General features: G+C 39.4%; 3 protein-coding genes, 1 long non-coding RNA gene and 4 other non-coding genes across 19 annotated transcripts; 3 read left to right on the top strand and 5 right to left on the bottom strand.

Moving 5' to 3' along the window:
• Positions 1–76,266: 76,266 nt before the first annotated feature.
• On the top strand, positions 76,267–77,347 carry CRH (corticotropin releasing hormone). The gene has a single exon (XM_072604719.1). It carries the CDS (start codon positions 76,278–76,280, stop codon positions 76,875–76,877), a length of 600 nt encoding a protein of 199 aa, XP_072460820.1. The 5' UTR covers positions 76,267–76,277; the 3' UTR covers positions 76,878–77,347.
• A 1,024-nt stretch (positions 77,348–78,371) lies between these two features.
• Positions 78,372–161,440, bottom strand: TRIM55 (tripartite motif containing 55). 6 transcript variants are annotated; one of them, XM_072604717.1, is made up of 11 exons: positions 161,357–161,440; positions 151,820–151,957; positions 151,225–151,356; positions 150,194–150,366; positions 141,549–141,714; positions 135,341–135,436; positions 116,511–116,744; positions 116,109–116,131; positions 115,882–116,006; positions 111,874–112,067; positions 100,130–109,190 (listed from the first exon to the last, which is right to left on the bottom strand). In XM_072604717.1, the coding sequence occupies exons 3-11, from the start codon at positions 151,342–151,344 to the stop codon at positions 108,759–108,761; spliced, it is 1,563 nt and encodes a 520-aa protein (XP_072460818.1). In that variant the 5' UTR covers positions 151,345–151,356; positions 151,820–151,957; positions 161,357–161,440; the 3' UTR covers positions 100,130–108,758. The 6 variants fall into 6 exon arrangements, with proteins under 6 accessions (XP_072460816.1, XP_072460814.1, XP_072460817.1 ...); XM_072604715.1 differs by lacking the exons at positions 151,820–151,957; positions 161,357–161,440 and adding an exon at positions 78,372–79,418 and having other exon boundaries at positions 108,891–109,190; positions 151,225–151,565; XM_072604713.1 differs by lacking the exons at positions 151,820–151,957; positions 161,357–161,440 and adding an exon at positions 78,372–79,424 and having other exon boundaries at positions 108,897–109,190; positions 151,225–151,565.
• On the bottom strand, positions 160,029–160,101 carry TRNAA-AGC (transfer RNA alanine (anticodon AGC)). Its single transcript has one exon. It is a non-coding gene; the product is annotated as a tRNA-Ala (tRNA).
• TRNAY-GUA (transfer RNA tyrosine (anticodon GUA)) lies at positions 160,258–160,349 on the bottom strand. Its single transcript is given in 2 exon segments — positions 160,258–160,293; positions 160,313–160,349. It is a non-coding gene; the product is annotated as a tRNA-Tyr (tRNA).
• On the bottom strand, positions 161,143–161,236 carry TRNAY-GUA (transfer RNA tyrosine (anticodon GUA)). Its single transcript has 2 exons — positions 161,200–161,236; positions 161,143–161,178 (listed from the first exon to the last, which is right to left on the bottom strand). It is a non-coding gene; the product is annotated as a tRNA-Tyr (tRNA).
• Positions 161,441–161,593: 153 nt separating the features above from the next.
• On the top strand, positions 161,594–161,666 carry TRNAR-ACG (transfer RNA arginine (anticodon ACG)). The gene has a single exon. It is a non-coding gene; the product is annotated as a tRNA-Arg (tRNA).
• A 14,396-nt stretch (positions 161,667–176,062) lies between these two features.
• On the bottom strand, positions 176,063–273,543 carry DNAJC5B (DnaJ heat shock protein family (Hsp40) member C5 beta). 6 transcript variants are annotated; one of them, XM_072604711.1, is made up of 8 exons: positions 273,454–273,539; positions 219,618–219,746; positions 214,259–214,348; positions 211,057–211,184; positions 197,915–198,120; positions 195,280–195,493; positions 189,186–189,360; positions 176,063–176,243 (listed from the first exon to the last, which is right to left on the bottom strand). In XM_072604711.1, exons 5-8 carry the CDS (start codon positions 197,947–197,949, stop codon positions 176,152–176,154), a joined length of 516 nt encoding a protein of 171 aa, XP_072460812.1. In that variant the 5' UTR covers positions 197,950–198,120; positions 211,057–211,184; positions 214,259–214,348; positions 219,618–219,746; positions 273,454–273,539; the 3' UTR covers positions 176,063–176,151. The 6 variants fall into 6 exon arrangements, with proteins under 6 accessions (XP_072460812.1, XP_072460810.1, XP_072460808.1 ...); XM_072604709.1 differs by lacking the exon at positions 197,915–198,120 and having other exon boundaries at positions 214,254–214,348; XM_072604707.1 differs by lacking the exon at positions 197,915–198,120.
• Positions 273,544–273,674: 131 nt separating this feature from the next.
• On the top strand, positions 273,675–281,941 carry LOC140501295 (uncharacterized). Of its 2 annotated transcripts, none has more exons than XR_011966127.1 (3): positions 273,675–274,036; positions 280,910–280,954; positions 281,610–281,941. It is a non-coding gene; the product is annotated as an uncharacterized lncRNA (long non-coding RNA). The 2 variants fall into 2 exon arrangements; XR_011966126.1 differs by having other exon boundaries at positions 273,951–274,036; positions 281,607–281,690.
• Positions 281,942–288,358: the final 6,417 nt, after the last annotated feature.

Genomic DNA, 288,358 nt, shown 5'->3' with positions numbered 1-288,358 from the left:
AGAATGCTATGAAGCCTCCTTCTCCCTTTCCCCTGCTAATACAGACCATTTATTTCTCCAGCTCATTTTACAGATAAGGAAACTGAGGCAAATAGTTGACTTACCCAGGGTCACACACCTGGTGAATGTCTGAGACTGGAATTGAACTCCCACAGATGAGTCTTCCTGACTCTGGGTCCCGTGTTCTATCCACTGCAACACCTAGCTTGGGGATGTCCACCCCAAGCACATGAAAATTCCCCCTGAGATGAGAACAATTTGTTCCAACAGCCATGAAGGCAGCTGAAGCAGGCTCCATGCAGGGTGCAGCGCTTGGTCAGACATCAAAGACATCAAGGTCCTCCACTACATCCTAGGCCACCAGTCATCTTGACTTTTGTCCTGCCACTGGATTTCAGTGACTCAGGAAGAGTAAGGCTGATGACTGCACAGCTCTGCCTCACTTAAATCCAGTTCACAAGCAAGTCAAAACTTCACCCATGATATAACTGGTCCTGTTCAGAAATGAAGGACCAACCATAACAACAGATCCAAACCTTGCTAGTTTGTCAAGCAACTTCCAAAGTTGTGATGACTGGAAAAAGTGTATCAACCTACAGTCAGTCTCATTATGAGCTGCCTCAGTCCATTACTGAATCTGCTTTCCAGCTTGATGTGATGAATCAGTCTGTGCTCCTTTGGGGTAATCTTTGAGAATCAAGTTTCACCTCCATAGTCAGTCACTCTCCAAGCATTTATTAGAGATTTACTATGCGCTAAGCACTGGGAAAATAAACACAAGCAGAAAGAAAGACAATCCCTGTTCTCAAAGAGCTTACATTCTGATGAGGAAGGTCAACACATAAAAGGAAACCGAGAAGGCATAGGGAGAACGAAAGTGGGGAGTTACAAAGAGAGTAAGGGGGAGAGACATGATAGAGACAGTCTAGAGGGGAATGAGTCATCCTCTTTAAATGGAGGTTTGGGGAGGGGCATCCAGTCAGAGGGAGAGAGGTTACTGGGATAGAGGGTACTTCACATGTGTAACATTCAGGGTAGAAATGAGCTTCCAGGTTAAAGAAGTTTCTGGGGGTGTAGTAGAGGAAGTCCAGAGTGCAACCTGTTGAGGAAAGCTCCATAGTACAAATGATGCATCCCAGGAAGACTGCTAAAACTGTTCTGTACCTTTAAAAAGCACTCAACAGCAGACCCTTTAAAAAACTGTTCTCCCAGTCCTCTTACATTGGAAGAGACTGCTCCTCTTCATGCATGACCTCATTGGGCCTTCTGGATAGTCAGTGGCCTTCAGTGTACTTAATTAGGTCTACCCTGGAGAGCTAAGTGATAGTTCCCTGGAATGATTTTCTTTTGATACATACAATCCATGGTGAATTGAGACACTCTCAGGGTTAGTTTCACTGAGCAACCACAGTGGAAAAAAAAGATTCCTTCGCATCTGACCACATTTCATCTGCCTTGCAGCTCAATCCAGCTCTCTTGGAAAACCCACTGTAATTAAGTTGTAAAGAAAAATGAGTTTAAAAATAGAAAAAAATGTATTATTAGAAAAATAAATCCTAACATGCCAGGAAGGCAGGTGTCTGTTCTCTCCTTGATTCCTGAAAGAACATTTGAAATTAATGGGGACAAGTTTCAAGTCCGGGAGAAGAAAAAGTCCAGGTAGAACTGCTTGTTTTAAACTTGTTAGGCCTTTATTGAGAAAACCAAACAACAGAAAAATACGTAGATGAATGAATAATTAAATAAGCAAATGAAGGAAGGAATACTAAAAAAAATAAAATTAGGCAGAGGAATGGGGACATATCTGTATCCACTGGGTGACCTGCTAGTCAGAGAACCTGAGCCTGCATCCTGGCCCTATATGACGTTGCCAAGTCCCTTAACCTCCTTGGGCCTCAGATCTTTCATATGAACACTGTTAGGGGCTGGGCTAGCTAATCTCTAAGGTCCCTTTCAGTTCTGGCTGTGATCCTAAGACCCCCCCCAGGAAGGCAGGAAGTTCTTGGTGTAGAAAAGAATAAAAGTGCAATAAAAATTAGATTTTATATGGATTTAGCTAGGATGGTTTTTCTTTTTTTTTTTTTAAGACTTCAAATGTTTATTGAAAAATTTAAATTTGTAAAAACAGATTTAGAGCCATTTGTAGATTTCAAAGTAAGGTGTTATGTTACTACCCTAAAAGATGTCAATAGGCCATACTATCAGTCTATTAACTAATAGTGGGAATTTGTTCTACCATTACAGATTGCAACCTGTGTAGAATGCACTGGATAAATCTAAGAGAGTTGTCTCAGGCTCAGAGAGGTTAACAGACTGAATTGTGGGTTACTAGAATGGTTTTTCAAGTGGTGTCCTAGGAAATCAATCCATGGAGAACACATCATGGTGAGAGATGCAAGGAAGTTGATGTTTGCTTTCAGCTTCATTTGCAGAGGGGGATGGTAGTGTGGCAAGAACAGGATGATCAGAGAAGACTTGGGTTCAAATCCTGCCTCTTGACATTTACCAGTTGAGGGACCATGGCCAAGTCACAGAACCTCTCTAACCTCATTTTCCTCATCTGTGAACTAATGCTAGAGTAGGTGGAGAGCTAGCTTTGGGATTAAGAAAACCTGAATTCAAGTTCTGTTTTTAACATATACTGACTCTGTGACTGTGGGCTTAAGACACTTCATTTCTTCGGGCCCTAGGCACTGAGAATATAAATTTAAGAGCACGGTACTGATTTGCTTTGGTGGAGGGATTTCCTCACCAGGACTTCCCTATACCATATCTGGTCCCAAATCCCTTATCTAGTCCAAAAATTAAAATAGAGATACTAGTATCCCAAGTATTTATTTAGGATATTCCTTAAAGGAGAAAAGAAATGAGATAATCCATGTAAAACATTGAAAAATTCAAGGTGTTATATAGATGGCAGCTAGTATCATTTGGAGCTCTGCCCTACCCTTCCCTTCCTTCCTACCTTCCTCCTATTTTCCCTCATTTTAGTTTTAGCTTCTTGAGTAGAGGTGCCCCATATATTTCTACTCAGTACTTGCCTTCCAGATGGGTGACCAGAAAATAGATAGAGAGTTGTATGCGTCCACAAGAGTAATTGACTCACCCAGTCGCACCCACAGGATGTATCATAGGCAGGAGGTGAACCTGTGCCTTCCTGACTGTATACCTGTGTGGTAGGAGCTTGGCCAGGCGCCTAGGGCTGTCAATGGCTATTCTGAACTGCCCTCCTAGCCCTGATGCCTTTAGCTCAGCCCCGCCTGGTACTTTTACAATCCTGGGAGCTTGAACTAAATATAATAATAATAACATTATAAATTACATTATATTATGATAAATAAAAGGATTTGACCAGGGTCAGGGGAAGGTTGTCAAAAGTCTTTGCCTGAAGTCTAAATGACTATAACTTTCTTCCATGAGTTCCTGATGTGTTGGCTGCAGAAGGGGATAATATCCTTTCTATTTTTGGATTGGGTGCTTTTTCAGTTGTTTTTCAGTTGTGTCCAGCTCTTTGTGACCTCTTGGGGGTTTTCTTAGCAAAGATACTGGAGTGGTTTGTCATTTCCTTCTCCAGCTCATTTTAGAGATGTGGAAATTGAGGCAAATGGGTCACACAGGGTCACACAGCTAGTAATGTATCTAAGACCAGATTTGAAATTGAGAAGATAGATCTTCCTGACTCTAGGCCTAGAACTCTATCCACTGTTCCACCTAGCTGTTTTTAATGCTTAATTATTAAAGTAGTTTTTAGTTGGATTTTTTTTTTTTTGGTTTATGAGTGCTTATTGCACTAAAAAAAATCCAAAACCTTGAACCTTCTGAACTAAGCCAAATTTAGACTTAGACCATAATTTGAAATTTAATTTGTATATGTATTTGTGTGCATATGTATATGTGTGAATATATACATGAATATGTGATGCAGTAAACACAACCAGCTAGTAGACACCTGTTTTTGGCATCAGGGATGTTTAGAAGCTTTTCTCTAGCATGACCTACTATAACTTTGTAAGTAATTTCTAAAGCTCCACAGAAATGGGCAAGAACTCTGCCCATGAAAGCACTGACTTTGAGCCTAAGGTACTAAACATTTTTTTCTCATCCAGTTCACTTCTGAGCATAGTCTCAACAAGGGTACTATAATGACCTGAAATCATGCCTTTTATGTGAACATCTGCAATAATTGCAAAGCAACTAACACCTCTAAGGAAGCCTAAAGAAGCAAATTAAACTTGATCTAGCTTTCTCATAAGACTCTTAGTAAACACTGAGTATTTTAAGTGGTTTTGTAAGTCTGGGAGTTAGTCCAGGGTGGGGAACCTATGACCTCGAGGTCACATGTGGCCTCCAAGTCCTCAAGTGCAGCCCTGGGACTGAAATCAAACTTCACAGAACAAATCCCCTTAATAAAAGGATTTGTTCTGTAGAACTTGGAGTCATTCAAAAGACTGCACCGAAGGACCTAGAAAGCTCCATGTGGCTCCGAGGTCGCAGGTTCCCCACCCGTAGTAGCCTAACATCCTTTGTGGAATCCTACTTTGCCTGTTGGCCAGTCAGGAAACTTCTGTCTGAAAAAACTCTGAGACATCAGGGATAAATATCTGAAAATGAAGCTAGAAACAAAAGGGAAAGAAAGAACCTGGAAGTTCCCACAGCATCACTTTGTATGTCAGAGACTTGAGTCCGGAAAGACCAGTGAGTGCATGTGGTAGGGAGGTGTATTTCACCCTCTGAACAGATGTGAAAAGTCCCTGAGTTCTTTCTTTGGCACAGAAGCTTAGCCTGGAGCTACTCAACCCCATTTCTGCTACTCAGTTGATAATCTTGTATCCCATTAGACAGTGATGGAAAGACTGAACCATACAGGCAGAACCTTTGTCATCCCTGAGCTAAAGAGCCTCATTTATAGCTATTAATATTGAAAGGGGTATAATATATCATTATGTGCTTCATCAGTTTTTTTTCTCTCTTCCTGGTGAAATCTGGGTGAAGAACCCCATGGAGAGTTCAAGATAGTGAGAAAGGGTAGGAGGGACATTGGCCAGATAACACTGCATAATTCTGAGTGGGAAGGGAAGGAGACGCTTTAAATAGGTTCCTATACTTGGAAGCCATATGGCAGGCTGGACTCTGGTCTCCAGAGTGTTTATTAGTTCCTCACTGCTTTTATAAGAGTACTAATTTAGTATAGTGTGACATCACCCTAGAGAGCTAAGATGGTTTTGGACCACCTGTCAAAAGTGAAGGAAATAAAAAATGGCACCATTTGATGGGCTGTTTCATTCCACACCATTCATCTTCAACTCTCCAAAAGAGTAAGATAAAAATGGGGATTGTATTTGTACTGTCCTCCTATCAACTCCTAAGTTAAACCATCTTTAACAATAATATGTACAATAATAATGTCCAGTTTTCTTGACTGTAAAATGGGTATAATAATAGCACCTGTCTCTTAGGGGTGTTGTAAGGATCAAATGAGTAATATTTGTAAAGGGCTTAGTGCAATATCTAGCCTAGAGTAGATGCTACACAGATGCTAGCTGTTGTTACTGTTGTTTTAATTTAATGAAGTATCATGTAGTAGAAAGAGGACTGGATTATGACTCCGGGTATCTGGGTTTGAATCTTGACTTTACCACTTAGTGTGACCCAGGTCATGTTTCTTTTATATCTCTCTGGGTCTCAGTTTCCTCATTTTTAAAGTGGGTGTGTTGATTAAGTGATCTCTAAGTTCATGAAAGAACCTTTAGATCATAGTCCAGAATTCTTAAACTTTTTTTTTACATCATGGCACCATGGTGAAACCAATGGACCCCTCTCAAAATAAGATTTGTTGCCTCTACATTCCTAATAGAAGGAAATGCTTAGTTTGAGTTTGAAGTTAGTTAAAATATAGATTTCATTTTTTCCTCATTCCAGTTTGTAGACCCTCTGAAATCTAGTCATGGGCGCTAAGGTAAGAACCCCTGATCTAGCCCATTTTCAAGAAGCTCCATTCACTTTGTTTGGCCTCTAAGATAAAAAAATAAATTGCATGACGTTTAAAGCCCAGGAGAGTCTGGCTCTGACCTATCTTTCTAGCCTGACTTCCCATTCATGCATGCCAAAGTCCAGCCCAACTCTCTATCTGCTGTCCCTTCTAACATTCCATTTTCATCTTGTGCATTTGTACAGTCTGTCCTTCAAGCCTGAAGTTGGCTTCCTTCTCCCTGCTGCCTGCAAGACTCCCTAACCTTCTTCAACAAAGTTCAGTTCAAATGACTCCTATTACACAGAACCTTTCCTGATTCTCCCAGTTGGTAGTGTCCCTTTCTGCTACCGAAATCACTTGGTATTTACTTGTACATAATTAAACTACTTAGATATATACAGGTTGTTTGCGCTAATCGAATATAAGCTCCTTGAGAGCAGGAGCTGTTTGGTTTACTTTTATATCTTGAGTGCCTAGCACTGTACTTGACACATTTTTGTTGTGAAGTCATTTTCAGTCATGTTCAGCTCTTCATGATCCCTTTTGGGATTTTCTTGGCAAAGATACTGGAGTGGTTTGTCATTTCCTTCTCCAACTCTGCAAAAATGCAGATGAGGAAACTGAGGCAAATGGAGTTAAGTGATTTGTCCAGGGTCACCCAACCAGTAAGTCTCTGATACCAGATTTGAACTCGTGAAGATGTGTTCCTGACTGGAGGTCTGGCCTCCTGTCTTATTTGACACATAGTAAGTACCTAATAAATGTTTACAGATTGATTCATTTCTCATTCTGACTTGAAACTGGCTAATGTAACTCTCATTCAGAATGTACCTTCAGAGGGTAAGAAAAGGGTGAAGAGGATGGGGCTGATTCTTTGCCTTTGGGGGAATACAATTACCATACAAAAAGGGAACCCCCCCCCCCATGAATTTCAGCCTTTGACTACAAAAATAAAATAATATATTACAGTTAGTTGACTTGTAGTTACTAGACTAGTCAGTGATTAATATGATCCTGAGATGATGCTTTGTTTCCTCCCCCCCCTCCCTTTTTTAAAGTTACTTCATGAGAGGTAGTGTTGCATAATGGCTAGGTAGCCATCAGGAAGACCTGAGTTTATTTTTTCAGTTGTTGGACCCTGGGCAAGCAGATTAACCTCTCATTGCCCCTAGTTGACTCCCTAAAACTAGAAATTGTTAAATAGTTGATAATCTACATCAGTAGAAGGAGTTTTCTTTAGTGGGAGTTCAGTACACCAATGAAATCACTAGTATAGATCCAAAAGAAGTACATAAAAGAAAAATAAAATGCTATTCTGGGTCTGAGGAAGGAAAAATAATTTCTGACTAGTGGGATACAGGAAACTTCATGGCACAGAGAGTCATGGATATAGAGTAGAAATAAGCCTCAGAATCTTACTAGTCCAATATCCTCATTTTACAGTTGAGGAAACTGAGGCCCAGGGAAGTTAACTACCTAGTCTAACATCACACAGGTAGTAAGTGTCAGAGTGGAATTTTAATCCATAACCTATAACTCCAGAGCCAGAAGAATGACCCTGGAGGTGGTTGAGTTCTGTTTTGAAATATGGATGAGAGCTCAACAGGTAAGTATTAGGGTGGGAGGAGAGTGCATTCTAGGTGTATTGCATTCGTCCAGGCAGAAAATCATGAGTATATGTAATAAGGTAGTAACAATGAGAATGGGAAGGAAGAAGGATAATTTGGAGAAGTTAAATGAAGGAGGTGCTAGAGAAAGGCATCAAAGATGTCTCCTGGTGTTCAGCTTGGTTGTTGGGTAAAATACTGGCATCCCTGGTAGGAACAGGAAAGTCAGGAGGAGGAACAGGATTGGGGAAAAGATAAAACTTGGTTCTCTTGAATAATCTTTCCTGCCCTCTGCAGAACCCTAGAAGTGGTGTCCTCCTCACCCCTACAGAGATGCCAGGGGTTTGGAATAGAGACTATGTATATCCACTGTATCCCAAGCCATTGCCAGTCATCCTGACCTTTGTCCTGCCACCAGACTGATGGCTCTGGAAGTGAGAGTGAGTGAGGCTGATGACTGTGCAACTCTTGCTCGCTGAAATCCACTTCATGCGAAAATCAAGACATACCCTTGTGATATCATTGTTCCTCTTTGAAAACAAAGGACAAATAACAATATTAATGTAATATGGGAAAGTGCTTTGAGTTTTTGAAAGGAAAAATGTTTCATTGGGAACTAGTTTTACATATAGGTGGAAAAGCCAGTTATTTCTGTTTTAGAATGTAAGAGATTTGGGGAAAGGCTTTCTTAACCCCAATTACTCTCTGAATAATACTGTCAAGAGCTTTAAAATTTCTTCCATTAAAACTGGTCTCTTGGGACTGTTAGAATGTAATTGTTATTTAGCAGGTGTAACACATCAAACTATTTTGTCATTTGCACTTTAACTGCTTTAGTTTGTCAGTTGTTTCCTGGAACCCAGATGGACATCAAAGCAATGTGATACGGAATTCACAGAATTAATGTTTTGATGCTATATTTGGGGCAGAGGTGGTGGTATGGAGTTGGAAATGTTGATATTTGAGCAACCTAGTTTGGGTCCTGCACTGGGGAGCACCTGGAGGACAACATGAAGGCTTTAGGCATTGAGAGTCTCCGAAGAAGGATTTACTGAAAAGAGAAAAACACAGAAACAGAAACAGAGGGGCACCAAAGACAAATAAGATTTACTGGTGCTGCATAAATCTTACAGGGTAATAGAATGCTAGGTTGCAAAACTTCAACCGCTATATAAATGCAAGTGGTTATTATTAATGTTAGAACTGGAAAGATCACAGGACCACACTGTGAATGGAGAGCTGGGGGAAACACTCCATAAGCAATGCAGTTCAACCCCCTCCTTTTAGAGATGGTGAAAATGAGACCCAGGGCCTCAGCTCCAAAAGGAAGGAGCTTATAGAAGAGGAACCTAAGCTCTAGAGGGACCCAAATTCACACCTCTAATAAGTGGCAGACTTGGGGTTTGAATCTGGGGCCTTTGCTTTCATGTCTCATATAGATAGATAGATAGATAGATAGATAGATAGATAGATAGATAGATAGATATAGATAGATATATATCTATACAAATAGAATGAACACACACATACATGCTTATACATGTTTATGTACATATATGTTAAACATGTGTTTATAGTAACCTATGTGTACGTGTTCTGTACACATATGTATACAATATAGAGATGTCTTATATGTCATACATTTATGACATCTCCATATAAGCAGATAGGTGGTACAGGGGGTAAAACCCTGGACTTTGAGTCAGGAAGACCTCACTTCAAATCTGACCTCAGATACTTCCTAGCTGGGTAACTCTAGGCAAGTGACTTGACCTCAATTTACCTCAATTTCCTCATCTGTAAAATGGGAATAATTATAGCACTTACTTCACAGGATCATTGTGAGGATAAAATGAGATGACGCTTGTAAAGCATTTTGCAAATCTTAAAATGCTATGTAAAGGTTAGGCATTATTATCAGAATTATGTATGGATTCATGTATGTATAAAGAAAGAATATAAAAGAGTGACAGTTCGTAGCTTGTTTGTAGGACTTGACACGATTCACAAGCCTCAATAACAGAACTCTTTGTCTGATGTCATTTAATCCATCTCTGAAAAGGGAACACTACCCGTTTTATTCACACTTTGCTGAGAGCAAGACTATGGATCCAAACAGCGTGATTAATGGACATAAAATTATTCTGAAGAGCTCCCGAACATTTAATTATCATGAATAATTTAATATACTTCAAATGAAATTTTCATAAACTCTCCATATATAAGAACGAACTCCAAAGTGTGAAATGATTATTTTTGTTCCCATGTACAGATTAGCTGTCTGGGTACCATTTAAACAGAATCATTCAATAAGCATCATTTTAAGGGGCATCCACAGAAGCACAGAAAGTTAGGGACCTTCAAGATCATCAAGTCAAACACTTTCAGCTTACAGATGGAGAAAGACGAAAGGCCCAGAAAGGCTCCCGGATTGATCCAATGTTACACAAGCAGTAAATGGCAAAGCTAGGACTGAAACCCATGTCCTTTTCCTATTACATCATCCCTCTTCATCTTTGTCAGTCATGTTAAGTCTACGGAGGGAGACTATCTCACTGCAAACTTATTCATTGGGGGAGAGGGGAAAGGGAAAAGGAATTCAGATGGAGGAGAGAAAGAAAATGCTTTCAGATAGTTGGGGTTTGGGAAAGGATTAGTCTAATTTTAGACTTTTCTATAGGCTGACCCACTAACTTTCTTTTAAGTGAGGATCCTCTTTGACCATAGAATTCTCTTTTATTAAAAAAAATTAATGTCTTATTTCTTTACTTGACCTTCATTTTCCAATTTACCTCCTTCCTCCTTCTTCCTGAGGGCTATCCCTTATGATAAAAAATTTTAAACAGAAAATCAAGTTCAGCAGCACTAATCAACACTCGGACCAACCTATGTTCCCATAGTCTCTCACTTCCTCAAAGAACCAAGGGTGGGGAGAAGAGTGTCTTCTCATTGTTCTTTGTTTGGGACTAAGCTATACATATGTTTTGTTTATTTTTTAATTCTGAATTTCACAAATATATCAAAAATACAATATTATCTCATTCTAGCCTCATAACAGTCCTGAGAGGTATAACCCTTTATTTCTCTTCTACTTTGTTTATGAAAATTTTCAAAGTATCTTGCCAATATTAAAGTGCTTTGTAAATTATTGTTATTTATGTATGTACTTATAATTTACATTATAATGTAACATATTTATTATGTTATAATTATTAATGTTGCATTATTGTTACATAGTATATATAATAGGATTATATGAAGCCATGAGTAGATTATATGTAATGTAATTATAAAATATATATCTAGCTTTTTTAAAGGACATCATATATTCCACATGCTACTTTCCAAGTTGAACTGCTTCTCTATTTGTCATCAGTCCTCTAGAATCCTGATAGTGGTCATATTTTTTTCAAGACTCTCTGTTTCTGTAGTCTGAGGTCAGACAGCAGGGTTTAATGAAAAGAACATTTAACCAGGGGGTTGGGGTTTAGAGTTCTAGTCTGAGCCCTGCTGTAAGCTAGTTCTGTGAAGTCATTTCACCTCTGTGGTTCACAATTTCCTCCTTAAAATTAGTAAGTGTGGGAAAGTTAAATAGATGATCTCCAAGGCTCTTCCTAATTCTGAAACCCTATGATTCCAAGTCCTTGTTTCTAGGACCAAGTAACAAGAATGGATGGGTGCTGCTAGGTGGAAGCATAGTGCGTACAACCCTGGGCCTGGAGATCTGAGTTCAAATGTGAGACACTTAGAAACTGTGTATCCCTAGGCAAGTCACTTAACCTGTTTGCCTCAGTTTCTTTATCTGTCAAATTAATAGAATAATAGCATCTACCTCAGAGGATTATTGTGAGGATCAAATGAGATAAAAACTGTAAAGTGTTTAGTACTGTATCTGGCACATAGCAAAAGCTATATAAATGTTAGCTATTACGAAGATTATGGTATTTCTCCTTCGGAACTAGCTATGAGGCATATTTCAAAGATATTTGACTTCACCCCAATATTTAAAGGATCTTTGATATCAGTTGAGTGGTGACTCCATTTCCCAATGTAGGCTGCCATTTTCTATGCTGTAATAGACAATTTCATGAGTTATTATTGCTGTTTATCAAAATAAATAAATAGATAGACAGACGAGTGAATAAATGAATGAATGAATAGAAAACCAGCTAGCTAGCTACACAAGTAAATCAATTACCTGATAGCCAACCTTCTGGTGATGAGGCTTTCCAACTGTAGCCGGATTGAATGGTAGACAAGCAGTCTCTGACGAGGCCCATGCTCATGAGGGCACTCAGGTAGAAATTTTGTTTCTGGGTCTATGCTTAACATTGTGGTTGGTTTTTTATTACCCCAAGTGCTGTATCCTTTTTAAAAATCTTCATACTTATAGTTCCTTCTGGAATTCTCTGTCTTTCCCTTCACACCTACCCAAATCTTACTCATCACATAAGACAGTCCTACCTGTTCCATAAAACATTTCCTATACAGTGTACAGTGGTCATTTTCCCCTATGAAGTCTTGTAATGTCACTGGCTCTACCTACTTCTTATCTGGCACAGATCCTGTATTGCCTTATATAATCAGATTATTTCATGTGTGTTTATATTGTCTCTCTGTTACGCTGGGAAAGTTATTCACCTTTCTATGCCTCAGCAAACTCCCTAGGGCTTAGAAAGTCATAGATTGATTATGCTCTGTGGTGGTGGAGGTCATTCCCGCATTGAGAATTCCCAATGCTGACAAAATCATCGACCCTTGGTGTATTTGTACATGTCTTGTTTCTTTAATGAGATTGTAGTTATTTGTGAGCAGAATATATATTGTGCTTCCCTACAGGATATATTTTATATTCCCCACAATGTCTCACATAGACCTTAGCAAAGAGGAATTCGAGTTGAATTAAATTGAAATAATTATCTCAGACCCAAACCCAACCAGCATATATGAAGGAAGGTCTTGGCTCTTGCCACAAATCTAATTCTATTATATTAAACTAAGTGATTGGTAGCTAAGTGGTTATGTGGCTGTTTATTTGTGCAAAATGGTAGACCCATATCATTGCCTATCCAGTCTCCTAAAAATGGATGTTTACTTGCTATACGATCAGTTGGCTCAAGTGATTAATATTGATTATGAAGGTAATCAAAATGATTGGAAAAGCTATTTTGTCATCTAGATTGGGTGGCTAAGTTTAGGTCAGAGTCATTAGCTGGCTCAGTTTGATGATATGTCTTTAAATGGGCTAGAGATTAATTTGCTTAGTTTAAGAAGCCCCAAATTTTAATTTATTTCAGAGCTGTCTGACATCCTCATTAGAATTCTAGTTATATCTAGCACCCTGAAGAGGAGATCACAAGATAGACCCATTATAGTCAAGAGGTCTACACAAATAATTATGAATTTAATAGGCAATAGAACTTAGAATGCGAAAACTTAATGGAATTTTATCTTTTAAAAGGCCAAGACTAAAAATGAGAAAGAACATCATTTAGATACACGGCAATAGGTTTGTCCTCTTCTTTGTCCTTTGTCCTCCATTGGTCCCAAAGAGAGATAGGGGCTGATGATGAGCTTGAGAAAAAAGGCTCAGTAGCAAAAAGTACCTCTAAGTTCTGAAGTATCTTTCACTGTGTGAGGACTCTCATGGAGATTTCCTAATGCAAATATTTGTCATTTCAATACTGGATTTGAATTTAAGGCCAATGGAAGAGTCTAATCACTGGATGGATGGAGGTTTCTTTAATAGTAACCAACAGAACCCAGATACCTTTAAATCAGACATATGTCACTAGGGTTTGACTCAAGCAGAGGAGTTATCCTAGAAGATCAACCACCACTCCATCAATCCAAGACAAAGCCCAGTCTAAGAGCCTGGCTTTTGGAATCATGATGTGGGAATCAAAGGGCCATCATACATATTGAAAGTATATCGTCTTAGGAGTTGACCATTGATTATTTCCAAATTCTTTCTATTCAGCATTTTCTCTATTAGCAGAACTGAAAGTTTTCACTTTTTCAAGAACTATTTAAGTGGAGTAAGGAGAAAGTCTTTATGTTCTTACATGAGAGTTAGTGCAATATACACTACGTCCACAATGCCAAAGGGTAATAATCTCGCTAGATCTACACTGATCAGACCACACCTGGACTTCTGAGCATGTTATCTTAGGAAGGACATTGAGAAAGTGGAGCACATTCAGAGGAACACACACAAAAAAAAGGATTTTAAGAGAACTGAGATCTGCTCAGGCAAGTAGGGGTGTGGGGCCTAGGCAAGATTTAGTGAAGAAGAACAACTTACTGTAATATTTCATGGACAGTCATGTAGAAAAAGGACTCTACTTGTTCTAGTTAGCCCCAGAGGGTAAAACAAGGAGCAAATAGGTGGAAGTTATGGAGTTGAAATTCTGTTTAAAATGAGATTGAGGGTGGGGGTAGATGAGGAAGTAGAGCCAAGATGGCAGAGTAAAGGTAGGAATTCACCTGACTTCTTCCAAATTCCCCTTTAAACAAAAGAAAAATAACACCTCAAAACAAACTCTGGGGTGTCAGAACCAACAAAAGGAGAGGGTAAAACAATTTTCCAGCCTAAGACAACTTAGAAGGTTGGCAAGAAAGTTCTGTCTTACTGGGTAAGAGTAGAGCGCAGTTCAACAACAGTGTAGGCCATGCCTGGCAATCCAGCAGTAGGCCTTGGGGATGACTGAATTGACAGCATGGGCTTCCAGAGCTCTCCATCCATAAAAGGTAAGGGGTTTGAACAACTGGTTAAAAGGTGATTATAAGGCTTCCTTTGCTGGCCCTGTTGCATTGCCCATACATGCTTCAGGTTTCAGTTTCAAGGTAAGGAGGAAGACTAACAGGAGCAAGGACCATGGTCACAGTTCCAGGGTAGAAAAGAATGCTTGTGGTTGATCACAGACAAGCCTGTTGCTCCCAGGCCAGGAAAACAATGATCATATGGTCTGATCTCTTTAGATCATACCATCTTGGAAGAACTGAGACTTGCAAACCCCCAGAGATAGCTCTGAACACAGTAGCCCAAAAAACCTGAAGCTTGGAACAATATCCCTTCCACCCTGGAAGCAGAGTCAAACTTTAATATAAAGTTAAAAGTCTAGAACTAGGCTAGAAAACAAAGCAAACAACAAAAACAAAAGAGAATCTGACCATAGAAAGTTACTATGGTAATAGGGAAAATTAAAACACAAAGTTAAAAGAAGATAACCAAATCAAAGCAGCTACATGCAAAGCCTCAAAGAAAAATGTGAATAGTTCTCAAGACCTGGAAGAACTCAAAAAGGATTTTAAAATCAAATAAGAGAAGTAGAGCAAAAATTTAAAAATAAATGAAAAAGATATAAGAAAATCATGAAAAAGGAATCAACAGTTTGGTAAAAGAGACACACTAAAATACTGAAGAAAATAACTTTTAAAAACAGAATAGGCCAAATGGCAAAAGAGGCATAAAAATTCACTGAACAGAATAACTCCTTAAAAAAAAAAGTAGAACTGGCCAAAAGGTACAAAAGCTCACAGAAGAAAATAATTCCTTAAAAATTAGAATTGAGCAAGTGGAAGCTAATGACTTTATGAGACAGCAAGAAACAATAAAACAAAATCAAAAGAATGAAAAAAAGGGAAGAAAATGTGAAATATTTCATTGGAAAACAAGAAGCCTGGAAAATAGAAACAACTTAAGAAGTATTGGACTACCTGAAGCCATGATAAAACCAAAAGAAGGTGGACATCATCTTTCAAGAAAGTATCAAGGAAAACAGCCTTAATATCCTAGAGTCAGAGGATAAAATAGACATTGAAAGAATCCATTGATAACATTCTGAAAGAGATCCCCAAATAAAAACTCTATTCCTATTCTCTACTCTAGAGAAATTCCAGAGCAACTAGATCAAGGAGAAAATATTGCAAGCATCCAGAAAGAAATAATTCAAATATTGTGGAACCACAGTCAGGATAACACAAGATTTAGCAGCTTTTTTGGAAGACTTGGAATATGATATTTCAGAGGGCAAAGGAGCTAGGATTACAACCAAGAATCACTTACCCAGAAAAACTGAGTAAAATGCTTCAGAGGATTAAAAATATATATTTAATGAAATTAAGCTGAATAGAAATTTTGAATTTCAAATACGAGACTCAAGAGAAGCATAAAAAGGTAAACATGAAAGAAATCATAAGAGACTTGATGTGGTTAAATTGTTTACATTCATATATTGGAAGATGACACTTGTAACTCATAAGAACTTTATCATTATTAGGGCAGTTAGAAGGAGTACATGTAGGCAAAGGTTATGGGTGTGAGTTTACTATAATGGTACGATATTCAAAAAAATAAAACTAAAGGGAAAGAAAGATGCACTAGGAGAAGGAGGAAGGGAGAGGTAGAATAGGGTAAATTATCTCACATAAAAGCAGAATGAAAAAGTTTTACAGTGGGGAGGGGGGAGATGGAGGAATGGTGGACAATACTTGAATGTTATTCTCATCTGAATTGACTCAAAGAAGAAATAAGATCCATACTCAGTAGGATATAGAAATATATCTTACACTACAGGTAAGTAGAAAGAGAGGGGGATAAGAAAAGGGGGGCTGATAGAAGAGAGGGTAGATTGGGGAAAGCAGTGGTCAGAAGCAAAACACTTTTGAGGTGGGACAGAGTAGAGAGAATGGAGGGGTATAGAGGGGAAAAGCAAGATAGAAAGAAATACGCAATAATCATAACTGTGAAAGTGAATGGGAAGAACTCACCCATAAAATGGAAGCAGATAGCAGAATGGATTAAAAAACAGAATCTTATAATAGGTTTTACAAGAAACACACTTGAAGCAGAGAGACACAAGCAAAGTAAAACTGAGGGGTTAGAACAGAATCTATTGTGCTTCAGCTGAAATAAATAAAAAGCAAAGGTAGCAATCATGATCTCAGACAAAGCAAAAGCATTTAAAAATAGATCTAATAAAAGGAGATAAGCAGGGAAACTACATTTTATTAAAAAGTACAATAGACAAAAGAAGTAATAATGCACCAACTGGTATAGCATCCAAATCCTTAAAGGAAAAGCTAAATGAGTTACAGGAGGAAATAGAGAGTAAAACTATACTAGTGGAGGATCCCAACTTTCTCTTCTCAGAACTAAATTAGTCTAACCAAGAAATAAACAAGAAAGGAGTTAATGAGATGAATAGAATTTTAGAAAAGTTAGATATGATAGCCCTCTAGAGAAAACTGATAGATGGATAGAAAACTGATAGAAAACTGGGCATCCCCAGTTTTCTATAAAGGAATATACCTTTTTCTCAGCAGTGCGTGGTATCTTTACAAAAACTGACCATATAAAAACCTTACAACTAAATGCAGAAAAGCAAAAATATTAAATGCATCATTTTCAGATCATAATACAGTAAAATTTACATTTCAATAAAGGACTATGGGAACATAGATTAAAATTAATTGGAAACTAAATAACCTAATCCTAAAGAATTAATGGGTTAAAAACAAATCATAGAAACAATCAATAATTTCATGAAAGAGAATGACAATAATGAGACAACATAACAAAATTTATGAAATGCAGCCAAAACAGTATTGAGAGGAAAATTTATATCTCTAAATGCTTACATCAGTAAAATAGAGACAGATTAGATCAATAAATGAGACATACAACTAAAACTTGAAAAAAAAATTTTAAACCCCTGTTAAACAACAAATTCAAAATCCTGAAAATCAAAGGAGAAATTAATAAAATTGAAAGTAAGAAAATCATTAAATTGGTAAATAAAACTAGGATCTGGTTTTATGAGAGAAAAAAACAATAACATAGATAAATCATTTGTTAATTTGATTTGATTTTTTAAAAAGAAGAAAATCATAGTACCAGTATCAGAATGAAAAGAGTAAATTCACTTCCAATGAAGATAAAAATTAAAGCAATTATTTAGGAACTATTTTGTCCAATTATATGCCAATTAATCTAATAATCTAAATGAAATAGATGAATATTTACAAAAACACAAATTGCCCAAATTAACAGAAGAGGAAATAGAATACTTAAATAACCCTGTTTTAGAAGAAAGAAATCAAATAAGCTATCAATGAACTCCCTAAGAAAAAAATCTCCAGCATCACATGGATTCATAAGGAAATTCTACCAAACACTTAAAGAACAATTAATTCCAATATTACATAAACTATTTGGGAAAATGGGCAAAGGAATCTTACAAACTTATTTTCATGACACAAATATGGTGCTGATACCTAAAATCAGGAAGAGGAAAAACAGAGAAAGAAAACTATAGGCTAATTTCACTAATGAATATTGATGTAAAAAATTTTAAATAAAATACTAACAAGGAGATTATAGCAATATATCACAAAGGTCATACACTGTGACCAGGTGGGATTTATACCAGGAATGTAGGGCTGGCTCAAGGAAAACTATCAGTGTAGTTGAGCATATCAATAATTAAAAACAATAAAAATCATATGATTATCTCAGTAGATGTAGAAAAAGCTTTTGATAAAAGTACAACACTCATTCCTATTAAAAATACTAGAAAGCATAGTAATACATGGAGCTTTCCTTAAAATGATTAATATCTATCTAAACCATCAGCAGGCATTATCCGTAATAGGGATAAACTAAAAACCCTCCCAGCAAGATCAAGGGTAAAGTAAAGTAAAGTACCTATTATCACCACAATTATTCAATATTGTACTAGAAATGCTAACCATATCAATAAAAGGAGAAAAAACTGGAGGAATTAGAATAGACAATAAGGAAACAAAATTATAATTCTTTGAAGATGATATCATAACATACTAGGAGAATCCTAGACAATCAGCTAAAAAAACTAGTTGAAATAATTAACTTTAGCAAAATGCTATTGACATAAAATAAACCCACATAAAACATCAGTATTTCTAAATATTACCTACAAAGTCCAGCAACAAGAACTAGGAAGAGAAATTCTATTTAAAACAACTATAGACAATATAAAATACTTGGGAATCTATTTGCCAAGACAAACCCAGGAACTATATGAAGACAATTACAAAATACTTTGCACACTAATAAAGTCTCATGTAAACAACTGGAAAAATATTAATTGCATATGGGTAAGCCAAGTTAATATAATCAAAATGACAATTCTAACTTTATTTATTTAGTGCCATCTCAAACAACCAAAAAATTATTTGATAGTACTAGAAAAAAATAATAAAATTCATTTGGAAAAACAAAACAGCAATAATCAATATCAAGGGAATCTATGAAAAAATGTGAAGAAAGGTGGCTTAACCATACAAGATGTCAAGCTATTTTAAATCATAGTAATCATCAAGACAGTTTGGTATTGACTAAGAAATAGGCTGGTGGATCAATGGAATAGATTAGGTACACAATACACAGTAGCAAATGACCCTAGTCATCTAGTGTTTGATAAATGCAAAGATTCAAGCTTTGGGGACAAGAACTCAATATTTGACAAAATTTTCTGGAAAAATTGGAAAACAGTTTGGTACAAATGAGGTATAGACCAACATTCACACTATAAGCCATGGTAAGTCAAAATGCGTACATGATTTAGACATAAAAGGTGATACCATAAGCAAATTACCAGAGGACAGAATAGTTTACCTCTCAGATCTATGGATAAGGGAAGAATTTACAAATTAAACAGAGATAGAGCATTATGGGATGTAAAATGGATCATTTTGATTACATTAAATTAAAAAGGTTTTTCAAAGACAATACCAACTCAGCCAGGATTAGAAGGAAAACAGAAAACTAAAAAAAAATATATCATTTCTCTCAGAAAGGTGTGATCTCTCAAACATATAGAGAACTAAGACAAATTTATCAGAGTAAAAGGCATTCCCCAACTGATAAATAGTCAAAGGATATGAAAAGACAATTTTCAAAGGAAGAAATCAAAGCTATCTATAATCAAGTGAAAAAATGCTCTAAATCATTACTGATTGGAGAAATGCAAATTAAAACAACTCTGAGGCACCACCCCATACCTATCAGAATGGCTAATATGACAGAAAGGGATAATGACAAATATGGGAAGGGATGTGGGAAAATTGGGACACTAATGTAGTGTTGGAGCTGTGAACTGATCCAACTTTTCTACAAAACAACTCGAAAGTATGCCCAAAGGGCTATAAAACTGTGTATACCTTTTGACCCTTTGACTCAGACCCCAACTAGGTCTGTATCACAAAGAGATTTTTTTTTTTAAATAAAAGGAAAAGGATCTATATGTATAAAAATATTTATAGCAGCTCTTTTTGTGGTGGCAAACAATTGGAAATTGAGGCCATGCCCATTAATTGAAGAATGGCTAAATAAGTTGTGCCATACAATTTTGGTGGAATATTATTGTGCTGTAAGAAATGACAAGCAGGATGCTTCAGAAAAACCTGGAAAAATTTACATGAACTGTTGCAAAGTGAAATGAGTAGAACCAGGACATTGTACACAGTAACAGCAATACTGTACGATGATCAATTATAGATGAATTAGATATTCTCAGCAATAAATGATCTAAGACAATTCCAAAGAACTCATGATAAAAAATGTGATGGAGTTTGAATGTAGATCAAAGTACACTTTTTTCCAATTTTCTTTTTCTTTGTCTTTCTCTCTATTTTCTTCCACAACAAGGCTAACATGGAAATGTGTTTTTCATAATTTCACATATATAGCACATATCAAATTGTTTGCCTTCTCAACAAGAGGTGTGTGTTCGTCCTTTGTTGTTGAAGAAGATCATGCCATCAGAGAAATAATGACATGACTTGCACTCACCAGCCTCACTTCATCCTCTAGTGCCAGTGACCAGATATTCATCAGGATGACTGGAGATGACCCAGGATGAGGCAACTGGGGTTAAGTGACTTGCCCAAGGTGACACAGCTAGTGAGTATCAAGTGTCTGGGGTAAGATTTGAACTCAGGTCCTCCTGACTCCTGCACTGGTGCTCTATCCACTATACTACCTAGCTGCCCCCAATGAGGGGTAGGGAAAGGAAGGAGAGTATTTGGAACTGAAAATTTTTAAAAGAATTTTTACATGTAAATGGAAAAAAAATTAGAAAAAATAAAATTCAAGTTGTCCCAAAGTGGAATGGATTGTGTTGGGGGAAATGGAATCTCTCATTTATATGTCAGTGAACAAGCAAATAAGCCTTCAAGGAAAACTGGATGACTTTTTATCAGGAATGTTTTAGAGAGGATTTCTACTCTGGTATAGGATAGCCAAGATGACCTCGGTTCCTTCCAGCTCTGAGCTTCTAGGTATCAGTGATGGATACCTAATAGGTGTATAAATAGGCAAATAACAGAAGATTGTTGATACACTCAGATGGTGAGTCTAAGGGCTCACTGGTTTAAGATTTTCCCCTTTCTTTTGGAGACTGCAAGTTGAATGAATGAATGAATGAATGAATGAATGAATGAATGAATGAATGAATGAACAAAGTTAAATGCGTACTCTGTGCCAGTCGTAAATGCTAAAGGCTAGAAATACAAAAACAAAAGTTAGTCCTTGACCTCAAGCTTTTAACTGGGGGAGAAGTGGCAGCCTACAAAGGGTGAAGTCACAAGGGCTAGTGAATGGAGGTGGAGAGCTACTGAAGGACAAGCCCTTTCCAGAAGCAATGAAGGTATTAACTTGATCATTATGCTCAGGCCAAAAGGTAGAAAGCAGGTGGAGGCAATAGTGGCACTCTGTGTGGCTTGGCAGAAACATGGTGTGATTGGGTTGTTGGGACCAGTTAAATATAGCGAACTTTAATCAATCCATACTACCCTAAGGTAGGACATGGAGAGTCTGTAGAGAGGATACAAGTGCCAAGTTAAGAGGGTAGTACACCTCAGAATGACAAGGAGATGGCATGGTGTGATAGCTGCAGCTGGCTAGACAAAGTGTTGTGATTTATGTATTTGCATCTAGATTGTGTTTTACAAGAAATACATCTAGAGGGTAGTGCCATCTCCTAAGAAGATGGAGATGGAAAGATACATTAGATCTGGAGTCAACAGACTTGGATTCTAGCTCTCTTTCTATCTTGGTCAAGTCACTTCAGTGTTCTGTTCCTCCTCTATAAAATAACTCTTGGCAAGTCACTTAATCTCTGTTTGCATCAGTTACCACTGTGCCACCTAACTGCTATCCATTTTTGTTCCTTGGTAATAGTGACATGGATGAATAGAGTTTTAAAACCAGTTATCTCAATAGCCTAGGTAAAAGGTGATGAGGGTTTGAATGAGGTGGGAGATTGTGAGAGCAGAAAGAAAGGGACGGATAGGAGAGATACTGTGGAGACAGAAACAAGACTTGAAAACTCATAGAATCATCAAGCGAAAGAACTATGGAGTCTGAATGTAGATCAAAGTATACTCTTTTCACTTCTTTGTTGTTTTTTGTTTTTTTCATGGGTTTTCCCTTTTGTTCTGTTTCTTTTTCCACAACATGACTAATACGGAAATACGGTTAACACAATTGCACATGTATAGCCTATATCAGGTTGCTTGCCGTCTTGGGAAGGGAGGGAGGAAAATTTGGAACTCAAAATCTTATAAAAAATGAATATTGAAAACTATCTTTACATGTAATTGGAAAACATAAAATACTATTTTTTAAAAAGCCCCCCTCCGAAAAAAAGAAAACTCATAGGATATAAAGGGTAAGGGAAAAGGAAGAGCAAAGGTAGGCTCCAAGGTTGTGAACCTAGGTGCCTGAACTCACTCTCATTTCTAATATACTTATTATAAGCGAAACAGAGGCCCCTGGGTAATGAAACACATCTTTCCTTTATAGTCCAGTTACATTTCCTATAAAGTATCCTGCCATGCACTAAGCATGCTACAGAATTAATAACAATAGTTCACATTTATGTCACATTTTAAGATTTACAAATAACTTTCCTCATTTGTAAAATGGGTTATAATAAGAAATATTAAAGTCAAAACATAAAAGTCAAAATTGAAAAAGTACATGAGTTATCTAGAATAAAAAATTGATCAGAAAAAACAGAGCTCAGAAATGAGCATCACTGGTCTCCCAGAAAGAAAAAACAAAATGAAAAGACAAAAGATGGAGAATATGACAGTAACTGGTATGCTAAACCTGACTTTGACCACTAATAAGAGATTAGTTGCTAAAGTAGAACTGATGAAACATATTGGGCAAATGATTATTCCATCACAGAACTAAGGAGAAAAGAGAAAATTTGGAATACTAACTTCATGGAGTGTAAGAGAGGGCCAACCACAGAAGCATAGAAAGATTTCATTGCAATAGGGAGGATCCAACTGACCTTAAATAACACGAATTCAGAGTAAACACAGGTGACAACGTATCATGACTTTTTCCAATGATATTCAGTAGCCTGCGAGTAAAAATGGAGAAGTCAGATGATGTAGGTGACCCAGGGCTGGCGTTTGGAGAGACATGAGTAGGACAAAAGGACAAGGGATCAAGGAGAGAACAGTGTGTTCCAGAAGCAAGAAGAGTGAGAAAAGTGACAGCATCAATGACAGACTGAGAGAAAAGAGGGCAGATAGATGATGATGAATCTTCCTGGCGTTCCGAGTTGGGGGACATGAAAAAAGGAACAGCCAATTTCCTGAAGGTGTCCAGGAAAGGGACTAAAAAAAGTGGAATATATATGTATGTATATATATATATATATATACATGCATACAGACATAGACATATACACATACATGTATGTATGTATGTATATGTGTGTATATATTTATGTATATGGACATGAATGTGTGTACATATATGATATGTGTATATCTATAGGCATTTAAGGATTACATGTTGGCTAAAAATAGTCTGGCTAACGTGAAGTTGTAATAGTTCCAAATTCTTAATATAAGATTGGAAATTTGGTAGGCAGAGGAAATGTCAAGTGTGAATGCTAAAATATCACAGCAAATTAATTATAAATAAAAATTAAACTTAATTATTTGCTGCTTAATGTTAGGGAAAGAAATGATAAACTATCATGGAGGAGTGACTGCAAAGACCAAATCACCCCGTAAGCTTTGATGACTACATATTACACATTTAGCAAAAGTCCTCATTTACCAAATTTCCTAAACTGAAATCTTGGAAGGTAGATCAGTCTATGACAACCTCACATGATCTCTATGATTATCCCTAGACATTATTGGAAATTCAAATGATCAATGATCATAAAATATTTTACACCTAATTAATTTCATTAGGATATTAGAAATGGGAATGAGTTCAAATCAAATGAGATGATCTATGTGAAGCATTTTGTATACCTTAAAATACTGTAATAAATGCTACTATTTATATATAATTCCATAATCTTATGGTTATTATTAATCCTGCTTCACTTCTTGACTTCCCTGATGGTACCCATCCCTCAGGCACAAAACTCAGAGTCATCTTTGACAGTTCTCTTTCCTCCTGTCATTTCCCAACTACCCCAATCATTATGTCCACTCTAGCCCTTCTCCTTGAGGTGGCCCCTCCTGAATCTGTCCCCTCCTTTTCATTCTCACTGCCACTCCCCCAGTGGAAATCCTGTCTAGTTTCTAGGGGGCTGCATTGAGCTCTGGGCCTGGAATAAGGAAGACCTGAGTCCAAATGTGTCCTCACTTACTTATTGTGTGATTCTGAACAAGTTACTTCACCTCCATCTGCCTCAGTTTCTTCAGCTGTAAAATGGGATAATAATAGCACTTACCTCATAGGGTTATGAAATAATATTTGTAAAAACACTTAGCACAGTGCCTGGCATATAGTAGGCACTATATAAATGTTTATTCTCCTCCTTTCCCCTTTCCTTCTCATTAACTGTCATCTACATTATAGCCAAAGCCTTCTAAGAGGTTCCCCATCTCTAGCGTCTCCATCCCTTACAATCTTGCAAAGGGAAGAGACATCTAGTCCGATGTGACATGTTTAAATTTTCAGATTGCATGTCCATGAATTAAGAGAAAAAGGGATATGCAGAGAGAAAAAGAAAGACAATGAGTAGTAGAAAGATTGAAATAAAGACATAGGGAAAGTGATTTAATTGGTAGAATTCAGGTAGCAGAATATCAAGGCTAATAGCTTCCAAAAAATGCTATCTTCTAAACAGCCCAAGGCCAAACCTATTACATCTTTTAGAATAAATAATTTGGACCTGATCTCACAATCCCAACAAGCATTCAGTTGGAGGTATGATAAATACTTAAGAAATTCACATCAATAGCTACATTTATATCTATATCTAATCTTCTATAGAGGAATACTATATACTATATATTTGCAAGAGCAAACATCCCCCCCAACACCTGAGAGGGTATAATCCCCCCCCCCCAAAAACTACCGCAGTTTCTGAGGAGGGGAAGTTCACAGCTTAATTCAGTTCCAGTACAGGGTAATCCCACCAACCTGGGAATCCTGGCTATAAGATCACCATGACTTGAACTCTCAGGTCCAAGGACTTCACCACCTGTGGACCTAAAATTGAAAAGGATAGATGAAATAAGATCAAAATCCCAAGCCCATTTCTTGATGCCACAGAGCCTAAGGGGAAAGACACAATGGTCCTTTCTCCCACCTTCTCAGTATATGATGCCCATACTGTGGGGTGAAAAAGACCTTTACCCCTGCATACCACCAGAAAGAGAGAGTGACTAATTTCAACATCACATTTAAATATCTCATCAGAAGATCTTTTGATTTTATTAGTACAGTTTGTTCACTTTTGAGTTACTGGGACTCCTGAGAATCATAGAACTGGAAAGGATCTTAGAGATTCATTAGTCCAACTCCCTTCATTTTACAGATGAAGAAACAGGTGAGTAACTTGCCTAAGATTATACAGCTGGTTAGCAACAGAGCCAGAACTAGATTTCAAGTCTAATTCCTAGTAGAGAGTTCTTTCCCATTATTCTAAGGATCTTTTCACACTAGTAATCTGGATAGGGATTAAACTGAATAACCTCTGAGAACCCATAGGTTAGAACTAGGACCAATGGGCAGAGATTTTAGGGAAGGAGCTTTAGAGTCAGCATAAGGAACATTTCCTAATAATTAGCATTGTCCCAAATTAAAAAAAGGATTCATTTGGGAGGGTATTGAGTTCCTCTCCAGCCAGAGACTGGCTGATCACTTGTTGAAGATATTGTAGACAGGATTTATGATTTAGCTAGGAGAAGGACTATGAAGTCTTTCCAACTTTCCTCCTCTCAAGTCTATTATTTGCTGAAGACATGAATAACTTGACTGCTCAGACAGGTACCAGAACCCTCTTTAGTTTCAAAAGCCATTTCCCAGAAGGAAGTCTGTGGGGAAAGAAATAAAGTAAGGCAAATCACTATCTGCTCCTTCCCTCGTCTCCTACAGAAGTCTAGAGTTTATTCCATTTCTAGTTCATGTTGGGGATAGGTTCATAGATCCCTGTTAGATTTTAGGACAATTGCTCTAATCTGGAAATGTTTTGAAGGGATTGATGATGATAAAGATGAAGAAAATTTGGATCTCAAAAAAAATTTTTAAGCGAATATAAAAAATTGTTTTTTACATGTAATGAGAAAAAAATAAAATACTACTTATTTTAAAAATAGAAAAAAAGTCTCAAAAAAAGATCTCATTTATACTGTTTAACAATTTATAAACTCATTCCTCCCAATTGTCCTGAGAGACAGCTAATGTAAACATTATTATTCTTTGTTTTTGTGTGTGATTTCATTGGCCTAAGGAAGTCCCAATGAGCAAAGTCTCTTCACCAATACAAAGCAGTCACTTCTCCACTACTTTTAGTCATAGCTGCCTACATCATACAGACTGGTGACTTGCCTAAGGTCATACACCTAAACATTTCAGAGGTAGGTCTTGAATTCAAGTCTTCCTCTTTCCATTAATTTTTATGTTCATTTTGAACCAAACAGAATGGGCATTTGCATATACATAACAGAAGAGAGAGCCTTGCAGGTCTTTATTATGTACTATTTGCTTGTCTTAGGATTCAAGGGCCAGTTTTGTATTCACTACTCCTGTAGTATCAAAGTCACATAATGACTTAGAAATCCACAAATTAATATTGTTTATATTGTATTCTATTTTTATTTACTTTGTTAAACATTTCCTAATTATATTTTAATTCATTTGGGGCCCATCCCCTGCACTACTCCACATTGTCTTTCCACATTCCTTTTTCAGATGAAAAAACTGAGGTTCCTGCAGAGTAACTACTGCTTGGTCCTTGGTCACACAACTAGTAAGTGGCATTTCTGCCTAGAATCCAGGTTCCTTGATTTCCAATTTGTTCTTTCCATCATACCACATCCTGATCAATCAGTTACTGCTTCCTTGCTCTTTTGATTGAATACAGGCTCTTGGGGGGAATGGGACACCTCCTTTTCTGATTTTGGGGAATTGCCCCAGTTCAATCTCCCCCTCCCAACTTGGAAAGTCCCAAATCTTTCCTCCAATTAAAAATTAGATTATCTAATCTTGTAGCCTGGTTTATATCCTGCTAATTATTTTCTTTTAATGCATAAGAATCTGTCTCCCCCTGTATTTGGGGTCCAGAGTGTGATGAGTAAAATGAAAATGAGTCAAACTGAGGTATGTTTTCTCCAAGCAAGATAACAGTTTATCAACAGTGACATTTATAACTGTTAATAAAGTGGATCATGAAGGGGGAAGAACCCTCTTTAATGAGATGCAGGAAAGGAAGAGCTCTGAGTGGTTGGGGAATATCACAATTGGCTATAACTTAAGAAAGGTGGGCTGGCCTTCAGGTGGGGATAATCATGCCCCTCTGACAATTAAGGAATGTTAATTGCCTTATGGGCCGCAACTATCTCTACTAACCTTGACTAGAAAATAAGAATCACCCCAGTCAGGATCACCTTGTTAGTCATCCGCTTGGGGGAGCCCAAACCACCCCTAATTTCACAAGGAGAGACAAGGGCAGAGGAACTGTTTTTTGGGGAGGGGCTCAGCCTAAGCTGGTTTTTGTTTACAGACAAGAAAACTCCCAGATGAAAGCGAATGGTAATTTCAAACCTGCCTTTAAGCCAGTACAGACTGGGAGAGACTGTATTTGAGTTTAACTGAAAAATGGGGCTTGACAAAATGGGTACGGAGTAGATTACAGAGTAGAATCAATTATTAGATGATACAGCATAACTCTAATTTCCTCAAGTGCCCAGCTGAGGGGCATGGTCCCGATTTATTATGCAATTGGCATGTATTACTTAAGAAAGCGATATACTTAGAACTCAAACCTTTATTTCCTCAATTCAGACTTCACTAATCACAAACAGCTGTCTGATGGTAGTTCAGAGAGAAGAATAGAAGTCTCTTTCTTTTGGGAGTCACTTGCTACAACAAATAACATTAAAGGCAAACGGAAAGGGCTGTCAGTTTCACTTTCCAGGATGAGTTAAACTGCTACTAAACTTTTCGTATTTGTTTACAAGACCTTGATAGCATGCTTAGTTATGCATAGATCCAAGTGCCATGTGCTAAGTGCTAGTCCTCTCTCTGCTCTAGGATTTTCAGGAAAACCTTAGTGCCTACCAAGGCAGTTTAAGCCCTTGCCAAATACTCAAAGTCTTCCATAGCAGGACTTCTTAAATTCTTTCCATTCTCAACCCCTTTACATGCTTTAGCAGTGTTTTTTGGCGTTGTGGGGTGTGATGGCCAGTGCAGTACAAAGTGCACATGCTTTGTGTTCAGAAACAAGACTGTATTGAAGTTTCAAGGTACAACACAGGTGAGCGCTTGCAGAAACACCTTGGATCCCTTATGTGTTTGGTTTTTAATTAATTTTGGGTTACTCAACTTTCAGAAACCTTTTATTGTTGCCAAATTTTTCGTGACTTCATATGGGATGACCATCCACAGTTCAAGAAGTACTATTCTACAGTCTGGTACCATCCTACCTTTCCAACTTTATCTCAAATGACTTCACTCCATCTGTGTTACACTCTATCCATAAAGAAATATTCTTTGCTTCTTTCCTACCTTTCCTCTTCATGTCCCTTGTATTTTCCCATCCTGATGCCTTTTTTCATGGGTGCTTTATATGACTACAATTTCTTCCTTCACCATCTTTGTCTGTTATATTCTTACCCGTTCTTTACAACCCAGCTCAACTGCTACTTCTTGCATGGAGCCTTACCATGGAAGATTATTAATAACAATCCTATTAGTAAGAACTTTCTCCCTCAAAACTCACTTAGCACTTTGTCAAGAATACCTGCCCTATTATATTGTATATTGTGGCTGTTTGTGTTTATATCATTCTCTCCTACTAGATCATGAGCTCCATAAGGTTGAGGATCCTACCTTTGCAAGCTTTATATCACTCCTAGGGCCTAGCAGAGTGCTCTGTATGTGGTGGGCTTAATAAAAATCTTTGAGTGAATATTATTGTTGTTATTATATCAGAACAATGATTGAAAATTTAAAATATAGCCTAAAGGGTTTACCAGGGCTTACAAGGGAAAGTGGTCTATGAGTTTCAATAACAGACAGTTATATACAATGCTCTAAATTCAGGGCTTTATATATGTAGGCATTTAACAAATTTAATAAATGAAGTAATTAATCATTCTCTTTGAAAATATATGAATTTTATCCAAAAGATCACAACTATTTTATTACAAATTGTTAGAAAAATTTTAATAGCTCACTTATAAGTGTTTATTATTACTCACTTCATTTACTTGTGTATATCAAGCTTGACCAAATCAAATGAAGGGAAAGGTTTGACTACATGATAACAAACATTCCTTCATTTGACTGAATCTTTCAGTTTTCATTTTTCAGTTAATTGGTCACCAGTCATTTATTAAGTGCTTTCTATGTGTCGGGGCTGTGCTAAGCACTGAGTATGCAAAGAAAATTGAGACCATGATCCCTGCCTTCAAGCTCACATTCTAGTGGAGGAAACAACATGCAAATAAATGTACACTAAGAGAGAGATAGATGGATAGATAGATAGATAGATAGATAGATAGATAGATAGGTAGGTAGGTAGATAGATAGATAGATAGATAGATAGATAGATAGATAGATAGATAGATAGATAGATAGACAGGTAGATAGATAGATAGATAGATAGATAGATAGATAGATAGATAGATAGGTAGATAGGTAGATGGACAGATAGATAGGTAGGTAGGTAGGTAGATAGATGGATGGATAGATAGATAGATAGATAGATAGATAGATAGATAGATAGATAGATAGATGGATGGATAGACAGGTAGATAGATAGATAGATAGATAGATAGATAGATAGATAGATACATAGATAGATAGATAGATAGATAGATAGATAGATAGATAGATAGATAGATAGATAGATAGGTAGATAGGTAGATGGACAGATAGATAGGTAGGTAGGTAGGTAGATAGATGGATGGATAGATAGATAGACAGATGGATAGATGGATAGATAGGTAGGTAGGTAGGTAGATAGATAAATAGATAGATAGATAGATAGATAGATAGATAGATAGATAGATAGATAGGTAGGTAGATAGATAGGTGGGTGGATGGATAATATAGAGATAGTGTAAATGTAAGGTATTCTAAGAGGGAAAGCACTAGCAGGAAGTACATAAGGCTTTTTGCAGAAGTTGGGATTTAAACTGAGCCTCAAAGGAATCCAGAAGACAGAGTTAAAAAGGGAGAGCATTCCAGGCATAGGGGACAGCAAGTGAAAAAAGCAAGGAATTCAGAAGAAGAAATCAAAGCTATGTATAGTCACATGAAAAAATGCTGTAAATTATTATTGATTAGAGAAATGCAAATTCAAATGTACCACCTCACATCTATAAGATTGGCTAACATACCAGAAAAGGAAAATTACAAATGAAGGAGGGGATGTGGAAAAATAGAGACTCCAATGAATTGTTGGTGGAGTTGTGAACTAGCCCAACCATTCTGGAGAACAATTTGCAACAAGTCCCAAAGGGTTGTAAAACCTTTAACCCAGCAATATCAACATATCCCAAAGAGATAAAAAAAAATGTGACAAAGATCTATATGTACAAAAATATTTATAGCTGCTCTTTTTTGTGTATTGGCGAGGAATTTGAAATTGAAGGGATAGTCACCAATTAGGGAATGCTTGTGGCATTTTACTGTGATTGAATATTATTGTGCTATAAGAAATAAGGAGGGTAGTTTCAGGAAAAAAAAAAAAAACATGGTAAGACCAAAATGAACTGATGCAAAGTGAAGTAAGAAGAATCAGGAGATCATGGTACATAGTAACAGCGATGTTGTAATGATGATCAACTGTGAAAGACTTGTCTTCTTTGATCGCTACAGTGATAGAAGACAATTCCAAAGGATTCATGAAGAAAGAAATGTTAGCTGCCTCCCGAGAAAGAACCAATGAACTCTGAGTACAAATTGAAGTACAATTTTCTTACTTTTTTTGTAATATTATTAATATGGAAATATGTTTTGCATGATTAAACATGTATAATTGATATAATTTTGTTTTCCTTCTCAGTGGGTGAGAGAAGGATAAAAGGGAAGGAGAGAATTTGGAATTCAATTTAAAATGAAAAGAATATTAAAAAATACATAAATAAAATATTTTTTTTTTACAAAGAAAAGGCAAGGAATCAGGAGATACATAAAATCTGCAAGAAACAGTAAGAATGCCAGTATTTGCAGGATTGTAGAGTCTGTTGAAGGTAGTAAAGTATAATAAACATTTCTCTTTTTTCTATATGCTTATACTTTATTTTAAAACAAGAGTACATTTAGAGCCACCCAAAATGGATGTCTTAATTAGCTTTTCCACACCCTGAATTTACAAAGGAAACCATTTTTACCATGAAAGGGACTATTTGAATTGATTCACATTAATAGATATCCTAATTAAATAAAAAAATACATGCAAATCAACCAATCTAGTTCAGGACTAACTGATGGGGGGAAAGGACTGGATCACATCAGTTTCTGATGTGAGAATCTTGATGAAGAATTAAGGAACTTGGAAAACCTAAATGGTTTAGAAAACATCCTTGTACATCAAGTGATATACACTGTGATGTATAGTGATATAGAAGTGATACAAAGAAGCAGCCTCTTCTAGTAACATGGTTCAGATATCATTGACAAAGTAATCAAAAAATTAATATTTTTAATTGGAGGAAGAACTAAAAAAAGAAACTTTCCCTCTACTCCCGATTTAAGGCAGGCTCTAAACAGGCAATAAAAAAATAAAATAGAAAAATCTGGCAGGTGTGGGGAATAGGTGGAGATGAAGGCATGAGGAGATGGTAGAGTGCATAATACAAATATTCATGGATTTTCAGTTACTAATAATTGGAGAAGAAGCACCATCAGCTTAGCAGCTCCTTACAGACAAATCAAAGAACTACTCTATTTTTAGAGAGGAAAGGACAACTAACAGAGTTCCATCTATGTCAACAAGGCACTAACGGTAACTCGCTGGTGGACAATAGAATGAATCCAAGTCAGTATGGATATTCATCAAATATGACACCAATGTGGTCTCAGTAAAATTCACATCTAAAGCTTAACTATCAAAAATCCAAGAAATCCTTCTTTTAAAAAACCATTTCAAGATGCTGCTAAAAAATTTGCTGTGGTATTTATAAGATTCATTCTGAGTCAATTCAATAAGCATTTCTTAAGAGCTTACTGTCTACTATATGTAAAGCACTGAATGCAAAGACAAAAGCAATACAGAACCCTGCCCACAAGTACCAAATATAACATGTTCATAGATAGGTGAAGAAATAATCTCAGTAGGAACAGAGTACTAACAATTTGGGGGCAAGGGGGAATCAAGAAAGTCTTTGGGAAAGAAGGAATGGAGGGAGGAAGGAAGAGAGAGAAGAAGGAAGGGAGGGAGGGATATACATTCTAGGCACAAAGGCATGGATATCAGAAAGGGCATGTTTAATTCAAGAAAGGGCTTGTGGGCTAGTTTGCTGGACACAAAGTAGGTGGGGCAATATTAAATAAGTTTAGAAAAGTAGTTAGGAGTCAGACTATGGAAGACAAAGAGTACCAGGCTGAGAAGCTCATCTTAGAAGAAAAGGGACCACAGATGAGTTTGCAGAAGGGGTGTGACATATGAGTCTGATGTTTTACTAGTTTGACAGCTACTTGAGAGGTTGAATAAGAGATGGGGGACTCTGGAAATAATGAGACCAATTTGGAAGTTATTGCAACAATCCAGATGAGAGATGAGGGACTGAAGCAAAGGTGAGTGGAGCTGAATGCAAGAATGGTGGGTAGAATCGCTAAAACTAGGCAACTAGATACAAGGGAGTAAAAGAGAAAGAAAAATGAAGAATGGCACCTAGGCTATAAATCTGGGTGATCTCCTCTGAGGAAGATTAACATTTGGAGTGGGTTGGGGTTTTTTTGGTGGGGAGAATAGTTCATTTCAGGTATGTTGTGCTTGAAATTCAAGTAGAGATTTCCTATTTATCATGTCTATAGCTTGATTTTACATATTTACTTGTCTCCTCCGTTAGATTTCAAGCTCAAGAGCAGGAATTTTCCCCTCTTTTTGTATCCCCAGCACTTACCATAGTGCCTAGCACATAGTAGGTACTTAATAAATGCTTATCAACTGAAAATCAGCTAGCTGATCATACATTGGAGTGTAGGAGTAAGGTAAAGACTGCAAATATAGATCTGGGAATTATGTCATAATAAGCATTTCTTAAATGCATACTATGTGGCTGGCCTCTGTGCACTGCAGATACGAAGACAAAAATAAAATAGCTCCTCCCCTCAAGGAACTTACTTTCTACTAATAATGTCTGTTGTGCCCCAAATACTATATTTTATGCTATGGAATGCTATGAAAGTATATAAAAGAGAAGACCCTTTATAACTTGGAGTCTAATTTTGACATTCAAAACATCTATTCATGACACACTTGATAATGGTTGCAAAACATACTGACAAAGAAGAACATATAACAAATGCAACACCAGAGTATTAATGGAACACATAGTAAAGGAATGAGTGTGGGTGATATAATCTGGGCAGGCTTCCTGGCATAGTCAAATATAGATCCAGATTTTGAAAACAGTGATGTACATGAATTAGCAACAGTTGGGAAGATATTCCAGGAAGCTAAGACTGAAAGATGGGAATTGTCAGGGCAGAAATGTATATGGAAGGGGTAAGGAATGAGGCAGCAGGTAGATTAGCTTGGCTCAAACAGAGGGGCTGTGGTCCTCACTAAAACCTCCTTCTAGGACTGAGATTGTTTTCTTTGATCATTTGCTATAATAATAATAGCTCATATTTTTATAACACCTTAAGCTTTGTAAAGTGTTTTACTCACAGCATTCCTGAGAGTTAGATAATGTAGGTGTTACTGCTCTATTTTGCAGATGAGGAAATAGATGCTTAGAAAATCAAATGACTTTGTCCACCCTCAGGCAGCTAATGAGTATCAGAGTCAGGGAATAAACTCAGGTCTCCTGACTACAGGTACTGTGCCCAGAAGAATTGGGACTCTGGAGTGAAGAGGCAAAGAAAAAACATGTATTTACAGACAAAGTTAAAAGTTCAAGAAAAAAACATACACAACAAAGCAAGCTTCCTCTCATACCCTCCTTTCCCTAAGATGGCTGGCTGTTCAGTTTCCCATCCCCTAACAGGAATGAAACAACCAGGACTGGGATCAGAAAATACCCTCAGAAAACAAGTAAGTTCCCATCTCTAGTATCATAGCTGTAGGCAAGGAAGGGAATGACGAAGGATTTTAGCAGACTGATATTTTTAGAAGTTCTCTGGTGACAGGTCAGAATTTTGAGAATTGGAAAGTGATAAAAATAATCCTGTTATTCCACAAAGGGGGCACTAAATATATCAGGCCAATTCTGAACACTCACTTTGACTGTGGAGAAAATATTAAAAACTTGATGGGGGGAGGGAGGAAGTGTTATGAGATGATAGGTTTTAGATGTTGTCCCAGAACAGTTTTATGAAGCAATTACCTGGGGGTTCCTGTAGACCTCAGAGACATGAGAATCAAAGAGATATTAGTGATGGATCTAAGCCCCAGTTTTCTGGCATTTCTTGGTACTGGGAGATATGAAATGAATAAATGTGCTGCTTAGAAATTGGAGTGTTACCTTTTTCTATGAGAGATCCCAGGACAAAGAAACCAGTTTCCTTTCTTCTCTTTCTTACCCCTCAAATTTGCCCTATTAGGGGTGAGGAAGGTAATTCTTCCCAATCCAAGATCTCATTCTTCTTTTGCTTTTACTAAGTCTGGTTCTGTGGCCCTCTACTTAAAACTATCATCTCCACCTGTTGCTCATTGTCACTGTAATTATGTATGAGGACAGCTTTGGGTCTCCAGAATTTCTGATGTTAGGAATAGCCTTCTGTGTATCTGAGGCATTTGTTTCCTTAAATATGCGGTCATCTGACTTTCTAATTGTTTAGGATTAGTCATAACTTAAGTAGGACAGAGGCAATGTTATAAATAGTTTACTGCATAGCCATTCAAGAAATTTAGGCTGTTTATATATCATATCCTGATTTTCCTCATTAAAAAGAAGAAAGCCTGAATATTTATTTATTCATACAATCATCCCTTTCTTCTCTGGTATGTCCCATTTGGGAGATAAACTGCTAATATGAAAATCTTCTCCTTTAACCCCTCAAGGAACTACGATTTCTTAAGTGTGGGTATTCTTTCCATGTAGATGATAACCTCTCAACACCTTGATAGAGGCTTCTTCTTAATTTGCTGTGGCCAAAAACACTTTATTGCCTGTGGAATGGTACTCTGATGATGACCTCTGACCTTAGGGAAGTTCATCCTCAGAAACCATGTGTGAGCCATCCCTATCCCTGTACTGTTAATGTATTTTTGCTTAATTTGAAGATCTTTCCCACCCATTAATAGGTCCATGTGACCTGCTTAAATCACATAGAAGCCTAAGTCACATGTGGTGGAAGGAGAATGCTGAACAGGTGGAACAGGAAGGGTGGAGCAGAGCTGGGAGGAAGTTGATGAGAACAGTTAGATCAGAGGGAGAGAGAGGAAGCAAGCAGGCAGACAGCTAGGGTTGTGTTGTGTTTGCTTGTGGGGGCTGAGGGGTGGGGAAGACTTGGGAATGGCATTGTCCCCTGCAGTGATAATGTGTACTGACTTCTTGGTTACTGTGATGGATTTGGCTTTCTGGTTTTGGGAATTGGCTTTCTGGTGTTTGAATGAATGTTTTTCTTCTGCCTTCTATATGGAGCATCTGTTATATTTTGCAATTCAGAACTACACTGGCATATTCGTAGTTGCCTTTGGTGCTGTTAATATTGCCTTGGTAATACAAGCCCATACACAAAGCCTTTAGAAAGAGCACTAGACAAGTTGTAAGAAGACCTGGATTTAAATCCTCATTCTTCTACAACCTGTCATCTAGGTCAAGTCACATAACTTCTAGATTTTAGTTCCTTCATGTCTAAAATGAAGGAGTTGAGGTAAATTATTCCAAAGATCTCTTTGTCCTCCAAATTTACAATCTTAAGATCCTTTCTAGTCTAGTTAACTTAAATTATATGCAAATGTTGCCATGGGAAAAATACTATGGAAAACCTCAAAGTAATCTGAATTATTGTGGTGGTCAGGTTAATGGTGGAATAATAGAACCATAGAATCTCAGAATTGGAAAGGACTTTAATGGCCATCTATTATAGTCAATTAACACCTAAACAACCTAAACAAAAGTTCCCTCTACAACCAGTCAATCAACAAACATTAATTCAATGCCCCCTGTGTGTCAAACATTGTTCTAAGTGCTGAGAAGACAAAGGCAAAAGTGAAATAGTCCTTATCCTCAGGAACTATACATTCTAATGAAGGGAAGGGAGACAATGCACATATATAAGTAAATATAACATATCTATAAACTTAATACATGGTAGTTAAGGAAGGAGGGCACTAACATCTGAGGGGATCAGGAAAAGTCTCATGTAGAAAGGCAACACTTGACCTAAGTCAGTTATCCCAAGACATGAGGATAAGAGTTCATACCAAGCCTGGAGGGCACAGACATAGGAGATGGAAAACTCTACGTGAAGACCAGCAAGCTGGAGGGAAGTATGCCTAAGGAGACTGGACAGGTAGGAAGGAGTCAGGTTATAGCTCCTTCCCAAATGCCTAACAGAAGAATTACATTTGACCCTTGAGGAAATAGACCACTGGAATTTAATGAGTATGAGGGTGAAATGATCACAATTCTGCTTTAGGAAAACCTCTTTGGTGGCTACGTGGAGGATTAGAGGCTTGAGGAAATAAGATCAAATAGGAATAATGCAATAGCGCAGGCAAGAGATAAGGAGGGCCTATACTAGGGTAGCGATTATATGACTGGAGAGAAGGAGTAGAGATGCTCTGAAGATAGAACCAAGATTTTAGCAAGTGATTGGCTACATAGGGTAAGTGAGAGTGAGATGAGAATGACATCAAGGTTGAGGATTTAGGTAACTGAAAGGGTGGTGGTATCCTCTATAACACAAGGGAAGTTTGGGCAAAGAGTGGGTTTCAAAGGAAAGAGAATGAATTCTGTTTTAAACAAGTTGATTTTGAGATACTTATAGTAGATTCAATTTAAAATGTTCCATTGGCAATTGGTAAAGCAGAACTGGAGCTTAAGAGAAAGGCTAAGGCTAGATACATAAATCTGGGAGTCAGGTGCATATATATATATATATATATATGTATATATATATATATATATATATACACACACACATATATATACATATATATGTATGTATGTATGTATGTATAATAACTGAACCTATGATAGCTGATAAGGTCTCCAAATGAGAACATGTAGAGAGAAAGGGGCTGAGACTGCAGGAAAGAGTAGTGAATTATTCAATCTCTGTAGGTCCAATGTGTTGGTATGGAGTATTTGACTAAAGCAAGTACTTAGAGCTTACACAAGCATCAAAGACAACAAAGTCATCCACTGCATCCCAGGCCATCACCAATCACCCTACCTTTTGTCTTACCACTAGACTTCAGTGATTCAGGAAGAGAGAATGAGTCTGATGACTTTGCACAACTTTGCCTCACTTAATTCCAATTCACATGCAAGTCAAGACGTCACCTGCCTTTGGTTCCTCTTCAAAAACAAAGGATAAACAAAAACAGGTTCAATGGATTATGGTTTGGCTTCCAGTTGATTTCAAATGCTTTTCCCTCTGAGGAAAGTCCAGATCACAGCAGGGCATGATGAGTATGGGTAATTGCAGAGATCCTTGGGGAAAAAGTGGGATTTACTGGAGAGGAATGAAGAATCATTTTTTTATTATACAGTGAGTCCTTTAGAGTGAGATGGCACAGCATATTGGAAAGAATATTGCTCTAGAGTTCCTTCGGTGGTCACCAAGAATTGGAAATTGAGGGAATGCCCATCAGGTGGGGAATGGGTCAACAAATTGTGGTATGTGAATGTAACTAAATACCATTGTTCCAAAATGATGAGCAGGTGAATTTCAGAAAAAACTGAAAAGACTTGAATGAATTGATGCTGAGTGAAGGGAGCAGAACCAGGAGAACATTGTACAGGGTAATAGCAACATTGTGCTAGACTTAGCTCTTCTGAGCAATGCCAGGATTTAAGACAATTCCAAAAAATTCAGGATGGAAAACGCTATCCACATCCAGAGAAAGAACTATGGAATCTGAATGAAGATTGAAGCATAGTATTTGCTCTTTTTTTTGTTTGTTCTTCTTTCTCATGGGAAGGGGAAGCAGAATATTGCTCTAGGATGAGGACGGCTGGGTTAAAATCCTTCTTCTGGTGTTTACGCTTTGAGTCCTTGAACAAGTCATTGAAGCTCTTTGGGCTACAATTTCATCATCTGTGAAATAAGGAGTTTGGAGTTGAAGACCTTTCAGGTTCCTTATAATCCTGTGCTATTATCATTCTTTAATGGGGTGAAATAAAGGCTAATGATGTATCCAAAATACATATTATTAGCTAGCTACTTGCATCTGAACTGAAGACACTTTTATCCAAATCTGTAGAGACCCAGATACACAGTGTATTCTGATATTCCCAGGGGAGAAACTGACTGTGGGCAAAAAAGCCAAAGACATATTTGAGGATAACCTGGAGTTGGAGAGAGTTGTGTCAGAGACCAACCAGAAGGCTATTGCAATAGTCCAGGCATGAAGTGATGAGGGCCTACCCCATTGTGACAGCAATATTAAAGGAGACATGGTCATATATGAGAGATATTATGAAGGTAAAGTCAACAGGTCCTGGCAACAGATTAGATGAGGGGAGGGGAAGGTGTAAGAAAGAGTGAGGGGATGAGGAAGATACCTAGAGTATAAGTCTGAGTGATTAGGAGGTTAGTACTCTTAACAATAGGGAAGTTAGGAAGAGGAGAGAGTTTGGGAGGAAGTTGTTTTGCACATGTTGAGTTTAAAATGTCTACAGGAATCCAGTTTGAGATGTATTATAGGCAGTTGGAGATAAGAGAATGGAGGTCTTCAGCCAGTGTGGCATCCTAGCTAGGATGCTTATTCTGAACTTTTCCATCATGAGTTGGGCCATTTGCCAAAAAGCCTTCCACTTTCATTGACCAGAGAGGCAAAGAGGAACCCCAGGAGTCAAAAACACTACAGTGAAAAGGGAGAGCCAGTCCAGAGTGTGTGTGTTCATCCTCCATTGCCAAAGAAGACCATGCTATCAGAGAAATGATGACATGACTTGCACTTGACTTTGTTTTGAGTGAAGGTCACCAGCCTCACTTCTCTTCCAGAGCCACCTGAATCCAATGACCAGATATTCATCAGGATGACTGGAGATGACCCAGGATGAGGCAATTGGGGTTAAGTGACTTGCCCAAGGTCACACAGCATGTGCCAAGTATCTGAGGTGAGATTTGAACTCAGGTCCTCCTGACTCCTGCACTACTGCTCTTTCCACTGCACCACCTAGTAGTCATCTGAAATACATGAACCAGAAATTCAGTCTCTTGATGAAATTGACTTAGAGATCCTCTACTGTGCTCTTTTGAGATGGAGATCTACTTCCCTTATTTAGTCCCTTTGTCTACTGGTTTCCCAGCAAAGAGTGGAATAAAAAAGAAACTTGTGGCTCAGAGCATGTTGCTGAGGAAGAAAGTCACACCTCCAAGAAGGGAAGAGTGAATGAGTTATTCCCTAGAGGAAACTAAGGGATAATTGACAGCTCAGCCTAATCTATTCACTAGTACCACTTGGTAGGTCACAATAGCATGGATTATAACTATTTCCACATTGTCTCTGGCCTTTGATGCTCTCTATCCCATAACCTAGCACTGTGAAATATCTACATAACCCTGATTCTGCCAACTTGTGGTACTTTCCTCCATATGTATCCTTATTGTAACTTATTGTAACTATTGGTAAAGACTGATTGCTTGGTGCTCTTGGCATATGGTTAGATTGTTTGTGTCCTTTCTCAGACAGGACCAAAATGACATCACCATGCTAGAGTCAAGTTTCACTGTGTCTGCCTGGGGCTGTATAATAGTAATTATGAGAGTTAAAGATCTTCCCCCACAAGGTAAATTTGATTAGGGGAGATTTGTTTTGTAGGAAAGCCCACATCTTTTGATAATTTCTAATGTGGCACTGGTTCTCAAGGGTTGTGATGCCCTCTGACTCTGAAAAGTGTATAAATACTCAAAGGTGAGGTTATACTTGGGGGCTTAATTTTGGAAGAAGGTTTGTGTGCCAGATGAGACTCTAGGAAGCCACTAAGGAGCTCCCCAGCTTTGAAAACCTAGATGTTGGTGCTTCTCTCTCTGGTAACTATGTATAAATGGTCAGACAGTATGATCTGTCTGTTGATCTGTGAGGTATGTATTGCTTATAGTCAGACAACTGGAACCCCTGTCTGTTGGTCCTTATTTCTCTGTTTGTATTTTCTCTAAAGTTCAGGGTATCGACTTTTCCCCCTGAACTAAATGAATGATATATATGCTTGATTAAAGTAGATTATTGACCTTTCAACAGTTGCTTTCCTTTCAGAAAAGTAGATCTAAGAACCTGTACAACAGGCCCTCCTGTGTATGTTGGGGTCCCTGCTGTTACAAACTGATCAGACCAATATGAGCTCGGAATGCTCTACCACAGGTTGGGCACAAATAGTCTATGTGAACATTTGGAATGGATATTCTAAACTTGCACATCCTGTCTTTCCTTTGAACTGTTTCAATTCTGCTTTACTCAAAGAGCATAGTGCCTTCTCTGATGTGGGCATGCCATGCTGAGTGGTCCTGTGCCAGTGTTTCCCATGTCACACAATCAATTCCAAAGTTCTTAAGAGAAACTTTGTATCCCTTGTATGTGTCCTTGTATCACTTCTCCTGACTACCACACGAGCACTTGCCTTGAGTGAGTTCTCCATAAAGCAGTCTTTTTGGCAAGTGTACATTTTGTATTAAACAACATGGCCAGCCCAATCAGAATGCAACCCATCTGCATTCTCTGAAGCAGAGTTTGAACGCTTGGCAGTTTAGTTCAAGTAAGGGCCTCAGTGTTGGGTATCTTATCCTGCCAAGTGATCTTGAGAATCTTCCTAAGACAATTCACTTGAAGTGATTCAGTTTCCTGGCATGCTGCTGATAGACTGTCCAAGTTTCACAGGCATACAACGGTGAAGTCAGCACAACAACTCTGTTCACAACAAACCTTCAGTCTGGTAGTCATTCTAATATCTCTTCTCTCCCACACTTTCCTTCAGAGCCTCCCAAACACTGAGCTAGCTCTGGCAATGCGTGTGTCAACCTCATTATCAAGGTGTACATCCCTGGAAAGTACTCTACCAAGGTAAGTGAACTTATCCACAGCATTCAGAACTTACGGGCTGGTGAGGTACAGAATTGGTGAAAGATGGAGAGGAAAAGATACTGGTCTTCTAGCTTCCAGTTTTGAGAGGAAGACAGAATTTCAGACTCTCTTCATGTCTCTGAAGAGAGAGGAAGACTCGAAAGAAGTGGACATGTAGAAGAGGTAGCACTTTACTTAAATTAGCTTCTTTATAGAGCCTTTCTCCCTTCAGAGACCTGAAGAGAATCTGGAACTTCTTGTCTTCTTTCTCTCAGAGCTGAAAGCCTGATGACTAGGATCTTTCTTCTCTCCAACCCTCATCAACTCTGCCCCTCAATGAGGGCATGGAGTATCAAGCAGGGAGTCTTCACCAATAATACGAGTCCCACACAAATGGGCTTTGAGGCTTCAGTTATATTGCATTTGTATATACTTTTTGTGTATACTTAAATGTGTATATGCTATCTTCCCCTATAGACCTGCAAGGTAGAACCTGCTTTATTTTTGCCTTTGCAGCTCCAGTGCTTAGTACCTGGCACACAGTCAGGGGCTTAATAAGTACTGATTGATATGGTCCTTATAATGAATCAGATTCAATCAGCAAGTATTTATTGAGTACTTACTAGATGCCCAGTTTTATACCAGGGGCCCACAGGATGCAAAAAGGGTTGTCAGGCATGGTTGTTCCTGTTTTGAAATATCTTATTTGAAAATACAAAGGAGGATACAAAATTGACTGATCCAAAATTGACTACAGTAGTTGTAAAGGGATTTACAAAGCTGGTAGGAGTTGAATTTTCTATTGTTCAGTGCATTTGAATCAAAATTCAGTAACTGGAATGGCTGAACATACAGTACAATAGTCATACTTAAAGATGTAACTATAGAAACCTAGATCTGGGTAATTTACTCCAATATCTTTATTTTACATATTTAGAAATGGAGGTACTGAGATTAAAATGAGACAAATGATATTAAGCACTGTATTAGGAGGATGTAAGGTACTGTACTGTGTTGGGGATAAGATATTAAAAAGGAAATGGTTTCTCCCTTCATCCAGTGAGGTTCGGACAGAACAGGAAAGAGGGCAAGAGAAAGCAGCTAGAGGACTGACCAGAGTCAGCCTTGGTGGTGTTTCATATGAGAAGGCGTTGGAAGCCATGAGAGTATTGGGAGATATAGGGAAGGTGGCATAAGAAGAGGAGCAAAGAGGTCAATGAGTACCAGAAAGATCCCATATATGCCAAAATATTTATAGCAGCAATTTTTTGTGGCAGCAAAAAACTGGAAACAAGATATGGTACTTAAATGTTTTGGAAATATTACTGAACTGATGCAAAGTGAAGTAAGCAGAACCAAGAAAATGATCAACAGTAACTACAGCAATGTAAATGGAAAAAACAATAACCACAAAACCATTGAAACTGAATGCTATGAAATTATAATGACCAAACTTGACCCCAAAGAAGAGATATAAGAAAGTATCTCCTTCTTTGGAGATGTTCTTTGGAAGGTAGAACACTTCATACAATGTTGAGGTTTTTTTTTTGATATGTTGGTTAGTTTTGTTGAACTTTCCCCCATCTCTTCTTTATTCTTTTATATAATGGATGGTTCACTGGGAGGAGAAGGAGAGAAATAAGAGGGAGGGATTTGTTGGGAAATATTGGTGATAAATAAAAATAAGACATCAATTAAAATTGGTATTTTTTTGAAAAGAAAGGAGAACATACTGAAAAGAGAATGAAAGTCAGTTTCACAATTTTGGCTAGGGCTGGCCCATGTCAAAAATTCTCCAACTCCAACTAACTAGAGCCATTTGCATGCATGTTTGTGATTTTCTCACTGCCCTTCTGAATACCTAGGGTATCTATACCTGTAATAACCAGAAATATATTCACCCTTGCAAGAAACTCAGCAGCAATTAAAAGAAAACAAAGCAAACTCATAATAGGAGGGATGTGGTCTTACTCATGTAAATATGAATGATTCATCTCCCCAGGATCCCAAATGGTAATCTTTGAAAAAGACTTGCTAATGCATGAGTAGTATCCCAAATGGGACATTCTGAGAAGTTCTGTGCTATTAAGGGCTACCTGTGAAGTATAATCCTCAGCACTGAACATGAAGGGAATTCAGAGTGACTCTCGCTGTATGTCAGGGCTTGATTGGATAGGACCTGAGGAATGAGGAAATGTCAATCCTGTGTAACTGCTGCCAGGGTTCCTAGGGAGATGTATGCCATCATTCTCAGCACCCTTTGAACAATGAATTTTAAACACTCTTGTGGAACTTTGAGTGTTTTTTTAACTATTTTTCCCCACTCAAGCCCAGTGAAAATACTCCAAAGTCTCAAGAAATATAGTTGTCTGACTGGTTAACAAAGGCTCATTCACTATCAAGAGAGAGGACATGACTCTCGCCTAAGTAGAATTCCCATTTGCAGGACCAATATTCTCTTCCCTGACTGAAGTCAGAACCAGTTTCCTTCTATTCTGGGCCAAGCCTAACTCACTCAAGGCTTGGGATTAAAATGCAATGAGATAGTTGTGGATCATAAAAAAGTTAACAAAGAGAAATTTACTCAACCAAAGCAAGGATCAATAAGGATACACCATTGATTCAGGTAGCATTCAGCTTCTCCTTGCTTCTGCATCTGCATTTGCCTCAGCAAAGTATTCAGTAAGAGTGGCATCTATCTGTGTGTCTGCAGTTGTTTGTATCCTTCCCTCTGTTCTAGGCTAGTAACCAAGCCACATTACTCAGGCTCTCTTCCTCCCCTTTTCATTTTCCTCTTTCATTTTTTCTTGATATTTAGAACTGCCAGGACATAACTTCACATCAAGGAAGATCATAGGGATACTAAGAGAGTATTCATTTATAATCTAATACTGTCCTCCTTGCTAGAATGTGTTTATGGCTGTAGCTTTAGGATTATTGGCTTTTAAAAAACTGCAGATATTGTCAATTTATTTGAAGTCATATTTGATAATTTCTCATAGCAATGGGAAATTCAGTTAAGTCTGCAGAGCCCCAAGTTCTCACAGGCTGGGCTTTTAATACCTCAATCAGTCAAGAAACTAATGTCCTAGACAAATCAAACCCCAAAGAGGACTTCTTTGTCTTTTTTATTTGTTTTTTTCTCTAGTTTATTTTGCATTTAAAAATTTTTATTTTTAATTTATGGAATAAAACAAGCATTTTCATAACATAGTACAATTTTTTTTTAAAAAAAGATGATTGTACATGGAACTGCAAATATGCTATGCATAACTTGGTATTCTTTTAAAATACGTAACAAAATTATGAAGTGAACTTTTTTTCTTCTCTCCTCACCCCACCCTCACCCTAGAGATAGCTGCCATTAGACACAAATAGGTACATATATGTAAAATTATTCTATATACTATTCTATATAAATTATTCTATATATACTTCTATTTATCAGTTCTTTCTCTGGACAGAAATACCATCTTTCTTCATATATCCTTTAGAGTTAACTTGGGTGTTTATAATAGTAAAAATAGCTTATTTGCTCAAAGTCTTTCTTAAAACAATATTGCTGTTTCTGTATATAACGTTCTCTTGGTTCTGCTCATTTCAGTCTTAATCATTTCATGTAAGTCTTTTCATGTTTTTTTTAAATAATCAAGCTCATTATTTCTCATAGCACAGTAGTATTCCATGACAATCATATACCACAACTTGTTCAGCCATTCCCCAACTAATGGGCATTTCCTCTGTAATTTCCAGTTCTTTGCCACCACAAAGGAGCTGCTATAAACATTTTAGAACATATAGGCTCTTTTCCTTTTTCTCTAATTATCTTTGGAAATAGACCAAGTAGTAATATTGCTGGGTCAAAGAGTATAGGTAGTTTAATAACTCTTTGGGCATAATGCCAGATTGCTTTCCAAAATGGTTTGATCAGTTCACAATTCCACCAACAATGAATTACTGCCCATAAATTGTTTTGATTTCTTCATCAGAAAACTACCTGGTTATATCCCTTGACCATTTATCAATTGGAAAATGATAGGTTTGACAAAATTCTTTATATATTTTAGAAATAAGACCTTTATCTGATAAATTGTCTATTAAAATTTCCTCCCAATTTTTGACTTTCCTTCTGATCTTGGCTACATTTGTTTTATTTATACAAAACCTTTTTAACTTAATGTAACCACAATTATCCATTTTACACCTAAATTTGCTCTCCATCTCGTGTTTATTCATAATTTGTTTACCTATCCATAAGTCTAAGTAATATGTTCTGTGTTCTAATTTTCTTGTAAAAGCTTTCTTTGTATATAGGTCATGTATCTATTTTGACCTTATCTGGGTAAATGGTGTAAGATATTGGTCTATGCCCATTTTCTGCCACATTGCTTTATAGTTCTCTCAACAATTTATACCAAATAATAAATTCTTATCCCCAAATCTTGTCTTTACGCTTGTTAAATGCAAGGTTATTATGTTTATTTGCTGCTGTAAATTGTATGTCTACTCTACATTGATCTATTTTTTCTTTCTATTTCTTAACCAGTACCAGAAGGTTTTGATAATTACTGCCTTATAATATAGTTTAAAATCTGGCACTGCTAAACCTCCTTCCTTTACATTATTTTTCATTATTATCTTTGATGTTCTTGACTTTTTGTTTTTTCAAATGAATTTGGTTATTATTTTTGCTAATTTAGTAAAATTGGAAAAATCCCAATGACTCAATTAAAAAGTTAGTTGAAACAATAATTTTAGCAAAGTAGAAGGGCATAAAGTAAATCCACATATATCATCAGCATTTCTTTATGTCACTAACAACACTACAAGAAGAGATAGTAAAAAATACCACATTTAAAATAATTCTAGACAGTACCTGGAAGTAAACCTGCTAAAACAAAACCAGGAACTATAAAAAAACAAAATTATGAAAAAAACTTTGTATACAAATAAAAACAGATTTAAATAATTAAATTAAATAATTGAAGAAATATTAATTGTTCATGGGCAGGCACAACCAATATAATAAAAATGAAAGTTTTACCCAAACTAATTTATGTATTCAATGCCATCCCATTTAAATTAACAATTTTTTTTACGAAATTAGAAAAAAAAATAACAATTTTTTTAAAAAGAGAAACCAGCCCAGCCTAGATAAAATGAATGATGCTCCCATCATGCCTTCCTTTAGTTCTTTCCCAAGCATCCTCTTTGGAGACAGAGCTATCATCCTAGTGGAGGTAAAAGGTTGCCCAATGAAGACCATGAATTCACATCTTTCATAGACGAACCAAGCAGAGTCAAATCAAACATAAGGTTTAGGGCTTACGGAGCTTCACAAGGGAGGAACCTTAGAAGGTGGGAAATGGGAGCCTAGAACAATTCTCCAAAGACCTTTCAGAGAAGTCAGACAAGAGTCAGAACAGATCAACCCATGCCTTCCTTTTCAGTTCTCCTAAGATAATTAATAGTTTGTGGGTTAGGAATCCAGAACATATTTTCCCTACCTTCACTCCCTATCCTACTGAAAGATTCAGCCCTAGGCAAGATAATTTTTCCATACTTTATCCTTACCAATATCAAATTTCCAAAAAAAAAAAAGTGACTCCAATAGCCTCAGACTCAGCTTTTTTAAAAAATCCAATCAACATAGAATCCTAAGAGAGTTCAGCTGAGGTCTTACCCTCTCTGAAAACAGTGGTCAGGAAGTAACAGTTGTAGTGTCTGTGGGGTTTTATCCCAAGGACTAAGAAGGCTGAAGCTTGGCCAGACCTCAGACATAGGCTTTCTTTGGGTGTTACTGAGATGAAGTCCCAGGAAGTGAGCAAGGAAGGAGAATTTAGCAGAATCTATAATGAGAAGGTGACACCAAGGGAAAAACCCCACCTTTTTGGAGTCAGAGAATCCTAGATTTAGAGGTGAAAGGAACCTTAGAGACCATCTGGTCCAATCTCTCCCCCCCACCCCCCTTTTTATAGTGAGGGAGCTCAGACCTAGAGAGTGTAAGCAATTTGCCTAAAACCAAAAGGATAGTAAGCAGAGGAGACTAGATGTGAACCCTGATCCCCTGATCCCAAACCCAGTACTCTTTCTACAATAACACCCTCTCATTATAGATTCTAGGTTTTGCTTCCTTGCTTTTAATTCTAGCATTCACATTTTCAATTCCAGGTTTTCATTTTACTGGCCAGGTGACTTTGGGTAGGTCATTTCCCTTTTCTGGGCATCAATTTATAGAAATTAACTGAAATAAAGGATCTCTGAGGTCTCCTGTTAACTCTAAATCTTATGATATTTAAATAGGGAAGAGACTTGAAAAATAACCATATGATTTATCTGGAATGTGCCAGGTTGCAAGAGCTAGTGGTTATTGCATTATCAGTGTTTAAGGATTTAAAGGAGGTATTAAGAAAATGATAGCTTAGGGTCTGACATTGAGTGGACTGATATTAAGAACTCTTCCTCTGTCCACACCAGGCTTTTCTTTTTCTATCTTAACCAGGTACCAGAGACAGAACCATAGCCTTTGAGAGTTGGAAGACACCTTAGAGTTGGATTATTTACTCATCTTATACATGAGAAAGCAGAACCCATGAGACAGGTTGATTTTTGCCTAAGGTTAAGACAACTAGTTTATTAGTAGTGGGACTCAGCCAGATCTGCACAGACAGCTCCCTAAGGTATATCTATGGTCCAGACCTCTCTTAGGAGTTCCAGACCTGCATCTCCAACTGCCCACAAAGGATGTATACTTGAATACATCGCACTGACCCTTCAAACCCAGCTTATCTCAAACCAAAGTTATCTTCCCAATTAAACCTGCTCCCCATTCTGATTTCACTCTTCTTCCTGTGAAACGAACATTTAACAAGATCCCCAGGAAGGTATTTTTTGACTCTTTTCCTTTTCCTGTCACGTCAACCAAAAAAATGAACAAACATGTATGAAGTTGCTACAGTGTTGTCCCAGACATGGTGCTGGGAGCTTGGTGTACACAGTTTTTATATTCTAGTGATGACAAAATATATTTTCAGATACGTAAATGTAGGATAGAGACTATACTTGTCATTTCACTGGGCTAGGGAATTCTCTACTGAAGAACCCTGTACCAGTGCAGCTCTGAAATTTATGATCTTCGAGAATTGCCTAGGATATAGAGAGGTTAAGTTGATTGGTTTCAGGTCATACACCTGATATGGATACAAAGGTACCCTAAGGATTAATATTAAGGATTACTTTTTCAGTACCTTGTGAGGCCCATCCTGAGCTTGAAGGCATCCTAAAGTCTCTCCCCCTTATCTTGGACCACACAATTTCTTGTCTTCCCTCATCCTGGGTCATAAAATTTCCTGTGTCTCCCCTATCTTGTGTCATTCATCTTCCTCATCTTGTCCCTAAATCTCCAACCCCTATTGGAAACCCTAAAAATTACATCATCATCCTACAGGCTGTATAGCTTTCTGTCTATATAATTCTGGGCCTTTTTCTATATCACTGCCTTTGTTTAGCTCCTTGCTAAATCTCAGGCCCACTGTTTTTGTGTCAATAAAGCTCCAAATGGCTACAAAGAAGGTCTAAGTGAATTCTTTCACATCTGAATCACCTCTAACAATTCTAAACCTCATCACAGCCAGTGTCAAAAGGAGGAATTGAGCCCAAGACTTCATGTCTCCTAGGTCAACCCTCTCTATTCATTATGCCAAACTCCTTCTCACATATGTGGTCCCTCTGTCCACATGCGGAGTCATACCTTCACATGTGGGTGGTCTGTCCAAAGGAATATAACTTTTGGTTGCTTGTACTTTGTAAGATATCTCGGAATCTGGGGCTAGAATTTTTTAAAAATATCCTATGTATTTATTTCATCATTTTTTTTAAAAAAAAACTTACACAATTCTTTATCTTGTGTAGTTTTCATTTATGATTTCTTGAAATATAGCTCTGAAAAAACAGGCTTTAAAAAGCTCATTGTTATTCAAATGGAGTTATTTGACTAAGCCTTTAAACCCAAATCATTTCATTGAATGGCTAATAATAGTCACCCAGCCCAAGTCTCTGTTGCTCATTGTTTAGATTTTGATGGCTTAGATTGGGTGTAAATTATTTTCTTTTCCAGCCAGAACCTCTGAGGGTCTTCCTCTCCTGGCTTGATACTTTTGTGATGGTAAATGAGGCCATTTTTGGTCTCAGTTCTTACCCAACCTTTAATCACTGAATGGACATTGCTTCATACAAACTGAGACCTGGGAAAGACTTGACTTTAAAAGGCTAAGGTCACCTACTGCATCCTGGGCCATCAGCAGTCATCTTGACTTATGTCTTGCCACTGGACTCTGAGACTCTGGAGGAGAGAAGGAGACTGATAACTTTGCATAGCCCTGCCTCACTTAAATTCAGTTTACTCAAAAATCAAGATATCACCCTTGTGATGTGATTGGTCCTCTTAGAGAAAGGATCAACTACAACAACAAATGAGTGTCCAAGGTCAGATTTGGACTCAGGTCTTCCTGACTCCAGGCCCTGCACTCTATCACTGTACTACCTAACAGACTAAGAAAAGTTCAAAGGTCAGAGAGGACCAGAAAGGCTTCCTACAGAATGTGGCATTTGCACTGATTCCAAGCCAGGAATATCATGAGATGGAAGAGAGGAGAGAGCACATTTTGGGTGTAAGAGACAGTCAGTGTAAAGATACAGAGATGGACTGTTCATTACTGTTTCAAATAAATATTATGGTTAAATATCATTAGAAAGCCTCAGGGTAGTGAAATGTAATAGTCCTAAAGAGAGCAAAAATCAGTCAGATTATGATTTTTTCAGATAGAGAATCTACTTGGGGCATGTGTTCGTCCTTCATTGCCGAAGAAGACCATGCCATCAGAGAAATGCTGACATGACTTGCAGTTGACTTTGCTTTGAGTGAGGGAGGGCTGTGCAAGGTAACCAGCCTCACTTCTTGTCCTGAGTCATCTGAATCCAGTAACCAGACATTCATCAGGATGACTGGAGATGACCTAGGATGCACTGGGAGACCTTGAGCCCTTTATACCAAGGTCTTTGCAGGAACTCCCTTAGGGTGAGGTAATACCCATTTATTGAATAGGACTGCTTAAGCAGTAGCCAGGGCATGGCCCCTTTAATGAAGCCAAGAAAAAGAAAGATATCAGGCTGGGAGGGAGACAGCAACAGTTACTATTGATAATGACTGTAAAGGTAAGAAGGTCCAGAAGAGCAGGGTCCCATTTGCATCTCACCTTCAGAGTGCAGTAGGTTTAAGATTTTGGGAAAGAAGGAAAGGTAAGGAAAGGCAAGGAAGGGAAAAGAAGGGAAAGGAAGGGAAGGGAAAGGAAGGGAAAAGGAGAAGGAAGGGAAGGGAAGGGAAGGGAAGGGAAGGGAAGGGAAGGGAAGGGAAGGGAAGGGAAGGGAAGGGAAGGGAAGGGAAGGGAAGGAAAAGAAAAAAGGAAACTGACCAGTAAAACCCAAGTCAACTGGGCATCTTGGGAAAGAAGGCAAGGCAAGGTAAGGCAAGGCAAGGCAGGGCAGGGCAGGGCAGGGCAGGGCAGAACAGGGCAGGGCAGGGCAGGGCAAGGAAAGGAAAGGAAGGGAAGCGAAGGGAAGGAAAAAGGAAAAAGGAAACTGGCCAATAAAAACCCAAGTCAACTGGGCATCTTTTGGCCATACAAATTTACCTTCCTTTGGAGAGGAGAAGGAAGAGGATGAGAAGGCAGACAGGAGAGGAGGAGCAGAATTACTCAGCTATCTGGGTCCCCATTCAGTCAGCTGTGTGTATTCACAGGATTGTGTTTGTCCTTTGTTGCCAAAGAAGACCATGCCATCAGAGAAATGATGACATGACTTGCACTTCACTTTGTGTTAAGTGAGGGAGGGCTGTGCAGGTCACCAGCCTCACTTTTCCTCCAGAGCCATCTGAATCCGGTGACCAGATATTCATCAGGATGACTGGAGATGACCCAGGATGCTCTGGGAGACCTTGGGTCCTTTAGGTCAAGGTCTTTGCAAGTACTCACTTAGGGTAAGGTAACTCCCTCATAACTTGGGGTATGAGATATAGAGAAATTACAGAAAATATTCTTAATTATCAGTGAGCTTCTAAGACAAGAATTCAGATCTCTGTGAGTGTCCAGAGCTTTTTTTGGGGGGGGGGAGGGGGCAGTTGTATGTGTCTTTCTTTCATTACTAAACTGTAAGTTTCTTAAGAGTTGAAGTTATATCATTATTCATCTGTTAGTTTCTAGTCCATGTCTAATAGATGACAAATGTTTGTAGAACTGAGTCAGATTTGTTGACTTGACATTTCAAGAAAGAAAGACTAATGGTATGTAATTACTTTGATTCATTTTTGTTGCTATGGTTTAATACTAAATTGTTCCCTTATTGGTCCTCTTAATTATTTTAATTGTTCACTAAATTGTTTTATGTCTTTTCTTCTTTTCTTCCATGATATTATAAAGCCCTATGAGTACCAGGACCATGACTGGTACTTCTGTAAGATTAGATTTATAGCCAGAAGGGAACTAGAGGTCATATAGTCCAACTCCTTTTACTTTACAAATGAGGAAAGTGAAGGCCAGGTATTTGGCAGTTTCAGAAAGAAGTTCCATGATTCCAGGTCTAGCACTCTGAGCCAGACCATGCTGCCTCCCTCACCTAGAAATGGAGGTGTTCAATAGCTACTTGATTAACTTATCCTTGTATCATTCTCTATATTATATGCCCAATGAATACAGTGCTAAGGGAGGAAAATATTACTTCTTGCTGAGATCATAAATTTATACCCTATGGGATCTTATAAAGCATCTAACCCAATGCCCTTATTTTATAGATAAGGAAACTGAAGACCCAGAAAAGTTAAGTGATTTCTCTATGTGTCAATATTGTCAGTCTTCTGTGGTAAGGTCCAAGCCTAGAAGGCAGCAAACACATGATTAAATGACTTTCTATTGTTCCTGTCACATCATCATATATGAAGATGGAGCTTAATAGATACTTTTAGAATGACTATCCTACTAAGTATTGCTTTCTGTAGGAGTTGAAAGAGAACTCAGTTGTTGTGTAACTTAAGAAATACCTAAAAAAGAATTCCCCCTACAAATATAAATGACAGATGTTCATTTAGCCTTTGATCAAAGCCACTGCTGAAGGGGAACACTACTGATGTGGTAGTCTGTTCCACTTTTGGACAGATCTGGGTATTAGGAAGAAATGTCTTTACATTGTGCCTAAATTTTCCTCTCTTCATCATCCCCCTATCTCCTAGGGCTGCTCTCTATTTCTTTGCTTCTCCCAGGGTATCTTTCACTTCCACTATACCCTACTATACATGGATATGTAATGGAGTAAGACCATGCTGTGGATGTGATGATTCTCAGGGTCACGCACCCAGAAGACATTCATAGGTTCTGGTGCCAGCAGAACGTTAGAACAAGAGGGCAGATAGAATAAACCTAATCCTGCTCTTACAAGACACAGACCTTCAAATAATTGCCTAATGATGGCTAAAGGTTAGAGATATTTTGCTAAAGAAGAGAACTAGTTACTCCCTCTTTAGTTCCCACACCCAGATGAGCAGTCAGGTTCCCTTTTCAGTCATGGCTCAGTTACCACCATTGGCTTTACTTCACAAGGGAAAGTATTTCTTCAAACCTTTTGTGGGAATGAAAGGAAAGTTGTAGCTGCTTCTGAGGGGCTGTAAGAGAAAGCTTCCCATTTCCCAGCCTCTTTTGCCCAATACTGATGACTTATTTTCCTTTGTCTCAGGGAATCCATGATGACACAGATTCAAATGGCTTATTCCTTTCCTTGCTTTTGAAGAGCTACAGTAACATTAATCAATACAATTGATTAATTTGATTAATACAATTTGAAATCTGAACAATCAATAGTCACATAAAAATGCTCTAAATCACTATTGATTAGACAAATGCAAAATAAAACAACCCTGAGGAACTCATACCTATCAGATTGGCTAATTATGATGGATAAGGAAAATGACAAATGCTGGGAGAAAGGTGGAAAAGTAGGAACACCAATGCACTGTTGGAGGAGTTGTGAACTGATCTAACTATTCTGGAGAACAATTTAGAATAATTACCCAAGGGGTATAAAACTATGCCTACCTTTTGCCCTGGCAATACCACCATTGGGTCTATACCCCAAAGAGATTTTTTTTTAAGAGGAAAAGGATCTACTTGTACAAAAGTATTTATAGCAGCTCTTTTTGTGGTGGCAAAGAATTAGACATTGAGGGCATGCCTATCAATTGGGGAATGGTTGAACAAGTTGTGGTGTATGATTGGGATGGAGTATTATTGTGTTATAAGAAATGATGAGTAGGGTAGTTTCAGAAAAACCTAGAAAGTATTATATAAACTGATGCAAAGTGAAGTGAGACAAACCAAGAGAACACTGTACACAGTAACAGTAATATTGTAACAATGAACAGCTGTGAAAGACTTAGCTATTCTGATCAAGACAGTGATCCAAGACAATTCTAAAAGACCCAAGGTGCAAAATGTTATCCACCTCCAGGAGAAAGTTGATGAACTCTAAGTGCAGTTTGAAGCACATTTTTTTCATTTTCTTCATTTTTCTTGGTGTGTGTGTGTGTTTTGCAACACAGCTAACATGGAAATACATTTTTTATAACTTCACATGTATGATCAATATATTGCTTGCCTTCTAAAGGGAAGAGGGAGGGAGGTGGAAGGGAGAGAATCTGGAACTCATAATCTTTAAAAATGAATGTTAGAACTTTTAAAAATACAACTGGGATATATTTAATGAAATAAAGAAAATTTTTTAAAAATAAAATAAAATCTCTTTGGCTTGTTTTGTGCTGATAATTTAGATTCTCCTTTCTTCTTGAGGTCTATCAACTAAAAGTACCTCTTCACTGCCCTTGACCAAATGAAATTAATACAGGCTAATAATTTCTTAAGTTAACTGGAAGTCTTATTTTAACACTGACCTTTAGGAACTAGGTGAATATCAATGTAAAATGTCAACTTTTAAATAACAGACAGAAGTCTTGGAATGGACACACACTCTACTCTTAGAGAAGAAGGGAACAGGGTAGATAAAAAGGAGCTTCACTTTTGGTAGTCCCTGGCAAATAAAGACAACTATACTCTGTTTTGTGGTGTCTCCAGATGACAACTCACCTCTGATCATAGCAGAGGCAGTAGCAACAGCCATCAGTTCCAAGAGCTTCTGCTATCTCTCATTTGTTATGACAGCATCTCACTCCAGCATCTCCTCAGCATCACTCTTCAAAGCACTTGTTTCAGGGCTGGGAAATTTCCCTTTTTTTAATTGTAGGAAGTGTTATCTGCAGATCACAGTATGCAATGAAGATTAACCTTTTGAGGATCAAGGAGAGAGATGCTATGGGAATTTCCATCCTGGTTAGCAGGCATTTATCTAAAGCATATTATCTCCTTGGCACTTGAAAGATGCAAACTGCTAGGTCTTCTGTTCTCCAAGCTAGCTGTCTCCAGTTCTTTCAGTCAATTCTCATGTCATGAATCTGCTCTTGTATGACCTGATCTTGCTTACAAGTAGCCCAACCAATCAACATCAAAGGGAAATAAAACGGAAAGACAAGCTCTCTGCCATCAAATTAACGAGCCCTTGTCTCATATTGACAGAAAAAAAGTTCTGCAAAAAAAAAAAATCACATAATTTTTTTCTGCCTTCATTAAGTGGATTTGTTCTTTACTTCATTATGCTCTGAACTAAGAAGTCACTTTTTAGCTTCTTCCCATTGCAGGCAAATCATTTTACCTTTCAGCAGAAGGACCTATGGTTCTGTTTGGGCAATATTAATTTAGAAACAAGTGTGAAGCATAAACGTTCACACACATATCAGCTATCATACTGAGAGAAGCTAGGCAACAGTTTTCAAGACCTTAAGATGCTTTAGATCACTGGAAAGGTCATACACAAGAGGGAAAAATTCAGGGAAGCATCAAGTGAAGTTAGGTTTTGGCTAGAGTCACATTGCTCCAAGGAATAACAGTGGGGTATTGATGAGACTGAGTTTTCTTACTTGATCCAGCAGGGTGAAATAAGTAAAAATTGGCTCAAAACACCCCTCCCCCAAACCAGCGTAGTTCACAAATAAAATTTAACCAAAGGGTAAACTGAGGCAATTATCCAAGCAAGATGACAATTATTAGCAGGGGCATGCCACCTGTCAATAAATGGCTCAGTGGATTGCCTCCATTTGTGCCAAAAACCCTGAGCAAAAAGACAGTTCCAGTTTTATAAGTTTTAGAGAGTAACAAACAAAGATGACATCATGGGATTAGGGGCAATATGATTGGTTACAAAGTGGGGGCACAGGGACCAATATGATTGGTTGGAAGTTTGGTAACAGGGGCTAGCAGCGGTCCCTCTTTTTGTCTCATGAGACTAAGAAATGCTCATTATTAGAACCCAGGTGCAAGGTCATAAGTTAACAGACCAGCCCTTTTTGGATAGCAAGCCAGACATCCTTGAAAGATGGCTTAGTGGTGTAAAGATACTAGACCCAAATTCCTTATATGTATCCCCCAGTTCAGCTAAATCCCTTGAGGCAAAAATAGATCAGTGATTAGCAAGAGAGCTGGATGTCTAAACTTAACCCATTACAGACCAGCTGAATTCAGAAGCAAGTTCAAAGACAAAGAGCCATGACTTAAGCAGTTAATAGGATAAAAACAAGGATCGATAAGAAAGTGATACAGGATCAATCATATTCTCAACAGGACAAGGACATTTCAGTAGGTTTTACTGGAGTGAGAAGTATAGTAAATAGAAACCTGGCTTTGGTGCCAGGAAGACAGTGGGTCAAGTCCCAAGCCTGTATGTATGTATCCCAAGATACATATTAACTTTGTGACTTTGGCCACTTAAGCTCTCAGGGCACTAGGCAATTCTTGAAGACTATTAGTTGCAGAAAAAGTGATCACCTGCATTGGTAGAAGGAATTTCCTCATCTAGTAGTTTCTACAGCTATTGTTACTGTTTGTCCTTTGTCCAGGTGGAGGACAATGACATCAGGAAGGTGATGCCATGACTTGCAAGTGAACTGTATTTAAGTGAGGGACAGCTGTGCAAAATCACCAGCCTCACTTTCTCCTCCAGAGTCCAGGAGCAAGATATAGATCAGGATGACTGGCGATGGCACCCAGTTCTTATAGTGTCTAATCCAAACCCTATGCTGCATTCACAGCAACTGAGTGTAGCAAATAGAGTGCTAGACTCAGAGTCAGAAAAACCTGGGTTCAAACCCTGCTTTTAATATTTATCAGTTCTACAACTATGGAAAAGTCACTCTGAGTTTTGTGTGATTCTGTAAGAGAACTAAGCTACAGAAAGGTTGCTATCTGCACTAGTGGAAGGAGTTTCCATGACATGAGCTTCAAGGTTGCACCAACCAAATTTAACCAAGATGAGTCACACATTCTTGGAAGGTTCAGAAGGAGTATAAATACTATGAAATTTCAGGTAATAACCCTTTATTTGTATTTATTTAATGGGTTATGTTTTGCAAATGGTTTATGCACATTTCATCTGATCCTCACAATAAGTATCAGGCAGGTGTTTAGTCATCTTTCAGTCATGTCTGACACTTTGTGATGCCTTTGGGAGGTTTTCTTGGCAAAGATACTAAAGTGGTTTGCCAATTCCTTCTCCAGATCATTGTGTGTGTGTGTTCGTCCTTTGTGGCCAAAGAGGACCATGCCATCAGAGAAATAATGATGTGACATGCACTTGACTTTGTTTTGAGTGAGGGAGGGCTGTGCAGGTCACCAGCCTCATTTCTTCTCCAGAGCCATCTGAATCCGGTGACCAGATATTCATCAGGATGATTGGAGATGACCCAGGATGAGGCAATTGGGGTTAAGTGACTTGCCCAAGGTCACACAGCTAGTGAGAGTCAAGTGTCTGACATAAGATTTGAACGCAGGTCCTCCTGACTCCTGCACTGGTACTCTACCCACTGAACCACCTAGCTACCTCTCTAGATCATTGTACAGATGAAGACACTGAGACAAACAGGGTTAAATGACTTGCCTAGGGTCATACAGTGAGGAAGTTTCTAAGGCTGGATTTGAACTCAAGTCTTCCTGACTCGAGGCACTCTATCCACTGTGCCACCTAGCTCCCCATCAGGTAGGTAGTAGCTCTATTATTATCATCCCCATTTTACAGATAAAGAAATTGAGGCTTGTGGAGGTTAAATTTTCTAGGGATATATGGTTGTTAAGTGGTAAGAGTCAGAACTTAGACTCAGGTCTTCTGTCTCCTGTTCCTACGTTCTTTCTCCTAAGTCATGTTGCCGCTCTAAAGATACTGTTGTTAGGACTAGTGGAAGAGACTCCTTAGTAACAAGACCCAGGAGGAGAAAATGCGAATGGTGTGACATTTTAGTGCTGTGGAAAATAGTATTAGATTAGCCCAGGAGAAAAGTGAGCCTCATCTGGTAACCTGAGGGGTCCTTTTCAAAGGTGAGAGGGAGAAGCAGTGATGCTAAAAATCTTGAAACCTTGCCCAGTGATTTGATATCACAGGAACTTTTCCAGACTTCTTTGGAGAGGCAGTTTGGCACAGAGGGAGGAAACCGACATCAGGAAAGATCTAGGTTCGAATCTCATCTCTGATGCTTATTCATTGTGTAACCTTGTATGTCACTTAACTTCTCTTAGCCTCAGTTTGCTTATCTAAAAAATGGGGATAATGATATATATTTGACTTCAGAGGGTTGCTATGAGGATGATATTGGATAATGTATGTAAGGTACTTTGCAAACCTTAAAGCACTATATACCTGCCCATTTTTATTTGTAGGAATCATCTAACCCCATCTCATGGGAATACAAGAATGAGTAGGCATTTTGCACTGCAGCAAAAGCCAAAACTCAAATTATTGGGTGCTGAGCACACATGAGGGTTCTTACTTTCAAAGACTGGCCAGGGCCTATCCCAAACCTGCACTGAGAGTGGGGATCTAGCCTTGGATAGTGTCTATGACCCTTCTGTAGCCTGAAATCTCAGAAAACCTAGCCCAGGTCTGGCCTGGCCCTAAGTGCTTCATGAACCAGGTTGGTTGCAATTTCTCTCTTTTCTTTTTCCTTCCCCCTTACCTCAAGAAAGCTCAGAATGTTTTCGAAGAGGTGTGGGAGGATTCATCTTTGTCCTCTACAGTTGCTTCAGTGGAACAGATCCAGAGACCTGGGTTCAAGGGAAAAAGGAGGTCTCTTCTAGAGTATTACAGATGAATCCATTTTAGAAAATAGATAGAAAGACATTCCAAATAACTAAGGGTCTAGGGGAACTGGCATCTGAGAAAGTATTAAAAGCATTCAGTAAATATATGTATGAGTTTTCTAAATTAAGACCAATGGGGAGACATAACTGTTGGCAAGCCTCTGAAAGGTATAAACAACAAGAAGGGAAAAATTGTAAGAGAGGAATGGGAAGAAAGCTCCAAAAGCAGAGTTATAGAGGAAAATTAAATAGGAGCGAGACCTCTCAGTCTGCAAATCAGCTGCCTTCGGAATAATAAGGATAACTCACCCTCTACAATACTTTGAGGTTGGTGAGATGCTGGCCTCATAGCAGGCTATGAGGCAGGTAGAGTAAGCATCATGAACCATATTTTACAGATGAGGATATGGAGGATCAGGGATGTTCACTGACTTGCCCAAAGTCACACAACGAGAAAATACTAGACTGGGGTCAAACCCAGTTTTTCTGATTCACTCCAAAATCTATTTTCTTCTTTTTTCCTTCCTTTCTTCCTTCCTTTCTTTTTTCTTTCATCCTGTCTTTTTTCTTTTTCTTCCTTTCTTTCACTGTCTCTGTCTCTGTCTCACACACACACACACACACACACGCACAGTACTGTTAGAAGCCTCTTTAACTGAGACATCCCCATTCACGAGCTTAGAGTTAGGAGACCTAAATTCAATTCTTGTCTCAGTCACGTTAATTATATGACCACTAACTGGCCTCCAAGCATCAGTTTCCTTAGCTGTAAAATGGGAATTATGTACTATCTACCAGTAAATCACCATATAAACCTAAGCTATTGTTTTGTACAGTCGGAGTTACCAACATGGGTTAAGAAAAACATCAAATGAGCAAGAATTGTTGTTTTCCTCCTGTTTTAGCATTCATGACAAATGAGTGTTTATCCCTCCCTTGATTTTGTTGCATAAAGACAAAGAAAGCTTTTAAGTTTATCCAGCAGCAGCAAAGGGGTAAAAGAGAACTGAGGCATAGCTGAGATCTTTCCAAATGCCATATTTTCTTGAGTTGTTACACCATGCCTAATATGGAAACCTCAGCATTTCATAGAGTTTGGCTGGATAACATAGCGCAACGCTAAAAAATATTAGACGTTGTTTATTAACCTTTCTGTTGCTGTTTCCTGAGCAGGGACACCATTTAGTAGTCTAATAAATAAGTATTGAAAACAGAAGAGTCAGCATAGTCAGGAATCTACCAATTTTCAGATTGCCTATAGACCTGTATTTACTGGGCAGATAGACTTCAACAATAGAAAGTAATTCCTAAGTAAAAATGGACCTATCTTGGAAGTGCTCCTGACAAGGAGAACAATTCATACCATAACAACACTGGAAACACAAACACCTGTGAAAGACTTAAGAACTCAGATCAATGCTATGACCTTTCAGAAGACAGATGATGAAGCATGCCATCTCCTGACAGGTGGTAGACTCAAGATGCAGAATCAGAAATACATTTACACATGGCCAAGGTGGGGATTTGCTTTGCTTGACAATGCATATTTAATACCAGGGTTTTGTTTTTTATTGTTTTCTTTTTCAATGTAGGGTGAACAGAGGTAGGGAGAGAAAATAAATGCTTGTTAATTGAAAAAAGAAATTTAAAAAGAAATAAATGTTCAAGTAGAAGGGTTAATGGTTTTCTCCAATGTCAATGAGAAGACCAGCTTATGGTCAACATTTATTTTTCTCTCCATCCAGCTACGTGGGGGAAGGTGGGCTAATAAGTTCTTGACTCTTATCACGAGTCTGCCTTAAATGATCTAAACCAGGGGTGGGGAAACTGCAGATTCCCCAAACCATCTGAGTGAAAATCTTTCAGTGATACAATGAGAATAAATCATGCTCTCCAAGATTATTTTGCAAGGAAGCTAAAGTCAGATATGTCATTTCTATCCCCCAAGGGTAGAAGCAACCAGTATATTTGTCAGGTAATAGAATTCAGGTCCTCTAGTCACATCCGGAGTAACCATTATTACTATTACTCTTATAGCAAGGAATAGATTTTCAATACATGCAAAACTTACCAGCCGTTAGGAATTAAATCACAAAAAAACAATTTGGCCAATAAGCCTGAGCTCAAATTTACATCTATATTTATCTTTGTATGAATAGAAGGTCACATTTCTCTGCTGTTTGAGATAGTTAAACCAGTCTGAACAATGCTGCTGAGATCACAGACTGAAATACAGAAGAGGGAGAATAGTCTTTTGTGAGTTCTATTATAGCAAATCAGAAAGACATCCTTTCTTCCCACCTTGAGATTTCACATAATAAACCCTGCCAAGGCTCATCTAACTTCAGAGAACATTTTGGAATATTTTACACAGACCACCTCACATATACAATCCATCTCAATTCAATAAATATTTATCAAGTTCCTTCTGTATCCAAGGCCCTGAGCTAGGTCCTGGGAGCACAGGAAGAAAAATGCAACAGTCATGAATCTCAAAGAGTTTACGTTGTGGGGGCAGAAAGTGGGAAAGAAATGCACATAACTCCAATCCACCAACCAATGGTGGTGCTCTACAGGGATGGGGGACCTGCTGTCTTGAGGCCACTTGTGGTAGGTCCTTGGGTACATCCTTTTGACTGACTCCAAATTTTACAGAACAAATCCTTTTATTAAGGGGATTTGTCTGTGAAGTTTGGATTCAGTAAAAGGGCCACACTAAAGGCCCTAGAGGGTCACATGTGGCCTTGAGGCCACAGTTTCCCCACCCCTGATACACTGAAAGAGACATTTTGCCTACATCCAGTGGGAGATAAAGAATGGTAAACCCTAAAGGAGCTTCAAATCTAGTAGATGAGACACCATGGATTCATGGTATTTACGGAATACACCATGAAACCAGAAGAATTCATAAGAAGAAGAAAAATAAATTTTAAAAAATTCATAAGAACTGGGTTCTAGTCATAACTCAACCACTAAGTATGGGAGCTTAAGTCACTTCCCCTTCTTTGGCCTTCAGTTTGGTCAGCTGTTAAATGAGATTAAATGATTAGATTAAATGATATGGATCAGTGATCCTAGATAATCTCAAAGATCCCTTTCAGATTTAATGACCTGTGGATCTTTGCAATAGTACACCCTAAATCCCTGATCTCTAGAAGTTGAAAGTATTAACTGTGATTTTTTTTCTCCCCAGAAGCAGCAGAAAATTGCATTGCCACACTAACCAGAGACCTAGAAAAGGTACAGCAAGGCCAGGCTCCTTGTGAAATGTCTCCAGACATAAGAAATGACCATGAATACAAATGACTGCCCAGGATGCTCAGCTGGTGGATTCTTTTGTTATTGCCAATAATTGTAAGATTACTAATTCCAACAGAATTGCCATTCAGGACTGTGAAAGCTTACATACATCCTCCTATTGCTCCCCCATTCATTATCCGGAGCCCAGAATAGAAAATGCAATGCCTTATGAGTTAAAGGTCAGCTGTATCCATTCAGCAAGATTTATCAAAGAAGCAGACAAACCCCCTTCTAATGCCCTGAGTCATTTGCCCCAAGCCAGTAGCCTATTTCCTGGAAGAGAGTGGCTACAAAGTCCATGTTATTCCCTGGTGGGGGAAGGAGTCACAAACAATATCACAGAATTGCATAATCTCAGGTGAGAATTCAGTTCAATTCAACTAACAATTAATTGCCTACTCTGCAAAGCGTTGTGCTTGGAAATTGAGTTCCCCCTAGCCTAGAAACCCAAATCTTCTCTAGGATCAAATATAAGCCCTTCTGTTTTACATTTAAATCTCTTCTCAGCCTGGCCTCTTCCAAGCTTTCCAGTCTTCTTACACATTATTTCCTTATGCACAGTTTATGACCTAGTCACATTGACCCACTAGCTGTTCCTTACACATTACACTGCCTCTCCTGTCTCCATGTTTTTGAATGCGCTGCACTCCATGCCTGGAATGAGCTCGCTCCTCACATTAGTCTCTTGGAATCACTTATTTTCTTCAAGACTCAACTCAAATGCAACCTTCTTCATGAAGTTTCTCCTGATACTCCTCTCCACCCCACCAGCCCCAACCATCATGCCTCCCCAAACCACCTGGGATTCATTTGTGTACATATTCTATATATATTTATGAGGGCAGCTGGAGAGGATACACTGCCAGGCCTGGAATGGGAAAGATTCCTAAATTCAAATCTAGTCTCAGACTCTTACTAGCTGTGTAACCCTGCACAAGTTACTTAATCCTATTTGCCTCAGTTTCCTCATGTGTAAAATGAGCTGGAAAAGGAAATGGCAAGCCTCTCCGCTATTTTTGCACCCTCAAAAAAAATCCAGATGGTGTCACAAAGAGACGGACATGACTGAACAACAACATATATGTTCATATATGTACACATTAGAATGTAGTCCCCTTCTTGAGGATAGAGGCTCTTATTTTTGTATCCCCCTGTCACTTAGCACAGTACTTGGCACACAGTAGGCACAAATGGTTGTTGATTGATTGATAAAAGTGAAATAGTTCTTTCCCTCAAGGAGCTAACACTTTATTGTGTGGGGTAGAGTGTGGGGTAGAAAGAGGAAGAAATATTATATACCCAGAGAAGTATAATACAAGGTAGGGAGTGATTAAATCAGAGGTGGGGAATCTGCAGCCTTCAGGTCACATGCAGCCTTCTAGGTCCTTAAGTGCAATCTAATGGATTCAGTCAAAAGGCTGCACTTAAGGACCTAGAAGACCACATGCGGCCTTAAAGCCACAGGTTCCCTACCCCTGGATTAGGCTGAAAGAATAGATCCAGTTGAAGTTTGTATTTCATTTGAAAAGTCACCAAATACTAACAGCTGGGGGAATCTGGGGAGCCTTCTTTGTAGAGGATACTGTTTCATCACTGAGCTTTGAAGGAAGATAAGGATTCTAATAAGTCTGAGTTGAAGACAGGAGGGATGGAGTGTTTGCTCAAGAAGCTAGAGATAGCATACAAAGTTCAACCAACTGGAATTTTGTCCTTTTTAGCTGGAATGTAGGGAGCACAAAGGGGAGTAACGTGAAATAAACCTGAGGAAGATGAGGTAGGAGCTGGGTACTTAAGGACTTTAAATACCAGGCTGATGAGTTTGAAATGTCTCTCATATGGGCAAAAGAGCAAAATGATCTTGAGCAGGGCTGTCACATGACTGGTCAGACTTAGTAAGCAAAATGGTTGTTGGTTGACTAAAATGAAACAATTTTTGCTGTCTGAGAGCTTATATTTAGTGGGCTGGTAGGGGATGATTTGGAGGAAGGAGACATAATATATCCAGATAAGTATAATAAACAATAGGGAGTGATATCATAGTTACCTTAGGAAGATTCTCTTGGCAGTTGTGTGGATGACGAATTAGGCAAGGAAAATATTTCAGTGCAATCAATTTTCTTAGAGGGAGGCAACTTATGGAATAATTTTTCATTAATGGAAAATTTACCATGGAAATAATACTTGTTTATACTGCATGTCCTGTGCTATAAACATGTTTTATTATAAACAACTTATTGATATGCACTGGTTTGGAATTACTACCATATCCTCCCAAGTCTTTTATTACAGTTGGAGTAAAGTCAGCCTTTTATAAGCAAAATTATCTGTGTAACTATTGAACTCGAGGGTGGAAAGCTTCTACCTGCAAAATTGTTGTTACTTATTTTTATATAAGTATATACATATATGTATATATATATATATATATATATATAGAGAGAGAGAGAGAGAGAGAGAGAGAGAGAGAGAGAGAGAGAGAGAGAGAGAGAGAGAGAGAGAGAGAGGATTGGATCCTCAGTAGCATCTGATTCTCCTAAAGGAATTGGAATCAGAGTGGAAACTTTTGAGAAAATAACAAGATCAGATAATCCTGATAATCAGATAATAGCCTCATGGGACTCTTTGCTTCTTTCTCTGTTTTCCTCTATCCTGACAGCACTTTTAAGGCTCCTTATATGGGGGCCATGCAGATTTGTGTCTGCTAGACTATCGGCTGTCCACCTGGAGATGGTCATACAACAAGAATACCAACCTGTCCCCCACTCTCCTCGTCCCCTGGACACTGCTTCAGCCTCATTTTAATCGTCTCCCCCCCCCCCCGCCCCCCACTCGGACAGGAACAGCTCTACACTCCCTCCCAGCAGGAAGTAGCTCCAGAAGAAGAGACCTTGGTCCTTCTCCCCAAAACATTTGGGTAGATATTTCTTGAGGTGGGAAATGATGAGGCAGATGGAGCAAACAGGAAGCAGGCTGTGAGATATGAAATAAGGGGCAGGATGTGACCAATCAGAAAGCGTTCAAGAAGACTGTGCACTGAAGCCCCCCTTCCCCTTTGCATTTTCACAAAGCACCTCCCAACTACCTGACATTCCAGAACAGCTCTTCGTCTCCTCTTTCCTGTTCCTCTTGCTTATCTGTATTCATTTTCAAAGAACCTCTGCATTACCAGACAGTCCAGAACTGTGCTTTTCTCCCTCTTGCCCTTCTCCTGCTCCTCTGTCCCTGTGCCTTCAGACTGCATATAGAGCAGACCCCTAACCAGGCTAAGTGTTCTGACTCTCCTGGGGAGCAGCGCCTCTCATAAGGCACAGAACCTGCTGGGCATATCACCCCAATAAATGCCTTTATTCACTTGGAGATGATCTGAGTCAATCCTTTCAGGACAGACACTGTGACAGACATCAAACTTATCTCTCACGGACTTGGAGAGAAAGTCTCTCTACCGCATGCTATTTGGTCATCCAACCTCAGTGTGACTTGCTAGGGAGGAAAGAGAGGGAGAGCACTACCACCAGAGACAGCCTATAATAATTAAGGAAGATTTTCTTTTAATCTTTTTAAAACTCTGAATTTAACAAAACCAAAAAAAGCATTTCCATATACATTGTAGAATAGGAAAAGATTGTACATGAACATGGACAAGCTCTGCTACACAGAGCTTGCTTTTTTTTCTTTTTAAGTATATAATAAATTCAACATTGAACTTTCAAAGCTGCCCTATTTGTCTCTGACTCCTGGAAGGTTTTGGGTGGAGGAAAGGAGGGGGCACTAGGCCTGAAGTCAGGAATAAATAAGGTCAATGTGGACTCATATCCTTGCTAGCTGTGTGAGGTTAGGCAAGTCACTTCACCTATGTTTGACTCAGTTTCTTTATCTGCAAAATGGGGATAACAATAGAAAGATTATTGTGATGATCAAATGAGATAATTGTAAAACATTTAGCACAGTGCCTGACATACAGTACTATATAAATGTTAGCTATTATTATTTTGAGTGTTACTTGCATAATATGAATCTAAAAATCTACTTCTATGTAACTTCCAGCCATGGCACTTACTTCTGACTTCTAGGGACAAGCACAACAAGCCTAGTTGTTTTTTATATGACAGCCCTTAAAATATTTGAAAACAACTACTATGTCTCCTCCGTGTCTTGTTTTCTCCAGGATTATCTTCTTTCACTCTTTTTTTCTGAAGTGTAGAGAAACCTGGATCCCAAGCCCAGGTCTGTTATTTACCAGTAGGGTGAACTTAGGCAAGTCACTTAATCAATCTAAGCCCCAGCAGCTAACTTTCTAAAATGATCTTTTAAGTCTCTATTTCCTCATCTATAAAATGGGGATGATACTTGAAGTACTTGTCTCTCAAGACTGAATAAAAGCACTTTGTAAATTCTAATGCACTGTATAAATGTGTGTGGTTATTATTATTTAAACAAATAAACATTTATCAGGTACCTACCATGTACTAGGCAGCTAGTAGCTCAGAGGATGCAGCAGTGGGTCTGGAGTTAGGAAGAACTGGGCTCAGATACTTCTTAGTTGTGTGACCCCAGGTAAGTCACCTAACCCTATTTGCCTTAGTTTCCTCATTTGTAAAATGAGCTGGAGGAGGAAATGGCAAACAGCTCCAGTATCTCTGCTAAGAAAACCCAAAATGGGGTCACGAACAATCAGACCTGACTGAACAACAACAAAACTACATAGAATACGCTGTGCTAGTTGCTGCAGATGCAAAGACAAAACAAAAAATCATCACTATCCTCTGGGAGCATACACTGTATCAGGGAAGGGGACATGTACCATTACACTCAATATAGATACAAGATAATTGGGATCAAGGAACTCTATAACCCAAGGGGGCGATGTCGGGAAAGATTTCATTTAATAGAGGACAAGAGCTAAGTTCTGAAGAAACCAAGAGATTCTAAGACATAGGGATGAAGAGAGAGTGGATCTTGGGCATGGGTTACTCCACCCCAAGGCATGGAGATGGGGAATTTTGTGTAACACATAAGAAGCAGGAAGAAAACCTATGCTTTCTCTTCTAAAGGCTGAACTCTCCATGGCCCTTGTATGGCATAGTCTTAATTCAAATTTTCCATTCAACTAACATTTATTTGGTGTTTACTACATCCAAGTCTCTTCCCTTCACTGTTCAAATGACACTTATAAAAAGAAAGGTCTCCACGAGTACAGTATTCAATATTACTATCAATAGCTATTTAGCTTAGAGTAACCCAGGGTCTATATATTTCCTTAATGGAATATGACCTGCTAGCTGTTTCCCATACCTAACATTCCATCTGTCACCTGTGTACCTGGGGTCCCCCATGTGTAGAATGCACTCCATCCTCACCTTGGCGTCTCTGGCTTCCTTTGAGACAGAGATCAGGTACAACCTTCTACATGAAACCGTTTCTGTATCTTCTGGATGTTGACATTTTCTCTTTGGAAACAACCTCGTATTATGATTGTTGTTATTCGGTTGTGTTTGACTCTTTGTGACAACATTTGGGGTTTTCTTGGCAAAGATACTGGAATGGTTTGCTATTTCCTTCTCCACCTCATTTGATAGATGAGGAAACTGATGCAAGCAGGGTTAAGTGACTTGCCCAGGGTCACACAGCTAGTAAGTGCCAGATTTGAACTCACAGAGGTAAGTCTTCCTGACTCCAGGTCTGGCACCACCTAGCTGATGGGTACATAATAGTTGCTTAATAAATATTTGTTGAATTGAATTGAAACCCACTGGAGACCCCAAGCCCCTGTTTCCCTGCCTTGTGTCGCTACCATTGCCACAAAGCATGGAGGGGTTGATTCCATAGTGCCTCTCCAAGTGCAGCCATCATAGTAGGATAGAGTATAGTTACAGACTTATGGTGAGTATGTGTGTATCATTGGCCTTTTCTTAGAGTTTCATACAGGATTTCAGAAATAGGAGAAAGGAGTCAGAAGGCTTTTCTCTTCTCTTCCTTTCTCCCCCTCTCCAGTCATTCTTATTCTTCCCCTCTCTCAAAGGGGGAACACAGCAGAAGAAACAAAACAGAAGGCATTCTGCAGCATTTTTCACCTACTCAAAAGTGGTGGGATGGAATTAAATTTAGCCCAGCAAAGAAGAATTCAAAGGACATCCCCTCCCCTTTCCAACCCATCCCATGTTCTAGTTGTATATTTTACCATTCAGACTAGAGTCTCCCAGAGGCAGGGTCTTTGTTTCTTATGGGAAATGCTAGTTATTTGGGGAGATGTATAAATATCATATTATAGTAATGGCTACCATGCTTCTAATTAAAGTAACAAATAACTGCCGGGGGTTTTTCCTGAGTCTGGGGATATTTGGCCTGAGTTTTACTTGTTCCCCAACACTTGATTATATGATGCTGTGTTTCATTTGGAATTCACAGATCTGTTTGCCTTCAGATTTTCCCAAATATTCCCTCTTCCTCTTCCTGAAACTTTAGTCCAGGAATATTTCCTCCGGCCTTTCTTTTTTTTAAACCACATAGCTCATTATAGGCAGGCACCCTGGAGAGCCTGTTCTGATTTTCAGGAGAAGCTAAAGCTTATTCTATTAACATTCTGGACTCTAGTTATTCTCTTGTAAAACAAGGATGTCTTCTTTCTCTCACAGAGATAGTGAGCAGTGAGCAGTTCAGATGATACAAACTGCTGTATAAATAGGAAGTAACATGTTTGGGGTGGATGAGATCATAAACTAAATAAAAGGTCCCAAATCACGGAAAAGAGAAATCTCCAGATGTGCTCATCCCACACCCAGGAAAATCTGGACCTTCAGAAAATTCTTTCCAATGAAAAATGCTGTGTTCTTCTGGTCCTTTTGTGTCACTGAATCTTAGCCCATAAAAGTGATGGAAGAGATATTTAAGGAGATAGGAGTTTTCAATGGAATTATAATTGAGAAGTTGCGTGGTGCAGTAAGGGGTGAGCCAGTCTGAGTCAGGATGACCTGATTAGGGTCCCACCTTGAACCATACTGGCTGTCTTTAGGGAAGTTCCTTAAACCTGTGAGTGCCTACCAACAAATCTCTGAAACTAGAAGTTGCAGATCTATTTTCATAGAAGGAAGGAAGCAAGCATTTATTAAGGATGCATCACATACCAGGCAATAAGTGCTTTACAAATATCTCATTTGTTTCTCATAACAACCCCTCAAGGTGGGTTGTTATTATCCCCATTTTACAGTTGAGGAAACTGAGGCAAGGGTTGTAAACTTGCCTAGGGTCACACAGCTAGTGTCTGAGGCCAGATTTGAACTCAGGTATTGACTTCAGAACCAGCACAATTTCCATTGTGCCTAGCTTCCTTTAAAATAAAAGGAGTATCTTTAGCAGGCTATCCCTACACCAGTGAAATCACATGTCTGGACTGGACCAAAAAATAACAAGGGGCCTTTTTACATCTATTTAAGGTTTACAAAGCACATCCAATATCTTATTTGATCCTCACAACAACCTTGTGAAAGTAGATACTGTAAGTGTTATTCCTTTTTTACAATCAATTAAGCATTTATTAAACACTTTCTGTGGTTCAGATACTGTACTCTAATAAAAATGTAAAAGTGGAATAGATCCTTTCCTCAAGTAGCTTATATCTGGGAGGGGAAATATAGAGATCTGTAAGTATATAGAAAAATGAAAAAAAAAGTAAATAAAAGGGAACAGGGAAGGGGGAATGAGGAAACTGAGGCTCTGAGGGATTGTCATTTGTTTAGGGTCGTACAGGGAATGAGTGTCAGAGATGAGACTTGAGGTAGAGTCTCTTTTTGTTTCAGGTCCCATTGTCCATTATATTATGTTGTCTTGTTAATATAAATCTGGGTATACTTGCAATAACTGAAAAAGACTGAGGTTTATCATTAATTGGGCAGCTAGGTGGCACAATGGATAGAGTGCCAGGCCTACAGTCAGGAAGACTCATCCACCTGACTTCAAATCTGGCCTCAGAAACTAGCTATGTGACCCTAGACAAGTCACTTAACCCTGCTTGCCTCAGTTTCTTCATCTGTCAAATGGAGAAGGAAATAGCAAACTCCTCCAGTATCTTTGCCAAGAAAACCCCAAATATTATAATGAAGGGAAATATTATAATATGGGACTGAAAAACAAAATATCATTAATAAATTTATCATTGTAATTATCACTTCTGAGAGAAATGATTCAAGTCAGATATGCCTATTTTTTAATTATAGTATCCCTAATGAATTGGCATGAATATCTGTCTCTTTTTAGAACCTTTCAATCAAGCATCTGATAAAGGTATAAGGTAGTTACCATCAGATATGAATTACAGATGCCCAAAAGATCAGTGTAGAAGTCTAGGTTTTTCTCTTCTAAGAGAGACAATTTGAAGCTCACTTGGAAGCGTGGAGAGAGTCCCTTGTTTCATGTATCTGATGAATTCTCATAGCCTGCATGTAGTACCTTCAAATTGCCTTTCATTAAAGTCTGCAAGTAATGGTATTTAAAAGGAAGTATATCCATGATCTAAGGTTGAAGTAAACTGCATAAGTTTCTGTCACTTAGAAACTAAGTGACTTTAAGTAAGTCATTTAGAGTCTTTGAACCTCTGTTTCCTAATCTGTAAAATGGAGATGATAATACTTGCGCTAACTGCTTATTTAGCTTTGGTTTGAGGAGCAAATGAAATAATGACTAAAGAATGGTGGTGATCACTAGTCATAATATTAGTAATCAATCAGGCTGATTTAATTTCTTCCTCCCTATGCCACTATAGAAGAGAGAAGGGAGAGTGGTTTAGAAAATGCTATGGCTAACTAATTTAAAGAACTCGTTTGTGAAAGTATACCATATAAACAGAAACAAATGAAAAAGTCTTTGAAAATATAAAGAAATTAGAATAATAAAAAAGGATCACATAAGATTGTAAGATTGAGAGCTGATCAGGACCTTAGATATCAGATGGATTCTGCCTATCATTTATTAATTCCAATATTTCTTACTTAGTTTGATTATTCTGATATTTTGGTATATTTTCTGCTTTGTTCTAAATAATATAAAAGTGAATCAACGCTGAAAAAAAATTAAGTTAATTATTGTGATTATGTCCATGTCTGGGTTGTGCTGCTGAGTTCTAAAAGCATTTAAATTGCTTCTCTGGTGGCTATTTTTGGGAGTCATTTTCCTGTTTTTCTGGTCATTTCTGTCTTTGAAGGACTTGATTGACTTGAGTGTTTATTTAATTGCACATTCCAAGACCTCTACATTTATGCCATTTCTCTAATTGTATGTATATATGTACATGTGTATACTAGTAGTTTGAAGACTTCTCTCACCTTCCTCATCACAGGATCTCTTTATCAAGATGAGCCAACATTGGCAATGTGTCTGGATTTGATGGCACACTTAAAATAAATCTGAAGACAATGATGAGATTCAATGGAGTGTAAGTTCCTTGAAGACAGGGACTGTCTCACTTTTGCATTTGTATTCCCAGGATCTGCCTTAGTGCCAAGCATTAAGTCTGATGAACTGATTGGTTCAGCTAAAATTCTGGTAGATGTCTGTTTCTATTGATTCCCAGTCGAATCAGGAGCTAGATGTGACAGCATTCACAGAGAATATTGAGCCTTCCAAGACCTTCTCACAGTTAAAGAAGGATTTCTGTGGAGTGGATATGGGTTGTGAGATCAGAAATTCAACTTTCTGCATTTTGTTGCTCATGGAGACAGGGCCTTTACCTGTATGGTAGCTCACTGCTCTGCAAAGACCCAACAGGCTTTAGGGTCAAAAAGGACTGTATCTTGCCCTCCCTTCCCTATCCACTTTCTCCATCTTCATCCTCTAGCAAGTAAAAAGCTGCTCTTGCTGGTGTCTTCTTCAAACTCTTCTCTGAGAACCAAGGGACAAGAGAATTATTCAGCCCTAGAGGAAACATACCCAGCTTGCAAAGAAAGCCTGTTCAGGACTGACAAAGGAAAGGAAACTGAGATGAAAGATTGAGGAAATGTCTGTGTATGTAGGGCAGCTCTCCATAGCTAGGCTCACTCTCTAGGGTTTGGTTTGGTTTGGTTTTTGTTTCTCTACTCCTCCTTCCCACCCCCATCTATCCAAAAGGGAATGGAAGAATATATGCCTATGCAGAAACTATATATACTCCTATCTTTCATTGCAATCCAAAAGCTGCTAGAGCCTTCTCCTTAAGAGGTTCTTAGCTAAGCCTTACTTATGTTCTTGATCTTGCCTCTTCACTTTTTCTGTGTCCACTCAATCTCTGTTTTGAATTGACTTTTGAGTCCACTTTTTACCCTTAAATTGGACACCAGACTGAGAGTTGCCAGTGGGTTTAGGAAAAAATTAGACTCAGAGTACTGGGATGAAAGCTGCTAAGAGGCAGATTTCTCTTCTATGTACGGAACAATTTCCCTAAGAATCAAGACTTTCCCAAAGTGGAATGGGTTGTCTGGTTAGGTAATGATTTCCTTTTCACCGCAAGTGTTCAAGCAAAGACTGCATGACCACTTGTCAGTGATATTATAAGGGATTCTTGACTAGGTATGGGTTGGACTAGATGGCTTCCAACTTTGAGATTCTGTGATTCTATGATGGAAACAAGCTGGCATGCTCTTCAATGTAAACAACAATAAAATCTTCTACTACTATTAAAAATAAAAACACACACTGAAAAAGAGTCCACATGATGGAGTCCAAAATCTTTCCTACTAATATGGGAAATACTTCAGAATTTTCCCTTTGTGTAACACTCTCCCATTATGATCTATTAACAATTCAGGTCTTTCCTATTCTACACAATCCTCTCAACTTACTCTTCTAAGTGAAACCAGCTTCCAAATGGGGACACCAACTGCAGGCCAACTTCTCAAGAAAACAAGGGCCATCTTTCTTTTCCTTCCCTGCCCCTTCTCTTTTTCTCCTCTCGCCTTCCTTCTTTCTGTAGCCCAAGGCTCAAATCTCATTTGCATAACACTCTTCTGATTACTCTTCAGGGCCTCTCACTAAAGAGAAACCAAAACCATATGTCTTTTCTCTTGAACAGGGAAGCCAGAAAACAAGTCTCTCTCTTCTTCTGAACTCTCACCAACTCACACAGGTATAGCGTATTGAATAATCATTATCAATGATTGCCTTATGACTCAGGCAAATGAGCTTGGAGTCTCAGGTTTTCCTTCATTTCTTCCTTCTCTCCTTCCTTTTCTTCCTCCGTCCTTTTTCCCTTCTCCCTTCCCCCTTCCTTCCTTTCTCCCTTTCCTGACTCTGTGACTTTTTCATCAGCTGTCCCTCATGCCTGGATTGGGCTCCCTCCTCACTTCTTCCTCCTGGCTTCTTTCAAGACTCAGATCAAATCCCAGCTTCTGCAAGAGGCCTTTCCTGTAATACACCTTCTCTCCATAGCTCGTGCCTTCCTTCTGAGACAACTTTCTCTGTATGTATTTGCACTGAATATATTTTATGCCCTTTTTTTGCATGTTGTCTCTCCCATTAAAATATGAGCTCTTTGAAGGCATGGTCTAAGTTTTTGGTGTATTTGTATCTCCAGTGCTTAGCATGGTGCCTGTCATATAGTAACTTAAATGCTTGTTGACATCCTTCCCATTCCTCCTTCTCCATTATCTGTCTCTTCTCTCTCCTTCCCTCCTTCTTTTTCTCTCTCTCTGAAAATTACAGCTTGAATTTACAAAATATGGGGGATAAATTGAACATAAAATGTTTGTCATTTCAACTGGGAAGAAAGATGCAGAGAGAAAACAGAAATGGAGATGGTAGAAATCTTGGATAAATATCTTCAGGAATTATCTATAAACTGAATTGACTCAGATATCATAGTCTGGAATAATAGGTTTAACATCTATTAATATGCTTAAAGGTAACTTCTGTGGTTGCATTTTTTAATGAGATTAAATCAGCAGGTTGAGTAATAATCTCTAACACCCACAAATATGATAGTATGAATTTAATTCAAAATTAATCATAACTTCACAAACATATTTTTTCTTTGATAATGTGGAGGCACATGATCTTATTTCATCAGACACTTATAGTGCAACTAATAATAGGAGTCCTAATGAAAAACTACCTTCCTCTAATATATTTTTCTTTTGGGAATTTTAAGTTTACCATCCTTTGGGGACTGATGAGAAGTGGGCTATTGTCCCTGTGTTTAAGACCATAACTGATTATATAGGAAGTGACTTACTGTTTACAAAGACAGCTTCATATCTTGTCTTTAATCTTACTAAGGGATAGGATGGATTGGGAGTTGATAGTGATATGGGTATGTTTGTCCATCTGTTTGGCATATATATATAACTGAAAATGACTAAACAACTCTCTTTCTCCAGATATATATATACACACACACACATATACACACAAACACACTCAGTAGAAAGATAGATATCTATATCTATATATAAACATATATTTTATGTTAGTCCCTATCTAACTGAATAATATCAAGGAATCTAGTAATGAATGAATGTTACAAATTCAGGTCTAGAGGAACAGTGGGATTCCAAGAGAAATGACAGCTCTTGCTATGTACCAGGTTATCTGTCCAGTGATAGCTCATTCACTATGTGCTTACCTCTGGGCATTTTTTCAACAATTTTGACTTGTCTCCCAGGTTATGGTTGGAGTCTTGGCTTGAGAACATAATATTTTTCAACTACCTATCAAGAATGTCAGAAGCAGGTGCTAGATATTCCAGCAAATTTATCTTCCTACTATTCTCTTTAGGCTGGGAAAAGATGGAAAGTTTTTAAATTAGCAAAGGAATACTTTCAGATGCTGAGAAGGGAAGGAAGTAAAGCCTGCTCAGTCGTAGCTTGACTACTGACCTCCCTCAATCCTTTCTTGTCCCCCAACACTCCAAATGCTCTCCTACCCCCAGTTTAGCCATTCATAGTAAGAGGTCAGTACCTTTTCACACTTGGGAAATCTCATTCAAGTTTTTTTGTCAATGGGCAAGTCATGAGCAGCTCTTCCAATTTAGGGATGGTTGACGTCACCAAGGAGGCGATAAATATCTGTTGATATAATTGGATGTGAGATTCTGTATTGTGATAGCAAAACTTTGCCCATTGCTGTTCGGAAGGACCCTATGATTTATTCAGGAGCAGATCGAGCACGCAATCTAGCTGTCAAGAAAGCGTCAGCTTATTAGGCAAGTACTGCGTGATTCCATAAGAGGGTCTAAGCTATAAAAATCCCGCAACGAAGCTCTGATTAGAAGAAAATCTGATCCCAAGTTCGGGGAAGAGACGACTCAGACACACAGAAGGAGCACCTGAAAAGCTTCAGTCTCCTCCCTCTCGGAGCTGAAAGGCATCCGCTACCCCGCTCATTTGCAGGAGCGACTCTGAAGGTAGGGAGAAACCCGATACACGGTTTCAGACTCACTGAAAACTTTCCCCCTGCTTTAGGTGTGTCGGAGTGCTCGGTGAGCCTTACTTTGACCGAAATGTGTCTTTGTGTGTGCTTGTGTGTATGCAGGTTATGTCTCTAGGTATATCTATGTATTTCTGATAGTGTCTGCTTTCTGACAAAGAGTACCACCGCTAAAACAACAACCCATAAACCAAACGGGTGCTTTTCATCACCAGAATGTCCCAAATGCTTTTCACTCACTTTTTTAAGAAAAGGAGCCCCTGGTGGAGGGCGGGAGGATGGGGCAGTAACCAAGTTGGAAAGAAGGAAAAGTGAGAGCAGTTTTAGCAAAAAGTTTCCTCCTGAAAAAGCAGAGCACGTAGCGTTTCTTTGGTCGCGCTCAGACCAGCAGTTGCACTCTGAGGATACAGTCTTGAGGGTTATATACAGTGGGCAAAACACTCTGGGGTCGCACCTCCGGGCATCTGACAGAGAAAAGAAATCAGCGGGCTTGAAGTTCGCTACAGTCCAGGTGCCTTTGGTTGCTATCAAAGCTTCAGTACCGAGGACAGCGCCCACATCAAGGCAAGATATGCCCATCCCCATCTTCTGTCTAAGGCTGTTGCAGGAATCAGATGTGTTGCATTGCGCAGCGTTGAGTTGTGGTGTGTTATGTTATATTGTATAAATGTGTAGAAAAGTCATGGAGATGGAATTTCTTCTCCCAGCTCAGTTAAACTTCATAGTTTGTCTTTTTCTTTTATTTCCTTCTCTTCTTTTTCCCCCTCGCTCTCCTCTCTCCTTTCCCTTTTTTCGTTCCTCTCTTCCTTCCTATCCCTTATCCTTTGTGTTGTAGATCAGCGCCCCGACCATGAAGCTCCAGCTTCTTGTGTCTACCGGGATCCTGCTGGTTACGCTCTTGCCCTGCCAAGAATGCAGAGCTCTCATCAGCAAGGGTTCCGCGTCGCCCATGGGGTCCGCAGCTCAGCCCCTGGACTTCTTCCAACCTCCTCCGCCGCCGCCGAATCAGCAACAGCCCCTGCCTCTGCTGCTCCGCATGGGAGAAGAATATTTCCTGCGCCTGGGCAACCTCAACAAGAGTCCCGCTGCTTCCTTCTCCTCCCTGTCCTCGCCCTCCTCCTCCTCCTCCCCTGGCGGCAACCCTGGTAGCCACTTCTCCCCTGAGGTCTCCGTCTCCAACTTTTTCCGAGGAGCCGTCCAGCGGCTCCAGCACCTGCAACTCCCTCAGCGTTCCCTGGACAGCCAGGCAGGTCTAGATGAGGGAGGAGCTGATGGTACCTACAGCGAGCAGCGGGAGGCGATGGAGAGAGAGAAACGGTCCGAGGAACCTCCCATCTCCCTGGATCTCACTTTCCACCTCCTCCGAGAAGTCTTAGAAATGGCCCGTGCCGAACAGTTAGCTCAACAAGCTCACAGCAACAGGAAATTGATGGAGATTATTGGAAAGTGAGACATCCCGTTTTGCCAAAGAGATTTTGCATTTAGCACAAAAAGAAAAAAAAATACAGTATTCTGTACCATAGTGCTGCTCTGATATCATTTGTTTATTTTTATATAGCTTGACACATAGAGGATGTACACTGAGAGAGCCTATATCCCTTAATTAGCATGCACACAGTGTATTTAAGTGCAGTAACAAGAAAATTGTCACTTGTAATTTTATTTTCCAACTCTAAGTTATTCTAGTGGTGTGGTTAGCATAGGTGTAGACCTTTGAAGAAACTTGTTGAAGGAGCGGAGGAAAGTCACCTACTTAAGCTTGTGTTCTAAAGTCAAGGAGAAAGCTTTTCTCCCTGGACTCAGGGTGGTTGGGTGGGGAAACCATGTAAGTTCTTCTGAATCAATTTTTTTCTTGTAAACATTGTCATAATAAAACATCTTTCCAGCCCTGTGTAAAAGAATGTTGAATATTTATATTTTTAATAAAAGCTGCAAAGGTCATGATGGGTTCATCTATATTTTCTCTTGTACTTTTACACATGAAGAAAAGAGTTTCTCTCTTCCCTCCCCACCCTATTCTATTTATTACAAAGAAAACAGAGAAAAAAATGTTCCTGAGTTTCCATTTCTACACAAAATACAAATGCTAGGAGGGGCTTAATACAGCTTCTCCAATAATGCAGAAGCCATTGGCTAGCTGTGTGACCTTAGGATAAGTGTAGGATCCTCGATTTTCTTAGATTTGAAGGTGCTTTCCAACTCTGACAGACCATGGTTCTATGAAATGCAGCTGAGATGAAGAACTGATTCATGATGACAATGCTTTTAAAACCTACCACCTATTATATTTAAGATAGTTGTGTGTGGGGGTGAGAGAGAAAAAGGAGAGTGTGTGGGGGGAGTGAGATGAAGAGAGAGGGAAATAAAAAGATGTACATCTCCAAGAATCACTGTAAAATAACACAGTTTAATTTAGGAAAACAAAAAAGTGTATTCATCTCTGCATCCTCAAGATTTCTTAGCCTAAAGTGATCTCTTTTTCTAGCGTTAACTAAAACCATACCTATTCCTAGTACTAGAAAACTGGCAACATGTTGCCATTGAAAGTATTAAAGAAAGTAATATGTAAGTTGGCACTTGTCAGAATTATTTCTGGATGAAATAATTTATGTAATAACTTTAGCATCTCTACAAATATCCTCCTTTCTCACAAATACCCCAGTCTAATCATCCTAGTTCACAGGAATATAAACTACTTCTTTTCACCCTTAAAATGAAATACTTCCAAAGAATTCAGTTTCACAATTAATTCATCTGCCTAGGTACATTTCATAACTGAATTACAGTAACAATAATAATACAAAGATTGACTTGTTAATGGTTCAAAGCTAATTTTTGTTTATATGAAGAAGCATCTTCTCCTTTTCCTTGTAAATACATTTGCTTAATGACTTCATAAAACAAATTGAGAGGATACAGCACTGAATAAATCATTAAAAGACTATAAGTTTAAAAAATTCACATTTATTTAATAGTTCATACATAGTAGAATTACAGCTCCAAAGGAGTCATTATAGTGTGTCAAGCAAAATGTGACTTGAAAAGTATGTTTAAATCCATGCAGCGTTTATGCAATATACTACCTTGACTCCTAAGTAGTTATGTAAGAAAAGTAGAGAGTTTTTTCTGAAAGGCCTCCTTTACCTAAGGAATAGATAATCTGAATACCTAAATCTGAGACTGGAATAATGCTGAAAGAGGTATACTAGCACCTGATATATAGCTCAACCCTATAGTCTTTTGAGCTAAAAAAATGTCCCTAATTCAATGGACATTCTGCAAGTATAAGGAAGCAGAAGTATCTAGGGCTAAAAAAGAAGGCGCTTTTTGATGAAGCATTTTATAGGTTTGGCCAATAATGTTTACCTCTTGGAAATAATTTGCTAAATCAATCCCTTGTAAATTTAAACACAATATACATGTTCATTGACCAATGACATGAGAAAGGAAAAGGTATATATACCACCAATTATGATCATAACAAAACAATAGGTTTTGCTTTTTTCAGCAATTTCCCACTAAGGGTTTTTGTTACACACACACACCCACACCCACACACCCACACCCACACACACACACACACACACACACACACACACACACACACACACACACACACACCTTTATAAAGTGTCCCTATACAGCATTATAAGAAGATCATCTCATTTTTCTCCTTGTTGTGGGAGCAAGTTCCCCAAAGTACTCTTCCTCCCTCTAAGTGTTAGGTAACTAATATGGAATCAAAGCTTTTTGCAGAAAACTCATTCAGAGGTCCCATTCATTCACTACTTCATATTCATTTCATCTAGGTCACCTGCTGCCTCTGTTTGTGCCTTAGCCAAGCAGACAGAGGTAGCAGCTGGAATGAACATCATTCACTCAAGGAGTTTAACCAGGAAAAAGAGAAGACATGGCGGGCTGGCTCATTCTCAGTTCCATCACTGCTCCCTGAAGCACCTTCCACTTGTACCTGGGGAGTAGAGGAGTCAGTCTTGATCTGTAAAAGAAGAAAATCTGTATCAAAAGAAGAAAGAGAGACAGGGCCTATTCAAGTTGGTCTAGTCTTGTTTGTTTAAACAAAGAAGATTATTTAGAGTAAGGGAAAAGGATGGAATCAATAAATAATGTAGAATGTGATAATAATGATGATGACAATAATTGTTATTAAAAGAACAAAAAGCTATGAGATCCTTAGAAAACAGGCCCAACTGTTTGTAAGCCAAAAAGGGCCAGCAGAAACATGCACCAATTACTGCAAGCAATGATGGGAATATCTTGAGCCTTATGAAAGAAGCCCTAAGTGCTTTGTTCTCTTGTTTGTATGTTTGCTTTTCTGTTTTACAGAAGAGTCCATTTTATAGGTCTTACTGATCACATTGGGTTCTTACAGATCACAGTGAAATCAGTAGGAGTTCAAACTGAGAAAAGATAACAGAATTAAGCAGCCTTAGCAAAGATGACCACTCAAAATTTCCAATATCTCTCAGGTGGTTCCATACCATTCCCCATGGTGTTAAAAGCAAGATGTTTCCACTAGGGACTAGAATGTCTTTGGTATCAGTTCTTTCAAAACCCAGGGTTTGCATGAATTTTCCTTCTTCCTTGCCCTCAAACAATAAAACTCATTGCAATGGAGGAACAGAAGAGTTCAATATAATTTAAAGATAACCTGACATTCACAGGGTTTTATTTTCATGAACATTCATGATCAATTAAACCTAATTTCTTAGTAATCCAGTATAGTCAAACTTGATGTTTTCTAGGGAATTATTTTTTTTTTTTACTGAAATTATAAAAAAGGAGTTTTGCTGTTTTTTATAGGATGTTTTAAAAATATCATTGAATATTATGGGAGGCTTTTATAAGAAACTTTCACTATATTATAATTGGTGATCTTCCTAAATTCAAAGGTATATTAATGAGCACAATTCTTCCAATGGGAATCAGAAAAAAAGGGAGTGAGGAAAAACAGTATTTTTAAATATTGTACTCTAGATTGTTGAAAACTGTCCTACTAGTTCAGAATGACACTGTCACCAAACAATGAGGAAAATAAATATATGCATTCAACGACTGCAAAGCCCAGCCAGGAAATTTGCAACACTCACACATGCAAAATTTCTCGTTGTCTTAAAATGAGCTGGAACGAGACAGGAGAACTTGGCATGCTCTTCATTAGAGTTTTGGATGGTGCCCAGAGAAAGTTCCACATGTTCAAGGATTTAATAAGAGGCTTCCTAATAATAAAGCTGCTCCTTGATCATAAGTAAGGAAGGCCCCGGACCTCTTTCAGGCCCTACTAGTCAGCATAACACAGGGGAGCATTGGGCTTAAAAAGCAAGTTACAAAGTTATTGTGGACATTCTTTATACATTTGCGTGCCGGAATCTACTTCTCAGAACCCATTGTTCAATTAATCTTCTGTTTCTGACAGGGCCATGAATTCAGTGCCTGGTTATAAAGTACAAACCACTTCTTTCCCCTCAACCTTTTTAGCATATAAGATCATACACAAGATTCAAGTTGTAAAAGACCAATCTCCCTCTTCTGACAAATGAAGAAACGGAGGACCAGGGAAGTTAAGCAATACGTTCAAGGTCACACGGTAAACAGTAGGACTGAAATTCAGTGCTGTTTCTAAACAATCTGTAACTTTAAAGTAATATATCTATATGTGTGTATGTACATACATATATACACATATGTACATACACATGTGAATATGTATGTATATACATATGCCTTAGGGTAGCTAGGTAGTACAATGGATAGAGAGCCAGGACTGAAGTCAAGAAGACTCATTTTCCTGAGTTCAAATCTGACCTCAAAACATTTACTAGCCATGTGACCCTGATAAAGTCACTTAGCCCTGTTTGCCTCAGTTTCCTCACCTGTAAAATAAGCTGGAGAAGGAAATGGCAAACCACTGTGGTATCTTTCCCAAGAAAACCTCAAATGGAGTCACAGAGAGTTGATGACTCTCTGCAAAATGACTAAACAAAAAACAAAATACATACACACGTGTATGTATGTTTATATGTAAGTGTCTTCCCCAGAACATCCGAAGAGTGCTCGACAGCTTGTAAGTCTATATATATGTATATATATATATATATACACACATATATACATGTGTATATAAAATATATTCCATGTATACATATGCATCTAGACATAATCATGTATAGATGTACATATGTGCACATATATACATATAGATATGTGTGTGAAAGGTAACAGGATATAGAGGAAAGATAATTCATCTCCAAGTCCATAAGATTTAGGCTGAAGTTCCACCTATGACTCCAATGGGCTGTGTGACTCTCAGTAATTTATTTAACCTCTCAGTGCTCCAGGTCAGTGGTATCAAACTCATCTATCTGCAGAAAGGTCCTTGTAAGCCACATATTCACTTAATTTCAAAATGTAATGTTATCTATGTTTTATTGTATTTTTATTTATTTTGTTAAATATTTCCCAAATATAGGGATGGGGATGTGAGTGCTTGACTCCTCTTCTCTAGGCAATTCTCTAAGACTATAAATTGCAGGAAAGATGTCAACTTACATCAGGTTGATACACCCAATAGCAATGAAATCACAGGACTAGTCCCTATTCCTAAAGTACTAAGAATAAGCGAGGTGATAAAGTGGATAGCATGCTGGACGTGGACTACAGAAGTCCTAAGTTCAAATTCTGTCTCAGATAGTTAAATGGGTGGTCCTGGGAAAGTCACTAAACTCTTTTAACCTCAATTTCCTCATCTGTAAAATGGATTTAATAAAAGCACCTATCTCACTGGGCTATTGTGATATAACACCTATAAAGTACTGAAGTACTGTATAAATGCTAGCTATTACATGTGTTATCTACAATTATTATTATAACCTCATGTAACTTCTCCAATCCAGTCTAACATCTTTGCCAAAACCGCCAAGCTGTCAATCTTCTTATTTGCTGTTGTTTGGCTGTGTCTGCTTTTCATGACCCCATTTGGGATTTTCTTGGAGCAGTCTGCCATTTTCTTTTCTAGACCATTTTACAGGTTGAAGAACCTGTGGCAATCAGGATTCAGTGACTTGCCCAGGCTCACACAGCTAGTAAGTATCTGAGTCCAGATTTGAACTCAAGAAGATGAGTCTTCCTAACTCCAGGCCTGGTGCTCTGTCCACTGTGGTACCTTAAGCTTACAGGCAGGAACAAACGATCTGAGTAAATTATTGAAGTGCAATAGTAATTCAACTAGTCTTTTCTGAACGTATACTGAATTCTGTCTACCATTGTGACAATGTCAAATTTGTGGCCTTTTTTCCTTATAGGAAGCTCCTGACTAGAAAGAATTTCCATGCAAGTTGTTCTGGAAAAACCTATGTGAGACTATTGGGGGAAAGAACCTCTTGGAGAACCTAAGATGGAAAAATCTTGGGGGTGGGAGGAGAGGAATTTATTGCTCTTCAACTGCTGTGACTTCCCTCTGAACCAGGACATGTTTGAGGTGAGAAGAACACCCAATGTGCACTCAGGAGACCTTGCATCTACTCTCTGTTCTGACCCTAACTGTGTGACCCTAGATCTGTTACTTTCCTTCTCTGAGGCTCAATTTCCCCATCTGCTGCAAAATAAGAATAATGATATTTGATCACCTTTCAAGAATTTTTGTGCAGAAAGCACTGTTAAAAAAATTATTTCTGTACTAGATGCCAAAAACCTCCTTAAATTTTACCATTTTTATGTCCTTAGCCCTTAATTGTTGGCTCTAAAATGTTCATATTTATAATTTCACGCATCTAAATTTCTTTATAATTATTTTTATTTACTTCTTTCAGTAACCTAGGAAGAGAGAAATGTTGTGAAATCTATCCCATGGAGAAGTAAGTTGAAGTACATGATAGAGCTACAGTGAAAGAGCTGGAAATTTGCTCTGAGTCCACAAGGCTATCTCAGAGCCTCCTGGACCCTTATTCAGGAGCAAAAGTATGAATGTTGGCTCCACAAACCTCCCCCTCCCCTTTAGTACTTTTAAATTGCAAAATAAACAGATGCTTCGGATTCCCTTTTCACCATTCAGGGCTCAGCTGGGTGTTATTTCTGCTCAAGCACGCTTTATTGCAAGAAATCAACTTAAGAAAATACTATTTGTTTTACGTATCTTTCACAGAAAGGACTCTATAGCTCAGGGATTCAATCCCCTCAGCCTATTCCCATTATAATTTGTCCAATTGTACTGTTTCTCAAGGTCTTTTCCAAGATGCTAGAGAGTACTGATTTATGGAGGGTCATAAAATATTACTTCTTTCCTTTTTACAATGCAAATCAAGTCAGACACAAGAGCCTTTGTGAAACCTCACCAAAAGTTATTCTACCTTTGTTTTCTTTTTTAAAATTTAATTCAGTGTTTATGGTGCATCTCTCACATACCAAGAAATGCCTTTTCCCCCCTGTCCTTGTTGTTGGCTATTTGCAAAATGCTTTTGGATTTTCCTAATCCTGTTAAGTTGAGGAGCTGAGCCTGTTGCAAACTCCAGGAAGATGAATATGGAGCGCTGATTATTATATATGCTACTGAGGGTGCCTATTGTTGTACAGTTTTTTTCTGGGAACCAAGGAAAAAGTGAACAGTGGGTATCAGATATTGGTTATTTCTGAATTTTATACTTTGGTGTAAGTTGGGGTTGGGGAGCAGTGGAAGGGAAGGAGGAGGGCTGAGAGAAAGAGAGAAAGGATGAAAGAAAAGGAGGAAAGGAAGAAGAGGTAAAAGGAAAGAGGAAACTGGTGGAAGGAAAGGAGGAAGGAGGATGGAAGGCAAAGGGAAGAGGGTTGTAAAGCCCTCCTCAGTAAAGATTCTATATAACAGGTAGCAACAGTAACCATATAATTCTATGATGTATCACCATTAAGCCTTAAGTAAATTGATAAATGTGATCTATTTTGATACAGTACCAGACAGTGAAGAGAGAGGGAATGTATTCTCTTTGTCCATGTGATTTTCTCAAGGTCCAAAGCATACCAACAGAGAAATAGGTCATTTATCTTTTCTTCCACATAACCACGTGTCGCATACCATTTAGAAACCGACATTACCTTACAAGGAGTGTGTTTAGGACGCTTAGGTGCACCACACAGCTCTCTTGTTTGTCTTGTAACAACATAAGTTTGAACGCAGCATTCAGTCACTCATTATAATGTCAAATGCCACTTTCAAGTGCTTCAACCAATCAACAAGCATTTATTAAATACCTACTATGTGCCAGGTATTATGCGAGGTGTCATGGATGCAAATGTAAAAATGAGACAGTCTCTGCCATCAATAAGCAACTCTTTTTCCTTTTCAGGTATTAATTATCCATGCCGCTTTTCAACCCCGTTTCACTTCTCTTTTCCCCACTACCTTGCACTCCCTCCTGTCTCTGCTGTTCTCTGGAAGTTTCCTTCTTCATAGAGGTAATTTGTATATTGCAAATGAACCTTGCTATTTCAGTAAAATACATATAATATTACATGGACTTAATTGAGATTGGTTATAAGGAGGAAGATAATGGGAAAAGTGACGAATGAAAGTTTTTTATTCCCTGAAAGCTAGTGCAGCAAGTCTGGTACATTCATCACCCTGTACCGGGTTCTTGAGTAGCCCCCATGTTTTTATATTACTGGACACAAATATTGTCAAACTTTCTTCAGACTGTTGCCCATGACTTGAGACCTGATGGTGATTTTACTCTCTATGAATTCATTGGCTCTTTAAAAACTAAACTGAAAATAAAAACTTGACCTGAGAATCAGATACTCATTTTCAATCTCAGAACTTAAATCCAAAGGTTTCTTCTGGGAATATATCGAACCCCATTTCTGGAAATAAGGTACAAGCTTTGGGAAAGAGGCAAAACTCAAATGTCATAAATGAGTGTGATAGTAGTGGGCCCAACGTGTGTAGATAAGCCCACATATTGCAAGGACTGTTGGGCATGGCTGGGAGAGAAGCAGAAGAGACATCTCTAGCTTCTTCTCCCCATACCCTTCTCCAAGGGAGACTTTCATTCTTGCTAGGAGGGGAAACAGGAAATTGAGGTCAGAATTCACTCTCTGCTGTCCTCAGAGAAGGGGGGTAACTGGGCTAGAAGTATAATTTATATGTTCCCCTAAATATTATTTACCTAAGGGATATAATTGGGTTCCATCTAACTTTTGAACTACCTGCAATTCCCGGAGGGAAGGGGGACTCCAAGCTTTATGTCAAGGTTTGACCTCTTTCCCACCTAATACCAGTTCCATAAAGAACACACATAGCAAATAGCAAAGAAAGCCATTTATCCAAATCACAGAAAAACAGAAATCAGAGAAGGTATACATAGGAGAATATGTACAGAGTGAAGAAGCTCTTCCATTGGTAGTGAGCCAACTCAGTTCAATCAAGAAAGTGTCCAAGATCTCACCCAAAGGAAAACTTCCCAAAGTCTCTAGAGTAACAAATTAGATAGGGACATGATGGATACTGCCAGCTCCTCTCATGTCTTCCCAGAGTCTTTTTCTTCAGCATCCTGAAGTGGAGTTGGCCTCTTCCATTTTCTCTCTTGAAGTCAGAAGTAAGGAGCATCCAAAACTACTCCACACTTTAACAAGACTCGAAACTTAATGAGTCCCCCAAAATGATGGTCTCTGAAGAGTCCTGAAGGAGGAGGGGAGAGCTTGGGGAGGTACTCAAAGGGAACTCTCACTTGGAGAGTCCCAAAAGGGGACTGGCTGAGAAGTGGAGCTCTAGCCTCTTGCCAACTCTGCCCCGTCCTCACATCCTCATATAGGGCAGGACCTTCATTTTCACCAATAAGGAGACTGTCCCATACCAATGGTCTTTGGGACGGGGGTCATATGTATGTGGATCAAAAGAGGATCTAGGAAAGCAGCAGTGGTTTAAGAAAAAAAAGTGATCAACAGTAAATCCTACTCAGCTTTTAGGACCCAGCTCCAATACTATTCTTTCCATGAAGCTTTTCCTAATCCTTCAATCAGAAATGATCTTTCCTTCCTGGGAATTCTCCAAATACTTACTTTCCTCTTTCCTCAGTTCTTACCATGATTTAGTTTCTTGATAGTTATTTGTGTTCTCTTATTACCTCCTTTGGGCTGCTAGATGGGGAAGTGGATAGAGTTCCAGCCTTGGAGTCAGGAAGGCTCATCTTCCTGAGTTCAAATCTGGCCTCTGACATTTGCTAGCTGTGTGACCCTGGGCAAGTCACTTAACTCTGTTTGTCTCAGTTTCCTCATCTGTAAAATGAGCTGGAGAAGCAAATGGCAAAACATTCCAGTGTCTTTGCTAAGAAAACTTCAAATGGGGTCCCATACATGTATGCAACAACTTGCATCCTTTACTAAATTATAACTGTAATCCTCTTGGTGGCAGGAACATGCCTTATTTTTCTGTGGATCTTCTCTAGTGCCTAGCACAGCACTTGACCCACAGTGGAGAAATAAGCTTGCTGTTTTGGGTCTTGCCCAGTCCTTTGTAACAACCTCCTTGATGGTCTTCCAGGATCCAAGCCGTTTCCTCTCTAATCCATCCTTTACACCGCTGCCCACATAATCAATGCACACTATTCTGATTTTGTTACTGTAGTTAACACTCTGCAGTGGCTCCCCACTACTTCCCAAACAATGGATAAAACCTCTCTACACTTGCCTTTGTACTGTTTCTTAGTATTCCTTTTCACATACTCTACATTCCACTTAAACTGGTTTATTCACCTACCTCCATTTTCATCTTAAACTCTCTTATTTTCCTGCTTGTGTTTACATCATCCCCACAACTATTCTCTTCTTAATGAAATTCCTTCCTCCCAGGCATCTAGGAGGCATAGTGGATAGAGTGTGGCACCTGGAGTCAGGAACACCTGAGTTGAAATCAGGCCTCAGACACTTATTACCTGCGTGATTCTCGGCAAATTGCCTCAATTTCCTCAACTGTAAAATTGGGATAGTAACAACACCTTCCTTACAGGGCTGTTGTAAGGATCAAAATGAGAAAATTTTTGTAAGGAACAAAAGCACTTAGTACAGTGCTTGGCACATAGCTGATACCATAGAAACCCTTATTCCCTTCCTTAAAGACCTAGCTTATTCCCTACCCCTTACCACCAACTAGTAATGTTTTCTTCCTCCTCAGATTTCCTATGGAATTTTATTTAAATCTCCCATTTTTGATTCTTACAATTTGCCATGTATTATAAAATGCCCTTAATTGGATCATAAGCTCCTTGAGGGTAGGTACCGTGTCCTGTTCCCTCTCTGTTATCTATACTCAGCACACAGCACAGTATCTTGCCTATAACAAATTATTGATATATGACTTCATTATGGAGTACAGAAAAATGGCAGAGCAGGTTGCCTTCAATTGTCCAGAAGCTTTCAAGGAAAAGTTTTCTCAGTTCAATATCACAAGAACTGCCCACATTGAGAAGATATTTTCCTCTTTTGACAGGGAGAACCCTAGAAAAGGATTTTGCCTTCAAACATATTTTCCTCTCAAAAATGTAAACTAGGATGGAAATTATACCCAAGGAGATAACAGTGTTTTAGATTTTTAGTATCTTTTTGGGGGAGGAAGGAATGAAGGTTTCTTTAATCCTTCATTGTAGCACTAGCGCTGCCTATTTTCCTTATAAGGCAGTCAGCCCTAAATGATTCACTGAATACACAGGACTGAATGTGTTAGTCAAGCCACATTCCTGAAGACAGGGAAGGCTAATATCTTCAATTTCCAGGGCTGCCACTCTGGGCCACTTTTCATATATATTTGTTGTTGTTTAGTCATTCTTCTGTCATGCCCACCTCTGTGACTCCATTTGGGTTTTTCTTGGCAAAGATACTGGCATGGTTTGCCATTTCCTTCCCCAGCTCATTTTATAAATAAGGAAAGTGAGGCAAATAAGGTTATGCGACTTGCCCAGGATCACAGAGCTGGTAAGTTTCCGTGGCCAGATTTGAAGTCAGTCTTCCTAATTAGGCCTAGCACTCTATCCATTGTGCCACCTAGCTTCTATTATTTCACATGATGATCTATTAAATACTTGAAGGCATCCACAGTATCGTTTCCTTCCTGAGTCATCTTTCCTCCAGGTTAAGCATCCCAAGCTCCTTCAACTGACCCTCATAAAACTGCCTCAAGGCCCTTTATCATCCTGGTACTGATACCTGACACTCTGGTACCCTTCAGAGGAGGGTACTCCTCTGAACATTCTCCAGCTTATCAATGTTCTTCCTAAAATGTGTTTTCTGACACTGAACACAATACTTTAGATGTAGGCTAGTTAGAGCAAGGATAATTTATATAAAGTGCTTCCTAAACCTTAAAGCACAATCAATCCATTAAATAATAATAAGCATTAATAATAATCTATTAAATAATAATTAGCTGTTGTTACTGCCATTTAGTTGGACCAGAAAGACCAACCCTCCATTAACACCCTTCAATGACTCTTCATCATGGTATGGAGATGGCTCCAGGATGTCAAAGAGTAGGTTGGCAGAAGAAAGATGTGCTGAAAGAGACTATTAAACTGGAAAGGTTCCATGTCCAGGCCTAGTGTCATTTGAGGACCTGCTTTGCTAAGGCTAGAGGTTCATCATGCAATGACCCAGGGATGAACTTTTAAGCTACAGTCATTCAGGAAGCATCCTATTAAGGCTATGGCAGAATATACCCACACTGTTAAAATCATGGATCCTTGAAGTAAGACAGACTGGCATTCAATAGGAAGGCATCATATTAAATGGACATCAACATGTAAAAATAGAATTAGAAATAATAGTGAATTTGAAGCCAGAAGTCCTCTGTTCAAATTCCTGTTCTGTTACTTACTACTTACATGACCTTAGGCAAGTCGATTAATCTCTTTGGGATTCAGTTTCTCATCTCTGTGGTGAAAGGGTTAGACAAGATGATGTCTAAAGCCCCTCCCGAATCTAAATCTATAATCCTATGAATTAGTGGTGGTTTATTAAAAAAAAAAAGGGGGGGGGGAAAGCCAACCTAAGATTAAGTAATATATTGAAGCATTAGCCCCTTGGAAAGACAACAGCTTGACCCACTTGTGATTATGAAATCCTGGTATGGCAATGGTCAAATCACACTTGAGATTCATTTCCAGTATCTGACTTTTGCATTTTTTTTTATCAACTAAAATATTCCTAATATTTTCCTAAAATATCCTCAAGTCAATTAAAATATTCCTATCACAGAAGATTGTGCTAGAGAATGATGATTCATTTTCCAATGAATACTGGTTAGTTGTTTGGTGGTCCCATAGAGGACATGAATAAATTCCCTTTATTTTACCTATAATTTCTCTTTATCTTACTGAGTAAAGCTCGGAGGGAGCTTAACTGACCTGATGGCTCAATTAGCATCAACACTGACATTCTGTCTCTAAGATAAGCCTGAAAATGAGCCATGCTGTACTCATACAAAGACTGCAAGAAGTCGGGTTAGATTTGTGCTGACATTGTACCTGAAATTCTGCCATTAATCACCTCTTTAGATTAAGGTTACAGACAGCATAGGATAGTGTATAGAAAACTGATGTTGAAGTCAGAAAAACCTAGGTTGAAATCCCTTCTCTGACCCTTAATAGCTATGTGACCCTGAGTAAGGATCACCCTTCCCTGATATCATGGTCCTCTTTGAGAATGAAAGACAAACAACATTAATGAGAGAAAATCTCCTCACCCAGGAATTCCCTTTACCAATGAAATCCCAGGCTTTAGGCCTTAAATAAAGGCACTAAAGGCCTCTAATAAAATACAACTATATCATCTGGGAGGATTGGTATATTAAGCTATTATTTTCCAAGTTTTCCAAAATATTCCATCTGTACAGATGATTCACAGATGCGGAACCCAATCCCTACATGTTTGAATAGCTGATACTGATGGGTTGCTTTGGCCAAGAAACATTATTCTCCCATTGGCCTAGTTTGCTCAATGAACTCCACTGTTACCTCCAGGATCAAATACAAACTCTGCTTGACATTCAAAGCCCTTCACAACCTAGCTTCCCCCTACTTTTGCTTTCTCATTATATTTTTCTCTCAGTTAATATGCTCTTCGATCCTACCAGACTGGCTTTCTTGCTGTTGCACAGACATGACAATCCATCTCCCCATGTTGGTACCACTGAACAGGGTATCTCCCATGTCCAGAATGTACTCTTCCAACTCTTAGAATTTCTCATTCCCCTCAAGTCCTCTCCTACATGAGGTCTTTCCCAATTCCTCCTTTTTCCTAGTACCTCTAATTCAAAATTAACCCCACATTTATTTTATTATTGTTGTTAATAATAATAGCTAGCATCTATATATCACTTTGTTGCTGTTGAGTCATTTTTCAGTCATGTCCGGCTCTTTTTTGTGACCCCATTTGGGGTTTTCTTGGCAAAGACACTGAAATGATTTTCCATTTCCTCCTCTGGCTCATTTTACATAGGAGGAAACTGAGGCAAACAGGGCTATGTCACACTTCTGCTCAGTAAGTTTCTGTGGCTCCCTATTTTCTCTGCGATCCAATAAAGACTACTTGCTTTAGAAGCCTCCAACACTTGGCACTAGACCACACTTGATGTTACTCCCCTTTAAGTATTGTATGGTCCAGCCAAACTGGCCTACTTGTTGTCCCTCACATGACAGTCTATCTACCTCCTGTTCCAATGCCTTTGCACAGGTCCATGCCACTCCTCCATCCCCGCCCATCCTTCTCCCCACCCAGAACACCCACACCTGGAGTACAGTCTCTCCTCCTCTCTGCTTCTTAGAATCCCTAACCTTCTTCATTACAAGCATCGCCTCCTAAACTAAACCTCTCCTGATCCCTCCAGTTATTGGTAGCAACCTACTGCTGAATGGCCTTCAATCAACCAAGCAACAATTACTGAGTGCATAGTACTCAGCAGGTGCTACGTTAGGTATTAGAGGTACAAAAACAAAAGCAGTTCCTGCTTCCAAAGAAATTACAATCTTTCCAGGGGAGATAACATGCACATATCAAGGTGTATATGAGATACATGCTAAGCAGGTACAAGGTGATTTTAAGGAGAAGGTATTGGCAGCTGGGGGCATTAGGAAGATCTTCCTGTAGCAGGAGGTGCTTAAACTGAACCTCAAAGGAAACTAGGGATTCTGACAGAAAGAGGAAACAAAGAATTGCCTTCCATGCTCGAAGGGCAGCCAGTGCAGACACATGGAATGCCATCTAAAAAGAACAGCGTGAAGGCAGGTGAGGCTGGACCACCGGGAGTGAGAATGACAGCAATGCAGCAAGGATGAAAAATAGGATTCAGCCTGGGTTGATGAGCTTTAAATGCCAAAAGAGAGATGTTATCATTTGCTTGATCTTATAGGTACTAGGTCATCAACCACTAACAGAAGAGTGACATGGTCAGATTTGCGTCTGAGGGGAGCCAGTTTGTTATCTCTCCAAGGACAGATTATAGAGAGAAGAGGCATGAGGCAGGGGTACCAGCTAGGAGCCTACTGCAATAATCTAGGCCACGGGTGGGGAACCTGTGACCTCAAGGCCACATATGACCCCCTAGGTCCTCAAGTACGGACTTTCGAATTTAAACTTCACAGAGCAAATCTCCTTAATAAAAAAAGATATGTTCTGTAAAACTTGGACTCAGTCAAAAGGCCAAATCCAATGAACCAGAGGATCACATGTGACCTTAAAGCCCCAGGTTCCCCACCCCTGATCTAAACTATGGGTGATGAAAGCCTGAACTATGCACAGTAGCAGATGTGGAAGTTGAGGGAAAGGGACTGAGATGTTATAAAGGTAGAAATAACAAGATTTGTCTCATATTTCCTCTCTATTTTTATCTATATTAAAATATTAAGTAATAAATATAACAATGAGTAATACAAATAATATATTTACTATTTGCCAGGTGCTATGCTAAGCGCTTTACAATTATTATCTCACTCAATCCTCACAACCCTGGGAGGTAGGTACTATTACTATCCCTGTTTTATACTTGAGAAAACCGAGGCAAACAGAGGTGAAGTGACTTTTCCAGGGTCACACACAGGTAGTAAGAGTGTGAAGCCAGATCTGTACTCAGGCTTTCCTGAAGCCAGGCTGGCACTGCTGCACCTAGCTGCCGTGTGTGTGTGTGTGTATGTGTACATGTCATTTCCTTGGCTAGAATTCGAGTTTCTGGAGAGCAGTGACTGGTCAGCTTTGTTTTTGTGCCCAGCACCTCGTCCTCAGTGACTGGCAATCTTTCAATCAATCAATCAATCAATCAGCCAACCAGCAAATATTCATTAAGCAACTTTTATGTGCCAATCATTTCCATAGGTACGAGAGTACAAAAATTAGAAAAATGAAGCAATCTCTGCTTACAGGGATAAGGTACATATAAAAATAAAAGACTGAATAAGCATAAAATTAATAAACATTTATGTATTTATGGTAGGAGTTATTACAAAGTAGTTGGGAGGGAGGGTACTAATATTTGGGGGGAATCAGAAAAGCCTTCATGCAGAAGATAGTACATGAAGAGGGAAAGGAAGAATTAATTGCATTCCAGGCATGGGGAACAACCAGTTCAAAGACACAGAAATGGGAGGTGGTCTCTTGTGTGACAAAGAGAGACTTGAGGCAGTCAGACTGATTAGGAAACTGCTGTAGTCATCTATACAAAAGGTGATGAAAACCTGAACTAAGGTGATATGATGGGAATTTTAAAAGAATTTCCTTTTATTCAGTTTTATTATGTTATTCCTTCATTTTGGCTTACTGAAGCCTGTTTCCTGTTAATACTAACATTTGGCCTCATCTGATCAAAACCTGACTCAAGGACTGATAATATTAAGTGAAGACTTTTTTACCTTCCTCAGACTGTTGCTGGTGTTTGCCTTTCGTTCTCAAAGAGGACCATGACATCAGAGAGGTGATGCCATGAGATGCAAGTGAATTGATTTAAGTGAGGAAGGACTATGCAAAGTCACTAGCCTCACTTAGTCTCTGGAGCCATTCCTCGGATAAGAAGGCAAAGGAGAGTTTTGAGCTTCCCAAGGTGATTTAGCTCACTATTTGTGAAAAGGTTCTCTTGGCTCCAAGACTTCTGGTTACCTTTGTGGCATGTAAATCTCTTCTCAATCTGTCTATTGTGAACACTCTAAGTATAGTATAATCTGTAACCTGGCTTAATTTACCTAGAGAGTATGTTTAACTAGATCTGTTTCCTTAGGGAATACATGAAATCATGATTCTGTTTAACTTTATTCAATTTTGGTTGAAGGAAGCCTGAGATAATCAAGCTGTTTGACTAGGCCTATGTGACCTATATGGCCTATAGTTATATGTTAAAAAATATTTCACTGTTTCTTGGATATAATTTCTTCTGTGACTTATCAGAAATTTCAATTTCTGTTGAGGATTATTTTTCTACCTCCTGAACTTGTGCTTGAGAATAATAAAACCTAGGCTTTTACCTCTGGAATTTCTGTATTGTGATAGATTTATTCAGCAGCAGTAACCTATCATACAAGCTCAAAGAGGAGATATTTCTCCCAAAACAGTGATTACTGTGTCAGAAACATATAGTAGGAACTTAAATATGTTTGTTTGACTGATCCGATTGCTATGACTTGTAAAACTGGCACTCTTTTCCAGACAGTATTTGGGAATTCAGGGTGGATGATGAGTCTATGTAACTCAGCTAAATAAAACATTTTCCTCATGGATAATGAAACTGGGGGACAGCTAAGGGGCACAGTGGACAGAGCAGTGGGCTTGGAAACAGGAAGACTCATCTTCATGAGTTCAAATATGACTTTAGACTTACCAGCTGTGTGACCTTGAAAAAGTCAGTTAATCCTGTTTGCCTCAGTTCCTCACCTATAAAATGAGTTGGAAAAGGAAATGGCAAGAAAACCTCAAATGGGGTCACAAGGATTCAGATATGACTGAAATGAATGAACAACAGTGAAACCTGGTTGGGCTGAAATGGATAAATCCACTGTTAGTGACAGTATTGCCCACTGTCTTTTTAAGCTGAATCTTGGAAATGGAAGTTTTCATAATCAGCATAAACCTTGGAGATGACTTAGTTTATCCTCCTTACTTTACAAATAAAGAAACTGAGGCCTAGAGTGATAAAATCACTCATGGAAAACTAAGCAAAATTAGTGGCATGGTAGAGCCAAGCCCAGGACCCAGACCTCCTGAGACTCCTTCTTTTGTATTACACTATCACACATAAAAACAAATGCTGAAAACAGGTGCAAATAGGAATGCTTTGGACATTTTTAGAGTCCTTGTAAGAAAGACAGAAAGACTGGTCAGCAGCCTGGTCCCCTACTTAACATTCTTGAGCACTGGATCACGAATTCCAGACCAGAGAGAAAAATGCAACCGGAGAGCACAGTGGGTAACTCAGTGAATGAGAGGCAGCCTGTGACTCATCTCCAAGTGGAGGAGCTGGGCCCTGGCAAGAGTACCAGAGAGTTCTGATGGCCATGTTTGTTATCCAGGAACCAGCTCTGGCATGATGGCTGAGTAACTGAAGTATGTTAGGAATGGGACATCCAACTGTGAAAATGTTAGGTCCTGTGAATGGAGAAAAACAAATCAACACAGCCATTTACCTAACAAGCCCCAGAAGGGAAATGGTTTACTGATAAGCCAATTATATGAAGAGGATACTATTTCTTGTAAAATCATTAAATGTCCAGGAAGGAAGTGACCTTGCATGTCATCAGGGCCTCTGTTAATTAATTTTGTTGCACTATCTTTTTCCTCAACCCCTATCCTCATGTTCTTCCTTCCTTTCTTTCTTTTTCTTTCTTTCTTTCTTTCTTTCTTTCTTTCCTTCTTTCTTTCTTTCTCCCTCTCTCTTCCTTCCTTCCTTCCTTCTTCCTTCCTTCCTTCCTTCCTTCCTTCCTTCCTTCCTTCCTTCCTTCCCTTTCTTTCTTCCTTCCTTTCTTTCTTTCCTTCTTTCTCTCTCTCGTTCTCTCTTTCTTTCATTTTCTTCTTTCCTTTCCTTTCCTTCCTTCCTTCTTTTCTTTCTCTCTTCCTTCCTTCCTTCCCTCCTTTCTTTCTGTCTTTCTTATTCTTTGTTACAAAGGATGGCCCTCTGTCTAGGGAAAGAAGAAGGATGTATCTGGAAAAAGTAAAGAAAAAGAAAGGAAATCTTTCTTTTTAATGTAAAGAAGTTATAAAATCTAATCCTTTCTTTTTTTCAGATAAGAATATGAGGCCCATAAATGGGAAGCAACTTCCCCAAAGTCACACAGCTAGGAAATAACAGCCTGGACTTGAAGTCAAGTTTTCCGACACCAAATCTAGGGCTTGAGGTTGCAGCGAGTAGTGGATAGAGCTCTGAATTGAAATTTTAAAAAAGCTGGGGTTCAAATCCCTCTTTGTCACTTACCAGCTGTGTTACCCTGGCCATGCAGCTCTATGCCACATGTAGATGAGGAAAGTAAAGCCCAGAGAGATGAACTGATTTCCTAAATGTTATTTGCGGTGTCATCACCAATAGCAGGATCTAGATTTCAGTTCAGGTGTGATATCCCCAAATCTAATTCTCTCTCTCTCTCTCTCTCTCTCTCTCTCTCTCTCTCTCTCTCTCTCTCCCTCTCTCTCTCTCTCTCTCCCTCTCTCTCTCTCGTTTTGTTTTTTTTTTTTGCCAAATGTGTCAGGTTTACTGCCTGGTATATCCCAAACCAAATTAAAATGTAATTGGGGAATGCCTAACAAAAATAAATAAATAATACAAGGCAACATAGATAATGTTAATTTGTGGTTTTTCTAAGTCAATGTGTGGCCCTCAGGTATTCCTTTCTATTTGAGTTTGACACTACTGCTCTCCCACCATTGCTTTCAGTAATGATAAGGCTTGAGTAGGCGATATCAGGAAAGCATTTTGCACTACTTCTCCCAAATGGTATATAATGGCCACCCCTTTGAGATGAAGTCATCAGAGCTGGTATTAGTAAGCATGGGGGCCAGTGGAAATGGGTGGATGGAGATTCAACACTGTTTTGCCCTGGGGGGATAAAATGTGGTCATTGCCCATGGTATGCCCCTTTATATATGATCCCCCCAAAAGCTCTACTTTTGTTGTTGTTTGTTTAGTCATATCTAACTCTTCACGACCCCTTTTGGGGTTTTCTTGGTAAAAATACTGGAGTGCTTTGCCATTCTCTTCTCCATCTCATTTTACAGATGAGAAACTGAGGCAAATAGGATTAAGTGACTTGGCCAGGGTCACACAGCTAATAAGGCCAGAATTAAACTCATAAAAATTAAGTGTTCTGGACTCCAGGCTAAGCACTCTACCCACTGCCCCACTAACCAATTTTTCTACTAGAATGGTAGTCATCCTATGGAACATGCGTGAGTATAGGCTAGAAGTCTAAATCCTAATGGTAGGCCTGGGCATAGACCTATCCCTTGCCCAGATTTGTGACTGACCCCCACTATTCTAAACAATAATGTGTGACCATTATGAATTTGAAGAGAAAATATAAACTATAATTCTGGGAAACCAAGGCAACCCCTTCCCTTTAAGATGGAAGCACCAAAGCAAGAAATGATATTCCTCCTCCTCCCCAAAAGTAGACAGAGAACACAAAAGAAAAATGTCAAAAGGGAAGACAAGCAAAAAGTCCTCAGTCTCAGAAGCAGAATCATATATAGGCCAATCCATCACAGGCAGACAAATTCCTACAGTGCGACAGTCCACAGATTGCTCGAGGCTGAGATATGATGTTTCAAGGCTTCTAAGATTGGACCAGGTGTTTAGATCAACTGGATTCTTGGAGGCATTAGGATTTTACTACAATCCAATCACGACAGGTGAAGTCAGTGCATACATTCCCCCCCTTTTTTTAGACTCCATCTTAGTTATTTTTAAGCTGTATGAACACAACACATAATACTATGTGCTTTACAAATATATCATCAGGCCTTTACAAATATCCCTGGTAGGTAGATGCTATTATTATGATTCCCATTTTACAGCTAAGGAAACTGAGGCAGACAGAAATTCACTGATTTTCCCTGAGTCACACAGCTAGTAAGTACCTGAGGCAAGATTTGAACTCAGGTCCTCCTGACTCCACGCTCAGCTCTCTATCTACTGAGCCACTTTGCTGCCTCAACCAAATAACTCCTCAATTACCGGAATTCATGAAATCCAACAGTAATGTCTGTGGCATGCCTACCTCTAATAAATCACACAGGTTAAAAGCAGACTAATAAAAAATTTGGAAATGTGGGAAGCAAGAATAACATTAGTTATTTAATTTCAATACTGCAAATATCTCTGTTTTATGGTTCTGGTATGGGAGATATAATTTGTCAGGGGAAATTAATTCAGAACTGTATGACATTCCTATAGGACTAAATCATTTCCTCCCTCCTTAAGTGGCTATCTACACTTTCCTTTCCTATTATTACAGTATTTATTTAGGCTCCTGGCTGACCTTGTGACCCACAGTCTCCTGTGACACTTATCATTGGTTTTTTTGGCTTCCTAGTGAAACTCAAGAATCAACATCTATTAGAATATGACTTCCCCAGAGGGAGAAAGCAGCAAAAGCCATGGAGCCTTAAGATACAATGAATCGCATTAGCTGTGGTGACCTCATTACTTTTTCCCATTTAGAGTTAACCTGGTCTTGCACATTGTTTGGGAAAACTGTGAGGTAAAATACAAAGATTCTTGCCTTTTTCCACCCTTACCAGTCGCTACTTCCTGTTCTGTTAAATATGAAACAGAGAACGTGGCAAGCCAGTCGAGCACTCATCTGCTGTCCCTCTATTTTTGTCATAATAGAATTCCACCACAGTCCCATCTCCCAGCAAAAAGGAGGCAATGATTTGTAAGCTTGGTAGACTTAATTTGTGAAACACAATGTGCCCTCTCTCTCTCTCTCTCTCTCTCTCTCTCTCTCTCTACCTCCATCCCTCCCTCTCTCTCTCTGGTCGAGATTTATGTTTGAAAATAATTTGACATCCTGAATCCCTCAATTAAATTGAGAGAACACAGTTTAATTCTCATTCATTTCTATTTGTTTTGGAAAATTAAATGTAGTGTTTCAAAGAACATAGGAAGCATTCATACTCATGGGAAATCATGCACAACAAATAATGCCACTCTCTTTGTTCCCTTTCTTATTTTTTTTTAAGCTCCATAATAACTTCTGAAATTAAACTGGCTCAGGAAAACTGAGTGGCCACATCTCCAGCTTTTGACATCTCTCACCTCCAGGTCTCTAGTGGCACCTGGAGTTTGTGTTTGATCATGAAACAGGGAAGGATGTTTCAGTCCCAAAACCTATTTGCATGAAAATGGTTTTAGTCTCTACATGTAACACCTGGGGGAAAGATCATTTGACTGCCTTCTATGACGGGTTGAAGTTCTTTTGGACTGCTCTGTTTATCAGCTCTATAAATGAAAAACAGTCCTTTGACAAAGATTAAATGAGTAGGGGAATGAAGGCAAGTAGTAAGGGAGATTTCATAAGATCTTACTTAAGGTCAAAAACTTATCTGTTATGAATGAGGAAAGAAGCCTAGTTCCAAAAGCCTGGTTCCTATTAGGGCTTTGATATCTTTTTATTTTTATCTGATAAAGTCCTCCTTTTAAAGTCATCCATTCTATATCTTTCATGTATTTTAACTGATAGCTTTTGTTTTTATATCACTTTTGTCTCTGAATAATCCTTCCGTGTTCCCCTACTAAATAAGTCAACTCTTAAAAGAAAGAATAAAAAAGTAAAAGGGAAAGAAGCAATTCAGCAAAACTAAGCAACACACAAACCAAATCTGACAGCATCTATAGTGCCCTACATGCCAAGGAAGGGAGGGCAGTGTAATTCTCATTTCTTCTCCATGACCAAGCTTCATCATTATAATTATATAGTATTCAAGTGGGATTTTTTGTTCTTTCCATTTCCATTGTTATAGTTACTATGTATATTTTTTTCCTGGTTCTGCTGACTTCACTGTATCAATTCATACGAGACTTCTGATGCTTTTCTGAAAGCACCCATTTTTTTAACACCAATATTCTCCTCAATGACGCTCTCCAAGAATTTCTATTAGTTCTCAAAGGAATCCAAATGGCAAGTGACCTAAAGAATAATGGAAAGACACATAGTAGATATAAGCATGCTGCAGCATATTAACAAGGATGACTTGCAAACAAAAAGTGGTGTAAAGACAGGATCAAGGATACATTCTACTGGAAAAAGAGGTGAATTGGTCATATGGAGGAAGAAAGGGATAACAGAAGCACAGTCAGTCAGAATCATACTGGAATCCATGAAATATTTAAAGCCCTAGAAACCTAAAGGGAGGGCTCAGGTATGTTGGATCAATCCTCTTTAGAGATTTATGGAAAGACATGAACAAGAATTACAAAGGTTTGAGAGGGCACAGATAGGTTGAGAGCTCCATTGGTGGGGGATGGGTGTGGGAAATGCCCACATAGATAAAGTCATAGATCCACTAAAATATCTATGTGCAAAATTATTTTTTTAACTATACATGACCTGTTAATCCATTAGAAACTCACCAAGCAAAATTTGACAGAACAGAAGTTGGCCAATTTAGGTGATATATATATATATATATATATATATATATATATATATATATATATATATATATATATATGTACACACATATATACACATATATATATACCAAAGATGGTATATGGAATCACTTTCTTAGGCATATAGATTGTTAATGCCTACCATTCTTGGTTTTCCAGCAACTTTGAGTCAACAGTCAGTACATATTTCCTTCCCACTTGGAAGCAATGAACCTAAATTGCAAACCTTTGGGTTCACACAAATGTTCTATCTGTGGCAAATGTCCTGTAGATAACTGGTACCTAGTTGAACCTAAGATAGGAAAGTTGCTTGCTCTGCCTCACATCCTTGTCTGTGATATGAAGTGAAGGAAGCTACTGGTCTCTTCAACAGACTGGGCTAACAGAAACTTGTTCAGATTAAGATCTTGTCCAAACAGGGCATAAGATCAGTTCAATAAAAACTAGGTACAAAATGGAGATGAATCAAGGTACAAGGATAAGAAAAATCAAACTGATAGAAACTCGTGGAGATATCCATTCACAAAACAACTGAACTACGTCAAACCCCCAAACCAGGGATCCCAAATAGTTTTAGATCTGACAGGGAACTATATGGGCAAACTTGTCCAATTTCCTGATGAGATCTGCAGAATTTAACTGACTTGTCGAAGGCCATATAACTAGTAAATAGTAAAGCTGGGATTTAAATTCAGATTGTCTTAAATCCAAAACCAGCGATCTCTTACTGTATCATGGGATCAGCTGACGTGGAAAACCTCTTCAGTCAATTTCTGGACCACAGGATTCCCTTTGACCTACAACCATGTCTAGTTAAGGGACACAGAGGTGACACAGACAGAAGGTATAATCAACATGACCCTTAGATTCCTCTCCATTGTTGTTTCAGCTTCAGGGAGTCTTGGGAGCTAAGGGAAGTAGAAACATGAAGGTTTCCTGCATGGTCTTTAGAACATTTCACATAAACTCATTGTGTTCCTTCCTTCCTATGAGCTAATATGGATATAAAGAGAAAAACAAAATAAGTCTGCCTTCAAGATATTTACATTTACAGAAATCAGCGTATCTTTCCCTATACCAAGTAGTCAATCAATGGGGACCCCTACATTAGTGGAGTGACAGTGGCCTCCATGTGATTTCTGACACATGATGCCATGCTATTCTCTTCACTCCATGCCATTGTACTGGTTATCTCTCATTCCTGGATAGCTCTTTCTCCTCACCTCCACCTCTTGGCTTCCTTCAAAACTCAACCCATCTCCCACCTTCTATAGAAGACCTTACCTGGCCCTTCCAAGATTCTCCCTTTCCTCTGAAATTATCTTCCATTTATACTGTGTATATCCTATGTGTGTAATTTTTAAAACATTGCATCCTCCATTACAATGTGAGCTCCTTGAGTGCAGGAACCATATTTTTGCCTTTTTTGAGGTCTCTATCATTTAGCCCAGTGCCTGGCATATAATAAGTGCTTCATAATGCCCACTGAACTGATTGAGACAGCCTCATGGGAATTCTTCCAACACTACAACTATACAAATGGCAGACACATAGAGAAAACAAGAGATGGGCACTAATCTTCCATTAAGTCACCAATGAAAAGTGAAAAGTCACTATACTCATCAATGAATTGAATAAATATTCAATAGTTATTGATTGAATTGCTTACTACAATAAAAGTTAATTTTGTAACTGGTGATGAGGACACTCTAATAAAAAATATCTTTAATGGAATTCAGGTTAAGGCCATTATGGAGATTGTAACTGAGCTAAGGTGGGAGGATTTTATTTTTTTCCAAATTGGCCTTCTATCAGCCTAAAATAGGACCCTTGTCTAAATATGTATGTGGAGGATAACTGTGATGTTAGATGCTTTGTAAATATCAAGACTAGACAAATGTCTATGAAGCAGTTAGGAAATGCTTAGAAAACAGACCTCTAGTTAAGAGACTTAAGATGAGAAACACACTTGAAGATGACAAAATGTCTTCTTTGTTCCACAGAGAAAGTGTCATTAGCACCTTTAACCAAGTTAAAGTCTTAGTACCTTTAAACAAGATCTAATCCATAAATCTTCCAAAATAAAATAAAACCAGACAAAAATCAGACATTATTTTTTTTTGTCTCTACAAATGTTGCCCATCTATTACTGTAGGTATAATTTGGATACAATTCTATTTTTAACCACTTTTAGCTTAAATATGTGATACACAATACAAACACAGAATTCCTAAAACTAAGAGTTCCTATAATATTGAGGGATTTCTGTTCTTGTTTCTGCAGAATCCAGTTTCCAGTGAAATATGTTAACTTGGTCACTCGATGCTTTGCTGATGATGATCAAGCTGTCAACTGATAGAAACGGTTGGGACCAGAGCTTTCAGTGGGTCCAGCTATCTTTCCAAAAATAATCTTTAAATGGCACATCTTCACTTCTTGGTGATAGCTGCACTGGGAAGAAACCATCTCTACCTTGAAGCCCTGGGGATTTGGCCAGAACAGCTGCTGGATTAACCCTGCAGCTGCCATGAATGGGAAGGAATCTCTGTGGAAACATTTGCTGTGCTTCCATAAGAGCTCAGCTGCCATTCTACTGTGTGACCTTTGAAAAGTCACCTTACCTCCTAGAGCTGAAGTTCTCTTATCTGTAAAATAATAAGGGGGCTAAATCCACCAAGTTCCTTTCAGCTCTAAAATTCTATGATCTAATACAACCCCTTCATTTTTCAGATGAGGAAAATGAAACCCAGGGAGGGCTAGGTTATCTTCCCAAAGTCATTTGACAAGTTAATGGCAGAAGAAGGACTAGAGGCCAATGTTCTTGATCTCATGCTTGCTACACTCCCTTAGAGCTCAAGAAGTCAATGATCCACTGATCCATTATGAGGATCCATTAAGCAGGGCTAAGATCTCCAATGTCAATAAGCATTTTCAAGGGAGCAGAAGGCCACTGCTGCTTCTTTCCATCTCTGGAAAAGTGTAAAATCCTCTAAAGATCACATTGAAAAGCCCAAATAGTCTCTAGGCATCACACATTGTTCATTGGCTTCTCCAGGAGTTCAAGAAGCAAAAAGAGAAAACAGAGTAATTTGAAGTTTAGACACAAGTGAAAGGACCATAAAAAGTTAGTTGGTAGTAGTTTTAAAATTGGATAAAATGGCGGTGGAAAATTATAGGGCTGCCCTCTAAGAAACCTAGACCTCTCAGGGGAATTCAATAAACTAGAGGCATGGGGATAGGGTTAATGACTGAACCTGTGATTGCTCTGGTATTAGGGAGCTCCCAATGAGGAATTCCCTCTATCAGTACAACTCAGCACCTGCTCTGCAAAAATAGTCTTAGACAGTTGCCTGGAGGACTGAGGGATTAAGTGATTTGCCCAGCGTCATAGAGTCAGTTTGAAAATGTAGCCTCAAAGACTTCGCTTTTTAAGGGCAGCAAATGTGAGTCTTTCACGCATGGTCTTGGTTGAGTTTCTTTTGTCTGTTTTAGCAAGGGTCCTTTGACATCTCCTCCCTTCCTCCTACTCCCAACTCTAACATGCTTTTAACTCCACCACTTTTATGTCTGTTCTAGGAAAGGATGTAACATTTCAGGTTTGTTTGTTTTTTAAATCAATAAGTACATAAAATTGATCAAATGTTATTTCCACCCAAATCTCTTTCAACTGGCAGAGCAAACAATTGATATTACCTAGGTGAGTGGAAATTTCAAGGTCAACTCTCTAAGGGTTCATGTGTTAAATACTCCCTTATCAAAGATGGAAGTCAAGTAACAGACCCTTTGCCCTCCTTCCACATTGTCGTAGGGGACAGGAGGGAGGGGTAGGGTATATACCACCCAGCTATGAACCTGTATGGGTGGACCTATCATGCAAATTCATAGAATCACAACCTGTTCAAATTGGAAGGAAGCTTGGAGACCATCTAGTCCAGGGTTGAGGAGTCTCAAGGTGACATGTGGTCCTCTAAGTCCTCAGGTGCAGCCCTTTGATTGAATCCAAACTTCACAGAACAGATTTTTTTTATTAATTTATTTTATTAAGACTAGATTCTAATCTATACCTTTCATTTTAAATGTGAGTAAATTGAGATCAGGCAGTTTCAGAAACTCAAAGGAACAAATTTCAGAATATGTATGGAAGACAAGTGGTCAATAATTGTTCATTCCAATATGCCCTGAGTTTTAAAAGATAACTGAATTCAAACTTTCCTGTGAGATAGTTCTTTTCTGGAAGAGAGGAAGCTAAATATTAATGTGCCTTTGGTAAAATACAAGCACATTTCACTTACAGTAGAGAAGCCAGGGGTTTGGTTTAGTTTTTTTTTCCTCATCAGTTGTGAACTCACTAGACTCAAATCAATCTTTTTATCTGGTTTTCTACACAAAGGAATCAGAGAGGCAGGTGATTTTTGTAGCTCTTATACAGAGACAGCATTTGAAAGGCCAGCATTTGGATGTAGGAAAACCATGATGGGATTTCATCAAGTAAATGAATATGAGGAAATAACTGAGGGGGGAAAGTTCTGATTTTCTGAGAGGCTGGCAGATAAGGGACTTCAGTTGAAATGAGTCACTGAATAACTTTGCAGCAGATGCTGAGGCTCTTAGCTAAGGGAGAGATATCACTCAGTTGCACGAGAGGACACAAACAAGGAAGATAAGGCAAAAGAAATCTGACATATTAGAACACGTTAGGAAATATGCTAACTGGACAAAGAGAAGGAGAAGAGTGAAGAGGCAAAGAAGGAGAAGCAGGCAGGTCCACTAAAGAAATAAATGCAAATTTTGTCTTTAATTCTCAAGTTCAATTCCATTCAAATTTTGTCTCTAATTCTTAAGTTCAATTTAATTCAACATATATGGAATTAGGGGGTCACCTTCCAGGCTTCAAATTAAGGGAATAGTCTAGTGTTGAATTCTGAGGTACCTAGGAGCTTATCAGGTCCTGGCCAGAAATAAATATAGAGGTTTCAGGATCTGATGCATCAGATGGAGTGATAACTCCCATTGAATCTGAGATGCCTCAACCATCAAGCTAGCTGACAGATGGTCAATACTCTAAAAACTGATGCCTGCCTGAATTTTCCGTACTGGTTGAGTAACTGCTTAACACTGATTTATTTTGGTTTCATGGATCTGGGGCAGTGAAAAATTGTTCCTAATCACTTTATCATTAGCACTTATGCTTTTTCTACCCCCCCCCCCCAGCTGTCCATACTCCTTCCCCAAAAAAGCTCTTTCCTGAATGTGAACATTACTAGGTTTTCAGCTATAATGAACACGCATTTTCCCGTCTTCTCTCTCCTTCAGTTCTCCAACCCGACTCCAGTGAACAAACATATGAATTTTAGCATATATAAAATGGGACAAATGGATGGGCAGCCACAAAGCTTGACATTCCCTCTGCAGCCTCAGACACATTTGGCAAAGGTGATGGTGGTGCCAACTCCTTTGACACTCAGAACACAGGCTGAACTCTTAGTCAATCATTCAGATCCATAAGTAGGCTGTGTTGTAATAGTAATAATTCTGTATTAATCCTTTCTTCCTCCTTATTAGCCCCCACTAAGCTCACAGTCAATGTAGGTTCCCATTCTCTTCTTTTTCATGAATGGTTAGAAAAGGAGGCAGCAAGGTAGTACAAAAGAGCACAAGACTTGAAATCAGGAAGACCTGAATTCAAATCTGGCTTCAGGTATTTACTAGTTGTGTAACTCTGGGTAAGTCACTTAACCTATGTCTGCCTCTTCTGTAAAATGAGTGAAAAATAGCACCTACTTCCTAGAGTTGTGGTGAAGATCAAATGAGAATATTTGTAAAGCACTTTGTAAACCTTAAAGTGCTACATGAATACTAGTTATAATTATCATTAAGAAGAGATAGCAAACAAGTCACTACATCCCAGATCTGAAGAACTGCTAAGAAGGAGAGTCAAGAAGATTAAGGACAACATGGACCACTTCATTTCCTCTCTAGGAGGAAAGGGAGACGCCATCTCCCCCATCCCACCATCCCTCACAGTTTGATGGATCCAAGAGTGAAAGGTAGCTGACAGGCAGCCACTGCCATTGGAAGGCAGACAACTGAAAACTAATGAGATGAAAGAAATTGAATTGTGTGATGGGGAACTTCCAGATCAGCTAAATGTCAACCAAAGGAAAAGTCAATGAACCAGAAATAGCTGGAGTTGCATGTTGCCAGTGACCCTGAAGCCCTTTGGAGACACAGGTCTATGGAGCTAAGAAGCAGGCTTGGTAGGTCAGTTACTTATAAGGCTGTCAGGCTTAGATTTTTAAAACATTATTTATTATTATGATAACAATCATCTTAAAGAGCTGTTAAAAAAGAAAGATACCAGTACCAAAACAAACCTTCATAACTGAATTCTTTTAAAGGCTTAGTTATCAAAGCTAGAAAATAATTTTCCAAACAGTATTTAAGAGCCATTTCTGATTCCTTGGTTTTCCTCCTAGTTTCCTTTGGCTGGTAAATAGTCACTAATTCAACAACCCATCTCCTTTTGTTTTCTTTTTTGATCCTTTGTCCATAATCATGAGTGTTGAGGTACTTCTCCAGAGGTAGGCTTTCTGTTGCCAACTGGCCCAGATACATCCAGGTGATATGTGGATGGGAGGTAGGCTCCTCTTCTCAAATACAAATTTATGGTATCACTGTTGTGCAGAGCCTTCTCAGGGCAATGGTGGGATAGGGGAGATAAACCCTTCAAATTTAATCAAGGAAAATCTATACTGTAATTAGGAAAAATCCATCATCATTACAAAAGCTGATCCTTGAGGGCAGGGAGTACTCTGTCACACCTCATGAACCTACTCTACGTAGAGCCAGGCTTCCTAAAGGCATCATTTGGTTAGGCTAACTCATACTGGATCGCTGAATAATTACCCATCGAGTCACTGTTCTGAGTCAGATCTCCCCCTTTCCCAGACAGAAAAGAGGTTTCCACCATGCAAGATTAGATAATGGGGTACTTTTCCTTCGAGAAGAGGATGGAGGAGCTTGAGCAACAGCGAGATTTAGGCAGCAAATATGATCTGACAGCATGATTCTCTTAAGACAATTCAGATTCCAGGCATGGGGTGAAACACACCTATGAGTATCCAGAAGGGGAACATTATGGATGGAAATACTAATAATGTTAGTCAATGATAAATAAAATATGTCCTACCCATCAAGGTAAAAATCAAGTATGAATCTGACTCCAGATGCAGTGAAGTATGATAACAAAAGCCAAAAGTGATAGGCAGAATGCTAACTCCTGTGAGGAAATAAGAAGAATGCTTCACTGTTAGGCTCAGAAATAACTTCAGTTTTCAACATTGTCTGGAGTGAGAATTTTTAACCTTTTTAGTACCATGGCCCCCTTTGGGGGTCTGGTGAAGCCTAGGGATCCCTTCTCAGAACAACGTTTTTATAAATAAAATAAATTACGTGAGATTACAAAGGAAATGAATGACATTGAAATATAATTTTTAAAATATTTTTACAAAAAAATATGTTAAGCAAGTTCACAGACCCAAGGTTAAGAACACCTAGTCTAGAAATTGTGCTTTCATTTTTATTTAGAACCAACTTTTTGCCTTTAATTAATAAGGATTTATTAACTACTTTGCCTTCAATATTGTGAATTCCTCTGTTTCCTTCAGAAAATGGCTCCTTCTTTCCCAACTTTCTTTTACTTTTTATCACTCTTTGAATTTACCAAAATGAGCAAGAGCTTGCTCTCATGTTTTATGTACAACCACCATGGGAATTTTTCGAAACCAAAAAAAACCAAACCCCCAAACCAAAAAAGACACATAGCAAACATGGACTAATTATTTTTCTCTTAAAATTATTTTGACTTTTTGACTTTTAATATAGCAGTTTATATTTTACATTTTCCAACAGTCATTCTCCTCTTAAAACTCTTAGTAGCTTACCTCACCCAGCCTGGAATATGCCTCAAAGACTACAGTTAAAGCAATTCTCGACATTTGGAAGTGATTTCATCTGTTTTTCATGGCCCAGAAGCATGGGCTGAAATACCATTTCTTTGTCAAACCTTTCCTTTATCCATGCAACACCCAAATTCACACACCAGTGCAAGAATGCCTATGAGTGTCAAATCTCCATCAGCATTCTTACCACAGAAGAAGATGTGTAGGTATCTTCTATGAAACACCATACCCATGCAAACATCTACCCCATGACGGGCTTCAAACACTCATTATACAAAAATGAAATTTTCAGATATAATGGTTTGGGACCATGGAGTATCTCTTTGAGAAACTGGGGTAGAGTATATACTGGAACCTCATTTTCAGCTCCTACCAGGAATCTATGGCCAGGAAAGCACAGGTATAATTAAGTTGAAGCTATCTTTGTCTAGGATAGCTGAAACACTACCAAAAGTCATGAATCAGAAGAGTTATTTCCAGTGCAGAATTAAATTCCAATTAATCATGCTTTCTTGGGCCTTGCTATGAAAGAACAAAAGCCAGTGGTTAAGCTTAAAAAGCTCTGGGAAGACACGGCAAAGGCCATGCAAGGACAAGTGGCCATTCCACATGGGCAACTTGGAAAACCAACCAATCACTAGGGACAAGGCAGCTCTTCACTGCAGACCTAATGGGCGGTCAGTGAGTTTGATTCTTCAGACATTCCCCCTGGGAAGCCAGGTGTAAGGTGGCCAGGTCAGAATGAAAAATACTTTCAAAATGAAACTTTGCAATGAACTTTATTTGTTGTTGCTCCATTTTGGAAGCCTTTGGCTTGTCCTATCATATTCTGCTGGGAGCTGGAGTAATGGATGCATAAAAGCACTCGGACACAATGAAGATGGACACTGACCTGAGAAGTAGCTTCAGTGGTACTAGCTTCCTTACCACTCAGTACTTTCCTCTCATTGGGTGCTGTGGTGGTTTCTGCCTCTTCTGCCTTCTGCCCAGTGGCATCCATAGAAACCGAAGGCCCTACTTGACCCGAACCTTCACTCATTTGGGTGGAAGTTGGGTTGGTGCCTTGACGTTTGGGGGCCTTATACCAACTAGGATAAAACAAGGGATCCAGGGTTTCCGATGCTGTTGACGGTACTTGAGTTTCAGACTGTGGAGTCTGCTGAGCACCACTTGGCACCACCTCCCCCTTAATTGGGACAAAGTGAAAGTAAAAAAAAAAAAAGCAGTGGGCTTTAATTATCCTTCTGTTTCTAGCCAGCAGCTTCCCTTTGTGTGCTGATTTGATAAGTTTTTTTCAGATCTTTCTTATTCATGCCCTTTTCCCCAAAAGAGTCACCCAGAAAACCTCTAAGAATTCTTGCCTATACCCACATGCCTTGGAGTCTGAACTTTCAATTATTCCAGGGCTAATTAACTAAATCCTTCATTTCTCCTCTTTTCTTTTGCCACCTGTCTATGTTTTTATTCAATTGCGTGTGAACAAAATCTACTGGATGGCAGGAAAGAGCAAGAAAAAGACATGAAACCTAGAACCAGTGGTGCTCCTTGTTTCATTTGGTGAAAATGAATGAATGAGTTGAGAAAAAAACATTTATTAAACTTGTGCTTTGTGCCAAGAACAGTGAGAGAAGGTTAAAGCTGTCAGCTAAAATGAGTTTGTTTTTGTTTTTGCATTTTCCATGGATTCCAAAAATGTTTGCAATCTTCCCCATCCAAAACTGATAACTGATTGTATGAATAAAAAGAAGAAATCCCATTCCAATAGCCACACTGTTAGAGCTACGGGGTCTGTCTCCTCCTCTTGGGGAGGGGGGAAAAGAACAACATGCAAAGGGGACATGGCTCAAGCTTAGCCCAGTCTAGGTGGTATGTGTGGGGCAGGGTGCTTTTTTCCATCTGGGAATGAAGTCCTGGGCATGTGCCAATGCCTGGGTGACACCTGCTGACCTAAGGAAGCCATAATAGGAGAGACCCACTGCCACCACATGCACTTTAACTGGGGACTTAGTTCTCCCCTGGCTTTGCTGTCTCAGACAAAGATGACCAAGTTATCTTGTATATACACAGTTGATTGCATATCGTCTCCTCCATTAGATTGAGTTCCTTGAGGGCAAGGGCTGTTTTTGTATTTCTGGCTGTTAGCCCAATGCCTGGTACATAATAAACACAATAAATGCTGACTGACTTGCCTTGAGCTTCTAGAAAGCTTGATATCACTGCAAACAGCTTTGGGTAGCCTAGAAGGAGTATGAGAAAAATTGTCTCTTCCATTGGAAACCTCATCACTTCTGGGCAGAACAATGAAAGGTACCTACTCATATTAATTGTAATCAAGTATACATTAATGTGTAAAATTTTTGCTATGACTTTCAAAACAAAACACTGCTTCTATTTGTAGGTCTTCATTTATCTCCCAGCCTTGTAAACCCTTCATCAATTGCCTAACCTTGTCTCCCTTCCTATGATTTTTTTTGTATTCTCAAAAAATGATAAAAAGTTCAGATTTGTTCTAACTCAAGGAAGGAGTGTGTTCATAACACGAAGACTCTGCATCTATGTCTGAAATGCTTTCTTCCTTAGAGCTATAAGTAATTTTTAAAATGATGCCTTGCTTAAACTTCCAAAGTACTCTTAGGCTCATTTCTTTTTTGTTTTGTTTCATTTTTTAAGACTGAGTCTCTCTATATCAACTAGATTAGTGAGCAGCAGCCACTGAGGCTCAACCCCACTACTGATCATTCCAGGAGTTTTGACCTGCTCTCCTTTTCTGACCCAACCTGGGTCAATCCTCCTGAGGCAGCCTGGTGGTCCCCACTCCTAGGGGCTTATCATATTGGACTTAGTGCCGATATCTGACCAACTTTAATCCTACTGCTTCTCAAACAATCCACCAGCCTCAGATTCTTTCTGAAGCAAAAATTACAGGTGTATGCCAACATGCCTGGGTGAGATAATTTTTTAACAACTCTATTTCCATGCTCCTTTGGTAACTTTGGTTGACATAAATAATTTCAGTCATCTACGATAGGCAGGCAGAGGGTCCAAAGGAGCCTCCTCCATTGATGTTTGTACAATGTCCATCCATTTAACAGGTGGGGATCTCATTTACTGAAAGCATCATGAAATCAGTAGGCACACAGTACTGGGAACATACTAAGAGTGAAATCTAGACAATGACATCCCAGAAACACATAGAAGATAATCAATCAATCGGCCACAGCAGCGGCCTGCTCCTCCTAAGAAAATACTTAAACAATCCAGCTGACAAGATAAACAGGTACAGAGGAAACCAGGTTTCATTTGTTGCACGATTGTAAAAGGACAAGAGGTCGGATTATATTTCAGGGTCAGTCAAAGAGAAATGAACTAGCATGGCCTATATGGCTTCTGTTTTGCTGGTTGCATTAAAAACTGGAGTTCTCAAATAATAATAATTCTCTTAGTTCATGTCTTGCCTATAAAGTGAATTTCGATATTTTCACTAATGAACATAATACGGACATGAACCTCCTGGTACCAGTTTTCAGCGATTCTTACATTTTCAAGTGCTTGCCAATTACAGAGTAGAGGCAAAATGATTGCTGACTCAGAAGATGCGCTAAGTGGATTTGAGGAAATTCCTTGCGGAAATACTGAGCTTATAGAGAGGAAGAAATTCTGGTAATCAAATGACAACCAAAATTCCTTTATGATTCACCCTGAGAGCTTCCTTCTCTGATGATATACGCATCCTGAAATCTTTTCTTCTATAGACTGTGTAGGAATGTCTGACACATTTAGCTTTAAGTCAGAATAAATTACTCAGACTGCTCAGTAACCATCCATCCTTATCTGCCCCAGGGGTGAGGAGAGCCCTGGGATAAGCTTACCTGAGTTACAAGATCCCCACTGGCTGCTGGTGGGGTAGGTGGGAGTTCTATAGATGCAACAGGAAGTGCCTCAGGTAAAGACTGGTGCTCTGCGTCTGGTGGAGAGAGCTGCGATACCATCTCAGGAATTTCTTCTTCCCCTGATGACTCTGTACAGACATCTTCCAATGCTATTTCCTCCTCTTCCTCCTCCTCTGATATATAAAGAATGCTACTTTTTAATAATTGAAAGTGTCACCTTCACGAAAATAACTACCGGAGAAGCTACAGGCAAAACAGGTGGTATAGTGGGCAGTCAGAATGGCATTAGACTGAAGAGTGTCTCAGACACTGACTGACTGTGTGGCCCTGGGCAAGTCAATCAACCTTCTCTGAGCTTCAGTTTCTCCATCTATAAAATGGGGATGTTAACAGCTTCTACCTCACGGGGCTCTTGTGAGGATCAAATGAGGTAACACATACAAAGTGCTTTGCAAACCTTAAATCGCTATGGAAATGCCGGCTATTATTTGTACGGTTTTTATTTTATTGTTATTTCTGTAGTAAATATGCAAAACAAATGAGCAGTGGGACCCATCCAATCCAAGTGCCAAGAAAAATTAGATTCAGGAATTTTAAAACAATGGAGTTTATTTGTTTTTTATTATTATTAAACTATTATTATATTTATTATATATATTACATATATTATTATATTTATTATTAAACTATTATTATTACTTATTATTAAACTAATAATAATAACTTCGGCTGGGTTTACAAACAGCAAGCTTTAAATATTTAGTTTATAGGCTAAAGATTGTACAGGTAGAAGAAACCTCATAGTCATCTTATCTAAACCTCCCAATAGGTGGGATAGTGGACAGACTACAAGGCTTGGAATCAGGAAAAGCTGAGTTCCAATTCTGCCTCAGATACTAGCTATATGACTAGGAAAGTCACTTAACCTTTCTTTGTCTCAGCTTCCCCATGTGTATAATACTCCCAATAAAATACTTACATAATACTCCCAAAGTTGTTGTGAGAATGAAATAGATAACGCATGCAGAGTGTTCTGTAAACTTTGTTTAAAGCACTGTGTTAACGTTAGCTATTCCTGATGAGGAAACTGAAGGGGCCCAGGAAAGTTACGTGTTTTGCCCAGGGTCACACAGGCAAGTGTGGAATTGAAACCCAGGTCCTGTGACTTCAGATCCAGCCCTCATTTCCAATGTGCAATGCTGCCCTTCTCATTGGTTTTTCTATCCTATTAAAATATGTTCTTCTAAACTTTCTCTTATCAACTCCAAGAGCTAACTAAAAGTTAACTTGTTTTCAAAGACAGTTTTATAATTTGATAAGTTTTTTAATATAACTTGATTGCTTTTTAAGGCTCTAATTCAAGGTTTTGTTCTTTTTCTCTCTCTGTATTTGAGCAGGTCCAATCTGTCAATGTTCACATGTATTTGTGTAGGTATAAAGCACCCTGCAGCTGCCAACTTCCTCTCTGACTCACCTTTCTAATCCTCTCAGTAAAGAATATAATGGTATCTAAGCAGGAAAATATGCCAGGGGAGCGACTGTTTAAATGAATTCTTTCATAAAGTAAGAATATTTTTGTAACATGGATAATTGCCCCTTACTTTATCTGTATTCAAATTTTTATCACTGAGCTAAATTGGAATAAATCCAACCTGAAAATGCCTGAGTAGTCTAGCTACTTATCCCAATGAGTAGGTAAGCCTCAAGACTACCTTCCCTTTCAAGTTTCCCTTCTGCCTACAGAACTTGAGGAGATAGCCCGGTGTGGGTCCAGATCAACACCTGACCCCAGTGTTCCATGCTCTCTCTTCATGGGGACTCTATAAGATTCAAACATTTGTCACACAGACTATTGAGGGAATGTCCATGTCTTTTCAACTTATACCCAAGAAAAGTCTAGAACAAACTTATTTTTATAGAATAAATGGACTGCTTTGTCATTATTCAGTTGTGTTTGAGTCTCCATGACCTCATTTGGGGTTTTCTTGGCAGATACTGGAATGATTTGTCATTTCCTTCTCCAGTTCACTTGAAAAAACTGAGGCCAATGGGGTTAAGTGACTTGCCCAAGGTCACACAGCTAACAAATGTCTGAGGTTGGATGTGAACTCAGGTCTTTCTAACTAAAAGCCTGCACTCTATCCCCTGCACCACCTAGCTGCCCTGCAAAGAGATTGTACACACTTATAAAAATATACCAGGCCACCTCTGACTTCAAGACAGTATAACAAACCAATTAAGTACAGTACAACAGACCAGGTAGGTGGCATGTTAGTATATACAGAGCCATCCTTAGAGTCAGAAAAGCCTGGGTTTAAGCCCCTCTTCTGACATTCACTGGTTTAGACTTTCAGTGCCCCTAGGTCCCTCTCTAAAGTAAAGCAGATGCTTTATCTGCACTGATAAAGGGAGTTTTCTTATTTGGGAGTTCTGTACACAAATAAAATTGCAGGCCTAGTCCAAACCACATTACTGAAAAGAGTGCATACGAGACAAATTCTCCTAGCCACAAAGTAAAGGCCGGGGTGCTAGAACCAGCTCAATGACTTGGGAAAGCCAATTGTTAAATGTTCTGTGTACTTATACCTTGGCAATCAGTAAATACTACAAATCAGGGCTTGATTTATTATCTTCTTGATTTTCTAGACTTAAGAAAATGATGGAGAAAAAGTTAATAATGCAGATTTAACTTAAAATTGTGTCATATATTTTCAAAAAGCTGGCTGTTGAACATTTATCAGCACACCTCTGAGTAGAAAGACATCTCCTTCTACCTCCCTCTGACATTTTCTAAGGCTGGTGAACTCAGGTATTCTCACTATGCTCAGATCAGTTATGGTAGCTAGAGAAATTCCTGTCTACACTCTACTCTTGGTCCTATAACTTTGATTCTGTGTGGGCAGGGAAGACATAACCACTCAACATGGCGATGAATATCTTTCTTTTCTTTTTTTCTTTCCCCTCCTCTTCCACAGAAACGTTTGTAGTCTCTACCAACACACCTCTAAAGTAGCCTGCTGACCCCAAGCATGGGGCTAAGCTTCATTTCTTAACTGCCTAAGGTACCCCAACATCCAGTTAAACCAAGTAGTTCCAATAGAAAACATCATCTCTTTTCTTAACTGCTGAAGAAATCAAGAAATTCAAAGGAAAGAGAGATTATTTTGAGATTTAGTTCTTAAAAGACAAGCATAGTGTTCATATACAGTGATCATTAATGAATGGAATGAATTACCCATCTTGGTACAATGGAAAGATGATTGGCCTCAGAGTCAGAGGACCTGATGGTTACTACCTGTGCGACCTCACATTTTCTTCATCTATAAAATGAAGGAATTAGCCTATGAGGTCCTTCCAAATCTAGATCTGCAATCATACGATCTCTTTCCCCCTAAGCACACTGTAGTAGATTATGTACCATGCTTGCTTCATTTTATTACTGGAGGACCTAGACTCTTAGCTCTGGTACTGAAAATGGGTGGTATGTTTTAGGGCTGGTTCACTTTGTCTCTAGACCTTAACACCAGCTTCTCCTCACAAGTTAGCTATATATAGCCTATCCAATCTCCCTTACCTCCACCTGACACTCTGATTTGTGAACTGTCAGTATTTAATTAAACAGATACTACATAATTTTCTGCCCAGATGCCTTCTCTTTTCTGATTGGTCTACAAACTCGCACCAGTGGCATTTTACGTGATCATGGATGATGTTTTGTGTAAGGATGGAGGAATGAAGGGTGCTGTCGTCATCATCGTCAGAGGGGTATAAGAGGCACTCTGATAACCAAAGCCAGAATAACCCTTGTCAACAAGCTGCATGATTCTGCTGTGAAATGAAGCTTCATTTTCAATTATGGTCCCTATAAAGCTGTCAGGTTCTATTTTGGCAGCACTACTGGAGTGTGACCCTTTACACCCCAACCTCCAGTAGCTTGCACACACCTGCAGTTTAAGACAGCCATTTTTGGTCACCTGGGTGATATACCTTTGTAAAAGTCAATTTCTCTTATTATCTTTTCTTCTCGATTGAGGTTGACTGTAAAATGGTCCATGTTTTCATAGCCGTGTTCTATTTTCTCCATCTGAAATGCCTTGGATGCTTCTGAAATTCTGAAACCAAGAAAATGTGGCAGTTGCAATCACTGTTTAGTTAGATGGTCTTGGATAAAAATAGAAAATCTGAACTTTTCATCAAATGAAAAAGTTACTTACTTTTGTAACAACGTTTTGGCATTCTGTGAAAACAAGAAAAGGCTACTTTAATTCTTTCTTTTTGTCAAAGATACTTCATATTCAGATCATTAATTCTCTCCTCTTAGAATATCAAAGTATAATGCATCTGATCAAATTTAAATCACAATCTTTTTCTGCATTTAAACATTATGGTCTTTTTAATATACTCTATTGAGTAACATAATTAGATTATCAGATAATCAGGTACAGAATGAAAGAATATTTTGGTCTGCTCAAAATTGTTCAATATAATAAGAATGACATAAATATGCTATGAGGGAGAAATGTTTTCCTACCCTCTGAACACAACAAACACTTCTTTGTGTCCAATTTGCATGCCTCGTAAATATCTTTAGATTGTTTGACCACATCAGACCATACCTGTAAGAAGACTGCCATTTCTGGCTCATCCATGAATTGAATTCCTGACTCAACCAACTTGGATACTGTCTCCAGATGATCTGCATACTTTTTAATCAGTGCCCGGACATGCTCCAGTTTTTCCTCTTGGCTCCTTGTAATGATTTGTGTCATCTCATTCTTTCTTTTCTCCAGGATGCCATAGAGGTAATCAAATTTTTCACATAGCTCCTGTTTCTGTCTTCTGCAACATTCCTGTGAGTTGAGTTGACTCAGTTTAGAAAGGTTTTAAGTGCATCTTTTTTTTTCTTAGAGACTGCCTACAGTTGTTTTATTCAGCAAAGAACTGATAAGCAACAGTGCAAAGTTACAGAAAAATAAAGTATAAAAAAAAGCATCCCCTAAATGACCATGAACCTACCACTTTCTTAAACCCCTAAAGTTAAACACACAGGAGCTGATTTAAACACAAGTCCTTTAGCAAAAGTGCAGTTTGGTCTTCCTTTAATCAGGAAAATAAGTACAAACACAACTATACCATTCAAAACTCAATGTTGAATTCACACCCAGCAGACCTAGTCATTTAAAGCTGACCTCTGGTCCAGGGTCACACTTCACAGAGAATGAGTTCAGGATACATGTGAACTTGGAAGTTTTTCTCATCTGGTCAGGTAGTCTTTACCTTTCCAGGGACCTCCAGTTTCTCTGGCCACAGCTAGTATATTCAATGGACCGAACAGCTGGTCCTGAAATAGAGAATCTTGCTGCCATGAGCCCTGCTCTTTCCAATTTGGAGTATGGCACTCAGTCTGTTTTTTTTTTTTTTTTTTTGCTCTCAATAACATGTAAAACATTTTTAACTTGGTTTTTTTATTTTGAATTCCAAATTCTTTTTCTCCTGTCTCTCCCTTCCCATTGAGAAGGCAAGCAATTTGATATCAATTATATACATGAAGTCATGCAAAACATATTTTCATATTAGCCAGGTTGTGAAACAAAACACAACCCCCTCCCCCCAAAAAAAGAAGAAAAAAGGAAGTAAAAAAGATATCCTTCAATCTGCATTCAGACTCTATCAGTTCTTTCTCTGGAGGTGGATAGCATTTTTCATCAGAAGTGCTTCAGAATGGTCTTAGAGCATTCAATTGTTCAGAATAGCTGAGTCATTCATAGTTGATCATCTTACAAAATTGCGATTACTGTGTACAATGTTCTCTTGGTTCTGTTCATTTCATTTAGATCAGCTGATATAAGTCTTCTAGAGTTTTTCTGAAACCATGTTGCTTATCATTTTTATAGCAGAATCTTATTCCATCACAATCAGATAACATAACTTGTTCAACCATTACTCAACTGATGGGCATCGCCTCAATTTCCAATTCTTTGACACCACAAAATAAGCTGCTATAAATATTTTTGTCTTTTTCTTTGATCTCTTTGGAATATAGAGCCAGTAGTGATACTGCTGAGTCAAATTTTACAGATTTAGTTTTTCATCTTTTATCAAATTACATGCTGTAAATAAAACTGATCTGAAACAGAGTATCTTTCCACCACCTCTATTCCTTCTTCCCCATATAACGTGAAGAAGTAGCCCTTCTTGCCAAAGCAAATTCCTCTACGTGCACAAGTGATCCCATTCCATCTCATCTCTTCCACTGAATTTCTCCTTCTATCATCTCTATTTCCTCACTCACCTTCTCTTCCTGTACACTGCCTGCCTACAAAACCACACCCATATCTCCAACACTCTCAAAAAATCCTGCTGATCTATTAATGTCTCTGCTAGCTATTACCCCATATTTGTCCTCCTTTTTGTGACTAAACTCATTGAGAAGGTTGTCTAAAATCAACGTCTCCATGTTCTTTCCTTTACTGTGTTCTTAATTCTTCATAGTCCGGCCTCAGACTTCATCATTCAACTGCAGCTCCTCTTTCCAAAGTTACTGACAATCTTTTAACTGTCAAATCTTTCCTCAATCCTCATCCTTCTTAACCTCTCTGCAGCCTTTGACACACTGTCCATTATCCTTTTCTTGATACTTTCTTCTCTCTAGGTTTTAATAACACTAAAACCCCTGGTTCTCCTCCTGCCTGACTGACATTTCAATCTCTTTTCCTGGATCTTTATCTAGGTCATGCCTATTAACAGTGGATATTTCCCCCAAATTCTTTTGTGTACCCTCTTCTATTCTCTATACTATTTCATTAATCTCATCAGTTCCCTTGAATTTAACTATCATCTCTATAGAGATAACTCTCCGATCTTTTTGCCCAGCCCTAACCTCTGTCTTCATCTTAAAAATCAATGTCACCAAAACTGGATTCATTACCAGTCTTCCCTAAACTTTCCCTTCTTCCTAATTTCTCTATTATTGTTGAGGGTAAAATCATCCTCATACTAACTTGAGATTTAAACTTAATCATTCTCCTCAATTCTTCACGTTTTCTCACTGATCCACCATACACAATCATTTACCAAGTCCTGTAGTTTCTACTTTTGTAACATCTCTCATATATGCCCCTTCACTCCTCTGATACAGCTACCACTTTGATGTAGGCCTTCATCCTCTTACTCCTAGACTACTACAAGAGGCTGCTGGTTGGTTCCCATACCTCAAGTCTCTCCTTCACTACAGTTCATCTCCCACCCAACTGTCAAATTGATCTTCCTAAAGCATAAATCTGACTATGTAACCTTTTTCTTCAATCAGTTCTAGTAACACGCTATTGTCTCTATTATCAAATATAAATTCCTCTCATTGACATTCAAAGTTCTTTAGAATCTAGCCTCCTGTGACTTTAGAGGTAAAAAAAAAACTATTCTAGTCTTCTTACACCATACTGAACGCCATTTACATGGATTCAGTGACATTGACCTTTTCACTCTTGTCTCCCATGCCTAGAAGGCTTGCTCTCTTTATCTCTGCCTCCTGGTTTCCCTGACTTACTTCAAGTCCCAGATAAAATCTCACCTTCTACAGGAAACCCTTCCCAGTCACTTTTAATTCTAAAACCTTCCTTCTATTGTTTATTTCTAACATGATGATTGTTGTCCTTCATTCTCCAAGAGGATCAAAATGATATCACTATGATAAAGTCAAGTTTCAGTGTGTACAACTGTGACTGATCAGACCAATATGAGCTCAAAATGCTCTACCACAGATTGGGTATAGATAGTCCATGTAAACATTTGTAGTGGTTATTCCAAATTTGCACATCCTACATTTCCTTTGTGCTGTCTCAATTCTGCTTTGCTCAAAGAGTACAGCACCTTTTCTGATGTGGGCATGCCAGCTTTTCTGATGTGAGCATGCCATGCTGAGCAGTCCTGTGCCAGCGTCTCCCATGTTGCACAGTCAAATCCAAAGTTCTTGAGGGAAACCTTTAGAATGTCCTTGTATCACTTCTTCTGACCACCATATGATAGCCTGCCCCATGTGAGTTCTCCATAAAATAGTCTTTTTGCAAGCATACATTTTGCATTCAAACAATCTGGCCAGCCCATCAGAGTTGTGCTCTCTGAAGCATAGTTTGAATTTCTAACATAGCCTTTCACTGCATCCCCAGCACTTAGCACACTGACTGGCACATAGTGGGCATTTTAATACATGCTAGTTGACTAACTGAAAATATTTGGAGATTTTATCACTGTTCTTTGAATAACTACTAATAAACCAATCATTCTCTATTTTAAAAAATCAGTTTTATTTACATAAAAATCAGTTTTATTTACATATATATAATATAAAAAATAAAATTTCACTATATGCTTTAAGTGTAGTGAAATGAATCATTTTTTCAGGATGCCTTGAAATAATGCCATTATCTCTTAGAGAACAGGAATGGACTATGAACAAATATTTACAGGTTTACAATGCTTAAAGGACCTACAACCACCCTCCCCCTACATATTTTTTGCTTTTGTTTTTTGTTTTGCTGAACAGATATTGCCTAACTTCAGCATGTATGTGTGTGTGTGTGTGTGTGTGTGTGTATATGCAACACAGTAAGAGGAAGCAAAATTGTTTCTAAAATAAGGAAATGATGCTTCTTCATTTGAGTTTCCAAGTCAGTGGGTTCCATTAAATTCTTAAAAGCCAGCTTAAATTGTGAGATAAACTGAATGCTAATTTCCAGTATAAGACATCACCCAGACATCACATGAAGGAAAGATTTGTGTACTCCCTGTGGAGGTGTTGCAACATGGGATAACTTTAAATGGAAATGTCCTTTTAACTTTTCATTTGAAGATAGAGGTTCAACCAAGTTATGTGAAAGTCAGTGAATTTAGAACTGACTCCTTCCCTGGCTTGTTCATTCCTTCTCTGGAGAACAGTGTTCAACAGGCATGTGCTACCAAAGGGGAAATTGGTCATGGGACGCGACAAAGTTATCAGTAGTGATTGCTTTCCCATTTAGTACCACAAAATGTCACCTAAAATGCTGTCAGTGTTGATTTTACAGTAACCTGAAAAATATAATCAGAAAGTAATGTAAGATTTTGCATTATGCAGGCATCTTGCAAAGTCATGATAGCAGTCAACTTAAAAAAAATTCTCTTTGCTCTTAACAGACTTTCTCATTTAAGTGAAAAGTTAGGTTCTTTAAACCCAAGTCCAGGAATTTTATATGTGGGGACACACACACACACACACACACACACACACACACATATCCTTTAGCAGGATGTATGTTGTCTTTTAAAATTGTTAAATGAGACCATAAGATTATTTTCCTGTCTATTAATTTTCCCTTTTCCTATTTTCCATATCCTTATTGAGTCTATGGAAGAGTCTTTTTAAATTCTGTCTAATACTGCAAGAGTGAAAGAGGCAAATCTTCCATCACTGTTGCCCTTGGCCTGGGCCTGCAGGCTGATTCAGCTGGAAGGCCTCAGATCCCAACCTGACTTTTATACAGTGCAGCCAGGGTAGTATTCCCTGCTGGCTTTCAGCTTCCTGGAAGAGCTTCAACGAAAATGTCTGTTGACAGATAAAAGTTCTGAAGCACTGACCAAAATTAATTATCTGAGGGGCAGAGAGGCCTCTATATACAGTAAAACAGTGAGGCATAAACTGATTGTGTGTCTATAAGACCAAGACATTTGCATGAAAAGTAACAAATCCAATCTCTGATCAGAACATTTTCTCAGAAGTCACTGTTTCAGGAGCTATGCTCCAGCATCTACCCTCCTTTTAGGTTTATTGTGAGAAGACAGAACCTTTTGTAAAATTCGAGGCACCGTATGTAGGGAAGGCACATCGGATTTTGTGCCAGAGGTTTCAAACCTGATCTTTTGCAAATAACTTAAGCTCTCCAGGCTATAGTTCCCTGATCTTTAAAAAATGTGGGGGAAAGGCAGTTTTCAGAAGAAATCAAAGCTACCTATAATCATATGAAATGCTCTAAACCACTACAGACTAGAAAAAGGCAAATGAAAATAACTGTGAGGTACCACCTCACCTTTATCAGAAATGACAAATGCTGGAAGGAATGAAGGAAAAATAGGTACAGTAATGAACTTTTAGTGGTACAGTGAACTGGTCCAGCCATTCTGGAAAACAATATGGAACTAGGCCCAAAGGGCTATAAACCTATGCATACCCTTTGATACAGCAATACCACTACTAGGTCTGTATCCCAAAGTGAGCAAAGGAAAACGAAAAGGACCAGTATGTACATAAATATTCATAGTAGTTCTTGGTGTGGTAGCAAAGAATTGGAAATCAAAGGGACGCTCATTAACTGGGGAATGGCTGAACAAGTTGTGGCATATGACTGTGATGGAGTACTCTTGTGTATTCCAAGCAATTATGTATGAACATGATTTCAATTTAAATTGAAAATAATCAACAAAGGGAAGGTATAAGAATTAAAAGGGGTCTGGAAAGTGTTCCTATAAAAGGTGGAGTTTTCACTGGGACCTGAAGGAAGCCAAGGAACCTAAGAGGCAGAGATGAAGAGGGAGAGAATTCTAGGCATGGGGGACAGCTAATGAAAATGTACAGAGCTGGGAGGCAGTGTCTTCTTGGAGAAATTTCAAAGAGGTCACCGTCACTGAATCACAGATCATTTAAGAGGATGTAAGGTGTAGGAGGATGAAAGGCAGGAGAAAAAACAGGTTAGGAAGGGCTTTGAATATCACATAGAAGATTTCATGTTTAATTTTGTATGTTATGGGGAGCCAGTGGTGAGAGAGAGAGAGAGAGAGAGAGAGAGAGAGAGAGAGAAAGGAGAGAGAGAGAGAGAGAGGGAGAGAGAGAGAAAGGAGAGAGAGAGAGAGAGAGAGAGAGGGAGAGAGAGGGAGAGAGAGGGAGAGAGAGAGAGAGAGAGAGAGAGAGAGAGAGAGAGAGAGAGAGAGAGAGAGAGAGAGAGAGAGAGAGAGAGATCCTGAGCCTTTGGAGGAGCACTCTGACAGCTAAGAAGAAGAAGAAGATAGAGACAGACTGAGAAGAAACCACATTAAGACCTGAGAAAATTGCCTCTGCTGCTGTGACCATATAAGGGACAGATTCATCATTAACCAAAATAGATTTGAAATGGATTCAAATAATTCACTCATAACTGAGCAGCTGCAGCTAAACAAGGTCCACCCATATCTCTCTCATCTCCCTTCACCCTCCATCCCCACACAGTTGTTCTGAGTGTCATGCCCCAATCTGGTTTTGATTCTAGAAAGCTCTGGGTGACAAAAAACACAGATTTAGTGGATGGGTAAATGACTTGAATATGCTGGCTTCATTTGTAATACAAATTCATTTCCTTTCACTGAGTCACACTGGATTAGCTCCTTTAAAAGAGAAAGGTAAGAAACTTAGGGAGCCCAGGAGAAATGTCAGCTACAATGGTTTATTAACCTTGCAAAGAAGGGTTTTGCTTAAAGACGTTTTGTTAGAATACTAACATAGACCTCATTGGGTTGAGAATCTATTTTTTTTAACCATTTCTACCACTTAGGTCTTAATTGGAAGTCTATCCACATTTTCTGATTACAAGCCTCAATTGAATGGGTAAATATAGACATCTACTTTCTGTTCTTTCCACTGACCCTATAGCAATCCCCTGGGGAAAAGAAATAAAGAAAGAAAAAACTGCTGAGATTAGATTTATTTTAGAACAATGTCACTTCCAGGTCACCGAAATTACTCATATGGCCTTGTTGCCAATATACAACAGTGACTGACTGCTTAGTAAGTGTGAAAAAAAAAGATTAATCTATTTTAGACAGTTGATGATTGACTTCCAAGAAGTACAAATATCACTTGGGGGCTCTGTGTGGGCTGGGAGGCAGTACAGGTCATAGGCCGTAGAATTTTAGAGAAGGAAAGGACTTTGGAGATTATGTTTGGTGACATTTCTTCATGTATAATTGAAGGCAGTTTACTAATTAGATTCTGGATCCCTAGCATTTTCTCCTGAACTCTGAAATGCCGGGCAGCTGCCTGTCAACTGCTGAAAGAATAAAACTTTGGGGTCCTGCCAAAGCTGTTAACATACCACCAACCCACTGAAGGGAAGTAAGCTGATTTCCAAACCCCACCAAAAGTTCCAGGTTTCTACAAATGGCTTTTCCTTTCTAGAGACCTGAAAGGAGGGAGGAAATAAGCATTTATATAGTGCCTATTACATACCAGGCATTGCTAAATGCTTTTTAGAAATATTATCTCGTTTGATCCTCACAACAACCCTAGGAGGTAGACGCTATTGTTATCCCCATTTTACAGATAAGGAAACTGAGGCAGACAGTCATCTGAGGCCAGATTTGAATCCAAATCTTCCTAACTCCAGGTTGGGCAAACTGTCCACCGTGCCACTGCACCAGTTGCCTCTAAGAGACAATGTATTCCTCAATTTTACAAAAAGGTAGGTGTCCTATTCATAGTCAGTTCCCTGATGAAACCAAATATAATGGAGGAGAGACTTCAGAAATTCCTAAAATTTCAGAGGTTCTAAAGCTATAACAAATACAATGTTCAGTGTGCTAAAAAATGATATCTAGAATATCAGTCTGTCAGAGTTGTTCTGAGGCTAAAAGGAGATAACCTACACATGGTGTTGATCACTGAGCAATCCTGGGACCTATGAAACATCAGTTCTCTTTAGGAAAAAGGGTAAATAGATATTAATATACTAGATACCAAAATGTTATTTCATATCTGTAAAGCCCATAATAGAGTGGTTTATATAGTTAAGCATGATAGTCACGTGAACCTAAGTATCATGGTGGTCCATCTGTAGCCAAAACCAATGGAGAGAGTCACTGTCCAACTTTCTACATTCCCATAGCTGCTCTGAGTTTGGGGTCAAGACTAATGTGCCTGAGACTCAAGCTACAAGATACGCTTTAGGTGGCAGTGTCTCCAGGTGATAATAGCTAACATTTATATAAGGAATTTAAAGTCTGCAAAAGCACATTGCATTTACTATCCTCACAACAATACTGTGAGGTAGGTTCTAAATACCACTCCCATTTTGCAGACAGGAAAACTCAAGCTGAAAGAACTGAAATGATTTCCCTAAGGTCATATCTTTAGCAAGTGTTTAGAGAAGGATTGCAACTCAGTTTTCCTGACACCAACTGCAGCATTCTAATCCACTGGGACACTTAGCTGCCCTCTGAATGAGTCCAGAAAACCAAGAGCCCCAGGTCAGTCTCAGAATGTCTTTTATGTTCTCTATTACTGGCCTCTTTGATCAAGAAACTATCAGGGTATTGTAAAGTGACGCATTCGTGATCTAAAGCTCCAAAAAGCAATTGGCCCTTACTTTGTAAAACTGGGTTAAGAATGACCTGGACCCAGGCTGGAGTCACACCTAGGATAAGTCAGTCACTGGTAGAAGTGGATTGCCTTACCACACTTGGCTCTCCTCATCCCTAGAAAACCTGACTTTCCTTAAGGGAGTATTTGGACATGGACTTCAATTCATCCTATGTCAGTGGGTTTGAAAGGCAACCGAAGGAGTCAGGCTATTAATGTTACACCTCCCAAAGGGAAGTATAAGAATAAACCAGATACATTGTTTCTCCTGAACATTGAAAAGAACCTGTTTACAAGGTGAATCACAAACATTTGATGAAAAGCTTATCTGACATCTGAAAATGACAGATTTTTAAGAATTTCCAATATTCTGTCACAGCTCTAAATATTTCTGGGATTCGTTTTGGGGAATTGCCTCTAGTGTTAGTTTAAGGATAATAGTCATAGCTGGCATTTATACAGCACCTGAAGGTTCGTATAACACTTCATAAATATTATCTTATTTGATCCTAACAATCCTGGGAGGTAAGTGCTACCATCATCCCCATTTTACAGATGAGGAAACTGAGGGAAACAAAGGTGACTTTCTCAGTCTCACAGCTAATAAGTGTCTAAGGCTCAAACTGAACTGAGGTCTTCAAGACTCCAGGCACAGTACTCTATCCATCCGCACCACTTGGCTGTGGTTTATAAACTACATTAACCATTTTTAAACATGATACAGATAACAGAAGGAAATGTTGTATCGTTTAGTGTAAGTGAAAAAGTCTGTTCGAGTGTTAACTGTTATAGTAAAAATGCATATGTGATTAAGCTCATGCAGAGTAACTTTTGTTTTAGGAATCTCTTTCCTTATTTATGACTAGGTAATTTAAAAACTGATTTTTAAAAACCAAAACTTGATTTTCTACACTTTGATATTTAAAAATATGTACTCCCTCCAATAAAACACACTGTAACCCACCCATGCCAACATATTTTACATGACTTATTGATGTGATCTCATGCCTCCTCCACAGGGGGATCTACCTAACCTCCTCAGAGGTGTCAAACAGAACTCTGGACACAATGTAGATGTCAGTGAAGCATGCAGGCCACCCACTAGTCATCCCTCATCCTCTAACTATATGACTGGGCCCACTTTCTTTTCCAGTGAGACATCTCTCTATGCATCATCGTAGTATAAAGGTGACTCTCAGCTCTCAGAGACAATGCCAGGTTAGCACAAGCTCTGGCAGATTCTATCATGTTGAATATAGTCCTACCAACAGGGTGTTGTCCTAGGACCATACTAAGTAAATTCACAGAATTTCATTAACAGTAGTGTAGTCACTTGGTGACAAATTCTTTGGCCTTGCCACCCATCTAGGTGATCACAGATGAAAGAAAGAAAAGAAGGAAGAAAAAAGAAGGAAAGGAGAGAAGGAATAAAGAAATATGTAATATGAACATTATCTTACACTTCACTATTTGCATGCATTAATTGACTATTATCACTTCTCTGTTGCTGTTCATGAGGTATGACAAATCTGAGTCCATGTTCTATTGCAGGTTTGATAGCGCTGGGTCCTGAATTTTGGTTTGGAAGAACCAAAAGAGGGGCCCAGCTGAAGGAGAAAAGCAATGCTACCAAAAACGCCCCAATGAATACCTACACACATACATACAATCCATCCATAAACTTTCCCATAGTGGAAGAGTCAGTGTGATAGAATCAATAAAGAGCTAGCCTAAGAGCCAGGAAGTCATGAGATCAAGTCCCATCTGTTACATACCAGCAATGTGACCCTTAGCAAGAGTCAACCACTTGAGATAACTCTCTAAGATTGGAAGTTGCCGCAAAGCTACTGACCAACACTGGTGGAGGGAGATTCCTATGCCAATGAAATTGCAGCTCTAGTACCCATTTCCTAAGGTAAAAATTTCCTTACCAATGTTTTCCTTATTAGTTTTCATCGTATTTTAGTCTCATAAAACATTTTGTGTTTATGGGCAAGGAGAGAAGCTTTTTCCTCTGGTCTCAGTTTTCCCTGCCAAGCCCACCTGACAAAGACAACTAGAATAACATTAATCAGTGCCATAATTAGAGATGTGCAACTAACGGTCTCCAGAGGTGGATAATGTTAGGGCCCAAGAAATAAGACCAGAAGATGTTAGCTAAGGAATGTGCCCACCCTAGGGGCTTCTCTTTTTCCCATCCCTAAGGGCTACTTAGCCAATCAGAGCAGAAAAATTGGCAATAACAACATCCCCACCTCTCTCCTGCTCTCCCTCCTCACCTCTGCCTTCTGGCTTCCCTGGCTTCCTTTAAGTACTAATTAAAATCCCATCTTCTATAGAAAACCTTTTTCAACCTCTCATTCCAGGCTTCCCCTCTCCTAATTATTTCCTTTTTGTCCATATTATTTTGTTGCCTTCTCTATTAGATTGTGAGTTCCTTGAGGGCGGATACTGTCTTTTGCCTCTCTTTTTGTGCCCCCAGTACTTAGCACAGTGCCTAGCATATAGTAGGCATTTAACACAAGTAGGGAGACTGGGAAGCAGGTGTTCAATAAATTGCTTATTGACACCTCCACACCATAAAGAGGCGGTGCCAGTTACATCTTAAAGAAGTGTTTCTAAATAGTTGATGAGGCAAGCAGAAACCAGGGGAGAGACAGAGAATGGAAGTCACTGCTGCACTGTGGCCCACAATGCAACTTTGGCCTCTGACAAAGAAAAGCTGGATCAGGAGTCAGGATGCTTGCTCTAGCTCATATGCTAAGATGGGATTTGGTCCACAACATCCACGACCTAGGAGCTAAAGATAATGTGTAGCTTCACAGATTATTCACCCACAATCCCCAAACTTCACCCCCAAATCGCCTTGAGGATGACAGTTGATGGTGTTCCATTTCCCACCATTCCCCATTTTCTTGTTCTCTTAAAAAGGAGACCAGAGAGTGATGAAGTATCCTTAGAGTTAGTCCCTCTTCTGACTCTGGGCAAATAAATCATCTTAAATCGTTCTGAACAGAATAATCTTAAAGACCTTCAAAGAAGGAGTTCCATATTTGTAATTTTCAAAAATCCTTAGTAACTTCTGAATACACTGTTAGATGTATAGAATGCTCTACAAAGATAAGTTATTATTAACAAAGAATCTCAGAGCTGGAAGGGACCTGGAGGTCACCGAGAACACTGAGCAGGAATTCTGTCTTACAACAAACATCCTTGGCAAGTAGTCATCCATACTTGAGGTCCTTAAGTGACAGGAAACTCACTACCCCACAAGGCAGCCCATTTTCAGACAGCCCTAATTATTAAGGAGTCTTTCCTTATGTCAAAACAAAGACATCCTCTTTGCCAGCTTCCACTCATTGCTTCTGGTTCCACAGTAAGGAGACTTTTCACTGGAGCTAATCTAAACCTCTGAACAAAGCTCAAACTTGTTCCTCCTTGTCATTTTCTCACTGGAACAGAAAACAACTACTCTCTGCACCTCTTGTGACATTTTGTTCAATAGCTAGAAAACTGTTTTTGTTTCCCAACTCCACTCAGTCTTCTTCTCATTTCCAGTCTAATAAGTCAGTTTTCTTTTCCTTTTCTATAAAGGCTATATTTCCCCAAATTTTAACTATTTTGATTATTCCCCTCTAGACTTTCTCATGTTTTTTTCATGCTTGGATCTGTGATCTATCAACTAGTGCTGGTCTTTAAAACCCCTCCATGCCTTCCCATCCTATAAAATTTTCTTCTGTAAATCCTTTATAGAAGCAAGGCATTCAATATGCTAAATCAGAGGAATCAAACACACAACCAATGGTCACAGGCAGCCCCCAATATTCTTGAGTCTGGCCCAAACCAGATAAAAATATAATTTGGGATGGATCATAGATATAGAATAAACCACAGGTTGCTAGAAAAAAAAATACACACACAAATATAATTGGGAAATAGTTAACAAAATAAATAAAAATGCAATAAAGCATAGTTAACATTACATTTTAAAACCAAGTTATTATATTGCCTTGGTGATTAGTGTCCCATCCCCCCCAATTTTATTTGAGTTAGGCATCACTGTGCTGAGTAACTTCCTTGAATATTTTCAATGTATTGAGGGTAACACTATAGCATAACACATTTAAAGGACAGTCCTCCAAATGGAATGTTTCAATGAAATCCTGACCAAAGAGGATTAACTCATGGTATCTATATTCTATACACCTAATGTACTATTAATTTTTTCAGTCAATAAGAATTTATTAAGTATCTGCTATCTTTTGGAGCAATTAGATGATTCAGTGGATAGAGCGCCAGGCCTAGAATCAGGAAGACTAATCTTCCAGAGTTCAAAACCAATTAAACATTTACTAGCTGTGTGACCCTGGTCAAGTCATTTCACCCTGTTTGCCTCACCGTCTCATCTTTAAAATAAGCCAGAGAAGAAAATGACAAACCACTCTAGTATCTTTGTCAAGAAAAAGCCAAATAGGGTCACAAAGAGTCAGACACAACTGAAAAAATGACTGAACTGTATATCAGACAGTGCAGGCACTGGAAACATAAATACAAAAGGGAGACAATCCCTACCCCCTAGGAAAATTACATCCTAGCACCGTATTTATTTTAATATTATAATACTACAGTGCCAACTCATATTTCCTATAGTCAGAAGGCTACTATGGACCTTGACACTTTTCTGCCAGTTTTGTACAAAAACAACAAGATTCCATTTGGTCTTTATTTAAGTAAGCAAAGGGAGTATCTCAATTCCAATTGGCTCGCAGACCACTACAAGAACAGGAATGGAGGAAAGAGCAGGAATTTTCCACAGATATGTATGGCCAATAAAATAAAATGTTTGTAATTCATGTAGCAGTTCAGTCAATGAAGGAGTCAAAACTCAGGCAAGTCACTTAAATTCCTTGGGCTTGAGTTTCCTTATTTAAAAAGTAAGGGAGGGAGCCAAGATGGCAGAGTAGAAAGATGCACATATACTAGCTCTCCCCCCACAGCCCACAAAATACCTGTAAAGAAAGACTCTCAACAAATTCTAGAACAGCAGAAGCCACAGAACAACAGAGTGGAGGAGATTTCCAGCCCAGGGTGACCTGAAAGGCCAACAGGAAACATCTGTCGCATCAGACATGGAGCAGAGCCCCATCCAGCCTTGGCCACCCCAGGCTCTGGGAGGAGGATGAGAGCAGGCCTCAGGGGTGGAATCCCCAGTCACAGTAGCAGTGGTTCCCAGATCCCTCAAACCACAGATGTCAAAGGTCAGTGACAGGGTTTTTTCAGCTGGCCGAGAAGGGAAAAGGGTCTTCCCATAGCTCTGGCCTCAGGCAGCCACAGAGGCCTCATCAGGCAGGTGGCAGAAGCTTCCACAGCAGCCCCTATAGCAGCCTGCATCCATTGTCAGATCGTAAAACCCCTGGGGGCACTGAGCAACTGATTCTTACCTCAGCCCTGTGTAGCAGCCCTGTCCCCACCTAATACTCTTGGGGGATTTGAGCAACTGATCTTTATCTCACACTGAATGGTCCTGCCCCTGCAGCTTATCTGAATCTCAGCTCCCAGTGCTGGTTTGGTGGAACTGGAGGCTAGGTGGTTGTGAAGAGGAACCTCTATTAATAAGATTCTGGGCACAAAAATTTCTCCTTGCTTCCAGACCAGTGTACACATTTGATTGTACCACCTTGAAGGAACTGACATCTTACAGACCCCCAGAGTATACCCTTCTCTTGACAAAGGACCCAAAAGTCAAGTAACGGGTTGGGAAAATGCCCCAAAAAAGGGGGGGAAAATTATACTATAGAAGGTTACTTTCTTGGTGAACAGATATCTGCTCCCATCCTTTCAGAGGAGGAAGAACAATGCTTAACATCAGGGAAAGACATAAAAGTCAAGGCTTTTGTATCCCAAACATCCAAAATAAATATTCAATGGCCTCAGGCCATGGAAGAGCTCAAAAAAGATTTTGAAAATCAAGTAAGAGAGGTGGAGAAAAAATTGGGAAGACAAATGAGAGAGATGCAAGAAAAGCATGAAAAGTGGGTCAATAGCTTGCTAAAGGAGACTCAAAAAATGCTGAAAAAAATAACACCTTTAAAAAGAGGCTAACTCAATTGGCAAAAGAGGTTCAAAAAGTCAATGAGGAGAAGAATGCTTTAAAAAGCAAAATTAGCCAAATGGAAAAAGAGGTTCAAAAGCTCACTGAAGAAAATAGTTCTTTCAAAATTAGAATGGAACAGATGAAGGCTAATGACTTTATGAGAAACCAAGAAATCACAAAACAAAACCAAAAGAATAAAAAAATGGAAGATAATGTGAAACATCTCATTGGAAAAACAACTGACCTGGAAAATAGATCCAGGAGAGACAATTTAAAAATTATGGGACTACCTGAAAGCCATGACCAAAAAAAGAGCCTAGACATCATCTTTCATGAAATTATCAAGGAAAATTGCCCTGATATTCTAGAACCAGAGGGCAAAATAAATATTGAAACAATCCACTGATCACCTCCTGAAAGAGATCCAAAAAGAGAAACTCCTAGGAACACTGTAGCCAAATTCCAGAGTTCCCAGGTCAAGGAGAAAATATTGCAAGTAGCTAGAAAGAAACAATTTGAGTGTTGTGGAAATACAATCAGGATAACACAAGATCTAGCAGCTTCTACATTAAGGGATCAAAGGACTTGGAATAGGATATTCCAGAAGTCAAAGAAACTAGGACTAAAACCAAGAATCACCTACCCAGCAAAACTGAGTATAATACTTCAGGGGAAAAATGGTCTTTCAATGAAATAGAGGACTTTCAAGCATTCTTAATGAAAAGACCAGAGCTAAAAAGAAAATTTGACTTTCAAACACAAGAATCAAGAGAAGCATGAAAAGGTAAACAGGAAAGAGAAATCATAAAGGACTTACTAAAGTTGAACTGTTTACATTCCTACATGGAAAGACAATATTTGTAACTCTTGAAACTTTTTTCAGTATCTGGGTAGTTAGTGGGATTACACACACACACACACACACACAGAACACAGGGTGAGTTGAATAGAATAAGATCATATCTAAAAAAATGAAACTAAGGGATGAGAGAGGAATATATCGGGAGGAGAAAGGGAGAAATGGAATGGGGCAAATTATCTCATAAAAGAGACAAGTAAAAGACTTTTCATTTGAGGGGAAAAGGGGGAATGTGAGAGAGAAAACATGAAGCTTACTCTCATCACATTCGACTCAAGGAAGGAATAAAATGCACACTCATTTGGGTATGAAAACCTATCCTACAATACAGGAAAGTAGGGGAAAAGGGGATAAGCAGGGTAGGGGGGATGATGGAAGGGAGGGCAATGGGAGGAGGGAGCAATTAGAAGTCAGTACTTTTGGGGAGGGACAGGGTCAAAAGAGAGAATAGAAGAAATGGGGAGTAGGATAGGATGGAGGGAAATATAGTTAGTCTTACACAACATGACTATTATGGAAGTCATTTGCAAAACTACACAGATATAGCCTATATTGAATTGCTTGCCTTCCCAATGGGGATGAGTGGGGAGGGAGGGAGGGAGGAAGAGAAGTTGGAACTCAAAGTTTTAGGAACAACTATTGAGTATTGTTCTTGCATACAACTAGGAAATAAGAAATACAGGTAATGGGGTATAGAAATTTACCTTGCCCTACAGGACAAAAGAGAAGATGGGGATAAGGGAAAGGAAGGATGTTAGAAGGGAGGGTAGATTGGTGATAAGCATAATTAGAATGCTTGGTGTTTTTGGGGTAGGGGGAGGGGAGAAATGGGGAGAAAATTTGGAACTCAAAATTTTGTGGAAATAAATTTTGAAAACTTAAATAAATAAATTTAAGTATTATTGTAAAAAAAAAAGTAAGGGGATTAGACTAGATTAGGGATGGGGAAGTTGTACTTCAAGGCTACATGTGGCCTTCCAGATACTTGGGTGCGGCCTTTTGACTGAGTCCAACTTTTACAGAACAAATCCTTTTATTAAAGGGATTTGTTCTGTGAAATTTGGATTCAGTCAAAGGGTTGAACGTGAGGACCATGTGTGGCCTCAAGGCCATAGGTTCCCCATTCCCAGACTAGATGATCTCTGAGACCCCTTCCAACTTAGATCTATAATCCTATAACCCTTGATTTTATTAGATTTTGGCCCTGATCCTATTCTTTAAAGCAAAAGTATCTACCATAAAAATTATTTTCACATTCCAGATTTTTGCATTTACACAATCATAAATCTAAATTGGTCAGGACCTTAGAAGCCACCTAGTCAAGCATGTGCTGGGAAATGACTGGCAACTGTTTCTACAAAAAACAACCAAACAGAAACACTCCCCAAAAAAGGATTCAGGACATACTTTTATATTTAATGTGAACTATTAACATTTTTTCCATCACATTTTAAAATCCAGACAATCAACAAAACAATATATCAAGTCCTAATTTATAGTGTTTACTGATTTATACTAAGAGATAACTGCTCACACTGAAAACACAATGATTGGCTCTTGGGAGCCTACAAGAGCTGTATCCAGCATACCACTGTACCTGCTTCAACCACTCATTTTACAGATGAGGAAACTGAGGCTTGGAGAGGTTACATGACTTGCCTAAAACCACATAGGTAAGTGGTAGATCTGGCATCTGACCTCAGGGCTTGTGATTCCAGATTCAGCCTCTTAAGTTCAACATTCTTTTTACTTTTTACAACATACTTTTTACTATCCTCCACTCCCCTACAAGCTTCCCTTCAATTATCCAAATAATAATATAGTTTACAGTGGACTTGCCAAATGGCTTGTTTACTAAGAGCTTCCAGATATATGTGAGCAAAACAGTCCACCCAGGAGCTCCAGGGGAAGAAGGAGGAGGAAGGGTGACATCTGTTTATGAAAACCAAAACTTCACAACACATCACTAGCAGTGGGAAAAATTTCACACCTAACTGAGTATCTACTAAAACGTGACATCATGACCTGGTGACTAGAATTATACATTAGAAATTTGCTCTCTTTGAAGAACTAAGATGTCAAATCCCCATGTTATAGATACAGACCTCAAAGTATCTTGCAAATTCACAGAATTAACTAAACTGGAACTGGAGCATTTTAATAGACTAAACTGGTATCTAAAATTACATGGATGTAACATGGATGCATACAAATTTAAGAAAAATATTTTAATATATGTCCACATATAAAATATAGCCTTCAAGCTGCCTAGAAGGAAAAGACTTCAAAATCCACGAACACACTTCAAAGAAGAAATTTAAATCATGTGGGAACAGAACGAGGCATGTATCATTCCCATCACCCTGTCTACTACCAGAATTATACTGAATATGCTCTCAGTGAGCCCACTGAAGATGCATTTCCATCCTAATCTATTTTTCAACCACAAAAAGTCATTTTATCTACCTGTGCAATAGAAAGCAGAATAATAAATATAAAAGAATAATAGCAGGATAGCAGCTTGTCCCAGGACAAGTTTTCTACCTCGACTCCACCAAATAAGAAGAGAACTACCTTTTATGATAATAATAATAATACCTTATGTTTAACTAGTGCATTCCAGTTTACAAAAATCTTTCCTACAATAACTCTGTGAGGTAGGCAGTATAAATAGCACGATCCCACTTTATAGATAAGAAACTAAAGTTCACATGAGAGCTTATCTGACATACTCTAACAAGTCCCAGCTGAGAACTGGAATTCCAAGTCCGCTGTTCCTTCTACCTAACTATTCTGGATCCTTATTTCAGCCATCTGCTGTGTTCCTTTGGAAATTGTTCTCTTCCTAATATCTCCATTTAGGCTGACCAAGAAACACCAGATATTGTGCACAAACAAAAGCTGTAGTAAACATGGGGAAAGTCTTCCTCTCTAAGTTATCCTAAAGAACTAATTCCTTTTTCTCTCCCCACCGAACATCTTTCAGAGATGCAGCAGGAGAGAAACCAGGAGGGTGAGGTGAGAAAACTGTCCATCATCAGAACGCAGATTCCCGGCAGGGTCACCGAGCAGCTGATCTTATCCTGGGAGTTTCAAGTGCAGGATGTGGACAAGGGCAAGGAGTCCAGTAACTTACCTCTACAACTCTGCAAGTCTCTTCCAGCTGACTGATTATTCCTTGGACTCGGTCGTTGCTTCCCACGAGGACCGCGATGCCATCACTGAGCTCGGACTGGGGAGAAAGACAACAGAGATTGATTCCAGTACGTGAGCGCTGACCCCCATCCTATGCTTTTTATTCAGGTGGGGCACCAAATGGAAGCCAGGCATGGAGATGTTATATGCACACACAAGTGCGTCTCTATGACTTGCTCTCTATCTCCTAGGGGAATAAGAAAGGTCTTCATACAAGTTCCCTGAAGATGGATAACTTCTCTTTCTTCTAGCTTCAGCAGCTATGTGGCCAGGGGGATAGAGCACCAAGTCTGGAATGAGGAAGTGTCTGACTCTTGGTGACCTCATTTGGGGGTTGTTTTGGCAAAGACACTGTAGTGCTTCGCCATTTCTTTTTCCAGTTCATTTTTATAGACAAGGAATTGTGGAAAACGGGGTTAAGTGACTTGCCCAGGGTCACATAGCTAGTAAGTATCTGAGGTCAGGTTGAACTCATGAAGGGGAAGTCTTCCTGATTCCAGGCTCAGCGCTTTATCCACTTCACCATCCAGCCACCTCAGAGTTACGGGGACCTGAGTCCAAATCTGCCTTCAGATATTTATTAGCTTTGTGACCTTGGGTAACTCAATTAACTGCTGTCAGTCTCAGTTTCCTCAACTGTAAGATGGCGATGATAACAGTACTTTTCTCCCAGGGTTGTTGTGAGGATCGAATGAGATAACATTTGCACAGTGCCTGCCACATAGCAGGTGCTTAATAAATGCATATTCCCTTTTCCTCTTTAACTTATAACAAGCCAAATTGAGTCTAATCACCTGGTTCAAGAATTGTCAGGTCTGTGGATATACATACTATTTGGCAGCTAAATTAAACAAGTACATGAAGCATCCCTCAGTGCAAGTCTTAAGGTATTCTTATTTTATTTTCTAAAGGCATCTACGTTGCCCAAGCATCTCCTCCCCACAAAAGGAGTAGCTCCTTCAGCTCAACTTATCCTGACTCAGGCATTGTGGCCTGTGCTTATAGTCCCTGCTGATGGAGTAGCTGAGGCTGGTGGATCGCTTGAAATCAGGATGCCTGAGTTGCAGGGCTAAGTGGATGTCCACACTAAGTGTTGAACCAATATGGTGAGTCCCTAGGGGCAGAAGGAAGGAAGGAAGGAAGGAAGGAAGGAAGGAAGGAAGGAAGGAAGGAAGGAAGGAAGGAAGGAAGGAAGGAAGGAAGGAAAGGAGAGAGAACAGAAAGATGGACAGAGGGAGGAACTAAGGAATGCAACTTAACCAGAAGGCTAACTCTTTCTCCATTGCTTTTTTTCATTGTTCTATTCAATTATAATCACAAATCTGTCTCCTATAATTACTCATTTTCAATCACCCAGGGTAAGAGACTGTTTTTGTAGAATGAGTAGTAAAGAGGGTTCTTTCCTATTCCTACTCATGAAGTCAGTGAGCTGGTTAGAACATGCTGAAAAATATTTTGCAAGTTAGATCACTTGGTTAAAGAAGGGTGTAAATAAGGACATGGCTAAGTCTTCCCATGGTCTAGTTAACCTTTCTCTGACCAGAGGTCTAAGTCTACACAGTCACATCACCAGTGGGATCACCTAATCACACAGAAGGAGTCTGGACAAGAGAGTAAAGACCAGTTCTGCTACTGAGGAAATCAAGTCCTAATAATGGTTATCTTTATACAGTTATCTTTCCACATTGCAACTTTCCTCATCATGATTTCAATATATCTCGGGTTGGCATAAGAAATCAAATAGGATTTTGGGGGGAGTTTTGCAGAAACCATGGACAATACACAAAGGCCACAGAGCCTATGAGCAAATACTTAACCCAAATTTTACAACAAGTCACTGTAAACATCCCATAAAACAAAATACAATCAGACTTCTTTGTACAGAGGGAGGACTAAAAAATGTTACACAGATTTTCCAGATTATAAGGGTGCCACACTCATAACCCCAACCATGTGGAAGGGATAATTGTTGAACATATAGAAGATAATACATGGAAAGTGAAGCTAATGAAATAGTCACACTTTTAGAAAGTAGAGACAAAAAAAATCTGTGAGGTGTGGTACGGTGAATGAATGCCAAGCAAATAGAGTCAGAAGCACCTCGGTGCGAGTCTTGCCTCTGACACATGCTAGCTATATGACCAAGAGTAAACCTCTGAACCTCTCAGAGCTCCAGGCACCTCACTGAGACTATGAATTAGAAAGGAGTTTCTGAGATCATTAGAGAGGTAACATGCCATAGCAGAACCCTGGGTGTGGAGTTAGAGGAAAATCCCAGATTTTGGATGAGTTTAAGTCCCATCTCTCCTAATATCGATGTGACCCTAAGCTAGTCACTCTCAGTTTCCTCATCTGTAAGGTGAGGCGTTTGGGGTAAATGATGCTCCATCTTTCAGCTCTGATCACTGTCCCTGGCAGTGCCCCATGCGTTCCCTCTTCATCTCTGCCTCCTGGCTTTCTTCAATCTCAACTAAAAATTCCACCTTCGGCAGGGAACCTTTCCTGATTACTCTCATTTCCAGTGCCTTGCCTTTTGTGATCACTTCCTATTTATCCTGCACGTGCCTTGTCTGCACATAGTTGTCTGCATGTTGTCCCCTCCATTAATGAGGGCAGGGGTTGTCTTTTGTCTTTCTTTGCCCAGTGCTTAGCACAGTGCTAGGCACATAGTAGGCAATAAATACTTGTTGACTAGAGTATATCTACGATTCTATAAATATTGACTTAGAATTATTTACCTAGTCCAATTCTTCCTGGGCAATAGGATTGAGAAAAAAATGTTAGGAAAAAACATTCATAATGACTTAGGCATTAATTACAAATTTGAAACTGTGGTGTTAGTCTGGTTCTGAAATAGCTTTGTCTTTCAAATTCTGTTTTCCCTTCTGACCTGGTATATAAGAGAGCCATGCTTCAGGACAAAACTCTAGTTTTAGCACTAGCTGTATTTGTATGGCATTTGTGGTGTCCATACTTTTAAGGTCTGGATTCCCAGGAGCACTGGAGTACGAGTCAGAATTGAGTCTTGGTTCTACCACTAACCAGATGATTAGATCATAGATTTGAAGCTAAGGAGCATCTCAGAAGTCATCTAGTCCAATATCTTCATTTTACAAATAAGGAAACTGAGGTCAACCAAGACAAAGTGACTTTTCCAAAGGTCACCCAGGTCCTCAGACTCCAAATACAGTACTCATTCCCATAAAGCATACAAATCACCCTGGGTAAATAAAACAAACCACCCTGCGTCTCAGTTTTCTTAACTATACTACCAGAAGTGTAGACCAGGTCAACCCTAAGGTTCCCTCCAGCCCCAAATTCCATGATTCTATGATCAATCATGAGAGTGGCAACATTCATAGTGGGCTAGCCTTGGAGTCCAAGTTGGGGACAGAGGGCTGAAGAAAAGACAAAGGGGAAGCTTCTCCAGAAAAGACCTGGCTGCAGGTCTTGCCTCTGACATATATATGAGCAAATGGCCATTGGCAAATATATGGGCAAATCCATGGGCAAATGCCCATGCCCATGGACAGATCTCTAAACTTCTCAGTGCTCTGGGCAACCCATTGAGACTCTAACCCTGTGGTGTCAAACTCAAATAGAATCAGCAGCCACTAAATCATGCATAAGGATCTCTGCAGCCTGCATATTGACTTAGAGTACCACATACTGAGATTATCTATGTTCTATGATATTTTTATTTATTATGCTATATATTTCCCAATTACATTTTAATCTGTTTCTGGTGTCTCAGGGAGGCTTGCCTGCAGGCTTCATGTTTGACAGCTCTGTTCTAAATTACAGAGGACTTGCTGAGTTTATTAAAGAGGAAACATGTTAGAGCGCTGAAGACCTCAGTTCAGATGATGCCTCAAATACGAGCTACGTGACCCCGAGCAAGTTTAGGACTTCATGTCATCCCAGCGTATATGAAACTTGGATTGTTCTGTGGGAATTAGCACCAGGGCCCACACACAGAACCAACTGCCCCCTTGTACCAAATGAGGAAATGGAGGCCCAGAGGATTAAGGCTGCCTGGTCCTTCTGCTCCAGCTCTTCAGAAGGCCAAAGCCATGTGGGGATGGCATCCCTTTGGTGTCCCACTTTGCAGAGTGTGAGCTGAGGAAAGTAATAACCAGGATATCTCCTTGCAAGAGATATTTCATCAGTAGAACTAGTCAATGCAATTAATGGAAGAGAAGAGAGGCTTGTGTACAAGTTGGGATGAAGATTCATTACTGTCTGTTTTGCCACTGACCCCTAAGCACAAGGACCTTTCCATCAAACCTGGAGCTGAAACCCCCTATATGTGCTTAATAAATGCTTTATCTAGCCATCCATCTGTCTGTCCAGACAAATCACTTAACCTCTCTGGGCTTTGGTTTTCTCATCTGTAAAATAAGAGGGCTCAGTGGGGATGATTTCTTTTCCATCTCTATGATCTAAGTTGGAGAAGGCAGTCTCCATACCAGAAGTTCTTTGAACTGAAACCACAGATTCAGAACAAGAAAAAGGATAAATCCAAAGCAAGCAGAAAATGATGAAAGTTAAAACGGCCCTTTGTTGAACTCTGATAGAATTTCACATCCATCTAGCTTGATTCATTAATAATCACTGGTAGTTGGGAGACTTAGGGCTGCTGGAGAAGTTCTGGCTTTGAGTATCAAAAGCCAATCAAATCTGATTTCACACAAAAAGTTGTTAAATGTGTAGTCTCAGTGACTGAAATCTAGAACCAGAGGGCACAGATACCCTGTATCCCTGAAATCTGGAGCTACTGAACCTCACAAAGCCTAAAGGTAGAAACACCAATCTGAGCATCCACACATATGTTGTTTCTCTGCATCAAAAGGAAAACTGCCTATTTACTGGTCATGAAACTTCAGGGTTAAGGAGAGGAGGGACTGCAAGGCTTTACCAGAAAGCAGTGGCCCCACAGGTAATGTCATAGGGTCAGAATTAAGGATCATGCTCAGACAGATGGTCTTCCACAGTGTCAAGTTTCCAGCTTATGGGAGAGAGGCAAAAAAACATAAAGTCATCCAGACATTTCATCTAATTTTAAAGCAAATTTTGGCTGATCCTTTTTTTTTTTTTAAACTGAGTACTACCAACTCCTACTTTCCTCTATTTATAGGACCTAGAAATGAATAGGAAGTAGTCCTTGGGAGAGAAACTTTCCGCTTGTCTTTTCTTCAGCCCTCTGTCCCCAACTTGGGTTATTAAGACCCCACTGAGGCAACCAGGTGAGAAGAGTGACCTAGTTGTTCATACTACTTGGATGAGCTAGGAGTCAGCAAGTACAAGTCTTCAGGCAATATGGAAGACCACCACCAGCCTTACCGTCTGCCCAGACGCTTCTAGACCTTTGGACATTGTTATCTGACCTGCTGTGCACCCACCCTAAAGGCCCCTAGGCCCTGCCATTTACTTCATAGACTTCAGATTTCTGGGTCTTTCCATTTGCCCTAAAACTGATTTTACAAATTGTCTTGCCCAAATGTGAGTGATATAAGATTCTGGCGAGAAGAAACTGTCTTGTATTTTTTTCCTTTGTATGCCCAGAATTTAGCAAGTATTTGACACACAGTAAATGTTTAGTAAGTACTTTTTCATTCATTTGTTTTTCTAGCCCTCTCATCATTTTAGAGATGAGGCTATTGAGGCCCAGAGAGGTCAAGGGACTTAATCAAATTCACACAGATTGTTAGTATCAGAGCCCAGATTTAAACACAGGTCTTCTTATTCCAAATCGTGTTTGTTCTGCTACACCAAAGTGGCTTTTGTGGAAGAAGGGAGCACATCTTTAAGTTCTGAATGAAATAAAAAGACACAGAGTTGGAGGAGAGCAGAAATACTCTTTTTTTTCTTCTTCTTCTCATAGTCTGCCCCTAAGGGAGAACCTGGATTTTCCCCTGACCCTGAAGTAGTTAGTTTCTAAAACTTTCTAGCCCAGGCAACTACATCATGCCAGCAGAACTCAGCACCTCAGGAAACTTGGCCAATGGCAAAGCCCCACGCCAACCCAGCTTCTCGAACCTGCTGTTTCACAGTCTGGGTCCTCCTGACATGCAGTATTGGAAAGCAGAGGTTACAAGGTGAGGTTACATGGGGAGAGACAAGGTGGAGTCACGGTTGTCCTTACTTACTTTCTGCCTCTGGAAAACATGTGTGAGGGGAGCCACCTGGCAGTCTTTGTGAGCCCCAAAGACCTTGCACATGGAGCAGGTGGGTACTTCACAGTTCAGGCAGTAAATGTTGATGCGTTCGTCTTCATGCTCATCGCACATTGGCTGCTCTGACTTTTTTTCTGGCCTGTGAAAGAAATATTCAGGATAAATATGCTCTCAATTTCCACTTTGGCAGGGGTAGACTGGAGCATAGCCCAGCCCCACCTGTTCCTGTATCCCCTAGACTTGTCTAATACTAGCCACCAGTATAGCACCTACTATGTGCTAAATGTCTTACAAATATTATCTCATTTGATCATCACAGTAGACACTATGATTATCCCCATTATACAGATGAGGAAACTAGAAACAAAGTAATTTGCCCCAAGTCACAGTTAGCAAGCGTCTGAAGTAGGATCTGAACTCAAGCCTTCCTGATACCGGGAGCTCAGGAATATTCTAGAGACCCTTTTATACTTGCAGTATACTTTTATACTCCCCCACAGACCCTTCCCCAGGTATCCACTGATTTCCTCCCAGAATTACTTTCCTTACTGTGATCAATACTAAGACAGATTAGTCAATAAACCAATAAAGATTTATATTAAGTACCTACTATGAGCAGGTCCTGTGCTAATTGCTGAGAACACAAGAAGAAGCAAAAGGCACTCCCTACTCCCAAGGAGCTTATGATCTAATGCGGGAGACAATAAACATATCCCACAAAAAGTCATATGCAGGATAAATAGGAAGTCACTAATAGAGGGAATGCACTAAAATTAAGAGGGCTGGCCAAGTCAGTGCTGTGAGTTTTGATCCCATGACTCTTAAGTGGAAGTTTTATTTTTCTCTTACTTCTTCCTCCCCATGAACAAAATAGAAAAGAAAAGAAAATCCTCATAACCCAAGTGAAGTCAAAGCCAAGCGAAGCCAATTCCATTACTGCCCATGTCCAAAGACATGTCTCTTTCTGCACCCTGAATCCATCAACTCTCTGGCCAGAGGTGGGGAGCCAACTTCCTCTTCAGTCCTCTGAAATCCCAATTGGTCATCACACTTAATAAAAGTGGAACACCTCCCCATCCCCAGGCTCTTGTCCCTAGAAACACCTTCATTCTTTCCTCTCAGGCAACTCTTAGCTGACTGACCTTAAGGTTACTATCTGGACTTTGGCAGTAAAGAGACAATAACAATAACACGGACCTCACAGGGATGCTGCAAGGATTAAATGAGATAATCTATGGTCAATGGAAAGGTCGTGGAAACCTTCAAGTGCTCTATTAATGCTGGTTAATACCGTTATTGTTGGTATTGTTTAATTACGCTCCCCAGATCTCTGTTTAACCAACAGTTGGAGAGACAAAAGTTTTCCCAAGGTTTCTGGCAGGCAGACACCTCTGATGACTGAAGTCCTACTGTGCTACTTCATCAAGGTGCAACGACCTTGGGCTTCCAAGCTCATGACAACAGAATACAAATTCACAATCTGGAAAGGCTTGAAGGAAGGGCCTAGTGATGAATTGTGTGTTTGTCATCTGATGACTAGTCCAGCTAAGTCTGGAGAGCTTCGTCACCACAAGGTTGGCTACCAGGTGGTGATGAATTTTTTTGGCTAGAGCAACTCTAAAAGCCCCTCTAGTAAAAAATGGAGGGCTTACAATCTGGAGCTATGGAGGGAATGTGGCTACAAGTAAAATCAGGGATCTTTGGGTGGGAGGGAATAAGCATTTATTAAGATCTTACTGTATTCAAGGCACTACACTAAGTGCTTTACAAATATTATCTCATTTGATTCCCACAATAACCCTGGGATTTAGGTGCTAATATTAGCCCCAATGTACAGAAAGGAAACTAAGGAAGACAGAGGTTAAATCACTTTCCCAGGGTCACATAGCTAAGTAAGAATCTGAGGCTGGATTTGAATTCAGGTCTTCCTTACTCCAGTGCCAGCACTCTACCCAACGTGTCTTCTAGCTGCCTCATGGTTCTTTAGAAGTATCAGAGTAAGATGGCAGGTAAAGAATTCTACTTTATGACTGTACTCCTTAGTGAAGACACTCATCAAACAACGAAATAACCAAAAGACTACAAGCCCAAGAGAAAACGGATCAATGAGAATTACCTCTATAATAACCCTCCTGGATTTCTCCTCTCCTCCATTCTCTTGTCTTTTCTCTCCTCTCTCTCCTCTTTTCTATTCTCTTCTCTCTCTTCTCCTCTCCTTTTCTTTTTAACTACATCCACAATTCCATTAGTATAAGGAGCTCCTGGGAAGAAGTCTTTCTACCAGTGCAGAAGAGCAACTGCTCTGTGACTTAGTTTTAGGAAACTACGTAGGAGTGCTGAGATGTCTCTGAGTCTCAGTTTTCTCATCTATAAAATGGGGGCACTACCTACTTCTCAGAGGATGTTGTGAGACTCAAATACTGGTGTTTACAACCACAGAGTTCCATATGAAGAAAACTTATTATTATGGTTTGTGGTTGTATGGGATTTTCTTAGCAAAGATACTGGGATGGTTTGCCATTTCTCTACTAGATTAAGGCAAACAGAGGTGAAGTGACTTGCCCAGGGTCACATAGTTAGTGAGTGTGTCAGGTCTTCTTGACTCCAGTACAGGGACTCTTATCCCCTACGCCATGTAGCTGTCCCATTATTATTATTACAGTCAGTGATTCCTATATGAAGCTACAGGAATATAACTATACATGCCTAAAAAATGTATAATTTCCTGATGAGATCTTAGTCATGCACTTATAAAGACAAAGGTAGAGACAAGCATGACACTTTCTATGACTTGGCTTGATTTGTCATTCAAAACAGTCCATCTACTGACTGTACAACCACAAAGGGAGAGGCTGAAGGAAGGACATTAAGGTACATCCCAAAGGCTCTATTTATAAAAATGGAACTACTTCTAATCAAACCCAGGAGAGATGGGCATGTTCACCTTCTAGGTGACAGCATAAGGCAGCAGCCTTATTTTCTCTATCCATTGCCTAATGCTCACTTTCCCCACAAAGTAACTATCAAAAGGTGGAAAAATGATGGAAACAGGAGAAAGGGCAAATAACTCGGGTAATGCTATGGTGAGCAAAGGCTCTCCAGCGAGCATTTATTTGGAAGGTTCTAGGTAGCAAGGGGGCTCAGTGGATAGAGCTCTAGGTTCTTGTTTGTCCTTCTGGTTCTCAGAGAGCCATGATATCAGAAAGGTGATAGGATGATATGCCATTGAACTGGATTTAAGTGAAGCAGGGCTGTACAAAGTAACTAGCCTCACCTTCTCTTCCAGAGCCATCTGGGCCCAGTGGCAAGATATAGATCAGGACAACTGGAGATGACTCTGGATGCAGTGGGAGACCTTGGCCTTTTTAAGCTGAGGTCTTCTAGACTGTCCTGCCTTTCTTGGTATCCCCAATGCTTGGCACAGTGCCTGGTACATAGTAGGTATTTAATAAATGTTTATTGACCCACCGATCACAGTTTCAAAGTTACAATAAATGCCTAGTTACTTATTAATATTCTTGCCACCACCACTACCCCCAGTTGTCCTCGTCCCCCCCCCCCAGTCATATTATCTAAGAACAATATTGAGCAAATAATTTTGTCCTGAAGTTATTTAATGCTCGGGTCCTGCCTCTGGCTATGTAACCCTCAGTGAGTCATCCCTCAATGCCTGGGGTAACGCTTTCAGTCAAGTTCCACTGAAAACACTGGTCCCTTCTGACAGGCCTGTGACTCCACTCTGGAGATAAAGCCTCTTTTACCGATGTGGATCTACAAGTGTCCTAAAATCTAGTTACTCGTCCAAAGTCACATACATCTAATAAGAACTTAATAAATGTTCATTCAACTGAACTGAGTTATGTAATAATAACTTGCACTGATGTACCACTTTCACAATGAACCAGTTAGTGCCAGTATTATTATTCCTATTTAAAAAATGAGGAAACTGAGGAACAATATATAGTTAGCATTTATATATAGAAACCTAAACATGGCCTGTCATTCAATTTCTTTATACATACATATATTCATATGAACATGAGTGTTTTATATGTACATGTTACATATATATGTATGAGTATAGAATATATACACATAAGTTTATGTATTTACTTAAATATTGTATGTATATTTCAACAGAAAATTCACTGGATCATGGCTTCGCCACTTCTCAGCAGTATGATCTCAGGCACGCCACTTATGTTCTCTGAGTCTCAGTTTCCTCATTTGTAAAATGAAGGATTTGAAGTGGATGATCCCTGTGGTTCCTTCTACCTCTGCAGATTTGAAGATGGAAAGAGGAGACGATTTGAAAGTGCCCCTTCTATACTACTTCTTTATGATTTAATAATGGCACTTATTTCTGTTTGTTTAAAATCTTAAGAGGTGAGAGCCTATGACACTTTTCAATTCAATTTCATAAACGTTAAGTTTGTGCTTCCTTTGTGGCATACCCTGTCCTAAGAACACAGAGCATTAAGATGAAAACTGAAGTTTCCTGCACTGAAGGAGTTTACAATTCTTTAGTATTCTCCTCAAAAACAGAGTATCATTAGTAACTCAATTCCTTCTCAAGCAACACAATATAGTATCAATGTCAAGCTTTGCAGATGACATAAAGCTTGGTGAGGCAGCTAATACATGGGATGACAGAATCCAGACCCAAAGCAAGAAAGTGCAGGTAACAGTGAGAAGTGAGCACAGTCAAGTAAGATGGAATTTCCAAGGAATAAACCAAGTTCTATACTTGGGTTCCAAAAGTCAATTCCAAAAAATAGGGCATGGGGGAGTGATAATAGGCAAAAGGTCCTGATAACAAAGATCTTGGGATTTTAGATGACTGCAAATTCAATGAGGCAACTCCCTCCCTTCTCCCTCCAACTCTAATGGTCTACTAGGCTGCACTGAGAGGTATAATGTCCAGAATGAGACAGGTAAGAGTTCTGCTATACTTTGCCCCAGTGGTCTGCCCCATCTACAATACCACCTTCACTTCTTGGTACCACATTATAGGAAAGATATAGACAAGCTGACATGTCCAAAAAAGGGTGAGAGGACCAGAGAATATGCCATACAAGGAAAGGTTGAAGGAACTGGGAGTACTTAGCCTGCAGAATAGGAGACTTAGGGGAGCACATGAAAGAAAGGCTGTCTTATGGAAGACAGAATAGACTTGTGCTACTTGGACTCTGAGAGCAGCACTAGGGGCAGCTGGTGGATGTTGAAGAGGAGAAGATTTCAGTTGGATGTAGTATAAAGTGTCATCAATTAGGACTACTCAGAAGTGGAATGGACTACCTCAGGAGATAATAAATTTTCTGCCTTTAGATATCTTCAGTAAAAGAAGGCATAGGTAGTGCAGCAGAATGCAATGGACCTAGAGGGAGGAAGACCTGAGTTCAAATCCAGCCTCAGAAACCAAATGGCTACATGACCCTGGACAAGTCACTTAACCTTAGTTTGCCTCAGTTTCCTCTTCTGTAAGATATGGATACTAATAGCACCTACTTCCTAGGTTTGTGGTGAGAAAATAATTATAAAGCACTTACCATTGTACCTGGCACATGGTAAGCACCATATAAATATTAGCTATTATTATTACTTAATAAATATTTCTTTCCTTCTTTCCTTCCTTCTTTCCTTTCTTTCTTCCTTCCTTCCCTCTAAAAGACTGAATGGGCTTATATGTACAAAAATATATATAGCAGCTTTGGTGACAAAGAATTGGAAATTGTGAGGATGCCCATTAATTGGAGAATGACTGAAGAAGTTGTGGCATATGAATGTAATGGAATATTATTGTTCCATAAGAAACGATGAGCTGACAGATTCCAGAAAAACCTGGAAAGACTTGCATGAACTGATGCTGAGTGAAGTGAGCAGAACCAGGAGAACATTGTACGCAGTAATAGCAGTATTGTGCGATGACTAACTTTGATAGACTTAGCTCTCTAAGAAAAATGCAATGATCTAACACAATTCTAAATGACATGATGGAAAACACAATTCACATCTAGAGAAAGAGCTAGGAAATTTCAATGCAGATTAAAGCACACTATTTTCTCTCTCTTTTTTCTTTTGTTTTTTTCTTTCTCATGGTTTTTTTCTGATTCTTCTTTCTCAACATGACAAATTGGAAATATGTTTAATATGACTGTCCATTACAGCCTATATCGAATTGTATGTCATCTTGGGGAGGGGGAAAGAAGAGAGGGGGGAAACTTTAGAACTCAAAATCTTATGCAAGTGAATGGTGAAAAGTAAGAATAAATGAATAAATGGAAATATTTTTAAAATCATGAGCAGGATACTCTCAGAAAAACTTAGAAAGACTTACATGAACTGATGCAAAGTGAAATGTGTAGAACCAAGAGAACATTGTACACAGTAACAGCAGTATTGTAAGATGATCATCTCTGAATGACTTAGCTAGGACCTATGATGAAAAATACTATCCATTCCCAGAGAAAAAAAACAATGGAGTCAAAATGCAGATTGGGGTATACTTTTTTTTACTTTCTTTATTCTTCTTTGAGTTTTTTTGGTCTATGTTTTCCTTTACAACATTACTAATATGGAAATGTGTTTTGCATAAGTAAACATGAATAACCTAGACCAGATTGCTTGCCTTCTCAATGACAGTGGACAGGGAAGGAGAGAGGGACTTTGAAACTCAAAATTAAAAAAAAAAAACAAATGTTAAAAATTATTTTTACAAGTAATTGGGGAAAAATAAAAAATAAATTTTAAAAATAAATAAATAAAAGACTGGATGGTCATCTCTTGAAAAGGTTGCAGTATGAATTTTCATTCAGGCAAGGTTTGGACTAGATTGGAATACTTTCAGAGAAATAACTGAGATTCTGTATGTTCACTAACGTCCTTTATTCTCTTGGGAGCAGTACCCACTCTCACAGGACAAGATGAACATGGAAAAATATTTTTGAGTATATATAGGGGATATTCTTTTATGACTCTTTTACAAGGTGATAATTTTTTCTCAAAGTTAATGCCTCATCAATGTTAAGGGGGTTTTATCCTGCCATTAATAATGTCTCCTCAAAAATATTCCAAGATAGCTGGCCATTTTAGCAGCTCCTGAAGGATCCACTGATTAAGACATAGGTAGTCACACATTTGAGCTATGCCCTAGTATTTGGACTTTAAAAATTATTCTAGAGGGCTAGGAAGAGAGCCCTGGACAGAACCATAACTGAGATGGCTAGAGAGAAGTTGACCCACAGATTCCATTTCCTTTAAAGGGAAATCTTTCTAGGGAACTATGTAATCAAAAGAAAGTTGGGAACCACATAGCCTCAAACATGGCAGCAAATAGGCAGTAGTGGAGTGATGAGGGGTTTATGGGCCAAACCTGGAGCTTCTAAAACAAGAGCCAGATGCAGGAGAGAGTCAGGAATGGAGCAATAGAGGACTTCCTGGACTAACAGGAATTCTGGGACTTAGCCTCCTGGACAAAGAGGAGAAGTTGCTAGACAATACATCATTCCTGGGTCAGACCTTGTGGAAATGAAACAGTTTCTGGAAAACACCAAGTTGCTGGACCAAGCAAGGGAGTTTTAATAATAAGCAGGAGACAGAACTGAGGAACAGAGCTACAAATGTGGAGGATCAGACTTGGAATTTCCCTTCACAGGTACTGAAAATTATGTGGACATTGAGGATCTGGGGCAAAGGACTGACTCTTTAACAATTAACAATTCCAAGAGCTTTCCTCTTATGGGAGAGACAACCCTAGGATAGTCTTATGAGACTGGAGAAGGTCTAGATTTTTGGACTAGTCCATTGGAGAGGATAGATCATGGGCTTAGGTTTGAGTCCATTCTATTTTGTGATTCTTTGGTCAGATTAAATAAGGCCTATCCTATAGTCAATGCCAGAGGTGGGCAACCTGCGGCCCTCTGACTGAATCCAAACTTCATAGAACAAATCTACTTAATAAAAGGATTTGTTCTATAAAACTTGGACTCAGTTAAAAGGCCACACCCAAGGACCTAGAAGGCCACATATGGTCTCAAGGATGTAGGTTCTCCACCCCAGGTTAATGCACAATTAGCTTCTGTGCTTGTCTAGGAACTAGTACTTGCACATGACATAAATCCTGATTTTTCAAGGGTCAGTCTTTGTTGAGGGCAAAACAAGACCAACAGAGATTTCTCTGTGAGACCCTGAAGCTTGATCTTGGTCTATATAAATCCAAAATTTCTGTCTATGCCATGAATTACATATAAAATATTTAGTCTATGTTCTGTATTTTTGAGTTAGTAAATGAGAGGCCTGTATCCTATCATTAAGTACCCACAGAGCATTGTTGTTCAGTTGTGTTGGATTTTATGTGACCCCATGGAATTTTCTTGACAAAATTTTCTTGGCAAAGATACTGTCACCTACTTCTCTAGTATGTCCTTATTTTATGGATGAGGAACTGAGACAAATAGGGGTTAAATGACCTACCAGGGTCACACAGCTAGTTAGTATCTGAGGCCGGATTTGAACATAAATCTTCTTGACTAGGCCTGATGTTGTACCCAATGTACCACCTCACTGCCCACCCATAGAGCAGTCTTGGGATAAAAAAGAATGATGCACCAGACTGTTACCTGGTCGACTCCTGCTTGTATATGTCAATGATGTTTTCCACCAGCAAGTTCCTCTGAAGTCCATACACCCCATGTCTGTCCAGAACCACTTCATGCCTGCAGGAGGGGCACCTGAATCGACCACCCGATGCCACGGTAGTGCCTCCTCTCGTTGGCAAGTATGGGTTTGAGGCCTATTCTTGCCCAACAGAAAAACAATAATTCAATGACACAGATAACTCTTCCTAGACCTCTCAAGACTAAATTTCCACTCTATAGAATGCTCAAACAATCTCAACTTAAAGTTCTGGTACATGCTGCTCCCCAAGGCTTCTCTCACACGTAAAAGGGCCAAAGTCAATCCAAACTATGGAATTATTCCTGGCATCAAAGATTTCCTCCCCACTGCACGCTAAGGAAGTGGTCTTCTATTCAAATGGTGTGTAAGTTTACATCATTAACCTATTTGCATTACGACCTAAATCTTTGTTTCTCTTCACAAAGACTTGGCAATCTAGTTAGAGATCTCAAGTCCAAAAGCATCTAGTAGGCACTTACTTGCCAGGGACCATGGAACGAAAAGACAAAGAGCTATGTATATGACTTAGAAGGGGGCAGGGCTAGAAGCAGACCAGAGAACCTGGGCTTCCCTGACTTAAGATACTCATGTCCAAAAATCCCAAAGGGCAACTCAACTTTACCATAAAGAAGCATAGAACCTATATATGAAAACAGCTCAAATACTTGGGTAATCTCCCTCTACAGTGATAGGTAATTTACTTAAAATGTTGAAAAATGAATTTATTTCCCTCCTCTTCAAGGAGTGCTGGCTCTTGGTTTTTGAAATAATGCCCCATCATACAAAGTGGTAGAGGAGGTTACAAAGCAGAAAACACAAATAACAAAAATGGACAAACTTGCTCTCCTGCCCCCAGAACAAATTTAGCCCTGTGAAATTGCCAGCAGGACCTCACCTCCATAGGAAGCAACTGCTTCTGGGTTATTTCTCCTACCCCACATGCCCTCCTCCCTGAAGGAGCAAACAAACCTACCTGGAAAATGTCACTGGCACACTTTCTACACAGGTTGTGCTGACATGGAAGAATCACCACAGGTTTTGTGAACATCTCCAAACAGATGGGGCAGATAAGCTGCTTCTCCAGGGAGTCCATCGTCTGTTGTTCCTTGGAAAAAGACTTGTAATTTAGAGATGTACTCATCTCCTCGCTGGCCCTAGGGCGCGTGGTGTCAGGGAAAGGGTGATCCAGATGGATGGAGGGGTAAATCTAAGGGCCTGTTCCTTGAAAGAATTCCAAGGGTTGTGTGCTCAAGTGTCCTTTAGGTTGCTTTGCCTAGAGGACATTGTTTCAAGCTAGGCTGGTTCAGAGTGGGAGCTGAGGCTGTTTTTAGCAGCCCCTCATCACATGGTGTCAGGCCGGCTTGTCCATATATGCCCGTGACGGGGGATGGATTCAGACAGGTGATGGATCACAGAGACCAACATTCCTGGCCTGCTAAAGAAGGGAGGAGGTGGGAAGGAGAGTGACAGACCCAAAGAGAAGGGAAAGAGAAGAGGACAGTTGTCCCCAACGAAAGCAAGTGTGAGCCACTGCCTAGTAACAGAGTAAGTGGTCAGTAACTACTTACTGAATGACTGAATAGTTGACCTTCCTGGAGTAGCCCAGGGCACAATAAATGCAGTTTAGTGTGTCTCTCTTTCCAAAGTGAAGTAGGAGAGTCATCAAATGGAACATAATAATACTTTCTTCTGAGGGAAGAAAATCTCTGAACAAGAAAAAAAGAAAATAATTATTCTAATACCATAATTTTGGTCGTCTAAGAGGGTCTGCTTTATCATAGATGCTTACACTTGCTATGGTCTTTGGCTTTCAAGTGATTACAAACTCTCAGATAAGATGGCAACCCAACAAACATGTCTATAGAGTAAAAGCTCTCCAAGCCCTAGTGAACAGACCACTTATTTTAAAAATATTCAATATGACAAAACAGCAATAAAAAAGAAAAACAAAAACAAACCAGGTCCTGGACAGTGCCTTGGAACTTGTCATGGGGTTTGAGGTTGGTGGTAAGTTTCCAACTGGCATGCATGTAAGCTAAGGAGAAGGTTATTTTCTCCTTGCTGTACAGCTGGCAAGAGGTTTTGATGTTACTGGTCAGTAATAATGGGAGTACAGTTCTCCTAAATTGAATGTAACCCAAATATATCTCAGCTCCCAGCCCTCCCTGTGTTGATAGCTGTTTCTGAGACACATACAACCCTTTGAACTAGACACTTCTTTCAGGGTTATTTTTAAAATGACTGTTTCCCAGATTACTTCTGACATGCGATGTCTACTCTCAGGTCAAAGCCATCTGTGCTAGCATTTTTCAAAACAATTGTATAACCAGTAAATATTTCAGTTAAAATTTCAAATTCAGAACTACCTATGAAAAGAAAAGGAAAAAAAGTTTGTGTCTGTGGATTACAGTGACCACTTTATCACTGCCTTTCTTCTTGGTTCTAAAAATAAAATGAGCCATAGGAATTTATCAGGAAGTGCATTTACTAAAATAAGCCTGCATTCACTTAATAACTGATAACCCAGGATGGCCAATGGCCTTTCCTTTATCCTTATTTGTTGATTTAAGGCTACTAGAATTGAAGTTATAATCCACTAACATATATTAACTATAAGAAATAGCCTCTAGAAATTTCTGTTATTGTTTTCAGCATCTATGCTTGCAGCACAGTAATGTCAAGTTATTGGGACAATTCTTTTAATTATTCAACTAAGGCAGTTGATGAACCACATTCATTCTATCGGGTATGCAATGCCAAAGATGGTATGTTAGATGCCATCTGGAAGAAATGTAGTCTTTATCTTCCAAGAGCTGGAAACAGTGCAAAATAATTCAAATTATCAATACACTACATGTAACACAGCCAGCCATCCAACCATCCATCCACTCATCTATTTATTCAATAAACATTTATCAAAAACCCTTTCTGTACCAGGCACCATACTTGGTATCTCAGCTGACACAAGATAAACAAGACAACTGACCTTCAAGAAGCTTATATTCTACTGAAGAAACACAGCACATATAATTTAACAAACAACAATAAACTTTACATGTATGTATGTATAATGTGCAAATACAGTTCTAATTGAAAACATTAAGTCATTCATTATTTGTTCAATATTAAGCACCTAATATATACCAGGAACAATGGTAGGTATGACAAAGGATACGAGTTTACCTTTATTAAGGCTATCATTCTCACAACTCTGATACTCTGCTTTAGTGAAAAAGGACCATAGGAGCATAGATTTAGACCTGCAAGGGACCTTAGAGGCCATAAAGTTCAATTCTACCCCCTCCCCCGATATGTTTTACAGATGAGGAAACTGAGGCACAGAGCAGTTAAATGACTTTCCCAGTACCACATAACTAGTAAGTAAAGATGAAGGCTATGTCTTTTATGGAAGGTTAGCTAACATGCTATCTTTGGCATTGCATATCAAACATAATGAATATGACTGATTAACTGCTTTAGTTGGGTAATTAAAAGAATTGTTCAAATAACTAGAGCATTATTTTGCTTCAGCATAGGTGTTGGAAGGAAAGATAGAAATTTCCAGATGCCACTTTGGAGGTTCAAGGCTCAAGTGTCTTTGGCAGGATTTAAATCCAGGTCCTTCTTGATTCTAAGCCCAAGGCTCCAAAAACTAAACAAAGAAAAGAAAAAAAGGAAAAAAAAACCCCATCCGTAATAAATCCAGGTGCTACATCATGGCATTTCTTTAACTAAACAGTTTGCAAATCTCTGGCTGAAAGCTTTCTTTCACTTGAAAACTGCTCTTTCTGCAAATTTACTGTTCAGTTTAGGAGAAAGAGCTCTAAGGAAATTCTGGGAAACTTACAACTTATACATTCCTTTAAATACTTCTTGGGCTGATCCATGTGCCAAAAATAAACAACAGCTGGCCCAAGAAGAGTCGTTCTCTGAAATGGTTGGAGCCTTCTTAACTTTAAACCAAAATCTGAGTTGAAATGAGACTAAGTCAAATTCTATTGCAGAACTGAAAAAGAAGAGAAATCTATGAAGCCCAGACACAATTATTCACATTGGAGTCTCCCTACTTACTCTTTTTCACATATAATATCAGGAACCGGACAGAACCTGACTTTAACTCCTGGCACTGGGGTCCTGCTCTAGTGTAGCCATCTTGTGGAGGTGAATGAGCCTAGCTTCTGGATGGCCATAGGACTGGAACACAAGCTGGAAGGACTTCCAAGGAAGGACTGGTAACAGACTGACTACATGTCTGAGACCAGCCCGGCAAAAAGTAGCAAGGCATGTCTCCAGAAGTATGACCCCCCCCCACCTCCATGACTTTTTTCAACCGCAGCTACCCGTGAAGTTGTCTCCTAGAGTGGAAGTTGTCATATGCCACTAATAGAATTGTCATATTGAAGTATTTGAAGATATTGGAATAAGCTTGTTTATTTAGGCAGCTAGGGGCATAGTAGATAGAGTATAGAAGTAAGAGTTCATATAGACCTGAATTCAAATCCTGCCTCAGACACTTAGAATCTATGTGACTCTTGGCAAGTCACTTGGAATCTCATGACCTCAGTTTCCTAATCTTTAACTTGGGGATAATAATAACTGTAGGGTTATTATGGGGCTCAAACGAGCTTAGAAGTGTACTAAGGCTTTTGGGGCACCTTGAACCTAAAGCACACTGTCAAATTTAAAGTTACTACGCAGTATAAATACCAGCTATTATCATGAGATTGACCAAAGAGTGATGTTTTTGTCCACAGCCACTCTCCAAGACTTCCTGTTAAGTTACAGAGGAGTTGGTTGCAACTTCTGTTGGTGGAGGGAGCGTCTACATAGATGAAATCCCATATCCTTGAAATATTAAAATCTTTGGTAACAGGATGAGGGAGAGGCAGAAGGGGAAGGAGTTTGCTGCAAGCACACTGACTTGAGAGCCAGAAGCCTGGGGGCTGAATCTGGGCTTAGCTCTTGGTATTAACCAAGAGTCACAACTCCAAAAGACTTGAGTAATAACATATTTATTACAAGAGAAAGCAGCATGCATGCTGAGCTGTTTACTCTCACTGTCTAAAATAACATTTCATAGAATGTCAGGGCTAGAGAACAACTTACAAGGCCAATGAACTCCAAACTTTTTTGATCACAAGTTAGCGATCATTTATTCATTTATTCAGTTGTTTTTCATCTGTCTGACTCTTTATGAGCCCATTTGGGGTTTTCTTGGCAATATATTGGAGTAGTTTGCTATTTCTTCCTCCAGTTCATTTTATAGATGGCGAAATTGAGGCAAAGAAGGTTAAGTGACTTGCCCAGGGTCACACAGCTACAGAGGCCAGATTTGAGCTCAGGAAGATGAGTCTTCCTGACTCCAGGCCCAGAACTCTGGGCACTGTGCCACTTAGCTGCCCTTGTCATTTATTAACCACCTACTATGTGCCAGGCACTGTGCTAAGCCCTGGGTATATAGCAAAAGAAATGAAATGACAGTCCCTGAGCTATCAGCACTATAAGGGAGACAACAGGCAAACAACTATGGGCAACAGAGATATTTACAGAATAAACTGGAGATAATAAACTGAGAAAAAGACTAATATTAAGGAGGCCTGGAAAAGGTTTTTGGCAGAAGCCTGAATGAGGAGGGCAAAAGTTCCAGGCTATCAGGGGATAAAAGATGAGCCAGTGTCCACAATACATGTATTTTACTTATATATAAATGCCATACTCCTGTTACTGTGCTAATAGTTATGTATGTTGTGACAAAATGAAAAATTTTAAATTGTACATTTAAAAATGGTAATTTTGGTAAATTTCTGCATTAAAATTAGAATTTTTATTTTTAACTATAAATTTTTTAAAGATAAGGTTAGGAGAAAACAATAATAATAATATTTGATCCTAGAGTCAACTGGTGTTTCCTGAATGGGGCCTACCGATGTTTAGCTCTGCAGTGTAAGAATGCTACTTTGGTGACTGTTCACAAGAGAATAGATTAGAAGTAGGGAGAGATCTGAGGCAGGGATACCAGTTAGGAGGCTACTGTAGTACTCCAGGAGAGCTGAGGACCTGAAGGAAGACAGTGGCCATTCCAGCAGAGAGAAGGGGATGAATCGATGCTGTATCTGACAACGAAATGTGCAGTAAAATAGCAAGTGAGGGTAAGCAGTTAAAAATGACAAATCTAGGTAATTAGAAGGATGATGGTGCCCTAGGCAGAAAGTTTGGAAAAGAGGTGAATTTGAAGAGAAATACATATAAAGAATGCCATCTCCTCAGTTATATGGAGGGGAGAGGAAAAGAGCACATTGCCATCTGCCTCTATGGAGTGAACCACAGCTGTGAAACCATAGGTCTCTGAGGCAGACCTTTCTGAATATATATAAAAATACCCCCACACACAGATCGATCGATCGATTGGTTGGGTCAATAGACATTATTTTTCTCAAATTATTCCCTTAAAGATCTCCCTCCCTTCCGGGCTCCCAGTTGCTGACATTTGTCTGAATCTTGACAACCTTATGCTAGGAAAATTTTCTGAAAAATAACATCGTTTGGAAGTGGGGAGGGTTTGAGTCAAAGGAGGACAACGGAGGGCTACAGTAAGCTGTCCTTAACTGTGGTCTGTGCATTTATCATCCATTCTGACAGGTACTCAGTAAGAGCTATGTATAGCAGCGGCAGTACCTGCCAAAGACTGTGATTCCCTCCAAAATGGCCAGCCTCTTAACTCAGTCCATGGAAGTCTCCCCTCCCCGCTCCCTCCTCTGGTTGACTAAGCTCTAATCTTGGCTTTGGGCAGCCAACTCCTGAAATAGCTGGCCAGGGGAAGACTTTGGGCAGCCCCCACTCCTCAGGCCATAAACTTTCCTCACTGGCTTCAGGCCAACCTTTAGTCAGTCAGTCAATGAACAACAAGGGAATAAACAGGTTTAGGGGCCTAAACCCAAAAAATTCCTTTTGGTATAAAGATGGTTGGGCATTGACTCCAACTCTTATGCTTGGCTTTAAGGGCCATCAGGACTCTGCCATAGCCTTCCTCACCCCATTCCTAGCCAACCTTATTTTCCTCTGCTCCTCAGTACATATCTCCAGACACCATAGGGATGTTTAGCCATTTCAATCATGTCCCACTCTTTATGGTTTTCTAGGCAAACACACTGGAGTGGTTTGCCATTTCCTTCTCTAGTCCATTTTATAGATGAGAAACTGAGGCAAACAAGGTTAAGCAACTTGTAGAAAATGACTAAGGTCAGATTTGAACTCAGGAAGATGAGTCTTAAATACGAAGGCCAAGGGTGTAGGGTCTGTGGATGTCCATCAGCCCATTTCTTCCACCTCAGGTTTTCTGTTTTCTGATATCCCTATCCTTACAGCACTATTGTTGCTCTTTTTTCCATGGTAGATTGTTCTCAGACCTCTCCCATTCGAAAACAATCTGTCTTACTTTACATAGCTTCCTCTCTAAACTAAGCAGTCTCACTAAAAATTCCTTTAAGCTGGTCACCACTCTACTATCCCTTCCATCCTCTATTTGTCCAGATCAGAAAATTCCTTCTCTCTACCAGAGGTCCCCTTCTGCTCTTCTTAGAAAATCCCCACAAACACATTCAGGACAACCTTCCTCTGGCCTTGGGTGAATTGCCTGTCTTTCAAAACCCCACATTTACATATTATATAACTAATTCACTTTCAAAGACCTCTCTTCTTCATAGTACCCTTAAATAATCATCATTCTTTTAAAAAATGAAGGAGTTTTTAAGAAAAATAATTGGGCAGAAGTTAAGTGAATTTCCCCAAGGCCACACACGTGGTAAATAGTCAAACTTGGATTCTAGATTCAATTCAATTCAATTCAATAAACATGTATTAGCCTACAGCAAGCCAGGCATCCTGGGGATCCAGGAAAAGAAAACCAAGAGACAGCCTCTGCTCTCAGGGAGTTTACAGCCTTATGCGGGGGAGACAAGAGACAAATATATACAAAGCAATATATACAGGAAAAACAGGAAATCAATCAAAGAGGGAAGGCCCTGGGATAAGAGGGGTTGGGGAAGGCTTCCTGCACAAGCTGAGATTTTAGTTAAAGGAAGCCAGGAAGGTCAGTAGACAAAACAGAGGCAGTTTGGGGGACCCCTAGAAAGAATGCCCAGAGACAAGAAATGGAATCTTGCTCATGGAACAGTCTGAGGCTGGTGTCTCTGGATTGAAGAGTACTCTTGGAGGGTGTAAGGCCTAAGAAGACTTGAAAGGTAGGAGGGGGTCTGGGTTATGAAGGGCTTGGAACAACAGAGCTGGAAGCCATAGGAACCATTGGAGTTTATTGCGGTTGGGGCTGGGGTTGGGGGGAGGGGGAGTTCCACGGTCATACCTGCAATTTAGGAAAATCTCATGAGTGCCTGAACTGAGGATGTTTTGGAGTAGGGAGAGACTTGGGACAGACAGACCTACCAGCAGGCTACTGTAGTAATCCAGGTATGCTGTGATGAGGGCCTGAACTAGAGTGGTGGTGGTGCCAAAGGACAGGAGGGGTGCTGCCCAGTGAAATCCACAAGCTTTGGCACCCTGTGAGGGGGGAGAGATGGGGAGGAGTCAAGGGTGACAGCCTGAAGGAAGACAGTGCTGCCCTCTACTTGAACTAGGAATGTAGCCTGGAGGGTTGGGGGAAAGACTGTAGATTCTGTTTGGACAAGTTTTGTTTCCTGCTGGTTTGAGACGTCTAAAAGGCATCTGGACATGAAAGCTGGGAAGTCAGCAAAGAGACTGGGGCAGGAAAGGCAGGTTAGAGGATCGTTTGCCTAGAGATGACCTTTGAATCTGATGCTGATGAGGGAGAAGAGGGCCCAGGACAGAACCCTGAGGGATACCTATGTTGGCTCCATATACAGCCAATGCTTTTTTTCCCACCATACTTCTGTTACCCTAGGTCTCCTCCTGGGAGTTCCATAGGTTTTCCCAGACTCTCCCTTCTGGGTTTCCCTTCCTTCTCCCTTAAATGACCATGAGGTAGAACTAAAGTATGTATTTTAGTACTTATAATTTTCTGTAGGTCATACAGTCTTTAGTCTAGAGTTGGTAAGAAACTCAAGAGCCTTTTCATCCAACCCCTTCACTGATGAGGAAAGTCAGACCCAAGCGGCTAGCCCAGAGTCATCCAAGTAACGAGAGAGGTAGAGCAAGTTGAATACTTATGAATCCCTCTTAGACAAAATAAAACGTAAATCTATACTCACTTGTTTTTTCACTTGAATTGACAGACTTTTAAAAAATAGGTTCCCCATCCATCTTGGCTCTTCCACTTATTAATTTAATTCAATCCAGTCAACATTTAGTAAGTGCCAGAGATGCTTAGCCTTGGGGTGGCGGACCCCAGCACCAGCCAGCTGAGTGCCCAGGGTGAGCCCCTGGTCACAGAAAAGGATCCTTGGCTACAGAGGGGCACGGGGCAAGGGAAAGAGGGGCGGTGGGAAGCGGGTCTGCACGTGGTTACCAGCCAGTAGAGCTTTCCCACCCCTGGCCACCAGTAACCACAAGGCAACCACCAATTGTGAACAAAGGACTGTCTTTTACTTCTTGGTATCTCTAGCGCTTAACACAGCGCCTGGCACCTAGTCGGCGCATAATAAATGCTTATCGAATTGAATGGGTAAGTCCCTCGATCTTATCCTCCCACAAAAGTGCAAGGACGATGCAAATTGTAAACCGTGAAATGCAGAGTAAAGAAGCCCAGACCGCAGAGAGCGTGGGAGATTTATCCGTGGAAAGAGAAAGGGTTAAGCTAAAAGTGTCTGGAGAATGCGGGCATCGATCCCGCTACCTCTCGCATGCTAAGCGAGCGCTCTACCATTTGAGCTAATTCCCCGCCCGAAAAAGCCCTCTCAACACTTCCCCTAGGGAGCGCTGACCACGGCTTTGATTGGCAAGCGTCCGTCGCCGGGCCACGCCCCTTTTCTTTTCCATCCGGAACTAGTTCTCACCAAACTTTTTTTTAAAAAAGGAACTAAAAGATTGAAGCCCGTCCTTCGAGCCGGAATCGAACCAGCGACCTAAGGATCGCCAAGGAGCGCGCGCCTCTACAGTCCTCCGCTCTACCAGCTGAGCTATCGAAGGAAGCTGCGAGCCGCAGCCCAGGACGCCTCTATGTAGCAGCGCCCCGCTTCCTCCCGCCTCCCGACCCGCCGTTCCCCCGGCACCTCGGGCGGGGGAGGGGAAGCAGCCTGGCTCCGGCCTCGTGCTCTAGCTTTCCGCTAACTTGCCCTAGCTAGGCCGTCAGGAGCCTAACTACCGCAGGGTCTGGGAGGGTCGGAGCTGCGGCGGAAGGGGGAGGGGCTTGGCTCCTCTTCCGGAGGGTGACTTTCCCACCAGGGGCTGTAAGGGAACGGATTGTACTAAAAACGAAGCGCCTTGCGCGAGGACCCCCCCCCCCCCCATTTCTCCGCTCGGTCCCGCTTCTCCTCGGCTCCCCGTGGCTCGCTGCCTCCACTTCTCTCTCTGAGCGTCTCTTCTCTCTTTCTGTCTCCAGCTCTTTCTCTGTGTCCGTGTGTCCAGGCTGTCCGTCTGTTCCCTTTGCTCTCTCTCCCTGACTCTCTGGGTCTGTCTCCCTCTCCGTGTCTTTTCTGCGCTTTTTTCCTCTCTCTCTCGTCTCTCTGCCCCTGTCGTTATAGCGGTGGTCCTGATCCACCTTTGGTATGTTTTGAATGATCAGTCATTTTTTTTCTCTCTTTCCCCCGCCCTGGGAAACAAAAGAAGAACAAAATATAAGGTCATCCGACGAACGTATACATTGAAAACCCTAAGAATCAGGATAGGGGGTCATCGGGCCAGGAAAGACATCTTTCCTTCTTATTGCAATATGAATCAATTAGCGCGGGTATTAGTACACAACACTAACAAAAACGCAGTCTCCTTCGAGCCGGAATCGAACCAGCGACCTAAGGATGTCTCACGCATGCGCCTCCTACTACAGTCCTCCGCTCTACCAGCTGAGCTATCGAAGGGACACGGTCTGTGGGGGCGCCCCCGTGAGACTCAACTCTTCATAGCGGGGGTGGGCTGACAAGTTCCCGAGGTCTACTGGGAAATCTCTTCTTGGCGCTTGCGTACACCCAACTGCTTACCTGTCCGCCCGAGCCCGGCCGAGGTCCCGCAGGCCTGCTCCTCCCATTCGCGCTAAAAGTTTGGGCCCAAACCCTGACTCCGCTCCTGGCGCCGCCCGCAGCGCGGCGCCCCTCCCCCCCCCCCCCCCCCACCGCGCTCCTGCTCCCGCCCCGCCCCGCGGCAAGCCCATTGGTGAGTGGCGCCCCTCCCGCCCTCCTCGAGTTCGTGTAGACGCCCTCCCCCGCCCGCTTTGCGTAGGGCCAGTGGCGCAATGGATAACGCGTCTGACTACGGATCAGAAGATTGTAGGTTCGACTCCTACCTGGCTCGGCCGCGGTTTTTTGGTTTTAATTTCTCGGTGGCGTGGAATAGAGGGGGAAATTGGAGAACCTCCGTTTTCTCTCCTTTCTAACCACGTGGGACAATTCCAATATCTCTCCATACCTCCCTACCCCTGCCGCCCCGCACGGTGCCCGCACGTGGTGGGTGCTTCACAGGCACGTGCTCCTGGTTGTGGGGGCTCAGGCTGCCTGCAGATGGAGGAGGGGTGCGGGGTGCGGGTCCCCCCACTCCTCTCCGCGCCTCCTCACCCTGGTCCCCAGTTTGGCCCAAACCCGGATCCATGCTCCCTCCCTTGAAGCCGCCTCGAGTTTCATTTTGATGGAAGGATCTGCTGCCAGGGCTCACACTTGTGGAAGGCTGGCGCGAGCAGCCTCGGCCCCGGGTGCGTTCCCAAACAGCACTGCGGATCTTCTTCTGCCCCGTCTGCCTTCACTTGGGGCTAAGGGACACGGATCTCATGTTCAGGCAAAGCTCGTCTTCCTGAAACACATTTTGGGGGAGTCATCCTTAGATTCTGAATTGGGAATGAAATCTTCCGGGTCTTTCAAAGTAACTCTTTTTTTAATCTCATCTCCTTAAATCACAATTTAACTTTTTCTTCTTTCCTGTAGATGGATGCTGATGGACATTGTCAGCGATTTTTAAAGCAGAGGGTGGCAAACCCGGCTTTCTCTTTTCCAGACTGAACATCCCTAGACTTCCTCTGATCTTCCTCCGTTCTGTTGCCCCCCTGGCACTCTGCTTCCTGGCACAGTTCTAACTCATCCTGGATGAGGTCACTGAACCTGACCCTTGAATCCCTTGCCCTGGTATCCAATCACATTCATTCATGCCATGCCAGACCTAGCCCTGGATTGCCCACACCCTCTACCGCTTAGCTGCCAAGGAGTCTGGAAGGCACACACCTCTGTGCAGGCTGGCTCCACTACAAGTTTGTTTTATATAAGCTGAATTTGGCCTTCCTGGCTATGGAACAGTTTCCTCTTCCCGGGTTGACTACCATACTCTCTGGAATGGCTGTTCTAAACCTTTCTTCTCGCAAACCTTCCCTATATCATTCCCTGCTCCTCATTTTTAAGAGGAAACACCTCCTGACAAAATGGAAGCCACTCCTCATGGGTTCCCTCTACCTTATTCCTCACCTTAAAACCTCTCTTAAGTCATTCAGTTATGTCTTTCCTCTGCTACGGGGATCTAGTCTGTAAGAAAAAAATTACCTTTTTCTTCCAAGGCCAAACTCTCTGCTCCTGCTATGGATCTCATCATTTTAAGTAAAATCACCTCCACGAGTTTGTCTTCACCCTCACTCACCTTCGTTATCTCCTGGCTGCTTCCCCATTGCCCAAAACCATTACCAAGTTTCTCCTCTCCTTCCCAAAGCTTCATGTGACCTGCCATCTCTTCTAACTGCTTTATGATGTGCCCCTCTTATATCTAGGTTATGGACCGGTTTGGAGCTCATTGTGCTTTGTAGTTTGAGATAGTGGTCGAAGCCCAGTTTCAGTTGTTTTTAGAGTTTTCACAGCAGTTTTTATTGAATAGGGAGTCCGTAGCCTCGTAGATGAGGGTCTATTAATTTATTGAACACTAAGCTATCTATGCTTATTCACTTCATCTCTTCCACAGATGTGTATTGTTTAACCAGTGTCAAATGGTTTTTGATGATTCCTATTTTGTGGTATAGTTTGACATCTGGTACTGCTAGGACCCCTTTCTTCTTGATTTTTTCATTATTTTCTTTGAGAATCTTGATCTTTTGCTTCTCCAGGGAAATTTTATCTTTCTAGCTTTGTAAAATAACCTTTCATAAGCTGATTAGTATGATATTTAATAAATAAACTTAGGTATCACTATCATATTATTGTCATTACATTGTTACAGTCCAACCATGAGCAATTAATACTTCTTCAGTTATTTAGGCCTGTCTGTATTATTTTTAAACTTATAGTCATGCAATTCCCATATGTACCTTATTGGAGGGACTCCCAAATATTTTATATGTTCCTTACTCATTTGGTAAAATTGCTTCTATCTCCTCTTGCTAGCTTTAATTGATAATATAAAAAAATAAAGATTTATGTAGGTTTATTTTGTAACTCGCTATTTTGTTGAGGTTCTTAATTGTTTAATTAGTTTTAGTTGAATCTTTAGGGTTCTCTGAGTAGCCCATAACCTCATCTGCAAACAGTTTTGCTTCTTTGCCTGTATCTATTCCCTCAATTTGTTTTCCTTATCTTGCTTTACCTTTGTTGGAAAGACCTCTAGCATTCTCTACAGATAATGCTGGTTCTTCATGTTAGATACCTACTGTGAACTATAGTAAGGAAAACTCCATTTCTTCCGATGCATTTGAGTTATGCGCTTTTTTTGACAAAAGCCTTTTTAGCATCTATGGATACATGCAGTTCTTGTCTTTGCTATTAATTTAGCCTGTTATAGCTTATATTTTAAAAAAATTAACCTTGCACTCCTGGTATGTAAATCCAACCAAATTATGTTTTATAATATTTTAAGATATTTCTGCAGGGTTTTTACTAATATTTTATTCAAATTGTTTGCACTGATATTCAGTAAGGATATTGCTCTATAGTTTTCTTTCTCTGTTTTGTTTCTCCCTGGCATATACATATATACATCAAGAACATACTTGTTTCATGAAGGAATTTGGAAAGATCTTTTCTTTTCCTATTCTTGCAAACAGTTGTGTGTGAATTCCCACACTCAAGCCTTCTCTTAGCCAAGTGGCAAAAAGTTCATTGTCACACTTTAGCCAAAGCGAGCAAGGGTTCTTAGAGAACCTTTGAGATAGTGAGGATGGTGCTGGAATTTATATGGAAAAGGACAAGGGAAAGGATGCTCAGGATTCTAATTAGGTAATCTAGTCCAGATGTGTATGGGAGCTATGGATGAGAAAATGTAGGAAGTTTTGCAGAGATAATGATACCAGACATGGAGGGAGAAAAGACAGTTTTTTTGTTTAGTTGCCAGAGATGTGGACCTTGGGGATCTGGTCCTAGGCAGAGTCCTTGGGCCAGCCAGGAGCAAAAATTCTTGGACCAGGCACATTTGTGTCTGTTCTGATAAGAGAATGTATTCTGCACCAAGAGAAAATTTTCTCACAGAGCAAGGGACCTACTGAGAAACTGGGAGACTTCCAGAGACATGATCTTAAGACTGGGGTCCCAAGCACCCCAACAGCAGAATGTGATCATTTCATTGTTTTAGGGCAATTTTCTCTGGAACTCTTTAGAGAGGTATACCTACTGACTGGGCCAAACTGGAAGTAGAGATTTATTAGCATGCTAAGAGATCTGCTAATTAGCACATTCAGATTCCTGGTGTACAGATTTGTTTTTTATAACCTTTTTGGTTCTGCATGGAACACAGAAACAATTAACATTCTGCAAAACTTAAGATGGAAAAGTAAAGCATTTCATAAAAGAGGGAGGGGTTGAGAAAGAGGGATAATCCAAGGCAGAAAAGGAAAGCTTTTGGAATGCCAGTAGTATGCTCTATTGTCAGAAAAGAAAATGTCCCTTGTTCAAGGGCAAGAAGCAAGGAGAAGAGATCAAATGTTTTGCAGTCGTGAAACTGCTTTCACTTACGTTAAATTCCCACTTATGGTAAATAGCACTGAACTTAAAAACATCCAGACAAATAGATCTTTTCTTACTATAGTTAATAGTGTTGTGGATAGGTCTGTACCCCAATATAACATGGGGGTGTCATTGTGTGGCTCTCAGGAAGTCAGAATAGACATCTTCAGCCTCTCCTCCCTTCCACTCCTTCCAAGGAAGACTTTCATTCTTGCCAGGAGGGGAAGAAGAAGGTGGAGGGCAGAAGATGACTGCCCTGCTCTCCTCAGTGAGAGTGGGAAGGCTGGAATTACATCTGTTACTCCCTTAAATATTATTTGTCTAAGATAATGACTTATTCTAGGTTCAGTCTAACTTCTGATCACTGTTTCATTATTGGGGGAAACTAGACCCCCAAGCTTTACATCCAAGAATTGACCCCTTTCCCACCAAGTACCAATTCCACAATGAACGCTCACATAGCAATTAGCCAAGAAACATGTTTATCCAAATCATAGCAACGCAGAAATCAGAGGAGGTATACACAGGAGGATGTATACCAGACAATACAAAGTGAAGGAGCTCTCCCATTGGAAGCCAAGAAACACAGCTTATCCAAGAAAGAGCATCCCAGATCTCACCCAGGGGGAAGTTCTTCAAAGTCTCCAGTGTAGCAAGTTGGAGACAGAGACATGATGAGACTGACAGCTCCCCTCATGCTGGCTTCTTCCCAGAGTCTTTTCCTTCTGCAGCCAGAAGTGGGGTTGGCATCCACCATCTTCTCTGCTGAAGCTGGAAGCCAGAAGCACCCAAAGTCTGAAGAGATGCAGTGATTCAAAGAAAGTTTGAATAAGACTGGAGAGACTCTCCTCTCTCACACTCTCAACAACTCTACCCCACCCTTGACCTCCACCAATAAGGAAAGAGTTCCCAACCAATGGGTTTTGGGACTAGAGTTACATTATCTATCTAAAAGGGAAGAGCTGGTTTTAGACAAAACTGCAGTCCAAGTAGTTGTTATGGTAGTGGATGGGACAGATCATCTGCTTTACCATGTTCTTGCGTAGAGCCTCAAGACTTTCTATTATTAACATGGTGGTTAGGACATTTCTGCATTGTTAGCCAATCAAAATGTGGTAAAATGACTGCACTTGTCATTTCCATTTCCCTCCCTTCCCCATCCCCATCCCCATCCCCATTTTGCTCTAACCAATTGAACAAATGTATTTACCATTATAGGTTTTTCACGATTCCATTGTTTTCTTTGCAAGGTTTTTATTCAGCTCTGACCTTTTCATAAAGAGGCCTAAAAGTCTTCTATTACAGGTCTAGTTTTCCTTTCTAGGATTATATCCAATTATGCAGCCTAAGTTATTCTTGGTTCCAAAGCTTTATCTCTTTTGTCTTCTGTAATATTATATTTCAAGATTTTCTCCTCTTTGTCATGGTTGCTGCTAGGTATTATGTGATCCTGACTTCAGTACTTGACTGACTCTTTGATACTTGAACTCTTTCTGGATGTTTGCAGTATTTTTTCTCTAACTCGGAAGCTTTAAATTTGGGCTGTGACATTCTTTTCCACTTTCAACTTGGAGTTTTTCTCAGGGAGTGGTTGGTGGATTTTCACTTTGCCCTTGATTCTAACAGACCGGGACAGTTTTTTGGTAATTTTTTTTTATGATTCTTTAATGATTTTTCGTTATTTTTTAAAATACAGTGGTGCAGTTTTTGTTATTGTTGTTTGGCCATAGTTTTCAGAGAGTGTAATGATTCTCAAATTTTCCCTCTTTAATTTGTTTTCCAAATCAAACTGGAGACAGCTTGTTAGTAGATACTTTACATTTTCTATTTTTTTCCCAGTCTTTTGATTTTGTTCTAATATTTTTTGGCATCCCCAGAAGTCATTGAGTTCTGTTGGCTTCATTCTGTTTTTCAGAGAGTCTACTACTTGGGTAAGGCTTTCTACTTTCTGTTATTCATCCTCTTACCAATTATCTCTTACAGAGTACTTACTTTACTTAAAATGTCATTTACATTATGCTTAATTTATTCCAGCAATTTTTTAATTCCTTATGTCCACACAATCTCACCACCCCCCCCCCGATTTAGCTTATACTTGTGGAAGAATTAAACTCTTATTTTGTGTTTACCTCTTAGACGTCACTTAGATCATAGTATTTCTTCATTGTGTTTGATGCTTTCTTGTTTATATCATCAGTCTAAATTCATAGTTACTATTTTTTCTTTTTGGATATCTTGAATATCCATCTGGCACAATTTTCATTTTTCCCTATTTTGTTCTCATTTTATTTCATTTTTCAAATAGTAGACATTTGTTTTCTCTCCTTCCTATCCTCCCGTTTAAGAGAAAAAAACCAAACCTAGTATAAAAATATGCTTAGACAAGGAAAACAAATCCCTACATCATACATGTCCAAAAACGTAGGCCTCATTTTGCATCTTAAATCCGTCACCTCTCTGTCAGGAGATGGGTAATGGAAGTCATCACCAGGCCTCCAGAATCATGGTTGGTCATTCCACGAATCAGAAATCTTGTTTTTACAGTGTTTTACAATGTTATTATTGTGTAAATGGTTCTCCCGGTTCTGCTTCCTTCACTCTGCATCAGTTCATTCAAGTCTTCACAAGTTTTCCTGAAACCCTTCCCTTCATCATTTCTTACAGGACAATATTATTCCATCATATTCATATATCATCACTTGTTCGGGAATTCCCCAGTTGATGGATTACCTCCTCAGTTTCCAATTCTTTGCTACTATGAAAAAAGCTGCCATAAATATTTTGTACATTTGAGTCCTTTTCGTTTTCCTTTGATCTCTTTGGCGGATAGATCGCTGGATCATACTGGATGACAGTGTGATGACTTTGGGGGCTTGGTTCCAAACTGTTTTCCGTAGTGTCTGGACCAATTCACCACTCCATCAATAGTGCATTAATGAGCTTGTTTTCCCACAACATTTCCCACAATATTCCCTCCAACATTTGTCATTTTCCTTTTTTTAAGATTTTTATCATTCTGTCAAGAGGTGATATGCATGAGTGTAAGGTAGAACCTCTGCATTGCTTTAATTTGTATTTCTCTGATTATCAGTTATTTATAGTACTTATTCATATAACTACTGATAACTTGAATATCTCCTTTGAGAACTGCATATTTATATCCTTTGTCGGGGGAAGGGAAAGGAGGAAGAGGAATCAGCATTTATTAAGCACCTACTATGTTCCACTCATTGTGCTGAGTACTTAAGAAATATTATCTCATTTGATCTTCACAACAGTCTGTGAGGTGGTATGAATGGTTCTTATTATATATTAGAAATGAGACCTTTAATAAAGAAGCTTGTTGCAAAAGTTTCTTCCCCCCTTTGGTGTGAATTACCATCTATAAGGGTTTCTCCTTTCTTGCTCAGTATGGAGTAAGCTAAAAAGAGATAAGCTATTTCCAAGCCCTGATTATCTAAGGAGGCTAAAATTCAAGTTTCACCTCATATAACTTTCTGGTAGCCTCTTGTCATATTGAAGTGGCTTCCTAGTCAACCAAAGACAAGGAAAGGCCCACACACATGGAATTAGAGCACTTCAGACTTGGCAGTTGTCCCCAAATACTGTATTTATGACCAGATGTGTTTCCATATGGAGGCACAGGGAGGGGAGAAACAGCTACCTTAATTAATTGCTGGTATACCCTTGTTGAATATCTTTTCTATGCATTGCTAAGTAAACCTCTTTTTGTGAACTGTTGTATGACCTTTGGGGATCTAATTTCATTCCAACATCAAACTTAAACTAAGAGGGTAAACTAAGAGGGTATTAGCTTGAGTCAGATCTGCCCCAATACCCAGTTTAATTACTTCCCTTTTCATTTTACCTTCTTTGGTTTTGTTTGTAAAAAAATTTAATTTTTTACAATCAAAGTTATTCATTTCATCTTATGTGATCCTGTCTTTTGATCATAAACTCTTTCCCTATCCGTAGATCTGAAAGAAGAAATTTCTTATTTGTTCCCCTTATTTTTATGATTTTATGATCTTTTATATTGGTCGTGTATCCATTTGGAAATAATCTTGGCATATGGTATGAGATGCTGGTCTACACCAGATTTATGCCAGACTTCTTTCCAGTTTTCCAGCAGCTTTTGCGGAATGTGGAGTCCTTACCCAGAGCTGGAGTCTTTAGATATAATGGTGGGTAAGTGATGAAGAATGAAAAATATGATCATGGGTATCTTCATGCTTTACGTTCCAAGAAGACAGAAGAATTTGAATCACTATGTAGCTCTAATTTAGGATCAAGGCCAGTGGATTCACTTTGGAAAGTCCATTGTAGTCAAAAACTAGATAGATCTGTCCATCTAGAGTTGCAATTTAATCATCCTGCATATATATATGTATATATATACATATGTATATATATACATATATATACATGTATATGCCAAGCAATTCATCCAGAAAGAGCTAAGCAAAATCAAAGTTAGAAATCTAACCTCTGAAAGTAAACTGAAGGAATAGGAGTTTAAAAATAGAGGTATATTTGCTTCTCTATATCATATAACTAATCTGTTCTGTAGACCCTTCTGCTTTTTAATCAGTATAAAACTGTTTTGGTGATCACTGCATTATAGTATAGTTTGAGGCCTGTTTCTTCCCACTTTTTCATTATTTCCCTTGAGATTCTTGATCTTTTGTTCCTCCAGAGAGTGATTTTTTCTAATTATAGAAAGCAATCCTTTGGTATTTTGATTGATACAGCATTGAATAAGTAAATCCTGGTAATATTTTTATTATATTAGTTCAGTCTACCCATAAGTAATTAATATTCCTCCAATTATTTAGATATGCTTTTATTTCCATAATGTGTTTTGTAGTTGCATTCATATATTTTTTACATGTGTCATGGTGGGTAAATTCCCAAATGTTTTCTACATTATTAATTATTTTAAATGGAATTTCTCCATCTCTTCCTGCTGAGTTTTATTGGTAGTATACAGAAGTACTGATGAGTCATATGACTTTATTTTTATTCTGCAACTTTGCTGAAATTATTGTTTCAATTAATTTTTAGTTAACTCTCTAGGGTTCTCTAAGTATAAACAATCATTTCATCCACAAAAAGCAATAATTTTGTTTCCTTTTTACCTATGCTTATTCTTTCGATTATCTTCTCATCTTATTGCTATAGTTCATATTTCAAGCACAATATAGCATGGTAGTGGTGATAATGGATATCCTTGTTTTCTTCCTTAACTTTTGGAAAGGTCTCTAGTGTATCTCCATTATATATAATGCCTTAGTGTCTCTTGTTGTGGGAAAACCGGGCTCTTCCATGACCTTTTTACATTGCCATTTTAACCAAAAGGTTTTTTTTTAATACTCATAACTATTCCATTATATCCCTATACCATTTTGTTCTTCCATTCCCCATTTGATGGGCATGCATTTATGTCCTCTTCTTTCAGAGCCAAGATTTTAATCTAAGTCCTCTGAAACCAAATTCAGCACCCTTGTATAAGAATGCCTCAACAAATCAGTCATATGGGAAGATGGAAACAGAATGGATGGATAACCTGAACTGGGTACTGGTCCCCACTAAAAAACGTAAGCAGGGAACAAAAGGATAACCTAGTATACTGAACAAATTTCTTATGGAACATTGATGAAGAGATATGGATAAGAATCATCCAGAATGAGAAAGTATGATAGGATTGTGATCTGAGTCAGTAGATTTATCTACACTGATGAGGTCATGGATTCACTGAAATATCATTTGTGGGGATAAAGAGAAAAAATAGAGATTCATGGCAAATTGTGGGAAATAGACATCCACTTTGCTGATTTCATCATCCAATCTAAGATAAATAGGTTGACGTTAGTAAGCTGGAGGGAAAGAGGCTTCACACACTGTCATCATCATCTTCACCACTAATTAGTAGTTATTAAATGTCACAATCCAAGGGTGTTATTTGAGCATTACTCATATGTGTTAATGAATAACTGTCTTTGACTTCATCTGCTAGTTCAAGCAAATGAACAGCCTAGTGCATAGCCAGGCATGGAAATTGAGGCCAAAGACTGGCCATTTGACTGCTTGGTCATTCCTAACATGGACTTAGTGCTACGTACAAAGGCAGAGAGAGGAATTGGAGTTCTTGCACAGAAGGCAGCATTTATCAGCAGCATTTATCAATAACAATGAACTTCAGATATTCAAGTGTATTTGAAACATACAGATGATTTCAGCAGTAGGCCATAGATGAGAAACATTTGAAACATGTTTAAATTAGGTGCTTAACAATACAGTAATTCAGCTGTTCTGGCAATCTTCCTACTGTCCCCTTCCCCCAACTGCAAGATCACCACCTCCACCATTACCATCACCACTACCACATCTCTCCAGGCAAATCCCTCAGCTGGTCAACTTGACCAGTTAACAGTAGGAATTCTTTCATTCTACCTCCACCCTAACAGAATTCCCAGATATGCCTGTGGCCCCTGCAAAACACACTCAGGAAAGAAAAGTGGAGTTACTATTCCATCTTCAAATTTAGAAATATCAATATCATTAATTCACATTTAAATAATGATTTAAGTTTTGCATAGTACTCTATCTTCTTCCCTATTTGTGCATAAACCCACTAAAGCCTTCCAGAGTTGGACTAACTCCATAAGGCAGTAGAATTTCAGGAGAACCTGTGTGTGTATGTATGTATACGTATATATGTGTATATATGTATGTGTGTATGTGTACACATGTGTATATGTGTGCATGTGTATACACATGTGTGTGCACGTGTGTGTATGCATGATGAAGAAATCAGAGTAACCTCCTGGACCCTGAAACTGTATCTCAGTAACCTTTCAGCTTAAGAGTATCCTAGAATTTTAGAGTTAAGAAGGACCCAAGAGATCATTTATTTCAATATCGTTCTTGTTACCTTTGTGGAAATTAAGATATGTGTGTGGCTTAGGCCAGAGTTGGTTATCAATCAAGTCACAATAAGAACTCGTTCCATATTCCACGCTTTCTGTTATGCAAATCTCTCCAGTTTGTTTAAAGGGAGCCTGTAAAGTCTTGAGTTGCAGCCTACCCGTGGGCCAGAAACTCAGGATCATTACCACTTATAGAAACTTTAAGTGCTGGCTTCATTAAGTGCCTTTAAATCTTTTAAACTTCATTTTATCATTTGTACTATTCAGAGTTTTATTACCTTGTACCAAAATAGTTACCTTTTTATTGTTTTTAAAAGAAAATCTTCTGGGAATTTTATCTTAATTTGTTTCTAAAAACACCAATTAAGAAGCAAAAAAAAAATTTATCCCTGGAGCCAAGAACATGTATCATGGACCAGTTGTGGAGTATACTTATTGTTTTTGGGGTTTTTTTAAACAAAACTAGAGGCAAAGGGATGATTCTACTCATTTTGTTAAATTGCTTATGTGTTCAGTAGGGACCCCTTTCCTCTGACTACGTGCTTCAATGGTGATGATACAGGCAGACACTTCATAGAGTGAGAAGGGAGGCTCTCCTGGCTTAGAGTGAATGTCAGTGGTAACCGTTTTCTCTTTGAAACAGCAACCCTGAGGGTCTTCCTCTCTCTTGATTTTTTTTTCTTTTTTTCCTAATTAAAGGGGCCATCCCCTGACTGACTTCATAAAGGGGTCTATTCACTGAATTATCTCACTCTGAGTGAGTACCTGAAAAGACCTTAACCTAAAAGGGCCAGGGTCTCCCATTGTATCCTGGGCCATCTCCAGTAGTCCTGATGACTCTTTGGCCACTGGAACCAGATGGCTCTGGAGGAGAAAATGACTTTGCCTAGCCCTCACTCTCATCAGTGTCAAGGCATCATCTCCCTGATGTCATGGTCCTCTTCGAAAACGAAGGACAAGTCCAACAGCAACCTGTAACTGACGGAACGCATTCATTCATTCAGCCTCACTTTAATTGATGTGCAAACCTAGTTCTCGATACACAAGGCATTGTACCTCCCTACTCTGGTCATTTTCACTGACTGTTCCTCAAGCATGGGCTGTTTTCCCTTCAAATTCCAGCTAAAATGCTACCTTCAACAGCAGGCCTTTTCCAGTTCCTCTTAATTCTAGTGCCACCCCTCTGTTGATGATTTCTGATTTATACGTGCATAGCTTGTGTGTACATAGTTATATGTTGTCTCCCTCATTAGAGTGTGAGCTCCTTGAGGGTAGGGACTGTCTTTACCTTTCTTTGTATCCTCAACACTTAGTACAGTGCCTGGCATATACTAGATGATTAATGTTTATCGACAGACTGCATCATACCAGAAAGAAACTCTTTGTTAAAACAGTGGGAGTTAGGGCAGTGGGGTGGTGCAGTGGATGGATTGCCTGCCCTGGAGTCAGGAAATCTCATCTTCCTGAGTTCAAATTTGGTCTCAGACACTTACTAGCTGTGTCATCCTGGGCAAGTCACTTAACCTTATTTGCCTCAGGTTCCTCATCTGTAAAATGAACTGGAGAGGAAATGACAAACCATTCCAGTATCTCTGCCAAGAAAATCCCAAATGGGATCATAAAGAATCAGGTACAACTGAAAAGTGATTAAAAGTAAGTGGAATCTTGGTCTGCCTCCTTCTTGAAAGCATGGCCACCCTTATATCACAATTTATAGGCCAAATTTTCCTATTCAGCTATCATTCCAACTTCCTCCTCTGTGCCCAGGGGCTCTAATATAGAGAAAGCAAAGATACCCCTGAACCCAGATAAAGTTGAAAACTCAAGAACTTGAGTAACATTGACCAGCAGGGGGCAACACATAACCAAATTGCTAACTAGCCTTCTCCCTTCTCCTAGGGAAGTGTGGAAGGGGTATGTGATAGCTGAAATTACCTGTGGATTAGGCAGTATACAGTCTGGTGAGCCAACTACAGGAGGAACTCGCCAATGTTTACTCAAAAGAAATGTCAGCAGTGAACTGTATCTGTGATGGACCCACGGCACTCACTGCAGTGCAGTTGTGAAAGCGTTATATTTCAAGGATGAGCTTCTAAGAGATTTTTGTGTTTTTCCAAGTTATACAAGGAGTGTGTGCTTGTAAAATTCTATTACATTTATGGATAGTGGAGATATATACAGAATCATAAGGTGATATGCTATATTTAAATGACACCATTAATTTTCCTAAGCACAAGACACACAGCCGTGCATTCTGATAGAAAGGCAGATGGACTTTGAAGATTTGGATTTGCCTTTTGACTCAACTGTTTGACCTTAGAGAAGTCAGTTAGCTTCCCAGGGCCAGTTTTCTCATCTATAAGATGATTACAGTGATGTTTGCCTTGCCTACCTAACTTTCTATTTGTTAACATTGCTTAGTAAGTTCCAAAGCACCACATAAATGTAACCTATTGTCAAAACATCTCTTGATCCTACAAGTGGGCAGGGTTGGATCTAAAGCCTAGATCTTCTGATTCCCAAGCCTAAGGGTCCTTTATATTATAAATATATTACATATATATATCATATATATATCATATAAATATATTATATATATATATTATTTGAGCTAAAACATTTCCCTTATGAGCCTAGAAATATAATAATGTGTATTTAGCAACTGAATGTAGATTCCATTGGGAAGAAATGATAACAAGCAAGATATTTAATGTTTAAAGGAACAATTTTTTTTGAGGAAAAAAAATTTAAACTCTTTTAAAACTGTGCATTTTTCCTCCTGCACAATTTTGGAGACCATTTTTGTCCCCTGCTCATTACTTCCCTCCCACTTCTCCTGCTGAAATATGAATGAAATAATTGAATCAGAAAATGGACAGAACTTCACTCCCTAAGATAGATACTCCCTCCCCTGATGCGTATAACTGAACTTTTATTTTCTTTTTTCAAAATGAAACCAGTTCAAAAATAAACCAAAAAATGAAGGGCCTGAAAGTGAGCATTTCTGTCCTCAAGCCTTTACATATCTCTGGCATGTGTCTTTCTTGTTTCTAGTACAGCTAATTGAAGACCTCAACGCCCATGCATGTGGCAGGTTACTTTACAGCAAATTCTAAGTCATGGCTCAAAATAATTGACCCAACTGATATAGCAAAGTAAGTGGAGGGGGTGAAGGAGGGAGAGAGGGGAGAAATCAAGCAGCAAATACACATTTGCAAATCTCCATTTTTGAAATGGTCATTTAGACCTTTCAAATTTTAAGAGGATGCTTTGTGGGGGTGCCCTTTAACCATGTCCTTACATTGCTCTGTTGCTGGAAAGTCAGTGAAAGCCAGCTACCTGCTAGCTACTTGCTGTTAAGGTACAAGCTTCAGGTGCCCCACTCTCAACAATAATCTGCAACGATGTCATGAACACATTGCAACCCAGAGCCATTAGGGGTGAGTTGGGAAATACCTCTGGCTGCAAGGGGTCATGGGAGAATGGCCCCTGCTGACAAATTTTTCTTAAATTCTCTCCTAAACGTGTTCCTTTATCATCACTGGTTGTTCTTGTGACTGCGTCAGTTAGAGGAAAAGAAAGATGCTCCCTTCACTGATTACCAGTTTTAGCGTTGGGGCTGGCAGAGGTTATGGTTCAATGAGGGCACACTGGTCTTTAAAACGTGCCAGATCCCAATAGTCAGAAGGGTGAGGGATGGGGGGAAACACAAGGATCACTCTTTGTCTAAATGAATCCGTTTCATTAGAAAATCTACTCAAAGAGGGTCTGCATGCTTAGAAAATTACATTGCAAACCACCTGTGCCTAACCTCAAAATAAAGCATAAATGAGAAAGGGATTGGGGTTTTGCAACATGGTTGGGGCTCTTTCCTTCAGGAACACCTCCACTTGCCAGGCAATTGCTGCTGCTTCCAGAAGGACCTATGAACTTGATTGTGCTGGTCATCTAGGACTCTGTAGTATAGTTTCGGGATTCTCTGATGAGTTGGGTTTTCTCATTTGCACAGGTAGGCTGGAGGGTGATGGGGAAGTCTGCCTCTAAAAGAAATAAAGCAACATCCTTTTCATTAGATTTCCTTTTGAGGACAAATGATAGATGTATTTCAAGAGAAATCAATTTTATATATATATACACACACACACACACGTTAGATATAGGGGCAGCTGGGTGGTGCAGGGGATAGAGGACTGGGCCTGGAGTAAGAAAAACCTGAGTTCAAATCTGACCTCAGACATTTACTAGCTGTGTGACCCTCAGCAAGTTATTTAATCCTGTTTGCTTCTGTTTCCTTACCTGTAAATTGAGCTGGAGAACGAAATGGCAATCCACCCTTACCTCCCCCAAGTATCTTTGCCCGGAAAATGATCTCAAAAAGAGGTCATGAAGGATCAGCAACACATGTTTTGTGCATACATATAAAAATATATAACATATATATATATGTTTTATACTATATCCATCTATCCAAAGTACATTCTAGGTATTCTTCCACTTGTTGGTTCCCTATGGAAAAGACAATATTTTCTGGCATAATTTGATCTACTGCCTAGCTTCTACATTTCCCTGACCTCAAAGCACCACAGAATTTTAGAAGGGACTGTCTACTCCATTCCTCCACACCCTGCCCCTGCCCCTGCCCTTGCTTCACCCTTTCATTTTATTGATGAGAAAACTGAGGTTCTTAGAAAAATGACTTGCCCTAGATCACACAACTAGTTAGAGCTGGGACTCAAGTCAAGTGAGCAAGCATTAATTAAAAGCATACTATGTGCCAAGTATTTTTCTAACTTCTGGGAATACAAAGAAAGGCAAAAATAGTGCTTGCTCTCAAGGAGCTCCCATTCTAATGACAGAGACAACATACAAACAACACTGTACTTACAAGATCTATGGTATAAATTGGAGGAAATCTCAAGGAAAGTACCAGCAATGGAGTGGGGCGGGGTGGGAGAGGAGAGCTAAGAAAAATCTTTCGCAAAAGGAAGGTTTTGAGCCAGGTCTTCAAGAAAGCCAGGGCAGCCAGGAAGCAGAGATGAGAAGGAAGACTGTCAGGCTTGGGGGACAGACAAATCAGTGAAAATGTGTGGGGTCTGCATATGGGGTGTCCTGTTCAAGAAACAGCAAGAAGGCAGTGACTAGACCCAAGTCTGGAAGTGCATCAGTGGGAATGTTTGGGTCCTCACCTATATATATTATCCTTTTAGATTCCCATCACCATTTACTAAAGAACATTGCCAAGGTCAGTCATCAGCCTTATCACTTGAAAGCCAAGTCTTATCTCTAGCTCTTTTCTTTAATTTTCTGGGCATCTCTACTGTTATTCTTCCAGTCTTTTGACCACTCTATAGTAGCTAGTCTAGTTGATGTGCAGATGTTATTCTCCCTTCATCTTTTTCAGTTTATAGCCTTTTTTAAAAAAAAAATCAGATTTGTGAGGCTCCAGGGCCAACACTCTTTTACCTGTCGTTATTAGGTGCACTCTTGCCTGCCAAGAATCTGCTATACATGTATTGTAGTTTCTGGTCCAAAATTCCAGATTGTTTTCTTAAACAACTGCTTCTCAAATATGTCTTTCATTTTTGAAACTTTTGTCCTTGAATAGCAGCTGTGATGAAAACACCACCTGTGCCCCTAAGGACTTCAGTCTTTTTGCCTAAGACTTCATAATTCTTAACTATGTTTTCTAGATTTCTTCTGGCAGTATCATCAAGTGTGACTCACCAAAAGTTGGTATGAGTCATCAGGTTTGATAAGCCTTGGGCAGCCCTGTCACATACTGCATAGATACCTTGAGAAGACAGCATACTTCTGTGTTGTTATTTATAAGATCAAGAATAACTGACAGTACCCCCAAACAGGGAATCAGCAGTTATCCAGTATTCATGTCTTTTCCCTTTTAACTAGGGATTCTTAACCTGGGATCTGTGAACATTTTTTTTAAATTGATAAATATATTTCACTTACAATTACTTTTCTTTATATTTCTTTGCATTTTACTTTATTTTATGCAATTGAAAACATTGTTTTGAGGACCATAGATTTTGCCAGGCACAATTAAGAATCTCTACCCCAAACTTTCTTGTATGATTTCTCAAATGAGGGTGCCTGTGGATTATTCTTTGGAATTATCAGTCTGGCTATTTCCTCCTCAGAGTCTAGTTCCCTCTCTTTAGGGACAGTCTCACATTTATGCATCCCTGTCCTCCTCATTGGGATATAGCTGGGCTCGAGGCTGTGACCAAGCACACAAGAGGAGAATGCTAAGCCTGGGGAAGGAGGGAGTGAGAATGCCTAACATGAGGGAGGGAACATCTAGTTATTATTTAGTCATGCCCAAATCTTGCTGACCCCCACTTAAGTTTATGCACACTGCTCCCCTCTCTTCATGTACACATATCATCAGACAACTGTAATGATTGCTTTTCTTCTATGCCCAAAGAACCATGAAACTGTGCATACCCTTTGATTCAGCAATACTACTGTGAGGTCTATATCCCAAAGACATCAAAAAAAGGAAAGGGAGAAGACCTATTTGTATAACAGCTCTTTTTGTGGTGGCTAAGAATTGGAAACTGAAGGGATGTCCGTCATTTGGGAAATGGTTGAACAAGCTGTGGTATATTATTGTAATAAAGTATTATTGTTCTGTAAGCAATAATAATCAGGATGATTTCAGGAAAACCTAGAGAGACTTATATGAACTGATACAAAGTAAAGTAAACAGAACCAGGAGAACATTATACACAGTGACAGCAATTGTTCAGTGAAGAACTGCAAACGACTTAGTTATTCTCAGCAATACAGGCATCCAAGAAAATGAAGAATACTCTGCCTCCAGAGAGAGTCTTTTTGAATACAACTAAAGCATGCTCCTTTTCACTTTCATTCTTTTTTGGTTTGAGTCTTCTTGTACAAAATTACTAATATGCAAATGTTTTACATGATTGTACATGTATAACCTATATCTGTTTGCTTACCTTCTCTGGGAGGGGAGGGAGAAATAGAATTTGGAACTCAAAACTTAAAAAAATCACAAATATTAAAAAATTGTTTTAACATGTAATTGGGTGAAAAAAATATTAATTTTTTTTGAATGATTGGTTTTCCTTTTGCTGGCAAGGATCTATTCATGTCCATGATAAATGTCAGTGGTAACATCACTCCCAACCCCTTCCTCTCCATGTCAACAACAGAGAGAAGAGGAAGTGGAAAGAATTACAAAAGAAATAGTTCTCAGTGGGCACAACTACAAGTCCACTGGGCACAAGGGATTAGCCCTAGAGAAAGCTGTTAAAGAATTGCAGTCTATCTTTGTGTCACATATATGTACAAACACACCCTTCTTCTTACTTCTCTATTCTCTGTTGATACTCTAACCTTATAGCTTTTTGCACCCAGAATTTTTTCCCTCTACCCTTTAGCTTGGCACAATGGAATGAGTACTAGCTCTGAAGACAGACAGACCTGGGTTCAAATCCTGCCCCTGATCCTTAGTAACTATGTGACCTTCAAAAGGTCACTTAACCTTCCTAGGTCTCAGTTTCCTCATTTGTAAAATGAAGGGACTGACTGGATGGTCTCTGAGGTCCCTTGTGCCTCTAAATCTATAATCCTGCTCTCAGATTCTTCCCTGATTGGAGTGAATGATATTAATAACATTATAAAGTATTGATAAAGGCTTAAAGAGAGAGATTGGTTCTTTTGTGCTCTATCAAACTGGAATCCTTTGGGGAATTTTTCCTGTGAGATTAGGAGGGCCATTTAAAGATAACTGGCCCACCATACCCTCCTGATTTCTCCCAGCTTCCTCTTTGTAAAAATGCCTGCTAAATGTTGCTAAGACACTAGTGAGGGCAGTGAATCATTTGCTAACATAGTTTGCTGCAGATTTCCATGAGGGAATACGTCCACACAGGTGTTACCCCAAACAGTTAAAAGAACACTTGAGGTTCTTCTGGTTCTGACCTAGCTGAGTCTCCAAAATCCTAGGCCTGAGTTCCAATTTTGCCATTTTATTAGCAGCTCCCAGTTTTTTTCTTTTTACAACTATTTGTAATTTGGGGACACTATGTCATCTCAGTTTAGTTTCCAGGGGAAAATAATGGACTGTGGAATTATGTAGGGAAAATACCATTAGATTTGGACCCAAATTTTAATTATGGCTCTGAAACTTCCCAGCTGTATGACCTTGGAGGAGTCATTTAGTTTCTTTGGGCATCAGTTTTCTCTTCTGCAGAATAAGAGTTTAGACTAGGTGATCTTTGAAGTTTCTTCTAGCTCTAAGTCCTCTCATGACCTATGCTTGGTTGTATAACGCTAATAATGGTGGGATTTTTGCCTAGACTTTCTTAAAGTATGAAAACTTTGGACTGATATGAGTATGAAAATTTAAAATGGAATAATTGGCAGGATGGGAATGGAAAAGGATTCTACAGACAAGGTGGCTGCCATCTTTGAATATATATACTGCTCTCCCAGTGAGCTAGGGGCATGTGGTACATTTGTGCTGTGGTCAACAATAGGAAGACATCCCTCCAGGTGTTCTTTGCAATGTTTTGAGAAAGGCTTGCAGGTTTATTACTTTAAGAAGTTCTCCTAAGGTGTGGGTGGACTGCATCCTTTCAAGTTGCTCACTGGTGCCTTAGCAATCCATGACTGATATTTTCATATAGAGAAAGAGAATGTAACTTAGCTTCATTACTGTTCTAACCCCTACATAGGGCTTAAAAATTATTACTTTCTCTGAATTCCGAAGTGACGGGGGAACACGTTCAGACCCCTTCTGTCATATTGAGTAAATGTCATTGTGAGCCTCAAATATAAAATATAGAGAGAGTTTAATATCTTGGCCAAGAGCAGGAGTCTAATTACACACCATACGGCATGACCTCAGTGGTTAGAGAACAGTTTGGGCTCTTTCCAGAGGGAAAGGCAAGAGTGAGTAAGCTGTAAACATATTTTTGTATGCGGCAGCTGACATCTTGGGTACAAGGTCACACTACAACTGCTTCTCCTTTAGAGACCATATCAAAAAAGTGAGAGGAGAGAAAGTGGAGTCAAGGAGGTGGAAGGTGATCACCACGAAGACAATGTTTTGGTGAGCTTTGGTTGAGGATTGTTGTTGTCTGATAATTTTCTCTTTGGGAAATTCCATTCAGTTCTATATTGATTAAATACCCTACTATGTGAAAGGGCAGTAAAGCTCATTCACACACATAGATACTAACACGTACAGAAGCATTGTACTGACTCCAGAGCCAGAGTTTATTATCAGGAAAACCTGCATTGAAGACCTGCCTCAGACTGTGTGACCCTAAGGCACTGTCTAAAGATACCAGCCATTGCCAATCATCCTGACTTTTGTCCTGCCACTGTTCTTCCAATGACTCAAGAAGAGAGAGTGAGGCTGACAACTTCATGCCACTCTACCTCACTTAAATCCAATTCACAAACAAGTCAAGACATCGCCTCATGATTTTGTTGGCCCTCTTGGAAAACAAAGGATGAACAAAAAGTAGCCTGCAGTGCCAAAGAGTTTCCTCATTTGCCCTAGATGAATGAAATCACAAATCTTGTCCCTGTCCCTCTGTGAAGAGGACTATGCTAGATGTTGGAGGTACAAGGATGAAAGTGCACCATAATTTTGGTTCTCAAGAATCCTACATTCTGATGGAGAGAAGAGGGAAAGGGAGGTACAAGGATGAAAGTGCACCATAATTTTGTTTCAAGAATCCTACATTCTGATGGAGAGAAGAGGGAAAGGTAATAATAACAGCTCAAGTTGCTTTGAGGTTTGCAAATCACTTTACATGCAGGATCTCATTTGAGCTCATAAGCCTGTGAAGCAGTTTATCCCCACTCTTCAAATGTAGAAACTGAGGATGAAATAAGTTAAGTGTTTTGCCAAGGGTCACTCAACTAGTAAGTACCTGAGGAGGGATTTGAGCCTAGGTCTTCCTGGATACAATACATACACAAAGAAGGACCATACTGATTTGGGGAGTGGCCACTGGCTGTTCTTGTCTATAAAGATGATCCTGTTGACTCAGAATCTACAGAGCACTTCTTGAAACACTATTGCTTCCTCTAGTAATGGTGATAGGTCATCACTAAACCATCCACACACTCTCCTTAGATCCTCTCCCATCTAACAGCATGACTCTTCAACATGGCAGGCAAGGGTAAAGGATCTAGTGTGTGTCTGCCAGAGGGAGCTCCTCACTGTGTGAAGCTAGATGATTTGTTCTGGACCTTGCCATAATCTTCCCAACAAAATCAATCACAAAAATGAAGACAGGCTGGTAACATAGACATAAGACTTATGACTCCCATCACAGTGCTCTTTCTATTATAATAAATGTGGAAGCCTAAGTAGAATCTGCTCTCAGGACTGCTTATGAATCCTAGAATTATAAGGCCAAACTCCCTCACTGGCCAGAGAAGCCAGGTACTTCTCATTGCGATATCAAGTAACATCTGGTAGAGACCTTTGTAAAGAGATCATTACATGCTAATAATAGCAAAAGGTAGCTGGGTCGCCCAGTAGACAGAATGCTGGGCCTGGAGTCAGGAGGGCCCGAGTTCAAATACTTACTAGCTGTGTGACATTGGGCAAGTCTCTTAACCCTGTTTGCCTCTGTTTCTTCATTTGTAAAAATGAGCTGGAGAAGGAAATGGCAAACCACTCCAGTGTCTTTGCCAAGGAAACCCCAAATGGGGTCATGGAGAGTCAAGATACAACTGAACCACAAGTAGAAGTCTTCTCCCCACCTCCAAAAAATGATTGTAAATCAATTAAAATTAGAAGGCCTAAGGAAGCTTGAGGCAGTGGGAAATATTTCCAGTTGTTTTATGTAAGTCAATGGGGACAAAATTGGATTTGACATTCAAACGCTGATTTGTGTGGATTGAGGAGTGTGTATAGTGCATTCTGTCATTTCGTTAGAGGAGAGATGCCAGTCGTCAGAATTCAAATTAGAAGCATATGTCTATAGTTGGCACGGGACTAGGGAGACAATGAAGTGCTAAAGGGATGCCATTGCTGGCAGCCCTGACAGCTTATCTTATTTGGGCTTTATTTTTGCAGATTGGAGTCTCTGACTAACAGATAGGTATACACACACACACACAGGTGCACACACATACACACACATAGACACACACAAGCTTTTTTCAAAATCATTGCAAAGTATAGAAATGAAATGATCAGTGGTCATCGCAGGCTGGTCTTGTCTCCACTACATAAACACAAGTGTGATTTGTGGTTGTTATATGTACTCAGGACAAAATTCCAGGCTTCATTTGCAGGAATGAACCAGATAATAAAGGTAAAAGCATTTCAGCCCTCCCTTATTATACCCTATATAGTCTGATGGAAGTCTCCTTTCCCTGGTAATAGACACTGAGTATTCTGTTTTTGTAACATCCTCACCTAATGTAGGTTATAAAAGAATAGTTTAAAGGGAGGAAAGGAAATGAATTTAAAAGAATAAATTTCAAATAATAGCCCATCTGGAGAAATCTCTCTATTCAGAATTTCCCAATGGCCATCATATTGTTTAAACTAGACAAACAATTGCAGCCACCCAAATAAATCATGCAGTGGAGAGATCTCTAGGTTTGGAGGCACTGGATCTGCTATTTATTATCTGTGGGACCTTGGGAAACATATGAACTTTTAAAAAAAATTATTTGTTTGTTTTTAGTTTTCAACATTAACTTCTATAAGTTTTCAATTTTCTCCAACTCCCTCCCCTCGCTTCTCCCCAAGAGGGCATGCAATCCAATATAGGCTCTCTATATACATTCTTATTAAACCTATTTTCGCATTAGTCATGTTGTGCAGAAGAATTAGACAAATGGAAGCAACCAAGAAAAAGAAAAAAACAAAACACATCAACTTTTTAAATCTCAGTTTTGTCAATATATAAAGGGTACTTGGTAAAATATAAACTCATTGAGGGTAAAGACTGTTTTTTGTAACCCTGTGTCTAGCATAGTGCTTGGCACATATTAGGTACTTAATAAATACTTGCTGATTGATTGACGAGGTAACCTCAAAAGGCCCTTCCAACACTAAATCTAGGATATTATATGCAGGAACTGGTTGACTATACCGTAGAAGGAACCCCTGTACTTGGTGAGAGGTTGGACTATTATGCCATCTAAGGTCCCTGCCAATGCTTGAGATTCTGTGTTTAGCCTTGCAATGAAATGAAATGATGACTAAATAGGAAACGCATGTTTGCTGCCCTTTTTCTTCTTTCCTTTCAGAGTCATTAAAGCAAAGTTCTCAAAGTCAGAATGCCACTTTTTTTGAGGGGTGGGTCTGGAGACTATTGGTCCCTATTTCAAAAATCAGTGGCCACTCACAGGCCTAGCACACACACACCCCCCAGTGCTAATTGGCAGTGAAGCTTTACCTGGGCCAATTTGTTCCTCCTTGAGCAGCCTGAGCAGCCTCTGCAACCAGGGGCTCACCTTATCAGTGCTGGACTTAGTGCAGATACCCAATGGGCTTTAGCCCTACTACAATTCAGAACTCTTGAACTGCTGTGATCCACCAACCCTCAGGCTCCTTAGTAACCAGGACTATAGATGCTTGCTCAAATATACTTTCTAATGGGTTCATTTTTTAATCTATTTTACTCATCAAAAGTAACTTGAGAGTTGCATTTTCTGATAGTCCCCTTTCAAAGCCCCCTAAATGCCATATGGGCAGGATTCATCTGGTAATATTTCCACACGAGCTTAAATACATAGAAGGAGTAGCCTTCAGATGGACCTCCTCTGACATTTATCCGTAGAAGCATTTTCTTTCACTGTGTGCTAATCTATAAGCCAAATCACATCTTCTAGAAGTCTCACAGAAACAGCAAATTTCAGTCAGAAGAGACCTCAAGCAACCATCTAGTTCAAATTGTAACTGGATAGGATTTCCACTATAATATGCCAGTGTGGACAGCTGGGTGGTGCAGCGGATAGATTGCCAGGCCTGGAGATAGGAAGACCAGAGTTCAGATCTGGCCTCAGACACTTACTAGCTTTGTGACCCTGGGCAAGTCACTTAACTCTGTTTCCTCATCTGTAAAGTGAGCTAGAGAAGGAAGTGGCAAACTACTCCAGTATCTCTGCCAAGAAAACCCCAAATGGGGTCACAGAGAGTCAGACATGACTGAAACAATTCAACATTACCCATGCAGTCATCCATCTTTTGTTTTCAGTCTTCCTTCATCGGAAGAAACTATTACCCCCAAATTTTACTTGAAGAAAAAAGCTTGACTCTTTTAGGTGTTCCTGACATTAAGTCAAAATTTGACTTTGTAACATCTACCCATTACTTTTGGTTTTGCCCTGTAGGGCCAAAGGAATAAGTCTAATCTTTCTTCTATATGATAACCCTACAAATATGATTCTTCTCTTTTCTTGTCTAAGCCTTCCTAGTTCCTTTATCATATTCTCTTATAGTGGGGACTCAGGGTCCTTTGCCATCCTTGTTCTCCCCTGTGGGAGAACATATACTCATCAGGGTTCCACCTAAATGGACTGCCTGGTAGAATGAGAGAAAAATCTTAAGTAAAGAATTCAATAAAATGCATTCATATACAGCACAGATACTGACAACAAAATGTCAGTTTTTAAATACATAGAAAAAGGAGTGGTCTTTTCCTTCTGGACAAAAATAACAACAAGCAAATGGCACCTGGTTGTTTTTTAGTCTACAGTCTGACTTCTGAAACAAAATTGTGAGCATAGCCGTGCCAGGTCTGAGACAGTCAGGGGTACACAGATTAATGACCAGTCTTCCAGTCACCCTGGAGGCAGGAAACCTGGGAGGAATTTGGCTCCTGCTATGAATACCTGTTCCAGGAAGAAATCTGCCACAGGTATACTTACAGTAGGGGCCATTCAGTAACTTGGTGGAACTTAAAAAAAAGCAACACAACAAACCACTACAAGAACAGATTTAGCAAGAGGAAAGAACATGGCTTTTCAGAGAACTGCACCATTTACAATATGGGAGTTAAATTCATTAGCTTTGGTTTCCCTACTGCTAAAGGAGAGTTTAAGGTAGGGTTTACTCATAGATGGCAACTACTTTACTCTTCCAGAAACTATCCTTAAACCTGAATCAAAGACTGAATTTGGGGACAGATAGACCATTGGTCTGAGTGTGCTGACGTAGGTATTTCTTCTGTTTGGACATACAGAAAACTTTCTGATGATGAGGTGAAATGTCTTACTTGGAGGGAAGGAAGGGAAGAAGGAAGGAAGCATAAAGTTAATATAATAAGTAACGTTATAAATAACCAGTGTAAAGGAGCAATAGCAGGAAATAAGACTGGAAAGAGGAAACTGGAAGTCACATACAAACCAGCCCGAAGATCAAAGGAGCATAATTTACAAACTATCATATATTGGTCAAAATTCATATCCTAGTAACATGTGCTGAATCAGCAAGAGCCACCTAGGCACAGCCTGGCAAGGTTCTGTTTCTGTATTATGGAAAGTCCAGACAAAATCCAGTCCTCTGCAGTTCCAGGGCACCAGAATATCAAGATACTGAAAATTTAGAGATTTAATTTTGAAATTTTATTGATAACTTTGAGATGATTTATATATGTTAACGAACTAACCCCAAGGTGGCACAGATAGGAGTTAAGTATGTTCCCTCCAAAAAACTTATAAAAATGAGACATCAAACCCCTGCCCTCCAAAAAACCTCATGCGTTGAGTCCCTGCTCCCAAGTGTTCCTAAGTGCTCCCAATTCTGAGCTGTGATTTGTTTTTGTTGTTGTTCAGTCATGTCCAACTCTCTGTGACCGCATTTGGGGTTTTCTTGGTAAGAACACTAGAATCATTTACTATTTCCTTCTCCAGCTCATCTGACAGATGAGGAAACTGAGGCAAATAAAGTTAGGTGATTTGCCTAGCTTGGGGAAGATGAGTCTTTCTGACTCCAGGCTGGGAGCTCTATCTTCTGTAGCTGCCTTAGTTATGTGAGTGATATTCTCTGCCATTCTCACTTCCCATCCTCTTCTCCATATTACCTGTCTTCACTACCCCATCCCCATCTCCTGATGCCATCTACCTCTGTTGCTGTTTCCTCTCTGTACCTTCTGTGGTTATCAAGGTGCTTTTGCTGCCCTGTTTCCCAATGCCAGTTGTGGTTCTTTCCAAACAAGCACCCAAATAACCTGGCATGCCTGCTCCCATTTCATAATTTCAGAAATTAATCATCAGTTCACAGAGATTAAGTGACTTGTCCAGGGTTACACAGCTAGTAAGTATGTAAGGCTGGGTTTGGACTCAGTTTTCCTGACTCCAGGTCCAGCTGCTCTGTCCACTCCTTCTGCAGGAGTAAAAAGTCCTAATTATAGCAACATTGTAAGTACAAGAAGAGCCAGAGAGTGATGGAAAAACTAAGCCCATCTCGTTTACTCAGTGGGGATTATCTGGGAATAGGTCAGCTTTATCTGCGTATGAGTTTTGTGAGATCCTAGTCAACTTTGAATTCTTAGACATTGCAAAATCTAAGTGGGATGAGCCTGAACGGTCAAGTTATTGATACACACAGGGAGGGGTGGTTTCACAAAGCAAATTAAAGTTAAATATGTTTATTCCTGCATTCTAACTTAATGCTGGGCTGGCCCTAGGAGTGTGGATGCAGTTTGAGAGAGACCCTGGGGAGGACTCCAGCTTCCAGGAAATCTAGCTTACTCATGGCTCATTTGAATATATTCTTTTAAGAGCCTCCTTCCCATGAATACCAGACTGAAATAATACAGTAGAGAAAAATCAAAGTGTCTAGATGATTTATGGAACTTTGATTTCTTTCCATTTTGTAGTGTTAGACTGACTTGGTTAGTCTGAAATGGTTTCCACTGAGTAACTGCAAAGCTAGGCCTGTTTCCTTCCCTTTCTCTTCCCGTCCCTTCTCCCTTCCCCCTTAAATTTAGAGCTGGAAGGGGTCTTGAAGGTTCATGGATCATAGACTTGGGCTTGATGGGACTTTGGAAGCGATTCAGTCCAATCTCTTCATTTTGCAAATGAGGAAACTGAGGCACAGAGAAGTTAACAAACATATCTATAATTAGGTAACAAGTAGCAGACCAGGATATGAACCCAGGACCTCTACAAATCCAGTGCCCTTTTAAACTGTGTTATGTTGCCTTTCAAATCAGACGTGTTCTGAACTCAGAGTTCTTAGTGATTGTCATATTTGTCATATGAACAACTCACATGTTTTGTACTTACCTGCATTATACTCAAGGCATATAGCTATAACAATATTGCCTTCCCTCTCATTTATTTATTATTTATCCTGTACCTAGCTTATTTGTTTGCCTATTGTTTCCCTCATTAGACTGTAAGCTCCTTGAGAGCAGGGACTGTCTTTTGCCTCCTTTTGTATTCCCAATGTTTCCTCCAGTGCCTGCCATGTTTTTGTGGTGGTGGTGGTGGTGGTGGTCAGTTGTTTCAGTCATATCTGACTCTTCATGACCCCATTTTCTTGGCAAAGATCTTAGAGTGGTTTACCATTTCCTTCTCCGGCTCATTTTACAGAAATGGAAACTGAGGTAAACAGGGTTAAGTGACTTGCCCAGGCTCCCACAGCTAGTAAATGTCTGAGGCTGGATTTGAACTCAAGTTTTCCTGGCTCTAAGACCAGCACTCTACCAACTGTGCTCCTAGTTGTTCAGCCTGGAACATAGAAGATGCTTAATAAAGGTTTATTGACTAACTAACTGACTGAACTATCACCTCCATCTTTTCCCCATTCCACTTAGGAGCACAGTTCCCACCACTTACCCAAAAGGAAGTGCCAAATCTGGGATTTCATGAGCTCCCACCTAGTTTGGTTCCTGAGATCTATGTGAGTGCCCAGACACTTTAACAGCACTTCCTGCCTTTCATAGCCAGAGACTTAGAACTACCCCCAACTGAAAATAGCTCCATCAAGGCCCATCTTATAGTACCTTTTTCCATGTCACTCCTGATCTGTTCCTCCAGATCCTCCGGGGACATATAGACTTCTCCTTCTCCTCCCTTTGGGGATTTGGGTCGACAGCGTCCACAGCAGCAGTTACAACAGCAGCAGAGGCAGCAGCAAAAATAGCAGCCCGTCAAGAGACCAAAGATCACAAACAGGGTCTGGATGAGACAAAGGAAGAGAAGAAAAAAAAATCCAGAAAAGATCAGTGGAGTCACCAGAGCACAGGATCATAGATTTAGGGCCAGAACAGAGCTCAAAAGTCATCTAGTTCAGTCCCTTGGCTTTACAAATAAGGAAAAAGAGCTCTAGAAAATAAGCATTTCTGTAGTACCTACTATGCGCCAGATACTGTGCTAAGCCCTTTAAAAATATTTTCTCATCTGATGTTCACAACAGGTGCTATTATTATCCCCACTATACAGTTAGGAAACTGGGGCAAACAGAGGTTGTTTCTTGCCCAGACTCACATAGGTAGTATCTGAGGTTAAATTTGAACTCAGGTCTTCCTAACTCTAGGCCAAGCACTCTATCCACTGAACCACCTGGTTAAGTGACTTGTCCAAGGACACACAGGTAGTAAGTTAGCAACAGAGCCAGGCTTTTGAACCCAGCCCTGTGATTTCAAATTCAGTGTTCTTTTCCACCATTCTGTGCTTTTAGAATACCAATGAGTTGGGGATATATAGATTATTAAGAGTTGGCAGAAGTCTTAGAAATAATCAGGATAGTATAATTATCCCTTCCACATAGAGACACTTCTGGAAAATCTGCCTAAAATTTTTTGGCCATCACTTCATACCAGAGAAGTTTCAATTATTATGGTATTAAAAATTAAAACGTGTTGATATTATACAATACTGTACATATATTTTATGCATTTCTGAGTTTCTAAACTTTTTCTGGGTTGTCTGCTGGCCCTCCTATTTCATCTTCAGCTTCCACAAAACTCCTCAAAAATTCTCATTTAATTTTTCACGCTGACCCACAACATATTGAAAATGTGATGGGAAAAGTCACAAGACTAGAACTTACACGGAGTGTCACAAAAGCTTGGGACACCTTGTAGAGCACTTTAAGGTTTAAAAAGTGCTTTTTATATGTTGCCTCACAACCTGTGCTGATTATTTTCTGCATTTTACAGATGGAGAAACTGAGCCTGAGGTTAAATGACTAGCCCAGGGTCACACAACTACAAAGTAGATCTCAAGATGGAAGGGACCTCAGGTGCCATCAAGTCCAGCCCCTTTGTTTTACAAATGAGGAAGCTGCAGCCCAGAGAAGTTATAAGTGACTTGCCCCAAATTACACACAGATAGTAAGCCACAGAACCAGGCTTTAAACTCGTCTTCAGATTCCAAGTTCAGCATACATTCTGAAGCCAGAATCCCTCAGAGCTGGGGAAAAGTTTCAGATTAACATATTCACAGTTTACCTATCAGCAATTTGCTGTCCCAGACCATCCACCTCCCCTACCATCCTCAGCTTCACCCATTCCACTCAGCAAAAGAAACCATCCTCTAGAAACATGTATTTCTCATCATAAAACATAATTATCAGAATCCAAGTACCTCTGAGCTGAGGTATTTGCAGCTCCTCAGAGCTGTGCTGACAAACATATCTACAGTCATGTGCACATGCATACATGTATGTATACTCCACCATAGTTTTCACATTGATTATCCCTCTATAACTGGATCCTGAGCTCCACCTGTTAAAAATCTTTCTCTGCCTACAAGACCTAGCTCAGATTCCATCTCCCACAAGAAAAGAAGCCTTTCTGGACCTCAAACCCGCTCCTCTCTAGTTGAAAGTGATCTCAGATTTCCTTTAAAACATAAATCACTTGGTGTGAATATCTCCTTTGCTTGCACTCATACCTTAGGCTTACTTAATATTTATTTCTTCCTTTGTTCCAGACTTGTGATTCCACCTGTATTAGAAACTTCTCCATGCAGATAGGGAATCCTTCTCTTAATTAGTCTTGGAGAACTGGCTGAAGTGACAAGAGGTTGTGAATCCTCCCCTCCCAACCCTCAACCTCCAACTATTATGTTTTCATTAGTATTGGACTTGAAATTAGGATTTCCTGACTTCAAGGGGCTAGAAGGAGGGAGTGGAGGGAAGGAGAAGAGATGGGAAAGGGAAAAAACATTTATTGACCATTATGTTCAATGCACTCTGTAAAAATAACATTTTACGAATGTTACTTAATTTGATGCTCTCAACAGCCCTAGGAAGTAGATGCTCTGATTACTCCCACTTTATGGTTGAAGAAACTGAGGCAGACAGAGGTTAAGTGTCTTTCCCAGGGTCAAATAACTAGTAAGGTCTGAGGCCTGGTTTGAACTTAGGTCTTTCTGACAAATCCCAGTGCTCTGTCTATTGCACCACCTAGCTGATCCAATATGGCTCAGACATGCTACCTTAGTATTATAATTATTGCTTTGGGAATTCCTTTTCCTAGATGAGGATACATTCTACAATTGAGTCACCTTTATTGGCCATTGATTTTTCCTATTTTATAAGCCTACGTACCTTTTCCTTGGCCCTGGAACCTTTTAAAGTGTGGAAAGGGGTTGTCAAGACCCATCTTTTCTGCAGAAAGAGAAGATGTAGGGGGAACACAAGAGCCATCTGTAAGTATCTGAAAAGCTGTTGCGTAAAAAGAGAATGAACTTGGATGTAGGGCAGAACCAGCGGCAATGAGTGAAGGTTCTGTAAATTAGAACTGCCCCAAAATGAAATGAGCTGCCTTAGAAAATACTCAGTTCCTCATCACTGGCGGTCTTCAAGCAGAGGCAGGAGGACTGCTTGCCAAGGATGTTGTAGATTCCTGTTCAGGTACATGCCAGAAAGACTGACCTCTAAGGTGCCTTACATAATCATAATAAGAACAGCAACAATTTTAATAGTATTCCACAATCCTGTTTTCCAGCAGTGCAAAGTTTATTTTCCCCCTCCTACTTGGAAGGCCACATTCACCCAACTTTTGTGAAACTGACAAAATATTAACTTTATAATTTTAGCAAAATAAATAAAATGTGTCACTAGTTCCAATTAAGCTTGATCCCATTGTGGATAAGAGCCATCAAGGATTTGACTGATAATAGTTTGGTCTATATATAAATATATGTATCATGGCTTTAGTCTATGCTTACATAGATAACCATGTATGGATGCAAATGTATATTGACTCAAAGCTACCATCATCACATGAGTCTTTTGGGGTGCTTGGACCCCAATTTTAAAATCACATTTCTCCCTAGCCTCAAAAAATTATCCCAGGCAGTTTCTCCCCAGCCCAAAATAGCCTGCCCCAGCAAACAATCTCCTTTCCTGCTACACCTATAGAATTTATTAATTTGAGCTAGCTGTGTACTGGCTGAACTGTCATAATGACATTTACTACTCACTGATCAATCATATGTATCCTAGACTTAGACATATGTATATCACCATACATTTATCTGGTCTACCAAGACATTGATGAGAGCAGCCTGGTATTACTTAGTCAGACCTGACCATTAGTGATGTTTCAGGCCTAAAACCACACTTCCGTGTAGCCCCATCTTGGGCTATTTCCCAATGAACTCTGGGTAAAATACCTGTGCAGTAGATTCCAAAAGTGCTATTTCTTTAAGAACTGACCACTCCTTAACTACTCCCTAATTTTGTCCAGAATCACCTAGTTATCACACTTGGCACACGTTGTACTATAGAATATACTATATAAACTTTACCTGTACCCCTCTAAGGTTTCAGTTTCCCTAAAAACTCTTGCCCCCTAAAAAAGCATAATAAATCTTTACCACCTTGACCCCAACAGTGCTTGAGTCCATGAAATTCTTTTCCAGATGGCCCTTGCAAGGAAGTCTAGTCTTGGGTTCCTCTATCATTCCTCTATCTTTCCTGAGCTCTCCCATGATGTCCATGCTTATACTGAGAATAAAAGTAAAAGTGGTGGCTGTGTATCCAAGAGGATTCTAATTTCACAATTCCTAAAATGGAGATTTTTTTTTTGCTTCATCCACCTGTCATTTTAGTTCACACTATATTAGTATACATGTATATAAGTGTATATATATATATATATACATATTAGTATATCCTTCACCTCCCTGTCCTCTACTTCTCCCTTGTCCCCCATCTCCCATTGAAGTGAATTATGTGTCCATCATCCCAGCTGGCATTTTACCCCAGAGGAAAAAAAGTCATATTTCCAGCTTCAGTAGGGGCAATTTCAGTATGTGTTTGTGGGAGAATAAAGCGAAAGTCAATAGGGGTCATGTTTTCCTACTACTGTTCCTACTATGACATTTCAGCCAATGCCTTTTCTTTAAAGTAATGTTTTAAATGGTTTACTATTAAATGTGAATGTGATAGCTTTAGGAGCGTAGATCCACAGAATACTTTAAATTTGTTCTCTCAGAAAACCCAAACTTCAAGTACAAATTCGGGTGTGGGGTAGCTTAGAAGAGATGCTACAGATGTTAGATTACAATTTAAATCTATAATCAGTCTTTCAACATCCACCAGACATTTACTCATTGAAGTGAAAAGGCTAGCAACATATATACTATTAAGTATATAGAAAAATAGTGTGTTCTTGAGGCAGGAGAAGTAGGATCTGGAAAAACTTGAGTTCTTATCCCATTTGCTATCCCATGAGCATAAACAAGTCACTTGCCTTCTGGACTCATTAGGAAAAGTGTTATCTTTGCAGAAGTATTGTCTGGATTCAAATCCCTTTTCTGCCAACTTATCTGTCAGACTCAAGTATATCACTTCCCCTAGGTCTCAGATAATGAGGGAATGGGACTTCATGACCTTGGAGGTTAGAGTTAGCATTACATCTCTAAATCTATAATCCTATGTTTTTAGACCACGGGAAAACAATTAGAGGAAAGAAAACAATTACAGATGCAAGGGAGAGAAATGCGATGGAAAAGCTCCCAGAGGAGTCTTGAGGGAATGGGATTAAGAATACAAGGGAAGGGCTTGCCTAGGGAAGGGAAAAGTTTACTTTTCCTTCTGAGGCAGAAAGAAAAAAGGAGAAGACAAAAGATACAGAACATCTTGAATTAGAGAAGACAGAAGTCGAGGGAATTCACACTTGATATCATGAGGTTAAGCAGTGCCTTCTTCATTAAGGTATATAGTTAATACCTAATTTATAAATATATGTAACATGACTTTAGTCTATACCTATGTAGAGAATCATGTACGTGCATATAGGTGACCCAAAGCCTCCATTATTGCTTTAGTCTGTGCTTCTATTGGGAATACTTTGGAAACCAAACCTGGTGGCTGTGTATCCAAGTAGATTCCGATGATACAAGGTTCCTAAAATGCAAATTCTCCCTCCTCCCACTGTCTAGCTGTCATTTTAGTCACACACACATATGCATATATAAGTATACATATATATGTATGTGTGTATATATACATACAGTTATGTATATAAATATGTGTATAAAATATATATTTATGTATATATACATGTGTATATGCATATATATACACACACGTATATATAGTTCACCTCTCTGTCCTCCTCTAATTCTCACCTTTCCCCCCCTTCCTTTCTCCCACTCCCTCAGAGAGGGATCAAGGTGACTATACATGACACAAGTACCACATACCGTTTCCTTGGTTATTGTTGGTTCTGTAACCTGTGCTATATATAGCAAAGTACTCAGCTAAATTGGTTCTAAAATAATTTATTAAGTACTTGTCACACAAATGGATTTTTTTTTGGCTTTGAGCAATGATTCACTTTTCATTTAGTCATTACTGGAGGGGAAGGGGAGTCTGAATTAACCCAAAGCTCCAACTTCAAACATGATTAATATCTTGAAGTGTTCTAAGACATGCTGTGTATTTTAATTGTTTGATCAATTAAAGCAGAAAGGAAAATTCCTTAAATAGCACCTTTTTGGAGAAGTGGTACCCTATGTATGTTTTTGAGACTTGAATGACAACATAGTTAAGCAAAAAGGTTTCAGAATTGGAAAAAAACACAGAAATCCAAGATTTTCCAGGAAAATCATTCAAAGAAAAGAAGTCGTTCATCTCACCTTTGCCCACCAGCTGGACAGCATGAAGTAAGTGTTAACATTTTCCTCTCCAAACTGTTCGGCCACGTAGAGTCCCAGCGACCCGTACTTATCATAAATGCTTCTCTTTGTCAAATCTGTCAATATCGTGTGAGCGTTGTTGATCTCTTTAAACTTCTCAGCAGCCTCCGGATTATCTGGGTTCTTGTCCGGATGGTGTTTCAGAGCCAGTTTTCTTAAAAATGAAAAAGAAAGAAGCAAAGGTTCTATGTGACCAGAGCCAAGTCATAAATGGTCTCTTTAATAGAAGGAAATGTTTTACATGATTGCACATGTATCACCTCTATCTGCTTACTGTCTCAGGGAAGAAAGGAAGAGAGTGGCAGAATTTGGAACTTAAAAGTAAAAAAAGTTATTTTAATATATAATTAGGGAAAAATAACATTAAAAAATGGTCTGTTTAGACAGCATGCTCCAAATCTGCAGATAGCATTTGATGGCAAACTATATGGTCAAGGTGGTATAATAATACTATTATTGATACAATACTTTTAAAGCTTCCAAAATGTTTTACATTACATTATCTCATTTGATCTTCATAACAATCTTTTGAGGAAGGTGCTATTGTTATCCCCATTTTACAAATAAAGAAACTGGGGCTGAGAGAGGTTAAATGACTGGACAATCGTGGAGTCAGAAGAAACCTTAGAAGGTTGTCCAGCCTCCCCCTCTCCAGTTTACAGACAGGGAAACTGAGGCCCAGGGAGGTGAGTAGACTTGCCCAAGATCACAGAGCGATTTGAACTCAGATCCTGTAAGCATTCTTTTTTTCTTAAAGGGTGGGAGAGGCAATCAGGGTTAAGTGACTTGCCCGGGGTCACACAGCTAGTAAGTAACTGAGGCGAAATTTGAACTAAGGTCCTCTTGACTCTAGGGTGGATGCTTTATCCACTGCACCACCTAGCTGCTCCCCTGTCAGCATTCCCCTTTTTATCCATATTATCCCCCTTTTGTCCATAGGGAGCCTGAGGGGAGTCAGCATGGTACAGTGGATAGAACATTTCCTCTAAACCCAGAGAACTTCTTCTAATACTTGTGCACTAGTCACTCCATCTCCCCTGGGCCTCAATGTCTTTGCCACTAAGGTGCTTTCCAGGTGTATGTATACCCGTGAATCCCTTTATTATAGGTACAAGGGGAAAAGACACCAAGAATTTGTTAAGGGCTTACTAGGTGGTGGGCATAGTATCTCATTTGATCCCAATAAATAAATCCTGTGAGGCAGATAGTTATTATTCCCATTTTACAGTTGAGGAAATTGAGGCAAACAGAGGATAAATGACTTTCCAGAGTCACACAGCAAAGGGCTGAGGCCGACTCTATCCACTCCCTAGCTAGCTGCTTTAGGAAGGAGAGATGTCAGACTTTTTGAGTGATTGAAGGAGTCAGGGATAAAACCCAAGTCTTTTGGCTCTCAGTCTAGATTCTTCCCACCTCCACATAAACCACAGAATGACTACTCCCTTACTGCACAGGGTCTCCTAAGTTCTAAGGAGGGTTGGGAGCACATTTCTCTTGTTCTCTATCCATGTGCTGCCCTTCAAGAGTTTTCTAAAAGATTAATATGTGTGTTCATCCTTCGTTGACGAAGAAGACCATGCCATTGGAGAAATGATGATGTTTCTTTGCACTTGACTTTGTTTTGAGTGAGGGAGGGCTGTGCAGGTCATCAGCCTCACTTCTCCTCCAGGGTCATCAGAATCCAGTGACCAGATATTCATCAGGATGCTTGAAGATAACCCAGGATGAAGCAATTGGGTTTAAGTGACTTGCCCAAGGTCACATAGTTAGTGAATCTCAAGTGTCTGAGGTGAAATTTGAACTCAGATCCTTGCACTGGTGCTCTATCCACTGCACTGCCTAGCTGCCCCCAAAAGAGCAATCAATAGCCTCCCAAAAGACCATTCTGCTATTTGTTCAACTTAGTTGGAGCCAGGTTTACGTTGGAGGACATTACTTCAAATGGAGTAGTGTCCAAACACTATGATACAATCAACTCATTCAACCAACAGTTAATTTTGGGGGAAAATATATATTATCTGCCAAACCAGATTCTACATAGCATGTAGCCACATACCAGGGAATGGTTCAGACTGTGTTCCCCTTTTAGTCAGTAATATCGTTATCCTGAAGATGCTACCTAAATCTAAGCTCAGGGGAGCCATCCCTGCCTCTGATCCTTAGGTCAGTGCCTGAGCTCCCACAAACCACTCCTCCAGATTAGCTGACCTCCAGATTCTTCCAGTCTTCCTATGAACTCAAATGCTTTCTCAAGAAGGTCAACTGAATGACTTTTCTCTCTCCTTTTCTTTTACTGGCAGCATGGTTGCTGGTACCATACTGGTTCCTTGGTTTTCAATATGTGGCACAAAATCCGGTGATTTTTGTTCTTTAAAACTTATAAATGTGCATCGAGCCAGAGGCAGTCTATTTATTTGTAAACAGAAAACAAAAAATGAACAGGGCTGATTGAGAGACCCATTGTGTGAAATGCACCATTTTGGTAACACTATAAAACTCTCTCCTAGTTTACTCATAATGAAAAATGCTTTCCAACTGGCAAACAGCTGTGGTGAACAACGGGACTTCCTTTTACCTTTCGACTCTTGAGAGCACTGCTGTTGCGCTCATGGCAAGCCACTCAATCAATTTCTGGGGAAATTGAATTTGTAGAATTTTGCAGTAGAAATTTGTAGAATTTGATTATAATTCTTTGAAAAACAGGTATTAGATCTGGTTATCCCTGTGTCCTTAGCTCTTCTGATGCAATTCCATTCAATTCAACGTAGATTTATTAGACATCTACAATGAGGATAGCCTGTGTTAGAAGTGATATAAAGGTGGGGGAAATGCAAAGTTTGGAAAAGACAAAGTCCCTGCCTCCACGGAGCTTATAGTTTAGTATGGGAATATGACGTAGTCATAGATAATTACAATGTGGAAAAATCCATGCTAGATATACGCATTAAACACATGGAAATAAAATAGGTCCAAGGGAGCAAACATAATTAATGAAATTTTACATTTTAATCCTGAATATGTTGCTACTCCTTGGGACCAAGCAACAATCCATGTAGCTTGTCATACTACACTTGCAAAGCTTTGCCCTTGGAATCGCAGCGTCTTAGGAATTAGAAGGAGCTTCAAAACTCATCTAGTCCAACCCATAACTAATAAGAATAGCTTTTACGATTGTCATCTAGGTCTTGATTAGTGCTAATAATGAATCCTGTTGGGTGGCTGCATTATTCAGACTTGCACTATTCAAAGTTAGGATTATACTATTATATATGTAATGTAAAAAATGTAAAATTATAATGTAAAAATTACTTTACATATATTATCCCATTTGATCCTTACATTGTAATTGGTTTTAACCCAATGGAAATAAACATTGAAAAATTTTTTAAATAAGTTTTCAAAACTTTTTCATTAACATAACAACACCATTACAAAAGTAACAAATTGTTTTAAAAAATTTAAATGACTGAATATTGTACTTAAAGATAAGCCTCCACTGATAATATGAAGGAAACATAGCTTTTGTCATTTAAAACAGTTTAGCAGCACAAATCAAACTTTCTCTTTCTTTTAATCTTCATACAGATACTAGTAGGAGAAGATAGCTTTATCCACATCTCAGCAACTTTGTGTGCTCACGTTCTGACACAATGCACCAGATATAGTTGGATGACCTGAAGCATTATCTAAAACCATTAATGCTTTAAATGCAAAATTGCTAGTGTGGCTATATTTTTTCAACAGATGGCTAAAATAAAGAAAACCATTCTCAAAAACAACAAATTGCTATTGAGAACTGAAGATTTTTTTTTCAACATGATCCCCACAGTGAAGTCAGCAGGGGGAAAATGCTGAGGCAAAAGGCAACTTTCTACATCAGGATTTTACGTGTTTATGCCCTTTACTATTGCACTAATCTGGACTGGCTAAAGCTGGCATCTTGTCTGCAGTTACTGCATACCACTCCTCTTATTTCTCCCTTCATATTTCCGAGATACTATGAAATTGTACGTGGAAGCCAGTCATTTCAAGCCTGATGCTGTACTGAGGCCACAGTTGTGACTATTTGTTTTTCTGCTGTGGACAACTATTAAGAACACTAGTCTTCTGCCTGGGCATTCCCCTGTTTTCTCACCCTAATTCATTCTAAATTCTGAACACCTGTCTCCATCCACACCAATTCAACTCTGAACTGTGCTGCTCTCAATCCTAGGTCAGACCTGTTTTCTCTTGGAACAAGAGTGACAGAAACTGCTTGCCATGCTCACTTTATGCTTTTTTTGTGTAAGGCTTGTTGGCAATTCCCACATCCTTTCCCCCAAATAAAACCCTGATCCCTGCTCATCTAGTTCCCCTGCTTCTGTTGGGTTGATTCAAAAAGACTTGTTTTTCTGCTAAAACTCTTGATTTTTTCAAAAGTTTCTCTTCTACTGAAAGTTACCCTGCCACTGTCGCAGGAAGGTCCTTCTGTGACCTTCCTCCAAAGACTGAAGTTTCATGGCCATGTGAGTCCCCCTTTGGAGACATAAGAGGACACAGCTAGAATCATAAAATCATAATCATAAAATTATAGCTTTATGTATTCATATTTATTATGTAATTTTCCTCCTTTTTAAAATGTGTTTCATAACTACTTCTATGGTCCTGTTAGAATACAAATCCTGCATTATTTATATTGCTGTCAATCTGTGAGAGGTATTCATTCATCTTCCATTTGATTCTGTGGTATATAGTGGGGAGGAAGGTATGAATGGAGATTACTACCTTGAGACAAATACATACCCTCTGTGCTTCTGATCACACACAGTCAGCCTCTGGGACTCCTCACTCCATTCATTCAATTGATCAATCAATCAACAAACATTATGAAAGGCTTACTATGGGCCAGATGTTATTCTAAGTACTGAGGATTTACAAAGAAAAGTAAAATCATGTAAACCAACTAAAGTCAATGAAGGGCAGCTAAGTGGTTAGAGCAGTGGGTTTGGAATCAAGAAGACTCATCTTCATGGGTTCAAATCCAGTCTTAGACACTTACTAGCTGTGTGACCCTGGGCAAGGCACTTGTTTGCCTTAGTTCCTCATCTGTAAAATGAGCTGGAGAAGGAAACAGCAAACTCCTCCAGTATCTCTGCCAAGAAACCACCTCCCCCCCCAAAAAAGAAAAGGACCTATATCATGGAGTGCTTAATAGTAATGAATCAAATAATTAACATGAAGTATACATATAGTGGCGTCTAACTTTTTCTCCTGACAAAATCAGAATATTAAATGATATCTTCATTGCATTAATATATTCTGATAATTTACCAAAATCCTAATAGAATTCCTACTAATCTTGTATTTTGCATCAAGGCCAGTATGACTAGAAAGCAGTGAACTCAGAGATGCCATGAATGAATCTTTAAATATCAAAACTTTGTGCATGTGAGCTAGTTACTAGATTATATGTTTCCTTCTAGTATTATTCATCTTTGTGCCCTCTCTGTGCCTGGCACAGTAGAGCACATACAATAGGCCCTCAATAAATGTCTTCTGAGTGAAATGGACTTCCCTTCAACAAAATGGTGAAATCAGTTTATAAATTAATTAAAATAAATAAAATTAAATATTAAATACAATAAAAATAATTTTAAATTAATAGATTTGGAAGAGAACCTTAGAAATCATCCAGTTCAATCATCCCTTCATTTTATAGCTCCTTAGGACATAGGACTAGAGTGTGGAGGATGCTTAAAGATCACCCACTCTGACTCCCTCCCTCCTTTTACTGTTGAGGAAACTGAGGTGACTTGTCTAGCATCACACAGGTAGGAAGAGAAGAAATGGGATTTGAACCCATGTCTTCTGACTCCAAATCCAGTGGTTTTTCTCCCACTATCCTTACTGCCTCTAACATTTCCTTGTTGCAAATTATTCTTGGGATTAGGGAATGGATTGCAGAGTAGGGACAGTCTATTTAAAAACTAGTCTTTTAGGGAACTCCCCTAAGTTCTACAATAAAAGACCATTGCTAAAAAAATCATCCTAGAGGAAAGTGAGAGAAGAGAAGAGGACATGGATATCTCCTCTAGTCTTCTCTCTTTAGTCTAGATCCATTTTTTCACATTAACCAGTGGTTACTTTGAAAGACATTTGTTTCATCATATTCACAAGTGGAATTCCTAAACAGTATCCTCTCAGATAGGGCAGGGCCTTCATCTCCAACAACAGAATCCCACATCAGTGGGCTTTAAGACAGGAGCTGCATAAATAACAGCTAGCATTTTATCTAGCATTGTAAAGTTTGCAAAACACTTTGCAAATGTTATTTCATTTCATCCTGCAAGGTAGGTACTAGTGCTGCCCCCATTATAAAGCTGAGGAAACTGAGGCTGAGGAAGGTTAAGTCCAGCCCTCTGTCCACTGTGTCACCTAGCTGCCTCAAAAGTAGAGGCAAGCTGCTGCCAGGAGTGTACTTAGAGGCTTTTCAGACTGGTGAAATCTACCAAAGCTTATGCTCTCTATATGTAGCTTTTGAGAAGCCAGAATCAACTTCAAGCCAAGATCTTTTGAAGTAGGACACTGCAGACAAAAAATCAACTCAAATTTTTGAAAATCTTAAATGCCAGTGACAGAGGCTGACTTCAGGTAGTCTTCACCAAAAGTCATTAGTCCTTTGGGAATGTTCTGTCTCAGATTTTATTCAGTTATTTCCATAGTATATGTAAGAGGGAGCTATGAGGTTCTCTGAAACATGAAGATTTATTTGTGGAAGCATAATGCATAATGATACACTTCATTAAAATATCAATTATTATATTTATTATTTATACATAAATATTTAAATAACATTTATTTATATGTATTGTACATTATATATAATCATATAAATAACATTATATAATATATTTATAAATTTACAAAATTTATAAAATTACAAAATTTATAAATATATAATGTAAATAATATATAAATGATACTATTAAAATTAATATAATTAAATATTATATTTAATATTATATTATGATATCAAAATATCTATGAATATTTCAATGAAATAAAATAAATTATATAAAGAAATGAGATTGTAAAACTCCCCAAACCAATGAAGATTATTAATTTGTAAAAAATATAATCAATGACATATTTAACATTAGAAACATGCATTTATATCAATCATAATTTTAATTCATTGGGAAATGAAATCCTAGAGTTAGAAAGGCAGCGAAGAGGTTTCATGGTCCAACTTCTCCACACCTGATAAATGAATCTTCTCTAGTACGTCCATGTTCTGTTTTCTCATTTTAAGTAATGAGGTCCTCACTTTTTCACAAGGTGATCTGTTCCATTTTCAGATAGAATAAGTCCAAAGTCTAATTGTTAGGAAATTTGTACCTTATATTGAGCTGAAATTAGTCTCCCTTTTATGTCTATTCGTTGACTCTCTAGAACCAAGCGGAGTATTTCTCATGCTTTTTGTTCATGAGGAGGATTAGGATTTATGAGTTGTGACACTGATCCACCATAGCTATCCTTCAGCAAAGCCTCTTAGGTGCTCTTAAAATCTCTATCACTGGGGGTTTGTTCAGCCGTAAGCATTGCTCAGGAATAAAGTGATGCACATCGAGTATCATTCTATGTGATTAAGGAGAAAGACAGCTTTTGGCCTTGTTCTGATACTTCTCTGTAGTGTGGAAGTGTTGCTATGCCATCAGAGAGTTCAGACTCTGGTGAGTTTTGCCAAAATGAATGACTTCAAGTATGGGGCTGGTGGCAGACTATGTTTGTCATCTAAGCACCAGTCTAGCTAAATGTAGAGAGAGGTTAACCACCAGAGGATTGGTTGGCCATGCATTAAAATTTTTTTTTAATCATGGTAACTTATGAAACATGGAGAAGCTACAATCTATTCCAAATAAAGGGATATCCATAGTCCTAATTTTTCAAAGTATGAGTGTAACAACACTAAATGTCACAGATATCATGACCATTTGGTTTTAAGATTATGAACTGAGCTATATTGTGTGTCTGTGTGTTTCTGTGTGTCTGTGTGTGTGTGACTTGAACTTGACCCATATCTATACAATGTGAGCACTCCCTAGTTTTGCCCAACTTGGACCTCTGAACATTGACTCAGAATCGTAGAATCTTCACTAGGACCTGAAAGTTGACCTAATCCAATCAGAATCCTTCCTACAATGCAGAATCCTGCAATGAGAAGTGATCATCCAGGCCCTGATGACAAAACCCTGGTGAGAAGAAACCTACCATTTGCATAGAAGATACATATGTGATCATTGGAAGATAATCTCAGAGAAAACACATGAATCTTGGAGGAAGTGGGGAAAATAGGAAAGGTTTTTGGCAGAGAGTGGAATTTGAACTGAATCTTGAAGGAAGCCAGGATGTAGAGAGGAAGGAGAACATTCGGGAAATAGGGACAGCTGGTGGAAAGGCTTGGAGTCAGAAGCCACATGTGTGGGGAACAACAAGAAGGCCAACGTCATTGGATTGTACAGGATGTGGAAGAGAGTAAATTGTAAGAAGCTTGAAAAAGGTGGGAAAGAGCTAGGTTGTATGGGGCTTTAAAAAGCAAGAAGAGAATTGTATGTTTGATCCTGGAGGTAATAGGGAACCACTGGAATTTATTGAAGGGTGGTGGTGGTGGTATGTGTGTGTGTGTATGTGTATGTGTGTGTATGTGTGTGTATGTGTGTGACACATAGTAGGTGCTAAATAAATATTCTTTGAATGAATAAATGAATGAATCATTGAATAAATAATCTATAGCTGCTGCTTAACTAACAGAAAGGGATGAGAGAGGCATTGACAGGGATCAAGGACCTGAACTCAAGAGGAGTGAGCATGGCGTAGCATCCTTCCTTCCTTAATGGAAACATTTAGGATTCAGGAAACAAATTAGTGCTTGATAAAGGATTAATTAAAATTAATCTTTGAGCTTGAATCATCATTTGATCTTGCAAATATTTACCCTTCTCCCACTGGATATGAGTCCCTCTGACACTTCTACTTTATTCATGAACAGCTTCTGCCTTTACCTGTAATGACTGATAAATATGGGTAAAAACACCTCAGACTAGATTTGTCTGGGGGCAGGGAAGGGAAGGTGTCATGGTAATTGAATTTCTTCCTGCTCAGGTTGGAAGCAGAGTTTTCCTCACTTTGCATGATATGGGGGCACCTCAGAGAAGTTTTGTTTTGTTATTTCCAGAAAGTCAACATGAAACAGAATGAAGAGTGACGAAATGAGTCTGAAACCTTCTGAAGCAGGAAGTACAGTTCTCTATCAAAAATGGAAGCAGAATTAGCCTCATCTGGGAAGCAAAATAACCTAGATGTCACTCTCCAAACACCTTTTCAATATCATAATACCGAGCCAGGAATGGCCAAGATTTAGAATTAGAAAGTGAGCTTTGGTGTCGTCCAACCCTCTCATTTTACAGATGAGGAAACTAGGACCCAGTGAAGGAAACTGACTTGATCCAAGATTCTCTTGGTAAGAGAACCAGAATTTGAAACCATGTGTTTTGATTTTAAATCCATTGTTTCATCTGCTACCCTGTGCTGATTCTAGTTGAATCCCCCTATTTTATAGATGTAACCTGGTGAGGTATAATGGCTTAAAGTCAAGCAGCATTTCAACCATTCTTTCTATGGGAAGAGAAACAGGTCAAGATCCCCAGTGAAACTCAGGAGTCTCTGAAGTTTGTTTAGCATGAGGCTTACCCATCTAGTAGCTTACCTAGGACAAACATCAAAGGTCCTAACATTATGTCATAAGACATACTACCTTCATCTCATAAATTGAAGTGAAATAAAGATGCTCCATCCCCTTATTCAGTATTTCTCAAGTGACAACAAGCTTTGGATGACATGGGAGATTATGGGGGGGAAAGCACCGGTTTTAGAGTCAGAAGACCCAGGTTCAAATCCTGCCTCTGATGCTAATTAGCTTGGTGATCTTGGCTCCCTGAGTCTCACTTGTCTCATCTGTAAAATGAGGGGACTGGATCAGATAGCTTATGAGGACCATTCCTGCTCAAGGACTGTGATCCTACGTGCAAAAGGGAATGAGAGAGAGAGAGAGAGAGAGAGAGAGAGAGAGAGAGAGAGAGAGAGAGAGAGAGAGATACACAGATGAAATCCCAGATTCTTGAAGAATTGCAGTACTTTGCCATTCATTCTATGTATGAGCTGACTTGGACTAAACAGTAATGAAAGGATATTGGCTATGCCCTGTAGCTGTGCACAACTCAGCAAGAGGATGGAAACAAAGGCTTTTTGCTTTGAAATTGTGATATTCTTAGAGAAACTGGGACAAATCTAATGATTCCTAGGTACTCATACTCTTTCTTAGAGAAACTAGGACAAGCCTAGTGACTACTAGGTTCTCAGATCTGCCTAACTGACTTAGCCTACAATTAGGTAGCAGCAGGTGGTATATATTAGCAACCTACTAACTTTGGAATGAAAGCACAGCATCCATCTTCATATGCTCTGACACTTAACAAGTATAATGGCCATTTAATCAACTGCATCCAAAGTATCCAGTGACCCTTATATTGCCCAAGACTTTCCACTCGGTAGTAGCCTGGCCAAGGATATTTACCAAATTCAGGTTACTGAGGAAAATATAGAATCAGATGAACTCCTTGTGCTGAAAATCACCTTCAAGTCATATATTTGAAATTAATCATATACGTAGAATGAATCCCAAACTTTATATGCATCATATTGTCTAATTATTATGTGACTTAGCTGAAAGGTAAGTGGAAAACCAATACCAACTAAGTCACAACTCTTTGGTGCTTCAGTTTCTGCCTCTGTATGACGGAAACGGGGTAGGACCTCAGCAAAATTGAGAAATAAGAAAAATTATCTGTGGTTCTTTCCCACTTCCCTTTTCTTGATCTACTCTCATCCTCTTTGTTTTCTGTCCTCCTCCTAGATATCTGTTGTCCAACCTCCTGGACACAAAGTCTCTCATTTTGGCATTCTGTCTTCTAGGGATTCCCTCTCCTTCAGTGTGTCCCATGCTCTAAAATAACCTTTCTTTCTTCTACGGCCTCCCCAATCAACACTCTAAAAGCTGTAAGTCTTAACTCAATACTTATAGGAGAAGAATCTAATTAAACCAAGTAAAAGGTGTGAATGACTAGTGGGCCTTAATTCTCTCAGGGGTGTTTGTCTTACGAAATATTTGCATATTAAAGATTCGTTAACCCAAATAAGTTGCTACTTGGTAAAATTTCAAACTGTGTTAAGTGAAGAATTTCAATCAGAATGAAAGAAACTTGGAGGAATTTCTGAGTCCCCATGTATTACATCCACCACTCCCTAGTAGGAAATGTGATATCTGCTCCCAACTAATTCTGTTGTTGAGAAGATTAAATGAAATAATGCTAATAAGAGGATATTGGGATCACATCAGCAATGGGCTTAGAGGTCTTAGAAATACAGAAGAGAAACTTATTTCATAAAAAAGTCTCCTAGACTATCAACTACCCAGCCCCCACAGGGCACATGACATTGGGCACAAACTCAGCCTTATGCTGTACCCTGGAGCAATATGTGAAAACAGAAGATTATGGTATTACATAGATCCATTCATTAATAGTATCTGGTAGCTATCTTCTGCCTTTCATTCACAAAAAGGCCCAAAGTTCTTTAACAAAAAACATTCTCTCATTAGCGTTATTATGTTTTCTTTTTCCTCTGTGGAGCAAGCAGGCAGACCTTTGAATTAGTACTCCGAGGACTGACATAGTACAAACCCAACTATGGTCAGCTCTATCCACTAAGCCATCTGGGGGAACGGAAAAGATCTACGTGCATTAAATGGTGCATCAATTGAATCATGTTTCCCATGATGTGAACAAGAAGACTCTTTTACTCCCCTAGAAGATTTTGTGGCAATAGGAAGGTCTGAGTTTGAATTATAGATCAGACCCCTTACTAACTGTGTTCCTGGGATTTCTGTTCTTCAGTTTCCTCATTTGTAAGATGAGACTAGATAATATCTAAGATCTCTTTCCCTTCTAACCCTATGATCTTATAAGAATTCTTGAGGCTGGCTCCCTAAAACAACTGAATACATTCCCTGAAGGAAGAACAGGTAAACCATTTTCTTGTTCTCTGAAAAGACTTTAGGGAGATGGGCCTTAGAGGTTCATGGAAAAGTAAAGACCTAAAGAAGAATCTGTAAGGTGGAGAAAAGTAGAATATTTGGTTCAGGGGCATAGTTGTCTTTCAGAGAATAAAACAAATATTACCTAAAAAACAAATTCAGGTTTCCTACATAATCTTATCTTATATGTACACCAAGAGGGATCACGAGAGATACAAAATCATAGAATTTAGATTTAGAAGGGGGCAGAGAGGTCATCCGGTCTAACTTCCCACTCAATGTACAACTCCTTTTTACTACGATGAACTCCTTTCAGTCAGAAATCTAAATCTCCTTTTTGATTTCTCCTGTTTCTCCACTTTCTACTTTTCAGAAGCTCAAGCAAAGTTTTAAGAGATAATCTTGTCATCCAACTTGGTTTCTAGTGATATCATCTCAGTTCAAAGAATAAAATTGTACTTTAAATGGAAACAGAGTCGCCTAGGATCAAACAGTTGGCAGCTTTATTATATTTGCCTGGCTTTTAATTTTACTATATTGCAACTGCTTTAATCCAGATCCCTGAACATAAGAATGATATTCTCAGCGGATTTTCAGCCCCCTCATACATTATGAATATCTGGCAGAATACAAATGTATCACTTAGGCAGATGTGAATACCTTTGGCAGCATACTATTACCCCAATCAGCGGAAAAAATAATATTTGTGTGATATTAAAACAAAATTAATAGCAAGATGTGAATTACATGGAAAGACTTTATGTTGTAATTAATAAAACTTGTAAACAACCCAGCATAATTATCACCTTAATTAGGAAATGACCCATAATTTTTAATTAAAAAAAGTAAGGAAAGCTATTACAAGTCACATTCACTTGAAGAAGTGAGAAACCAAAGACATTTTTAAAAGATATCGTTCGATATTGCCATATGCTGGTCTGGGGCAGGGATGGGGCCTGTTGTTGAAGCACTGTTGCCTATGTAATGTCACTTCTTTGGGACGGAGTGATTTGTTGCTGTGGAAGGGTGGTCAAAACCAGGGATTTCAGAGTCACTTTTAGTGGGTCAGTGTAGGAGAGCTGCATCAGCCAGGTTGATACCCCCTGCTTCCGGACCCCTTTCCTTTCAACTTAAGGGGATATTTACTTTGGAAAGATCAACAAAAAGTAGAAAAAGACAAAGGTTTTGTCTTCATTAGGCATCCACATGGAAGAGGAAATAAAAAGACCTTGCCATCTGGGCCATCATTGCTACTGTAACAGAATTTTCTGTAACTAAATTGGCACTTCATATCACAGTGGAGATCTCACTTTGTGCTATTTGCGATAGTGGGTTGAAACCATCAATTCAAACCAGAGCCCCTGTAGAAAGGAATTTCTGATCAAGTTGTATTGCATCTTTGGTTTCTAGTTTGAGTCATTCATCCCATATAGTTACAGCCTAATTAATTGGGGTTTTGGCCTTTTGGCTAAGATCAAGAATTATTTTTCCTTTGAATTGGTTGGATCAAATCAATAGATTGCCCCCCCTTTTGAGATATATAAATATAGCCTGGAAGGCAGACTTCCTTTTGAAAATAATGTGGTATAGTAGAAGGGTAGAAGGGTAGAGGAGTGGAGGGGTGGAAGGGTGGAGGGGAGGCAGAAAGTTCCCCACCCCTAGTATAGTGGAAAGAGTACTGATCTGGGAGCTAGGAGGCCCTGGATTCTAAACCTGAACTCTAGTACTCAGTATCTGTGCAACGTTTGGCAACTAATTTATCTTTCCTGCGTGCCTCAGTTTTCTCTGCTATAAAATGGGACCAGAATAGATGACTTCCTAGGTCCATTCCATCTCTTGATCTGTGATCCTTCCTTCTTAGAAAGTGGAAAAGCAAGGTATAAATGGGCTAAGTTCCTCACTTGTATCTACCCAAACAGGTCAGCATAACCGTACTGCAAGAGCTTTAGTAGGAGACAGACCTGTACCCCTCAGAGATGAAGCTTCCCAGAACTCCTTTGGTTAAACAGGCTAGATTCTTTGTAATTTACTCCAAGTCCCTTCTTCCAAATAAACTAAAGGAAAATAAACTTTAAAATTAACGTAAGATAATTAATGTGAATTAAGTACAGAATTGTTACTATGTAAATCAGTAAGCGCCAACATGAGAGCTGCAGAGAAAATGTAGGCTTCTGACCCGAAGGAGGAAAATAACACAGTCACAGAACTGTTTAATCTGTCAGGTGTCTTAGACATTATCAAGTTCATTTAAAAAACAAGGAAACTGAAAAAGTTTAAATGCTTTACAGCGTGAATTAAGCATGAATTAGTTTAATTTGAAAATAACCATTCAAAAAAGATTTTAAAAGAAAGACAAAATGCTGGTGCTGAAAAGGACCTGAGAATAAACGCCTCACTTTATAGATGAAGGATTTGTCCCAGGTTACCCAGTTCCTAAGTGTCAGAGCCAGACCTTGACCTCGGGCCTTCTGATCCTGACCCCAGCGCTTCTTCCCCCACGTATAGCCAAGCTGTAGAATTTTTGAGCACAGAATATTACATTCTTTGCTTAGGATCGAGCTAACTGGAAAACCAGGTGGGGTGTGAGAAGATAGAGCTAAAGCTTAAGAAGAGCTCTGCTATAAAATGTTGTAGCTAAAATGATTAATTACCAATTTTTAGATAAAATTATTAAGTTCTGAGTTGTAGGAAAGATTATTAATTATTTCATTGTTTGAATCCAGTCTTGCATGACAAGTAAGCAGACATGTAGTACTTAGATAACTAGACTAGTTTAATTCTTAACAAAGACCCCCCCCCAGGTTGTACTGATCCCAGAAAACTTCAAGAAACCCAAGACTGATGTTCGGAAGGTTCGGTTAATTTCTGGTTTACTGAGAAGTACATTTTAATTAATCTATGTGAAGTTCAATCAACTTATGTGCCTTATTCAGAAAATTTACTATGTATTAACCAATCAAGTACCGTTTATTTGCTCCTTTGATTGTGTCCTATATAATATGCAGCTAGAGGTTTGGGGGGAGCAAGCCACCTATTTTGGCTCTCCTCTCTGTTGGGCACCTTAACAAACTTCTTCCTAAATTACTTTTGCTTAGAATATTTTGTATTTTGTTCTCAGCTCACAATGTCAAACCAGGCCCCATACTTTCTCTGCCATAGATTGCACTATACAGCAGCCCAAATCATGGTTCCCCAGCAAACCGTCTGTCTGTCTGTCTCACTGTGATACTGAAAACTTAATATGCCTATGTTATCCTTGTCCTCTAAGCTTGATATTATTACAGAGTCTTGCTGGGGGACAAGTTCCTTTAGATCAATGAAATCAATTCAGGAGCACTTCAATAAATGCCTACTAGATCCGGAGGATGCAAATATTAATGAAACTAAATAAATGGTCCCTACTCTCAAGGAACTTATTTCAACCTCTAATGCCTACATTGCCTATGAACTTAGAACAGATGGGCCCCAAGGTGCTAAATTCACAAAACCTGGTATTAGCCAGAGATTAATTTTCTTTCATCAGTAGCACCAAAATCAATCACAAAATAGCTCCACAGGAAACACCATCACGGCAACCTCATCTGTACCTGTAGGTTTTCTTAATTTCTTCTTGTGATGCCCCCTTCTGTAGACCAAGGATTTCATATAAAGCTTCTCCAGATGTTGACAGAGTCCGCTGTCTGTGGTCAGCCATCTGACTTGCGTATCTCTCAGACTGCAAAACCGGAGAAAAGATGACCACAAGGGTTACACACCCTGAGTTCTACTTTTGGAATTTTCTGATTTTTTATTTTCTTAAATCCCTTTGTAAAATGACAGTCTTGGGTTTTGTGTGCTAATAGCAAAACAACAGTCAAAAAGAGCTGGGAAGAACCTTGGAAGAGGACCCAAATTGGAATATACAGATAAAGAAAGACAAAGTATTGTGCAAGTAAAGCCCCAGTGAATGCAGATCATAGAAAGCCATTCCTGATAAACCAGGAAAAAGTAGATTTTTGTGTTTGTGGCTGTTCCAAATTATTTCTTACTGGTCATTGAGACAATTCCAAATTTATCAGGCAATCCTTTGCCTTACTTTGTCTGTGACTTTAGAGATACAGTCCTTAATAAAGAAATCACTTTTTAAAAAATCTGTGCTTCCTTAGATACAAAAGAGAGAAAATAGCCTTGAGCAGAGTCCCATTAAGAAGCCAGGTCAGATTTTCTCTAGAGATTTGGAGTCTCAAGGTCAGAACCATAACTAGGATAGGGTGCCTGGGGCTTTGTTCCAGGTTGCTGAATTTAGAGGATGAGTATTTAATTCATATATTTAATATGATAGCTCTTAGAGTAGTCAGCTGTGTAAAACAACAAAACTAGCTAGAATAATTAGTTAAAATAAGAAGTTGTCAGATGGCAGGCTAGGGATGAACTTCTTTGCCACTCTGCACTGCTCTCCCACACACCACCCCTTTGTGGCAGCCTGGACTTATCCTGGGATTACCAGGTATCTCTTTCTGCTTCCAATGGGGTGGTAGCCCTTGCCCTTCTTTTTTTACTGCCCCCTCCCCACTAAGGGCACACTTTTGGTTTCTTGTCCCATGCATGGATTATTATTATACTTGCCCGAGGTGCAGATAGGAATATTTCAAGCTGAGTCTACCTCCCTCCATTTTACAGATGAGGAAGCTGAGGGCTAGAGAAGTGATTGTCTCAGAGGTCACACGTGTGAGTAAGTATCATACAATGGTAATTTTCTGAGGGGATTTGAACCCAGGGCTTCCTGACTTCAATCAAGCCCAGCACACTGGTTGCTACTCTACCTTGCCTTGCTGAAGGCCTGCTGGAGTCAGTCAGCTCTGCCAGGATGAAGTAGCAGCAAAGGGGCATGATTTTGTGGGGGAAGGGGAATGGACAAAGACCCCCAGGTTTCCCCTTCTTGGGGCGGGAGTGCCAGAACACCTCATCTGGGGTTGTAGACATCAGGTAGGACCAGGTCTTGGCAGGGGAGGTGTTGGCAACCTCTCTGTGCAACCCTGACCTTGGTTGTCTGGTGGGGGTCTCAGCGCCTGAAGGAAGCCATCTCCAGTCGTCTTGATCTATATCTGGTCACTGGACCCAGGTGGCTCCAGAGGACAAAGTGAGGCTGGTGACTTTGCCCAGCCCTCCCTCATTATAATCCAACAAACTTACATGTCATGACAACACCTCCCTGATGTCATGGTCCTCTTTAAGAACAAAGGACAAATAACAACAGTGCCTGTGATCCTTGAAGCCTGGGGAACCCTGGGTTTCAGGGGGTCCCTGGGGACTCTCACCATGGGGAAGGGTCCTGCCTACCAGCTCTTTGGGAGGATCTGAAGAGAAACCTTAGACATTGCCCTGGGCATATCAGAGGGCTTTGTTGGACTCCCATCCTGCCCTTCCTCTTCCTTCCCTCCCCAGCCCTGTTGCACCTTGGAGGGCCAACACCTCTGGTGGCTGGAGAAGTCTTGGGTACACATCAGAAAGGAAGCTGCATCCTTCATTCAGGGCCCTGAGAGGAGTGGGCCCTGGAGCTGTCACTCAAGTCCCCTAGTCACAAGTGCATAGATTAGGAACTAGAGGGGACCTTAGAAGCCATCAAGTCTGATTCATTCTTTCATTTTGCAAATGAGGAACTTGAGGCCCTAAGATGTAAATTGATATACATTTATTTGAGGCAGGATTGGAACCCAGATCTCTTTGACCTGGTCCAGCACTCTTATCCACAGCACTCTGCTGCCTTTGGGACACATAAGGAATGCCCGTGTTTGCATCCTCACCTTCTACCCCCATTCCCATTGCAAATCTCAGGACTCTCTGGTAAACTGAGTCTCAGAGAGTTTAAGCAATTTTACCCAATGCCACATAAGTAGGAATTAGCAGAGTTGAGATTCAAGCTCAGATCCCTTTATTTACTCCAAATCCAGGGCTCTTTTTACTACATCAGGGGTTTCAGTCTCTAAAGAGGAATTCAACCTTCAATGAGCCCTGGCAGCGAGCTCCCTGGTGTGTAAGCAACAGTCAGTCTGGGACATCTGAGATCCTGCAGTGTAAAAGGAAGGATTTCTCTAGGGCTCCAGACAAGAATACTTCTGAGTTAAGGATCTTAGATCATGGGATTTAAAACTGGGGAAGACCTTGGAGTTCTCCAACTCCAGGGTCTCTTCAGTCTTTTTTATACTCATGGCAATTTGCTGAAACCTATGGACCCCTTCTCAGAAGAGTGTTTTTAAATGTATAAATGCAGTACACAGAGAAACCAATCATACTGATATGCAGTTATCAAAACTTTTTTTAAAATTTAGTTCATGGATTTCAAGTTAAGAAACTCATATCTAGTCCATCCCTTTCATTTTAGATGAGTAAACTGAGGTGCAGTGAATAGAATGCTGGGCCTGGAGTTCGGAACACCAGAGTTCAAATTTGATCTCAGATATTTCCTAGCTGTGTGACCCTGGGCAATTGCCTCAGTTTCCTCAACTGTAAAATGAACTGGAGAAGGAAATGGCAAACCACTTCAGTCTCTTTTTCAAGAAAACCCCAAATGTGGCCCTAAAGAGTTGGCTATGACTGAAAAAAAAAATGACTAAACAACATTTTATCCAATGCTGTACAGGTAGGAATTAGTGGAACTAAAATTCAGCCTTAGGTTCTTTGATTTCTACTCCAGGGCTCTTTCCAGTACATCATGGGTTTTTCGTATCTTAAGGTTAGCTAAGTATCAGGGGTCCCCCAAGCCATGGCTTGGACGCCATGGTTAATTACGGCCACGCAATGTTACCGTGCCTCCATGTCCTCAGGATTCTCCTTGTGAATTCAGGACAACTTCTTTCCTCTCTGCCTCCATTTCCTGTTCTTTACAATGAGGTTCTAGTCCTGGGAATACAGAATCACAGAACTTAGAGATGGAAGGACCCCTTAGAGGTCAGGAGTCCCCTCTACAACATCCTTGCCTGGGGGTCATCCTGTCTCCACTAGACTTCCAATGACAGAGAGCTCATCAAGACATTTCATTCTATTGCTGTATAAATATAATTGTAGACAATTGTCTTATTACATTGAAACAAAAATCTACTAGATTTTAAGTTCCATTAATTAAGTCAATTTTCTAAGCTCCTTCAGCCAAATACTTTGCATACAGTTGGTGCTTAATGAATTAGTGGTTGGTGATGCTAGTTTTGCCTTCTGGAGCATTAATGAATATATCTAGTCCTTCGAACTTGATATTAAGTTTCTTTTTCCTCATCTATAAAATGAGGTTGAACAAAATGATCTCTAAGGTCTATTTCATAAGTTTCACTACTCTGATAATAGGGCAGCTAGGTGGCACAGTGGATAGAATGCCATGCCTGGAGTCAGGAAGACTCATCTTCCTGAGTTCAAATCCACCCTTAAATACTTACTAGCTGTGTGACCTTGGGCAAATCACTTAACCCTGTTTGCCTCAGTTTCCTCATCTGTAAAATGATCTGGAGAAGAAAATGGCAAACCATTCCAATATTTTTGCCAAGAAAATCCCAAAAGGGGGCACAAAGAGTTGGACATGATTAAAGTGACTGAACAACAAGGTCCCTTTCAATTCTATCATGCTATGTTTCTATGAATTTAACCTAGAGAAGAAATAGCTAAGGGTTATTTGATATGAGAGTTGTATTCAAATATTTGAAGTGTTATCAGAATTTGTTGTTGAGTCGTTTCAGTCATGTCCGACTCTTCGTGACCCCTTTTGGGATGTTCTTGGCAAAAATATTGGAATGGTTTGCCATTTCCTTCTCCAGATCATTTTACAGATAAGGATACTGAGGTAAACAGGGATAAGTGATTTGCCCAGGATCACACAGCTAGTATCTGAGGTCAAATTTAAACTCAGGAATGTATCTTCCTGACTACAGACCTGGTGCTCTATCCATTGCACCACCTAGCTGCCCCTGAAAGGGACCTTAGCAATCATCTAATTCAAACCCTAAATTTTTCAAATGAGGAAACTAAATCTCAGAGGGACATGCAACTTGCCTAAGATCACATAAGTAGTGACAGAATTGTTCCTCATAAGAATGACAGTTTCTGGACCTCATTTTGATTGCTTTTCTTTGTGGATTTCCAATTTGTCAATGTTTCTCTTAAAATGTGGCAACCTGAACCAAATACGATACTCTAGGCATGGTCTGACCACAGACCAAAGTGAGTGGAACTGTTACTAATCTTAATTTGAATATTTTACCTCAATACATTCTAGGATTGTTAACTTTTTAAAGAAAATATATCACAATATTGCCTCACTTTAAGTTTTTGGTTGATTAACTTCTCCATATTTATTTATTGTTATCATAGATATTTAATAATTGTATAGTGGTTTACAATTTTTCAAAGTATTTTTTTGCACCCTTATGGGACAAGTATACAAATATTATTTTCCCCTTCGTATATGTTAGGAAGCTGAGTCCCAGGGAAGATTAAACTATTTCTCCAAGGTGACATGGTGGTAAGTCAGTAGAACAAGGACAAAGATCCATATTATCTGATTCTAAATCTAATACTCTTTTCTTCTACATCCAAAGGTCTTTCACATGAATTGCTACTGAGTTTGGTTTCACTTATCTTGTACTTTTGCCACTATTATAGTTCAGCATGCTGCTTTGGGCCCCATGTTCCAGCCTTAAATCTTGAGACAGGATGTTGTCAGGATGAACTGATTAAAATTGTTTCCCACCACTCATCCCTCCACTATTATTTTCAGGATCCTATTTTGTGATCCTAAGTAAAATGTCACACAAGTCATTTTGTAGCAAAAAATTTTTAAAGCATTTTTTATTTTTTAGTCTTCAGAAGAAAAACTGTTACCAATTGTTCATTTGCAATCCCAATGAGAGATAGGAGAAATAGTATCAGAAAATAACGAGAAATCCTAAAATGATCTCTATGTGGTTCTGTAACTTGGTCTTACTTCAGTCTTCCCACACCCGTCTGACCACAACCCCCCTTCCATCTTGGCAAAAAAAAAGTTTCTGAAAATGGTCCATAATAATCAATCATCAGGAGTTGGTCATAGGCCATAGGGTAAGATAAGAGACAAGAAATAGAACCGATAGCTCAATTCTTCCCTTTGTGGCTGAAAAAAGAGGAAAATGTCACAAGGTCTAAGAAATATTCACATGTATGATTTTCTCTGATCTCCCTGATTTTTGCAACCAAGTGGCAATTCTAGACCACTCGTGGCTATTTGATAACAAGGGCATCCGTTAATTGTCTAGTGATGAACAGAACCTGACTACCTTCCTATCCCCTCCTGGAATAAGGAGTACGTGGAGAGTAGCACATGGCAGTGTCTCTGGTTCCTCCCTTTCTGCTTCTCAGCCCCACCCTCCTTTTGCTTAGGGCTTTGAACCAATGATGTGGCAGAGTGGTGCCTGTCTGTCTGTCCTTTGTGGAAATGCCCTCCCCTACATATTTACATACTGGGTCTATATTTATGATACCCTAATCCTACTCCTTTTTCCTCATCTATAAGTGGGGAAAGAAGGACTGTTCTAATTTATCAGATACTGTTCAATTATATTGATAATACTGAGCTACTGGTATTCTAATTAAGAGATACTGCTAATATGTGTACGTTTTCATCTTCAGAGAGATATATTAAGCAAATAGTCCCTTTTCTTCCTCAGTTCCTAAAGCACTTTCTATTCATTTAAAGACCATCTTAGATGATGAGGCAGTTCTGCTAAACTAGATTCAGAAATTAATTGCTGTTTTATAGTAATGTTTATTTATGTTGGTAATGCTGAGTTCCTAAAAAATAAAAAAAAAAAATTAAAAAAGAGACAGTATCTGGCCCATTGAGTGGTTCCCGGACAGAAAATCTGTGTAGAAGATCTATGGGAAAACATGGGCAAGAACCACAAAGATCAAACAGATATGGAGGTATTTCAATCTGTGGCAGTAGGCAGAGTGACTATACCAGTGAAATCAGGGAGCCTTTAAAGTATTAAAGTATCGTAGTAATCTAACCATCCTCCATCCAGCTGTCAAAGTGGTTTTCCTAAAGCTCGGGTTGGACCTTGTTATTTCCCCTCTCCCATTCAATAAACTCCAGTAGTTCTTTATCACCTCCAGGATCAAATATAAAACATAATCTATCCCTTGAGTCTTTTTACACCTTACTCCTTCCTCAGATACTCTTTGAGTCAATGACACTGGCCTCCTTCTTGTTTCTCCAACAAGACACTCCATTTCCTGACTCTGGGCATTTTCTCTGGCTGTCTCTCATGTCTGGAATATCTCCCTCTTCATCCTACCTGCTGGCTTCCCTGGCATCCTTCAAGTCCCAGTTAAAATCTCACCTACTGGAAGCCTTTCCCAGTCCCCCTTAATTCTAGTGCCTTTCCTCTATTGATCATTTCCAATTCATAGCTTGCTTGTATATAGTTGTTTGCATATTGTCTCCTCCACAAGACTGTAAACTCCTTGAGAACAGGAACTGTCTTTTGCCTTTCTTTATATCCCCAGTGAGTAACAAATGCTTGGTACATAGTAGTCACTTAATAAACGCTTATTGACCTTCAGATTGGCTGAAAACACTAAGTATCACAGAGCCATAAGAAATACTATTTGCTGCTCACATTTCAGCTTTTTTGCTCTGGTTCCTAAAGTATATTTCTTTTTGTTCTGATTAGTTCTCCATGATGGAACACAACCAAGAAGGAATACTGATAAATAGTGAGTTGTCTCCAAGGAGAGACATATTAAAAAACAAAAGAGTTGCGTTGTGAGTTGAATAAAGTCAACTGTCTGCTTTCCTCTTTCTCCTTGGTGCTGCAAGGAAACAAGACCCTTCATATATTATTGATTTAGACTACATTTCGTTTCAGATTCAATGGAGTAATACATTAGAACTCTGTAGCTGTTTCATTAAGTTTATTAAAGAGGAATCTCCCTTGAGGACACAGGTACTGTTCAGTCATAGTCAAAAGATTCCACCAAAAAACTATATCTGGATGGTATCTATTACCCTAAAAAATGCAATCATACTCATTTTTAATTCCTTAAGTAAAATGTATTTTTCATGAATTCTTTCTCTGGTCTTTCTAATCCTAGCAATCCAATGCAAAATTAAAGTCTTTATCATTTATTCATAGTCAGTTATCCAGAAGCCATCTAAGCCAAAATAAAACGCTATAATGCAAAGTCACCTCTTCCTATACTGGAATATGGTTTTGTTTCATCAAATCATAAAAGTTATTTAAAAATACTTAAGGTCTTCTCTTAAAGAACCTCCCATCTGTATTGCCATGCTATTAATCAAATCTATGTCTTGATGATACAATGGATGATGCTAACATTCACTTCCAAACCAGATCATACTTGTCTGTCTGTAGAGGATATTATAATTGGAAAAAGGCATAGTGCCCCGAGAATGAGCTGCTTCTGCTTAAGTAATAATTTTTCAGCCCTAGATAGTAGAAAAGTTGTTACTTCAGAGGCATCAATGGTAACAACAAACCCTCCTGAAGTTTTCTTAAGGAGAAAATAAGTTTTCTTACAAAGCAAAAGGGTCTAGTTCTTCAAGATACCTGAAATATACAAAAGCCCAAACCCAGTCTCCCTTGACAGATTCCTTTCAGAACTTAAAAGAAAAAAAAAGATTGGGGGAGGAAGAAATAATGAGTAAAACATTTCTAGCTCACTTTTAAACAATAAATTAATTTTCCCCCTTACGCAGTTATCCCTAGGAGAACAAGACCCCTCACTCATGGGTCTTTGTCAGGACAGAAAACCACTCAGTTTCATCAAATTCCCACATTTAAATAACATTACATCTCACAGCTAACATCAGATAAAAACCATTACATTATTTGCTTAAAAAATGATAACCTCACCATTGAACAGTACTACCTCTATGTTCTTTGAAACATTCAATTTTTCCAAAAATTGCATTCCCTCTCAGGTAAACAAATTGCAAAGTCAAACACACTAAGGTGTCAACAGGGACCCACAGTACCTGTTCCTAAAACCACTGATGGAGAGCCTTAAACAGGTAATCCAGTCTGTCACCTCCAAATGGGAACGTATCCTGAGTTTTATGCTGGTGTAGAAATAACTGTGCCAAATAAATGCGGGACAAGGATGATGGAAGAAACACTTTCCATACCTGTCGCTCAGTTTCAGAGCAAATGGCTGCTCTTTTCCATCCTTTCTGTGCAGGGTTAAGCAGGTCAAAGGAGTCAGGTTACTTTTCATTTGTTACCCTAGCAGCCAATTGGTTATCCCTCTGGAAAACCTAAGAAAGCATGAATAAAATATGCAGGACCATAAGGGCTGCTATTACAGGACAACCAGTGCACCAAACTGTACATTATTTCTACTTTCTATGGATGTTCAACCATTGTTCTACACAGCCCTGCTGCTAATGGTTAAAGAATTGGTCAGATTTTCTCAATCAGTGTTTTCAAATATCAAAATATGCTATGTTGTTTAGACTTGAAAAGTAGGGGTTCCCCTCATTTTGACCTAATGCTTCTTTCATTTTAAAATATACGTTTACCTGTTTTCAAAACAACACCTAAACAGTTTCAGCAGGTGCATGGGATCTGGAAATAGAAAACCTTGACTCAGACCTCATTTCACTAATGCCACACTCACAGTAGGACCTTGGGCAAATCACTTCACACAACCTCAATTTCTTCACCTGGAAAATGAGCACATTGGACCAGATAATCTCAAAGGGCCCTTGGAGCTTTAGGTTCTATGATCCAAATGGAAACCTAAAGACTATATTATGAGAAGTTATTCTGCTGCTCTTAAATGATGCCCTCTGTCCATATGGTCTGGTTGCAGATGTAACAGAGGGTCTGTTTAGTTGCACATGCAATATCACGGGCCAAGGCAATCAGGAGGCACCTGGTTGGGTTTTTCTCCTCTTTTTGTAAGAAGATAATAGTAGCAGAAGGTGCTGTTTCCAACAGATAGGATCATATGTTTGGAGCAGGTAGAGATCTTATGGGTAGGTAATCTAATTACCAAACTGAGCCTCAAAGAGTTAAAGTGATTGGCCCAGGTCACATACAAGTAGGTAGCAGAGCCTGGGGAACTCTTGATTCCCAGGTCCTCTGATTCCAAATCTACCTCTCTCTATTGCAAATGGATGAGTGTTTGTATTTCTACTCAGTTTTTGTAAATCAATCCTATTTTTAACATACACAAAAGGAGGTGGTTATTTGAAGGATTCTGCAATGAATCTGCTCCTTCTCCCCTTCTTTCTTTTTTCTACAATAAATCCTGCAAAGCAAATTGTTCTTGTTCAGCAGTGTCCGACTTTTTGTAACCCTATGGATCATAGCACACCAGTACTATTCATGGAGTTTTCTTGGTAAAGATATTGGAGCAGTTTGCCATTTCCTTCTCCAGCTCATTTTATAGATGAGGAAACTAAGCCAAACAGGGGTAAGTGACTTGCCCAGGGTCACACAACTAGTACATATCCCTTAATTTATCTGCTTTGGAAATTCAGGTTTATACTTAACTACTTGTTCCCAAACCACAGATCATGGTCTTTTTTCTTTCAAAGAAGAAGTCAATTAAGATCTGTTTTACTATTTTTAAATTTGATTTTAGGATAAAGCCATTGCTCTGAGTACCACTGAGCTCACTCAGCTGTTATTGTCATAGTGTTGCTGAAATCAGTTGTATTTTAAAATCATTATGAGAAGTATTGCATACTTGCTGGGGTCATTGAGCTATGATGGACACTGTGACATTACAAAAGGAGGAGAAAATACAATTTCTCTTTCTGAGAACCTTATTGTTTAGACAGGAAGCAAAATAGATACATTTGCTCCAATACAGAAATGATTCTGAGATCTCATTGATGTAGGAATTCTCTCCAATGATGCAGATTATAAGCCATCCATGCCTACTATCCTCCATAATTATTAAACTTAAATTCAGAACAGTGAGACCACCCAGTGTGCTAGAGGTGGTCTTTTTTTTCCTCTTAACACCATGTAGACACCGACAGCACACAAGGGCTATCCATTCCTTGTACATGACCAGCCTAGTCCTTTTTTAAAAAAATTAATTATTTTTAGTTTTCAACATTTACTTCCACAAAATTTTGCATTTTGAATTTTTTCTCCCTCTCTCCTTTCCCCCTTCTTAAGATGACATGCAATCTGTTATAGGCTTTACTGATGCATTCATAGTAAACATATTTTCGCATTAGTCATATAAAGAAGAATTAAAACCTTTGGGAGGGACCATGTGGAAGAAGAAACAAAATAAAACAAAAAGAAAGAAAGCAAATAGCATGCTTCGATCTGCATTCAGACTCCATAGTTCTTTTTCTGGATGTGCATAGAATTTTCCATCATGGGTCTTTTAGAGTTGTCTTAGACACTTGCATTTCTGAGAAGAGCTAAGTCTATCAAAGTCAGTCATCACACACTGTGGCTGTTACTGTGTACGATGTTCTCCTGGTTGTGCTCACTTCACTCAGCATCAGTTCCTGTAAGTCTTCACAGGTTTTTCTGAAGTCCCCCTGTTTGTCATTTCTTACAGCACAATAGTATTCCATTACATTCATATACCTCAACTTGTTCAACCATTCCCCAACTAATAGATATTCTCCTCAATTTCTGATTCTTGGCTGCCACAAAAAGAGCTGCTATAAATATTTTTGTACATATCGATCCTTTTCCCATTTTTCTGATTTCTTTGGGAGACAGATCTAGTAGTGGTATTGCTGGATCAAAGGGTATGCACAGTTTTATAGCCCTTTGGACATAGTTCTAAATTGCTCTCCAGAATGGTTGAATCAGTTCACAACTCCACCAACAATGCATTAGTATTCCAGTTTTCCTGCATCTTCACCAATACTTATCATTTTCCTGTTTTGTCATGTTAATCCATCTGGTAGGTGTAATGTGGTGCCTCAGAGTGGTTTTGATTTGCATTTCCCTCATTAATAGTGATTTAGAGCATTTTTTCATATGGGTTTTAATTTCCTCATCTGAAAACTGCCTGTTCATGTCCTTTGACCATTTATCAATTGCAGCCCAATCCTTTCTTCATCAATACATTTTTTTGGTGACATCTCCATAATTTTTTGTAATTTGGTGGAACCCACTGATGCCCGCTATGCATATCTCCATGGCCTTTAGTGTTATTCTCATTTCAGTTCTTCAAAAACTGTAGTGCTCTATGACTCACAGTCACACAACACTTGAAGATTGTCAGTATTAAGATGACAGGTTTTTGTGTCAGGAAAGCTTACAGGCATTTCAGTAATTTTGCTGTTCACCAAAGCCAATGTAGCTCATTTTCCAGTTCAATTCTGAACCCAACTCACATCTGTTTGCAATATCTGTGCAAGATACATACTGATGGATAAGTTTTATAGGATGTCCATCCAACTTTATATCATAGACCATACAATAATCATCTTTCATCCACTGTGTTTTTCCTGAATAAAGAGTAATACTTTAGCAGGATTATGAATCTTCATTTAGGAGATTCTGCAATGTTCCAGTCCTTAGTGCAACCTCAACACAACCTAGTCCATAAATAAGAAGATCTGGATCCCTGAGAGTGATAAAAACCTTTGGCAATTATACATCTCCCTTTTTAAAAAATGCTTCCATTGATATTAATGAACAGCATCACTGGACAAGGTTAACTCCATTGCTCTGCTTTTCCAGGTGATTTTGTATAATTTGGACATATCCATGGAAGACAACTTTTCATGGTAGAGCTCTTAAGGTAGTGTTTTGTTCTCCTGAATCAAATGCATTTTAAAATAAACAAAAAATAAATATAGTATATTTTTGCATTCTCTTCAATTTAAGTCAAATGTGTGATGGTAAAGCCTGTGGAATATTGCTTGTGAAAGCCTGCTTGTTCCTATAGAATACTTTCACCATGGATGCCCTCAAAGTGTGTAAATCATTCTCATCAAAAATTTACATAAATATGCATATAGACGTAAATAATTTATTTTCATATATAATAGTGAAACACACAGTCACCATGCTGGAGGAAGATGTGATCATAAGGTAATTATTATCATTATAGATTGCTGGCCTTGGAGTCAGGAAGACCAGAGTTCAAATCCTATCTCAGACACTTAACTACCTCTGTGAACTTGAAGCAAATTACTTAACTTCTGAATCTCAGCTTACTTAATTCATAAGATGGTGATAATAATAGTACCTACTTCACAAGGTTATTGTGGCAATCCAGTGACAGAATATATGTAAAGCACTATATTAATGCTTGCTATTGATATAATGTCTATTTAATTAAGGAAAGTTTCCTAGGAAAAATATTTTTAAAATAAGTTTCTAGAAGAAAATGCTCATTATAGACACAAATAATTTTTAGTTTCCATTTATTTTAGGTAGAAATAGCTAATGCACTGTAACCGTTTAATCTTACAATATTTGGAATGGAAAGATGGAAAAGATAACATCAAGGTTGAATTCCATATCCCTTTTTTTTTTTTTTTTTTTTTTTGCTTATTGGCAGAGAAAAGATCATGAGAGGAAATACAAGTGTCACTCTCTCACAGTGATCCGCACCAGGGTTAGTATGACAATAATACTTCCATCTCTGTGTGCATTGCCAGATTGCATAGATGCACCAGCATTAGAGCAAGTTTGATGGGCCCAGGAAGTATACAGCACTAACCCAAGTGTGTCTTAAGTGTACTCAGATGCTCAGTGGCCATAAAGCATTCCTTCATTTCACAGACTGAATACAGAAAATGATCATGGGAAAGTTTAGGATGTCATTGTGTCCCTTTAAGGCTATTGAGTGGTGCATAGGATAGAGTGCTAGAGTCGGAGCCAGAAAAACCTGTTCTCAGATCCAGCCACACTTAGCTGTGTGACCCTGGGCAAGTCCTAAATTCCTCATCTGTCAAATAATATCTACCCCTTAGAGTTGTGGTGAGGATCATATGAGATAATATGCAAAGCACTTTGAAAACCCTCAAGTTCTATATACAGGCAAGTTATTGTTATCGTGGCTGTGGTTCTTATGGTTAAGTGTCTGTGTGCCTCACCTTAAAAGTCTGTTCACAATGAACGTCTGTCATCACCCCTCTCTGTCCACCATCTGCATTGACCCAGGGCAAATTAAGCTGTTTCAGAATGTCATTGTACTAACAGGAAGCTAACAAGCCACTGGAAAGTCAGATAACAGAAATCTGGTCAACTTTGCATTCTGGGGTTCCTTTAATAAAGTTGACTCATAGATGCCTTTAATATGACTATGAATAATCTTTCTTCTAATGAAAAATGCTACATAATCAGATCTATATTTGAATGTTAAACCTTCCACCTCCTCTAGAACCTTGAGTAAGGAGAGAAAGGGAGAATTGGCCAATAACGGCTCAGTCCTTTGAACATGCAAAATATGCTTTGCTTGGTATTAACCCATATGGATGGAGGCTTGGTAAACTTATTTCTGACATATATATGGTTGAAGAAGCCCTTTCTGCATTTCAGAGCATAAGTAAGTATCCTGACTATTTGTCCTGTCTGCTTACTGGGTAGTAATTAAATATTTTAATTGTTTGAAGGATTTGCATCAATTACATCTATTGACACGATATATTTTTTTATAATTTTACTGTATTTTTGCATCTGTGCATATACATTTTAAACACAGATAATTACAAGCAGATAATAAAATTTTACTTTAAAACAAAGTTTTCACTCTATTATCTCCAGTATGTACAAATTCACCACTTGGCACAGGTTGGCCCTATCAAGTATTCTTAAATTCTGGTCCTTCAAATGACTTGGAAACCAAATATTTGTAGAAAAGATATAAATTAAGAGAACTTTCTTTCCTGGTAGCCATCAAGGCAAGAACTGCTATAGGCAGTGGGGAAAAGAGGAAGCTTGTGACGTGGAAAGAGCCCCCTCCAATATACAAGGTCAGAAACAAGGTCACCAAACATTCACCGTACCAGGCAAGCTATACTACACCTACTCTAAGGACTCCACATTGACTAGTTCCTCCCTCACTCCCACCCCGGCACATTCACTAGTGAGGTCATGGAGATAAGAACACTGGCCTTATACTCAAAAAGATTTGAGTGACCTTGGAAAAACAGCTTAATTTCTCTAAGCCTCAATAAACTGGTCTGTAAAATGGAAATTATATCTATACTGCTTAATGTACGGGGTCATAGTGAGAGTCAGATGGACTAACCATTCAGCAAATTGTGGAGAACTATGTAAAAATCAGATTTTATTATTATAAATAAAAGAACCAAACAAAACAAGTGGATTTTAAATAATCCTATCTGTCGGTTAAACTAATGGACTTACTTTTCAGAAAAAAGAAACTACAATAAGCCTATTCCATTAAAAAAAACACACAATTTATCACATGCAAAGTGATCCCTAAGTTAGCTAAGACATATCATATATATTTCCATTTATTATAATAACTGCCTAGTTCCCTTATTCTCAGGTATGCAGTCTTCCTCAGGTTGCCTTTTTCCATATAAAGGGGACTCACCTGAGAATTTACTACCCCATTAGAGATCACCTCCTTGGATCAGCTCTTTATCTCCAAAGTAACTCTCCTCTTCCCAGATGAGAGAGTGATATTGTATCCTTTCCTTAAAGCTTGTGCAAAGAAAGCTCTCCTCTGGGCTTAATTTCAGGATGTACAGAGTTGTATACTTACAGTTCGCTCTGCTTGATGGATGAGACTGTACAGCCCTCTTCCTGGACTAACGACATTGTAGGTTCAGTCAACTCTTATGTCAATCTAGGGCCATGAAAACTCCACACCATTCCCTCTTATGGACAAATTCTACCAGATACCCCTAAAACACTATAAGGAAAGGAAAAAGTCTTCCATACATGTGATCCTATTAGGCTGACAAATGCCCAATCTGGCTTTTAATTTTTTTAATTCTAATTTTTATTTAATCTTAATTTTTCAAATGCATTTTATGAATGTGATAGGATATGACTGGTTTATTCAAGGGGCAATTTTTCTGACTTGATCTTTACAAAAAGAATTTGTTTCATTCATTCAGTAATAATTCTGTTTAAGGTAACACAAAGAGGAATAACTCAAAGTTCTTGCCTTTAAGAAGTTTATTTGAGTCTTGTAGGTGAGAGAAGATATAGGAATAGGAGCTACATCTATGATTTCATTAGTTATAAGAGCTTCTAGTAAGGAACTTTTTTGACCAGTGCATATTGGCATTTTCTCTGTAGTTTACAGTCTTAATCAATTGCCTAGCAGGGGTGGGGAGGTTTCGACCTCAAAGCCACATGTGGTCTTCTAGGTCCTTGGGTGCAGCCCTTTGACTGAGTCCAAGTATTACAGAACAAACCCTTTTATTAACAGGATTTGTTCTGTGAAGTTTGGATTCAGTCAAAGAGCTGTACTTGAGGACCTAGAGGGCCGCATGTGGTCTCGAGGCCACAGGTTTCCCATTCCTAAGGGTACTGAGGTTAAATGACTTACCCAAGGTCATACAGTCAGGTGTTGGAGACTGATAAGAACCCAAGTCCTTCTGGCTTTGAGGCCAGTTCTCTACCCACTATGCAGTGTTGCATCTAGAGAAAGATTATACCCATGAGTTGGTACAACTATGTTGTGAAGATATGAGAGAAAGAAAGTGATATACCGTTGTAGATTTAGAGTTAGATGAGAGCTTAGATGTCTTCAAGCTCAACAATAATAACAATACTAGCTAACATATATATATATATATATATATATATATATATATATATATATATATATATATATATATATATATATATATATATATATATATATATATATATAAAACTTACCGTGTGCTATACATACTGGGCTAAGTACTTGATAATTATTATCTCATTTGAGCCTCAAAATAGCCCTGGGAGATGTTATTATTATCCTCAGTTTTGTTGTTGTTCAGACATTTTTCAGTCATGTCCAACTCTTCATGACCTCACTTGGACTTTTCTTGGCAAAGTTACTGGAGTGATTTGCCATATCCCTCTCCAGTTCATTTCACAGATGAGGAAACTGAGGGAAATAGGGTTAAGCAATCTGCTCAGGGTAACACAACTAATAAGTGTCTGAGGCCAGATTCGAACTCATGAAGATGAGCCTTCCTGAGTCCAGGCCCAGCGCTCTAGCCATGGCACCGTTAGCTGCCCAATCTTCATTTTGCAAATGAGGAAACTGAAGTGGATAGAAGGTAAATGACTTTCTCAGGGTTCCACTTCTACTGAGTGTTAAGACTAGATTTGAACTCTGGTCTTCTTGACTCCAGACCCAGCACTCTATCCTGCACCACCTAGCTATCATCATTATACCATACCACTGTCTTACAAGGGTTCAGATTAGGGTGAGATCACTTCTTCCTGGAACATGGGAGGAATTAGGGAAGGCTTCAGAAAGCAGGTGGCATTGGAATTGGGCCTCAAAGAATCAGTAGGGTTTCAGCACACAGAGAGGGAGAGAGGTATTCCTGGGGATTCATGGTATGAAAAATATTCAGCAAAGAGGTAGTCTGGTCTGTCTGGAATATAAGGTACATCAGAAATTCTCAATGTATGGTCTAGGGACCCTTTCAAAGGGTCCTTGAGGTCAGAATTCTTTTCATAATAATAAGATGTTTTAATTTGTAATATGATAAATACTGATAGCTGTAACTCACATAAACAAAAGTTCTTGGGGGAGCATCCTTAATAATTTTTAAGAGTGTAAAGGGGCCCTGAGATCAAAAAGTTTGAGAATTACCGAGGTACATTATGGGCCATGGTATAGAAGATAAAACTTGCGGGGGGGCGGGGCAGGTAAAGGTCAGACTCTGAAAGTCTCCAGTGGGAAAATAACAAGCTCAGATGCCATTTACCTGGTAACAAGTTCCTGTGGGAAGTACTGTGAGCTAAGGAGTGATATGATCAGAGCTTTAGTTAAGAAGATAAACTTATTAGGGGACTGGAGGGAGAAAATGACTAGAGTTGAAGAAACATGTTAAAGGCTGTTGTTTCCAAGCCAGTCGTAATGAGGGACTAGATCAGAGTGGTAGCTGTGGGAGGAGAAAGGCAGACACAAGAAGATACCAGGAAGTTGAATTGACAAGATTTGTTGACTAATTGTATGTGGGAGATGGGTAGGAGTAAAAGATGACTCAGAATCTTCAGTCCTGGGTGACTGGGAACTGTCTGCTTGGGCCAACTCTCCCTGATAGAGGGAAATCGTTGGCTCTTTAGCTGAGGGCAAGGAAGTGAGTCCAATCTCTGTTGCTCTCTACAGGGCTTCTTTGCACTAAGGTCCTCCAGGTGGGATCTGAGGGGGGAGGAAAGCATGGGAAGGGGTCTACTTGGAGTACAAATTGAAAACTAAAAATCAAGTTAGTCTGGGAAAAGGAAGCATCTCTGGAATGAAAAGTATGAAGGAGACAAATTGGTCATGCAACTCACATATTTACCATCAAGAGCTGACCTTCCCCCAGAGATCTGAAGAATGTTTCAGGAGATTGTTATAATGTGCAGGGACAGCTAGGTGGCACAGTGGGCCTGGATTCAAGAAGGCCAAAGTTCAAATCCAGCCTCAGATACTTACTAGCTATGTGACCCTGGGCAAATCACATAACCCTGTTTGCCTCAGTTTCCTCGTTTGGAAAATGTACTGGAGAAGAAAATGGCAAACCTCTCCAGTATCTTTGCCAAGAAAACCCCAGATAGGGGCATTAAGAGTCAGACACAACTGAAAAAGGAAGGAATATACAGTTAGGGGAGTGGTGGCTAAGAAGTGATACTTTAGTTTGAAAATTAACAGGACTGGAGAATGGGAGTAGATTAACATACTGAGGGAGTTGATTAGCTTATCAGTATCAAATGGAAGGGGGGCTGGGGGGGCAAGGACTTAACTACTGATGAGATGTCCCAGGAATGGAATGAGTCCAGGTCTTGCTATAGGTGCCTGGGGCCATCACTGGTCAGCATATTGAGTCTCCAAGTATGAAAAGTATTCTCCAAGTATGAAAGGGTTAAGTCTTTTAACCTTGATAAACCACTCTTATATACTTCCTGAAATTCTGTACTAACCTATGTTAAACTTCCCCAGTACTGACCTCCATTTATCTGCTTAGTTCCTACTTATCCATTCATTACCCTCTCCAGTGCCTAGCATGGTCCCTGGCACACAGTAGGTACTTAATAATACTTCTTGACTTTATTTCTGCCACAACCCAGAAATGCTTTTGAAGCATCATTTATATATCTCTCTCTTTACATCTGATGGCCCTAGATTTAACAAAGATAATGGCAGGGTAGAAAAGAGCGTTGTGAGCCAGGCACTAACATCATTTTAATAAGGTAGTAGGTATTCTGGAGAAAATAAGAATGAAAAAAAAAATAGGGTTTTCGAAAGAGAAACAACCATTGAGTAATGCTGGTGGATCACATTTGGAAAGAGACAGCAGAGAACAGAGTGTAGAACAACAACAGCTTATTCTGTGTTTATACAACAATCTATTGTTACAAAGCAGTTTCTTCACAATAGCTCTGTAGTATTATTATCCCAGTTTGGCAAATGAGGAAATAGCTTCAGAGAGATTGATATGATTCAGTCACGGCCTCAGAGATAGGAAGCATCTTTGAGGTCTGCATCAAACCCAGGTTTCCTGACTGTAAGTCCAGCAAAAATTTTACCACACCATGGCACACTCTCCCAGTTAGTAGAGGAAAATGACTGAAAAAGTCTCTGCTTATGAGGGAAATATTTTGTTATTCCATTTCAGTTGAGGAAAGGGGTGGAAAGAACAATTGAAGGAAAGGTCAAAGATGTGGGAAAATTCTCTTACACTGAAATGGGCATTTAGTCTATTGGGCAAATATATGTATGACTAATGAATGAATGAAATATCGTATTTCTATTTCCATATAATAGGTGGTAGGTAAATTTCTAAAAACAATTTAAAAATGACTGTTTTTGCTGATCAGAATATGGTATATTTGATTTCAGCATTTAGCATACATTTAATGAGCAGCTTTAAAAGCAAAGATAATCTCTCGCTTTCAAGGAACTTGTGGGGAATACAATATACAACCATAGGTTTAGAGTTGGGAAGAACCTTAGATGTCATCTAGAGGTCCAACATCCTTGAGTTAAGTGAGGAAGACCCAGAAAGGTTAAGTGACTTAGCCAATGTTACACAAGTAGTGATTAACAGTCTCCAAATCCAGCATTCTCTCCATGGCACCACATAGACCCAGTACATTCACAGATAAATCAAAACAAGCTAGTTTGACAAGAGGGAAAGCCCTAACTATTGTGGAAGTAGGTACAGGTAGAATAAAAAGACTTAGAGAAAATGGTACCTAAGCTTAGCCTCAAATATAATGATTCTGAGAGTCTAAGAGATGAGGAGGGAGTGCATTCCAGGTATAAAATGGATGCAATCTAATGAAAGCCTTTGACATTGAAAGCTGTGAGGTCTTGTGGAAAATTATGGCAAAATTTGGTTGCCTAGAGAAGTTCATCAGGATTGTACATCAGTTTCATGATGGCATGTTTGCCCAGGTTCTGGATAATGGACCATGCTCTCATACTTTCCCAGTCACCCACTGGCTCTCATGCTTTTTAGCATGATGTTTCCAGTGATGTTGTCATATGCCTTCAATGAGGACAAAAATGGCATCAAGGTCATTAACTGATGATAAATTATTTAATTTGAAAAGACTACAAGCCAAGACTAAAGTGGAGGGAGAGTTGATATGAGACTTTTTGTCTGCAAAGGATTGTGCACTCACTGCAGCTTCCGAGGCTGAGTTTCTACAAAGTATGTATCGATTCTCTGCTACTTGTGTTAATTTTGGTCTTACAGTCAACACTAAGAAAACACAGATTCTCCACCAGGTAGCACCACACCATCTATGTGTGGAACCATCTGTTACAGCAAATGGAGAAATTTTGAGTACTGTGAATAAGTTCACTTACCTTGGCAGTATACTTTCCGGGTTGTACATATGGATGAAGAGGTTAATGCACTAATTGACAGAGCTAGCTCAGTGTTTGGGAGGCTCCAAACAAAAGACTGGGAGAGAAGAGGTATTAGGCTGCCTACCAACAGAGCTGTTGTGCCGACCTCATTACTGTACACCTGTAAAACCTGGACAGTATACCAGCATCAGGCCAGGAAATTGAATCACTTCCATTTGAATTGTCTTAGAAAGATTCTGAAGATTACCTGGCAAGATAAAATACCAGACACTAAGGTTCTTTCTTGAGCTGAACTGTGAAGCATTCAAACTCTACTGCAAAGAGCACAGCTCTGATGGGCTGGCCACATTGCTCCAATGCCAAAAGTAAGTTTGCTAAAAGGACTATTTTAAGGAGAACTCACACAGCATGGAAGTCAGAAGAATCAATACAAGGACATGCTCAAAGTCTTTATAAAAAAACTTTGGAATAAATTATGAAACATGAAAGACACTGGCACAGGACTGCCCAACATGGCATTCCTACATCAAAGAAGGTGCTGTACTTTATGAGCAAAGCAGAATTGTAGAAGCTGAAAAGAAAAGTGAGATGCACAGATTGAGACATCTCCACTCTACTCCATTCCAGTTCATATGGACTATTTGTGCTGGATTGTGATAGAGTCTCCCACACTCATATTGATCTGACCAGCCACAGTGTCATGCACTGTGCTAAGTGCAGGAGATATAAAAAGGGACAAAAAACAGCCCCTACCCTCAAGGAGTTTTCGTCTCACAGGGAGTTTTCAATCTTGGTTGGTTGTTGTCCTTCGTTTTTGAAGAAGACCAAAATGACATTACCATGAAAAAGTCAAGTTTCAATGTGTCCGACTATGGCTGATCAGAAGAGCTCAGAATGCTCTACTACATTTTGGGCACAGATAATCTGTGTGAACATTTGGGGTGTATATTCTAAATTGCACATCCTAGGTTTCCTTTGAGCTGTTTTAATTCTGTTTTGCTCATAGAGCACAGCACTCTTTCTGATGTGGGCCCACCATGCTGAGCAATCCTGGGTCAGTGTCTCTCATGTCACACAATCAATTCCAAAGTTCTTGAGAGAGACCTTAAAAGTGTCTTTGTATTGCTTCTTCTGACCACCATATGATAGCCTGCCCCATGTGAGTTCTCCATAAAATAGTCTTTTGGGCAAGCATAGGTTTTGCATTTAAACAACGTGAGCAGCCCATCAGAGTTGCACTCTGTGAAGCATAGTTTGAATGCTTGGCAGTTTAGTTCGAGTAAGGAACTCGGTGTCTGGTACTTTATCCTGCAAAGTGATCTTCAGAATCTTCCTAAGACAGTTCAAAAGGAAGTGATTCAGTTTCTGGCATGGCTTTGGCAGACTGTCTATGTTTCACAGGCATACAACAAGGTTAGCACAACAGTTCTGTATCAATCTAACATGCAAGCAAATACATACCAAGTGAGCTATATGCAGGATAAATAGGAAGGGGGAAGGCACTGGAATTAACAGGGGTTGGGGAAGTCTTCCTGTAGAAGGTGGGATTTTGGTTGGGACTTAAAGGAAGCCAGGGAGGTCAGTCAGTATTTGGAGTGGAATAGGAAAGTGTTGCATACATGGGGTACAGCCAGAAAGAATGCTCAGAGCTGAAAGATAGAGTATCTTGTTCATGGGACGGCAAGGAGGCCAGTGTTGTTGGATCAAAGAGTATCTATTGACGCATAAGGTAAGTTATTTGTCTCCCCAAGGGGAATCCATATGGTATTCTCCCATTGAACTGTAACTTCTACATATCCAATTTTATTTCCAGTGAGAATGTCACTTGATTCTTTGAACTTCTCCAGCATGTCTACTCATTGATCTTTGGATAAGGACTCACATTTATAGTACCAGTGGTTAAATTGGTAATAATGTTTATTTATAATATTTTTAAAATGTTATTCTTTTTCCACAACTGTGGATTATAGAAACTCTCATTACAGAAACTGGGGAAAAACCAAACCAAACCAAAGCAACAACAAAAAAGACCGAGTTAGGAATCAGAGGACTGGATTAGAATCTCAGCTCTGCTGTATTCTAATGTTGTGACCTTAAATATATCATTAGAATAAAACCCTACTGGAATTTAAATTCCATGAAGCAGACTATCTTGCTTTTGTATCTGTATCCCCAGTTTCTGGCACAAGTAGCACTTTGTAAATTCACCCACCTCCACAATAGTTAGTGGTTTCTCTTTCTTCAAACGAGCTTGTTTTGATTTATCTGGCTACAGATTAAGGTCGATGGTGCTGTGGACAGAATGCTGGGTTTGGAATCCATACTACTTGCTACTTAAAGTGTTGGCTATTGTCCAGGGCTTTCTGTGAACTCCAGCTATTTCATTACAACAAAGAAGCAAACTGCTTTAATCAACAAAAACTCCACCTTCATACCAAGAAGGCTTGCATGGCCACCAATGGCCACCAAGGGCCATATTGGGGCTGGTTTTGCCTTCCCTTTGTATGCCGGGCAATTAACGGAGCTCCTGAAGCATAGAAAGTATTTAACGAATGCTTGTTGACTGACTGACTGGCTTTGAATATATAAATCTTTTTTGCAAAGTACCATTATGGAGGAAGATGAAGGATTGTGAGTAATGTTGCCTCACAAATCAGAGAAAATCAGTGGAGGGGAAAATAAATCTGCATAAAATTTAGAATAAGACCTAACAATGCTGGCTCATAAGGGCATTTATAGATGAAATTAGAGGAATAGACAGATGAAACATGGAACAAATCTGTCAACATTTCCATATTAAACATTTCTCATTATTTGGTGCGAGTGGAATTTGCATTTACCACATCTTGATTCTAAGGCCTTCATCCATTGTGGTCATATAGCATATGAGGATGTAGAAATAGCACTAATAAAGAAGACAGGAAGAATTCTTGAATTAGAGGTGTTACAGAAGAAATCTATGCTGGAGGTGTCGAAAATTTGAATGCTTTGAAGGACAGATTTTCGACATATCTGGAAAAGGGGAACACAATAAACCACTAGAAAAAAATCATGCTAGATTTTTTTTAACCAAAATATGGTGAGAGGATATCATTAACTACCTGTTTGTACACCTACTTTCTCATTTTTATAAAAATCTTTATGAGAATAAGTATAAGATTCCTTGATAAAATATGAGAAGGAATAAGCAGACTTTAGTGAAGGATTTTTATAGGTCACATGTCTATGCTCAGACAAATGCTTGAAAGGTGTAGAGAGCATGAGAGCCTACCGTTTATTGTTTGTTGTGGTTTTTTTTAAGTATTTGGTTTAGTAGAACAAAAAATAGTCTTAAAGTTCACCTCCAATAAATTGTCTCCCATGCATAGATTAAGATAATGTAAAATTTATTAGTAGGTATTAACCATAGAGATTAATTTGTTCAGTAATGTTTTGATAATCAATATCAAGGGAAGCATAAAACAGGAAGACACATGCTCACCAAGGGAATACCACCAATGTCATAGTGGATGTCCAAATGGAAGTGGGGTTCCATGTAAATGGTAGAATCTTCCAGATGGTCTAATTTGCAGGTGCCATGTGCTAATTACATCAAGCCCCCAAGTATGACTGGGTCTCTTTAATGAACACTCAAAGGAGATCAACTTAACAATCTAAATAGGAAGAACCAAATAGATGGAGATAGTATATTGCTCCAACTATGCCAAGCAGTTCAATGGACAGCCCTTTGAGTTAGTCTCTCAGCACGTGTATTTTGGACAAGTATTGTAATAGACAAAGAGCAGAGTTGAGAACTGAACAGAAGGAAAAAAATAAGTTGTCATCCATAATTATCATTACCCTTTTGTTTTCTCTTGTTGCTAGAATATAGGCTTCTTGAAAGCAGGGACTACCTCACTTTTGTATTTGTATCCTCATGACTTTTAGTACAACAAGCACATGGGGCAGCTAGATGGTGCAGTGGACAGAGCACCAGTGCAGGAGTCAAGAGGACCTGAGTTCAAATCTCACCTCAGACACTTGCCACTCACTAGCTATGTGACCTTGGGCAAGTCACTTAGCCCCAATTGCTGCCTCATCCTGGGTCATCTCCAGTCATCCTGATGAATATCTGGTCACTGGATTCAGATAGCTCTGGAGGAGAAGTGAGGCTGGTGATCTGCATAGCCCTCCCTCACTCAAAACAAAGTCAAGTGCAAGTCATGTCATCATTTCTCTGATGGCATGGTCTTCTTCAGCGACAAAGGACGAACACACACACAATAAGCGCTTAATAAATGGTTTAGGGAAATTGTTCAGCTCTTTCCAAACTCAAGCTCTCCCATGACACAAATCCAAACCTTTTAATTCCAAACCTTGTAATTGACATTACATGGTGGTAAATAATTGAATACTATAATATTAGTTTCACAAAATCTTAGAATTTCAGAGTTAGCAGGCACCTCCCAAGTGTTCTAGGACAACATATAACTGAACAGGAATCTTCTATACAACTTCCCAGGCAAGTGGTCACGAGCCTTCTGCCAGAAGATCTCTAGTAATGATCTGCAGTCTGCCAAAGATATTTACATGTACCAACTAGTTGGAAGAGAATTGAGGGAATCAGGAAATCTTTAAAGGACAAGGACAGCTTTCAGGCCATCTCATTTTATAAAGATCCTCTCTAGGACCCAGCCAAGAGGACTGTTACAACACAATAAGGATTGTGTCACTGAGCAAAGGTTTTTCCAGGGCCCAGGGATGGGAAGGGCAATAGTGCTGAAGAGTAGGATGCTGAAATCCCCTTGTGCCATTCAATCAGGCCTGATGGATTCTTCTTGGAGGGTAATGCATTGAGGATGAGGTAGGGAGAAGCACGGGGAACTATACTCTCCCTATGATTGCTGCCACTACCACCCTCTTCCTACCATTTTAAAAGTAACAACTTACTTGGCTGAAGTTTTCTTCCAGCTCTCCCCAATGTGTCCTTTATCCATACTCACGACTCCCACCCAAAATTCAGGTCTCTTGCCTAGACTGCTATAGATGCTTCCTGAATGGCTTCACTGACTTCAGTTTATCTTCTTCTCTAATCTGTATTACATCTGTTGTTGTTCAGTCATTTTCAGTTGTGTCCAACTCTTCATGATCCCATTTAGGGGATCTTGGCAGATACTCAAGTGATTTGCCATTTCCTTTTCCAGCTCATTTTATAGATGAGGAAACTGAGGCAAGCAAGGTTAAGTGACTTGCCCAGGGTTGCACAACTAGTAAATGTCTAAGATCAAATTTGAACTCTGGTCTTCCCAACTCCAAGCCTGGCACTCCTCTGTGCCACCTAGCTTCTCCAATCTGTTTTACATAGACTGCCCCAAACACCTTTCTCTTATTCAGTAGAACCCTGCTTCTTACTATATTCCCATCTAAACTATGACTGTCAAGGCCCTCAACAAATCAAGCCCCACCTGCCTTATCCAACCTCATTCCTCCTTTGTTCCACATTAAACTTTCTATTCCAGCTTTACTGTCCTGAAATCTTTCCTGTCCTTCAAAACCCAGCTTAAGTCCCACCTTCTCTTTAAAGCTTTCTCTGATAGTTAGACTGTAACTCACCTCCATTTCCTCTGAAATCCTACAACCTTTACTGTTTGTTCCAGGTTCAAAAATTATGTCCATCATATCTTAGAGAGTCACTGCCCCAGAGCACTGAAAGGTAAAATTACTTGCCTAGGGTCACACAGTATGTGTGTGCTCCAGAAAGCTCTCTAAGACCATAAATTTCAGAAGGAGTCTTCTCTGAATTGATAGAAGGAATTTCTTCAGTCAGAAGTTCCCTGAGCCAACGCCTTCCCAGGTCTAGACCCGCTCCCTACTCCTAGGACCTCAAACACTGGGCTTGGAGCTAGAGGACATGGTCAGCCATTGATAGAATGATAGAACCTTCACTTTTAGAGGAAGAATGCACAGCAGTGAGATGCAGCATGAATTCACTGGAAATTGGAAGAATTACCATAAATATCATAATAGTAAACAATTATTAAAAGGCTTACATCCAAGGAGTTTAAAACATATTGTAACTTTATTATTAATGTTTATCACAACCTTTTAAAATGGGTAAGTGCTGACATTTTACAACTGCAAAGAAGAAATAGGCTTATGTGGGTTAAGCAGCACAAAGTGGCAACCAAGAATGCTAAATTAATCATAGTCAAATGAAATCACATATATTAAGTGCTTCAAAAACCTTCCGTGGGCATCAGCTATTATTATTACTTTGTAATAACTGCTACCAGCAAAGCTGTATATAACTTAGCACTCATCAAAATTGTTTCCAAAAATCTATCTTAAACTAGATTTCAGTCTCAGAACAGGACAGATTCTATATGGTCTCACTGCTCTCTGGTGGTCAAAAATAAATTTATTTTAAACCCAGGGATTTTGTCTTTGATTTTTCTAACCATAAAGCACCCTTCAATTCAGTTTCAACCCATTACATTCGACAAACATTTATTAAGCTCCTACTGTACCCAAGATCTTGTGTGAGTCAATGGGAATAAAAAGAGGCAAAATGAAATGGAGCCTGCCTCCTCGATTTTCTTATCCCTAATGTCTTGACCTAAATCTGAGGCTATGATGATATATTCTTGGTAAAGTTTAGTTTGGGTAGTTTCTGGAAACAGGACAGTATTTTTTGTGCATTCATACAGAATTGAAGTTTGACATAGTGTCAAAAGTTTGGTCATATATGGTTTAAATTACATCTTTTAAAATCCTTTCTCCTTACTTCTGGCTGAATTGAGGGCCTGGGAATAGAACCTTCCAAGGCTGCCAATTCAGCTGGACCAAAAATTCCCCAAGAGCTATAGATTACAAAGAACCAGTCAAGTCCTTTCCCTATGGATCAATTTATAAATATTTACTGAGTACTTCCTCTGTTAAAAGCACTGTGCTAGATACTGTGGGGAGCACTTACCAGCAAGGACACCATGACTAGGCAAATTATTTTGCTAAGACATAACTTCTTCTTCATACTCTGGGTGTGCTGACCCCTGCATGTCTCCCAACTGTGGGAAACTCAATCGCCAGTTTGTGATGCTGGAGAACTGCATTCATGCAGAATTTGGGTGTGAAGTTCAGTTAATAATTTCTAAGTTCTTCCACCTCGAAGGTTCTGTGATTCTAAGGAATATAAGGTTCCATAAGCGACTTACAATCTGGTTGGGAAGACAATACATATGTAAAAAGATACCGAGGCATATAAGGTGGCTGAATGAGTAGTATAACCAGTATGTTTTGGAGAGTTCGGAGAGATAATTTTGAGCTGGGTTGCTTAGAGAAATCTTCATGAAAGAAACAGGAAGGCAAGGACCCAAGAAAAAAAGAGAGAGCGTCTTCCTGGCTAACAACCATGTTTTGAAGTTCTCTAGTTTTTGTTGTTCCCCATAGAGAATACCATCACTGAATCTCATCTCTATGGCCCTCAGTGGTTCAGGGAATCAATGCCCTGCTGTTCCCTTTCCCAGTGGAAATATGTCCACAATTGTCCAACCGTGCCCTACTATGTCGAAGATTTTGTATCAGTTGATGGAGATAAAAAGATGAAAAATGCCATGAAGCCTGAAAGCCCATAGGCTAGAGTTGGGAAGAAATTTACTCCAATGCCCTGTTAATTTTATCTTCACAACGACTCTTCTGTCTCCTTTCCACTCACAAAGCTGTGATCCTAGATCAGGCCATCATCATCTTTCACCTGAACTACTACAATAGCCTCCAAATTGATGTCCTTGCCTCAAATCTCTTCCCTTTCCAATCCAGCCTCTACACAGCTGCCATATTGATATCCTAAAATGCAGGTCTAACCTTGTCACTCTGCCACTCAAGAAGTTTTGATAGCTCCCTACTGTCCCTAGAATAAAATATGAATTCTTCTGGCCTTTAACACCCTTCACAGTCTGTCTCCAACTTATTTTTTCCAGATTGAATCCACAATTAGTTCTCTTTGTACATTCCATATTCTAGTCATTTTGTTCTACTTGATTTTCCTCATGTGTCACAGTCTGCCTCCCAGTTCCATGCCCTTGCGTGGGCTGTCTCGCATACCTGTATTACTCTCCCCTCCTCACCTCTGCTTCATAGAATCTCTAGTTTGTTCAAAAGTGGCTTAGGTACCATTCATTACAGGCTACCTTTCCCAATTCCTCTAGGTATTAGTGGTCTCTCCCAACTCTCCCCCACATATTTTTTATTTGCTCGGTATATGTTTTGTATATATTTATCTGAGTTTATGTTTGTCCAAGGAGGATAGAGGTTCCTGGAAGAAGAAATGGACAATTTTTAAATTTGATCTTTGTTTTCCTAGCTCCTAGCACATGCTCACTAAATGCATGTTGTATTGAATTAAATTTTACAAGTGAGGAAATGGATTCTCAGATGGTAGAGTGTACTACCTAAGGTCATATGACTGTTAGTGACAGAACCATGCCTGAGACCCAGAACTCCTATCTCCCAGACCAGTGCTCTTTCCATTATAGCCTACTGCCAAGAATCCTGACTCAAATTTTGTAAAGCAAAATAGGAGTCATGTTGTTTAAGAGATTCAAAGTGCTTTTCATTTAATAATAGCACCTTGCATTTATTTAGCACTTTATAATTTATGAGATATTGTCATAGACCTTGAATTATTTGAACACAATAACTGTAAGTTAGGCATTCTTTTCTCATTTTATAGATAAATAAAACTGAGGTTCAGGAAAGTTAGCTCCATTGCTGGATGTATAGGCTTGGGAAAAATCACTTACGTTCTCTGGGCCTCAGTTTCCTCATATGGAATAATGTATGGATTGAACAAGATCATTTCAGTTGTCCATTTCCATTTCATAAAGCTTATAAGTCACAGAACTGACATGAGAACTAAGATTTTCTGGCTCTGGATCTTCTGATATTTCCACTAAACTATGCTTTGCTGTTGTTTATTTGTTTGAGTAGAGTCCAACTCTTTGTGACCCTTTTTGGAATTTTCTTGGCAAAGATACTGGAGTGGTTTCCCATTTCCTTTTCCAGCTTGTGAAGGTTGGAAGTTCAATTCCGTGTGGACGGTCTCGGGCGGGTAAAGGTGGGAGCTTCTAAATCTTAGAGTTCTTACGAGGCCCCCCAGGAAAACTGCAGGGAATCGAGAAGGTCAGACCGAGCTAGCTCGGCTAGCTCGGGTATTTCCGCCTCTTCCCGGGAGATACGTGATGGGTGGAGCCTCCCTGCTCTTGAGGCTGTCCCGGATTGGACATACCTGTTGTCTCCTAACAGGCTCGATATTGATATGTAACCTACGCGACAGAGGGCTTAAGTAGGTCCAGGAAAGCCCGAAAAAGCCTCTTGGGCGGAGGGCCACGTGTGAGCTTACTAGGCTCCCCATTTTCCTCTCTCTTCTCTCCCCTCCCCCTCTCTCCTCACTTATACTTCTACTTCCAATCTCTTATTGTAAGATCTTTGCCTCCTTGGGAGATCCTTCTCTCTCTCCCTCCTAAGGAAGAATCCCCTGCACTTGTAACCGAGACCCTGAAATAAAGCTCAACCCTTGTTCGACTCTGGAACGTCCTTTCTCTCATACGAGCATCCGGTTTGGCCAACCAAAGACCTCGGGAGGTGAGGTAAGAAGACTCGGGTAGCCCACAGGCCTCTAGGTCTGGCACCAGCTCATTTTACAAATGAGGAAACTGAGGCAAATAGGGTTAAGTGACTTGCCCAGGGTCACACAGTACAGAAGTGCCTGAGAATGGGTTTGAACTCAGGTCTTCTTGACTCCAGGCCTGGTTGCTCTATGCACATGGATGTCTAGTTGCCCCATGCTCTGCTGCAAAACAGAATTCAGAGACTAAATTACTAAGGAAATCATTCCAAAGTCAAAATGTAAAGACACTGTTGCTGGAGCCAGAGGACCTGGTTTAAAGCCCTGCTTCTGCCACCACCTCTGTGATCTTGGTAAAGTTGCTTAATTTCTTTGAGTTCCATTTTCCTTTTCTTGAAAAAGAGGGGACTGGTCAAGAGGCCTTCCAACTCCACTTCCATGATCTCAAGATCTGGTGTTTCGTATCCCCCTCCAGAAACCAGTCCTAGATCAAGTGAGGATCTGAGCTCGTTACTGATAGAACCTGGTCTAAAACATGGCTCTGATTGGTTCAGTGCTCGTTGTACTGCACCAGGCCAGTTCTTTCATCGCTTATTCCAGGCTCAGCCTCTAGGGCATGCTGTTTTCCTAATAATGATTCTATGACTTCAGAATTCTGGTAAACCATTGTTTCCATTCTGGAGCAGAGACAGTGGACTAGAGGTATAGAATGAGACATACAGTTTCAGATAGGAGTGATGAGCTGATTTGTTTGGCTTGACTGTAATTATTTGCTATAAGAGAGTTCCATAATGGACTGGAGAGGAGTCAGTAGGATGCGATGGTGATGTTTTTTTTTTAAAAAAAACCGTTTATAATAAATTTATACTAAGTCTGTCACCTCTGTATTTCTGCCCCTAACACCAAAGCAGCTCCATTTATGACTCTCTATATGAATTCAAGAATAGAAGAAAATGAATTTGGAAAAAAGGAGACCATCATTGGAGGCATTGCTGACTTTTTTGTTGTGGTTGAGATTTTTAAAATCCCCTATTTGAACATTTTACTTTTTTTCTTGAGCCTTAGGTTGGATCATGAGTTAGGAAAGGTTAGGAAATATAAGTCAGGGGAAAACCTATCTCACTAACAGCCAGTCAGGGGGCCTTGGTTTGGAAAATTCCCCCAGTGTAGCTAAAGCAAATGTCAGCAAACATAGGTGTGTCTAGAGGCAATCTCATGTGAATCCCCTCCAGCTGTTAGATGAACTGGTTTTGTGGTAAACAAATGGTGTGAACCGAAGTTCACATCCTTCCCCTAATAACCCCATGAAAAGTACTCTTAGCCCTTCCCGGGATTTGGTTGGGATTCATATTAACTTGAGTTTTTAAAAATCAAGTGTAAAAAATTCCTTCCTGGATTCCCCATGCTAACTAACGTGTAGGGAAAGCTTACTCAGTGTCAGCTCCTAAAGGTTCCTGTATCTCCTTTCACTTGTCCATTTTTCCCTTTAATAGGGAACGCTACTGAAATATCAGGCCTACTCTGCTAAGATCAGAGATGTTTTTCTCTTTGTGAAGATAGGGACATGAAGGAAGGAAAAGCAGGTAAGGCTAAGAGAGTGCATATGTAAATTTAGCTTGGAGAATGAAACTCACTTGACCTCTCTAGTTTGAATAGCTTTTCATATGTCAAAAGAAGCCTGCCATCCACGGGATTCCCCTAATCTAGCATGGAGAAATTCTCTCTGTAGTATCTAGAAATGAAGTGTTCCTACAGTACTTTATATATGAGCAGATGTCCTTTTCACATTTCACAAAGACCTGTGATTTTGTTAATAACTAATCTGAAGTCAGATCTTCTGACCCTAAGTCTCTCATGCTATTTACTAAGCCACAATTGCCTCTCATGTAAAGATAGAAAGATATAAAAAGGATGGATAGATAGATCTTGGGACTTAGCACAGATTTAAAAAAATCACAGATTTAGGACTTAGAACTATACAGGTCATCCACTTCTAGTTATCAAGAATCTCAGTTACAACCACACCCATCTCTCCCCCTCCCCCTGGAAGTGATCATCCTCCCTTTACTTGAGGACCCCTAGTGAAGGAGAGCCCAATTTATCCCAAAGTAGCCAATTCAACTTTGCATAATTTTTATTTTTAGAAAGTCTTCACTTTCATCAAAGAAACCAGAAAATGAAAGGTACCTTTTTAAACATGGGTAGTATATTGATTTGTTTTATTTAACTATGTTAATTTGGAGAAAGAGGGGAGTCAGTTAACCATAACAGGGTTATAAAGACCAATGAAATAATGTATGCAAAGTGCTTTGTTAACCTTAAAATGCTATAAAATGAGAGCTAATATTCTCAGCAATACAATGATCCAATGCAATACCAACAGACTCATGATGGAGCATACTATCTGCCTCCAGAAAAAGAACTGATATTGTCCAAATACAGACTGAAGTATGCTATTTTTCACTTTCTTTTTTCTTTCATTCTTTTTTTTAGTCTTCTTATACAAAATAACTGATATGGAAATGTTGTACATGATTGCGCTTGTATAACCTGTATCCGAGGGCTTACCATCTCAGGGAGGGAGAGCAGAGGGATAGAATTTGAAATTCAAAACTTAAAAAAAAGTTCAAAAGGTCATCCCAAGGCCCTCAACCAGCTTGGTTGCCCTCTTATGGACACTCTTCAGTTCATGCCTTTAGGATCAAAAATAAACTCGTCTGGTCTTTACATTCCTTCACAAACTGGTCTCAATTTATCCTTCCAACCTTATATATAATTACCCTTGCCATACTCTGCCCTCTGGTCGCACTCGTCTACTTCTTCACACATAAATACTCTACTGCCCATATATCTATGTGGCTTTGTGAGGGCTGTTTCCACTTCCTGGAATGCATTTCCTCCTCCTCTGCCTCTTGGAATCCCCTAGTTTCCTTGCTCAGCTCAAGTTCCACATGAAGCCTTTCTTGGTCTCCCCTAGGTACTTTCTCCCCAATTAACTGGTTTCATATATACATATATGTGCATATACATGCATGTATGTATATATGTATATATACATATACACACATATGCATGTGTCCTTAGAACCTGGCCACATACCTGGTATGTAGAAAACAATTGATAAATGCTTATTAGTTGATCAAGTGATTTTTACCAATAAAGAAGTATGTTCCAATATTTCATCAAGTTCTGAACAAAGCAGATACTTAATGTTTGTTATATTGTATGTCTACACCCTACATTGTTGTTATTAACAATCAACAAAGCAAGTTCCTCTTGCTTCTGTCTTCACAGTTCACTCGGTAGCTAATGGTGCCTTCTTTCCAAAAGTAGTTTCCCTGTCTACGATCAGTCTTGGAAATTAAATTTGTTGTTGGTGTTGTCAGTCATGTCCAAACCTTTTGGAGTTTTCTTGGCAAAGATACTGGAGTGGTTTACCATTTCCTCCTCCAGTTCATTTTATAGATGAGGAAACTGAGGCAAACAGAATTAAGTGGCTTGCCCAGGGTCACCCAGTTGGTAAGTGCCTGAGGCCAGATTTGAACTCAGGAAGATGAGTCTTCCCAACTCCAGACTCAGTACTTCATCCACTGTGCCACCTAGCTGCCTTTCAAATAAAATAATAAAAAGAACCTGAAAATCATTTTACCCAATCATAGTAATGTAAATTACAGAAAGACACAGGACTTTGCTCAATACAGTGACCAGTAGTGACTTCACAGGACAGACAGTAAAGAATGCCTCCCCTTTTCCTGTTACAGAAGTATTGAACCATAAGTATCAAATGAGGCAGACACTGTCAGACATAGGCAATGTGTTGATTTGTTTTGTTTAATTCTGTTTTGTTACACAGGAAGACTGTTGGAGACGAGAGAATTGTTAAATGACAGTGAATGAGTTTCTTAAAAAGAGACATGACACCTTTCTCCAAAATTGAAGGATATAATAACTTATAAATTACATGACAGAAAGAACAAAGGACCAGAGGTCAGAAGCTGGGCTCTGAACGATCTGGATCACCTTAAGCAAGTCACTCAATCTTATCTGCAAAATGTAAGGGTGACATGAGATTATATCACCTCAGCAGTTCACTAAAATACTTGTCAATCCAGGGAAAAGGTAGCCTCCCCTGGGTACATGATGAGTGAAGTTGCTTCCAAAAGAATTGGCTGATGGGGCTTAACAAGAGGTTTTTGCTTTAGGGATCGAATTTTAAACTCGTGATACTGTTTGGAAACAATAGTGAAAGATGAGGTGGAACCAATTAGAGCAGTAAGTCCCTGGTACCCACACCCTGACATGCCGCTAGCTTGCCATGAAGTTAATCTGTACTCAGATTGCTGGAGAAATGGGAAATGAGGAGCAATGTGTTTGCCATCCCATGAGGAGCAAGTGAAAGAAGTGAGGGCCCCAGCTTGTTGTCTAGGTGAATCAGCAGGCAACACCTACTGGCAGAAGTCTTGATTTATGACCTCTGGAGGTAAGTTTTAGGCTAACTCTACAGACAGAGTTTTGGGAGGAGTCGGACAGGACTGGACTCGTTCACTGAAACATCTTGGGGAATTCTTGTTGGCTTTAGGGGAAAGTAATCGTTGTTCTATACTATGGTCTGTACCAAGTTCAAAGAATCTTGGATTCAGGACTCTGAGGCATCTGAAAGAACATCTTGTCCAAACTCTTCATTTTTACATATGAGGAAACTGAGGCCCAAGACTTGCCCAAGATCACACAGAATTTGGATTCAAACCCAGGACTTCAAACCAAAACTTGAGCATTCTTTGCTAGACCATGCCACTGCCATATTCCTGAAATTTCCCAACAGCCTGGCTTGCTCATGTCTGTTACTCATTCTCCATGACAAAGAGAAGAGAGAATCCACCAGTTTTCTCATGTCCCACCCCATCCAACAATGGTGATATTTTGCTGCTGCCTTCAAGAGTTGAGTCACGAGAATCCCCCTACTTCCACCGCTCCCTTTACCGTCAATCAATAAATCAACAAGCATTTATTATGTGCCATCACCCCAGCTACCCCTACAGTGTAACTGCTGCTTCCTCCCTTCTAGTCCCTTCTTGAAGAGTGGTATTTTGGGGAGTGTGGTAGTGGGACTGTCACCGGCAGTGAGTCAATATTACACATTTTGCTACTGTTCCCTCCTTCTAGGCAGGATACCTATGGAAACAAGGGGCTTCCAAATAGGTGTTTGTGTGTGTGTGTGTGTGTGTATTCATGCATACATGTGTCTGTGTGTGTATGCCTATTAGGAAATCCTTTTTAGGTGATTAAAGAATATAAAGGCTTCAACTGAAAATCAAATGGAAAAGTCCTTAGGGCCTATTGGAAAGATAGATACATTAATGTAGAGTTGATGCAATTATGGTCCATGTTTGTTGGTCCAACCATTTTGGAAAATAATATGGGAGAATGCTGAGAAAGTGACCAAAATGTTTATGACCCAGAAATTCCACTCACTATTAGGTACACGGGCAGCTAGGTGGTGCAGTGGATAAAGTGCCAGACCTGGCTTCAGGAAGACTCATCTTCCTGGCCTCAGACACTTACTTGCTGTGTGATGCTGGGCAAGTCACTTAACCCTGAATGGGTTCGTGATGTGACTGAAATGACTGACAATAACAACATTAAGAATGAATACACGTACACGTAAACAAATTTAGATGCAAGGTATAGGGGACCAAAGTGGAAGCTCAAAGAGTCAAAGACAACCTGAGATACTTTCCTCTGAAGTGAGACTGGCATGGGTGTGGCAGTGATGGTGTTTGTTCTTCTTTTTTGAAGAGGACGGATGACATCATAGGTAATGTCTTGTGTTGTGTATGAACTGGATTAAAGTGAGGCAGAGTCACACAAAGTCATCAGCCTTACTCTCTCTTCCTGAGTCATCAAGGTCCAGTGGTGAGACAAAAGTCAAAATGACTAGTGATGACCCAGGATGCAGTGGATGACCTTGGTGTCTTCTATGCCTGACCAAGCTTTAGCCTTCATGGATGTTGGAATAAATTGTTCTCATCTGCCCATTCCACTGGGAAACTCCACATACTTGGGGAAGACGTTGCTCTGTTCAGTTACTATCAAGTTACAAGTCAGTTATTCATTCCCCTGTCAGTTACCCTCAACCTGGTCCTGTCTGCTGAGACAGTTTACTTGCTTGTGACCGTTGTGTGTGCTATAGCTTCTTGGAGTCACAGGTCAGAGTTGGTTGAATCAAGTGGACACCAAAAGCAGATGAACAGCCCTGAAAAGGACTTGGCAAGCTCTCAGACTAGAGGTGCTGGTTCTTCTGGGCACCCCATACATCATACACCTGAGTGTGGTGGTACATGGATGAAGTCCCTGATGCATGATAGGCTGAGCCTGGTGGATCACTAAGGTTCAGGAGATTTGAGCTACAGTAGGCACTAGGACTAAGACTGATCAGGTGTTTTCACTAAGTCTAGAACCAGTATAGCGAGTCCCTGGGAGTGGAGGGTTTCCAGACTGCCTAAATAGGGGCATAAAGGTCCAGGTTGAAAAAAAAGGCTAGAGCTTCCATGACTTCCAGCCTGGAGGAGGAAGAGGAGAATGAGGAGGAGGAGAAGGAGCAGCAAAAATAATAAAAGAAAAGGAATCACCAAAGAAAAGCTTTCTTTTCTTTGTCAAGGACAATCCCTCCTTCTGTGCCATGGATCCCATCTCTTTCCACCTTAGCCAGGACCTTGTTCAATCAGTCAACATCTGTCTTTTATGCATCTTTAATATTGCCTTCTCTAATGTCTTCTTCCAATCTTTATGCAAAATATACTCATCTCCTCAATCCTAAAAAACATAGTATAAAGTGATCCTTCTACTCCATCCAGTTATCCTCCAGTTTGAGTAGAGAGATGGTGGCAGAAGCTAGATCGCAAAGGTTTGAAGAAAGAATGGATGGTGAGGAAGTGAGAACATTAGGTAAACACATTTTTTAAACATACCTTTGACAACTAAGGGGAAGTCTCTATCCAATGTTCTCATTTTCTTACCACCCACTTCTTTCTTAAGGTCAGCCATGAGCTACTTATTGCTCTGATCTTTGTAAAATACTTGACACCATTAACTTGACTCTGCAAAAACTTGACACAAGTATCTGCTACACCTAACCAGTCATGCTTCATGTTCTATCCATGCACCTTCCAAGCTATTGGACTTTGCCATCTCCACAGCCACCAAGTACATACCTTTTCCCTTTCCCTCCCCCTCACCTGCTTTTCACCTCTGAAGCCATACACTAACTAGTACTGCCTCTGCTACTAGAAATCAATTCTCCAATAGCTTCATTCCCATTCCTGTGACTTTCCAAACCAAAAGACTCTTCCCTGTTCACAACTGCTTTATATGTGTTGGCTTTTCCATTAGAATGTAAGCTTCTTGAGGACGTATCTTGGTTTTATATTCCCAACGTTTGGCACATAGAAAGTTCTTAATAGGTTTTTCATTTCTTCATTCATTCATTCCTACCTTGCTTCCAAAATACTACACTCTTCTATTCCTCCTCATATTTTTCTCTAATTACTCTTTATCTTATTTGCTGAGTGTTCATCCTCTTCTGAACATCTTAAGGTAGATTTTTCCAAAAAGATCTTCTTTCTCTACACTCTCTCCTTTCTCAACCTCAAATTCATTAGATTATGAGTTCCCGGAGGGCAGGAGCTTCTTTTGCTTCTTTTTGTGTCCTGGGTGCTTATCATAGTCCCCATCATATAGTAAGCACTGAATATTGATTGATGGATTGATTTTCACTATTGATTCTCTGCAGACAGCTCCTAGATTTATATCTTTAGCTTTGACTTCTCTATTGAACTCTGGATTCATAGCTACCACTGCCTAACATCTCCACCGAGATATTTTGCCAATATCAAACTAAAGCATGTCCAAAACTGAAGTTACTATCTTTCCCCTAAATTCCATTCTCCTGATTTCATTTTTTCAGTCATTGAAATTCATTAACTCCAAGGTTGCAAATCTGTGAATCTAGAACAGTGATGTTATTTCCAGTAGAAGTAGGGAAATATGGAAAAAGGACAAGTGAAGGAGAAAGATCTTGAGTTCCTTTTTGGATATGTTAAGTTTGAAGTGCCAACAAAATATCTTGATATTGTTGTCTATCAGGCAGCTGATGATATCAGGAATGAGACAGATGACATATATGTAGATTTGGAAGTGATCTTCCAAAAGATGATAAATCAATACATTGGAGTTGATGAAGTCATTGAGAATGTAGAGAGAAGATGGGTTTGGGGTATAACTACATCTATGGGGCAAGAACATGATGGTGATTCAGTAACGAATACTAAGAAGAAATAGTCATATAGGGAGGAGAATCAGGTGAGAACAATGTCACAGAGACCAAGGGGCAAAAAGAGTATGTCAGAGGAAAGAGTTATCAAAAGTTTCAAAGGATTTAGGGAGATCAAGAAGGATGAACACTAAGAAAAATCCATCAGATCCAGAAATTAAGACATCATACATGAAAAGAGTTTCCATCAAATACTGGAGTGGGAAGGTAGGCTGCAAGGAGTTGACAAGTAAGCAGGAGTTGAGGAAGTTGAAGCAATACACATGGATGACATTTTCTAGGAATTTGCAAAAAAGAGAAAAGATATAGGTTGATAGCTTGAGGAGATGAAGGATCAAGTGGAGATTTGTTAAGGATGAAGGAAATTTAGGCATATTTGTAGACAGTGATGAAGGAGCCAGTAGATGAAGATGGGCAGGAGAGAAGGAACGATAGAAAAGTTAAATCTTTTAGGGGGATAAGAGGGCTTGGGATAGGATCAAGGGCACAAGTGGATAAGAAGTGCCAGATTCTTCTCAGAGACTGAAGAAAAGGAGGAGAGAATGTGGGATGATATGTTGGAGTGGGAAGTATGGAAAAAGTCAGAGCTCCTAGTAAATGGACACAGTTTTCTCAGGAGAAATCCCTTGTTGACCACGGGGAGGATGGACAAGAGGGTAACATAGGGAATTTGAAAAGGGCAAAAAGAATTTGGACTAGCTGCTTCGGGGACCATGATTAAATGGAGAAAAGACTCAATGACAAAGATTTAGGATACAGACAATGGAAGAAGTAATCCAGGAAGCAGAGGAAGGGGAAATGTATTCTGAGGAGACAGAGAGACTGAAACCAGGGATTGAGAAGCTGGAGGGCATAACACAAAAACAAAGAAAGTCAGCAACATTCAAACACAAGGTACAAGCCTCATGTGGGAATTGAGACTTGCTGACCAAATAGAGCCAAAGAATATACACCAAACAACAAGGTGGAATTATAAGCATCGCCCAGTTAGAGAAATTATTTTATCATCTCAGGAGGAAGAAATCACATTAATGGTTTGTGACTTTCTACAAGGAGATCTAAGAAGTATATGGACTACTCACAGCTAGTCAGATACTGTGCTATCTTCCTCACTTCCCTTCACTCTAAGCATCTTCTCCACCCCCCAACCCATACTGCTCTTTTAGGTTCTAGGCACAGGCGATGGAATCCTTGGATCCAGGATCATGAGACACAGAGAACTTGGAGCCAGGATTCTAGGTCAATTATTATTGCTAGCCCATCAGGGAAGCCCTGAGAAGTCAGGGTGCCAGGACTTAAGTGAGTGGAAGAGGAAGGAAGCAATGTTCTTTGTATTTGAAAGTTGGCAGTATTGTGCCATAAAGGGACTGAGTTAAGCTATGAACCTAATATCCCTTCCTTCCCCAGAGACTGAGGTGGTATAAAGGAGGATTATGACCCCCCCCCCCACCCAGTGGTTGGGAAAGAATGTTTATATATTTGTTCTTGCCATACTTTTGAAGTAAATATTCCTCTGTAAAAGCTAATTTGGCTATTAAATGAAATTGGTGTTCTAGGGAAACTCTAAAATTGAGAGATCACAATTGGTGGGGATTTGAATTAATGGCAGAGACTAGACACCCCCAAATCCCTTTAAGGATGTTGGAAAACTCTGTGGAAGGGGTTAAATGTGACATATCTGACTCCCAGGCAGATTGAGGTTGAAATTTATGATCATGGAAGATAAAGAAAGATATGGAAAGCAAACAAATGATAGCAAAGAAAAGGATATAATATATGGACCCAAATTTATGATACCACAACAATGGGTGTCTGCCAAGGTGTCTTTCAAAGACCAGGGAAAGTTTTTGTAGGAAATCTGTTGATGTAATGGAGTTTTAAATTGACCTTTGAAGATGAAGGAAGTTCAAGAAAGCCTCTAGATAAAAAGAGGAAGTTATAGAGAACAACTATCTGGACCTCATGACTGGAGCAGGGTCAGAAGTGCCAGTGGGCGGTAGCAGCCCTTGTATAGAAGAAGCCCAAACCAACAGAAAACCAGTGCAAAAGTAGCCATTGTCAATAAAGGAGCTCGTCTCCTGATTAATGCTGTGACTAATTCCTAAATGTCTTAATTCCTTGATGCTAGTTCCTGTCATTACTACATAGGACCTTCCTTAATTGACATTCTTTCCTAATCTCCCCTATCCTCACATCTGGACCAATCTTTAGGTATGACTCAACCTGCAGAAAAGCATTGCTCTGATAAAACAAGATAAAAACATCCTCTTTAAGGTACCCTGGAGTGACTCAACTGTAACTCCATGTTGAGATGACCCAGGATGAGGCAATTGGGGTTAAGTGACTTTCCCAAAGTCATACAGCTAGTGAGTGTCAAGTGTCTGAGGTGAGATTTGAATTCAGGTCCTCCTGACTCCTGCGCTGGTGCTCTATCCACTGCACTACCTAGCTGCCCCTAACAATACACAAGACAAAACTAGTATAGAGACAAAATATAAGAGACATAAGGAAATTCAAGCAGTCTATCAACAAATATTTATTAAGTACCTACTGGATGCTAGGAACTGTGCTAAGTGTTGAGAATACAAAGAAAGGCAAAAGATGGCCCCTGATCTCAAGGAGCTCATATTCTAATGGAGGAGACAACAAGCAAACAATTATATCCAAACAAACTATAAACAGGATAAATTTGAAATAATCAATGGGGGGGACTCAGGAAAATGCAGAGAGACCAGGAGAAGATTCTTACAGAAAGTGAAATTTTAGCTGAGATCTAAAGGAAGCCGGGGAAACTAGGAGACAGAGATAAGAAGAGAACATATTCCAGGCACAGGGGACAACCAGAGTTAGGAAATGGAGTGTTGCAACAGCAAAGAGGCCAGTGTCAGTGGATCGCAGAATAAGGGATGAGGAGAGGGCATGAGATGTAAGAAGACTGGGAAAGTGGGGGTCGCAGGTTATAAAGAACTTTGAGCATTTAACAAAGAATTTTTTTATATTTGATCCTGAGGTAAAAGGAAACTACTGGAGTTTATTGAGTAAGGGGTGATATAGCTGTCCTTGTGCTTTAGAAAGTTCACTTTGACCACTGAGTGGAGGATAGAACGAAGTAGGGAAAGACTAGGGGGAGGCAGGTCCACCAGCAGACTGTTGTTATCGTCTGGGCATGAGGTGATCAGAGCTGGGTGGTGACAGTGTCAGAGGAGAGAGATCTTACAAAAGTAAAATCAACAGGTTTCAGCAACAGATTGGACATGGCGAGTGAAAGAATGGAAGAGTCAAGGCTGACTTCTAGGTTTCAAGACTGAACATTTAGGAGCATGTTGGTGCCCTCAACAACAAAGACTAGAAAAGCAAAATTAAAGTGTTCCATTCTCATAGCCCTATTTCCTATACTACAAAAAAAAAAAATGCTGCTATAAATATTTTGGTGTGTATGGGCGCTTTCTTTTTATCATTGATCTCCTTAGGATACGCTAATTGGTTGTTGTTCAGTTGTTCAGTCACATCTGATTCTTCCTGACCCCATCTGGGGTTTTCTTGGAAAAGATACTGGAGTGGTTGGTCATGTTCTTCACCAGCTCATTTTACAGAAGAGGAACTGAAGCAAACAGGGTTAAGTGACTTGGCCAGGGTCACACAGCTAGTAAGTGTCTTCTGGATTTCAACTCAGGAAGATGAGTCTTTCTGAGTCCATTTCTGAGTGGCATTCTACCCACTGAACCATTTAACTTCCCATATGCCGAACAGTGAGTGGGATTTCTAGGTTATAGATATTTTAGCCACTTTCTTAACATTTTACAAATTGCTTCCCAAAATGGTTGGACCAACAAACATGGATCACAATTGCACCAACTGTACATTAGTGTGCCTGTCTTTTCACTACACCCTAAGGACTATGAGACTTTTCAATTTGATTTGCAGATGAAAACTTGCAGGTGTATTGTCTTTTCCATTAGAATATGACCTCCTTGAGAGCAAGAACTGTCTTACTTTTCTATTTGTGTTTTACACATAAATGTTTTTTCATTCATTCAAAATCTCTCTAATATTAACTATTCCCATATTTTGTCATCTTTACCAGTTTTTGGGTTCAAGGTAAAATCTCATTCTGAATTGCATTTCTCATTATTAGAGATTTGGAGCATTTTTTCATATAGTTGTTATTAGTTTGCAATTTTTTTTGAGATCATTTATTTCTTTTGACCACTTCAGGTAGCATGTTATTAACAATGAGAAAGGACAACTACTTAACTAGAATTTAATTATTTTTTTCCATCAGAATGAATGATTTTCAAATAGGAAAGAGGAAAAAAATGACATTACAAGGGACTTGAAGGCCAAGGTAAATGAGGAAATGATAAGAGAATAGTTGGCTAATTTAAAAGAGTTCAGACCCTAAGAATAAAAGAAATTTCATCTCAGGATACTGATAGAAATGGAAAATGTGATCATGGAACCACTGTTTTTGGAAAATTATAGCGAACAGAAGAGGGACCAAAAGACTAGAGAGAGGCAAATGTTATCCTTATTTCCAAAGAGAAGGAATGGTAATTCCTGAAAAACATAGTCTGGTAGCTTGCCATTGGTACTTGACAAAATTCTAGAGCAGATTATTAAACAGATGGTTTGTGAGCATTTAGAACAGAAAGTAGCAATCACTCAGAAGCCAGCACAAGCTGAATAAGAGCAAGGCTTGCCAAATTAACTTCATTTCCTTTCTTTAAAAAAAAATTAGGATTACTAGACTGGAAATGCAGAGAAATGCCATTGACACAGTGCATCTGGATTTTAGTATGATTAAACAAAATTTTTCATGACATTCTTAGAAACAAGATGGAGAAATGTGAGCTGGATAATTGTTCAATTTTGCTTATAATTAACTGTATAAGTACTGAAAGAAAGCTGACATATTCATGGATATCAAACAAAAGATGTTCAATGGTGCCTTTTTTGCTTACCATTTTTATCAACAATTTGGATAAAGATATGGAGCTACCAAGTTGGCAGATGACATAAATATAAGAGAAATAGCTTCTGCATTAGATGACAGAATATAGATTCAATAAAATCTCAGAAGGATGGTATAAAGGGCTGACTCTGACTAGATGAAATTTAACAGAGATCAATTTAAAAGCTTTCATTTTTACTTTCAAAAAGTTAATTACACAAACACAAGACAGAAGAGAAATGACTTAACAGCAGGTAATGTAAAAAAAAAAACAACTAGCAGTTTTCATTGATCAAAAGCTCAAAAATAGTGTTTGTTACGTAGCTGCTAAAAATGTGAACTTAGTCTCTATTAATGAAATTTTGATGACACATCAAGGGAGGTCATAATTCCAATTTGCCCTGTGTTAGGGAGACAAAGCCTAGAATGCTGTGATCAGTTTTGTGTTCAGTTTCATATTTTAAAAGAGAGTTGACAAACAGAACAAAATCCATGAAAGTCAGGATGGTGGAAAGACTCAAAAAGAAAGAGATGAGAAAACTGAGGATGTTTAGCTTGGAAAATAAAAAGCTTAGGGGAAAATGTGGTAGATGTCTCAAATATTCAAAGGCCTGTCATAGATATAACCAGGTTTCATCATACATCATGCAGATGTAAATACATCATACAGCATGTATATAAACCTAGGGTGTTTTGCATGTGGCTACACATGCAGAAGAAGTGACCCCTAATTGCCTAAGAGGAGGTGAACAGATACTTCATACCTACATAATGGATGGAGTTCGTGGTAGAACTTCTTGGGAGAGAGACAGTTGCGATCTCAGACATGCAGACAGAAGATGTTCTAGAGAGTGAGAAGGAAAAGACTTTGGAAGCTACACACAAGTAGGGGAAGCAGGCACTTCAACATGTTCTTAGTTTCCAGGTTGTCTCCTATGAGACTTCAGAGATAATTTCACCAGGCGAGTCAGAGACTCTCTCTGATTTGAGCCAACATTGTGTCTCACTCTGCTAAGAATAGCTCATTCATTCTAGTGTGTTTTATGGCATATACGAAATTTGTAGACATTCAATTTCTTTTTGCTGTTTTGCTTGGATAAATGAGTATATTTGATATTTGCTACTTGTGATATTTGCTATACTTTTGTATAAGTAGCATTTGATGAAAAGTGGTTAAGCTGGTGAGTGTAAGCTAAGGGTCATCCATCTATCCCCTTAAAAGTAACCACCAAGGAAGTAGCTTTCCTTTTGAACCCACCAAAATCCTGCCCCCTAACCTATCAATATTTAAGGGAATATAAATATCGATAGATGAATACCTTGGTCAATACCCTTCTTGGGGATATGTGAGAGAAAGTTCATGTGTCCAATCATAGTTCTCCCTTCTGTTTCCCTCAAGACCATCTTCCTTGGAGAGAAGTGGGCCAGATTTTAGAGAAATCTGTCAGTGCTACCTGTGAGACACATAGCTATAAACTTAGATAACCCATGTGGATATATTCTAAGAGCACATATATCCTACATATAGAAAACAATTATAGAAAGAGAGAGACAGAGGCAGAGAGACAAAGAGAATGATCAATGTTCTGGATAAGAACAATTGTCGTAATGAGAACAATCGGCCTTGGCAAGGAAAAGGGTCACTTTGGCCACCTCTTTCTCAGACTGAAAGAGTAAAAAAGAGATTTAAATATAGAGGGGTATTGCAGTATGGAGAAGTAAGAGAACTCAGGACAAATAGTCTTGAATTTCTTGGTCAAAAGGTGAGACCATTTGCTTGCTGAGAGAGCAGGGTGAGTGCGTAGCTCAAGGAGACAACTCTTGGGACTGTAGGGAATGTGATAAAAAGAAATCAAGGGATTGCTGTGTAGGCAGTGAGAGCCCAGATTACAAAATATGAATTTATGGTAGAGCTAGTCAGCACAGTGATTGCATTCAGCAACATGGCAAAAGGAATAGGAAGCTGGTTAGTAGGAGTAATCCAAGACTGAGGACTGACAAGGTATCAACAATGATAGGACAAGAGAGCCAGAAATTCAAAAGTATATAATTGAACTGATGGATTATAAGATCAAGACTGAATGGCAGAAGAGGCCTGGAAGGTAGAGACTGAAAATTATGTTGAGGACAAAAAATACACTTAGGAGGGATAAGGCAGAGGGAGATATGAAAGTGGAGGAGATTGTGATCAGAGGGAAGAATTTCATAGTTCAGTATCATTGAGGTAATAGAATGATGGGGCACCTATGTAATGCATAGATCAAGAGTCAGGAAGGTCTGAGTTCAAATCTGGTCTTAGATACTTACTAGTTGTTTGATCTTGGGCAAATCATTTAACCCCTATTTATCTTTGTTCTTCATTTGTAAAAAAAAAAAAAAAGGGGGGGGGGGGAAGACACAATGGAAAAAGAAATGGAAAACTACTCCAATATCTTTGCCAAGAAAATAACATGGACAAGTCCACAGCAACGTGTAGAGTTAAACATGGCTGAATGACCAAACAACAACAAATACCATGATAAGTGATGATGAAATCTAAGGTAGGACCACCATGCCTCCCCCTGCAGGTGACTGAGGTAGAGTAAAGATAAAGGTCATGTGAGGAGGATGGTTTCAGAAAAACCTGGGAAGACTTATATGAACTGATGAAAAGTGAAGTGAGCAGAACCAGAAAAACATTGTACATAGTAACAAGCAATATTGTAACGATGATCAGCACTGAAAGACTTAATTACAAAGAGCAATACCATGGTCCAAGACAAGTGATGAAAGATGCTATCCACTTCCAGAAAGAGAACTGATAAACTCTGAGTGCAGACTGAAACATTGTTTTTCAGTTCCTTTTTAATGGGTGTCATATTGCATGCCTTCTCAATTCATGGGAGAGGGGCTGGAAGGGAAGAGAAAATTTAGAACTCAAAATTTTTAAAAATGTTAAAAAAAAAAGATATAGGTCATGAGAGTTGCGAAGTTTGATAAAATGGAAGGCCAGAGAATTCAAGGAAACATCAACCTTTCAATCTATTGAATTCTCCAAGTATGATATGGGAAGGGAAATTATGAATTGGTATTAAATCCTTGAAAATGGACAAAGAAGACTTAGAAGGTGGTAGATCACAGGGATACAGATGGCATGAACTTCAAAGGAAGAAAATTTCCAGAGAGAAGTTTCTCAAAGTGACAGTACAGAGCAAAAGATATTGTCAACTCCTCCCTCTGACCTATTGTACTGAGGGCATACAAGTTGAAAACAGATAGTCCTGAAGGTATCCAAAGATATGTTATTTTTTGGAAAAAAAACATAGGCTTCTACGAGTGCAAGTCAGGAAAAATTGTCAGAAGAATAAATATAGGATGAAGGGGAGTTAGTAATAGAGCAAAGACCTCTGGAGGAAATAGTGGAAGGAGAGTGCTTAAGATTAATGGGGATAAGAATTCTGGGAGAAAGAACAGAGAAAGAGGATTTTTGCATTAGTTTATTGTGACTGAATAATAGAGAACAGGGGAGTAAGAAGTAAGAGTTGGCAAGCCCTAGTCTAAAGGAAGTATTATTTGATCAGAACCTACACCCCTCTGGAGTTCTAAGATGAAATAAAACCTCCCAGTACAAGGGCATTATCACTATCAGTCATACACTCTCTCTGTACACACCAGGTAGCTGGGGATGGAGGTGGTAGGGATTCCAAGGCATATTATACCAGGTGGACATAAGGAAATCAGGTCCTTAGGGTTAGAATCAAACACATGTAATGCTAGTTCTGCAATGTTCTTCCAAGGTGGTGGGAACGAAGCACATCTAAAAGATGTATGTGAAACATGCACTGAGCTCACATGTTAGACTAGGAAATTCTGAGTTTGGTCCTGGACTTGCTAGTTCTAATCTAGATGTGGATCAAGCAACATAAGAAACAAGGAGCTAAGGTTCAGATCCAGGTTGGAGCTAGTCGATATAGAGGCCAGTAGCTTTGGCATAGTCCCAGGTTTCATCTCCAGTCCAGGCTAGAACACATGCCCATGATTCCTCTGATAGACATGCATAGTACCAAGACATATGGCTCCTACCTGCACTAAGGTAGGCAGCCATACTCAGTACTACATGCTCTGCAGCTATTCATACTTTGTATTGTCTTCAAAAAGAAAGTAAAAAAGTTGACATGGTGAACACGAAATACCATAGCTAAAATGATAGTCTGTATCTTAACTCAGCTCTCTCTTCTGTGTATCTGTTGCCCTGCCTGGTTTCAGAATAAGATGTGCCTCCTAGGATACACTCATTACTTCTAAACTTCTAAACTCACCACCATGCTGCTAACTATAGCTTTTATTGACACCACCCGCCTCAGTCTCTCCTTCCTTTTTAATAGGTTTAAGGATGGAGTATCAAACTCTTCCCAGTGCCTTCCTTTATAGAAGGCAAGAACAGGATGGGTTTAAGGATGGAGAATCAAACTTTTGTCAATGTCTTCTTTTGTAGAGGGCAGAAATAGGACTCCTCCCTCTGACTAGGTTCAAACTCTTCTCAACATCTTTCTATGTAGATGGCAGAAATAGGACTCAGTTTACTCCACTCTGCATCTACTACCCTGCCTTGTTTAAACTTCACAGACCAAGATGCCTCCAAACAGGACCCCACGCCATGTACCTTCCCATATCCATCCCCCCACACACGCTATTTTCCTTTCCCTTCTCGTGTGTTGTCTTCGCCTTTAGATCATAAGCTCCTTGAGGGTAGGAATTTTCTCCTTATTGGTATAGTTCAGCTCTTAGCACAGTGTCTAGCACATAGCAGATGCTTAACAAATGTTTGTTGAATTAGATTGATTTAACAAACAAGCAATGGCTGATTATTGATGTAGGAATCGTTTCAAAATTAGCTACCTATGTGTAAACATTATCATCATTTGATTGGAGTAAAGATCAGGAGAAAGATTAAATAAGAAAAGTCATTACGTGCAACTGTAATAGCTTCAGCCTTATCTATTTAAGTAAATTGTTAACTCCAACAAATGGGAAATGAATAAAATTTGAGATATTTACTGATTATTACCATTTCTTGGAGAATTTTAATTGATATAAAACAGGACTATGAGAGGACCGAACTAGTCAAGAATTCACTTTCACTCACAAATACAAATCTCATTGCCAAGGAGAGAAAAATGACAGCCAATAAACTCATTTGCAAAATATTCAAAATAAAATGGTTGAAGATCATAGCACTAGAATTGGAAGGAACCTCAGCAGCCTTCTACCAGCAACTTGGTCTTACAAAACAGCACAAAGCAGTAGAGAGGGAAACAATCTATAGAAAGCTTTTCAGAAGAACCAAATTAGCCCAGGTCATTCTGAGAGTACTCTTAGGTGAAATTGGAAGGAGTTAACAAATAAACATGAAATGCCACAGATCTGCCAACATTCCACTAAATCATATTCTCATTAATACTGGTACAGTAATCACCACCATTGGTGTCCCAGACCTGAGTGACGATCCTGTGTGAAAAGTGAACGTAGCACTTAGGAAGATGAAGTTAGGAATAACATCTGGATCTTACCAAATACACACATAGAAGTCTGTGATGGAGGTCACACAATTTAAAAAGCATCCAGGGACTGCTAAAATTGGGAAAGACTTTAATAGAATAGAGAAGATCTTGAAAAGATATCTATGATATATAAGCAACTACTTAAAAGTCCCAGCAGTAATTGCTAGTCTACAACTGATAATTATTCAAGGAACATTAATTTTCAAAAAGAGGAAGCATCAATTACTAATAATCACTTGAAAAATCCAGTACTCTACCATTAATCAGAGAAGTAAATCAATAACTTTAAGGAATGATCTTGATCCCATCAAGTTGGCAAAAATAATTAAAAGCAACATAATTCAGTATTGGCAGGGATATAGAAAAATAGGTGAATTCATTAATTAGTGGCAAAATTTAACTTTTTAGGAGCTTTGGGAGAGCAAATATGGCAGAATTAGTACAAGTTACAAAAATAATCGTACCTTTGATTTAATAATAATTACCATTATGTGGGAATATACAACAAAGTATTATCAGAAATTTTAAAAAGAGTTATCCCATGAGTTTTAAAGGATTTTCATGGCAGAGTAATGTTTATGAAAACAAAGAACAAAAAAAAAGAAAGAACACTAAATATCCAACAACAAATCTATAGTTAAATAAATTGTGGTACGTTAATATAAGGGAATATTGTAATGCAATGAATTGACAAATATGAACAATACAGAGGAATCTGGAAAGGCTTTCTGCCAAATAATGAAAATGTAAACAGTTACTAAACAAGGGTAGTGGTTTGTATTGACATTCAATGTCAAGCTTTTGACAAAAAATTAATTTTTAAACTGGTTTAAAATATATTTTGTATATATGTCTTATCTCTCTGATAAAGGGGAGGGGCAAGGATTATTTCATTTCTGTTTTTAAATCCCCAATGCCTAGCACAGTGCCTGGCACATAATAGGTGATTAAAATATATTTGTTGGTTCACTAATTGAAAGAACAGAACTCTGGTTCAGACCCAGGTCTTCTAAAGCCAAATCTGGAGTTTCACCCACGAAACTAGCCTGTTTCAGTGTAGCAAGAGGAGGTAGAAAGAGTAACACACTCAGAAGGATTTTAAAAGGCTAGGAAAAGACAGTGGAAAAAATCTATAATGGTTTCCCCTGGAAATATTGTTAAATCACCTGGGAAACAGAAAAAAATAGCTTGATTTGAAGTACATTTTAAATTTTATATAGTGAAATAGGCTATTTGCAAGTTTCACCATCTGGATGCACCACCAGAATACCCTTCAGTAGCCTGGTATCCAGACAACTACCCAGTTTGCTATAAATAAGTAGTCTAGCTCAGCTCTGAAAAAAGGCAGACCTCTTGTGTCATCCAAGCCTCAACAGCCACATGCAAGGCTTTATGAAATCATTTTCTTACAGAATAAACTTGGGTTTTCCTCTGATCTAGCAACATGTTAATTACATTCTTAGGAGACCAGGGGAAAAACAGGTTTATTTTGTTACCTTAAGAAAACCATAGGGTTTATACCTAGAAGGAACCTAGCACTTCATTTTACAGGTGTGAAAACTGAGGTCCAAAGAAATAAGGTCATGCGAATAGTAAGGTGGCAAGGTTAGGACCTTCATCCTCTAAATCCAATGCATCTTTCACTATACATGAGACTAAGATCATGTTATCTGGAGCCCAAAGATTCTTACATGTAATATTTTTTAAAGAATCTATTCAGAAAGTAATCGTGATCTCATGGGGAAAGAACTAGATTTGGAGTCAAAAGACAAAGATTAAAATCTCAGTTTGGCATTTCCTATATTTATGGCTTTCAACAAGTAATTTCACCTCTTTTGGTCTCAGCTTCTTCATCTTAAAAAAAATTAGAGAGTGGGATATATGATCTCTAAGACGCTTCATAAGTTTATGAATCTATAATACAAAATGTACATTCACCAGGAATAGAAGGACAGAAGATAGGTCACTTTATTTCCTATTTATCAAATATACCAGTAGGTCCTCCTTCCCCCAAAAGCTAGGTCAAGCTGAGGGCAGTTTCATCTACATTAACATCTGTAGAGCCTTTTTCAGGTTGATCATGGATCCACTTGCAGGTCATATCCCAGGGCTGTGCTGTTGACTCCAAAGAGTTGATTGTTAAATTGTTGTTAAATTTTCAATATGAGCATGTATACCTTGGACACTGGCAAACACTACCAATCAGGGCTTGAGTTATTGTTTTGTTAATTATCTAGACTTAAGAGAATAATGGGGAAAATGTTAGTAATTCAGATTAAATTTTAAAGGATTTCAAGGGTAATTTTTTAAACCAGAGAACAGGTTGTTAAACATTTACCAGCACACCTCTGGGATAATCCAAAGAAGGTAGTAAATAAGCCCCTTTTAATTTGACTTCTGTCCTATCCTCAACTGAAACTGATCTCTCCAAAGTTACTAAAGATTTCTCAATTGATGAATATAATAGTCTTTTCTCAGTTCTTATCCCTCTTACCTTCTCTGCAGCATTTGACACTGTTAATCACCTCTTACTAGTCACACTTTCCTTTTGGGTTTCTGGGACACTGCTATCTGTTTGTTCTGTCCAACTATTCCTCAGTTTCCTTTGCTGGTTTTTCAACCATATCATGCACAATGACCGTTAATGTCTCCCTCTCTTCATCCCAAGACTCTGTCCTGGTTCCTCTTTGTCTCATTTGGTGATCCCATGTTATAATCAATCTCTCTGCAAATGATTTGTGTTCAGTATATCCATCTCTGATCTCTTTCGAGCTAGCATATTGTGTTAAATTGTCTTTTTGGATACATTGAACTGAGGTCCCATAGGCACCTCATGCTCATCTTGTTCTTATGAATTTAGATGTCCCTTGCTGTGGTGTTTATCCAAATCTAGATTCATAGAACCAGTTAACTATTTTAGGCTAGTTATACTTATATTTTGAAAGAAAAAATATAATATGAGACAACATTGTTTATTAGTATAACTCTGGAAACCAGTTACAAATGAACATTTTTAAATGAATGAATGCATGCAAAAGCATTTACCAGTTCTTTACTATGTGTCAAGGACTGTGCTATACCAGGGATACATGTACAAAAGTGAAGACAGTGTTGACTTCAAGGAATTTATAGTCTCATAGGGGAAGGCAGCACATATCATGGAGTGGTAGCCAGGGAGAAATATTTTGGTTTGGGAAGTTGCAGAAATGATAATTAGAGCCATAAGGAGGGAAATTGTCATATTATTTCCAGGAACAATAGTAGAGATGATTTGATTGTGGTTTGAAAATTGTAGTGGGAGGAGGGAGGTACCCATAAGTGAACTGGTAAGGAGTTGACTGAGGACTAAAGTGTAGGATGGCTCTATCGGGGCCCAGATGTAATGGATGACTGGGGCAACCATCAATCTGGATAGCTGGGTCCTAGGGCAAGAGTTCTGGGCATAAAGAAGGTGAAATCCTCCAGGGGCTTGTTTCTGTTCAACTAGAGAGTGAAATGAAGCTTGACTGGAACACACAGGAACTAGCATCACAATAGGAACATTTTTCTTCTTATGTTCAGTCATTATTTTGAGTGCACATTTCAATCAATCCAAGCCTTTTCATCCTATGCAACTCATCCATATTTTCCTGTAAATCCTCCATATGGACACCATCCAGTACATTCCTCTAAGAGTTTCAATAAAATATAGGACCTGGGGAGCACATAGGCTTTCAGACTGCTTCCTTCTAGCTACTTGACTAGCCTACCACCTATTCTGGTCATACACTCTTAAGAAATTGCTGGAATCTAATGCCTTGTTGGAAATACATCGCAGCCTACTGACACCCATCATTTATCACTCCATTTGAGTGGCCCGCAAATTTTTGCTCTTTTGGGGGATGGCATTTTCCCATGATTAGCAGTTATATAGCATTGCTAGAAGAATATCAGGTTTGACTATTGGGCCTTTTTTTTCTACTTAGACCTAAGAAGGCAGAACAAGGGTTGAAGTTTCCAAGAGGTAAATTTAGGCCTTTTATAAATAAGGGAAAATGTCCTGTTATGAGAATTATCCAAAAGGGACACAGGTTACCTTAGGAGGCAATGGATTCCCTTTCATCAGAGGTTGTCAAACAAAGGCTTAGTGAAAGACTGTTAGATACAGTCTGAGGGATGCTTGTTCACCTGTGGCTTGGTCTCTGAGGTTCCTTCTAATACTAGGGTTCTATGATTCTGTAATTATTAAAATACTTGAAAGGAAAATTTGGATATATTCTTTCTAACCATCAAATTAGTTACCCACTGAAATGCGCCTCGCGTCTGTTTCCCTTCAGATGGTCACTATATAAGTTTGTGAAGTTTATAAGCCTTTGGTTTATGAAGAATAGTAGCTGAGTGAGAGAATATAAATTTTGTTATGAATAGCTTACTTCATTTAAATTTAAAATATACTTGAACATTTGTCCATGATATCATTAGGGGGTGTCTTCTCTTTGGACGGGGAGAGAAAAGGCAATAAAAATATATTTCCCACCACTCAGTACTGAAGATCACTAAAGGAGATAGCTGTGCTATGGCCATAAATTGTGCCTGCCTTGCCAGCTGTGTGACCCTGGGCAAGTCCCTTAACCCTGTTTGCCTCAGTTTCCTCAACTATAAAATGAGCTGGAGAAGGAAATGGCAAGCCAGTCCAGTATCTTTTTTATATATTTATATATAAATGTATATTTATTTATCTATATAAAAATTATGTATCCATGTATATAAATATTATATATTTATACATATATTTATGCATATAGAATATTATATATTTATATGTAAACATATACTTCTGTATATAGAATATTATATTTTCTATAAATATATTTACATATGCAAAATAGTATATATTTATACACAATATGTATTTATGTATATAGAATATTATATATTTTATAAATACATATTTATGTTTATAAAATATTATATATTTGCCAAGAAAACCCCAATTGGGATCATAAAGAGTTGGACATAATTGATACAACTCAACAACAACAACAAAAAGTGCCTAGATTGAAGAGCTGCCCAAAAGAGAGAAAAACTTCCTTGACAAAGTTGGCCTTTTCAGCTGAATGGAGTGAGTATGATTTGAGAGATGCCAAAAGGTTTCTTCCCTCAGTCCCAACCAAAAGAATCTTCTCTGATAGCTTCCCAATGAAGTTCTGTCATTCCTAGCATTAATGATGCTCCTTTGTCATCAATGCAGAGCAGGTGCTGAGAGAATGTGACCCAAGAACAATCATTTTAACTGAGGGAGCGAGGAGGGCACTGTTCATGTCTGGATGGGACTCTGCCCCATATGATGGAATTCTAAGTGGCCAAAGGTTTCCATTAAAGGTGCTGAATGTTGGGAAATAGAGAAAAAACTTTCCACTTCCCAATTGTGTCTGTGGCTGAACTTGTTCACTTTAATAAGAGAATAGCTTATTCCTTGTGTAGACACTTATAAGACATAAATGGAAGGGCCAGCAGGAAAATTTCAGCTTTGTCCTTGGTAGCTTCGCCTGGGATAATGTAGGCTGACCTGAGGCTCCACCTCTTTTCAGCCTTCTTGGGGCCAGTTTGTGACCTAGGCTTCATTGCACAAGCTCTGGATGAATGGGTGGGAGTTTGGGTGGAGGTGGGGTAGGGTGTGAGGAAGGAAAGACATTATGGCCAGGATCACCAAGGCCTCAGGAAGTAGAAATGAAAAACTGGAAATTCACTAGAGTCACTAGGACTGAATAGCCTCAGGGCATCTGGGAAGGTAGTTTGGGTGGGAGCGGGTAGAGGAGAGGCTTCAGGTTCTTTCTTCCTCTCCAAGGCTGTTTTGTACAACATCTGCCTCTTGCCAGTAGAAGGGAAACTTTCAAAAACTTCTTTGGCCTGAGGGAGAGAAGGATTTGAAAATTCCCAACCTCCACTAGAGAGTCTGAAAATAAATCCCATCTTTGTCTATTTTCGCAATCATCCCAACAGTTTAATACCATAGGATGTCAAGAAATTGCTCAACCTATTACACAACTTTTGAAATGAATTCTAAAGCTGAAAAATATTACAACAGTGTGTTTAAACTGTGTGTTGTGAGTAAGGGTTCTTACTTCTTGGCAACCTTTGAAAAAAATTTTTTTTTCCAAATAGAATCTGTCTGGAAAACCAAAAACATATGGAAACACCTTCTGTTTCACGCAATGTATACATCAGACAATATATATTACAAAGTCTTGTAGTAGGTTTAAAAAAAACCTATCAACTTGCAAGATGTTCACCTCAATCACTGGTATGTACAAGAAAAGGCTTGGAAAAGGCGATCCTTCTGACTATCTTAATATATTTAAAGGACTGTCATGTCTTCTTTTTTTGGTATGGGGCTTTGTTTTGTTTTCTGGTTGGTCCCACAAGGCAGAACTAGAAGCAATGGAAGGAAACTGCAAGATAGACTTAAACTCAAGGTATGGAAAACTTCCTCATGATTAATTAGAACTATCCAAAAATGAAACAGGTTATCTTAGGAAGTAGTGGGTTTCCCTTCACTGGAGGTCACCAAGTAAATGACCATTTGACAAGGATATTGTCAAGAAGATTCCTGGTCAGATTGGATTGGATGACTTCTGATGTCTCTTCCATCGCTGAGGTTCTGTAATTCTATTAGCTTGAAATGAGTAGCACCACGGATAAGGAGAGTCTGATTTCTTTCAGTCATTCAACCCCTGGGCTCATGCTAGATTGCACTTGTTCTGATTCAATGAGCATTAATTATACACTGATTGTGTTGGGCAATATGGGTAATAGCTGGAGAAGATGCAGTACCTGTTTTGGAACAGCTTATAAACTAGTCATGGAAACAAGATATACTTGAAGAGACTGCCTTGCCCTTTATAAAAAAATCAGTAGTTTTGTAAGCCTTCTCAGAAAGCTTCAGAGAAGTCTTTTTTTTTTTAATTTAACTTTTAACATTTATTTTCACAAAATTTTGGGTTACAAATTTTCTCCCCTTTTATCCCCTCCCCCCCCAAACCCAAGCATTCTAATTGCCCCTGTGACCAATCTGCTCTCTCTTCTATCCTCCCTCTCTGCCCTTGTCTCCGTCTTCTCTTTTGTCCTGTAGGGCCAGATAGCTTTCTCTACCCCTTAACCTGTATTTCTTATTTCCGAGTGGTAAGAACATTACAGTTGATCCTAACACTTTGAGTTCCAACTTCTTTAGCTCCCTCCCTCTCCACCCCTTCCCTTTGGAAGACAAGCAATTCAATATAGGCCAAATCTGTGTAGTTTTGCAAATGATTTCCATACTAGTTGTGTTGTATAGGACTAACTATATTTCCCTCCATCCTATCCTGTCCCCCATTACTTCTGTTCTCTTATGATCCTTTCCCTCCCCATGAGTGTCTACCTCGGATTGCATTCTCCTCCCCATGCCCTCTCCTCTATCCTCCCCCCCACCCTGCTTGTGCCCTTGTCCCCCACTCTCCTGTATTGTGAGATAGGTTTTCCTATCAAAATGAGTGTGCATTTTATTCTTTCCTTTAGTGGAATGTGATGAGAGTAGACCTCATGTTTTTCTCTCACCTCCCCTCTTTATCCCTCCACTAATAAGTCTTTTGCTTGCCTCTTTTATGAGAGATAATTTGCCCCATTCAATTTCTCCCTTTCTCCTCCCAATATATTTCTCTCTCACTGCTTGATTTCATTTTTTTTTTTAAGATATGATCCCATCCTCTTCAATTCACTCTGTGCACTCTGTCTCTATGTATGTGTGCGTGTGTGCATGTGTGTGTGTGTACTCCCACCCAGTACCCAGATACTGAAATGTTTCAAGAGTTACAAATATTGTCTTTCCATGTAGGAATGTAAACAGTTCAACTTTAATAAGTCCCTTATGACTTCTCTTTGCTGTTCACCTTTTCATGGTTCTCTTCATTCTTGTGTTTGAAAGTCAAATTTTCTTTTCAGCTCTGGTCTTTTCATCAAGAAAATTTGAAAATCCTCTATTTCATTGAAAGACCATTTTTTCTCCTGAAGTATTATACTCAGTTTTGCTGGGTAGGTGATTCTTGGTTTTAGTCCTAGTTCCTTTGACTTCTGGAATGTCCTATTCTATTCCCTTCGATCCCTTAATGTAGAGAGTGCTAGATCTTGTGTTATCCTGATTGTATTTCCACAATACTTGAATTGTTTCTTTCTAGCTGCTTGCAATATTTTCTCTTTCACCTGGGAATTCTGGAATTTGGCCACAATGTTCCTAGGAGTTTCTCTTTTTGGATCTCTTTCATGTGGTGTTCTGTGGATTCCTTGAATATTTATTTTGCCCTCTGGTTCTAGAATCTCAGGGCAGTTTTCCTTGATAATTTCATGGAATATGATGTCTAGGTTCTTCTTTTGATCATGGTTTTCAGGTAGTCCCAGAATTTTTACATTGTCTCTCCTGAATCTATTTTCCAGGTCAGTTGTTTTTCCAATAAGATATTTCACATTATCTTCCATTTTTCCAATCTTCTCGCTATGTTCTGTGATATCTGTCTTTCTCACAAAGTCCTTAGCGTCCATCTGTGCCATTCTAGTTTTGAAAGAACTATTTTCTTCAGTGAGCTTTTGAATCTCCTTTTCCATTTGGCTAATTCTGCTTTTGAAAGCATTCTTCTCCTCATTGGCTTTTTGAACCTCTTTTGCCAATTGAGTTAGGCTAGTTTTCAAGGTGTTAATTTCTTCAACATTTTTTTGGTTCTCCTTTAGCAGGGAGCTGATCTGCTTTTCATGCTTCTCTTTCATCCCTCTCATTTCTCTTCCCAGTTTTTCCTCCACCTCTCTAACTTGATTTTCAAAATTCTTTTTGAGCTCTTCCATGGCCTGAGCCCATTGGGTGGGCTGGGACACAGAAGCCTTGATTTCTGTGTCTTTGCCTGATGGTAAGCATTGTTCTTCCTCATCAGAAAGGAAGGGAGGAAATGTTTGTTCTCCAAGAAAGTAGCCTTCAATAGTTTTATTTCTTTTCCCTTTTCTGGGCATTCTCCCCAGCCAGTGACTTGACCTCTGAATATTCTCCTCACACCCACCTCGCCTCCTGGTCCTCCCAGCCAGCGTTTGGGGACTGAGATTCAAATGCTGCTTCCCGCCTTAGGGCTTTTGGCGGGGGCAGGGCTGCTATTCAGTGTGAGAATTAAGTTCAGGCGGTCAGGTTGGGGCAGGGCCGCCTCTCAGGCTCAGTTCCCTCAGGGGGTTTATGTACAGACCTTCCACAATGGATCCAGGCTCCCACCCGCTTGGGGAGCCCCTGTCTGCAGCCGCCTCTCAGCTTCTATCTCCCGGGGGGGCCTGAGCCATGGGGGCACCCCACTCCCCTCTCGACCCGCCAAAGAGACTCTCTCACCAACCCCCGTCACCTGTGGGTGGAGGGGCTTGTGCCGCTGCTGGAGATCCCGTCCCTGAAGCCTGCTCGGATCTGTACCTCTCGGAGCCACGGCCGCCGCAGGTCTGGGCTGGGCTCCGCGTCTGCAGCGCGATGGACCTTTTGCGAGAGGTTTGCAGGTCCCTCTGTGGGTGGAGGGACCCGCGTGGCCACTGGAGATCCCGTCCCCATAGCCCGCTTGGATCTTTTCCTCACGGTGTCGCAGCCGCTGCAGGGCTGCCCTCTACTCCCAGTCCCGGTGCCCAGTCCGCAGCGCGAAGGACCCCCCGCGAGAGGTTTGCAGGTCTCTCCAGAACAGGAATCTCGCTCGCTCCAATATTCCGTGGCCTCTGGGTGCAGAATTCACGGTGAGTTGGTCCCCTCTAGCCATTCTGTGGGTTGTGGGTTCGGAGCTATGTGTATGTGCGTCTTTCTACTCCGCCATCTTGGCTCCGCCCCCCCAGAGAAGTCTTGAAAGTACATCCTAAAGCTCTCAGGAAGCACTGTGGCAGAATGCAAGGAACTCTGGACCAGGAGACAGAAGTTCCAATCTCAGTTCTGCCAAGAGCTCCCAAGGTGACCTTAGATTTAACCCCTTTGAACTTCATCAGAATGAGGGAAAGGATTTCTTTTATTGCTTTTAGCTCTAAAAATATATGATGTTATGATTTTTTTTACATGGAGTCATCCTAGGGAATATTTCTAAAGCCATACATAAGCTGCTGCTTAAGGAAATTTAAAATAAAAAAGATCGTTGCAGGGAGGAGTTAGTAAAGGTAGCAGCATGAAAGAGGTATGCTAGGTACTGTGGACAGGTCACGTACTGTAGATGGGTGTGATAATCCCACATCTGCCTAGTAAAATGTGAACATATTAGGGTTAGAATAGGATAGAATCGGATTTAGGATTAGGGTTAGAATTGGAGCACATTTAGGGTTAGATGCGCTCCAATTCATACTCATATATATATATATATACATATATATATATATACACACACACACACACACACACACACACACACACGTATATGTGCACAAATAATGTTTAACTTTATTGAAAGTTTAATGATTGAAAGATCATAAAGGATCATCTTCTGTATATTTTATGGCAAAGGAGAGAGCCTTTATGAATGAATTGTAGCTACTGAGAGGCAGGATGTCACAGTGGATAAAGCAGAGAGTCACGAAGACTCAGATTGAAATTCCTTCTGTCATTTAACATTTAATTTCCCTGAATCTCAGTTTCCTCATCTGTAAAATGGAAGTAACAATACCTATAATACATAGTACCTACTCTTTAAAGTCAATAAGAGGCTCAAAAGAGTTGATGTATATAAATCACCATGAATACCTTTTTTTTTTTGTACTTTGTGATTGTATTGGAGAAGGGAGCTGCCAGTGAGAAATTTCCATAAATACAAATTGGCATTTTCTTTGTAACTTACAGTCTTACAGAGTTGCCTTAAAAGTTTTATATAAGTGTTGCATGCCATTATTATTCTGTTCTTTCTGGGGCAGCGTTGTCCTCAACCCTGAGAACCCAGAAGACTTATTGATTATCATTATTTTAAAAAGTCAATCTTAGAACCTGTTCATCCCACTAAGAATGAATTCTTTGCTTAGACCTAGGGTTTGCTTCTTGGTATTTTTATTTTATATTTACGTTTACCAATTACAGAGCACCTAGAACTTAGTTTACTTGGACAATCTAGGTAGACTACGAGTTTGGTTCAGAGCTGTACAGAAGGAAGAGAGCAGACTGGATCATCTTCAGAAAATGGCAAGGTTACTTTAATGACTCCATGATTCCCATGAAAGCAAAGCCCTACCACTCTTATTGCATGTCAGTGAAACTTGGGATACAGGAATCCCTAAAGAATTTAAAATGGATATCCCATAGAGGGCAGTGAAGAGGCACCTGGTGGGTGTGAGCAGACCACAACACATAATCAATGAAGAATTTTCTGGAAGAACAGGAGTAAAAGAGGTTACCAAATCTCCTTTGGATTGAAAGTACTACACTAGATCAAGTGTGAATCAGTAGATTCATCCCATAATGAATACTCCCCGTGGGGTAGGGAAAGCATTGTTGACTTCTTTGGAGTAGGGGGTCTTGGGTTCTTGCTCCATCTAGCTATCTGTGGGCCCCAGGGCAAGTCACTGAATCTCCCAAGGCCTCAACTTCCTCTTCTTCAAATGAAGAGGCTGTAAATGAAGGAACTTAGATATTTCCTAGTTCCCTTCCGGGTCTCAAGTTTTGTGGTATGTGACTAACACAATTAAAAAAATCTATATAATCCATTAACATAAACAGAGGAGAGTTAAAACATTCCATTCAGAGTGCCTTATGAATCTTATCTGAAGTCAGCTCAGTTTTCAATCATTATATGTAAAATTCATCCAGAAAAGTTTTTTTTGTTTTAAATGAGATCCTTATTTCCAGGCACTATGAGGAGGATACATAGATAAGACAGTTTTGAAAATAGTGTTGTATCCCTTGAATGAAAGTTGGATGTAGACTATAAAGCTCACATACATATACATCTTATTTATGCCCTCTGGATATATTTACCTGCTTTGAGAGTACTGGCCTTATTACCTTGATATATTTGTTCACAGTATGTTACGACCAAAGACTTTTAAAAATTTACTCCTACAGATGGAAATTCAACCTTTTTTTCCAGGCCCTTTTTGCCCTTGAGGTCCAGGAGGGCTAAGTAATCTACCTGTCAGAACACTGGTTGAGCTGTCTGTGCTCCGGGGAGGGAACATTATAATAAAAGCTAATCCTTGAAGCTAATCTATGAGTGATGGAGCAGCCTGACAGTCCTCCCCCGGGGACCCTAGTACATCAGACTGCTGTCCACCTTAACCCTCAAGGATTCCAAACAGAGATGAGTCAAGCCCTGGCACAGGCCAAGCATTCCCTCCCTGCTTGGTAAACAGAACAGCCCTTTGCCGTCACTCGGATCCTTTCAGTGCCACAAGACTCCAGGAAGAAACAAATAGTTTGGAAGCCAAAACCCCAAGGCGGGGTAAGAAAACAGAATTGTGTGCATCCTGAGCGATGATTTCATTGGCAGGAATTTCTTAAAGGAGAAACTCTGCATGGCTCCAGCTAAATGCCCGTTCTTGTTAACTCCCAAGCTAACAATTAAACTCTTTTCTCCTGAAGTTTCTAAGGGTGACCTTTGGCTTTTTAACTTTGTCATTTCTAAATGAGATCTTTAGCACTATTCTTTGTAGCTAATATGCATATATGCATTCAGGTTTATTCTTCTACCTTGATATGTTTTGGTTTTTTGTCTCTCAGGCTACCTTCTGATATTATGCTTTATTTAAATAATTGCTTTTCTTTTTTTCCTTTTTTCCCCTCATTCTTTCCAGCCATTCTGGGAAGGACCTATTTCACACACACACACACACACACACACACACACACACACACACACACACACACACACACACACACACACACACACACACAACTCCCCCTGCTGAGAAGAGTGAGTATCAGTCAGCCAAGTAAAACTACTTCAGCCTCAGAGAGGCAGCCTGTTGTAGACCTGGACTCAGAAAGATTTGTGCTTGAAACCTACCTCGGACATTTATTAACTGTATGACCCTAGGCAAAATCATTTCACTTCTCTGAGCCTCGGTTTTCTCATCTGTAAAATGGGCATAATCACAGCATCTGGTTTATGTGGCTTTTGTGAGGATCAAGTGAGACGATCCATGGATGGTACTTTGTCAACTTGAAAGTACTATGTAAATGTGACCTCTAGAGCAACATGTACTTTTTGCATGTTTCCAGTCATCTAATCAAAATTTTCTATTCTACCACCTCTCTCCATCATTTGACTAGGGAGGACTTCTACCTAATGGAAATTCTGCTTAATGATCAGATCTCCAAGTGAATTTGTTTGGCCTAGTTTGGGGAGACAGTTCAATTATATTCTTGGTATCTCCTTCCAAAGCCTTATGTGGATAGTTCCCTGTAGGGCCATGGGCCTGTCTTTTTTCTCCAGTTACTCAGAAGATTTTACGTTTTATTTAAGCAACGTGATTGCCAGTTGAATAGAGTCCTATGATTCTAATCGCTGCTCGGCCTTAAGAGAATAATTTGAATGTTTTATTCTTTTCCTCCTCTTCCTTTAAGAGCCTGGCATTTCTGTTCTGGCCTTAGTAGAAATCACTCACCCTATCGAATGGCATGGCTGGCTAGTGCCTTCAAACTTCCTCTGGTAGAGTCACACCTGTAGTCCACCAATAGCTGAAACTCCCACTAAGCCCCCCTCTTCTCATAAGTAGAGAGAGAGCCATGCTCTGGATATTGTGATGTCACAGAGTTCAATTCTTGGTTTTCATGAAGGTCCCATGGAGACACAGAAGTTATTGGGCTTCAATTTCTACCCATGCTTAGATCACAGCATAGACCACCAAGAACCACCTTCTCCCTGCCCCCCCATTCATGTTTATCCCTTTGTTCAAAGCCCTCTTAAGAACCTCATGAACAATGGACTTCTCAGGAACATACGCTGACCCACAGAATCATAGAACTTAGCCAAGTGTTGAAAGGACCTTAGACACCAAACTCTTCATTTTACAAATGAGTCAAGGTTAACCAAGGAGGTTAAGAAGCTTGTCCCAAATCACGCAGTGACTTAGCAGCAGAACCAGGCTTAGAACTCATGTCACCTGATTCTCCAATCCAACTTTCTTTCCAATACGCTGCACTGACTCACTAGCCAACTCTAAATTACTTCATCGTTGTGGTTTTCTGGTAGGTAGCTCATCTGTCAATCTTCCCAAATCTGTCTCCTGCCAGGGACCATTAGAACAGTTTATCATATGAACAAGAAACAAGAACATAGTTCAATAAGCTTTCCCCAAACAGATTATTATCAGAGTTAGCTCTGGCTAGCACTCAGATTTCCTGACCTATAAGAGCCTAGTATTAGAACAAATAGTATAATGTATTGACAAATAATACAATGTATTGACATGAAGAAGGGTTGAAGCAACTGGGTATATTTAACCTAGAGAAAAGAAGATGGAGGCAGGACATAATAGCTGTTTTTCAGACATATGAAAACTTTCAAACATATGAGAGATTTGTATTGTTCTGTGTAATGTCAGAAGGAAGAGTCAATGAGTGGAGGTCTCCAGGAGGCAGACCTTCTCATAAAGAATTCTTCAAGGGTTCTAAAAGATGGAATAGGCTGCCTACAAGGGACTGAGGGCCTATCACTGGAAATGATTAAGCAGGGACTTGGTTACCATCTATCAGGGATGTTGTAAAGAAAATCCATTTTTTTCCAGTGCTGAGATTCTATAATTCTGATATAGTGTCTAAGTAATGGACATTTAATTGAGGTAATCACAAACCTCCTTCCCCCTCTCCCTACTTTGAGGTGCTCTGACATCCCATGGAGCATTTGTGGAGTCTAGCTCAGGGCACACGTGGCCACCTGGAGATGGTGTATGGGTGAGGGGGGGTGGGGAAATGGGGTAGAACAGGGTTGGTTTGCAATTAGAGGAATTACATAAAGATATTCCCCCCAAAAAAGATGAAGAAGATCAAAAAGTTTTAAAATAGTATCAACTACTTTATCTAGCATGTATGGGAATAATCACTAGAAAACATATTTTCACTATTATTAGGTATTTTTTCCTTTCTTAAACTTCAAATTGCATAGAAAATATCCACAAATGGAATTCTTTGTGATACAAAAAGGTAGTTGAATTTAATATAGCTAATGGTAGCTTCAATGCCAGAAAGTGGTGCTTTGAAAGTCTCCAAATAAAGAGACAGAGCTTTTACTCTTTGGTCCAAGCTGAGAATAACAGGATATCAGAATTAGAGGAGATTTTACAAAGACACTAGTTCAACTCCTATCATTTTCCCTGTGCAGAAACTAAGGCAAAGTGACTTGATCAAGGTCACACATTTGATAAAATAGCAAAAATATTGGCTTGAATCTAAATTGCCTGACTCCCATTCCATTGAGCTTTTCCTGACATGAGACTCTCTCCTTTGATGTCTATTTTGTTCCTCTTCTTCAATTTAATTTCTTTGTTCAATTCAATCAATCAATTAACATTTATTAAGCACCTATTATGTGTCAGGCACTGGGAGAAGTGTTGGGGATACAAGAAGAGGCAAAAGATAGTCCCTGCCCTCAAAGAATTCACAGTCTAATGGGGGAGACAGTATGCAGATATATGCATGTATACATATATATGCATGTATACATATATACATATATATATTATATGTATATATATATATATATATATATATATATATATATATATATATATATATATACAGAGAGAGAGAGAGAGAGCACTATACAGAGAATAGATAGTAAATAAATAACAGAGGAAAGACCTTAGAATGTCGTAAGAGAAATTAGGAAAGAATTCCTGTAGAAGGTGGGATTTTAGCTGAAATTTTAAGGAAGCCAGGGAGGTCACTTGAGTCAGAAGAGGGAGTATATTCCAGGCATGGGGGACAGCTAGAGAAAGTACCTGAAGCAGAGAGATGGAGTATCTCATTTGTGGAACAATCAGGAGACCAGTGTCACTGGATCAAAGAGCATGTTCTAGGGAATAAAGTGTAAGAAGCCTGGAAAGGTAGGAAGGGTCTAGGTTATAAAGGGTTTTGAATGACAAAACATTTTGTATTTGCTCTTAGAAGCAATAACGAGTCACTGGAATGCATGTGACATAATTGGACATGTGTTTTAGAAAAATAACTTTAGTGGCTAAATGGAGGATGGACTGGAATGGGGGAAAATTTAAAACAGGCTACCAGCAGGCTATTGCAATAATTCAGACACGAGGTGATGAGAGGTCTGCTCCAGAGTGGTGGAAATGGCAGAGGAGAGAAGGGGGCATATTCGAGAGATGTTGCCAAGGTGAAATCTTCAGGCCTTGGCAACAGATTAGATATGAGGGGTGAAAGATAGTGAGAAATTTTCAAACTTGAGGGACTGAGAGGATGGTGCTGCCCTTTGTTGTTGTTGTTTTGTCCTTAGTTTTGAAGAGGACCAATGATATCACAGAGTAATGTCTTGACTCATGTGAATTGGATTAAGTGAGGCAGAGTTGCACAAGTCTTCAACGTCTCTCTCTCTCTCCTTCGTAATCATGAAAGTCCAAAGACAAAAGTCAAGACAACTGGCAATGGTCAAGATGCAGTGTCCAACTAAACTCTAAGCTCTCCATGGTGCCTGCCTCAGCTGTCTTTATGGCCATTGGAACAAATTATTCTCATCTAACCCATTTCTCTGGGGGAAGTCTTCACATATGTGGGGTAGACAGCCCTCTAACTCATTGATGGGCTTGAGCACCATTGGTTACCCTCAACCTGATTTAGCTCTTCTGCAAAGAGGGTTTAACTCTTTTTGACCACTGGACATGCTACAGCTTTGTGGAGCCACAGGTGAGTTGAGTGCCAGGTAGACACCAAAGATGGATGAATATCCCTGAAAAGGGCTCCACAAGCCAGAAGTGCTAGCTCTCCTTGAACACCCCATACATCCCTGTAAAGTAATAGGAAAGGTAGCAGGGGGAGATGGCTTAGAGGGAAAGGCAGTAAGTTGTTTTGAATATATGGAATTTAAGAGGTCTATTGAACATCTAATTTAGGATGACTGAAAGACAGCTGGAAATGTGAGATTGGAGGTAGGCATTGAGTTTCAGAAGGATAGGTAGGTTTAAGAATCATCAGAATAGAGACAGTAATTAAATTCATGGGAACTGATAAGATCACCAAGTAAAGTTAGCATAGAGGGAGAAGAGAAGACCCAGGACAAACCCCTGAAGGACATCTACAATGTAAGAAGGATTCAACAAGAGACACAGAGAAGGAGCTGTCAGATAGGTAGGAGGAGAACCAGAAGAGAGTGGTGTCCTAAAACCTAGAGAGAAGAGAGTGATCAACAGTGTCAAAGGCTACATTAGAGGAGAAGGAGAATGAGGATTGAGAAAAGACCATTGTATTTAACATCTAAGAGATAATTAGTAACTGAAGTGACTTAGGAAGACCTGAAATCAGGTTCCAACTTGGTCACATCCTGGCTAGATGATCCTGACAAGTCATTTAACTTCTTAGTGTTTAAGACAACTCTCTGAATCTGTGAAGTGCAGAAAGCTTGCTTATCTGCATTGACAAAGAAATTTTTTTTACTGGGAGTTTCTAACATCGGTGAAATCAGAAGACTGAACCAAAATTTCATAATTTTATCCCTTCTTTCCATCCTTTGAATAGGGAGCTTCTCCAATCTCAAGACTCTTTTTTTCAATCTCCTCTGGCCAGATCTGTGCACCTCCCCTTATAAATTTATTTCCTTATAAGCAAAGTATATATTTAAGAAGGTGATTAGCCAATAGACTGGGGAAAACTAGGCATTCATTTCTCTGGCAAAGGTACTCCTGATTGCTTAGAAAATGATCATTTTTCATGAGCTGTAGATGATCCATCCTAAACACCAGAGAAATAAATGAAATGTTTTATAACTGAAGAGGGAAAACAAGACCTACTTGCAGATTAATTTGAGGACTGGGGGAAGTGAGGCCAGATGTATGTTTTTAATGGTAATAGGAGCTCCCAATGACTGGGCTCCCTAGACCAATATAATTCTGCAATTTATTGTTCTAGAGAGTAGCCTTGGGCCCTGAGAATTTAAGTGACTTGTACATCACACAGCTGGTATTGGCAGGACTGGAACTCAGGTTTTGTTGATTGCAAGGCTAGTTCTTTATCCACCAAGCCATGCTGATGACTCAAATTCCATGGCAGCCGTGGAAGTTTCATCCTATTAAACATAGATGCTGTCCAGGTCATGGTTCCACATCTGATGGCATAGAAACCAAGGGTTCAGAGAAGTAATTCCTTTAATAAAAATATATCTGGGGGATGGAGCCAAGATGGCAGAGTAGTACCAGAGACTTGCTAGAGCTCTCCCCCCAAACCCATCCAATCACCTGTAAAAATTACTTTAAACAAATTCTGGAGCTGCAGAACCCACAGAACAATGGAGTGAAGCAAATCTCCAACCCATGACAACCGGGAAAGGTGAGGGGAAGTGTCTATCATGCTGGCAGCAGAGCACAGTAGAGCATGGGCTGTGCCAGCACAGATAGGACCTGAGCAGACCTAGTGGGGACTGAATCTCTGGCAGCTGTGGTGTTTTCCAGACTTCATAACCCCAAAATGCTGAGGACATATTGGAAGGTCAGTGGAAAAAACCAGCTGGTCTGGTGTGAGAGAGTAGCATGGTTTGGCCCCAGCCCCAGGATGGTGGAGGGGGCAGAGGAGCCCGTGGCAACTGCAGCAGGGACAGAAGCAGCAGATATTTCTGGAGTTCTCAATCCACAGATTGTGGGGGGAATAGAACAGCTAACAGGAAGCACCCCCCCCCCCACTGGAATCAGAGAACTACCTTGACAAAGAGCTCAAAAGTTAAGTAAATGGCTGGGGAAATGAGCAAAAACTGGAAAAAGAATCAGACTATAGAATCTTACTTTGGTGATAAAGAATACCAACATATACAAACAGAAAAGGACAACAAAGTTAAAGCTCCTACAATCCAAAGCCACCAAGAAAAATATGAATTGGTCTTAGGAGCAACTGAAAATCAAGTAAGAGAAGTAGAGCAAAAATTGGGAAGAAAAATGAGAGTGCAACAAGAAAATCATGAAAAATGAATCAACTACTTGCTAAAGGGGATCAAAGAAATGCTGAAGGAAATAACACCTTAAAAAACAGAGTAACCCAAATGGCAAAACAAATCCAAAAAACCACTGAGGAGAAGAATGTCTTAAAAAGCAGAATTGACCAGATGGAAAAGGAAGTCCAAAAACTCACTGAAGAAAATAATTCCTTAAATTAGAATGGAGCAGATGGAAGCTAATGACTTTATGAAAAATCAAGAAATTATAAAAGAAAACCAAAGGAATGAAAAAATAGCAGATGATGTGAAATATCTCATTGGAAAAACAACTAACCTAGAAAATAGATCCAGGAGAGATAATTTAAAAATTATTGTATTACCTGAAAGTCATGATCAAAAAAAAAGAGCCTAGGCATCATTTTTCAAGAAATTATCAAGGAAAACTGCCCTTATATTCTAGAGTAAAATAAATATTGGAAGAATCCACTGATCACTTCCCAAAAGAGATCCCAAAAGGAAAACTCCTAGGAACATTGCAGCCAAATTCCAGGTCAAGGAGAAAATATTGCAATCAGACAGAAAGAAGAATTCAAGTATTGTGGAAACACAATCAGGATAACTCAAGATCTAGCACCTTCTACATTAAGGGATCGCAGGGCTTGGAATGTGATATTCCAGAGGTCAAAGGAACTAGAATTAAAACCAAGAATCACCCAGGAAAACTGAGTATAATGCTTCATGGAGAAAAATGGTCATTCAATGAAATAGAGAACTTTCAAGCATTCTTGATGAAAAGACCATAGCAATAGAAGCATGAAAAGGTAAACAGGAAAGAGAAATCATAAGGGATTTACTAAAGTTGAACTGTTTACATTCCTACATGGAAAGATAATATTTGTACCTCTTGAGATTTTTCTCAGTATTAGGGTAGTTGGAGGGATTATATACATATAGACAGAAGGCACAGGGTGTGTTGAATAGGAAGGGATGATATCTAAAAGAATAAAATTAAGGGGTGAGAGCAGAATACATTGGGAGGAGAAAGGGAGAAATAGTATGGGGTAAATTATCTCTCACATAAAAGAGGCAAGAAAAAGCTATTTCAATGGAGGGGAAGAGGGGGGAGGTGAGAGGGAAAGAGTAAACCTTACTCTCATCGCATTTGGCTTCAGGAGGGAATAACATGCACACTCAATTTGGTATGAAAATCTATCTTACACTATAAGAAAGCATGGGGAAGGGGATAAGGGGGGATGATGGAAGGGAGGGCAAATAAGGGGAGGGGTAATTAGAGGTAAGCACTTTTGAGGAGGGACAGGGTCAGGAAAGAGTAGAATAAATGAGGGGCAAGATAGAATGAAGGGAAATATAGTTAGTCTTCTCATCATGACTGTTATGGAAGTGATTTGCATGACTACAGGTGGATAATCTATATCAAATTGCTTGCCTTCTCAGTAGGGATGGGTGGGGAGGGAGGAAGGGAGAGAAGCTAGAACTCAAGGTTTTAAAGACGAATGTTAAATTGTTTTTACATGCAACTGAGAAATAAGACATACATCCAATGAGGTACAGAAATCTATCTTGCCCTACAAGAAAATAGAGGGGATGGGGATAAGAAAAGGGAGGGGTATGATAGAAGGGAGGGAAAATTGGGGGGAAGAGGTAATCAGAATGCATGATATCCTGGGTTGGGCAGAGGGGAAAGATGGGGAGAAAATTTGGAACTCAAAATCTTGTGGAAGTGAATGTTGAAAACTAAAAATTAATAAATTAAAACAAACAAACAAAACAAACATGTCCAACAACTGCCGGGTAAAAGCAATCCCCAAAGCAAAAAATAAATAAAAATAACATTTAAAAGGCAATCTAGGAAGATATAAGCAAGAGCAATAGGTATTGACTCATGTTCCCTTGGTCCAACAGAAATCTTTTATCCTTCTCTTTTATTCTAATTAAGTCTGATTTTTTCCTAGGCATCCACAATTCGTTGAAGGAATTGTGAATACATTTTCCTGAAGGTAAATGAGTATAGGTGATTTTCTTTTGTTTTTTGATGGGAGGGCAAGGTGAAGGTCTAGACTTTTTATTTCATCAAAATGGGGAAACTCCCAGTATGGAAACTCCCTCCACCAAAATAGATAAACAACCCTCCAAAATGATAGCCCTACTGCCTGAAGCACTGAAAGGTTAAATGACCTGCTAGTGATCATACAATTAGTAAGTAGGACCTGAAAGCAGGCTTTTCTGACTCTATATATCTATTCATTTTATTATACTACTTCTCTCTCTCTCAGGGTTAAGTGACTTGCCTCAGATGACATAGCTAGTAAGTATATGTCTGAGGTCAGATTTGAATTCAGGTCCTCTTGACTCCAGGGCTGGTGCTGTATCCACTGTACCACGTAACTGCATGCACCACCCCCTACCCACACCTGTCTTTTTAAGCCTAAAGCTGCCAGTGTACCCTGTATTAACCAGGCCACATCTTGCTTAATTTCAGAATTAGAAGAAATTGGGCATTCAGATGAATGGTCCTAAACATACTAATCTACTAATATATGGAGCAAAAGAAGGTATCTGGAAAAGTAAGGGCATAAACAAGTGATATGATGCCATAAAGTTAGTTGACATATTTAACTTTGATGGTCTCCCGATTTATTTTCTCTGAAGCAGGTCATTATGTCATATGTATCCTCCCACTGAACAAAGACAGCTGTAAAGCCCCGATGTGTCACGTATTAGATTCGTGTGACCCAAATACCCCTTTACTGAGCTACCAAAAGTCTTCATAAGTATTTGAAAGAACTGTCTGAATTCACACCAATGGCTGCCTTCTAAAAGAAGCTACTTATAATTGTAATGAATGGGCATCACTTCCTAGTCAGTTGAACTGCAAGCAACATATCTGTGGCTTTTCTGACATGATGAACCAAGATGGCTTGTTTTTAAATCATCATTTTTCAAAATGACTCATTTTCAACTCAGTTTAAGAAAATGTTTTCTGACCCAATCCTACCCCGCCAATGAAAAACAATAAACAACAACAACCCTCCATGGAAAACACAGCAACTCCCAGGAGGAGATTTACTCCCAGAAGTAAATAGCTGCCCCGATCCTTTGTCCATGTTTTCATCTACTGCAAGAGATTTAGTAAACAGCCACTTAAACAAACATACCTCAAAGGCCACCCACTGATTCATGAGGGCGTGCCCACCCAAGGGAATGGCCACCAAAAGTTGGTTGTCCTATCCTGAGCACTCTGCCCCAGGCTGATAACTCAGGAAAAACAAAATTATGTCCCTTATAATAAATCTTGGTTTAACATTTACTTAATGCTTAACACATTGTTTATAAATGTCTTAAAACTGTTTTAAAGCACAGAACACTGCCTTGCTTGCACAGAAACCTACTGTATTTACAAGAACCTGAGCAGGGAGATGACAGATAGGAGTTTGTTTAGGTTCTTTTTCCTTATGTGTATTGGGGGGTGTGGGCAAGGATGGGGGAAGGGAGGATTACAGTCTTGGATTAGGGGGCCTTTCAGAAGGGGGAGGGGAATAGCTATCTCAAATAACTGTCCCCAAAGAGCTGGTAAGTAGAAACAGTTTGAATATGAGTATGGAGAGGCTCATCATCATCAGGTTGACCAGCAGATTGTACGTTAGGTGGCTCAGTGGCTAGTGCTGGACTTGGAGTCAGGAAGTTCTGAATTCAAATCCAGCTTCACATTACAGCATGGTCTTGGACAAATTACTTCACCTCTCAGTCTCAGTTTCTTCATCTGTAAAATTGGAATAACAATGTCATCTACCTCCCAGGGTTGTTGTGAGAATTAAGTGAGACTATACACACACATACATATGATACATATGCATATTATGTATATATGTATGTATGTATGTATGTTTTGCAAACCTTTAAGTACCATATAAATGCTAGCTTTGTATTATTTTTAGAACATAAACTACTTGAAAGCAAGGACTATTTCATTTTTGCCTTCAAGGTCCCAAGCCCTGGCATAGTGCCAGGCAAAGAGCAGACGATTCGTAAAGCTTTCTCTATTGAAATTTATTTATGAATTTCTTTTTTTCTCACATGACTGATGAGGAACCATCCAACAAGACCTGTTGTGGACTGTTATCTTCTCATTGGAGAGAATCACCTCACTCCTTAAATGCTGGATCTTCAGAAGTATTTCAAAGAGATTATACTAATGTTTTATGGCTCTAGTGGATAGGACATTTACCAATAAGTACAGAAAAGCTGATTTTAGTTCAGTATGAGGAAGACATTTCTAAGAGAAGTATCTGAAAATAGAATGGGCTGCTTTGAGAGGCAGAGAATTCCCCAACATAGATGCTGGCTAGAGGTACCATTCTTTTCTCTTTGAAAATTAAAGTTCTGAGGAGTTTCTGTTTGTCTAACTGAGAATTAGGAAATGGAATGTCCTGGGAAAAGATACACACTAGATCTTATGTTAAAAGGAGTCTATGGGGAGACAATGAAGCCATTTCATAAGCCCTCCTGGGAAATGTCAAATTTCAACTCTGGTTACTGATCTAAGCCTTAGGACAACAATTTATGTCCCAGGAAATTTTTCTGAAAAGTTTAATAGGAGCTTGATATGAACACTAGAAAGCTTGCTGTCTATTTCCTCCAACTCAATATTCTTCAAGGTTAAATTCACTCATGACTTCTATTCTGTCCATTTTATATTTGCGAAAGGTAACAAACACCATTCACTTCTGATTTTCCACTTGTCTGCATTCATTTGATTTTAATGTCTGATTGAACTACAAAGAGAGAGCATGACAACAGTAACCAGGTGCTAAAGCTGCAAAGTGGTCACTGGTGGATGAACAGGCAGTGTGAGAGAAATTATAATTAAGTGTTAGTGACACCAGAGCAGGAGTTTTCCTTTAGTAAAAGATGTGAGAATTGGGTTCAGCAAGTCTGCATCAGCCTTGAAAAAAATCAATCTAAACCTAGGCATGTTTCCAAACCAAACTACTTAGGCTTAATAGAAATATAAACATGCTTGTAGCATCAGAAGGATCTATATGGCTACGATTTGTTCCCATGTGAGCCACTGTATACACTGGTGAATTCATCATTTTTTTCTCTCAAAACAAAGCACACAGAGTCCATTGGAGTATAACTCATTTTAATGCAGCGATAATGGCATTCTGAAGAGAAGACTTGCTCTGGGCTCTAGTAGGTCCTTTTCTCTGTTAGGATAAATGAAAGTTCTTTGGAAGGTCTGCAAAATAATTGGTTTGAAAGGTTAGAATAATAAAGGATTGCTGATGCAAGAAATATAAGACTCAAGTCATTCACAGAGGCATTTTTTATTTCTGCTAGAGCATAATTAAAGCCTACATGTCACATCTCATTTTTAGACCTTGCAATGCCTTTGTGTAAGCTTAACCTCCAAGTAAAGCTTGAATGAATCTCTGGTCAACTAGTAATTATCCATGATATGCAAATAATCTCCAATTACAGATAATCTTCATTGGGAAAATTCTGAATGCAAAGGCTTTTTATTCCTTATTTGGAGAAACCCCTTGTACTTGCTCCCTAACCTTTCTCAAATGTTTAGGAAATGGGATAAATTCATTGAGATTCAAACTTTAAGAGAATCTAACTCAAGAGTGGGAAATGTGCAGCCTCAAAGTTTGAAAGTGGCAATGGGGAGCAAGGAATATTCCAACTCCTCCACCTAGGCCAATGAGTTATGCATAAAGGTGGCCAGGGATCCCTTGTCATTAGGAGGGAGCCAGGTCTCAGGAAGGGATAGAAGATGAAAGGAGTAACAAAGGGAAAGGCTTAAGATGAAAGCACGTTAATTATTGAGCAGAGAATCCGGAGGACACAGTGGAAGGAGTGAGTAACCTGCAGTTCTGTGAAGTTCAGATTCAGTCAAAGGGGCCACACTTGAGGAGGCAGAGGGCCACATGTCTCTTCAAGATTGCAGTTTCCCCATCCCTGACCTAACTCCTAAGAAACATACTCCTTAGACAAAACACTCCACTGAGGCATTTTTTCAAGAGAGACAAGGGACAATGGTGGGTTTCTTATGCCAAAGGTAATGGCAGCTAAGGAATCAAAAATCAGATAATTACCCTGGATATTGGAACTGTCACAGGACCCTCTGGAGGGAGGGCAGCATCACTTTGAATAAAATAAGGTTTCCCAAAACAAGCATGCTTACTTTTGCAAATTGTCTTTAGTCTTTTAGGGATCTTGATCAGCCCCAAAGATTTGAAACCTGGCTGCAGCCATCCGAAAAAGCATTTAGAACAGGCTTTGTAATATGTTTATATTTGATATGGTGGTAAATGATGTTCTGTAAATATCTGTGAAAGTATACTGGAAGACATACCCCAAGCGGAGCTTCAAGGGGCCAGTTTCTCTATACCTGCTGCTTCCTTCGAATTCTTTCCTATGCCCTGCTTGTTTGTCTTAACAAAGACTTGGAAAAGTTTGGCAAATCAATAGTACAGTCAAATGAAAACTAGAGCACACAACACAGTAAAGCAAGCTAGATTGGTTAGGGAGATATATTTACAATATGAAGGGCAATCAGGGAAAGTGGAGGAAACAGTTGAAGTCCTTGGGTTGGTTCTTGTCCTTTTTTGAAGAGGACCAAAATGACATTGCCATGATAAAGTGAGTTTTCAGGGTGTGCAACAGTGTGGCTGATCGGACCAATATAAGTTCAGAATGCTCCACCACAGACTGGGCACAGATAGGCGGTATGAATATTTGAGGTGGTTACTCCAAATTTGCCCATCCTGTGTTTCCTTTGTGCTGTCTCAATTCAGCTTTGCTCATAGAGCACAGCACCCTTTATGATGTAGGCACGCCATGCTGAGCAGTCCTGTGCCAGTGTCTCACAGTCAAATCCAAAGTTCTTGTGAGACATCTTGACAGTGTCCTTGTATCACATCTTCTGACCATCTTGTGATCGCATGCCCCATGCAAGTTCTCCATAAAATAATCTTTTTGGCAAGCGTACATTTTGCATTTGAACACTGTGGCCAGCCCATCAGAGTTGCACTCTCTGAAGCATAGTTTGAATGCTTGGCAGTTCACTTCAAGCAAGGACTGCAGTATCTGGTACCTGATCCTGACAGGTGGTCCTCAGAATCTTCCTAAAATAGTTCAAATGGAAGTTATTCAGTTTCCTGGCATGGTGCTGGTAGACTGTCTACATTTCACAAGCATACAATAATGAGGTCAGCACAACAGCTCTGTAGATCTTCAGACCTTCAGTTTAGTAGTCAGTCTAATACCTCTTCTCTCCCAGACTTTTCTTCTGAACCTCCCAAATACTGAGCTAGCTCTGGCAATGCATGCACCAACCTCATTATCAATGTGTACATCCCTGGAAAGTACATTGCCAAGATAAGTGAACTTATCCACAGCATTCAAAACTTAACCATTTGTTGTAACTGATGGTTCCACACATGGGTGGTGTGGTGGTGGCTAATGGAGCACCTGTGTTTTTTTGGTGTTAATTATTAGGCCAAAATTAGCACAAGCAGCAGAGAATTGATCCATACTTGTTGCATCTCAGCTTCAGTGGCTGCGTTGAGTGCACAATCATCTGCAAACAGAAAATCATGAACCAACACTCCCTCCACTTTGGTCTTGGCTTGTAACCTTTTCAAATTGAAGAATTTATGGTATGGGTGATGTCTTTTGATTCCTATGTAAATTGGATTTAAGTGAGGCAGAGTTACACAAAGTCGTCAGCCTCACTCTCTTCTCCAGAGTCATCACAGTCCAGTGACAGGACAGAGTCAAGACGGCTGGCACTGGATGCAGCAGATGACCTTGGCATCTTCAGGGTCTAACCAAGCTCTAAATGCTTCACATCACCTGTTTCAACTGCCTTCATGGTCATTGGAACAAATTGTTCTCATCTACCCATTCCACCAGAGGAAGTCTTCACATGCTTGGAGTAGACACCCCTCTAACTCACCAGTGGGTTTGAGACCCCTTGGTTATCTTCAACATGGTTTGGCCAGTCTGCTGAAATGGTTGACTGGGGTGCGGCCACTGTGCATGCTGCAGCTTCTTAGAGCCACAGGAGAGAGCTGGGTGGAACAGGTGGACAGCAAAGGTGGAAAGAGCCCCGAAAGGGGCTCAGCAATCATCATACCAAAGGAACTGGGTGTGAATTAGTCACAGCCAGCTTGGGCCCCAGAGGAAATGGGGCACCCCAATCAATAAAGTCTGGTAGGTTTTCATTGAGTTCTTATCTGGATCTGGCATGACCACATATAGGGGAAGAGAGTGAGAAGCTTGAACTAGACAACTGGTGATGATTCATACTACTGATTGGAGGGAAGATTCCTAGAAAATTGGTGGCTAATTCATATTCAATCACACCTCTGCCAGTGAGAAAAGGTCTCTTTTCTGTTCATTTTACTTGGTTTTGAGCTTCCTCAGGGTTTCTTTGTTAAGCAAAGTGGGGAAACCAGTACTTGGATCACTACAAGGTTTTGCCTTTCTGGATAAAATGAAGAAACTATGCTAAAAATAAGCTGTTTAAACTCTTCTTTAAACAAAAACTATTGAACCTTTCTTAGATTAGAAGTGGTCACACAACATGCAATCCTTTGTACCATTCATCTCTCGATTCACACAAATTAGGGTTCAGTGTGGGAAACTTTTAAATGGCCAAAGGTGATAATGTACGTAAAGAACTTGGCAAACCTTGAAGTTTGCATAAATGTTTTGTTTGAATTAATCTCATCTGGTGAAATCGTCTCTCTGTCTTCACCAAGTTTCTTGCTAACTGATAGAGTGGTTTCAATTTGCACCATATTAACAGACCAGGCGAGGCATATGGATTTAAATAGTGAAATATTTAATCAAGACAAATAGCAAAACAACAGGAAACAATCTCAAACATATTCATAAAGTCATAGAATCACAGAACTTCCTTGAGGTGGAATGGATCTAGTCCAAGATGACACCAACTCCAAATGATTTGCTCAAGTCCATTCAGGTACTAGGTAACAGAACTTAGATTCAGACTCACATCTTGATTCTAAAAGAATCACACTTTCCATTGTAATAGTATTTGGGAAATGATCTCATCCAGGACTCATGCCTCTGACTTCTATCTCCCAAGCAGGATTTTTCCAGCTAACCTTGTGAGCCGTACAATAGCCTAGCATCTGGCTAAACACCCTACCCTCTGTTTTAGCTCCAGGCCTTCTTATTGATCTTTCAGTCCCTACAGGATCTGGTCACCCCAATCCCCTTTGGGTTCTCTCCAAGACTTTTCCAGGAAATCTGTGAGTCTTCCCTCAAGGGAGCCTTCACAGAGAGCCCTGAGTCAACCTGGAATCCAGCCCCTGGACTTTGGCCTCTGTTTTCCTTCCAGGGCCTTTCCAGGAGTGGGCCCT

The sequence above is a fragment of the Notamacropus eugenii genome, chromosome 4, assembly GCF_028372415.1.
Source record: "Notamacropus eugenii isolate mMacEug1 chromosome 4, mMacEug1.pri_v2, whole genome shotgun sequence".
Classification (NCBI taxonomy): Eukaryota; Metazoa; Chordata; class Mammalia; order Diprotodontia; family Macropodidae; genus Notamacropus; species Notamacropus eugenii.
This window is presented reverse-complemented; position numbering and strand designations above follow the sequence as displayed.

Bases quoted from the DNA above. Each gene is read 5' to 3' on its own strand.
- CRH (XM_072604719.1), top strand. From the start codon at position 76,278: ATGAAGCTCCAGCTTCTTGTGTCTACCGGGATCCTGCTGGTTACGCTC.
- TRIM55 (XM_072604712.1), bottom strand. From the start codon at position 151,392: ATGAGTACATCTCTAAATTACAAGTCTTTTTCCAAGGAACAACAGACG. The intron at 116,007-116,108 runs GTAAGTAACTTT...TCTTGGTTTCAG, and splicing joins GCCAAAACGTTGTTACAAAA to AATTTCAGAAGCATCCAAGG. The intron at 112,068-115,881 runs GTATATCACCCA...TTTATATATCAG, and splicing joins AGAAATTGACTTTTACAAAG to AGGAGGAGGAAGAGGAGGAA.
- DNAJC5B (XM_072604706.1), bottom strand. The intron at 189,361-195,279 runs GTGAGATGAACG...TGTCTCATCCAG, and splicing joins TGTCCAGCTGGTGGGCAAAG to ACCCTGTTTGTGATCTTTGG. The intron at 176,244-189,185 runs GTACTATAAGAT...TATTTCTTTTAG, and splicing joins CAGGAGTGACATGGAAAAAG to AGGCAGACTTCCCCATCACC.